Below are 271,882 nucleotides of genomic sequence, written 5' to 3'. Positions count from 1 at the left end.
CTGATCTTTAAGAAAAATTTTAAATATTGCAAATCTCTCACTGCAACACTGAATCATTTGGACTCTTTGCCATCTCCCTATGCTTTAGAATAGACATTGGTCCTGATCTGTCTCGAGGCAGTTTGTAAGTATGAAAAGTTCTTGATACCACACATTTATCCTAGAACTGTTCAAACTATATCTCTTTAATGTGGTTTGCCCAGGAAAAGTTCTGAATGACATTTATGTCCAGTTCTGGGCACCGCAGTTCAGGAAGGATGTGAAGAAATTGGAGAGGGTCCAGAGGAGAGCAATGAGAATGATCAAAGGTCTAGAGAATATGACCTATGAAGAAAAGCTGAAGGAATCGGGTGTGTTTAGTTTGGAAAAGAGAAGATTGAGGGGGGACATGATAGCAGTTTTCAGGTATCTAAAAGGGTGTCATAAGGGAGAGGGAGGGAACTTGTTCTTCCCTGCCTCTGAGGATAGAACAAGAGGCAACGGACTGAAATTGCAGCAGGGGAGGTTCAGGTTGGACATTAGGAAAAAGTTCCTAACTGTCAGGGTGATCAAACACTGGAATGAATCGCCAAGGGAGGTGGTAGAATCTCCATCACTGGAGATATTTAATAAGAGGTTAGATAGATGGCTTTCAGGGATGGTCTAGAAAGTGCTTGGTCCTGCCATGAGGGCAGGGGGCTGGACTCGTTAACCTCTCGAGGTCCCTTCTAGTCCTACTCTTCTATGATTCTATGTGTAGTTCTCTCTACGTAGTATTTGTGGTGATTGTTATTTTTATATATCTCCAAAGGCATGGTAGGCATTTCAGAGTCAGGCAAAAATATATGGTTGTTTCTTTGAATCAGTTACATTCTAAATGGATGAGTACTTTATACTTTTTTATTCGGTAGCATATAGTAACATTAAAATAATACACAATTGTATTAACTTTCAAAAGCATGAACTGCTTTTGAGGGAACATTAGCAGATGCATACAAACTTTTGCTAATTACCTGATCTCTCGTTTAAGGATACTACCTACACTGAATCCTGACTTGAGCTTTATCTGTTGAGCACAGCCCTGATGGGATTCTCTAAATGCAAAGTCTTCTTTTGGTCCTTGAGTTGTAGAAGTAGTAGTAATAAGCCAGAACCCTCCCAGGCAGCTGCCCATTGTAAATACTGCCCTAAAGTGTTCCAGTCATTTTCGTTTTCTGACCCTGTCAAGGAGAAGGAGTTTCCTTAAAGGACTGACTTTTCTGTCTACAGCTACTCAAGATTCCTGTGAAATTGAATATTCTTCACAATCACTTCACTCTCGGGCGACTCCAGTACAGTTAGAGGCCTATAGAATTGACATTGGGAACATGGGTGCCCTTGGCAGCAACAAAATGCCTGTTCCTGGGCATCTTGGCACAGATCATGGTTTTTTTTCTTTTCAGAGAGGAAGGGGGAGCCATTTGGAATCAATTCTATTTTTGCCAGTACCTTCGTATTTTTACTAGACTCACAGCACTCTATATCTACCTTTGTCCTCCATACACTGATATTGTAATATCTTAAGCTCCTGAACTGGTTCACGGCCTTGTTTAGTGCTCATCACTTATTTGGTTCAATAGCCAATGTTTTCTTCAGTGCCCAAGTATCTATGGCTCTTTTATTTCAGGCATGGCATTGCAGGAAGAAAGGCTGCTCAGGTGTTTTAAATGCTTGCCAAGGTTCTCTCCTCAATAGTTGGAAACGTGGCACTTCAAGTCAGAGGAACCTCATCTTATAAGCATAGGGCAGGTACCAATATGGCTAGTAGCTCCCTGAGGTATCCCTGACTCAAAGCCGCCTGTATTGAGATTTCCTGACTTTGCTTCAGAGCAGTGAATACAAAGGAGAAGAGATTACATCAGTTCCTTCTATCACTCTTAGTGACATGCAGTCAGTCATTCCTGGACTGCTGCAAGGAAGCCGCAAAGCCCCTAGTGTCAACTTGGAGCCAATCCTCTTGCAGTGAGGTCAGCTGGGCTGTGCTCCCAGGAAAGCAAGTTTACACATCCTGCGAGTCAGTGATTCAAGTGCAGGAAAAGCTTAGGTTACACCACTGGTGCCTCTAGCACTCAGACCTCTGATACAGCTGATGTTGGTACTTTCCAATCAAGAGTATTTTGGGATTCTGTAGCTGAGCCAGCTTGCTGTGACCAGTGCCCCCTCCTGCTGCAGACAGAACTGTGAGCCCTTACAGGCAGCTGGTTTCCTCAAACGCTGTTCCTGAGCATCCTTCAGGGTGAACAGGAGGTTGCCCAGTGAACAAATATGTTCCCATGTTTCTCAATAACAGAAGGAGATGCTGCAGGAAATTCACTGCCTTCTGGCACAGGAAGACATCAGTCCTGTCTTGTCAGGCAAGACGAAGTAGCCTTCTGCCAGAAATGAATGATCAGAGAAAATATCAAGACAGTTGCTCCGAACCACCATGCCACTTTATTTTTAATACAACGCTCATGTGTTCCTGTGTGTGACACCTGCATGCACATGGAGGCATTCCCCAAATGCTGGACGATTTGCTGTGCTAGTTGCATATGTTACTTATGGGGACACGATTGGTGTCAAATGTTTTCACAAAATGGCTGGAAGGATAGTTGTGGCCTCCTTGCACAGCTTGGCAGTATGTGTGTTCTGTTTCTATTGCTGATTGCAACACTTGGAAACGGCCAAGGGGGAGGCATATAAAAATGGGTGACCCCATGCCCTGACCATTTCCCCAACACCCACACCCTAAATGCGGCCTCAGCACTAGGGGAGGTCTTCCTCCCTGTAATGGCCTCAGCGCTAGGGGAGCTCTTACTCTCTGCTGCTGTCCCATGGCTGTCAGGGGAGACTTTTGTGGTCTTGGGGAGGCATTCTGGAGGCGGGACAGAGAGATGCAAATCTGTTGCAGGGCCACCGTAGAGGAGGAGTGTGAAAGGGGCACAGGACTGCAGGGCCAGGGCCCCATGAAACTGTAGTGTGCCTCTGGGACCAGCCATACAGCAGTAGGTGGAGTACAAGCATAATTGCCTCATTTCAATAAGTGGGAAACGATAAAAATGGCATTAGAAAATGCTGCATCATTATCCATAAGGAGTTCTTATTTGGGGAGCATGAGGATGGTTTTGTGAACGAGTTTAATAAATACGAATAGTTTGGTCCTCCCTAGTCCAGCATGCTGGAGACCCGACCAGTCCCACGCTCCATTCCTGCAGCTGGCTCCACTTTCAGCCTGGCTACCCTGCCTTTGCCCTGGCCGGGCTGCCTGCTCCTGACCCCAGGTTAGCTGGCTGCTGGCCTGCCAGAGCCCTGACCCAACCCCACTACTGGTGGTCCCACACCTTCTGGAAGACAACCCAGCATAGCTCCAGCTCCTCTGCCATATCCCTGGCTCACAATCATGCAGTGGCTGCTGCAGGCCTGGCTTTGGCTCTCCTACTGCAGCCTGCAGGGCTAGCACATGACAAGATGCTGGAACCATGGTGGCAAGAAGGCTGGGGCAGCCTAGCAGCTGAGCCAGGCCCCAGCACCCAGCCATGCCACATGCCTGAGCTGCCAGTTTTCTGTTGCCTGAGTCCCAGCCACCAGCGCTCGCTGGCCATCTGTGGTCCTGCCAGACCAGAGAGTCCCAGCTTCATGAGGTGCAACCTGTGGACCCAATGTTGGACTAGTATGTCACCATAGATAATGGATCAGCATGCAAGCTTTCCTGTTTCACAACAGCTGTTGACTGAAACAGGAGGGATGTTTGAGTGGAGCATGGAGCCCAATGACGTTGTCTGGGGCGGGGGGGGGGGGGGGGGGGGGCGCACGCATGCAGTGATACTTCTTGAAAAGTGGTTTGGTTATTAATGTTGCACAATTTAACAGCACCAATGACAATATGACACCCCCCCCCCTCCCTTTGTGGATGAAAATACTTGTCTGATACATGTCATGTGTTCATCACTGGTCCCCTTATGTGCCTCTCTATTGTGCCAATTAACATTTCTTTACAGCCAAACTCTAGTAGTCTACTTTCTTGAGCTCAGTATTTTCCCTTGTTTCTTTACACTCTCTTCCTGCTTTCAGACCAGATACCATTCCAATGTAACATACACACAAGAATTGCTGATGTAGAAGGAAGTTACTACATAGACATTCAAGCTGTACTCTTGGAGCGGTGCAGTTCTTAGCTTTGGTCATTTCTGGCCTACTGGAAAAGTTAAATGATTCAGTGTTGTCAACATTCTCATCAAGAACAGATCTTTAAATATCAAAGGAAGTGAGTTAACACTGCATCATTGAGGTATTCTCATAATTCCTAAGCTAACTGGCTAACCTTAGTATTTTACAATAAAATTTTGAAACTCAAAAATTGAAATCATGTTCCTTGCTTAAGATTTGGCTGTTCTTTATTGGGTGTGTGTCTAGTTCATATAGTAGGGTTATGTTTAGTCAGTCAACTACTAGTTTTGATATTAAAAAAAAAATGGAAAGTATTAAAGCGTAAACACTTAGGAAGAATCATGTGAAACATTAAACACAGAGTATATTGCTCAAAAAGTAGGTCATATTTTGGACCTACCCACTCAACAGCATCCTTTGGAAACAAAAACCAAACACTTCCATGGGGCCATGTAGTAAGGATTGTTGTTTGGTCAGTTTCTCTCAAACTGGTTCTCTTTGATGAGTCTCTCCCTGTCCAACAACAGGAAGTCCTGTGGCACCTTATAGACTAACAGATATTTTGGAGCATAAGCTTTCGTGGGCAAAGACCCACTTCATCTGAAGGGGGGGTCTTTGCCCAGGAAAGCTTATGCTCCAAAATATCTGTTACTCTATAAGGTGTCACAGGACTTCTTGTTGTTTTCGAACATACAGACTAACCCGGCTACCTCTGTGATACGTATCTCATTGTAGTGTGCCCAAATCAAAAGCTCTACAGCAATATCCTTTCTGATAAAATTCCTATTCAGCTTGCTGGTGGTAATATGTTGATGGCTGGGTTCTGCTCCTACCAGGGTCCATTGCCTGAGCTCCTGCTGCATGTCTAGCAGTAAGCCCTGGCTGGTCTGGTGCTTCCCCTCTAACTTGGCCAGCAGTTGTTCCAATAATAAACTTTCAAAATAGAGCCCTGCTGCTGCCTCAGAGATCTGACTTTTTGGACAAAAAGTTTGACTTTGTCATTAAAACCAGCTTCTACTTTGACCATGAGCTGTGCCTTGAAAAAGGAGGGTACTTCCATAGCTGTTTCATTTAGCCCTAAAAAGAGATTCCTGGCGCTAGGTCTTAGTTCATGGTTCCCTCTGCTGCTGCTGCCACCACTGTTATATGGGTATCTTGGTACCTCTCCTTTTAATCTCCAGCTCTCTCTGGTCTTCCTTCAAGGAAAACTGGTGCACTAAGCTCAGTGTCAGTGATTGCTGGGTCCTGGTTCTGTGTGGTGATTAACACAGAAGTATGATGTAGAGTCATGCAAACTGCTTCTGTTAGAGTCCTCATCTTTAGTAACTCGGGGTGGTGGGTGATCAAAATGAACTCACCTGTCAGTTTCCCACCACTGTCTAGAGGCTCAAAAGCTTTTAGTGGCTAAATTATACTCTTTTTTTCACAAGTCTTCCTCAGCTCTTCCACATCTAGCTTTATTGCTTTCTTTGAGACCATTGGCTATTTGATGGCTACAGCTTTATTTTCTCTTTCCTTGTCTTGATAAGTACCAGAGAGGTAGCCAAGTTAGTCTGTATCTTCAAAAACAAGAAGTCCTGTGGCATCTTATAGACTAACAGATATTTTGGAGCGTAAGCGCTTGTGGGCAAACACCTGCTTCGTCAGACGCATGAGTGGAGGGGTTTCAGAGGAGGATTTTAAAAAGGGGATACAAGTAAAAGGGACGGCCAGAGCCGACAAGGTCTATTCAGTCAGGGTGGATGTGGCCCATTATCGGCAGTTAATGTGGAGCTGTGGACATCAAGAGAAAAGAGAACCAGTCAGTTCAGTCAAGGGGAACGTGGCCCGTTGACAGTTTCTAATGTGGAGGTGTGAACATCAAGAGGGGAGAAAGTACTTTTGTAATGGGCCAACCACTCCCAGACTCTATTCAATCCTTGGTTGATAGAGTCAAATTAGCAAATGAATTGCAGCTCAAATTTCTCTCTCCGTTTTATTTTTGAAATTTTTTTGTTGTAGGACTGCTACTTTTAAATCTGTTACTGAATGCCCAGGGAGATGGAAGTGTTCTCCTACAGGTTTTTGCATGTTACTGTTCCTAATGCCTGATTTATGTCCATTTATCCTTTTAAGTAGAGACGGTCCAGTTTGGCCAATGTAAATTGCAGTGGGGCATTGCTGGCACATGATGGCATGTATTATATTAGTAGGTGTGCAGGTGAAAGAGCCCCTGGTGGTATAGTTGATGTTAGGTCTTGTGATGATATCACTGGTGTAGATATTTGAGCCGAGTTGGCAGCGAGGTTTGTTGTTCTTGTCTTGATAGTCTCCGTTGCCTGTCTGACCCAGCAGATGTGACTGGAAACCCTTGAGTTTGAAATCTACATGGAGCACAAGTTACTCTGGTGCGTCGTCTGTGCTGTAAAATGGCTCTCACGGCATTCTGGCTCTTGCCCGTGATGGTGGTGTGGAATGTGGAAAATACACTCTGGGCGAGTTGGCTGACAAGAGCCTGGCTGCCGTGCAGCTTGTCATGGGCCAGTTCTGCCCTCCTCAGCTTGACTGTGGATTGGTTGTACAACATTTTCTGATCAAGCGTTAAGGAGTTTGCTGCCTCCCTTTTCATGGACTCCTCAGTGCTGAGATTCCTCTTTAACAAGGTCTCTTCTTTGCAGTTGAAAGTAAAGGCTAACTGAGATTTTGCTCCTTTGAAGTGAATCTTCTCCCCCATTATGAAACAGCAGTTTGAAATGGCTGCTGGCAAATGCCTCGGTTTCCTCTCTGCTGGATGCCGTCCTGCCTTTCCACACACACTCACACTTAGTTTTCTGTTCTCTCTACTGCTGGAGTTAAGTATTAGCCTAAAGGCTTTTAAATAATCTGTCAGCCCGGACATTCCACACCAGGACCCCTGCATTTGTTGAAAAGAGCTGGTCTATTACATGTTGTCAAGGAAAGACAGAAGTCTTTTTTTCAAAGATCTGATTAAAGAGGGGAGTGCGGTCACTTTAAATGATAGGTTTAATGCTTGGGGTAGTCCCATGAACAGGCCTACCTCCAGCTGAGTAAATTTGTTTTGCAGCAGGTAGCCACATAATGTCTATTGACAGAAACAGGAGGAAAGAAGGTGAAAAGTCAATGCACCTTGCTATCAGGAACCATCTTAATGGAAACCCTCAGGCAGCGTTTCACAGATGTGACTTAAAGTAGTTTGTTTTCAAACAGTTTAATCCTCATACCTGTCAGGGAACTAAAGCAGTAGTAAGTGACAGGCATAGATCATGAGAGTGTTAAATACAGTCAACAACCATTTTTGCTCACTGGCTCCTTTCCTTTCTTTAGCTTGTGGAGGTGCCAAAGGGCACAAACTGTTCTTGAGGCCCCGTTGTGATAGGCCCCAGTGTTCCCACTGTTTTTTCACATCCATGGGCGGAATACATTTTGTTTTGTACACCCAGGCAGATGTGGATGTCACCACCAATAGAAACACATGCTGCTGCCTGTGGGTGCTCTGCTACTCAGCTGGGTGCCACCTGAATTTCTCTAGGGTGGCTGCCCAAGCACCCAGCTTACAGGGAACAACACTTGACACTGTACAAACACCCAGGCCCTGCTCCGCAAGAAATGGCCTTCTAAGGGCCCAAACCTGCAAATAATTTGCCCTTATGAGCATCCCATTGATGGGTTCCTTCCGACCAAAGCCTGTACGTTGGAAGGATTGCGTATGTGTGTCAGTAGTCACATGCATGCATTAATCTTGCAAGGCTAAGTCTAAGGTGCGGGAAGTCCTCATCAGAGATATGCTGTTCGCAGACGACGCTGCTGTAGAGTCACACACAGAAGACCAGCTTCAGAAACTGCTGGATCAGTTCTCCAAAGCATGCAAGGACTTCGGGCTTTCCATCAGCCTAGAGAAGACAAACGTACTTGGTCAGGGCGTTGCTGAACCTCCATCAATCAGCATTGACAACTATACATTAGAGGTCGTCCATGAGTTAGTTTACCTCGGGTCCACCATCACTGACACCCTGTCATTGGAGACTGAGCTAAATAGGAGGATCGGAAAAGCAGCCACAACTCAGCGAGAGAGTGTGGAATAACATCAAGTTGTACACCCACACCAAAATGCAAGTCTACAGAGCCTGCATCCTCAGCACGCTCCTTTACGGCAGCAAGTCTTGGACCCTGTACACCCGCCAGGAAAAGAGGCTGAACGTCTTCCACTTGCGCTGCCTCAGGCGCATCCTTGGAATACCATGGAAGGACAGAGTGTCCAACACCGCCGTCCTTGAGCAAGCTGGAATCCCAACCATGCACACCCTCCTCAGGCAGCGGCGGCTCCGCTGGCTCGGCCACATCCACAGGATGAATGATGGAAGGATACCAAAAGACATCCTGTATGGCGAGCTAGCCTCTGGCAAAAGACCTCCCGGACGCCTCCAACTGCACTACAAAGATGTTTGCAAGAGGGACCTCAGGGAGGTAGACATCGAGCCGGACAGCTGGGAGGAGCTGGCAGACGATCGCAGCAGATGGAGGCAGGAACTAAACAAGGACCTTCAGAAGGGTGAGATGAGGATCAGACAGCTAGCAGAGGAGAAGCAAGCCCACAGAAAGCTCAGTAAGGACCTGCCAGACACCCACTACACATGCAAGAGATGCAGCAAGGACTGTCACTTTTGTGTGGGCCTTCACAGTCAGTCAACGCTGCAAATGATGATCCCAAATGGAACTACAAAGGGCGCGATCCATAGTCTACGTAGACTAAAGGATGCCTACTACTAGTCACATGCATACTTGTTTCCAGGCTTGGGCTTTAGTTTAGGCCAGATTTAAAAAAAAACAAAACACTGGGTACTAAAACTTGTGGGAGCCTGGCAGTGAGTTTCCACATAGAAAATGCATGATTTTGAAGCACACACACTCTCCTTGTCAGTTCTGCAGTGGCTTACAGCAGCAATTACCCTTAAACTCATGTAGCACCGTTTAGAGCAGTAGTCATCCCTTTTTGAAAAAGCTGCTACTAACCAACCAGCCGACTGGTGATATTTGAAGAAAGAGACAACAGGAGTGTGGGGGGCTTGGTGTGCCAAGCGCTGAAATGAAAAATGAGGCAGTTACTCACCTTGCACGTTAACGATGGTTCTTTGAGATGCGTATCCCTATTGGGTGCTCCACCATAGATGCATGTGCACCCCTGCACCTCTTAATTTGGTAGCAATGTCCATTGAGCCTGCGCATGTGGTCTGCCTGGAGGCTAGCACTGCACAGTCAAAAGCCCCTCACTTCCTTCTCAACCGCAGAGCCCTATAGAGAACTCCAAGGTAGAGGGGAGGAGGGTGGGTTGTGGAGCACCCATAGAGACATGCATCTTGAAGAACCATCATTCCTGCACAAGGTGAGTAACTTCTTCTTCGAGTAGTGTCCCTATGGGTGCCCCACTGTAGGTGACGACCTAAGCAGTACTCAACACTGGAGGCTGGGACTTCAGAGTGGAGTCTTATTACATAGAATACTACGGAGTCGAAGATGGCATTAGGAGCCAAATCTTCAGTGATCCCATAATGTTCTGTGTTGTGTGGCCACCCTACAGATTGCCATGATAGGAACTGTAAGGAATGCGACCCACATAAAAAATTGACCTCATCAAGTGCACATGGATGGAAATAAGCTACGTCCTTGTTAACAATGATTAATACAATCAGAGACTCATTTGGATAGTCTTTGAGCCAATATCACCACTTAGAAATCATTCTGTGGGCAACATAAAACATTAGGGGATTTCTGACTGCTCTTAGTCCAGTGCAAGTACAATGCTAGTGTTCTTCTAATACGTAGCATGTGCAGAATCATCGCCTTGTTGTCACAAAATACTTTTGGGGAAAACTGGGAGCTGGATCTGTTGATGTACCTGAAAATGTAGATAGTGGTGGCAAAAACTTGAGATATGGCTTTATGTATTTTTTTTTTATTAAAAGGGCCATGAATGGCAGGTGTGTCATCAGGGCTGCCATTGCTTATACATTCCTAGTTGAGGAGATGGCAGTTACAAATTGAGCATCCTTTATACATGTGTCATCATAGACATGTGCAAGAGAAAAAGTTGCCATGAACTCAAAGGAAGGTCTAGTCAAAGCCTTGAGAACTAAGTTACTATCCTAGGCTGGAGAGGATGGTTTTACAGGTGAGAAGAGACGCTCTCCATGCCCTTAAGGAATCTACGCATCTACCAGGTGAGCAAACAAAGATAATTTGTCTACCTTGCCATGGAAGGACATTTTTCAGTGCAAGATGTGCTTTAATAGAGTCATGTGAAAGTTTTGATCCTTTGAGGTCTAAAATCAACGGGAGGTCCATGAGAGTAGAACAGTTATGACTTGGAATAGTTTCCATTTTTCAGGTATGTCACATAGTCCCTTTGGCTATGTAGTAACACATCTTTCAGCTCCTCAGAGCTTTCTGCCTCTAGGTCTTGAACTAAAAAGAAACCACACCTGCAGGCCTCGCATTCACAGGATGGGGGAAAGGAATAGCTCATTGTTCTGAGAGATCAGGTGAGGAATCAGCTGAGGAGGAACAGGAGGATTTATTGACATCTGTGTCAGTTACAAGAGTCAGGCTTATTTTGGTCAAAAGCGGCCAGAGTAACTCACTTTGTCTTGTTGAATTTTCAACAGGTTCTTCGATAGAAGAGAAAACTGGGAATAGGCATACAAAAGGTCTCCATCCCATGGGATGATGAGGGCAGCTCCATGGGAATGGTTCCACAGGACAAGCTTGCGGCATTAGTGAGGATATTTATTTTTCCAGTGAATAGTGAAGAGATCTGCAGTCATGTCTCCCTAAAGGGGAAAATACATGTGAAAAAAGAGCTCCAAATTCAATTGTTCCAGAAATTCTGACCGAGGCTGTTGGCTGCCAAGTTCTGTATCCCTGATAGACAGACAGCTGGGATAAGCAGCTTCTGAAGAATGCACCATTTCTGAAGGTTCTATGCTTCCTTGAAGATGGGGGAAAAGCAAGAACACCCTAAGCAATTTATGTAGAATGTAGAGGTCCATCATGACCTTCATGGGGGTTTTCCTGATGAAAATGCAGGAGAGTGTACAAGAATTCCTGCCAGCACACAGCTCCAAAATGATACAGAGGGTCATTTCTGTGGAAGCTATTTGCCCTGAACTATGTGGTTGTGTAGGTGAGCCCCCCAGTCTATTAGGAAGGCATCTGTCTCAGGGTAATGAATCTGTGCACTGTATCGAGTGTGCCACTGGTAAGCTCTGGTTGCTGTATGAGGGTTAGTGCTTCAGCTCAGTGAGGAGAACCTTGTAGAATAATCTGGGTAGAGCTGACTGTGCTGATGATGGTCCTGCCCAAAAGGTAGACTGTAGGAAATCTTGTCGTTCTAGAGCTGGAATAATGGCTACTATGAGGGCCATCTGTGCCTTCCCACATTGTTTAATGACCTGACATCTAGAATGGGATTCCAACCTCACTTCACTTTGAAAATCAGAAATAACGGGAGAGAACTCCCTTGTGTTCCTGCATTGCACCAGGAGTGGGTCAATATATAACAAATTATATATTTCCGTATGAAGTAGGTTCTCAGGAGATGGATCCCTGATTGGGAACAGAGGAGGAGACTTGGAATGGGGAAGGGATGCAAATTGAATGGTGTAACCCTTCGAAATGATGCATGGACTCCCCAGTCAGAGGTGTGATATAGGGCCAGGTGACCTCTGAAAGCTATATAATTATTCAGGCCCTGATCACTCCATGACAAGTGCTTAGAAGAGGTGGGTTGATAGGTATTGTACGGGGGTGCAGGCTCCTTCCACTTTTGAGCCCTGGTCCTCTTACACTATGTCTCGCAACTGTGCTCAGATGGTAAGTACTGACTGGCTGAGAAGTGTATCATCTTTTCTGCTCTGCAGTGTAGATTCCCCAGGAGTATAATGTGGTCCAGGGATCCGGAATTGGAGAGAAGGATCCTTCTTCTCTGAAGAATTTGAGCCCTACATCATGGAAGTCCTCTCCACTTCTCTGGCCAAACCAGAAAGCTGTAACCAAGAAGGCTGCCACAGTACCACCGTCATGAAGACGGGACAGGCTGGTGTATCAGCTACATACAGTGTCTAGCCCAATGTGATTATTATCCAATTCTCTTAAGAATAGCCTATAGAAGGGGATTTTTCTGGTAGATATTAAGAGATGCTTGCTGGAGGAGGAGCTTCCCCTTTGAATCGTTTTTCCTGTTCTGAAAATCTTGCTCCAGGCCTGGCTCCGCCAGGCACTAGGGACCATCTGATGGACTCTCTGAGAGACACGGGATGGTTGTGACATGTGTATGCCTATTGCCCAAGGATTGCAATAAGGCAATATGGGTAGAGGCAGCACTGACTGGGGTATTGGCTGTATTCCGTCTGGCTGGCCAATCCTGCACAGACCTCCTTTTTAGGAGCCCTTTATAGGGGAGTTACCCCTTTTGATATTAAGGTCTCTGGGACATCCTTCAGCAGAGGAGTCCCCTGGAGACTGAAATGCCCTCTCCATACAGAATTTTAACTTCTGCTCCCAGTTCTTGTGAGACTGCTTTTTTACTTGTTGCAGGGGAGGCACTTTTATGTGAGGCTGAACCAAGCAGCAGACACAATGAGAAAGTCTGGCTGTTGCAAGTATCAGAGGGGTAGCTGAGTTAGTCTGTATCTTCAAAAAGAAGTCCTGCTAGTCTATAAGGTGCCACAGGACTTCCGGATGTTAAAGGAACTGCTTGTAGGCAGGCGACTCTCAGAGCTGAAACAAGTCCTGTGGCACCACAGGACTTGTTTTTGCAGATACAGAGTAACATGGCTACCCTCCTGATACTTCTCAAAGCTGAGTAGCTTCTCTTTCGTTCCTTTCTTTACCTGAAAAAGAGAACAATTAGTCTTCTAAACACAGAGAAAGGTAGCAGGGGCAGGACCCCAGAAAAAGAAAAAGAGAAGTTACTCACCTGGGTAGTAACAATGTTTCTTTGCGATGTGGCCCCCCCAGGGGTGATCCATATCAGGTGTCAGGCCAGCTCCGGCGTCACAGATCAGAGATTTGCAAAGCAGTTGCTGTTCAGATTGCGCATGTGCAGGAGTGCGCTGGGTCCTTCAGGCACTTCTAGTCACGTGCGCAATCTGGTCTAAGCCAGTTCCTTGAAGGCACCTCAAGAGTACAAATCTGAAAGACATAACAAGACAAACTCCAAAGCGGGGAGGACGGGGAGGTAACAGAGCACCCATGGGGACACATCTCAAAGAACCATCATTACTACCCAGGTGAGTAACTTCTCTTTCTTCTTCAATTGTTCCCCATGGGTGCTCCCTACCAGGTGACTACATATCAGTGGCCTCCCCAAAAACATGGCACAAGGTACCAGAGTTAGAAGTCAGTAGCCACTGAAAGTTTGGCTGTTGAAAGACTCGTGTCTTCAGCCATCTGGCGATGTATGGCATAATGCTTGGTAAATGTGTCGTAAGACCACCATGTCATTGCTTGGCAAATGTCCTTCAAAGGAACGCTCTTGAAGAAGGCTGTGGATGCTGCCATCACCTTAGTAGAGTGAGCTTTAGGTGGGACAGGTAATGCTGTCCTCCACAAAAAATAACACATAGTTATGCATGAAGTAATAATGTTCGAGATTCTCTTTGAACATAGGACCTCACCCTTAGATCTCCGCCCAAGAGACAGTACTACCCTGTCTGTTTTTTGGAAGGGCTTTGTTCTTTCTAGGTAAAATGTTATGGCTCTCTCCTCATGTCCAGAGAATGCAGTCTTGTCTCCTTACTGGAAGTATGCGGTCTTGGGTAAAAAAGATGGAAGCATGATCGGCTCATTCAAGTGGAACTCGGACACAACCTTTGGAACAAAGGCAGGGTATAGTTGAAGCATTACAGACTCCTTGGTAAATATCATATGTGGTGGAGAGACTATCAGGGCAGCCAGCTCACTAACTCGATGAGCGGATGTGATAGCCAAAAGGAACACTGATTTAAAGGTAAGGAGATGTAATGGAATAGTCACTAATGGTTCAAACGGAGATCTGGATATTGTATCCAGAACTAGGTCTAGACTCCAAGGTGATGATATGGGTTTACAAAGAGGGTACAGGTTGGTAAGACCTTTCAGAAAATGCACCGTGATTGGGTGCACAAATACCTATGTCCCATCTGTTGTGTGTCTAAAGGCCGAGGTGGCCGCTTAGTGCAGCTTGAAAGATGGCAGAGCAAGTCCCTCTTGCTTAAGATAAAATAAGTAGTCCAGAATGGACTGTATGGGGGCTTCTTCTGGATGCACACCCCATTTGAAGCACCTGCCACAAAATGTTTCCACTTGTATGAATAAGTCTTTCTTGTGGAAGCTCACCAACTGTACATCAAAACATTCCTGATGATTCGGAACACAAGGCCTCTGAGGGGTTGAACCAATTATCAGCCAAGCCATGAGATGAAGCATGTGTGGCTGTGGGTACGTCAACAACCCTTGGTTCTATGTAAGCAGGCCTGGAATGACAGGGATCAGACAGGAGGGCATGCTGATGTGTTGCAGGATTGGGAACCAGTGTTTTCGAGCTCAGGCTGGGGCTATGAGGATAAGATCGGCTCCCTCCAATATATCGTAGATGAGGACTGTTGGGGAAAAGGTGTATAAAAGAGGGCTTTTCCATGGGATAAGAAAAGCATTGCAGGCAGACCCCTGTCCTATGCCTGCTCTGGAACAATAAAGATTACATTTCTTGTTGCTGTAGGTTGCAAACAAGTCTATGGACAGAGCGCCCCAAGACGGAAAAATAGGACAGAGAACATTGGACCATATCTCCCATTCATGGGCCAGCTGCCAATTGTCTGCTCAGCAGACTGGCTGTGACATTGTTTACACTAGGTAGGTACAAGACCATCAGTGTCATGCCATTCTGTATACACCAGTTCCATAATTACAGGGCCTCTGCACAGAAAGAGTGGGATCTTGCTCCCCTTGCCAATTTATATAATACATTGTAGTAACATTGTCGGTGAGCATTCCTACCCAGGCACCTCAAATGCTGGGCAGAAAGTGCTTGCAAGCATTGAACACTGGCCTTAGTTCCAGAAGGTTTATATGAAGGGCCATTTCCCATCGAGACCACCAGCTCTAGACTGACATGTTGTTCATGTGTGCACCCCAGCCCACGATGGCGGCATCAGTGGTTATGGACATAGCAGGTTGGGGTTGGTGAAAGGGAACCCCGGGTAACAGATTGCTGGGTCTCATCCACCACCTCATGGATTGCAATACTTGTACAGTTGGGGATACTCGTTTGTAAACTGTGTGCCTTGAGGGTGTATAGATGGTTGCTAACCAATGCTGTAGGTCCCTGAAGTGCAGCATGACATTCTTTCCTATATATGTAGTGGCAACCATGTGACCCATCAACAGTAAACAGGTCATTACCTGCACCACAGTGCTGTCAATGAGCACTTCAATTAGCGATTGGTTTGCTTGGAAGTGCTGAGCAGGTAAGTACACTTTTGCTGATATTAAGTTAAAACGAGCCCCTATGAACTCTGTTTTGTTGGGCATGGCTGTTGCTTTTTGCTAATTGACAATGAGGCCCCAAGATTGGAATGTCTCCATGGTGATGGATATCATCTGGAGGACGTCCAATGGGGATCACTCTTTGAGAAGACAGCAACGAAGGGTCCTGTGGCACCTTATAGACTAACAGAAAAGTTTTGAGCGTGAGCTTTCGTGAGCACAGATTCACTTCATCAGATGCTGGTCTTGGAAATCATCTGATGAAGTGAGTCTGTGCTCACGAAAGCTCATGCTCAAAACTTTTCTGTTAGTCTATAAGGCGCCACAGGACCCTTCGTTGCTGTTACAGATCCAGACTAACACGGCTACCCCTCCGATACTTTGAGAAGACAGTCATCCAAGTATGGGAATATTAAAACATCTAGACAATGTAGATACACTGACACCACTGCAAGGGTCTTTGAGAAAAGTCTGGGCGCTGTCAAGAGGCTGGAGGGCAGTACCCTATATTGAAAATGTTCTGTTCCCACCATGAATCGGAGGAAGTATCTGTGAGCCAGCTGAATCATTATATGAAAGTATGAGTCCTGTAAGTCGAGGGCTGGAAACCAATCTCCATCATCCAGGGCAGCACTTACGGAAGCAAAAGTGAACATCTTGAAGTGCTGTTTGGGTAGGTAGTGGTTTGATGCCCTCAGGCCTAAGATGGGTCTCCATCCCCGTGTCTTTTTCTCTGTAAGGATGTAACAGGAGTAGAACACCTTCTCTCTGAATTCATGAGGTACCCACTCCAACACTCCCATCATGAGGAGGTGGTCGACCTCTTGTTTTAACAAGGTCTTGTGAGAGGGGTCCCTGAAGAGGGATGGGATGGGAGAAGTAGTGGGCGGAATGGCGCAGAATGGAATGACATCCCGTGGAAACTATTTCCAGCACCCACTTGTCTGTGGTTGTCTTGGACCACTGATGGTAAAAAGGGTCTAGCCAATAATGAAAAAGAGGCTGAGCTGACAGTTTGCGCTGGACCGTGGAGATGGTAGTACAAACCTCGATGAAGGAGTCAAAGTTGCTGCCTTGGGTTTTGTGGTGGTGGATTGCGTCGTTCTTGGTTATGCCTTCTAGATGGCATATGAGATTGTCTTGATCGATCCTAGCCCCTCTGCGGGTATGTATTGTAATATCTTTGATATGAGTAATATCTTTTTCTCTTGTATGGCGGAGTACACTTGCCTCAGGTTCTAAGTGTTGTTTGAGAGTCTTTGCTGGAATGTAATACACTGTCTGTAGCTTCAACAAATAATTTACTTTTGTCAAAAAGCAGGTCTTCGACCTTGGTCCATAATTCCTTAGGGACCCCAGAAGTTTGAAGCCAGGATACTCGCCTCATAACCACAGCCATCACCATGGAATGTGCAGCAGTATCAGTGACATCCAAGGCTATCTGTACTCCTGTTCAAGATGCTGCATAACTCTCTTGAACAATTGCCTTGAGAATTGACTTCTTGAAGTCTGGTAAGCGATCCACGAGGGTTGTTATTTTCATATAATTATCAAAATTATGGTTAGACAAGTGCAATTGGAGGGTAGAAGAGGCATAGACTTTTCTCCCCAACAGATCTGGCCTTTTGGCATCCTTGACAGAGACTGTGGATTTATATTGGGGTACTTCAACCTCTGCTATGATGGCTCTGCCACCAGAAAGTTAGGCTGTGGATGTTTGAATAAAAATTCCACCCTCTGGGATGGTACAAAATACTTTTGGTCTGACCTCTTGTTAGTGGCTGGGATGGAAGCAGGGGTTTTCTAGATGTTATTTGCTGCTTTTGTTGTGGCATCATCCAATGGGATGGCGATCTTGGAGGGTGCTGGAGGTCTCAAATTCTTTAAAAGCCTATGTTGTTTCTCTGGAACTTTGGCTATTTGAATGTCCTGACACTGAGCCACTCTTCAAAACAGCTCTTGAAATTGTTGCAGATCATCAGGAGGGGAAGAATCACCCAGGATAACCGTCTCATCTGGGGACAAAGAAGTTACGTCTGTTTGGTAAGCTTCAGTGTGATCATCTAATTCCCCTGGTTGGTCCCCTGTGTAGGCTCCAATAGGGCAGCAATTACAGATTTGGCCCATGGAGATGGTTGTGACAGTGGTGGTGGTGGGGTTGGCCGGGGGGTAGCTGAACACATGTACACTTGTATGGATTTGGGCAAAATATCTCTAGATCTGCTGTGATAGTAATTTCGCTCATGGTGGCCCCTGTGGGTATGAGGGTAGCAGCATAAGCAAGGGTCTGGGGATGAGGAGTGAGAGACTCCTATACCCATGATGATGGTAAGAGTAAGGCAGATACGACAACCTTGAAGACACTGTAGGTGAAGGGCACCTGTAGTAACTACGCGTGTAGGTATGATGCGGTTGTTCCAAGGAGGATGGTGGTCTTAAAAATGGCAATGGAGACATTGGATGCTGAAACAATGGCAGCTCGGGGAGGAGAGCATGTAGACATGGGTTAAGGAGAGAATGTCAGAACTGGTGAATGACGTGTTAGGCTACAGTGATGAGTTTTGACCTGTGCCACTTTCAATTCCCCCTGGGAGTTGGTGCCAGTCATTGCCATGTGCAGTGACAGATAAGGCAGTGCAGGTCACCCTAGTGCCAAAACTGGTGCCAGGACCATCAGTACTGCTGGCTGAGCCACTGCAGGGGCCAGTGGTAGTTACAGTGCTGATTGGTCTTCAGGTGTCAGCACCAATGAGCTCCGTAAACCCATAGGTTCTGGGCGGGAGTCTCGCACCGGTACCGGCAGAGTTGTTTTCTTAGACATGGGCCAATTGTGCTCCTTAGTCAGCGAGGAAGCTCAGCTCTCAATATGACTCATCATGTCACAAGATGAAGCAGGCAAAGATCGGGTCGGAGATTAGTTTCTTTTTCTTATGGCCCCCCAGGGAAATCAGTGAGGCCACTCTGTGTTTCTGACCCACTCCCATGCCTTCAGGTGGTGGTTTGTCAGCCGTATCAGAGTGGAGAGCTTTTTCAAAAAGAATCATTCTCAGTCTCAGCTCTCTGTCCTTTCTAGCTCTCACTGTGAGCAATCTGGGCACTTGTGAGGCACATGGAATTCTCCTAAACATCATACACGTTGAGAGTGGTCGTCTAAGGCTGGCATTGCCTCCTGGCAAGAGTTACATTTTTTAAAAACCTGATGCAGGCATGTTAGTAAAACAATAGAGCTGTTAACAGCAGAGCTCTTAGAATTCCAAACAAGGTGGTAGAACAACTATTAAATGTACTAACTACTGAGGAACTGTTATAAAACTTAAACTTTTAACGTCTATATTTACTCATTATAGCTTTAAAAAAATGACTACTATTAAAAACTTGTTAGAAGCTATGAACAGTGAATAACAAAGATCAAGATTTGTTTTTCAGATGTGCTGCTGAGGAGGGCAGAAGTCCATCTGCAGCCAAGAGCGGTTGAGAGGAACTGGCTCAGACCAGATTGCACATGTGACTAGAAGTACACAAAGGGCCCAGCGCGCTCCTGTGCATGTGCAATCCGAACAGCAACTGCTTTGCAAATCTCTGACCTGCAGAGCCAGGGCTGGCCCAACACCAGGTGTGGAGCACCCATGGGGACAACTCGAAGATGAACTAAATTTCTCTATTTTGCTGCCCTTAAAAAAACAAACAACCAGGAAAAAACTAATGGAGTTTTAAAAAGAGAAATGTTAATTATCTTAGACTATTAGGGCTACGTCTACACTACACAGATCTTTCAAAAGAAACTGTTCTGGAAGATCTTTTCCAAAAGGACTTCTTTCGAAAGAGTGTGTCCACAAACAAAAAGCAGATCACGAGAGTCATCTGCTCTTTTGAAAGACAGTGTCCACACAGCTCCAACTCTTTTGAAAGAACAGGTCAGGGATTGAAAATGAAGACTGTTCTTTTGAAAGAAGTGCCCTGAGGAGCGTCTACACTCCTTTTCTCTCTAAAGAAGCTTTTGAAAGGGGGGTGCTCTTCCTGAAATGGGAAAGGAAGTGTGATTTCGAAAGGAGCGCCACATTCTTTCAATTTACTTGCAAAGGAATGCTTTTTGTGTGTAGATGCTCCAGGGGCTCTTTTGAAAGAGCCCCCTTCTTGTGAAAGAACTTGCTAGTGTAGACGCAGCCTTAAGGAGAACCAAGAAACCAAAAATAACCAGTCTTTATGCTAAGGATGTACGAAAGGACACCTGCTCTCAAGGTGGCAGAGCAGGAAGTGAGGGGCTTTCACCTATGCAGTGCTGGACAGCTCTAAGGCAGAGCAGACCATAAGGGAAGGAGAGCACATGTGCAGGCTCAATGGACCTGCTACCAAAAATCTCCAATTAGAGGTGCACGGGCACATGTGCACCTACAGAGGAGCACCTATAGGGACACTACTTGAAGAAGAATGTTTGGTTTTGGGTGGCACTACAATGAGCATTAATTATGAAAAAGGGGGATGTTTTGCTGTGCAAAGTATTTTAATTATTAACCAGTGAGTTAAATATAATGTGTTGAAACAGACAAGCATTAAAGAAGTTGAGATATGAGCACTAATCAAAATGTATGGAGTCACGTTCTGGGCCGACCTTGACTCATACCATTTTATATAATATATAAAACTGTTTGTTGACCAATTGTAGGAAAAAGGGTAATTCCAGAACATGCTGCCATGCCTTCTGAAGAGCCCTCATGCTTAACAAGTAGTGTGTTATTTTACTGAAGACATATTGTCCAATATGGCAGCAAGACTAGCACCTGCTGCTAAACCAGGTAAAAGAGGAGAGCCTTCTGAATAAGAGCAGCTAATTCAGTCCTACTCCAAAACAAGAGGGTTTTGATTGTTGATAGTGATGGGACTGATTTGAGGAACAGAGCCAGGAAGGGAATGAGTGCTTGGAAGGGATGATGGTAGCCCTTTTTTCCCACCAAGCAGATCTCATGTTTGCTTACTTTTGTAGGTCAACCTCATTACACACACTGGGACTCCTTGCATGCCCACCAAAAACCCATGGTCTCTGGGGGCCATTCTCCCAACCTGCACTAGTGCAGCCACTCCCTGAAGCCCTTCCACCTCATTTCTGAGACATTGTGCGCACACCCCTGCCTATACCATCTCCTCATGACAGAGGCTCTGTTGCAACCATTTGCACCTCCTCACCTATTTTTCTTTTTCATTCCTGTGTAGATAAATTATTCTGGGTGTCAAAATTTTTACAGTAGCTGGATGATGGATTGTCATCCTAGAAGTGTGCTTGACTATTCATGAGTGCTAGAAATCATTTTTTGTAGTTTTAATACACAGAGCTTGTTGAATTTGGTAGTGCTGCTAACCTGGTATTGGGAAGGCCTATGCATCTTCTATTTCCCCTTCTGATTTTCCAGCAAACACAACAGTGCTCTGCCTCCTGAGGGCTAGACTATTTTGTGGCTTTTTGGAAGTGATCAGTGTGATGCTTTTTGATTAAAATATGACCATTTATAGCATGAATATTGCTACAGTTAGAAAAATGCAACAAAACATGTACAAAATAGATCATGTAAGGTGTCAAAGGAAAAGTTATGATTTACTAAAGGTGCTTGGCCATGCACCATCACCGTTCCTGACATTATGAATCATTCACTATAGATCTGTATCCCAAATGTGTTTGTTCCAGAGGTTACACCAACCATTGAAAATCTCCGTTGACTTTGGGAACTTCTCCCACCCTGTATGTCTTTTTGTGGAATCCTTAGCTCCTAAATGGCTGCTGTCTGCCCCTGTTAAGTCAGAAAGTGATGGAAGTGCTAATACGACACATGCATGTGACCCTAGCTTACATCTTGTGATTCTGCTTTTCCATGAATTGTGCTGCGAGTGTTGCTTGTGACAGTAAAATTCCATCCACATAGCACACAATATAAAAAGACTCTCTAGTCATCGCCATGTTGCCTCTTTCTTGCTGTGATTCTATAGACTTAGAATGCTAAGAAGAATTCCAATCCATGGACTGAAAGTCGTCCAGTTTTCTGGAAGCTCCCAGCAACTTTACAAGCCAGCAGTCTCTAATATTATTGTTATAGACAGGTTTGGTATATTTATAAAAATGAGTAACAACTTAATATGATTTCAGAGTCTGTATTTGTTCCAAGAACTTTGCAGTAATTGTATACATACACTCTATTAACCATTTTAACTCTTCTTTTTTCTTACAAATAAACCTTTAGATTTTATTTACTATTGGACTGGCAGCAATGCAACTACTGAATAAGATCTGAATTATATATTTATGTGGCTTATGTAGTTGATCTCCTGGGCTCAGAAAAACCCTTTGTTTGACACTGGTTTTCAGTAAGCACTCATAAAGTCGAGTACTGGGGACAGGGGAGGGTTGAAAGTAAGGTTTAGGATTCCAAGAGAATCATTTTTTTACTTTTCAATCAGTGTGATGAGACAGATGTTTACTTTTGTAACTGGCTTGTATATCTGTGAAAACAGTAACACCTTCTTAATATGATTTCAGAATCCATATTTGTTCCAATATGAAGAAAAACAGATTTTATCACCACAGTGTATTAAAGATGCAAACTTTTATGGTTCACTGCTGTGCCTGTCAAAGTCATAAAACATTAATGGAACAGTAACAACACAAAGACATGATTGACGCTGAAAGAACTTCCATGAAATGGCTATTAAAATGAACAGAGAATATTATAAGATAAATGTAACTCACAACTAAAATGCTGAAGAAGAGGCAGACTGAACTGCTATGAGCATCAGCCAATAAACTTCTGATTCTATGGCTGCTCCAGGTGTCCTGCTGATCTGCGAGGGACTCTGTTTTGCTAGCAGAAGAGAAAGTTTCTTCTTGTCTGAATAATGACTATTGTGTATTTCCTACACTATAGTGTTAATTTGGTGCCACTTCTCCGTCTCTGCCCTGGCTCTAGGAAGCTCCCTGGCTGTGCTGCCTTCAAAGTTGGGATCCCAGCCAGCAGTTGTGGAGCTTCCAGCAGCCAGAAGAGGTAAGTGAGTTAGACCCCATCCTAAGAGTGGCACTTGCAGGAGAAGAGGAAGTCCCATTCCTCCCCAGAACGGTTGATACTATCAGCTGGAACTCAGTGCATGGTAGTAGCCACTGGCCCTTAAAACAGCCCAATGTCATGGTCCATGGCACAGTTTTTTGTTTTATTTTTTCCCATGGTCAGAAGTTTGTTGGGGCCCCAGTGATGTCGAAGTAAAAATCCTCAATGAAATTTTGCCTCAGTGCAGTGCTAGTATGATTACATCAGGTATGCTGCTTCAATTCAAGGCAGTAAAATGCCACAAAGATAAGTGACAAATGGGAGCAATTTCAGAAAAGAGCATCTAGGTGCCCAAAGAGGTTATCCTGAGGAAAATTAAGAGTAAAATTTGTCTACCTTAGCTCATTAATGATGAGCTGTGATAACAAATATCTGAAAGCTGTATATTCCAAGAAAGGAGAGGAATTTTTTATGTTGGCATGAGGGAGTTATAACTAAGAATAATAAGATGAAATTGTAGGATGAATCTCAGAACAGACCACCTAATGGGAACCAGAATCTTACTCCTCTGTATGAAGAATCAGAACAGAAAAGCTGCTTCTCCCTCACAATTAACTGTTACTCAGTGAAGTGGGGAAAGCAATAATAAAGTGGGAAAATGTCAGAGGTGCTTAATGACTTCTTTGTTTTGGTTTTCAGCAAGAAGGTTGGTGGTAATTGGACACCAAGCATACTGAATGCTGAAGTAAATGAGGTAGGTTCACAAGTTAAAATAGGAAAAGAACAAATTAAGAATTACTTTAAAAAGCGAGATGTCTGGAATCACCAGGACCTGATGAAATCCATCCTAGAATGCTCAAGCAGCTGATTGAGGAAGTAGCTGAGCCATTAGCTGTCATCTTCAAAAAGTCCTGGAAGACAGGAGAGATTCCAGAAGACTGGAAAAGGGCAAATGTAGTGCCCATTAAATAAAATGGAAATAAGAACTGTCCAGAAAACTACAGACTAGTCAGCTTAACTTCTATGCCAGGAAAGATAATGGAGCTAATAATTAAGGAATCCCCTTGCAAACATTTGGAAAATAATAAGGTGATAAGTAACCAGCAGCATGGATTTGTAAAGAATAAATCATGTCAAACCAACCTGCTAACTTTGTGTGACAGGATAACAAGCTTTGTAAGTAAGGGAGAAGTTGCAGCTATGATATACCTAGACTTTAGTAAAACATTTGATACAGTCTCACATGACATTCTTAGAAATAAAGTAGAGCAATACAACCTTTACAAGGCTACTATAAGGTGGGTGCATGATGGGTTGGATAATCATTCCCAGAGAATAGTTATCTATGATTCACAGTTATGCTGGAAGGGCATGACAAGTGGGATTCTTCATAGATCAGTTTTGGGACAAGTTCTGTTCAATATCTTCATCAGTGATTTAGGTGATGCGATAGAGAGTTTGCTTATAAAGTTTGTGGATAACACCAAGCTTGGAGGAGTTGCAAGTGCTTTGGACAATAGGATTATAATTCAAAATGATTTGGACAAACTGGAAAAATGGTCTGAGGTAAATAAGATGAAATTCGGTAAGAGAAATTGCAAAATACTGCACTTAAGACAGAACAATCCTTTCACACGCATAAAATGGAAAATGGGTGCCTAAGAGGGATTATTGCAGAAAGGGATCTAACAGTCTCAGGCTATGGCTAGACTACAGAGAGTTGTCAGAAGAAGTAATTCCTCCAGTCTACTCTGCACTGTTTAGGCTTCAGCTGGAGTACTGTGTCTGGTTCTGCAGGCTGTGTTTCACGAAAAATGTGGATAAATTGGAAAAGTTCCAGAGAAGAGCAACAAAAATGATGAAAGGTCTAGAAAACATGACCTTTGAGGGAAGACTGAAAGAACTGGGTTTATTTAATTTGGATAAGAGAAGACTGAGAAGGGACATAGCAGTTTTTAAGTACCTAAAGGTTGTTACAAAAAGGAGGGAGAAAAATTATTCTCCTTAACCTTTATTCATAGGACAAGAAGTTAAGCACTGAATTAAGTTGCCAAGGGAGGCTGTGGAATCTCCATCATTTAAGCACAGCAGTTTAAGCACTTGTCAGGAATGAGTTAGATGATGCTTGGTCCTACTGTGAGTGCAGGGGACTGGACCTGATGATCTTTTGAGCTCCCTTCCAGGTCTAGTATTCTAAGAAAATTTTCTTCAATAGGTGACTCCCCCACATACTCCAAAAGGCAGATAAAATATTCCAGGATGGAGACCAGGCCTTCTGTAAAAAGGCAGAAGGATGGAGATGAGCTGCTATATCTCTTCTCAGTTTTAATGGAACTTTGTTGCCAGGATTGCCATGCCCTTAGGGGTTCCCTTCATACAAGGATTTTCCCAACATGAAAGAGGTTAGGAAAGAGTTAATGCAGTCCAGTTAACATAACAGTTGCAGAATGGAGATCACAATAAGATTGTACTCCAAGCAAATTAAGCACCATTGGCTGCACTGTAAGGATTTTCCTACGACCACAGCACAGTAGAATCATTTCAAAATCTGCACCTTTCAAATAACTGGGTATTTCACATCATGTAACAGATTACAAAGCAAAGACAGGCCTTTCTTATCAACCAGGTTCCTTAATATGTGCAGTGTGTGTTAATATGAAAGAATATAGATTTTGGATAGTCTGGATTTACTACAGGTATTCATGAGTTTACTAGGTACCAAGGCAGAGGGTGTGGACATGGCATAGTTAGTTATCAGTACAGATCTGCCTCCTCATTCTGGAAGAGTTCATTACTTTACACGATTCCATCAACAATAAGAACATGGAAAATAAAGAAGTGCCAAGACCGTTACATACCACAGTAAAGACAATCTGAGCTTGTCTTGTAAGAAATATGTCATAAGTACAAAAAAAAAAATCCAAATGGCAATCTGAAGTCTCCTCCTAAAAACAAGATAAAAGGTATCAATTTACTATTTACAAGAAAATACTGCTTTAATTAAAAACTCTAAAAAACTCATTCTCTTAGAATCCATATAAAAATAGTTGTGTGTTCACATATATAATATGCTTATATTTATTCTTATGGCTTTACATGCTGCAATATTCTAGATTAAGTAAAGATATATAAATGAGCTATTAAGTCTTTTTCTCCCCTTCCTCAGTTTTTGCAGATTCTTCTCCTCCATCAGATAAGAAGCCACTTCCATATTTCTTCACTTTGTTTTCCACTTTGGTGAGTCTCTGCTTTACTTTGAGTTGCGTTGAGTTGTATTCTGCCATAAGCCTAGCAAACCTAGTCTGTAGATTATCCAGAGCACTTTCAAGTCTTTCCACTTTTTCTTCCAAATCTTTAGGGTCGGCTCCTGCTTTTGCCGCCTCCTCATCTATTAAATTGTCTTTCATCAGAATTTGCCGCCCTTTCTCTTCCAATGCCTTTTTGGCTTCAGGATATTCAGTGAGGGCTTCCATCAAATCATCTTTGGACAAACAGAACAGATCAGAATAACCAATGCTTCTGATGTTGGCTGTTCTCCTGTTACCAGATTTGCTACCCTTGATGTTTAAGATGCTGATTTCACCAAAGTAGCTGCCATCACTTAGGACAACAAACTGTGTTATGCCATCATCTGCCACCACAGCCAACTTCCCCTCTTTGATGATGTACATTTCCCTTCCAATATCCCCCTTTTTACAGATATAGTCTCCAGGACTAAAGACTGTAGGTCTCAACTTCAGCACTAGTTCAATAAGAAGTCCAGCTTCACAATCCTGGAAAATACGCACTTTCTTTAGTGTGTCGAGATGGACGTTGATAGCTATTTCAGCCTTAAGTTTGTCAGGTAGGTTTTTAAGAACTTCCTTCTCATCTACTGTTTTCTTGTTGGTCCAGAGGTAATCAAACCACTTAATGACCCTGGCCTCCAAATCCTTTGTCACTTTTCGGAAATGCATATATTGTTTTATGGAATCAACTTTGGCCTGGAATTCTGCTCTCGAAGCATTCATGTTGGAAATCATAGAGCCTACGTTACCAACAATGGTAGCAAAGATCAGTACACCCACCAAGAAGTCAATGACCACAAAGAGATACTCTTCATCTTTCACTGGAGGTGGGGTTTCTCCAATTGTTGTCAGTGTCAGTGTTGACCAATATAAACTGTAAATATACTTTCTGGCCAGACGTCCATATTCTGGATGGGACACATTCGGATAGACCCAAGTGTCAGTACCAAACCCAATAAGCTTTGAAATTGCAAAATATATACATGCATTCCAGTGGATGATGATAAGAATATACAGAACAAGATTTCCAATCCGAAACATATTTGGATAGTTTGTCCTGGTTTCTGTGCGGTCAAAAAACTCAAACAGCCTGGCAAACCTCAGCAAGCGGTTAAACCGTAGTTCAGGGTAGTTCAACCCAAGTTTTAAATATGCTAGATCTGTTGGTAAAAGAGAAAGCACATCCAATCTGAACTGCTGAGTAGCAATGTAATGTTGTCTTAATTTCTTTTCATCTTGGACTAGTAAGCCTTGTTCAAGGAAGCCTTAAAAGAATTAAAAACAGTTTTGTATTAGACCACTTTATGTATGTTTTATAAAAAGACATCATATACGCTTCATATGTAATAGTAGGAGTAGAAATGCAATAGCACGTAGAGGCCTCAACAAAGACTGGGCTCCATTGTGGTAAGCATTCAGTACACGCTAAGAGAAAGTCCATGCCCCTCAAAGATTCCACTATAAAGGTCCCCAAACTCAAAAAAAGAATTCTTTGGATCACTAAAAGATGGAGCCCTGCAAATCCACAGATATCCCGGCTTTATGTCCACATCTGCAGATGTGGATGCAGATATCCATGACTCATTTTTGCAGATATGGATGCAGATGCAGATACAAATTTTGTATGTAGAACCCTGCAAATTTGCAGATATCTGCTTTATATCTGTTGGTGCATGTGGATGTGGATGCAGATATCTTGGCTCATTCTGCATATGCGGTACTCTACTAATGAAGCCAGTATAGCTCCATGCCTGTGTTGGTTCTGTGTGTGCAGATCTCATACCAGGATCAGGCTAAAAATAGATAAGCCAGACTATTAATGGGAACATTAGTACCTCCCCCCACCACGTTAACAGCGGTTAAGGGCCAGATTCTGATATTATTCTTCATGTTTACTGGCACTTTATTCCATGATTAATCCCACTGAAGTAAATGGATTAAAGTGCTCTTCAGGGTAAGGATAGGAAAATCAGTCTCTGAAGATAAGTCTGGGCTGCAGTTAGACACCCATGGCTGGCCTGTGGCAGCTGATTCTGGCTTGTAGCGTTCACACACGGAAGCCATTTAATTCAGTGTAAATAATAGGGCTTGAGACAGAGCCCAAGTTCTGGGACCCTCACAGAATCATGGAGCCTATGCTCCAGCCTGACCCTGAGCATCTACTCTGCAATTAAACAGTCCCATGAGGTCAAACTCCGTGAACCTGAGTTAGCTTGCGTAGGTCTGCCACGGGTTTTCAGCTGCATTGTAGGCACCTTAAATGACCTGCCCCTGTAAGTTGGACAGCGAGTCTGTGGCAGAATTGAGAACGGCACTCTAGGAAGTTGCAGTCTAGTGCTAACCTTAACCACAAGACCAATAGTCCTCTCCCAAGTTACGCGAGTAACTCAGGATTAGTGACGTAGACAAATAGGTGGCACAATATGAAAAAAAATGTAAATATATTTGTAGTATTTAAATATACAATATGAAATAATAGCTGATCAAATCCAGCTCTTTGGATAACTACTCCCCTACTGATGGCAGCATAAGCTGCCCACTAGTTTTCAATACTAAATATAAAACATTACATCAATACTATGGTATGATTACACAAGGACACATCACAAAAAGCCAAACAAGTGTTACGTTCCAACTGAAACATTATTTCAGAATCCTTGCACATCCAGTTTGTTTTACGTTGTACAGCATGAACAATAAGCTATTACCCTTACCACTGAAGCAAGAAAAGCAGAATCTCGACAATACTATGAATGTGTAACATGGCTGTATCTTCATTGCTCTCGTAACCTTAATGTTTATATTTTACGATGTCTTATAGTTTAACTGCTCTACCTTAAAGTTGCCTGAATGTAGGTTTTCATTTAATTCTCAGTTTTGTTTGACAAAAACAGAGAGAAAGACACTGCCCACATTTTAATCAATACCAGTTAGTTTTTGACACTCATGATAATTTCAGTGAAGACGTATGGTAGGGGGTTAACCCTGGTATAGTCGGGCAGTTTTTTGCATTCCTGGGTTACAGAGCTGCAGCACTTCTCCCTTATGTTGTGATGGCTGTATCCTTGCAACAAGAAAGGATAGAAATGTGGGACCCAATCCTGCAAGCATATGCTTCACTTTATTCATGTGACTAATTCTTCTGACTTCAGTGGGACCACTCGCACATGTAATTGTCTTTAGGATCGGTGCTTTCATGTTTTTCAAATAAAAACTTACCCTGCACAGCACGTAGGAGAATGCATCCAAATGTTCAGTGAGAGCTTAACAGAGGGGTGGGGAATCTATGGCCTGCAGACCAGATTCAGCCCATGGCTTGCTTTGAGCTGGCCCCTGAGGCTGGAGCTTTCTCCCCATACCCCACAACCTGCAGCAAGCTGGCACTGGCACTCCAGCCATACATGTGGAGGGGCACCTACTTGCAGCCAATGGTAGCAGTGGGATGTGGTGCTGGCAGTGGGTGGTTCCCTGGGGTGCACAGATCCATGTGGAACCAAGCGTTCCCTCCCTCACCCGAGCTGCACTCCTGCCTACATCCTGCACACACCACTGCCAATAGGAGTGATAGGGGATGGTGCTAGCAGTGAGTGGTTCCCTGCAGCACACCATGAGTGCCACCCCTGTCTTGGAACTGCCCTCCTGCCCAAGGCCCCACCCCAGTGCACCTTCACAAGACCCCACACCCCCATCACCACCCTACTCTTGCATCTCCATCTAGACACCCCCCACCCTCAGCCCACTCCTGCACTCTACTGCCCACCCAGACCCTGCACCCCAAGTTCACTCCTACACCCTACCTCCTGCCCAGACCTCATGGCCACAACTCAGCAGCCCCCCACTCTCACTGAACCCTTCCTGTTTGGCCAGAGCATGGGGGTGGGGAGGGAGACACTCAAAATCTACTAACCTGGATTGTTCTAGGCTCTGGGGTGCAGTTTGAGGGTAGTGAGGTGAAAGGCATTTCTGCTTCTCAGCGGGGGGCCACATCTGTGAGGTTTTAGGGTTGGTTTGTCAGCAAGAGTTTTGTTTTGTTTTTGCTTCTCACTTGCATGTGGCCCCTGACTGTTTTTCTTCTGCTGTTTTTCCTTAGTGGGGAAATGGCTTTGTGTTTCAATAAGACATCTACAATCGCTCAAAAAATTGAGTGGAAAAAGTAGCCAGTCATGTAAATTACTAGGTTGATTTTTGGTGCATTGAAGTATATATGAGAGAGTCTTGATGATGGTCATTCAAGTGTCATCATTTGAAGATGGCTTTATATAACTTTTAAAATGAATTTTTCATTAAAATTAATTAATGCTCTAACTGGTCAGGGAAGACGGTTTATTTCCTGAAGCCCTGGTCTTGGATTCAGGAGATGTGAGGTCTATTCCTTGCTCTGCCACTGGCCTGTTAGGTGTCCTGAGGTAGATCACTTTGCTTCTCTGTGTTTGTTTCCTATCTGTCCAAGGATACTGAGTTAAATGACACTGTTCATCTTTGAGACATGATCTGAAGTATTAGATAAGAGCTACGTATTCTCACTCTCTCCACAACCAGTGCTAACTACACTACTACAATGATTCATTGAACATTTTCTGTCAAAGATAAATACCTATGTGTAGATTCATAGAGTCTATGGCCAGAAGGAACCCTTGTGATCTTTTAGTCTGACCTCCTGTATAATACAGGCCAAAGGCCTTCCTCTCAATAATTCCTACAGCAGATCTTTTAGAAAAATACACAATTCTCATTTAAGAATAGTCAGTGATGGAGACTCCACCACATTCCCATGGTGAATTTTTCCAGTGGTTAATTATGCCCAATGTTAAAAATGGGACTAATCCAATCTCTTGTTGATGGGTGTAAAGAGAAGTTTTCCCTAAACACAGGTTTTCCACTTCAGAAGCATCTAATTTTGGATGCTGTTGGAAATGGACCCTCATACAGATCCAGTAGGGTATAAAGAGAAGTTACTCACCTGTGTAGTAACGATGGTTCTTCGAGATGTGTCTCCGTGGGTGCTCCACAGTAGGTGTCAGGCTCGCCCCGGCGCCACAGATCGGAAATTTTCAGCAGTCTCCGTCGGGTCGCACATGCGCCGCTGCGCGCTGGTCCTTCGCGCGCCTTCGGTCACATGCGCGACCCAGTCTCCACCAGTTCCTTGACCAACCGCCCCGGATGCTTCTGAAAAACGCAAAAACAGAGCTCCAAAGTGGGGAGGAACAAGTGGGTAGTGGAGCACCCACGGGGACACATCTCGAAGAACCATCGTTACTACACAGGTGAGTAACTTCTCTTTCTTCTTCGATCGGTCCCCATGGGTACTCCACAGTAGGTGAATACCCAGCAGTGACCCCAATTAAGGCGGTGGGTGTCCGCTTATGTGCAGCTTGCCCTTAATAGGACTGCTGTCGATAGCCATGTCTCCTCATCGAACACCCGGTGCATGGCATAATGCTTGGCAAAGGTGTCATAAGATGACCAAGTCGCCGCTCTGCAGATGTCTTTTAATGCGATTCCTTTGAAGAAGGCCGTCGATGTTGCCATTGCTCTGGTGGAGCGAGCCCTGAGCGGAACTAGCAGGGGGGTCTTACTCAGCTCATAACACAGTTTTATGCAGGATACGATGTGATTTGAAATTCTTTCTGAGGATAGGCTTTCCCCTTTCGACCTGGGTGCGAGAGACACCAGGAGTCTGTCCGTTTTCCAGAAGGGCTTAGTTCTGTCTATGTAAAAGGCCAACGCCCTCCTTACATCTAGCAGGTGCAGCTGCACCTCTTTGCTGGAGTTGTGAAGCTTAGGATAAAATGAGGGTAATACTACTGGTTCGTTAATGTGGAACTCTGAGGAAACCTTTGGAACGAAGACCGGGTGTAATCGTAAGATCACCGCTTCTTTTGAGAATACTGTGCAGGGTGGCGTTGCCATTATTGCTGCGAGTTCACTCACCCTGTGGGCTGACGTAATAGCGAGAAGGAAGGTTGTTTTCAGGGTAAGTAACCGGAGGGGTACCGTGACCAATGGTTCAAAGGGTGGTCCCGACAGTGTGTGGAGGACCAAGTCCAAACTCCATGACGGTGATAGCAGTTTCCGAGGGGGGTACAGGTTTACCAGCCCCTTTAGGAACTGTGTGACCATAGGATGAGCGAATATGGTTGGCCCTTCCTCTTTGTGTTGAAACGCTGATATAGCTGCAAGATGGACCTTTAGTGAGGATAGGGAGAGTCCGTCTTGTTTTAGCTCCAGCAGGTATTCTAGAATTGCAGTTATAGGGACGCCCTGAGGAGCCAACTGCTTGGAAGAACACCAGGAGATGAATCGTTTCCACTTCTGCGCATAAGTCCTTCTGGAGGAAGTCCTTCAACTGGACTCCAAAATGTGTTTCACTCCCTCTGAACATGTGCTCTCTAAGGCGCTGAGCCATGGATTAGCCACGCCTGTAGGCAGAGTCTTTGAGGATGTGGGTGCACTATGGACCCCTGAGCCTGCGTGAGAAGGTCTGGCATTACCGGTAGCAGGAGTGGCGGGCGGCATGACATGCACAGAAGCAGAGAGAACCATTGCTGTCGGTCCCAGGTTGGGACTGTAAGTATTATGCGTGCTCTCTCTCTTTTGGCTTTCTCTAGAACCTTGTGAATGAGTGTCGTGGGAGGGAACGCATAGAGTAGAGGGCTCTTCCATGGCACCATGAAGGCGTCCCCCAAGGATCCTTGTCCTATGCCCGCTCTGGAGCGGTACTGAGGGCATTGCTTGTAAGTGGCAAACAGATCGATTTGGGGAACCCCCCCTTTGTGAAATACTTGTCGGAGCAGATTGGCACGGATCTGCCACTTGTGCGTGAGTGTAAAGCGCCTGCTTAGCTGGTCCGCCTTCACGTTGTGGACACCGGGTAGGTATGAGGCTTTCAGCGTTATATTGTTGACAATGCACCAGTTCCACAACCGGACTGCCTCCGCGCATAGTGCACGGGATCTGGCCCCTCCTTGTCGGTTGATATAAAACATGGTGGAGGTGTTGTCGGTATTTATCCCGACTACTTTGCTGTGCAGGTTTTTCCGAAAATGTTTGCACGCACTGAACACTGCTCTGAGTTCTAGTATGTTTATGTGCATTGTCTTTTCCGCGGGGGACCATAGCCCCTGAGTTACTTTGTTGCCGATGTGCACTCCCCATCCCATGTGGGATGCATCTGTCATAAGAAAAATCGCAATTTGTGGTTGGTGGAAGGGCACCCCTACTAGTAAGTTCTTGGGATCTGCCCACCATGCCAGTGACCTGCGCACCTCCGCTGTGGGTGATACTGCCCTGTGGATGGTATGGACTATCGGTTTGTAAATGCTCGCCAGCCAATGCTGCAGGCCCCGCATATGCAGCCTGGCATTCTGTACCACAAACGTGGTGGTTGCCATGTGCCCCAACAGTTGTAGACATGTTAGGATTGGCACTGTGCGGCTATACATCATTACTTGTACCAGGGATTTGATGGTGCAGAAACGGGCGTTGGGCAGGTATACTCTTGATGTAGTAGAGTCTATGCATGCCCCTATGAACTCTATATTCTGCGTACGTTCGGTCTTTGATTTCGAGAGGTTGATAATTAGGCCCAATGAGGCGACTGTGTTTGTAGTGATGTGTATCATGCATAGTACCTCTGCCTTCAAGGCCCCTTTCAGCAGGTAGTCGTCCAGGTATGGAAAAATGAACACACCCTGTCTGTGTAGGTAAGTTGATACTACCACCAGTGTTTTGGTGAACACTCTGGGCGCCGAAGAGAGACCGACCAGAAGAACCCTGTATTGGAAGTGCTCCCTGCCTACTGTGAAGTGGAGGAAACGTCTGTGTGCCGGGTGAATAGTTATATGAAAATACGCGTCCTGCAAGTCAAGGGCTGCAAACCAGTCTCCATCGTCCAATGCCGTAAGTATGGAGGCAATTGTAATCATCCTGAAACGCTGTTTGCGCAGATGTCAGTTGAGGGCCCGTAGGTCCAGGATTGGCCTCCAGCCTCCTGTCTTCTTCTCTGTTAGGAAGTATCATGAGTAGAACCCTTTCCCTTGGAATTGTTCCAGAACTCTCTCCACCGGCCCTATGAACATGAGATGGTCTACCTCCTGTTTTAACCTTGTCTCGTGGGAGGGGTCCTTGAAGAAGGACTGGGTGGGAGGTTTCGGTGGAGGTAGTGATTGGAAGGGGATCGTGTATCCCGTGGCTATAATTTCCAGCACCCATTTGTCTGTGGTGATGTTTTGCCATTGAGAGTAGAATGGTTTGAGCCGATGGTGGAACATGTGCTGGGATTGGCACTGAGGGATGGTCTTGATATTGCAGTCCTCGACATACCCGTCAAACTTGCTGTCTCAGGGCTTGCCCCGAGGGTGCGCAACCCTGCTGGGGGTGTCATCTGGGGGCCCTATACTGTTGCTGCTGGTGGTGGCGCCCTTGGTCATAGCTCCGTTGGTATTGTGTATGCTGAGGTTGATAAGCGTAGCGCTTTTGCTGGGGGTAAAACTTCTTCCTCTTGTAGGGAGGGGTATATATGCCCAGGGTCCTAAGTGTGGTTCTCGAGTCCTTGCTGGAGTGTAGGACCAAGTCAGTTGAATCTGCGAATAACTTGTTTATCAAATGGAAGGTCTACGATTTTTGTTTGCAGATCTCTGGGAATGCTGGACGTCTGGAGCCACGATTCTCTACGCATTACCACTGCTGTGGCTGTGGAGCATGCTGCCGTGTCTGCCACGTCCAGGGCAATCTGAACTCCTGTTCGTGAGGCCGCGTAGCCCTCTTGGACGATCGCTTTCAGCACCGGTTTCTTATCCTCTGGAAGGAAATCCATGAGGGAAGTAAGTCTGGAATAATTGTCGAAGTTGTGGTTTGACAGGTGTGCTGCGTAGTTTGCCATTCTGAGTAGTAAGGTAGAGGAGGAATAGACCTTCCTACTGAACGTGTTTAATTTCCTCGCGTCTCTTTCTGACCCTCCTGATTTATATTGGGGTGTCTTGGATCTCTGCTGTGATGATTCGACTACGAGCGAATTTGGTTGGGGGTGGCTCAACAGGAATTCCATGCCCTTGGCTGGAACAAAGTATTTCTTATCTGCCCTCTTATTTGTGGGAGGGGTGGAGGCTGGAGTCTGCCATATGTTGGTGGCTGATTCCATAATCGCTTCATCTAGTGGGATTGCGATCTTAGATGTAGCCGGGGGTCTTAAATTTTTCAGGAGTTTATGATGTTTCTCCTGCACCTCTGCTATTTGAATGTCCTGTGTTTGTGCTACTCTCTTGAATAGTTCTTGGAATTGCCTAAGGTCGTCCGGGGTGGGGGAAATATCCCCAGGGACAACCCCCTCATCTGGGGAGGACGAAGAGGTGTCGCTATGATACACCTCCTCTAATTCCTCAGATTCCTGGATTTGTTCATACGCTTGCCCTTTTGAGGATTCAGAAGGGAGGTCCAGGGCCTGTGGACCAACGTCCGCCTGGGAAGGCTGTGTCTTTCTCACGGAGTGAGACTGCGTGAAGGGGTGTTGGCAAGGTGTGGGTGGGGATCTACCCCCTGGATCTGGACCCCCTGTGCCGGTGTTCAGTATGGTAAGGACGGCCATAACAGCAGGGGCAAGGGCCCAGTGATGGGGATCTGGACCACAATCGGAAAGCGTACGCATGGGGTCTAGAAGAGCGTGACCTCCGTGATGATACTGACAGTGGCGGAGATGCTCTGTGATAGTATTCATAGGGATCCCTACTGGAGATTGGTGAAGGTTGTCTGAGCCAGGGGGATGGTGGTTGAAGGAACGGGGATGGAGGTCTGAAGCAGGCCATTGGAGTTGCTGCCTGGCGTATTTCGGGGGGGGAGCTAGACGATAGCGGCAACGTGGTGACCTCCGGGGATGGGCTGCGGTGCTGGGTTTTGGCCTTTGCTTTTCCCCATCCCTGAGACGCAGGTGCCGCCCCCTCCCATGCTGGGGACCTCAGCACCGTTGTCGGTGCCGCGCTCGGTGCCCCTGTGCACGGCACCGCATGGGTAACTTCCTCCAGCATCGTTGGGTCCCGTGCCGAGTACCCCTGCTCCGGTGCCATCGGTGCCGCAGGGCTTGATGCCGTGGGAGTCGGTGCCGCCGATTCCGGCGCCTGCGGCGCCCCCGGTGCCAACTGCTTAATGGTTGAAGGCCCCGGCGCAGCTGTGCGTGCTACAGTCATCCCGCTTTGAGCAGCCCGCAGGTCAGAGTCCTGTGCTCCGCTCATCCTGCTCACAGGTGTTACCGGCAAGGATCGAGCTGGGGAAAGCTTCCTTTCCTTTTGCACAGAGGAGGTTAGGGAAGCCACCTTCCTCTTGTGAGACCCTGAGGGCCCCTCTTTATGGGGCTTCTCCCATGGTCCAGGTTGGAGGGCCTTATCAAATAAAATCATCTTCAGCCTCATTTCCCTGTCCTTTCTGGCTCTGGCTGTGAGCTTGGAGCAGTGAGGACACTTTTGTGGAACGTGGGTCTCCCCGAGGCAACGAATGCACTCGCTATGTCCATCTGAGGCAGGCATGGCCTCGTGGCATGACGCACGTTTCTTAAACCCCGGCAAGGACATCTCAGCCCGGGCGTTTAAGTCTTTGAATGTTAATAGGGCATTTAACAGTTACTCAGTCCTGGAAAAGATAATGTTCACGGCTTTTAGGACAGCAGACCACTTAGGGTGGCCACCTCTGTTCTTCTCTCTCTCTTTTTTTTTTTTTTTCTAAAAACTATATCTACATTTAAACATAACAACTTTAACAGTGCTAACTAAAACTATCAACTAATAACTATCAACAAAATTAAAACACAGTTCTATCTTTCTCAGGCGTTGGAGCCGGAGCGGAATCTGTCTGCAGCCGTTGGCGGTTGAGAAGGAACTGGCGGGGACCGGATCGCGCATGTGACCGAAGGCGCGCGCATTGGCGCATGCGCGACCCAACGAAGACTGCTGAAGATTTCCGATCTGCGGCTCCGGGGCGAGCCCAACACCTACTGTGGAGCACCCACGGGGACCACTCGAAGAAGAATTCATGTTATGTCTGAAAACAATATAAAACCCAAAAGAACTCACCTGTCCTGAATCTGATGAATATGTCCAGTATGTAGATGATATCTGAGCTATAGTCCAAGATCACCCAGAGTATAATATGATCAGTTTGTAGCTCATCAAAACAGGCTCTAAACAAACCAAGATACAGAAGATTTCATTCATTTTGTATAAGTAGGTTCTAAAAGCATTTTACCCCATTGTAGCTGGCACTGCATAGACTGTGGGCATCATGTCTGCAGTGGAATATTTGCTGTGAATTTAAATTTAAGGATTTAACATAATGAGATATTTCTGAAAGGAAAGGTCTTACACAGCAGGGGCAAATGTCACATACACACACGTACACACTACACTGTATCATTCCTCTTAGCACAGAGCTTTAAGCCCTCACAGGGTCAGCTCTGCAAGCAAAGAACTGGACAGGAATTCATTCAGATCCCATCAAGCTAATTCCTGAAGCAACTGAAAGAAGGCTTATGCTTGTCCTGAGTGATCCAGGCATACCATCACCCATTCCTTCCAGAGTCTAAGGCTGCATCTACACTACAAGATAAATTAGAATTTAATTCAGTTAGCTCAATTTTTAGCACGTGACTGTCTTCACTGTAAAGACCATTAGCTCAATTTTGGGTGCACTAATCTCAAGATTACAAAATCGCAGTTACCTGATGGGCGTAGTGCCAAGCTTGAATTCAGAAGTTCAATTAAAGGCCAGTGTGGAAGCACCACATCTTAAAGTCGAATTTATTAGCCTCCAGAAGCGTCCTGCATGTAACCCACAATGCCCCTCTCGGTGCTCCACTCTGGCTGCTGCTCTCCACTAACAGGATGACTGTTCATTTCTAAATGGGAGCAGTGAGCTTCTAGCTGTGGGCTCATGTTAGTGAGTGAGCCTGAGAAATGTCTTTCTTTCTTTGCTATAAGCGCTGTGAGCATATCTGCTCATTCAAATAGCCCCTGCAGGGCGTTTGTGGCTCTGTCTGTACACTTATTTTTTTCTTGCATGTTGAATAGTAACAAAGAGGAAGCCGTGCTAGTCTATACACTATCAAAACAAAAAGCAGTCAAGTAGCACTTTAAAGACTAGCAAAAGAGTTTATTAGGGGAGCTTTCGTGGGACAGACCCACTTCTTCAGACCAGGTTCTGGTCTGGCTATGGTCTGAAGAAGTGGGTCTGTCCCACGAAAGCTCACCTAATAAACCATTTTGCTAGTCTTTAAAGTGCTACTTGACTGCTTTTTTGTTATTTTTTTCTGTGCTGCCTGGCGCCAGCCCCTGCCCTGCCATATCACATGTCAACAAGGCTGTGCTGGGGGTCACGCTTACATAACACACTGAGAAACTTCTTCTCAGCGGTTTACATTTGTTTGCGAACCCCCTTCCCTCCCCTACAGATCCCACACAGTCTGTCTTTCCCGTGCTCAGCCACATTACATGGGTTGTCCCCAGCCCAACCCAACAGAAGGATGTGCCCACTGTTCAGTGCTGGCAATGCTGCCAGATGTGCATTTACGGCTCCAAGGGCGGGAAAGACATTCTGGGCTTTTCTGCTGCTGTGGGGAAGTCGCCCCTGGTGGCTAAGATGCTGGGGACTTTGTTGCCACCATAGGGAAGGACCACTTCAACAGGTCCCCACTGAACCCCTAGCCTTCACCCAGACTGGGGCTTGCTGCCACCAGGGAAAAGTATCTGCCAGTGACTAAGATACAAGGGGCCTTCGCTGCTGCTGCTGTGGAAAAGTCTCCCCTGGTGGCTAAGAAATTCGGGGTTTTGCTGCTGCTTTCGGGAAGGACCACTTCAACTAGCCCTGACTGAATCTTCCCCCTTTCTCCATAAGGGGCCTTGCTGCTACCCGGGGGAAGTCTCCCCCAGTGGCTAAGGGGCTTGTTGCTGCCACCGGGAAAATTCTCCCCAGGCGGCTAAGAAACAGGAGGGCCTTTGCTGCCGTCAGACAAAAGCCCATAACGGGGCTTGCTGCCACTGGAGGGAAGTCTCATGAGCTGTTGGGGGCTGATTCCCCATGAAGGGCCATGTCAACTGGGCCCTAAGTGCTTGCTCCTTTTTTCCTACAAGTTCGTATCCTCTTTTTTCTCACTTTAAAAAACAGTGCAGGCCCCTGTATTATTTTCAGGGATCACATAAAATGATGGGAAGTGGGACACTCAGCAGATGGCCAGTTGAGAATACCGTCATTGTACCCCCATTGGCAATATCTATATAATGCGTTGAGAAACCAAAAATTCCTTTTTCCTACACTTTTCTATCCTCTTTTGTCTCACTTTAAAAAAACAGTCTGGGCCCCTGTATTATTTTCAGTGATCAAATGCAATGATGTAGGATACTCAGTGGATGATGTAACCAGATTTGCCCATTACTCTGGGGTATGCGCATTTATTTAGGGTTACGGGGGGGGGAGAGGTGAGTAATTCTATCAGTGCGCTGCTTGTGACACTCATGTTCCTAAGGAGCTTCACTTCTCCCGTCTGCTAATTCATTCCCCATGGAGCTACTCTGCCTCACCCAGGGTCCACAGAATTAAGTTCTTCCCACCCTGGACTCAGGTGAACACACACACTCACTCTCTCTCTCTCTCTCCCCGAGCTCATCTGAGAGGACTGATTCATCAGCACTTACAAGCTGACACCCTATATGTATGCCCCTGTACTCAGTGAGCCAAGTTGCACAGCAGGGCCAAGCTATGGCCCTTGTGTGGCCTTGGCCCCAGTGGCTGGGTTAAACAGCACTCTCAGCTGCCACCCTCATAGGCCACTCCAGTTCAGCACCCCACTTCCACCCCATCCCCCCCTTTCACAGCCCCATCATTTCACTAGTGACCCACTAGATGGGCAAACCCCACAGGAGTTCTGGGCAACACAGGGATCTTTTAGCTTAGGTACAAGAAGTGTTGTTGCAGAGTGAATGGGGAAACCAAAACAACACCCCTGAGGACAAATGAGCCAGAGAGGAAGAAAAAGAGCGAAGCAACCAGTTTAACAGTGAAAGTTATTTTATTCTCGGTAGTGAACATATATTTAACAGTTACAATAGTAGATTAAATGTTAGGGTTAGCAAATCACATAACTAACTCATAAAGGCTACGTCTACTCTTACAAAAAACTTCGAAATGGCCACGCTAATGGCCAAATCGAAGAATACTAATGAGGCATTGAAATGAATAGTCAGCATCTCAAAGCATGCCGCCAGCCACAGCACTTCAAAAGTGCTGCAGTTCCCTCACCCGCAGCTTGTCTACACAGTGGTCCTTTTTGAAAGGGGCCTGCCAACATGGAAATCCCCTGATAGGGATCAGCTGATAGGAATAAGGGGATTTTTGATGTCGGCAGGGTCCTTTCAAAAAGGACCCCCGCGTAGACAAGCCGCAGGTAAGGGAACCACGGCACTTTCGAAATGCTGCAGCCGGTGGCCTGCTAATGACACACTGAATATTCATTTCAGTGCCTCATTAGTATGCTTCAACTGGCCAGTAGCATGGCCATTTCTAATTTTTTTTGTAAGTGTAGACACAGCCAAAGTAAGATGAGGAGGCTATGCTGAGAGCGACAGCCCTAGAGATCTCACCATTCTGTGGAACTTGTACTGATCAGGGGTCCCAGATGGTGATGGCAGCCAGGGATCCAGAGGGCAGGAGACAAGCAGAGCTCCCAGCACTATCAGGCAGAAGATGATGAGGTCTCAATGGAACTGATGCAGAATTTACATCCAGGCATCAGAACACTTTCTTGAGCAAGGGTAGGTGTTTTTGTAGAGACAGGACATTGGTTCAAGAAGAACACTGGATTTGATTATGGGTAAACAGAGGCGAGACAATAGAGACAGATCATGCCTGGCTACGGGTGATGTTCCTTGAAGGAGCTCACAATGCAACAAGGCAGTTTCAGTATTTTGGGTATCAATGGGATCCATTACTAGAATTGGTCTGATAATGGCTAATTTGGGTGTGGGCAGACCTGGGTACATTAGCATCTGGAGCAGAGATTTCCCATCAGGCAGTGCTTCTCTGCTTTCCATATCCCATAAGTCAGTGGGGTTCCTGCTTTGGAAGAGCTGTTCTCCATTCATTACGCTAATGGAGATGTTGTTCTGTTCCATCTTCAATGCAGATGAGGCTGGGGTGTTTCCTCTATCCAACCACCCTTATTAGTAGGATTTAGGTGTGTCCACTCCTGACAGTTTCAGTGCTTTGTCTGATCCTAGCAGAGGTCTGGGGGAAGGGGATTTGTCTTCCATGAGTATCACTCCCTGGCTCCCCAAGAGCACAGGGCTGACAGGTGGTCATGCTCTGGCTCCCCAAAACCAGAGCTGGTAAGTAACAATGGCCAGTTGAGAACAAAGTCATTGCAGGGAAGCCTCATAATGCACCAGAAAGCCAAAGACCCTTTCCAATACCAACATAATGAAGGGGGAAACCAAAAATTCTTTTCTCCTGCACTCTTCTATCCTCTTTCTTCTCACTTTAAAAAACAGTCCAGGCCCCTGCCTTATTTTCAGGAATCATATGCAGGCAATGATGAGAAGTGGGACAAGTGGATGGCCAACTGAGAATACAGTCTCTGCACCCATGTTGGCAATGTAACGTGGGAGGAAATAAAAAATTCTTTTTTCCTAGACTTTTCTATCCTCTTTCTTCTAACTTTGAGGATCCCTGCATTATCTCCAGGGATCGGTGTATTTTCAGGGATTGGGAGGGGAAGGAGAAAAGTGCAATGTGGGAAGATGATATCACGACCAGCGAGCATACCCAGACTGCTACGGTGATGAGGGAACTTTGGGATCACTTCCCACAATGCACTACTGCAACAGTCAATGCTAGCTAATTTGTGTGTGGCAGCCATGACTTGACTTTGTGAGGAACACATGGGAAGTGAAGATGGTCAAATTCAAACGTCTAAATTCCAGATTGCTATAAATAAATTTGAATTGAGCTCATAGTGTAGATGCAGCCTATGCCCCCATAGAAATCTAACACGACTGATAAACAGAATTTGATTGTCTGTTTCACATACTCCAGTAATATCCCCCTGCCACTGGAGGAACAGCCATGTCCAGATCCCGCTGATGAATTTTAAATGACTCTTCTCTGCTAATTCCCCCATCTTGCTTGCAGTCTGCAGCCTGTCTATCCCTATTTTGACATTTACACTGCCAGCTGGTTAGAAAAAGGAGACTACCACACATTTCTCCATAAACGGAAAGAGCGCTGAGAGCAGGAGCAGGCATAGTATGGCTCATGGGCCAAATCTGGCCCACCAAACATTCAGAGCTCACCTGTCATGATCCTCTGGGCCACCACTGTCCTGTGACCTGCCCTCCGGGGACCCCTTGGCCTGCCTTCCATGCCCTCACAGACCACTCAAAATAGCCAGCAGCTGGAGCTAGTATAACTGTGTGTCTCTGCACCATGCACCCTTGGGGGGTGGGGGGGGGTGTGTGACTCCACATGCTGCTCCTGCTACCAACATAATCCTTTCAGTGGCAATTTGCTGGAAACCAACCAATGGGAGTTGCCTGGGCCATATTTGCAGGTACAGGCAGCTCGTGGAGGCCTCCCTGACACATCACCATGGTGCACACCATGCAGATGCACATGCTGGGCCCAGCTGCTTTGAGTGGCGTGTGGGGGCATGGCAAGCAGAAAGTCAGCTGGAAGTTCCCACTGAGCTTCTGGCCAGGAGATGCCTAGGATAAGCACCTCCTGGCCAGGGCCTTCACCTTTCCCATGCCACAATGCCCTGCCCCAGGTCACAATGCAAACCCTCTCTACACCCCGCCGCCCGCCCCCCCACCGCCCCGCTCCCCTGCCCTGCTCACACCTTCTTCCCATACACTTCACCCCCCTCCTCCACTTCTGCCCCAGGGCACAACCCAAACCCCTGTGCCCCCTCCCCTGGGCACAGATTCCCTCCTGCCTCATGTCACGATCCACACCTTCCGCTCCCCTGGCCCTGGCTATAACTCCCACCCAGATCCTGCACCCATTCTGGTCCCCCTTTCCCAGGTCAGAATCCTCTCCTGCACCCAAACCCCACCCTAGCTCTGTACCCCCTCTTGCACCTCAGTCCCCTGCCCCAGGTCGCACAACCTCTCCGTCACACAAACTGCCTCCTAGACCCCCATGCCCCATGACAAGCCTCTCCCCTCCAAGCTCCCATCTGCACCCAACCTCTGTGCCAGACCTCACATTTCCTCTGTTAATAGCGTAGAAAAGGGCAGCTTTTGAACATTTAGCAAAATCTTGGAGTCACCCCCACCCCATCAAAAATTGTTGCGAAGCCCAACCTAGCGCAATACATTAGCTTAGTGTCACTTTGTACTGTAGCCACTAGATGGCACTTGGATGACACTGAAGGCACAGAATTGGGCATGGTTGTTGCAAGCCAAAACTTTTTTAATCAGAAAGGAATAAAATAAATAAATAAATAATCAGGTCAGAAATCTTAACTCAGAAAAAAGATCTAGCTATAAACTGTAGAAAGGGTTTTTATGCAAAATCACCCTAGAAATGTTATAGGAAGATAGCAGGAGCCGGTGGTGACTGAACCGAAGGGTAGACATCTAAATGCCACCTTTAATGAGAAAATAAAACTGGAAATAAAGTCCAATGACTACCAGCCAACCTCTCAGTTGTAAAACTGCATCTTCTGCTGCAACCGCCTCTGAAAGCACCAAGAAAGTGGTCATCAAACTCCTATGCCAGGCAGCACCACACCTGGGGGGGGGGGGTGGCGGACTACCCCCCCACCCCCACCCCAAGCCCTGCTCACACCCCATCTCTTCCCACTCTCACTCTGCCCCCACTCCACCCCTTCCCCCAAGCTCTGACTCTGCTCTGCACCCAGCCCACCTCTTCCCACCCCCTGCACTGCCCCCTTTTACCCCATTGCACCCCTTCCCACAAGCCCCAGGAACGTGACCCAGGGGATTACTGGGAGACCTGGCGCCAGCAGCAGGGATTGGGCCCTCCCACACTCCCCGCAGCAGCAGGAAGTGAAGCTCTCTGGCCCCCAGCTTGGCTCCCAGCACATTGTTCGTGGAGAAGAATTTCCTTTCAGGAGTATAAAGCTCCTACTTATGTCCGTGATTGATTGGCAACATTCTCGTCACATAATCCTGCCACTGATGCAGTACTCACTTGTCCTGCACCTCAAGGGCTAAGAAGAGAACTTTATGTGGCGTGCTGGGGTATTAATGGCAGGTAGGGAGCTGGACTACTGAGCACAGCACAGGCAGTCCACGGTACATGACACGTGCAAAATGCTCTTAATTTTATCCCATAGATATTGGTTCCACATATGTGATAAGAATATGTATGTATGTATATTATACTTACACACTTTGGAAGAACAGAAATTAAAATAAAGGATTTGGAACACACGTCTGACCTAGTCCTAAACCATTAGAAGAAAACAGAAACAAAAGCAAAGCCTAACCTCAAGAAAGCTGGTTAGTAAATGAGCAACACAGTAGTAGTAGTAATGGCGACAAATAAGGTTGGACAGGATATTAAAGACTCAAGTGGGCTTTTCCAGTTTTCCAAATCAGGCACCTCTTCTTCAGCCTAAAATAACCATTAAATATAAACCCATACCTGCAAACTAGCATGCACCAGTTATAGAATACTGGGATTGCGATTATGGTCAGCCACCTATAATACAGGTTGCTTGAAGGATCAATCACAAAGATCTCCTTTTTCTTCCTGAAAAGTGAAACATGCAAATTATTTCCGTGAGGAGGCCATGTTTTTGCTCCCTGAGAATGAAAACCCTACTAAGAGACTGTAGTGGTTGCAGCCCAAGTAATGACAGGGGCATAGCACCAAGGGCCGTGCTGTCCTTGCCAACATCCCAGATATTACTCAACACAGCAGCTGAAGCTTTTCTCATTTGATGCAGACTTCTCCTGCTTGCCCAAAATCCCTGCAAATCAAAAGGAACATGAAAAATCCACATAAACGTCAAACCAGCATAGATGAAAGTGACTAAAAACGATCAACGTTTGCCTGGCAAGCCATCCCTTGTGTTTTAAATAAAACCTTCATCAGACCAGCCTGAACAAGTCAAGTGCATCTTACCATAACCTGTGCCAGAATAGTGGGGAAAGCCAGGCTCTCTGCTCCAAGAGCCCTTTGAGAGTTTTTGGCAAACTTAAGTTAAGTAGTTATCTTTTTTATTTTCATTATGACAGAATGCTCACTCTGCCGCTAATGATTCTGACAAATTTATGTGAATGAGAGTCTAACAGAACAAAAAAATAACTAACTCCCTTTGAAATCAATAGAGTATGCTGTTTTTGCCTCTGCCTGTTTCTTTCTCCCTCAGTCTTCCACCAGCACCTGTAGCCTACTCCATTATCATTTTGCTCATAAAGCATCCTGCTATAGTCAACCATCTAGCTACAATTAATTTGCTCCTCTGAAACACTCTTTTATTGTTCCTGATTTTTTTTAAAATGCATTCTAATTAACAACCCAGGACTTAATCTTACATTATTTAAAATCATTAGTAAAGCTTCCATTAACTGGAATCATGCAGGGTAGAGCCAAAATTCTGTCTCCCTTATTTCTGGTGAGTACTATCTTACTCTGATTTGAATACAACTACTCCTACAATAAGGTAATACTCGTTGTAACTAAGGCTGAAATGTACATGGGTGAGTGAGTATGTGCTTGCGAGAGTGTGGAATATATATGTCCGTGTGTGCACAAGTGTGAAAATGTTTGTGTGGGATGCTAGCATAGCTAAAACATGTGCTATCATTAAAAATCCTAGTTTTGCACACCCATAATATAGGCACGTTTCTTTTAAAACCAGAAAGAAACCTGTTTACCTTTCCCACTAGCCAGAGATTTTTTTTACCAATTTCTTCAAAAAGCCACAACAAAATTGTGACTCAGCTTGGTCTTTGAGACAAAGAGGTCAATGCCCACCTTGCACTCTTAAAAGAATAGCCCTTTCGTACATGTCAATCCCATTCTTTTCTCTGCTGGCTTGTTTCAAGGAACCTTAGACGTGTGAAAGGACACTCCTACTATGCACTGTAGCTATGTCTACATGGCAGGCACTATTTCAGGATGTGGCGGTATCCCAAAATAGCTGCCCACATCTCAGAATCACACTTGTCTCAAAACGTTTTTTGAGCCAGCGGTTATGCTATTCTGGCATGTCTTGAAATAGTGCTTATTTTGAGGTTAGGCTGTTGTTTAGACACAGCCTGTGGGAGTCTCTCAGAGCTTCCTCTAGGACAAAAGGTTCCTCTCCAACAAAGATTTCTTTTAGAGGAAGGATACGCCTAGAAGTGGCATTCTTAATTAGAAATACTATTGCAATACAGAACCTATAACACGTTCTACACACATTTGTGATGTATTCATTATAACACACCCAGCAGAACCAGGGTTCATTCTGTACATATAACACTCGTTCTCTCTCCATATTTTCTTCTTCACATGGCATTGAACTAAAGCCAACCCTAATAAATGAAAATGGAGTTGATAATTCTTTAATTAGGGGACAATTGTGTGTGTACGTACCAGTAAAGGCCACATGCACTGCTTGATGTAAGAAATCACAACCACACTGAAGGCAGTAGAGACTCTCCTGCTCGTATCAGGACAAACAGTGGCAAATATAACTGAACATGTTGAATTTGTCAGTATTTGTCTACATATCATGTTTTCATTCTGTGTCCCACCATGAATCCACAGATATTCTTAACCAGAGGGGTCAACAACCACTTTGGGCCCCAGGGCAAGATGCACTGGGGGGGGGGCAGCTCTGCACCCCCAGAAGAGCCAGAGCCAAGGGTTGAAGGGGTGAAGCCTAGGGCAGTCAGCACTTAACATTGCTTGGATCATGGCCCTGCCCACCATCTCCTCACAGCTACCCCTGTGGCGCTGCTGTGGCAGTTCAAAAGGGCCCAGAGCTCCTGTCACTGCTACTGCCGAAGTAGCAGCAGCTGGAGCTCTGGCCCCTTTGAAACACCTGCCCTTGTGCAACTGCCCCCATCCCACATCAGTGTGCCTGATTTTAACCATGAGCAAGCCCATACAGACTTGCAAAGGAGACAGATGTTGACTAATAGGGCTTGATAGGGAAGACAAATACTGGAACAACCAACTCAGCTGATCAGTGATCATCTGAATTCCCTTTACTGCTGAGTCTGAAGCTGGGGCACTGGAACAGAAAGGCCATGGCTCCCTGGGGTCATCAAGCAAGGAGTGAGTAGGGAACAGGGTCTTGGGGGAAGTGGTGGTGCACAGGCAAGGAATCATGGAAGGAGCAGCTCAACGGCAGGGCCTTGGGGAGAATGAGAATCAGAAGATCAGGGCTTCAGGGGAAGGCATGGTGTGAGGATAGCGCCTAAGGGGAAGGGGCAGAGAGACGGTGCGGACATGGTTCGGATGCCAGTGGCCCTCCCACTTTTAGGGAGTTTCCACCACTCCTAGGCTAAAGTTAGTCCAACAGTGCACTGCAAAGATGCCAAGGACAGGACTATGTGCTTCAGGAGATGCTGAACAGTTGCAGAGTTTAAAAGTTGAAATTTCATTTATAGCTTGGTCACAAGAACACTTCTGCAGCCTGGGGCAACACTAACTGTAATCAGAGCCTTGCTCTGAACATTTAAGTACTCCATGAAAGGCTCTATGGTGCAGGCGGTGTGTTATAACTATACATTCAACACTAATACTTACTCCTCTTTTTTTTTATCATCTTTTTTGTCGTCTTTTTTCTCCTCTTTCTTTTCTTCCTTTTTTTCTTCTTTTTTCTCCTCCTTAACCTCCTTCTTTTCTTTGTTCTTGCTGTGTAACATAGTGTAACATTTAGCAATGTTCCAAATTTACCAACCAAGGTTAGGGTAGGGTAGAGGGTAGAAGTTGAGGTGGGATAAAGAAGGCTATGGAGTTGGGTTTTACACCTACAGAAAAAGAGATGACAGGAAGGCATAGGAACAACCCATCCCAATGCGCAGTAAGAAAAGCAAATATGGTAGGCAACCAGCTTGGCTTAACAGGGAGACCCTTGGAGACCTCACACTCAAAAAGCATGCATATAAGAAGTGGAAACTTTGACAGATGCCTAAGGAGGAGCATAAATATATTGCTGGACTATGCCGGGGAGTAATCAAGAAAACTAAAGCACAATTGGAACTGCAGCTAGCAAGGAATGTGAAGGGTAACAAGAAGGCTTCTACAGGCATGTTAACAATTAGGAGGGTGATCAGAGACGGGTGTGGGGCTGTTACTGGATGAGGGAGGTAACCTAGTGACAGATGATTCAGGAAAAGCTGAAGTACTCAGTGCTTGTTTTGTCTCAGTCTTCACGGACAAAATCAGTTCTCAAACTATGGTTCTACGCAATGCAGTATTGGAAGGAGTTGGGCAGCCCTCAGTGGAGAAAGAACAGGTTAAAAGCTATTTAGAAAAGCTATAGGTACACAAATCCATGGGTCTGGATTTAATGCACCCAAGGGTACTGAGGGAATTGGCAGATTTCTTGCAGAGCCTCTGGCCATTATCTTTGAAAACTCGTGGAGATCAGGAGAGATTCCGGATGATTGGAAAAATGCAAATATAGTGCCCATTTTTAAAAATGAAAGGAGGGCAATCCAGGGAACTATAGACCAGTCAGCCTTACCTCAATCCCCAGAAAAATCACGTAGGGTGCTCCTCATGGAATCCATTTTGGAGCACTTGGAAGGAGGGAAAAGTGATCAAGAGCAGTCAACATGGATTCACCAAGGGCAAGTTGTGCCTTACCAATTTGATTAGCTTCTATGATGAGATAACTGTCTTTGTGGACATGGGGAAGTCATCATTCTTGTCCATCAGTTAAGAAAGTATGGATTGGATACATGGATTGTAAGATGGATAGAAAGCTGGGGGTAGTGCTCAATGGCTTACTGTCTGGTTGGCAGTCAGTTTCAAGTGGAGTGCCCGAAGGATCGGTTCTGGGGCGAGTACTGTTCAACATTTTTATTAATGACCTGGACGAGAGGATGGATTGAACCCTCAGCAAATTTGCAGGTGACATGAAGCTAGGGGATCAGGTAGATGCATTGGAGGGCAGGGATAAGGTCCAGAGTGACCTAGACAAAGTGGAGGATTGGGCCAAAAGAAATCTGATGAGGTTCAACCAGGACAAGTGTAGAGTCCTGCACTTGGGACGGAAGAATCTCAGGCAGTGTTACAGGCTGGGGACCAACAGGCTAAGTAGCAGTGCAGCAGAAAAGGACTTGAGGATTACAGTGCATGAGAGACTGGATATGAATCAACCATGTGCCCTTGTAGCCAAGAAAGCTAACGGCATATAGGGGTGCATTAGAAGAAGCATTTCTAGCAGGTCTAGAGAAGTTGTTATTACCCTCTACTTGGCACTGGTGAGGCCACATCTGGAGTATTGCATCCAGTTCTGGGCCCGCCCAGCATAGAAAGGATGAGGATGCAATGGAGACTGTTCAGCAGAGGGCAATGAAAATGATTAAGAGGTTGGAGCACATGATCTATGAGGAGAGGCTGAGGGATTTGGGCTTATTTAGTTAGCACAAGAGAAGACTGAGGGGCGATTTGATAACAGCCTTCAACTTCCTGAAATGGGGCTCTAAAGAAGATGGAGAAAGACTGTTCTCAGTGGTGACAGATGGCAGAACACGGTCTGAAGTTACAGAGGGAGAGGTGTAGGTTAGATATTAGGAAAAATGTATTTCACCAGGAGGAAAATGGAATGCATTACCAAGAGAGGTGGTAGAATCTCCATCCCTAGAAGTTTTTCTGTCCCGGCTTCACACAGTCATGGCTGGGATGATTTAGTTGGTGTTGGTTCTGCTTTAGGCAGGGGGCTGGACTAGATGACCTCCTGAGGTCCCCTGCAGTCCTAGAATTCTATGATTCTATCTAGGTCATCCACCAATTTGATATAAATGAGAACTGTATTACATGTTCTATGCTGTGGAATTAGCAGTGTCAAGGTATTAAATCATATAACCGGTTGGCTGATTTTGTGAGAAATTAACCCATGTTTTATCAAGCAGCATAACAGTACTTTCTTTACAATAAAATATTTACCATTTGCTGGACTCTTCAGCCAGTCAAAAATCTATTTCATGGCATTAGACTTTGAAACGATTTGACAATCTCAAGATTTGCTTAGTCCTTTGACATACTCTAACCTTAACAGGAGTACCTGCCTGTTTAAAGCTGTGCTGGTAATTAAGTAAAAATGGTCAGATTCTCTTCTCACACTTGTTTTGCATCCACATAACTTCCATCAAAATTACCCCTTACTTTTTACAGCAGTGCAGGAGGAAACCAATAGCCAATGTTTGGGCAAGAACCAACCAATATGTGCAATGGAATTTGTGCTGTCTATTCAGTTCTTCAAAATTTGAACATGAAGGTTGAAATTCTGACCCTCTAGTAGTTAATTGATATTTTGTCACTGACTTCAATGAGCCAGATTTTCACCTCACAATTACTAATTGTTCAACAGACAATAAACGTAAGTGTATGACATTCCACCACTGCTGTCTCTTCACATTGTTACTTCCTACATTCAGCACCATTAGAGGTAGACCCAAACTTCAAGGGTCTGGTCCAAGACACAAACTTTTCTGGAGTTCAGAGCTAGGATTCTGCTTCGGCTCTGTACAGAGAAAAGAGGCAATCCTGATTTGAACTTCCCCAGAGTTTGGGGTTGTTCAAACCCAGGTTGTGGTGTGTCTCCATTTCAAATATAGACAAATAAAACTTTTTAAGATTGGATGGAAATTTGGTAGAATTTTTCCACTGTTTGATAGATGGTTAAATATTGAGCAAAATTCTTTTTGTGTAAATGGCAAAACTCTATTAAAGTTACTGGAACTGTGTCATTTTATACTATCAAAGATTTATTTCCCCCAAATTTCCACTTACGCTGTTTGTATTTAAACTGATTTTTTCCCAATTCAGACAGTATCCCCACGCTTCAGTTAGGACAGTGTCTATATCCCTGATAGTTCAGTGTAAATAGTCTACTTGCAAGTCTAAAACAAGCTTTGGGTTGGGTGGTAGAGATGGTATTTTCCTCTAGTGGCAGATGTCTGTTCCACTCCATTCTGCACACTCTACATCTGATTCAGCTCTTAAGCCAGTGTAACTCAGAAGTAAATTAATTCGCATGAGTTGAATCACTCCAGTGTTCAAGTGAGTTGAATCATTCCAGTGTGAAGCTAGCTAGAGTATATGAAGGCAGACTCACCTAACAGAGAGGCATGTAGAAAAATCTTACTTTCAGGATCTTAGCCAATGAGAAAAATGCCACGAGCTCATCTCATGTGTTTACCACAGGAGTTCGTGTATGCCTCTCACATCAAAGAAAGGTTATGCTGCAGTTTGCAGGGCTACCTAAGAACATGTCAATTTTAATGAGGGCACACACTGTTTTGAGAGACAGGAGGATGCTGTGAAAATACATTCACTAACTTTAAGATAAGTGCAATTGACTTAGAAATATCCTTTATGTACTAGTAATATGTATGAGTCCCGATATGCTATGGCCCCACACCTATTGTGATGTAGCATGGGAGTGTTATTTGGCAGACTCCTGCACAACCAGGATGTTTGGCAACTGACTCACCAACTTGCTACAGAACTAAAAATCAGGAAGAGAAGATGTCAATGGATTGGATATACCCTTAGAAGAACCAACCACCACCATCACAAGGCAAGCCTTAAGTTGGAACCAAAAAACACCTGGCATAGCATCTTGAATGCAGACACTAAAAAGACAGGATACACCTGGTCAGAACAGGAAAAGATTGCCGAGGACAGTGGACACTGGCGAATGGTTGTCAATGGCCTATGCTCCAAGACATAGGAGCTGAAGAGGCTTACCAGTGCCTTACATTGCTGGGATAAGTCAAAATCCTAAAAACCTTTCCTTTGTGCTTTCTCCATGGGGCTATTTAAATGTTCACCAAACCAAGCTTAAGCATGCAATGAAATGTCATTGTAGTAGTAGTAGTAGTAGTAGTAGGCATCCTTCAGTCTGCGTAGACTATGGATCGCACCCTTCATAACTCCATTTAAGATAGTCATTTACAGCGTTGACTGTGACTGTGGAGGCCCACATGAGAGTGACAGTCCTTGCTACATCTGCTGCATAGGCAGTGGGTGTCTGGCAGGTCCTTGCTGTCCTTTCTATAGGCTCGCTTCTCCTCTGCCAGCTGGCTGATCTTCATCTCGCCCTTCTGAAGGCCCTTGTGTAGTTCCTGCTTCCAGCTGCTGAGGTCATCTGCCAGCTCTTCCCAACTATCTGTGTCGATGTCTACCTCCTTGAGGTCCCTCTTGCAGACGTCTTTGTAGCACAACTGGGGGTGTCCAGGAGGTCTTTTGCCAGAGGCTAGCTCACCATACAGGATGTCTTTTGGGATCCCTCCATCATTCATCCTGTGGACGTGGCCAAGCCAGCGGAGCCGCCACTCCCTGAGGAGGGTATGTATGGTTGGAATTTCAGCTTGCTCAAGGACGGCATTGTTGGGCACTCTGTCCTTCCATGATAGTCCAAGAATGCGCCTGAGGCAGTGCAAGTGAAAGACATTCAGCCTCTTTTCCTGGCGGGCATACAAAGTCCAAGACTCGCTGCCGCAGAGGAGGGTGCTGAGGATGCAGGCTCTGTAGACTTGCATTTTGGTGTGAGTGTACACCTTGTTGTTGTTCCACACTCTCTTGCTAAGTCTGAACAGAGTTGTGGCTGCTTTCCCAATCCTCCTGTTTAGCTCAGTCTCCAGCGACAGGGTGTCAGTGACGGTGGACCCAAGGTAAGTAAACTCGTGGACGACCTCTAAAGTATAGTTGTCAATGCTGAATGATGGAGGTTCAGCAACGTCCTGACCAAGTACCTTTGTCTTCTCTAGGCTGATGGTAAGCCCGAAGTCCTTGCATGCTTTGGAGAACTCATCCAGCAGTTTTTGAAGGTGGCCTTCTGTGTGTGTCACTACAGCAGCGTCGTCTGGGAACAGCATGTCTCTAATGAGCACTTCCCGCACCTTCGACTTAGCCTTCAGCCTTGCAAGATTAAACAGTTTCCTGTCAGATCTTGTGTGCAAAAAGATGCCCTTTGTTTTGGATCCAAAGGCCATGCTTCAGGAGGAGTGCGAAGAAGATCCTGAACAATGTTGGAGCAAGGATGCGTCCTTGTTTGACGCCACTCCTGATGCTGAAAACATCTGATGATGTGCCCTCATATTGGATGGTTCCTTTCATGTCTTTTTGGAAAGACTGGATCATCCTGAGTAGCCGTGGTGGACAGCCTATCTTGTGGAGCAATTTATACAGTCCATCCCTACTGACTGAGTCGAAAGCCTTGGTCAGGTCGATGAAGGCGACAGAGTGGCTTCCTCTGCTCCCTGCATTTCTCCTGCAGCTGCCTCAGGGAGAAGATCATGTCAATGGTAGATCTCTCGGTGCAGAATCCGCACTGGGATTCAGGAAACACCCTCTCAGTGAGCTTCCGGAGTCTGCCGAGGATGACACAAGTGAACAATTTACCAGTGATACTTAGGAGGGAGATTCCCTGGTAATTGTTGTAGTCACTCCTGCCTCCTTTGTTCTTATTCAAGGTTACAATGTTGGCATCCCACATATCATGTGGAACCTCACCCTCTCTCCAGCACAGGCACAGCAGCTCATGTAGGCGTTCCAGGATGTATCCAAGGCACACTTGATTACTTCTGGTGGTATACCATCCTGGCCTAGGGCCTTTCCTACGGCAGTGCTGTCAATAGCTTTCTTCAATTCAACCACAGTTGGTTCCTGGTCCAGCTCGTGCATGACTGACAGGAGCTCGACAGCGTTGAGGGCTGTATCAACCACAATGTTCTTGCATGAAGACAGTTCAGAGTAGTGCTCGACCCACTGCTCCATCTGTTTGGCTTTGTCAGAGATGACTTCACCAGATTTGGATTTCAGAGGTGCCATCTTGTTCTGGATGGGTCCCATTGCCTTCTTTATGCCCTCGTACATTCCCCTGAAATTACCAGAGTCAGCACAGGTCTGGATACTGCTGCATAGCTTAAGCCAGTAGTTGACAGCACAGCGCCTGGCTGTCTGCTGTACTATTTTTCTGGCTACTCTAAGTGCTTGCTGGGTACTCTGACTTGGTGATCCTTTATATTCCAGAAGTGCAGCGCCCTTCTTTTCGATGACTAAAATCATTTCATCGGAGTTAGCTTCAAACCAGTCATTTGTGTTTCCAGCTCTTCTTCCTAACACTGACAAGGCCATATTGTAGATTGTGTCCCTCAGATGCTGCCATCTGGATGTCGCATTAGCACCCCAAGGGCTGCTGCGCAGATTCTCCTCAAGGGTCTCTCTGAATATTTCGGCTTTTTCTGAGTTTGCCGTATTTCTGGCATCAATGCAGGGCCTTCCAGTTGGTTTAGAATGGTGCAGCTTCTCGGGTCTCAGCTTGAGCTTGGAGCAGACTAACGAATGATCTGTATCGCAATCTGCACTATGGTAGCTGCGTGTCAGGAGGACGTTTCTGAGGCTGTCGCGTCTGGTGATGACCAAGACAAACTGGTGCCAGTGTTTTGAGTGTGGGTGTCTCCATGACACTCTATGCTGTAGCTTGGTTCAGAAAAATGTCACTGAGGCCCATGAAAATCCATATGGTCAGGGAATACAACTGCAGGGTAAAACTAGTCTCTGTGTTGATTGATTAACTGAAAGAGCTCCTAAGTTCCTACTCACATTTAAGGCAAATCAAGATTTTGCACATCAGTCCCTTTAACAAGGCTAGCCTCTTCAGAACATCAGACGGTTCCATTTACAAGGTCATTTTCTTTACCATTAGCCTCCTGATCTTGTGGGAATGCATTTTAAATTCAGGTATTGCCATTCCCACAAAGCTCTGTGCTGCTCAGAAATGCTCTTGCATGTCACATTATCCATTCTGACAGCTAGCTATTATGATTTTGTGTATGACATGAACCCCACTCATAACCACTATTCTTATTAATGTGCTTGGTCCATGATATGCATGTTTGGGTCCCAAAGGTGGTTGTATGACTAAGGCATAAAGTTTATTTTTAAAAGAACTGGGCTGCTGCACATTTATGAGCCTGATTATGCAAGGAAAATTCATTTGACATGGTTAAGCAACCAAAATGTATCTGCGCCACTGAACCATGCAAGGGATGTTTTGACAAAAATCTGTAGTTAATCCACTCATCAGTAGATGGCTATTTTTATTGTACTTGTGGATGGACTTTCTCCTGACTCTCTCCATTTACTCCAGGTATTCGCTGTGGACTGGGCTCACTCATCTCTTCGTTCAGACACTGCTCTATCTACCTACTCTAAAACAGTGTAGCTCTTTCTACAAAAAGCACAATGCAAAAACGCTCAGAAGACTCGTCACTGAGGGCTACTCAAAGGAAAGGACAGAGCACTCCTTTTCTCATTCCACAGAGAAGCACAGCCCACTGCATGGCATCCGCAGATTTTAAAGCTTCATCTCCACTGTCCCAGATATGGGCAGTCTGCTGCCCTACCATCCTGGAGCTTTAACAACACATGCAGTTTATTTTCTGTGAAGTCTTATTAAGTAATCAGCATTCAGGTAATCACTGAAAGGAGATTCCTATCTACTCCCTTTGACTAAAGGAGGCAGAAGGTCTTTTGACCCAATTTTTCCTGAGTATAGAGGGAAGAGATGTTCCTTCAGGCTGGAAAAGACTTGCCTGCCTATACCATTGTATTAATATTATAATATTTAACAAAATACAGTGCTTACATAATATTTTTCATCTTTCGACTGTATTCCATATCAATTAAATATTCCTTACAACATCCCCATGAGATAAGTAAGTACAGTACTGTCTTCATTTGGGGGAAAACTGTAGCACCAGCAGTTAAGTGATAGGTGCAAGGCCGCAGCATGAGTCATTGTCAAAAATGAGATTAGAATTTAGCATTTGTGTTCCCTCTCTGTGTTGTGCCCTGACCACTGAGACATGTTTCATGCTTTAAGTTCACTGATTACTGTTCTACTGTAATAGCCCCAGATCCAAAGTATGGGGGGCATTGTTGTAGTGCACATGGCATTAATTTTTAAATCAAGCACACAGAAACAACAAAGTCAGTTAAAGAAAAGTAAGAATTTCTCCCAAGTGTAAGTATGGGGTTTTAAAATGGAGAGAAGTTTTCAGCAAATTTTTTCAGCTCCACAATTAACTGTTTAGGCAAATAGGAACAATTTCTTTTGCTTCTAATTTGGCCTAAAATGATCAAAAATATTCCCTTTTGGTCATAGTGATATTTTATTTCTGTTTTTACCTAGGGTAGAAATGAAAAACTAGCTAACCTCATGGCAGGAATAAAACTGCTGCTGACTGCAGTGGCATTCCCAGAGCGAGAGGGGGAAGGTCATTATCAGCTATAGTGTGGGGTGATCTCAGGCAAGGGGAGTGCTTCACATTTTCTAGAGCTCTTCTTTGAAGGAATTAAATAGCCTTAGAAATCTAAAATTTGCCATCATTTCTATAGATTTCAAGGTCAGAAGGAAATGCTGTGATCATTTCTATAAGACCTTCTGTATGACACAGGGCACAAAATTTCATGAAGCAATTCCTGCACTTACTAACAACTTTCAGTTTAGCTAAAGCGTATCTTGGAGAAAAACATCCAGTCCTGACTTAAACTGAGTGCATCCAGAACTTCTGCACATCTTGTACAGTCTCATCTCTTAGCCACAGAAAAGGCACAGATGACAAGCTGAAGGTATTTGAACATTTGATTTGGAATCTGTGTGTTACTAAAAAAGGAGAACAATGTATACGATTCTCTCATCCATAAGGTTAAATGTCAACATGCTCACTGTCTATGTCGCAAAATTAGCCCACCTGAATTTGAGGAGGGATGCGTGTATGGGCAGAAGTGGGGTTGATAGCTATTTACTCAGCTGTGGAAAAGAAGGGAAGCTACCCTTTAAGTCAGGGCACTAAGAATTCTCCCAGAAACTCAAGAATATTCCCATATTGCTAAAAACTAGGTGTTTCTCTACAGTAAAGCTATATATCAAGAAGGGGCATGGGGAAAGATAAGCAAAAGTCTATAGCTGCAATTGTCACTAAAATGTTTCAGACAGGGAAGAAGAGGATAAGGAGCTGGTACATCAGAGGTAGTAGGTAGGTGCTATGAAGCAAGCATTGATGTACTTACTCTTCATTGGTGTTGTTGCTGTTGTTGACATTAAATCTGGCCAGGGACCAGCGACTATAGCAATTTAAGTAGAACACAGTAAAAGGACAAGGTAAAAGCTTTTTACCAACATGGCAGAGTAAGCTGCAAGTTCTACACATACTCTGAAAAGATTAGAAGGGCAAACTTTGACTGCAGCTCTAAGCCCTTTTGCATAACTATTCAGGGCACAAATTGACCTTGATCATGTGCAGAACATACATGCTTGTGATGACGTCAGAAGCACTTTAGCCTGCTCTCAGGAGTATTAATGCCTGACAGCATGAATCTTGCTATTTATATCACTGTTCCCATTTGGCTGCTCTTATAAGTGTTTCTCAAGCTTTTTGAGTCTTCTTCAGAGAAGCAGAGCCAAGAATCCAGGAAAGAGAGCAGAAATACTTACTGTTGCTGAAAAATTAACTCTGCAAAGTGTCACAATAATTTGGAGTTGCTATCACAAGCAATGTGATAGCAACAGCAGCAGCATCTGAGGTAGATGGTCAGAATCTGGCTATCTAAAGAAATAACAGTCGTCACATGACCAATTTTGTCCACTCTAATGGCTTTTTGAATCTGAAACACTAATGGGCTCCTGACACAGAAATCAGAAAATCTCTTGGCTGCTGGGCTGAGTGACTAGAAGATAGTAGCATGACTAATCTGACAGAGTAGATTAGACAAGCAAAGAAATTCAAGCGTGGAAGCAGTGTTCTACTAAGCATCAGTTTCAGTAAAGATGAAACTGTACAGATCTGCTGCAAGTCTGTGTGATGCTAATTTATTATATGAAGTACCAGCTGCAAATTCCAACCAAATCCGTGGCCATCTCAGACTGTCCCACAAACTATATGACCCTGAGTTTCACAAGTAATGAACCTGCCAAAAAGTTAAATTCCATCACTGTGTTTTAACAAACCACACCATTTTCTTTAGCCAACTCTAGGGGGTTAATTTATGCCTTTGAGACCTCGTCTACATTTTAGTACAATCCATGCAAGTGTTTCTGGTGACGGTTCACATGACCATCACAAGGAGTAAAGTGTAGATGCACACAAGCAATGTGAATACTATGGTGACTGTATGCTGACATAATTTAGGATGACTTAATTTTGTAGTGTAGACATGCACTAAATCATGTATTACATTCACTTGCAAAGTAGAAAGCCTAGAAGCACACAAAGGGCTTGCCTGAAGGCATTAGTTCATTTATTTAAAAAAAAAAAAAGATTTCAGCCAAGACTTAAACCTGCTTGTGGCACTGATGAGTGAACAGCTTTTAATGATTCAACTTAGCCAAAATTTTTTTCTGATTTCTGGACCAGAAGTCTATGAGTGATATTTGAGTGCTTGTGATTAAGTGTTACGGAATGTTGCACAAATGCTTGTAGTGGAGTTTCCAAGCACCAAAGGCTATGGCCCAGATTCTAAGGGCTTGTCTGCACTACCTCCCTACTTTGAAAGGAGGATGGTAAGTAGGCTGTTGGGAGTTTATTAATGAAGTGCTGCAGTGCATATGCAGCACTTCATTAAGCAAATTTCCCCCCACGGCAACTCCGAAGTGTTAAACTTCAAACTGCCGGCTCGCGTCTAGCCACAGCTAACCTGTCGGTACTTCAAAGTGCCCAGGGTACTACAAAGGCCCTTTACCCTTCAAGATTTTGAGGAGTAAAGGGACTTCGAAGTTGCCCAGGCACTTTGAAGTACCGACAGGTGAGCCACAGCTACATGCAAGCTGCCACTTTGAAGTTTAACACTTCGGAGTTACTGCGGGGGGAAGTTTGCTTAATGAAGTCCTGCACATGCACCACAGCACTTCATTAATAAACTCCCAACACCCTACTTACCATCCTCCCTTCAAAGTAGGGAGGCAGTGTAGACACAGCCTCAATGTCTTAGCACTGAGAACAGCTTTCATATCCAGCATAGAGCAGCAGAGTGAAAGCAGGCAAGCTGGCCTTCTATCAACGTGCTCTTCTGAAAAGTATTTTCATCCCAAGTAGTAAAGAATAAAATCCAGGTGTAAGGGAATGTTGTGTCATGACCAATGTATGCTAAAAGACTCACTTCTGAAACCCTGGCCAGTATAAAGGAAAAAACATCTTAAGAGAAATGGTGTTCATTGTCATCATTGATGAGAAGCTCACACCACTGGCTTGTTCAGTGCTTGAATAGAATTTCACGGTGTGTTTACACTGTAACCTGCTTCTCACTGCAGAATGAGGAAAAGTATGGAAAACTTGGGGCACACCAGTAGCTGAGGGGGACAAAACATTTACTTCTCCATTCAGAACAGGCTTCGCTACTTTTACCCAATGAACCAATAGAGAAATAGCATTTCTAAGCTGTGGTTGCAGATTTGCTTGGCAGCACAGTGACCACCAACAAAAGCTGCAGAAATGCATTAACTGTAACAGAAGTATCAACATAAATTCATGCTGAACCCCTATGTAAGAAATGCTTAATATATATCAGCTGCTCAGAAAATGTATTATTTATCTAAGTCCTTCTGCAAGCTACCTGCAACTGAAGACTTTTGCCTCCATCTGTGAGGCCAAATACCACAGAGCTGCAATTTCAAACTGGACCCTGCCCTCCTCCACTATTTATCCAGGGAGATCTGTCAAAGCAATGGTTTACCACCAGCCTATTAGGTACAAAAGCCTTGGTATGATGATCCCTAGAGAAATTAAATGTACTAAGCAGCTCTAGCTCATTTCTGTCCCATGGCTACTAAGCTCTACTTTATTGACTCATTTAATTGGATATGCTGACATTGGGGGAATTAGGGAAACCTCAGATTGGACTATACTCAGTACTGCTTCATCCAGTTTTCTTGGAAGTTGAAGGACTTAAATTACTTTCAGTAAAGTTTCTGGAGAACATTAACTACCCTACTCACTTTCTATCCTCAAACGAAACCCAACATGCTTACATCCCATGCACAGAAAGAACATAATTACCCTAAAATCACTCTTCTCCCACCACAGTACAATCAGATCAACTTACCTTTTCACTTTGCCTGGCTGCTCATAGTTGCTCAAATTGGAGTGTGTATTACTTTCCCTTCTTGCCACCTCTTTGAGGTCTGGCCCTCGGATACGCTCAAGGAAAGAATCTGGCCTTTGGTCTTCACGATGCAAATGTCTTGTTGCCCATGATCTCATTGATAAGATGCAATGTGATAGTCTGCAAGAAAGAAACACGCAATGCTGCCTGAACAGACAAGAATTCCAGATGGTTCAAAGCTTTCCCCAGGCCAGAGCTACCCCCAATAGCAGCTAGAACTTCCACATCAAAGAGGCCTGGGCAGAGAGTATCCCAGATGGCATTTTCACAGCCTCTGGACCCCTCTGTCACACTACTAGAATCTGACATTCTGCTGTATAATACTCATCTCCTGCAGCAACTTCCACATCAAGGCCTCCCCATCCTCTCACATGGTAAAGGAACCAAGCAGGTACCTTATTCTTCAGGCCTCAGCGTCCCCCATCAGCACAAATGGGACAGGAGCCAGAGGGATGTCACTATCTGTATGATTAGCAGGCAGCTTGCCAAGGTGGGGAGGGGCGGACTGAAAATCTTCCAGATCTCTGAAAGCTTCTGACATTAGGAGTAATGGAAAGAGGTGAGGGATCCTGTGCTGAGCAGAGAGCGTAAATGTTGAATCCTCCCATAATGGCGTACCCAAAGGTGGCCATGAGAAGTAACGACAAAGGGAGACTGGATAGTGGGTTGTGAAGAGATTGCTGGCAAGTGATGGAGGCAGGAGATTCAGATTAAGGTGACACTTACCATTTAAGACTGTTTTAGGAGGGTTGAAAATGTGAATGGATTTCATAAGCCATTGTGCAACCTGATTTTATAAATCTCATCTGGGATGCTGGCAGACCTGGTACCAGCTCTTGCCAAAGGCTGCAGGCATTAGCTAAGAACTGAGAAACTCACAGCTGGAGACCAGGCAATTCACCTGTGTATTTGTTTTGCTCAAAATAGGTAATAGTCTTACAAGAACGTTTCATGTTTAGATTCTGAAATTCTTGTAAATTGCTGCCTGTGTTAATCTTACTTATAAATGCCTGTGTTCCATGCTAACAGAAAATACCAAGTTTTGCTCTGTAACTTTGAAAATGTTTGCTCTGAACTTGTGAACCTAGGTACAGGAATCCTCCTTTCCCTCTCCCGCTTCCCTCCCTCACTCTCTTCCCTGTCCATCCAGGAGGACCACCATAATTTTAATGGGCCACTACAAGACAAAAGCTTTGTTAATTGTCTCATCCACCCATGGGGAAGCACATACAGAAGGACTCCTCCTATCTTTCTGAATGATGGAAGAGGAAACTAAAAACAGTTGATATGAAGATTTTCCATCTTCTTCCTGCTTGATCTCTTTACAGAATCAGAGAAACCACACTGAAGTTAGAGATTCCCCAAAGGTAATTTCCTGGGTCCACCCTAAAAGAAACTTTGAATTGACAGATCTCTACAGCACTGTCACTCTGGGGATTTAGATGATAACTCAGTTATGTCTATAGGTTTGCCTGCTTTAAGTTGCAAATAACAGTTTTTCCCCTAGTTAATAACCCTTTACATAATTTATTACAGGACTGGCTATTTTGTCTTGGGTGTAAAATGTGGGCTAAGTTACTGGTCTCTTGAGACTGGAAGCAACCTGAATGTGGTGTGGTTATTTAATGCAAGTGATCACTTGTCACTAAGTCCAGTTTGCCTAAATGGCAACACAGACTGAAGACTGGAGAACTGAAGGGGACTATCTGCGACAACATGTTGTTAGTACTGTTACAGTGATCCAAGAGCTCATATTTGTCATTGGCTTAGTAAAATCTACTTATAAAACATACCACCAATTTAAAGTATCTGCCCTGTTTTTGATAGACTGCTGTGAGGTAGGCATATTCATGGGCATGACACAGCCAGTGGGATACCATCTACCTACCTTGCTATTTCCTGTTTGTGTCATGTCAAGTAATAGATTGCAAACACTTGTGGGCAGATAATGGATCTATCTGTATGTTACCTCATGCATCTATTCTACTGAATGCACTATGAATAACTAATTATGATAGCAGGACTAGCCCCTGATATGGGAACCACTAATTGCCTGCTGCATATATGCTAGCAGTCCTTCATCATAAAATCCTAATGGAGCACTTGGATAACATAAACACTCATGATACCCATTTAAGTATTATCATTGTGGTATGTTTTGTCTTAACATTCTTCCCACCCCAAGGTACAGGTTCTTAAAGTATAACAGCCATTCTTTACAAAGAGGGATATTTTGCTTCTCAAATAGGTCCAAATGACAACATACGAGACTGAGATCATCAGCAGAGTTAACAGTGTATCAATATAATATTCCACAGAGGAGACTATTTTCCACTAGTGGCAGCCTCGTCAGACAGATGCTGTGTACTTCCGTGCTTCCCATATCTGCCCTTGAAAACAGTATGGTGAAATTTTGAACAGAGCAGAACGTCTTTGATAAGCCCAGCAATACTCAATGAAACTCTTTAGACTTCTCCAGATAAGCTAGCATTTCTTTAGTCTAGCATTCATAAGATGGATGACACAGTGATGAAAACACCACTGCTTTAGCAATTTAAATGATACTGTACAGTACATATCCCATTTGATTGCAAATTCTCAAGGGCTGATGACAATAACTTATGACAGACCTTCCTCAGAATATCTTACCATTGAGATGCAATGAACAAAAAATGAATGAACACAGAAATCAGAGGAGAGTTTTTCACATCCCTATATATTGGTTCGTTTCTGCATCAGACCAGTATCATAAATATAATCTAAAGCCTACATGAATTAATATATAAAATGTAATTCGAAGGCTACAAAACAAAAACTTCACCAAAGGCAAAGAAAAGAAAATGATACAGCATCCATCTCACTGATAAAAACCTTCAAATATGAAATTAAGATCCTGTACTTTTGTGCCCATCTGGTAGACCACTGTTTGTGGTTTGCAACAACAATGGAAATGATTCATGTATTCGGTTTTAACTGCATGGGAAAGCAGAACACTTTAAAGGGGCATAGTCACCTCTTTTAAGCACCAGTACAAACCTTAGATCTGTCAAGTTCCTAATGTATATTTGATTCTACTGAAAATCAGTCACAAACAGAATTTGCAACCCACCATACTGCACCACTGTGTTACTGCATGAGAACCTGAAAATAAAACTAACTATAGTTTATTTTCCATTATCCAAGATGAGAGTTATGGAGAGTAACAACTGCATTTGTAAAATAAATTCAGTTTTAATACCCATTGTGTCCTTTAAATATGTGACATATTTAATGGCTATATCAGAAGACAAAAAAAGCTCTGAATTCCACTGAAATTCTTTAGATCAGCCACATAGGACCCTATTTAAGAATGCACTTAAATCATGATCAACTTCAGACATGTGTTTTATTCCCATTGAACTAAATGGGACTTAAGCACATTCCTGAACATAAATATGTGCTTAGGTGCTGTCCTGGATAGATGTGCTTTTCTGAATCTGGGTCAAAGTCAGCACCTCCAACCTTTGATGACTGAAGCTCTGAGTATATAACTCGCATAATTTAATCCTACTAATACCCAGCAATCCCTGTATTCTCAAAGTTTACTCTCTGCTTTCTTGTCAGAGCCATCCACCATGAAGACTGGGAGGCAACAGTTATTATACTCTTATAAGATTATATTCAGCTAAGTCTGAAAAGAAATATCTTATTCATCCCTTCACTTACTGTCTGACTTCATTAACTATTTCTCCTCCATATTAAATTTATTTTCAGTGATGATTTAAACCTTTTCCCTAATTTGAACTAGAATGTGCTTTTCTGCTGAGTCCAGTCACCGACTCCAGCACACTAAAAACTGAGCTGTTAGGTATAAAATTAAGGTATTTTGTTCCATTTTATGTTCTTTATCGGTTATTCTGTTTTCAGACGGATTGAACTAATTTTCTAGTAAATCTGACAACCACCCAGCCATCCAACATTCAACAACCTTTTGCATTCGAAATTAAGGTAATTAACCAGTTACCTAGCCATTGCTCCAGTGCCTGTGAATGAGCCCCTGCGGGATTCTGACAGGCCTCTTGTCTCCATGGAAATGACTCTCTGCAGTTCTGAAGAAGTGTCCTCACACAGGGAATGGGTCCTGCAAAATCAGTTTTTAAAAACAAAGGCTTTTATTTAGCCTGCAATGCATCTTCCACTCATTCACTCATAATAAAGGGGAGGCAAAGGCTCCCTGTCACAAAGGCTACTGAACCTAGATAGGCAGTGAACACATGACTAGCCTAGTTTACTAATTTTCTATCGTGGCCTTGCACCAGCTGAAGTCCATGGAAGTTCTGCTATTGATGGAAGCAGAACACAAATAGACTTACTGGTAACTACACAGTTCAAAGAGCATTCAGAAGTGACTAAAAGACAGAGGTACTGTCAATTACATGAGCCCAAAATTGATGAGTAACCCCTCCACACAGAAAATCACAAGATTCGTTTTAAGATCATGAGATTTTAAGAATACTGGGTGAAATCCTGCCCTTATTGAACACAATGGGCTTGTCTACACTTGCCTCCAACTTCAAAGGGGGCATGGTAATCAGGGTGTCCTCGCTATTTCGAAGTGCCTTTACTCCCCCAAAATTTTGAGGAGTAGAAGTACTTCAAAGTTGTGCAGACGCTTTGAATACATTTGCAACTTCTAAGTTGCTGCAGGGAGAATTAGTCTAATGAGGTGCTGTATATTCATCGCAGCACTTCATCAGTATTCTCTGCTCAGGCTGATTACCATGTGCCCTTTGAAGAATGGGCCTAGTGTAGACATAGCCATTGTGAAATATATACAATTAAAATTTTGTATAACCATGTAATATATCATGTAGCCTTCAGAGAATTAATTTATTGTGTGTTACCATGTTTTAAAAGAATGCCTTATGAAAATGAAGTGAAGATTTGAAAGTGGTACAAGTAAGAGATGGTGAAAGCAACAGAGTGAAGCAGCAATTAAAGGTTTAAAGTCAGTAACATCATTTCTCACAGAAAAGATGCCCCAGCCATTAGACAGTGACCATCCTATTCAGCCCATCAACAAATTATTTGGAAAAAGGGGTTAAACAGTGAAGTGGCAAAATTTGCTAAACTGTTCAAGATACTTAAGAACAAAGCAGACTGTGAAGAGCTTAAAAAAACTCACGAAACTAAGTGATTGGGTAACAAAATGGCAAATGAATGTTAATGTTGATAAATGTAAAGTAACGCATATTGGAAAAAATAATCCCAACTATACATACAAAATGATGGGGACTAATTTAGCTATAACCACTCAAGAGAGAGATTTTGGAGTCATTGTGGATAGTTCTCTGAAAACGTCCATTCAATGCACCGCAGCAGTCAAAAAAGCAAACAGAACGCCTGGAATCATTAAAAAAGGCATAGGGAATAAGACACAGACTATCTTATTGCCGCTGTATAAATCCAAGGAACGCCCACATCTTGAATATTGTATACAGATGTGGCTGTTCCATCTAAATAAAAAAAAGATATATTGGCATTGGAAAAGGTTCAGAAAAGGGCAACAAAAACGATTAGGGGTTTGGAATGGGTGTCATATAAAGAAAGATTAAGAAGACTGGGACTTTTCATCTTAGAAAAAAGGAGACGAATAGGTGATATAATAGAGGTATATAAACTCATGACTGGTGTAGAAAAAGGGAATAAGGAAAAGTTATTTACGTGTTCCCGTAACAAAAGAACTAGGGGCCACTAGGTCTGTGTCTACACTTGCATTCCTCTTTCAAAAGAGACATATAAATTAGAGAAATCGAAAATGCAAATGAGGTGCAGATTTACATATCTGGCGCCTCGTTTGCATATTCTTCTTTCGAAAGAAGAAAAGCAGGGTAGACGCAGCTCTTTCAAAAGAAAACCCCATCTTCAAAATAACCTTTCTTCCCATAAAAAAAAAAGGGGAAGAATGGTTCTGTCAAAGATGGGGATTACTTTCAAAAGAGCTGTGTCTACACTGCTTTTCTTCTTTGGAAAGATGCTCTTTTGAAAGAACAATATACAAATGAGGCACCAGATATGTAAATATGCACCTCATTTGCATTTTCGATTTCTTTCATTTGTTGTTAACAGACATCAAGGTTACGAACAGTGTTAGGAAAAGTGTTTACAAAAGAACTTAGGCCTGGTCCTACTCCTAAAATTTATGCTGCCTAGCTACCTGCTCCAGGATGTCAAAAATATAGTTAAACCAGTTTAAACCCTGGAATAGGCACTGCTAAATCGATAGAAGAATTCTTCTGTTAACCTTGCCACCACCCTGTTTTGTCACCACTAACCACATTTTATGAGGCGATGGATTTTAAAAATAGAATTTTTTGGTACAGAGAACTAGGTTGGTCACACACTTTCACTCTGAATCACACTTGTAAATTACAGAGACAAAACTCCCACTGTACCTTGAGTGGGACAGTTACTACCTCTCTTGTCAGTATGGACTATATTTGATGTTTAACTTAAACATGAGGGATGGAAGGAATTAGCCTGGGAAGTCCAGCCACTACTTTCACTGTAAATACCTCACAGAGCAGGAAGATCCTGGGAAGACAAAGGGAACCCAAGGCATCTCCCATAGTCTGAGCAGGGATTAAGGAATACAACACTTCTGTTTGTCAGGCTTGCAGCAGCAAGGACAGGACAGCAGAGGGACAGGTGGGAAGGTGCACTACTCTGGTGTTTTCTATCTCATTTTCCATCCTCTGTGTTCAGCCTGCTTACATGTTTCTGTCTCTGTCTCCCCGGTAAGCTTCTGGGATTCTAGTCCTCTTCCTACCTCCTCAAACTGGAGCATGAGAGACAAAAGGGAACCAGAGATGTGGTTGCCGTTTATCTCTATTAATGACTCATGATTCATAACAAATGACAATGTGGATTTGGGGCTGAGAGCCGTGTTTTGAAACTTGTGAAAAACAACAGATGAAATGAGGCAGTACTAGATGTGAGCTTCTCAAGTTCTCCGTTCACCCACTCTCCTTCACCCAATTCCAAACTTTCAAAAGGTTTTTTTTTTTTTTTTTAAACAGACACATTGCTTGCAAGCAATATTTCCCATGGTCATTTCAGTTTCACTGGTCACAGTTGTGCAGCAAATTGAATGGGCCTCCTGGAGTGCTTCAGTTTGTTATAAAAAAAATCCACAAGTTTGTCTCATTGCTTAGAATTAGATTCTTACTCACAGCCTGACTAAGCCTACATTTTCTCTTGATAAATATCTCTCACAAAGTATATATATCATTTTAGACTGCTGATTGATGTTACAAGCATATTTTATATTTTCTAGCAATCATCTTATAACTTTTCTCTCTATATATTTCACACTGGGTGCATCTACACTAAATTCCCCTTTCAGAGGAGGAATGCAAATGAGGGAGATTGAAAATACAAATGAAGCTCTGATTTACAAATCTTGCACTTCATTTGCATAATTTCGCGTGATTGCTTTTTCAAAAGAGGATTTTTCAAAACCAAACACAGATATGTAGATGGGGTTCCTTCAGAAAAAAAATTTTTTTTGAAAGAACCCTTCCTTCTAAAACAAAATAGGAAGAAGTGTTCTTTCAAAAACATTTTTTTTTTTCTGAAGGACCCCCATCTACATGGCTGATTTTGTTTTCGGAAAAGCCTCTTTTGGAAACGCAATTGCATGAGATTATGGAAATGAAGTGCAATATTTGTAAATCAGTGTTTTATTTGCATTTACGATCTCCCTCATTTGCATTCCTCCTCCAAAAGGGGAATGCAGTGTAGACATAGCCATACACACAAAAAAGTATCTAATTACCTTTCACGTGTTATCACTTTTAAAGGGGATTACATCTTTTCATTCATCTGGAATTAATGTTGATCACAGCAAACAGCATGTTTGAAATGAATGTCTTTCAGGATTATCCTCATCCTGACAGAGTGCAATTCATGCTATTGACATGTATATTTCAGCCCCATTAGCTGTAATAATTCAGTCTTTACCTCAACTGTTGTCACTGAATGCAGTGACTCAGTTATACACTTAAACCTTTAGGAAAATGCACTCGTAGCTGCATCAGTAATTCTGATCTGTGAACAGTCAGTCACTGGTATCATTTACTGAAGGACAGAGGAAAGAAGGAAAGAACGACCCTTGTTTCAGCCACGTTTTCTCTGTTTTCCAGTGTTATCACTGTTTACAGATGCAAACCAGTGCTAATAGCAGCAGTCTTGGTGTCTGCAGATCTCCCCAAGTGAATACATTGTACAGCAGCTTTAGGTCAAACAGGACATTCTAAAAGGAATAAAAGCACCTCCACTTTCACTGTGTAAATGTGCACAGCCTTATACAGTCTGTGTGCAGGAAGAAGGTGCCCACTCTAAACACAAGCAAATAGAAGGGACCCATGATGGGGAAACTGAGGTGTCTAAGCTCTCTTTGGGTTACTTGACACCCCATACCCATTATTCACACAACCAAGTCCAGTCAGGCTAACATGTTTCTCCAGCCCTTGATCACAAATAAAAAACAGCCCCCAGTTGTTGCTCCTAAGAGGAGACAAACTTGGCTGAGATGGTGTGCATCAGGAAGCACAAACTAAGCCATATTTTGGCTGCTGTACACAGAACATTTAGGATAATTCTTACTTTACCTCTCCTCTTTTCAGGCACAGGGATTGTCTAGATGTCAAGAGCTCCTTCCCTGCTCCACATTTCGATTGCAAAAAGTGGGACCTCGTAGAGACTTAAAAACACCTTGCCTATTCCAAGGCTTTACTTTAAAACTTCCCAAGTTCACAGATTTCCTGGACTCTGGAAGGTAGACTGCCACCAGTGAGTGAGAAAAGACCCCCCTACCCCAAAAAGACACACTCGGATGTCTTCCTGTGGGTTACCCCAAGATCTTAATCCCCCTTCAGGAGAGAGCTGGGATACAAGAGCCTGTAATTCAGTATCTGACTATTTGGTCTGAGGCACAGACTCTTCTTTGGACACAGAAATCAAATAATTTGCAAAATAATAATAATAATAATAATAATAATAATAATACTTTATTCACAAAACAAGAGAAAAGTAAATCACGAGTTGCATACAGAGAAGGTATTTCTTTTGGATTTATCTTAAAATTTATGGGGGTAAAATCTCAAGTCAAACAACACAAAAGAGAAAAAACAGAGCAGCCAACAACAAAACAAGGGAACAGGCCGACAGTCCATCCAAATTTAAAACAGGCAAAAACCTGAACACATCTACTGTACATTTCCCTTGTACTTGCACCTCCATGGCTGATTTTGCGATGGTCAGGATATTTCCGATTTCAGTTCAATTGCCTGGGAGACATTTCCCTCTGGGTCTTTTTCCCTGCTGTCAGCAAAGACAAAAGCCCAGGGAACTGCAACTGTTCTCAGTTTAAACAAAGCTACTTCACTCCCACTAGCTTGCCTGAGATTTAGGTTACCTCAGGAAGATTAACCCCTTTCCTGCACTCATTCATGACACTAGGTTTGGGAAATGAATGGTGTTTTATAACATAGTAACTCATTTGCATATACGTTATGTATGCTACGCATTCTCCAAGTCCACCCAAGCACACAGGGAGCCCTGAACATGAAGGTAGTTGGTGCAGTGGAATTCTGCGAGAAGAAGATATGAGGAGCTCACAAAGCAACACACTGCTTCCAACAGCCTACAGACCTTGAAAGGGCCCCTTTTGCCCCAGACTGCCAGGAGGATTGAGAGATAACCTGTTATTGGAGCCAATGAACTTGCAATTAAGCAGATTCAACAGCTGTTCCCTCTGGGGGAGCAGTAGCATGGCACAGGGAGAGACTCCCTTCTACTCCAATCCCTCCAACTCATTACAATACAGAGCCCAGAAAATTGAGCAGTGCTCTGTGAACCAGGTTTAGCTCTCCTTGAGCACTTATAATTCCTACTGAAGTGGTGTTGCCTGTGGAATGCAACACTTAGCCCCCAGAAGCAGAAATAATGGAAACTTGCCTACTGTGTGCATTTTGCTCATTAGAGCCACTAACTCTTGAAACTTAATTTCACTGGAACAAAGACTGTAGGTATGTGCTCCCATAATGCACTGCACTACAGAGGTGCCTCAGAATATGCAGCAATTTCTCTCCTCTCAATTGTGATGAAAGGAACTTATTACCTGCTAAAGCCATTTTCAATTCTTTCAGCGTCTTCATCAGAGGTCCTAACAGACAACCTCTGCATAACAGGGTAGGAGTGCTGGGTGTTGATTTTAGCCATTGTGCTTTACATATCAGCATCCAAATGACAGCTAAAATATAAAAAGTAACATATTGTTAAGGTTGCAATAGAGATAAAATGTTAAATATTTATATTTTAAAAGTGATTTATTTAAAAAGAAAACTCTATTAGTAGTTTGCAAGATGGTCAGTGATCTTTATAAATATAATATGACCACTACTTGGTACATTTAAACTGGGCAAAACATTAGTGAACATCAACAGAGAACAATTCTGCCCTGGCAGAGAAGAGGACCAAATGATTTACTAGATCCCTCCAGTCTCTAGCTTCTGAAAATACTCACTGAAACACACATTTTATATAATAAATTACATTCAAAATCTTGTTAAAGAAACATTCAGGTTGCAAAGTCAAATTAGGTAATGCCTGAATTAAGGTTACCTATGCAATCTGAATTTAGCCCTCTTGTTAAATATGACGCACTCTTTAATTACATGCTCCTATATTATTTTTTCCTGTAGGAATCTTGCCTCATTTTGTGCACAGGATGAACAGTGCTCACTGATGGGTAGCTAGTTGCTATTTGTTTTTATCCTCATCATTCAATTAATGGCTGCATGCATTTCTTACTGTTCAAAATTGGAACCCAGCATGGAATGAAAAATTATTCATTTCCTCCTCATGTACCTTTCAATGGCGCTCACTGTAGTGTTGCCCAGATCCCAATCCTCCCAGACAGTGATTCCCAAACTTTCCAGCATCACACCCTCTTTTTGATTTTTGAGATACCCTAATGCCCCCCACCTCTTCTTTACCATCATCCAATTCCCCTTTTAACAAAAAAAATCAATTCATAATTTAAAATAAACACAAAAGCTTGGTATAAAAAATTTTATTTAAAAATAAAAATAAGCACAAATATTTTTCTTGGCCCAAAAATTTAATAAAAATGTAATTTAATATCAGAAACAGCAGAAACAAAATGAATTTAATGTGAAGGATGATGCTGCATTTTCTTCACAAGTTGGGAAATCCTAGGTTTGAAAGATGAAAGTGCACAACGCAAATCATTTTTGACATCCAGTATATTTCTTTGTTTCATCTTCAATGTAACTAAACTTGAAAAGCTTTTTTCACAGACGTATATTGACAAAAATGGTAAAATAATATGTAGTGCTTCTTCCCTAACTTTTGAGTACTTTGGGAAATATTTTATCCAAAATTCCTTGAAGCTTGAGTTTTGAAATTATCTTTCACACTGAGTAGGCATCCTTCAGTCTGCATAGACTATGGATCGCGCCCTTTATAGTTTCAATTGAGGACTTCATTTACAGCATCTACTGTGACTATGAAGACCCACACGAGAGTGACAGTCCTTGCTGCATCTCTTGCAGATGTGGTGGGTGTCTGGCAAGTCCTTAGTGTGCTTTCTGTGCGCTCGCTTCTCTGCTAGCTGTCTGATCCTCATCTTGCCCTTCTGAAGGCCCTTGTGTAACCCTGCCTCCATCTGCTGCGGTCATCTGCTAGTTCTTCCCAGTTGTCCAGCTCGATGTCTACCTCTCTGAGGTCTCTCTTGCAGACATATTTGTACCACAACTGGGGGTGTCCAGGAGGTCTTTTGTCAGAGGCTAGCTCACCATACAGGATGTCTTTTGGAATCCTTCCATCATTCATCCTGTGGACATGGCCAAGCCAGCGGAGCCGATGCTGCCTGAGGAGGGTGTGTATGGTTGGGATTCCAGCTTGCTTGAGGACGGCGGTGTTGGTCACTTAGTCCTTCCATGATATTCCAAGGATGCGCCTGAGGCAGCGCAAGTGGAAGGCGTTCAGCCTCTTTTCCTGGAGGGCATACAGGGTCCAAGTCTCGCTGCCATAAAGGAGGGTGCTGAGGATGCAGGCTCTGTAGACTTGAATTTTGATGTGAGTGTACACCTTGTTGTTATTCCACACTCTCTTGCTGAGTCTGGACACAGTTGTGGCCGCTTTTCCGATCCTCCTATTTAGCTCAGTGTCCAACAACAGGGTGTCAGTGATGGTGGACCCGAGGTACACAAACTCGTGGACAACCTCTAACGTGTAGTTGTCAATGCTTATTGATGGGGATTCAGCAACATCCTGACCGAGTATGTTTGTCTTCTTTAGGCTGATGGTAAGCCCAAAGTCCTTGCACGCTTTGGAGAACTCATCCAGCACTTTTTGAAGCTGGTCTTCTGTGTGAGACACTACAGCAGCATTGTCTGCAAACAGCATGTCTCTGATGAGGACTTCCCGCACCTTAGACTTAGCTTTCAGCCTTGCAAGGTTAAACAGTTTCCCATCAGATCTTGTGTGCAGCAAGATGCCCTCTGTTGAAGATCCAAAGGCACACTTCAGAAGGAGTGCGAAGAAGATCCCGAACAATGTCGGAGCAAGCACGCATCCTTGTTTGATGCCGCTCCTGATTCTGAAAGCATCCGATAATGCGCTGTCATATTGGATGGCTCCTCTCATGTCTTCGTGGAACGACTGGATCATCTTGAGTAACCGTGGTGGACAGCCTATCTTGTGGAGCAGTTTGAACAGACCATCCCTGCTGACCAAGTCAAAGGCCTTGGTCAAGTCAATGAAGGCTATGCCATATGTTATTTCGATTGCTTGTTCTTGCAGTACTTCTGGCAATGAATCAACATCAACTTTGAATACTAATTTAGGAATGAGGTTGCCAGAAAAGTTGTCTGGAAAATAGGAGATAAATTTGTCAGCAAGTGAAACATAATTTTGTTCTTCACGTCCTCTTTACAAAGGTCTTGAAACCTTCATCTTCAGCAAGTGATAAAAATGTCAGAAAAGACAAAAAGTTAAGCGCCTGAGCTTGTGTTCGACATTTCCAAAGCTGGATTTTTTCTGTAAATGCTTTGATGGCATAATGGTGCACTATAATGTTTGCAGCGTTGTTTCACTGCAGCTTCAAACAGAGGTTGTTCAAAGATTCAAAAATGTCCACAAGATATGCCAGTGGAAGTTGAAACATTTCGTTCGTAAATGCTTGATATAACTTTTTTCTTCTGTTGCTTGAGGAAAATTTCCACTTCATCTTTCAGTTTGAATAATTTTGAAAGCATGTTACCTTTGGAAAGCTATCATACCTCTGAGTGAAACAAAAGTTTTATGGTCCACCCCGAAATCCATGCCAAGATCAGCAAAAACTCTCTTTATTTAAAGCACTGTTCTTCACAAACTTGCCAACTTTGATGGCCAAATTCAACAAGTCACACAGGTTATCTGGAACAGTTTTAGCAGCCAACACTTGTCTGTGTATGACGCAGTGAGTTGTGGGTTATGGCTGGCTTTTTTTCTTTCACCAATGTCACAAATACAGAGCAAGAGTCAAGCATCACTGGAACACCATCTGTGCAGATGCCAACCAGTTTTCCCCATGAAAGTCTATGTTCTTCAAAGAAGTCAGAAATCATTTTCATAACTTCAGAAGCCTTTGATGCGGTCGTCAATTTCATAAAAAAAAGCAGTTCTTCTTTCACAGTTCCATTGTTAATGAATCGAACATAGTCAAGCAACTGACACTATTGTGCTACATCAGTTATATTGTCATGCTGAATGGTGAAAAAAGGAGAAGCAATATTTCCTCCACAATTTGAAGTTTAAGATCTTTTGCCAGGTTGTCGATGAGACGTTTGTTGGAAAGTGAAATTTCCAATAGTTTCTTCTCGCTTTCGACATCAAGGGGGTTAGGAGTATGAAGGGCTCAGGACACAGCTTTGCAGTGTATGGATTGTGCAGGAGCGTTGTGGCAGAAGACTGGGGATGGGAGAGGCTCAGGACAGAGGGCTCAGGTGTATGACAGGCTCAGGATTGAGGTGTGTGTGGGGATGTAGGGGAGTTATGATGCTGTGGCCAGACGGGAGCTTGATCCCGATTGGGGTCTTGTTGGCCAGGCTTCATTTTTAAATAACATATGTCCAACACAAACATTTCAGCCTTGTCTTTGTTTATGGGAGGGGCAGGGAATCTGTTCTGGTTCGGGGTCACTGACTCACAGAAAAATAAGTCAAGGACCACACAAGTGAGATGCAAAACAAACAAACAAACAAATAAATAAATAAAAAAAACCTACCCTCTAAGCCCCACAAATGTGGCCCCAACTGAGACACCTCCCTCCCCAGCACCCCAGCCCCATGTGGGGAGGGAAGGTAGGACTGAGGTTCAAGGCCTCAGGCCAAATTAATTCTTCTGGGGTTCCAAGGTTAGTGGAATTTGTGGGCCCCTCTACATTTTGAGGTGGGGCCAAAAATGAGGGATCCAGTCCGTGGGACAGGGCTGCCAGTGAGCGCAATAGGGATGGCGTGCAGAATCTGGGTGCAAAATAGTGTACAGGAGCAAGCTGGGGTAGGTGTCTGGACAGGAGGTAGGGGGCAGGAGCAGGGTGTTGGTGGGACCCTGGGAAGGGGACAGGGTGCTGGTGGGGCCCTGAGCAGGGGAGGAGGGGGTAGGTAAGGCCATGGGCAGGGTACTCACAGGGCCCTGGGCAGGGGCCAGACTACTAGTGGGGGTCTGGGCATGGAGGCAGTGTACTCATGGGGCTCTGGGCAGGGCACTTGTGGGGGTTTGGGCAGGGAGGCCGGGTACTCATGGGGGTCTGTGCGAGTGTGGGGGACAGCTCAGCTGGTACCTTGGGGTCCCGCAGCTGTGCACCAAGTCTGAGGTCTCAGGAAGTGCACGTGCTGCTTCCCCTTCCCAAGCAGTTGGTGCATTTCCTGAAAAGCCAAGTCTGTTGCCTGCCAGTGACTTCCTTCCACCTGTTGCCTTCCTGCACAGGGAGTGGAGAGGAGTAGCAGTCCCAGGTCCACGCCAGCTCCAACAGCTCAGGTAGCAATGAGCAGGGTGCATGCTGCCTGAGTACTTGGAGCTGGCAAGGACCTGGGGTTCCTACTTCTTTCTCGCTGCCCCCCATGCCAGAAAGCAGCAGGCAGAAGGAAGGTGCCAGTGCGCAACAGACCTGGCTTTTCACGAAACCTGCAGGCTGTTTGGGGAGGGGAAGTAGCGCACACACTTCCTGAGACACTGGCTTTGGGGTGCAGCTGCGGGACTTTCCCCCTACTCCAGCGGAAGCCAGCACTATCTTCATTTTTGCAGGAGATAACACCAGCTCAAACTCTTTCTTTGGGTGGGGGGTATTGATGGGGGCTTGGGTTGCCTCACACCCCCGCCCCCGGAATTTCTTCATGCCCCCCTGGGGGGCACACCCTCCAGTTTAGAACCTATCTTCCAAGGTATTTAGGCACTTACTTCCATTGAAAATCAATGGGAGTTATGTACCTAAATACCTTTCTGAAGGAAGCACACTTTGCCAGTGGGTTTCACAGATATTTGTTAGGCATCAAAGGAATGGTGAGATTCAGGACACCTGGGTTCAGATCCAGGTTCTGGATGTGAATGTACCATAATGGATACACACTCTTCTGCCTTGTCCCTCCCCCATCTCTTTGTATGCTTTCTTATACCTCTCTCCCTCCCCAGCTCCTGCCTGTCTCCTACTTCTACTCCAGTCTCCTGTTCCCTCTTCCCCTTCACACATACAGACACACACTCCCATTGTACACTAGTACTGGTTTCTGCCCCCATTTCCAGTTTCACTCCCTCTGTTCATACTTGTTTCTGCTCCTAGCTTATCAGTGAGCTCCTGACCTTGTTACCAAACCTACCCTGTCCCATTCACCATCTCTCTGCATTATTGTCAGATTGCAGGTAGAGCACAGAGAACACAGGAGGGACAGTCTCCCAGGTCTCAGTACTCTTTTGGGTGACAAAATAATTGTCCTTAAACTAGTAACTTATCTGTATCTGAATCTTGTACATCCTAAAACACTTGGCAAATTTAGTTTTTGAAGGGAAAAAAATCTGCTTAAAACAAAAAAAAGAAATAATGTGGGGGCTCTTTGAATACTCAGAGATTTGAAATTTTAGAAGTTCCAATAACGGAGAAAAATTGATTCAGGCTAGGGCTACACTGGAGCTGTAGCTCGAAACAAATTACGCAATTTGCAGAACACAAATTTCCTAAGTTATTTCATCTTATTTCGAACCCGGTGCAGGCTGCACTGCACCAGAGTTCCAAATAAGTGCTTATTTTGAACTTCCCGCTAAGCCTCATATGATGAAGGTTACTGGGAATGAAATACTGCACTCGCTATAGCCCTGCTATTTTGAGCACAGGGTTTGGCTGTAGAGTTTCTATTTAAGATACAAATGCATCCTGAAAATATAAGGAATAGTGTACCCTTACCCTCAGAGAGTGCAGGTGAGTTAGTTTTATGCATGCACATAAACATCTCCCTTTTATCTGTTCACAAACCATTTGTCAACCTGACTTTTCAATTTATTAGTTATTGATAAACAGTAACCAAATGTTTTGTTCAAAGCATTTCAGACAATCATGACTTCCTAATGCTCATCTCAATAGTTCACTTCACTTTATATTATTCCTGATAAATGCTTGGTCACCCCATACTGTGTTGCTTTTGCTTCCGGAACATTAGTCACTGATGAACAGCAAATAACAAAGAACAACAAATAATGCATTCTCAGTATGACTTTTCAGAAGAGGTTATGCTAAAATTATTAAACCTTCATGATTCAAACATTTTCATAAATTAATTAGAGAGCCGAATACTCATCAAACCCCTCCCACAAATATGGCCCCATAAGTAACTCACTATTATGAAAATATTCATAACACACTTTTTTATTATTTGACCACTTCTACCATACACACACACACACACACACATATATATATGCAAGCATCATAAACAGACACATGAAGACACGATTCTGATTATATTTTGTTATATTATTTAATTGCGGTGTACGGGGTGTCCAGGGAGGGGTAGCACCTCTGATGTGGGGACCTGTCATGTCTCTTCGGGACAGTTCGTGCACCTTTGGTCCCCACCTGGCACCCAGCTCTCACCTGTGGCTCCAAGAAACCGTAGCATGCAGCGGCCACACCCCTATAACCCGCTTCGACAGGCGGGCTAAACCAGGTGAGGGTAGCCGGCAGGTCTGAAACCTGCGGTGAGATAGGGAATTGCCTATCCCAGCATGCACAGTCGTCCCCGGCGGTCTGGGTGGATGAGATCAACAGCAAGGTCCAATAACCAGGAAGGCGGTTCTGCAACGCTCTGTGGAGAGCGAAGGGTGTGACAAGGCACCAAAGATGGCAGGGCCATTCTCCACAGCCTAGGAAGTCCCAGCCGTGGCGACTTTTCGTACCACTGGAACCAGGCTTCTGAGGTCAAGAGAGTGGAACTGCCCCCATGCAATGGCTTTTCTACTTCAAACATTCTCCCGCACAGGTTCTTTGCACATTCTCATGACGTCATCATCAGACACGACAGACTACCTATATATATATATATATATATATATATATATATATATATATATATATATATATATATATATATTATTTAATTTCTTTCAATTGCAAGAGTTCTGGGAGCAGTCATTTCTCAAAATGTTAATTTGCAGTTAATTTCAGGGGTTGAGAAAATGTCATGCTCCTTAGGAACACTCTTATTGGTATCAATGACTGCCTCATAGTTCAGTTTATTAAAATCTTCAGATCTATTCTGTGACTTATGCTCCACCACACTGTAATGCTTTTCACCTGTGGCATTATGTCCCCCAGGTGAGCTACAAGGAAGAGGCCATGATGTCACAGACAAAAATCTCTCCATTTAAAAACAAAATATGCCTGATTGCTGGCAAACTTTTGTACAGAGGAAGAATAGGGGCAAGGAGGAAAAAAATGCTTCCTCTCACTAACAATATGCTCCTGCAGCCTCTCTCTAGCTCCTGTTATTCCTTTCCATCTCCTGCATTGTACTGGGCTCCAGGAAAGGCATCTTTTAATGAGTGCACGGCCAGCTGCCTGGATTCTGCTGTCAACGACCCCCTTGTTCTCATAGCTAAGCCACTTTCTTTAAGTAGCTTCTTACACAAGAGCAGAGCACACTGCAGAGGAGAGAAGTAAGCAGACACCCTTTCATCCAGTAGCACCTAGCATATTCCAGCACCCCAAGCCATTTTTATTTTTGCTCTACTTTGTTTTTTGTTTTATTTCTTTCAGTGGATGGGGAAACAGAATGGCTACAAGGGTTAGTAATGGACTGAAATGCACAGATCTCCAAGGATTACTTCACCAGAAAATTACAAGAAGACATGTTAGCTAGCATGGTTTTGACCGGGCCTTTGCTGCCGATATTTATCACCGCCTAGTTGGCATGATGACATATATGACTTGTCCATCTACCCTGGCTGCAAAGTCATGATCAACAAAATTTAATATTCAATATGTCAACAGCCTAAAAGGGCATACATCTGAAAGTGTTCATGGACTGTAAGAATGAAGCAACTGAATTGCTAACTATAATAACCAATATCTAATTTACAAAAGCCACTCACAAATTGGAAGGTAGCAAAATGTTATATTTTAAACAGGGTGTGATCCAGGACTGTAAACTGTATATCCGTTCCTGGCAAATTGGATGAAACAATTAAAAACAGAATAATAAACACCTGAAACTAGCATGGTTTCTGCAAGGAAACTTATTTCTTACTAATCTTTCAGGAATCTTAGAATTTGTCAATAAACGAGTAGATAAAGGAGAATCAGGTGACATAATTTATTTAGACTTCCAAAAGATCTTGTCCCACACAAGAAGCAAGTAAAGAAACTAAATAGTCAAAGGGTCAAAGGCAAAGGATTGTGATGAATCAAAATTAACTAAGAGACAGAAAGCAAGTAGGTCTTGACCGTCACTCGATAACGAGTTGGACATCTTCATATCATCCTCCTATATATGAGTCCATTGATGGCTGATCAGCCCAATTCTGGACCCACAGTTCTTATCACAGAAGAGGCAGCTGTTGGAAGAGGGTGGGGCACTTTTTGATGCTCTTTTCTTCTTCTTTGCCTCTCCTCATCACACTGTGGTGGGACCTCTCAAACTGAGCCAACCACGCATGGATTACCATTTTCCACTGGGGACAGTCTTTGGCCAGGTTCTTCCAAGTTTCAATGCGAATGGTGCACTTTTTCATGATTCAGCATTTCTGTATATCACTTCCTCTGGCCCCCCAACACTCCTGTGTACTTCCTCCAATTTCGAAAACAGAATCTGTTTTGGGAGGTGCTGGTCAGACACCAGAACAATGGGACCAGTCCAACAAAGTTGTCAATGAATGATAATGGCTTCAATGCTGGTCATGTTCAACTCTTCCAAGATGCTAATGTTCATGTGCCTATCCTCCCAAAAGAGATTTAGGATTCTCCTGAGGCAGGGTTGATGATACTGTTCTAGTGCCTTCAAATGACACTTGTATGTTGTCCAGGTTTCACATGCATATAGTGGTGTTGGAACAACCACTGCACGGTATGCAAGAAGCTTTGTCTTGGAATAGATGTCCCAGTTCTCGAAGACCCTTTGTCTCAGGCAAGCAAAAGCAGTGCTTGCACGCCTCAGATGATGCTTGATTTCTGCATCAATGTCGACTTTAGCAGAAAGATGACTTCCAAGGTATGGGAAGTGCTCCACATTTTCAGCAGTTCTCCAGAACCTATTGACAATAGCTGCAAAATCCAATATTCAGCATCTACGCTGCCCTAAATGATGTATGTGTTTTTGAAAAGAATTAGATGAATAGTAGATGAAAATTGACTGTTAAGCACTGTGATCCATCTCAGGGGGACATGGCACAGGAGTGTAAGTAACAAATAACAATAGTTTGGTAGAAAGCCAGGTCCCAGAAGCTCTATGGAGCTACAGATTTCGCAGCTTTTTCTGGAAGCATTCTGAATAGTATTGAAGTCCTGAGAATGCTCTCCCATGTTTACATAGTGACAATATACTACAACATGAATTGTGGGAATCCAACTTCATGATGCAAACATTTCAGCACATCAGCATGCTGTGGCATTATTCATTTATGACTCTGTCTGACATCATTTCCTAATGAAGAAATTCTCGAACTCATGAAGATATAATACTATTGCTAAACTGTTATCAATTCGCTAAAATTATCAGAAGGTATAAATGAATACTGGTTGTTGGATTAATCCTGCTTTCTAGTCTCTATGTTCCAGCTGGCCATAATGACCGTACACCTCTCGCAAAGATTTATGGCTGTGTACACATGAAAATTAATCTGAAATAAGGGAGAACGTGAATTTAAAGTGGATTTATTCTTCTTAATTAACTTCATGTGTGGATTCTCTTATTCTGGGATTAGACTACCTCATTTCAAGGATTAAATCACTGCTAAAGCAGAATAAACTAATTTGGAGTAATGTGCTCTTACTCTGGAATAGTGCATCCATGAATGGAATTAATCAGGACTAGCCAATCAGAAATAGCAATTCTAGAATAACTCTCAGCATAGATAAGCCATTATCTTGCTAGGGAGTTATACAACCAGCACATGTTTATAGAGACACAGAACAGCCTTTTATAAACAAGCCAGCATTTATTAGTCAAGTAGGGTCTTCATCTTAGAATAGAAAAGCAAAGCTTACAGTTATATCTGCATTATGGTAATCCAACCAGCTCCTCTTGACCAAACCTCCAGGGTTCAAATCTCTCTCCTTGCTTTGGGCAATAGCTTACTAAGACCAGTTTCCTCATACTTCTGGTCTTGTTTTAAGCTACAGTTAAGCTGTTTTCGTATGTTCTGCCTCCTTTGGCTGACAATCACAAAGTTAGTGTCTGGTCATTGTCTCTCCACGATAACGCTATATATATTGTAGCTCTTTTTGAGCCAAGCAGCTAGTCAAAGTTTGGTGGTGGTGTAGCTGGGAGTAGGAATTTGTGATAGTCAAGGATCTGGTGGGATTTTGTTTACCTATAAAGAATGCACAAAGCCTCATGTCTCTGAAGATAGAAACAACAGAATAGGAAGAAAGAGATTCTCTTGTTCACAGAATCAGAACACTCTTCTTTTCTTTTCAGCCTTCATCAGTTCCTGAAACACTTCTCCCCAGGTTTCTTTCAGAGTCAGACACATGCTTTCAGACACTCCTTCAGACTGACTCTCTCACCCCTCTGTCTCTTCTTGTGTGATTTCAGTTTCAGTGAGACCTCTCTTCTCATACCCCTCCCTAAAACAATACTCAATCAAATCTTCTGGGTCAAGGGTCAGCAAACAAAATAGCAAGAAGAGCCATTTTTTTTCAAATTTGGTAAAACTCAAGATAATTCAAGCACCACAATGCATGTGTATACGAGACAGTCTGTAATAAATAACATCAAACCATACTTTTTGCTACCCCTATTTTAAGAACAGCGCCCACGCAATGATTTGTAATGCAATACATGTTTACTACAGGACGTGCACAAACTTTTTACGTATTCTATTTCCCGACACTTTAGCTGTGTGTATGTAATACTGTCTTCTTGACTTTCCCTCCCAAGCCCACTTTAATTATGCCACTTTTACTTCACATTTAATTTCAGTTTTCCATCTTAAAATGCGTGTTGCCCTTCACAGCAGGAATGTCACAAGCTTCCTTTTCTTTTTTCCAAATCAAGACTTTATTACCAACAAGATCAAAATACTGGTACAGCATCATATCCCACAATGCACTGCAGATATTAAAAGGGGAGTTATCCAACATTTTGAGATCACATATCATTTGCCATTTAGATAAGTGTTGTTCATTACTGGGCTGTTTAGATGTTCACCATTTATCAAAAATAATCAGGAGGGGTTTTTTTCACTTTGCAATTTTAGTGTCCGGTACCACAAGGAAGTCCTTAAAGAGCCGCACATGTCTCCAGAGCCGCAAGTTGCAGAGCCCTGTTCTGGGTGGATTCACATGCACTTTCTTCCTTAGCTGAGGTACATGCTTCCAGATACATTAACTCAGGTGTCAGTTCACACCTACTAATCTCAATGGGGTCTTAGCTCAACACACCACTAAGTTCATCCCACCACAGAACAATATGTATCTGCTAAAGATCTCACCCAAGCCCTGGGGCTCTGCATGCTGGCAGCTCAAGAAGTGGCAGTATGTCTCTAGTAGAGAAAGCAGCCAAAGGCAGACTCAGACTCTGCTCCGCAACCAATATGGCAGAGGTTCCCAAACTGTGGGCTGCACACCTCCAAGGCAGTTCACAGAAACATCTGTGGGGACGTGACAGGCCCAGGCCAGCCCTCACATGGGTGGAAGAGGGAATGCTATGCACCCTGAACCACAGCTATGGCCCTGCGCCTGGGCCCATTTCCAGCCTCGGCACGGTGCCAAACATAGCTGGGGGCCTGGCTGCTGCACTCCACTGCATCCCAGCTGACACTCTGCTCCTGGTCCCATCACCATCCACAGTACCTGGCTACAGCTCCATTCCTGGCCCCACTTTTGGCCCCATCCTCAGCTGCGGCCCCAGACTCGGCCCCTTTAATCCTATCCATGCCCTCTCAGGCCACACCCTGCTCCCTGCACTGACTCAGAGCAGGGTACACACAGATGTAAGCAAAAGGCTCAGCTCTCAACAGTTTGGGGACCATTGCATCAGGGCGTGAGATACCCCTCCAAGGGAGCTGCAGAGAGGGTGAAAGCCATTTTGAAGCTGTCCAGAACCAGTCAGGAACAGATCACAACTGGCTGTGTGGGGAACTGGTGAGTGCCAGGCTTGCATGCAGGGATCCCCCTGAAACTGACCTCTGAGGGCCTGAAAGCAAGGCCCCTCAGCTTTAGCCTTTCCCTCTCCAAGGTGACTCCTAGTTGTAGAGTTTTGCTAGAAAACATCTCCCAGTCAAGCTGAGCTAGCCCTCCAACTACCTACAGATCAGTTACCATAAGGCCAGCTCTGCTCAGGCTGCTAGTCCAGAGATGCTGCCTGCTAGGAGTGTGACTGAGCAGGGGAAGACCAAAATTCATGTAGAAAAGTAATGTCTAGATTTGAATATCATTCTGTAATCTGCTCCTTGAGCCCTGTACACCATGGCAGTGAGGCGAAATCCTGGAACCGGGTCCAGCCTGATTTCTGCATGAAGAGGAAACCAGTAATCATATCAACCCCTCTGCTGCAGCTGAGGAGCCCAGTGACACCTCTGAACCTGAGGATCTTTCACAGCAGCTACAGCTACACTACAAAATAAAGTCAAATTTATTAAAGTTGACTTTGTAACACTAGATTTTTATAAAGTCGGAGTTGAGTGTTCACACCTGTTCACAAAGTCGACCTAGTGCATCCCCTCCACATCACCAAAGTTCAACTGTTGCAGTAGTGCATTGTGGGAACCAATCTCATAGTTCCCTCAGCCCGGCTGCATTCTGGGTTGTTTTTTTTTTGCAGGTGTGTTGTGGGGGAAAAAAGCCCCGCAAGCAGTTGTGGGTATGTGTCATCATCTTCCCAGACTGCACTGAGCTCATCTCCCCGGCTGTTGAAAACAAATGGCCATTTTTCAGAAGTCTCTTTTCCCGAGTTGTCCACATTACAGAAAGAGGCAGCCTTTTTTTTTTAATGGAAAATCATCTTGATGGAAAGAGACAACTTTTACAAAAGAGTGTTTTCAAGAGACTTCAAATTGACATTAAGTAAAAGTGAAGAGAGTGAGAGGCTGAAGGAGCCAGGTTTGAGCTAGAGAGAGAAAAAAATGTGTGAGCTGTCATCACACAGAAGTGAAGAACGGCCATTTTTCAGAAGTCTCGTCCCCCCCCAGTAAAACTACACCAAACAAGTGGGCTTCAAAAGCTGGAGCCCATGATACCCAAATGGAACAAAGTGGGTCTATGCAAGCAGTGAACGCCTTCATATTATTCTCAAGGAAAGAAGAAAAAGTATGAAATCCCAGAAGGCAGTGGTATCTAATAGTGAGAGTTATCAAAAGAAGAAGAGAAGAAAAAACAAAGGTTGTTGGTGTCTGGTGGATAGTGTCTCTTCCCCTGGTGCAAATATATCAAACACGATGCATGCAACTAGGGAAAGATTTCATAGTATTCTCAAGGAAAGAAGATACAATAAAAAAGTGACAGTGTAGTGGTAGTGTGTCCACAGGAGTCAGGTTTGAAGGGGAGAGAGAGAGAGAGAGGGAAATCTGTGAGTCATCACCACACAGAAGTGAAGAAGACTCTAGGGAGGCCATCACACTGACTTCTCCAGCATGAGGCAAAGAGACCATTACACGTATTAGCTCCAGACTCATTATGAATACCCAAGATTACATAGAAGAGAAGGAAAGACTCACAGAGGATATTGGTGTCTAGTGGCTGCTAGAAGGAGCCATGACCCTGTCAGAAGCAGTCGTGGCTCAAGAAGAGAAGGAAAAGTTACAGAAGCATTAAATGGGGGTGTCCAATAATACTGGGAAGATTGCCACCCTTGTGGTTGTCATCCTTCCATATTTGCCACAGCTCCCTTCCCCCCACTCTAACAATGTCCTCCTCCTCCTCCTCTTCCTCCAGAGACAGGCACCCCCAGGCTCTCCCCCACTCTAACAATGCCCTCCCCCAGCCCCAGAGACAGACTTTCATGTTGGGAGTGCACTCCATCAGTTGTACAGATGATTCTTTGCAGCACTCCATAAAGGGCATGGAGTAATTAACAACCAGGAGGATATATGGGTCCACCAAAGGGAGGGTAAGTCACCTGAGAGTGGGGGTACATACCACTTTCCTCAGGCTTTCCTGCTAAATCCTGTACAGGGAAAAAGCCCTCTCTAGCACTGAAAGCCCAAACAGGTCAGGCAGGCCGCTGTCTGGAAGCATGGTCGGCACTACCCGGCAGCCACACAAGGGTGGGGCGACTAGCCACATGCTGGGGAGGCGGAGGCTTGCCTGCCAGCCACACGGCACACTTGCTGTGGGGGAGAGTGGCCCCATAAAAATGTGACGCACAGAAAACAAGTTTCGTGGCCTCTCCTGCTAAATCCTGAGCAGGGAAAAAGCCCTCTCAAGCACTGAAACCCTATGCAAGACGAGGCATGCTGCTGTCTGCAGACATGCCCAGCAGCCATCTGTGTGCCAGGGGTAGGCTTGATTTTTCACCTGGCACTGCTGAGCATCCCAGTAGTTACTCTGCACAGATTCATCCATCCACACAGAAACGAGATCCTGGATCTCCTGATGGCTCCATGCTGAGCTCTTTTGCAACCCTGAGAAATTATGGCTAGATTCAATTGCCACACTGGCCAGAAAGAAAATGAATTCAAGTTGCTGGGATTCCTGTTTCCTGCTTCCTGCACACCTGGGGTTCATCTACACAAGCCCCCTCCTTTGAAGGGGGCATGTAAATAAGTCCTATCAGTGAATAGCAATGAGGTGCTGCGCTGCATATGCAGCACATCATTAGCATAATTCTCGCCACGGGAACTTCAAAGTTGCTACCTTCCAGGCACCAGAATGCCACGTAGCCACAGGCACTTCGAAGTACCTGCGCAACTTCTAAGTCCCTTACCACCAAGAGATGGTGCTTGGTCCTGCCAAGAGAGCAGGGGACTGGACTCCATGACCTCCCAAGGTCCCTTCCAGTTCAATGAGATGTGTATCTCCACATATTATATTATATTTACTCCCAAAACATTTTGACTATATTGTATGTATTTGTGTTATTTCTTGGGAATCTCCAACAATTCCAACAATTTAACAATTTAGTGGGAATTATCCCATGGTTAGAATTTTCCTCCCAAGCTGCCCTGATGACCCTGCCAGGCAGGAGTGAGAAGGGTAGAGATACTGCCAAATAAATTCCTATAGGAAGAAGATAAAGCAGATACACCCTGCCAAGTGTGTGGCAGGATCCAGAAGAACCAAGGCCTGTCCATCAAAACCTGTAAACAGATTGGCATTAAAAGAGGCTACTAAGCAAAGAAGGGGAACTACTAATATGTTAGTAGTGCTTGATAATTCATTCATACCAGCCAATATGCCTCCTGCTTACATACTATCCAGTCTTCTGTTCCAGGCAAGAAATTAACCCCTCTAAACTCAACTGGTAACAATACAAAAGCAAGCAGGGAAACCAAGTCACAATATAGATATTTCCCACAGTCTCCACAATGCCAGAAGGTGGCCAGCAAGGAACACCTCTAAAGTAATGAAGTAAGTCTGTTCAGCTGTCTTTTCAGTCCTTGATCTCTCTGTTCGGACTGCCAATTTGTGCCAATTGTGATAAAGACAGCTAGCCCGCTGAGTACTGAACATATGACCGACCAGTCACCAGAGGGCAGTATCTTAATAGGCAGCAGTTTTTAAACAAACAAAAGGAAGTATTTCTTCACACAACACATAGTCCACCAGTGGAACTCTTTGCCAGGGGATGTTGTGGCAGCCAAGACAATAACATAGTTCAAAACAGAACTAGATAAATTAATGGAGGGTAGGTCTATCAATGATTGTTAGCCAGGACAGGCAGAGATGCAAAACTGTGCACTGAAGTGTCCCTAACCTCTGTTTGCCAGAAGCCAGGAATGGGTGACAGGGGATGGATCACCTGAAGATTAACTGTTCTGTTTGCTCCCTCTCAAGCACCTGGTGCTGGTCACTGTTGGAAGATACTGGGCTAGATGGACCATTTGTCTTACCTAATAAGGTCATTCTTAGTTATCTTCTGGCGATTACCAAACTAAATACAGATTGCACCTCCCTCGTCCAGCCTGGGCTGGACCTGAAGGGTCCCAAACAAAAGAATTTGTTGAACCAGGGCGGTCGGCCACCAGGAGGTCAGTGCTTCCAGGGCTGTTGGCCCCAGATTCTTGCTCCCCATGGACTCCATCCCCAGCCAGAATGCCACTGGGCTGCCATGGGGCTCCAGTCCTGGGCCCACTCTCCCTGGGGCTGCCCAGGGCCTTCAAATCCCAGCCCTGAGCTTCCATGGGACAGGCAGGAGCTTCTGTTCCAGCCTGCCGCTGCTCTGACCATGGTCATCCCCGCCGTCACTGACTCTGAACAAGCTAATGGAAACTGGCCCTTGTATGCTGGTGTTGGTCCTGGAACATCCATGGTTGCCACATGACATAATCCCAGATTTAAGAGGTGCAACTTGTAGTCAACATGGGTAACTATGTAGTGTAATGTAGGAATAATTTTGATTATGTGACTATCCACAAGGCATTGGATTGAAATCAAACAGCTTCACAAAGACCACTGAACAGCTTTCAGGTGGAAACTACATCCTGCCACTACTTGGATGGGGCTTCACTGATTCATTATTATATCATTAGGATTTAGACTGGTGTGACTCCACTGAAATCAACAATCACACTAGCATACAACTGGACTGATGGATTGGGGAACCAAGATGATGAGCTACATATAAACTAGAGACAGCGAGTGGTAAAGCATCATGAGATAAAAATTCCACAAAGTCTCCCCTGCCCCACACACACCCACACACACACACCCTTGTCCCAATGGCAAAATCACATTGTGAATCTGTCCAGAACTGAAGACACGGGTCTGTCCCACAAAAGCTCATCACCTAATAAATTATTTTGTTAGTCTTTAAAGTGCTACATGACTGCTTTTTTGTTTAGATGACAGGTCATTGCACCTTTAATTAAATTTACACTCCTCAACACAAAGCATGAGATTTTCAAAAGAACCTAAATCAATAGATGTGTCTAAGCCCCTTAGCTATCTCTGAAAATTCCACCCTATATTATATAATAATTCTGGGCCCAATCAAAGTTGATGGCATTTGTCATCTCATGGAATCAATGATCACTGCTAACACCTATTATGAAAGCACATTAAAATAGAAAATATATGAAAATAATATACTGCATACAAAACTAATGTGGAAAAATTATAATATCTACCACCCTTATCAAAATGTAGGGAACATACATAATAAATAACAGAAAATAGAATTGTAATAATCTATAATCAGATATCCAGTAACATAAATCATATGGATAGATCCTGCAATCCCTTACTTCTTCTGAGAACAAATTATACATTAAAATACTCCAATGACAGTGTCAGGACTACTCAGATGAGTAATCAATGTAAGATTGTGTCACAAATTACTACAAAATGCACTTTGCCGCAGCAAAAGTATATAATAATGCTTAAATATTAGAAAATGAAAGACAACTTCCTGACATGCAGTCCTTACTCTTGAAAATAATTCTTACTCCTATGAATAGGCACTTTTAAATATATTGGACTACTCATATGAACTCAGTTGTATAAGATGAGCTCCTTGGTGATGACTATACTATTTGGAGTTAAAGAATATTATGGCTCAGTGGCAATTAGAATAGTTCCATTGAAGTCAGTAGAGCTAATCTCATTTATACCAGCTGATGATCTGTCCCCATTTTTTAAAAATAAACTTGGTGCTATAATTGGAGATGTTTCTCTTAAAGACTGAATTAGTAAAAAGAAATCAGCTTATTTGTTCAGTAACCCTATTATTTCAGTTATTTATATTTAGCATAAAGTACACAAAGTCTTGATAAACTACTCAACATCCTACTACTCCAAGAAGATATTTCTGTTCTTAAACAATTAAAGGTCATGTGTACGCATACAACATTCTTATGTGATGCTTAGCAAACTGTTTTTCACATTTCATTTTCTTCCTTGAGATTTGGTCAGTATTTTAGCACGCTAAAAGAACTGAAAATGTAAACATAATTTACTCTCAGCTATACAGAATGAACATCCCAGCAGGCAAGGGAAAAGGATAGAATATGGTCCTCATATAAAATAATTAGTGACGAACTGGATCGTGCTGTTACCCTGTGCTAGATTAAATACGTTCCTACCTTTTAACCGCACTCTCCTGTATACACCAGCAAAAGAGAAGAAGTAAAACCTTGAGGCTGAATCCTGCTTTCACTAATGCTCTTAGAGGTTTTGTCACTGATTTCAATAGCAAAGGTTTAGACCAGCGGTGAGGAAACCCCTCACCTGTGATCTGGATCTGGACTATGGCATGTCTGGATCCGTCCCCCGAAAGGCTTGGGGCTCCCCTCCATGGCATCTGGCCTGTAGTGGGTGGAGCGTATGGAGGCCTGAGCCTTCCAGGCTGGATAAGGCCAGCCACTGTCTGGATCCAGACCATGGGTTCTGAGGGGGGCCTGGGGGCAGGAAGCAGCTCTGAGGTCCACTGCCACTCGCTGCTGTTCCCCCAGTGGGCGGAGGGGGGCTGCGGTGGGGGAGGCTTCCAACCACTGCTCTGATTAGCCAGAATTCTGGCCAATCAGAGCAGCAAAGGATGGAGCCTGGGAGGAGTGGGGAGTGGCCACAGGTCCATGTGAGTCCAGGAGTGCTGCAAAGGTAAGTGAAGCCCTCTTGCCTAGACCCCACATGCCCAGACACTTCCTGCGCCCCATCCCATCCAGACCGCAATCCCATCCTCTTCCTGTCCCTCCCTACCACCCCAACTCCCCACCCAGACCCCTCCATTCCAGACCCCATGCTCCAAACCCTTTTGTGGCCTTCCTCTCACCAACACCCACAACCAGCCTGGTACTGAACCCCTCCCTCCCAGATCCTGCCCCTCTGTTACACCCCCTCCCACCCAGATCCCCCACGCCCCCAATTCCCATCCTGCTCCTTCACCCTCTCTCCCACCCAGACCCCATAGCCCTGGCCCTCATACAGTCAGGGACCACATCAGCGAGGTGGGTTTTGATTTTGCTGTTTTTTCCTTTCGCTTCTGTGGCCCCTGACTGATTTGTCAATGGACCAGTGACCCCCCACCCAAAAAAAATTCCCTACCCTTGGCTTAGAACCCTTGCCCAGGACTATTTCTTATAGCAGAGGTGAACAAACTGTTTTTGGCCCGAGGGTGTGGAAATTGTATGGAAGGACATGAATGACCACAACATTTGGATTGGGGTGCAGGAGCAGGCTCCTGGCCTGGACCGAGGGGTTTGAGGACAGGAGAGGGATCGGGGCTGGGGCCCAGCGTTGGGGATGGGGGGCGTGGCCTCTCACTGAGGATGCAGCCTCTGGGGTGGGGCTCAGGGTGACAGGTTTGGACTGCAGGAGGGTGCTCCAGTTTCAGACTGAGGGGTTTAGAGGATGGGAGGGGATTAGGGCTGGAGCAGTGGGCCGAGGAGCAGGGAGGTAAGGGTTCCAGCTGGTGGTGTTGACTCCGGGCTAGGACCAGGTATGCGGGATCTGGGGAGCAGGAGATGGCTTTGGGATGGGATAAAAGGGTTTCGAGGGCAAGAGGGGGATCAGGGTTGGTGCAGGAAGTTGGGGTGCTCAAGGGTGTAGGTTCTGGGCAGCACATCTCCCGCAGCTTCTACACAGACATACAGCCAAGCACCTCTGTGCACTGCCCCATCTGCAAGCGCTGCCCCATCTACCGACACCGCCCCTGCAGCTGTCACTGGCTGCAGTTTCCAGCCAGTGGGAGCTGTGAGGGTGGTGCTTGAGGTGGTGGCAGTGCATGGAGCCATCTGGCTGGCCCTAGGTATAGGAGACAGAGTGGGAGAGGTGCCACTGCTTCTGGGATCCACACGAAGCAACAGCACATGAAGAGCACGACAAGCCCATGACCCCATTCTCTAGTGGGAGCTCAAGGGGCAGATTAAAACAGCTGAGAGGTCAGAAGCAGCCTGCAAAAACCATCATTTACCCACCTCTGCCCTATAGGTTGATTGTTCACTCCCTTGCACTCTATGTAGGCATTTATAGCTGGGAAAACAACAAGAAGTTCTGTGGCACTTTACAGACTAACAAAATATCTGTTTGTCTATAAGGTGCCACAGGCCTTCTTGTTGTTCTCGAAAATACAGACTAACATGGCTACCTCTCTGATAGCTGGGCAAAATGAGTGCTTAATGGAGATAAACGACTGCCAGATTAGAATGGTAGCACTTTACACCCACTTTGCTGAGATGTAAATGACTACAAAAGGTACAGAGCAGTGGAGAACCAAGCCTGCAATATTTTCATTTTTTACAGAACAAATATTTGTATACCTACATGGACAGATCGTAGTCTTACTTAAATCAATGGGAAAACTCACAATGATTTTAATGGAAGCAGATTGTGACCTGTGTTAGATCTATGTAGACATCCAAAACCAGCATCTAAGTATTTTAAGTGCAGTGTGCAAATTTAGTCCCTGAAATATCTTGTCTTCTCCGTGCCTCTTACCCATCAAATTTGGGTATCTAAACTTGGGCATCTAAACTTGGGCAACTATTTTTAGATCCTTAAAATAGGCATTTAGCCAGTAGGTAAAATGATTAAATGTGCGTTTAGCCCTCTAATGCAATTGCCTAAGTTAGGCATTCTAGTTTGGAAATTGGGTCCTCAGTGTATTGCTGCAATGTTCAAATTTGCAGAATTCTGGGGTTTGACTTTAAGCACAGCACGTCAAGGAGTCATGCATGAAAAACGACTGTGCCTCAGGCTTAAATACTTTCGGTACGAGTTTGTTTACAGACACCAAATCTGGCTCTAAGAGTTCTGTGCTGTTATTTATCTGTAAATTACCCCTAAATGTCTTCTCAGAGCCCAATAAGCAGCGGAACAGTTGGTAAAAATGACCTCCCATCATCCAGCCAATTCTCTCATCCAGCACCAGTCAGATCCTGAGGGTGCTGGATGAGAGAGATTCAACCTGTAGAAGCAAAACATTTCCCAGTGTCAAACAATAAAACAATCTGTTAGCTGAAACCAACTCTAGCTCTTGCAAGTCTGATATCTTTAACAACAACAAAAGCAATATTTTTACTTTATTCTGGAAACTGACATTTATCTCTTCAAATTTAGTTATGTTAATCTGAATAATAATTGCACACCCTACAGTGTTGCTTCCACATACATTAATCATTAAGGTAAAAACTAGGGCTATATGAGAAATTTATATCATTTTGCTAAAAATACAATAAATTATATATTAATGATAGCACTGCTTATTTCATAGGCAAATAATTCAAGTACTTTTTAATCCTTCTTGCTTTTAGATGTGGACAGCAATTAAAGTGTTGTTTGTCATTAATGATCATAATAAATGCTACATTTCATGTAGGACTATGTAAAGCATTTGACAACAAATAGATTCGGATGAAATTTAACAACTTTAGTTTCATATATGCTTTTGCTAATTTAGAAGAAAAGGTTTTGTACAGCTCTAAAGACTTTGAGCCTCATTCACTACTTCTTCACTTTTTAATTTGTGTTTATTTAATGCCTAGTAAAACCAGGCCCTTATCCATGAAGGGGACTCCTAAGCACTAATGTATTACAAATCAGTAATAATAGTTTTAGACAAGTGTACATCTGTTGCAAAATGAGCATTAATATAGTACTTTATCAGGCCCATACAGTTCTGATATGTTCCAAATTCAGATTTAGTCAAAAACTCAAAAAGGTGACATTCAAACCACACACACACACACACATGCACACACAAAACATGCTGGACAAAGAAAAAATAATTTTTCACAGTATGTCATGTTAAATAGAAATCTGTCTCCTTATTCATCCATAGGCCTGATTTTCATTTACAGGAATACCACTTTATACCACTCTGGCAGTGCAAATTTACCACAGAAGAAAAATATATTTATATTGACATTAACACTTGTCTACAGGTCTAAAGCAACACAAGATGGCCCTTATGTAGATGGAAATCAGACCCTCTATATTTAAGCAGTGTTCCTCATTTTACTGAAAAGTACCCGATTATATAAATTATGGAGTGTTAACTAATATATAAATGTAATAAATAGCTTTAATTGAAAATGGGTTTTAATAACTGAAGCAGAAACTACAAATACCAATTCTGTCCTCAGCCTCAGTAGTGTTAATCCGGAGAAACACTGCTAATCAGATTTGCAGAATAAATTACATCAGAATTTGGCTCCTAATTTCACAAAAAAAGTCCATACTTTTAGCTATTTCAAGTAAAACTACTAATTACTCAAAGTGACAATAACATTACAGTTGGGAATAAAATGAATTACTGTACTGAGAAACAACTGAACGTAGAGTGTACCGCACACACCTTATCAGTACTGGAAAAAGGTAGGAGTAATATGGTTTGCATCTACCCAACTAATAATTAAAACTGTCTCCTTTTATAACTTTGATAAATACCGCACCCTGGAGAGAACACATTTTGAACTATGTACTTCTAGAAATTCTAGGACAACAAAACCTTGCTATGGCACCACAATTTCAATACATCCATCTTATGTCAAAAGGAGTTTTACCAAAGTGAGAATTTAGTATTCCAAAAGTTGTACTGAAAGGATCAGAACTGCTTGCAGGAAAACTGCACAATTCAAATTCAGCTCTTGAAGGTGGAGTATTTATCACTGTCGAAAGAAGTAAGTTTTACCAACTACACACACGCAAGCCTACTAATTCCTATCCCTTCTAAACGTTAGGATAAATAACAAAAAATAGCACAACAAGCAACGGTATAACAAGAGATTTTGTAAATATTTGACTTATCATCCAAGCAGCAGTTATGCTATGCACAGGTTTACCTACATTATTTACATAAGACAGACTCCAATCCACTACTGCTCTAGTAAGTCTTTTATACCTGGGCGTTTGACCTCCAGTTAATTATCCCTTCTTACAACATCACTTCATAATAGCTGGATTGGAACAACTGGCTATCCAAAAATACAACTGAAGGCCTGATTTCCCTGGCCTTATAGAGGCTGACTGAAGTAAACACGCCCACCCTCCCCAACCTGCAAGACCCAGGATTCGGGGTAAGTGACCTGATCTAAATGCCTATGTAATGCAATTCATGAGGGAAAGAGTCAAGTAAGTTTGGGTCCTCAGGGAAAGAATAGATAATGGTCTTAAACCTGCACTCTCTTTCAGTGGGTTTATACCAGTATTAACAATTATTATAACAGATACGGTTTCTCTCTACACAAGAGGGTTTTTCCAGCCAAACCAACCTTCCGCAAAAAAAACCACAGTGTCTACTTGCAAAACGTGCTTTGTCAACAGACTGTTGAGAACCCCCAGCACAACCACTGGAAGTGTTGTACCTCTCCGCGTTCAGGTATAATGCCTTTGTCGACAGTTTTCAATCAACAAAAAGGCTTTGTAGACAATCCCGGGGCCCTTAATGTCAACTGTCAGGGCTTCTGGTTCCCTGAGCAGCCCTGTCTGCTGAGCTTCTAGTTGACCTTTCTCTCAAGAGAGCAGCCGGACAGTCTGGATGCTCTCTGTCGACAGAATGGATTGCTCTTTCAATCCACTTTTGTGTGTGGATGTGATCTGTACATAAGAGGAGTAATGGATTACAATTATCTGTTCAGATGTGTCTACACACCAAAGTTATTTTGAAATAACAGCCACTTTGTCAAAATAACTTGGTGAGCATCTACACAATGCAAATGCTATTTTGAAACAATTTCAAAATAGTGGCTGGCTTATTTCAAAAGTAGTGAACCTCTTTGTACAAGGAATGGTGTCTATTTCAAAACAGGTACTTCAAAATAGGGGCTGTGTAGACAGGTGAAAGAACCTATTTCAAAATAAGCCATAATTCATCCAGTGGATCTATTTCAAAATAGGCACTCGTGTGTGGATGCTCTACTTCAAAATAGCTGAGTGGTAGTTTGAAATGAATGTTATGTGTTGCAGCATTATTTCAAAATAAGCTATTCTAGAACATCTCTTCCAGAGCAGCTTATGTGGAAATAATGCTGCTGTGTAGACATAGCCTTTAAAGAGGAGGGAAGGGAACTAGCAACATGTCCAAGTCATGGTTCTGGAAATTAATGTCCATGTAAATAAACAGATAATTTTGGTTTAATTATACTTTACACAAGGGTAAATGACCACACACAGTACAAGAGAATGGAGACCAGATCCCTATTTCCACCCACAGGGGTTCAAGTAATTAACCCCACAGAACTCTCAGTCTGTGCCAGATAGTTCCTATTCCATAGCACCAAAGTGCGCTCTGAGCAAGAAAGAACAGCCTAGCCCTTATGGGCCTGAGCCACCTGCAGCCTCATTACTTCAACAACACTGGAATTGGCTTGAGTGTGTAAAGTGTCTCGCTCACCCTTGCACTCTCTCACTCTTTCATACCTTCCAACTTTAGAACATTTTATCTGCAAAAGAACTGTAAAACTTGGCCATCAGAATGGCAAGATAGGAGGCTGAACCTTTTCCATCAAGCTCTGTAATTCTGGAATTCTCTCTCCTTAACTGAAGATAACCTTTATTTTCACTTTAATTTTGGCTTGCTGTTGTTGTGGCTTTGGTTGTTATAACACAGGTATGATAGGAGTTTATTACAGTAGACCGTCAAGTTACATGAGGGTTGTGTTCCTCGCCACCCCCGCATAACTCAAATTTCATGCAAGTCTGGGGAGATGCACTTGCAGGAGCTGGAAAACTGACCAGCCCACCAGGGATGGTCAGTTTCCTGGTTCCCAGAGTGGCGGGGAGTGGGAACCAGGTGGCAGCTTCCGTCCCACCATGCTTGCAGGACCCAAGAAACTGCTGCGTGGTTCCCAGATCCCCTGGGCTTGCTGGAGCCAGGAAACTGATCCCCCCACCAGGGCTGGTCAGTTTCCTGGCTCCCCACTTCTCTGGGAGCCAGGCACTGCTTCCGCCTGACTTCCCCCAGCTGCAGCGGCTACCTGCCTGCCTGGCTTCTTCAACTTAAGCACAACTTGAAGACGCGCATTTCGAGGGTTTGCTGTACAGTTTTGATCATCTTTGCTTTCACTGGAATAAAATAGTATGCTGTCTTGTTTTTCACATTTTTTTTTAATTTTGTGCTGTAGGCCATGTGGGCGATGGAGTTCAAGCAATTTAAAACGTTACAATATTCAGCATGTTATTAGAGCATTCAAAATGCTTAGCTGCCAGGAGTGGAAATAGAATGAAAGAGGTGAACTGGAAAACACACTGTGTTGTGTTGCTTAGAAAAGAACCATGAGAACAGTTGTATGTGTCCATGTGGCACTCCATTAAAGTCACTGGAAGTATGTTATTTCCAATCAATCCTACATTCTTAGTTTCTGATTTGGTATTTCATATGCTTGATTCTTCTGTACTAAATTAAATAATAAAAAGATAAAAATAATGTACCTTACCTTTTAAAAAGTGAGGGAATGTTAATGTTCAGGGAAAGACTGGTCTGATTGCACATGCTAGCAAAAGAATAATAAAGATGGGCTGGCTGCCTGCTTATTTTTTCAAGCAGCTTTGCCAATTTGCTTTAACCATGAAATGCACAATCTCTGCTATGCTGATGGGTCCTTGACTAATAAAACATTGATCTTGTGGTGTAGATGAACTCTTTATATATAGGATGAGACTATATTATCAATTTCAATGTGAATGTAAGCTATATTTTAATCCCCAACACTTTGTCCCTACATCTGAAAAGCATGCGTCTATCGTTACATATTTGAACCACATTGGGCCATATTCTCAATATCATTAAAGCATGAAAGGATAGGTTCCAAGTGAAATTTCCAAAAGTAGTTAGATGCCTGAATCTCAACCTCACTAAGCATCCATCTGCCCCTTTGGACACTTAAATATATTTGAAAACTTGGCCTTTTAACTGCAATCAACTTTAAGCTTGGAAATCAGCGTTTAAGCACATGCTTAAATATTTTTCTGAACTGCAGACTTGTGCAAAAACCTACAGTCATAACTGCAAACTCTCACAGACTTCAGCTTTATTTATATAAAGACTACTGAATCAAGCCCAGCAAGATGAAGAGAATAATACATAGGCTGCCTTCCTTAGGCCTCAGTTGTTTTTCTTTTGGACTATTAAAATACAGTTTAAAACTGTAATTTGAACAATTCCTCTGAAGAATTTTTAAATAAATGTTTTATTTAAACTCTTATGAGTATTAGCCAAGTTATATGGCATTTTCTGTAATCTCTGAGGTCATTTTCCCATTAAGATCCAAAGAATTTATATGTGCATCTCTTATTAACCTTGGTAGGAATTATGCCTTTAAACAAAATACACATATATAACCTCAATGGTGTTTATGCACTACTGTTTCTATACGTTTGTATGTAGGTACACATACAGTTTTAATGTAAAACAAAGTTACTGGATTGAACATCACAGGATTGTCCTTGAGTCATTACTTGGTTGGATTTTTGCTTTTAACTAAAGCTGCGTGAATAGCTCTTAGCAAGTAATTTGTTAGTTAGATTTCATGGGTTTTTTCGTTTCTGAATTGCCTCTGCACAAATTTCAGTTTTATTCAAGATTTATTCACCACCTAACATTTTACTAGATAATTTCTACGAATAATTATGGGGTAATAGACTTTTTTAGGAACAGTCAGTTATAAATATTTAACACAATATTGGAAATTAAAATTTCAAACTGTGTTTAGTTTGATTGGATACCCAGATCACATGGGATTTTTTCTGTTCCATAACTAGATTAGCATAACACTTAAAAGCAGACTTCTTTACTCGTTTAAAATTAACTTTCTGCAAATACTCTCCAACATTTAACTAAATATTCCTGTTTCTGCAAACATTTGTGACAACATATTTATTTGCTAGGATATTTGTGAAAAATGAACACAAAAGGGACATGAAGACAGCTAAAGCAAATTCATGTTTTATGTAACCCTGTGCCTATACAAGCCCCTTCCTTTCGGAAGGGGCATGTTAATTAGGAGGTTTGAAAGATGCTAATGAGGCGCTAACACCAGATAGGAAGAAGGGGCTTTTGAAAACTGGGGCATCCTTTTGGAAGGGCCCCGTTTCCACAGGCGGCACGCGATTCGAAAAGCCGCACTTTCGAATTGCTGCGGCTGCCATTATGCTAATGAGGTGCTGCATATTCATGGCAGTGCCTCATTAGCATCTTTCAAACCTGCTCATTAACATGCCCCTTCCAAAAGGAAGGGGCTCTTGTACACCCAGCCTAAGTGAATAGTTATAGGATTACTTAAATTATTCAAGCAAATTTGCTTTTAACGTACTATATATAGACTACTACACAAGTTCATCTTGATTAGAAAAGCGAATCATAAAACCTCATATGTATCACATTTTACACGTGGTAGCAAGGTGTTCAAAAGAGCAGGATTTTAAAAGACTAATGAAAAGCGATAACAACAACAGAAAATGCTGCAAGATAATGTGACGACCTGAAATGACAGAGCTAAAGTACAAACTGGATGACATAATCTGATGTCAACAGAGGCACCACTAAAGGAAGCTGGGATACAAGAGAGGATATTCCAGCCATGGCAAATGTTCAGGGTATTCAATTTTTCAAAGCTGACGAGCTCACAAATTGTGCACCACGTTTGCCATGATTACTATAGCTTACTGGTCACCATGACAATCCAAGTGCTACATGAAAGATTCATTTTCCTGATCAGCGCGTGAAGCGAGACAGGAGATACTGTATACAATGGGTAATTTTACCCTCAGTTGCCAATGAAGGTGACACAAAATATTAAGGAAAGGAAATAATGAAAGCATATTGAAGATAGAACTAGTCAATGTTATCTCTGAGTTATTTCAAAGGCTATTTAAATCACAATTTACTCTACCGTAGCTGTGAAAATTACAGAGCTCTAAGTTCACAATCCCTATCACTACTTATTTTGAATGCAATCTCTCTGAAATAAAAAGGAAAGAATAAAAACAATGGTTACCTATTAGCAAATATTGACATTTTTGCTATTTTTATTTCTTCAGCAATTACAAAATTAATATTCAAATAAACCGGCATCAAGTTTCCTTTGGCTTTTGCCTTTAAAAATTAGTGCCTTGCACATTAAATAAATACACTGATTATAGTCATCATTGTATAATGCAGTGTTTCTTAAACTTTTTGAGACCATGGAACACCAAATAATAATATTTTTTATGCAGAACACCTATGAAATTTTTCTTCAAAAACCTACCAGACTAAAACAATCCAAACAGCAATATATACAACAAAAATGAAATAATTTAATCAGGTACCACAGCAATGAAGAAGTAACATTGTATTTGGAGTGAATAACAGAAGCTGTATACCACCAGCATATGATAAAAAAGTGTCATGCTCATGGCACACCTGAGAGTTGTTCACAGAACATGTGTGTGCCAAGGAACATAGTTTAAGAAACACTGGCATAGTACATATTGTTAGATACATTATAACCTTTTCTGTGCTAGGGAAGTTTTGCAAAAATGTCTCATCATTGCTGACACACACATCAGTTTCACTGCAACACTGAGGAAGCCATGCTAGTCTATACACTATCAAAACAAAAAGCAGTCAAGTAGCACTTTAAAGACTAGAAAAATGGTTTATTAGGTGAGCTTTCGTGGGACAGACCCACTTCTTCAGACCATAGCCAGACCAGAACAGACTCAATATTTAAGGCACAGAGAACCAAAAACAGTAAGCAAGGAGGACAAATCAGAAAAAGATAATCAAGGTGAGCAAATCAGAGAGTGGAGGGGTGGGGGGGAAGGTCAAGAATTAGATTGAGCCAAGTATGCAGACAAGCCCCTATAGTGACTCAGAAAGTTCCCATCACGATTTAAACCATGTGTTAATGTGCCGAATTTGAATATAAAAGCCAGCTCAGATGTTTCTCTTTCCAAAACGGTGTGATAATTTCTCTTCAGTAACACACATACCTTTAGGTCATTGATAGAATGCCCCATTCCATTAAAATCTTGACTAACTGGTTTGTGGATCTGGAGTGTTTTGATGTCTGTTTTGTGCCCATTGACCCTTTGTCTAAGGGAGTTAGAAGTCTGTCCAATATACGAAGCATCTACTTGACTGCTTTTTGTTTTGATACTGCAACACTGGTAATTCTTGTAGAGAGGGGCCACTGGACACCTTCACTGTTTTAGGGATGATGTTGGTTAGAGCTATTCTATGTATGGTTTGAGAATGCCCAGCTTAAAACACTGGCAATTACCAGTCTACCACCTAGACTAAAGGTTCTAACTTTGCTAATGCTGGTGAAGCAAAGTTGCTGGAGTTAGATGGAGTTGGAGTTGTTGGTGGAGTTGCAAAAGTTGGGATTTGTTTTTCCAACACCTGATAGATAAGGTTTACGTGTAATTGTGCGTATGTCCTACATTATTTATGCCCTTTCCAGATGTCATGCACTGTCAGTTCAGATAATAAGGTGAAGAATTCAAATCCAGTTTTGCGTCCTTAAAAAGAAACTTGGAGGGATATGTTTGTTTTTATTGGGTTGAGGGCTATTTGCTTTACATTTACTATTATGTTAAATTTTAAGTTGTTCCTGCTCTCACTAAAGTGAATGACAACATTTTGAAAATCTCCTCCAGCGTGAGTGCATTTTGCAGAGTAAGGGTTTGAGTTTGGCGCGTTTTTTTAATTAGGCCTGTTTGCATTTTTTTTTAGGTGATTGTTGACAGGCTGAAAGCCAGCACTGCATGGTGATAAAACTGCACTCTCTGGGAAAAAAACAGTCCACCTCATTAAAGAACAAATCAAACAACCTGTATGGCACTCAATGCCTTTCCCCCCAGGGAAGGCAACAGGTCGGCAGTGTACCCCTTCGTTTCAACGGGACTATTTGCGAAGTAAGCGATTACTCCTGAGGCTTGTGTGTGTGATGAGTTGTGTGCACTCTGCAGTAGGCATCCTGCTCCCCCGCAGGGCTGCTCGGTGGCACTCAGTAGGGGGAAGCTGAAGGAGGGCCTGGAAATCACTAGGCTCAAATCTGAATCGTTTACACGCGCGCGATGATGCACAGACTGTGCCCTGTAGCCGAGGAGTCTCACGGAGGTAGGGGTGCGGGGCACTGAGAGCTCCCCGGCGGCTGCGGGGGCCGGGAGCCCCAGGGCCGGGTGCAGTGGCGTTACCGAGAAAGCGCGGGAGTGAGCCCGGCGGAGCTCCAAGGTTTTAACTTCTTTCCGAGGGTCAGACTGTCGGCGTGCGCGGGACACGTTTCCGGACACGCCGAGCAACGTGTGAACATCCCCCCCACCCACACCAACGCGCACACCCGTGTCAGCGCCTCACCGCGCAGGCAGCCACCGGCCGGGGTGAGCCCGCTCGCCGCAGCCCCAGCCCTGCCCCGGGAGCGCGCTCAGTAACGGCACCGGCCGGGGCAATTTGAGTAAACACACACACACACACACGCCTCAATCCCCACTCTCTAACACACACACAGCTGTCACACACACACAGCGGGAGAGCCCTGTTACGTGCTTCTCTCCCTACCCCCCCCCAATTCTCTATCCCCCCACAACTACCACACACAGCGCTGTGACACAGCTCTCTATACCCCACACAACTTTCTACCACAAACACACGCGGCTCTCTGTCACACCCTCCCCCCACAGCTCTGTCACACGGAGAGCTGTCACACCCAGCTCTCTGTCCCGCCGCACACACAACTCTCTATCACACACCGCTGTCTCACACAACTATCACACACCACGCTCTTTCTCGCACACGCACTACACTACACACGTCGAGAGCTCTCTCCCCCACACACACTTGGCACCCCCACAAACAGCTCACACACACACACCGTTTTCTGACAGCCACTCGGCGCTCTCGCTCTCTCTCTCTCACACACACATACGCGCACACACACACGTGTCTCTCTCGCCCCCTGCCCGCTGAGCGGAGCCGCTGGCCGCGCCCTACCTGCGCCTGTCCGGCGGGCACACGGCGGCTCCGGCCACGACCATCTCGGGGCGACGCTGACTCAGTTGCTCCGGCGCCCAGCGCGCTGCCCGGACCCGCCTCTCAGTGCGGCCCCCGGGGCAACCCGGCCGCGGTCCCGCTCAGCGGCTCGGCGGAAGACGCGCAGCCTCGCCACGGCCCATGCCCGGGGCTGCCCGCGCTGCCCTCCAGCGCCCAGGCTCCGGCTCAGCACCGGGGGCGGCGCAGGGTTCCCGGGGGGAGAAACCTGCAGCGATCCCGGAACCTCCCTCCCCTGCCCCGCCCCCCAGCCCGCCGTGCCCACCCCCGGCTCTTTAATCGGCCTTTGGCGCCGGAGCGCGCCGGCCGGGCCCAGCAAGGCGCCAGGGGGCCTGCTGCGCGCTGCTCTCCGCCCCGCGCTCGCCAAGGCCGGGAGGCGTGCGCCCCCCACCCCCTCACCCCGCGGCCCAGGCTTCGCCTGCAGAGCTGGGCACGGGAAGGGGGCTGGGGAAGTGGGATTGGGGCAGAAACACACACACAGGGCAGGGGCAGAAACGAGTGTAACTCCGCTGTGGGGCGCGCGCGCACACACACAGAGGGCTGGGTAGAGATTTGTGTAACTCCGCTCTGGCACACGGGCGCGCACACAGGGCTGGGGTAGAAACTAGTGTAACTCCGCTGTGGGGCGCGCCCGCGCGCGCCCTCCCGGTGGGCTGCTGCGGCAGAGACTGGTGCCCTGCGCCGCTCGGCGGGGACGCTCCCCTTTGCCAACTTTCTCAAACACCAGGACAGCCCAGGCCGTCTGCGGGGGAGAGCCCCTCCCTCGAGCTGAGGACGCCCTGCCCTCCCTCCCCCCACCCGCAGACCACCTTCACTTTGCAGGTTGTGAGAAACAAACCCGACTTCCCCCAGCCCTGTATCGGTTTCCGTACTTGAGTCCCAGGCTGGCTCTCATGCACCCCCAGAACTTTACCTTACCTGAGTCTATAAAGCTGTGACTTCCCTCTCAGACACATTCAGAGCTGTGAAAGATGGACCCAAACGATCACAACATTAGGTACTAAAACGTTTTCAGGTTGGGAAATGAGTTGACAAAAGCTGGGCGAGTCAACGCTGAAAGAGGCTTGGGCACAGCTGCCTGGGTCTCAGCTGCAGCCTCCTGGAGAATCTTAATTCAAATAGACTGACCATAAGGATGTGCCCCATACACTAGGGATATCACCTGGTTTTTTTACTGATTTAAATGAAAGAAGATGGTTACCTACAGTTCTAGGTACCCTGACATCTACTACATATTTTTGTCTGTTTAATCAAGAACTCCTGAAGGGTAAGAGCTAATACCACCAAATTCAGTGTATAGCTTCCTCTAATCGTAATATAAAGCAATGTCAAGGTTTTATTGTGCCAGAAAAATGGCATGTGCCTGGAATGGGATTGCTTCTCATAAAACCAAACAGAAAAGAGAGACGGAATCACCAAATTACATATTGTCTTCAAAAATACGATTGTTTAAACAAAGCACATACTTTTTGCTTTTATTTAAAAAAAATTAATTGTGCCAAGTAACTGGGTAAATCTGCTAGTTTTAAATAGCAAAGACTAACTGCCCAGCATCATAACAAAGCCCCAACACACATTAAGTTAACCATCTCATAGTTTAAGTAGCAAAAACAAAAATGCCACCCACCCCCTAAATGATACTTCACTTAAACCCTTTGTTGCAGTATGCCAAGCCAAGGTCAACAGACTTGGACCATTCTGGATTAATAGGAGGGCAGTTCTAGAAGCTTGGAGCATAAAATATACAAAGGTGATCATTTCCTTCCACACCACTACTCATGGTAGTATCTTGTTAGTGACTGGTATTGGTACCAGCATTATTATGGGAGTTCAGTGTTAGTCTACAGCAGGCTCTCAGGAGGTTGGCAGACAAAGGTGGTATTCAAAAATTAATGCTGCTGAGCGCAGAATAAGTGTAAAAATCATCCATGATTTAAGAACAAGACCTGATGTTACATGCATTCTGCTCATTCCAAGTGTGCAAAAAAGGATAGGCTAACACTACTGCAGTGATTCAGAGGCTAAGGGCCCTAATGGGAAAAGAGGTAAAGAACAAAACTAAGAGAGAGAGCTGAAGAAGTATCATGGCTGTTCTGTTTGCATCCTACCTGAAATAAAGAAGATTGCCCAGTTCAAAATCATGTCCAGTCCAATTTTCTCTCACTCTTCCTCATCCATGTGTGAATTTTTAACATCCTTGTGCAGAATAAATTTTTTCTGTGCACCAAGGCACATGTAAATATACACAACCAGTAGAAACCCAAAACCTAGCTGCAGGTGCTCTGCTAATTAACTGGACAGCATCTGGATCTCTCCTGAGTACCCACACAAGTGCACAGTTTACAAGAACATTGGTCCAGTCTGGTTGTTTGGATTAGAGGTGGGAAAAAGTAAGTTCTGCCTTTGTCATAAAATGATCATTACCTCTTGTTTGGATGGCCCACATTAAGAGGTTAATGAATCCCAAGTGCTTCTAGAGAGTTCTGAAGGAGATTACAATTTCTCTGTCAGACACTATTGATGGATTTGTAGGATTTTATAAAGATCTTTGGCCTTTAACATTCAACAATGAGACCCCAAAGCATCTTGGTTCCCACAGGATCTGCGACAAGTGAGCAGTCTAGAATGCTAATAGAAGTATCTTGCATAGTCTGATGAGCTTGGTCACAGATTTTTGATACAAGATTTCATATTGTTCCTATGTGGAAGGAGAAAAGCTTTTTTTTAACCTCAACCAAAACCTTCATAAAATTTCAGCCAGAAGATTTGTTTTGTGCGGTAAGATCCAGGTTAATCTGTACATTGTCCTCTGGCTCAGTGGTTCATAGGACTCCTTGATTTTGAAGGAATTGCATGTTACTTTTCTGATATAACCATATAAATTCAGAGTGAACTGTCTTGATAGTGAACGGATGAAATACTAAGTCTGTTTTGTTTGTCCTCTCCAGACCGAACAGAGAGAGAGAGAGAGAGTGGTGGTGGGCATGGGGGAAGAAATGTGAAAGCCTAGTTAAAAGGAAGTGATTTAAAAAAAAGAAGAAAATACTGTAAAGAATATATATTGAATTTTTTTGTTTTCTGCTAAACTCTGTTCTTCCATTACCTTGTCCTACCTACCTGCACCCATTTGCCTGTTTCATCTATCTGTTGCATTTTTCTTCTAGGAGATTGTAGGCTCTTAGAGGGAAGGGACCATTTTCTTTTATATTTATCTGTATAGCACCTAATATAACAAGGTTTGGTTTCAAGACTCAACAGTAATAATTAATAAGATGTTGAAAGGTGGCTGTTCATTTTAGATCCCTCCCTCTGTGGCCTCCCTACTCAAGACCCTTCAACAGGACAATACTTTCAGAGTTTTGAACGACCACCATTTTAAATGTACCTCAGTTTCGGTGACCTCAAAAGGAGACATCCAAAATTACTACCCCCTTCAAAAATCTGGGACAATAATAATGTCACTAAAAATAGATCCACATGCAAAGGTATATTTCTAACCCAGACTGTGGGTCTGATCTTGCAGCCCTTACCTGCACAAAGAATTAATTCTGAGTTAACGTCTGTAAGACTGGGTTTTCTGGCTCAAGTATGTTCACTGTGTAATGCTTCTTCTACTGTTGGACGAATGGAACTCTATTACATTTACATATATATGTCTAGGCTTTACTAATGTCACACACTGTATAATAATTAAGTTGCATGAATTCATGTTTTTTATTCCAAAATTCACTTTTTAAAAATAGCCGAAACACTGAAAGTCAATACTGTACGTTCATATCAGTTTACTATTTTGCAAGGTTTTATATCAATAGTATTCAATCCTATCGCCTTGTCACAGGGTGCGGCCCTCATTGCCAGACTAGCCACCTCTTACTGACTGTGCTGGGCATTGGTTCAAAGTTGATGCCCACATCCTTGGTGTGCACATTGGCACTCTGTCTCTGCTCCCATCTACGGCTCCTCTCTCAGCTCCCAGAAGCACTGCAGACTCTTTGTTATTCAGGCTTCTGGTTAGTTTATCATCTGTGTTACCCCTTCTCCTGTGTGTATCTCCAAGTCTATGTCTATATTGTAGGGTTTTGTCCTCAAAACCTGCGGAGCATCCCGATTGCAAAGTGCATTCTGTCAACAGTAAATCGACAGAAAAGAGCCCTTCTGCTGCCAGCCGTAGGCTGCTCGCCATGAGGAAGAACGCCATTGTCGAGAGAAATCTGTTGACAAAACATGGGCCTGGACGTCCCAGGGGGCCTTCTGTTGACAGAAAATATGCCCTGGTGGACACCATGGCCCTTCTTAAAGCTGCAGGGAGCCCAGGGAAACTGTAGCAGGAAGCTGAGAGCTGCAATGTAAATGCCCTCGCAGCTGCACCTTCACACAGCAAAGCCATTTCAGAGGCCTCCCTAGGCCCTCACAGAAGCAGCCTCAGGGATTCCAGGACCCGCCCCAGGGCTTGAAGAGGCAGACCCCTTCCTTGTCTGACCCAGTGATCCAGGACCTTCTGGACCTCTGGACTGAGGAGGAGACTCTCCAAGACCCATGGGCAGGTGCTGAAAAGTGGAGATCTATGAAAGGATGGCTGAGGCCCTGGCCAAACAGGGCCCCCCCGCCTCACTCTGGAGCAGGTCAGGGAGAAAGTGGAGGAGCTCAGGCCGGGGTACATTTGTGCCTAGGACACCACAAACTGATCAGGGGCAGAACCACCGTTCTGCCCCTATTACAGGAAGTACAACCAGATCCTGTGAGGGAGGACATGTCTGTGTAAAGCCATCACAAGCCCAGGGGCAGCTCTAGTGGCATGGCACCCAGGGACTGGCTGTCACCCCCAAACGCAGAACAAACACAACACAGAGATAGGCGAGCCCAAAGCAAGCTCAGGGGACGGCTGTGTTGAAAGGTCCCTTTAAGTGCCTGTCTCTGCAGGACTCCAGCACCCACTCCCAGAAGAAACTGGTGACTGCCAGCCCTGACTGACATGGTTCCAGGTGGGGGTTTTGTTGAGAGAATGGCTCGGCTGTCTCTTTCAGTGCACATTGCTGTCTGGACAGGCTCTGCCCACAGAAGTTTTGTCACAAAATATCTTCCAACATGAACTTCTGCCAACACAACCCTGCAATCTAGTCATAGCATAACAGTCCAGCCACTTCTCCTGTAGCAAGTGGGAGGGGCTTGGGACTGCCCCCTCCACTCTTACCCCCAAACTCTGGGCTCTAACTAGGGAGTTGTCATAAACAGAAGCTTCTTCTGTCAGTGCTGCTCTATTTCCCTGAGCCACTTCCCCAGGGCACCAGCACCTTTTTTGCCTTCACCTCAGGGCGCACAGCTGCTCAGTCCCAAACACCATCCACTGATCTGTCCAGGATGCTTACAGTCCTCTCAGCCTTGCAAAGACAACATAGTCCTTACTCCCTGGGTTCCAAGTGGCAATTCACCTACTTTGCCCTACAGCTCCCTTTCATCTGAGCCTGCTGGCCTGCACTGGTTGCTCCCTGCAACCACACTCTGATTGGATGTGCTTCATGAACCTCTCTGGGCCACTTGGACAACTCATATCCATTGTTCCTTTTGGCAGGGCATGGTACATCATTTCTATGCCTATGTTGTATCCGCACCTGACCACAGGCCTTGCTTTTCAGACGTGCTTAATAACCTCAGGTCCCAATGAAGTCATGAGAAAAACAGCAACGAAGGGTCCTGTGGCACCTTATAGACTAACAGAAAAGTTTTGAGCATGAGCTTTCGTGAGCACAGACTCACTTCACCAGATGCTGGACCAGCATCTGATGAAGTGAGTCTGTGCTCACGAAACCTCATTCTCAAAACTTTTTTGTTAGTCTATAAGGTGCCACAGGATCCTTCGTGGCTGTTACAGATCCAGACTAACACGGCTACCCCTCCGATACATGAGAAAAACAGACACACAACTTTGAAAACCAGGCAAATAATGCATAGAAATTGTCTTTATTTTCCTAATAAAAATAACTATGCAGAGGTGCTTTTAGATACACATTTTAAATTAGATGTAGGAAACTGTGACTTTAAAACAGTTATGATTATCTGAAAGCAGATATTATTCTTCTAATCTATGAAGAGTCCCACTCTAGAAGGGACCAGAAAGAGACTGGAAGTGTTTTATGGTTGTGATGTACCGCAGAAAGAGAACAATGATCAAATGAAGTCATGGCATTTAATTGGATGATTAAGGGATTTGGGTGGTCAGATATCAGGATGATGGATAAGGCTTACGAGTCTAGATCAATAGAGAGACAGAGTGCTTCCTTTTTATTTTCATAGTAGGTGGGTCTTTAAAGGCAAGAACAAGACGGTTCTTTAAAGAACTAGCAAGATCCACATTCAGGCTAAAAATGACTCACATTTTTCATAGTGAAGGTAATAACTATTGAAACAATATCCATAGGGAGGTGGTAGATTCAACGTCCCCTGAAGTCAAGATTGGATGTCTAAAAGATATGCTGTACCTCAGCCCAAAACTTCTGGGTTTGATACAAAAAATCACTGAGCGAAATTGTATGGCCTGTGTTACACAGGAGATGGAACAAGATTTTCACAATGGTGCCTTCTGGCTTCAGCGATCTATGAGGTGATATCTGCACCTGAGCTACATACATTTCAAAACAGAAGGATCAATGTGATTTTCATCTCAGGATAAAGTCATGACCAAACTGAAAAAGAGAACACTCAGGGTAAGGTGCTGAAATTGTATTCTTTCACCTCTGATTCTTTAGCTTTATCTCCCTCCTGCCATTCATTCTCCATAGAACATCCTATAAAACTTAATAGAGTATTATGATCTTTTCATAAAAGTTACAAACCCACTCATCAAATTCTCCATAGGCATAGAAGTCTCAGTTAAATTCTATCAGGGATATCATTCTTTTTTAAGTTGTACAGTTTTTTTTTAAATATATAAAGCTTAGATACAGCTTTTCAGAGCAATTGTTATGTAACCATATTTATTTTATCTTATTAAATTACATAACTTTTTTCTATAAAAACTCCCACCTTTATACTTCACAGTCCTCCTGTTGCACCAGACAGATTAACCATCGGTGCCAATATGAGTATATTTTGTATATTTATTTTAAAAGTTCCAATTTTTCTTCTCAGCTTTCTCTCCCACCTTTGCCTAAAAACAAGTACGTATCCCACATAAAACTATTAAAATAAAAAGACTTGGATGGTGGTTTCTCCTTTCCATCAGTGCTGCTGTTATGGAAGCTGAGATAAAGTAAGAGCTGTTTTGGACGGGATGCAGGGAGGAGGTGAGGTGAATGTAAGCACATAAACAGCTGAGGAAGCCATGTTTGTTATACATAAATGGATGTGGCGTTCTGAGAGCAAAATTCAACCAGAGTGCAGGGGAATGAGACACTTGTAAGTAACCACAGTAGCCTTTATTTGTGGGAAAACTATGTTTTTGCAGTACAACTGAAGGTGAAGGAATAAGCTTGTTTTAATGATCACAGTTAAATTAGTTAAAATACACTGGGGTAAAGTCAATGTTTCTGGTTCAGTGGATGACATTGGTCTTTGCAGGTTCTTAGCTCACCTGAAAAAATAAGGCTCTGGGGTCCAGATCCACAAAACTTTTTTTAGGAACCTAAAAGACCCCTGGACCAACAGTCCAGTTTGTCCAATGTACATGGCAGAGGGGCATTGGTAGCACCTGATGGCATAGATCACAGTAGTGGGTTAGCAGGTGCGCTAATGTGATCTATGCCATCATGGGCCAGCAATGCCCCTCCGCTGTGTACACTGAACAAACCGGACAGTCTCTATGCCAAAGGATGAATGGACATAAATCAGACATCAGGAATCAGAATACACATAAACCCTGGATTCTTATCACTTGCTCCAATCTGAAGAAGTGGGCCTTACCCATGAAAGTTCATTACCTAAAACATAAATTAGTTAGTCTTTAAGGTGCTACAGGACTGCTTTTTTTTGTGAAGCTACAGACTAGCACAGCTATTCTTCTGAGACTATTTGCATCAGGGCAGACTGTCAATATCAGGCAGATACCCCAAACTGGTGGTATTTCTATAATTATATTTCACCAAGTAACAAATATGATCTCCTAGCTCACTGTAACAGTTTTACCCTGGAGTCACATGAGCAAGAGAGCTTGTCACCTTCCAAGGCCTGAAAAATTAACTAGCTAAAAGATTATTATGTTGGAATTGCTCTATTTGCTGCTGCAGTGAGCTATAAAAAAAAAGACTCAGAAATACAGATATGCCCTAGAACTGAAACGTGGTCAACATGGTATTTTTTCCTAACTTCAAACACATGATTTACATGTGACTTCAGCAGCAACTTGGTGACCCAACTAGCTAGTCACAAAATTACTAACTGGAGCACCTAAGTTAAAAGACAAGCTTTAAGATTCCACTTGAGCCTTTGTCCTAATAATAATATTAATGCTTGGCTATTCTACCCCACTTTTTCTTCAATGACCTTACAGTACTGTGTAAACATTAACTCAGTTTCTCCAAACATTTGAGAGGAAAGGCAAAGGATAATCTAGTAATCACATCACCAACAACTAAAATGAGGCCAACTCCAGGATGCAGCTATATAATAGTGCGCAGAAAACACAAACTACACAATGGCTACGTCTACACGTGCAGCCAACATCGAAATAGTCTATTTCGATGAATAACGTCTACACGTCCTCCAGGGCCGGCAACGTCGATGTTCAACTTCGACGTTGCTCAGCCCAACATCGAAATAGGCGCAGCGAGGGAACGTCTACACGTCAAAGTAGCACACATCGAAATAGGGATGCCAGGCACAGCTGCAGACAGGGTCACAGGGCGGACTCAACAGCAAGCCGCTCCCTTAAAGGGCCCCTCCCAGACACAGTTGCACTAAACAACACAAGATCCACAGAGCCGACAACTGGTTGCAGACCCTGTGCCTGCAGCATAGATCCCCAGCTGCCGCAGAAGCAGCCAGAAGCCCTGGGCTAAGGGCTGCTGCCCACGGTGACCATAGAGCCCCGCAGGGGCTGGAGAGAGAGCATCTCTCAACCCCGCAGCTGATGGCCGCCATGGAGGACCCAGCAATTTCGACGTTGCGGGACGCAGATCGTCTACACGGTCCCTACTTCGACGTTGAACGTCGAAGTAGGGCGCTATTCCTATCTCCTCATGAGGTTAGCGACTTCGACGTCTCGCCGCCTAACGTCGAAGTTGGTGCCGCTACTTCGAAGTAGCGTGCACGTGTAGACGCAGCTAATAAGTTGGTAAAGAAAATTAGATGAAATATTGGATCCTCCTGAATCTGCACAGAGAGGTAAAGTATTTATATCCAAGCCTGGAAAATGGAAGCTAATCCCCATGTGTTATCGGACCAAGGACCAACTGTCTAGTACTTGGTTTTACAACTCGTCTGAAAGGCAACTCATCCAGCAGTAAGGCACTGCCTAATTCTATGTCAGGGCACTGGTTCTTCACCAAGTTAAAAGGAAGAGTGCCAGCTATTGAATCCCATTCCCACCTATTGGATGCTTCCAAATCATGGCCTGGCACAGCGAGAATGGATACAATCACAAGAAAAGGAGGTATGGCTGCAAATCAGAGTCATAAAAGTGATGTGTGCATAATCACAATGGAGAGGCCCAGATTTTACTACTGAGTCCTGATTCACAGAAATACATTTGTGTCAGATCTGTTGCTAAAAGACTAAGCAAAGAGCAAGTGTGAAAAATCAGGGTACTTTTTTTCAAGTGATGGGCATGTATAAGACAAAGTCCCTAATATTGGGATGTCTGCTCACCCTGACCGCCAACTTACTGATGGCAGGTGAAGCTGTTGGAACTTCACAGCACCAGTGATAATAAACTGCAATACATTGGCACTTGTATAATTCAGTTTCTAAAACAGTTTCTATTATAACCTCCTATTTATTGAGTTGCAGGTGTTTCACAGTCACCCTTTAGATTAAATTTTCAAAGCTGGGTCTCTGTCCCATGGTCATTTTGTATTTAATTGAGCCAAATGCGTACTGTAATTTTGAGGGAGAATGTGAAATAAAACATATTTGTTAACATCTGCCTATAAAATCCTAAGTTCTTTACGATGGCTACAGACAAGATGCTGGATGCTTGTAAATTGCTATTTGGCATTGGATCCTCTTTTAATACCACCTTGGTCTGATGTTTAGTGAAAACCAATCTAAGAGCACTACTTATTTCCCGAGTCCAGGTCCTTTCATTGTACAGTACTCTACAAAACATATGGTAACAATGAGAGGTAATTACCGATCAACTCCATTGTTTTGTGGAAGAGTAATGAAAATATACTTTCAAAAATTTGATTCAAGGAAAAGCAATTGCAATTATAGCCACAGTTTGTCTGAAAAGATGAATTATCTGAAACTAAAAGGAGTAACACCTTAAGCAGTACGCTTCCATGCCTTGCAGAAAGACAAAGAATGATTCCAGCATAAATATTTGCTTTCTCTGTAAATACTTCACCAAAGACTATATTTCAGTGACTGGTACAAGGATACCAAGAAATTACATTTGAGCATTCTTAAAACACATGCTGTGACTTGTTCATGTAACTATCTCTGAGGAGAAAAGAGATGAACTTCTAAAAGGTAAATTAATCTCAAATAAATTCTGAAACATTATACTGGGGATAAATTTAATCCATTGATTCAGTGTGGGAGTTGGTTGGAAGAAGATAATTCAGTGCCCATTTTACAGTGTTACAAAATAGCATTTCTTCCAAGAGCTCACTTTAATTTTACCGGGCACTGATCAGGCCACAGGTGAGAAATAGACATCAAATCTAAACTGAGAAAGTCTACTTCCACGCAAGATGGGTTTCAGAACCAATTTCTAATCTCAGACCTCTGTGTACAGTGAACTGATCCTTCTCTCACGGGCAGTGGCGTGAAATTCAAGCAATGCCATTGAAGTCAATAGTATTAAACAATGTAAAATCAATGTGATAGCAGAGTCAGGCTCTATGACGTTACGTATTTAATTACCACTGACATTCAATGGGAGCTTGGTACTTAATTTGTGCCCTTGAAAGTCCTCTCCTACATTTCTTGGATGATTAAAGAAATAATCTAGAACAGCATTTCTTAAACTTTTGAGACCATGAAACACCAAACAATAATAGCACCTAGGAAAGTCTTCTTCAAAAAAATAATCAGACCACAAATAAATAAATAAATAAATAAATAAATAACATCAACTGAAGTAATTTAATCAGGTGTCATAGCAATGAAGAAGTAACACTGTATCTGGCTTTAAGAACAGAAAATATATACATGCACCACACATGGTTGCTAGTTGCTACTCTGCCAGGGCATACCTACGAGTTGTTCATGGAACACCAGTGTTCTGCAGGACATAGTTTAAGAAACACTGATCTAGATTATGTCCCCAAGAAGTAATAGTTTACACTTTTATGAAGGCCTCCTTGCTTATTACGCTGAATTCCATGTCCTCACATGGTGTAAACTGATGTAGCCAATACCATCCCGCCCATGGGACAGTTCACAGGAGTTGCCTTGAGCCTCACGCTTTGGACGGTTCTGCAGGGCCACTCCAACCATTCTGTGGATGGGACAGTCCCCCACATTGATATTAGCATGTGGCCAGCGGGACTACCTGGGAGCCTGATGTGAGACAGCAGCAGGGGTCGGGCCCCCCTGCACTTACTGCGGCAACAGGAGCTGCGGAATAGGGAGAGACACAGCAGCCTTCTCCACTCCACCCTCTCCCAGATGGATCATTCCGCATTGCTGTACAGTGAGAAGTGAAGAGCCCTGGACCCAACCCGCTCTGCTCCCGCAAGTGACATGGGCTTAGGGGAGTAGAGAAGACTGGGGCTGGTCTCAGACCACCACAGTGAAGTAGAAACACCCATCTGGGAGATGGGGGGAGTGAAGCAGGTTGCTGGGTCATTCTGTGTCCCTGGCTACCACTACTGCAGTGAGTGTGGTGGGGCCAGAACCCTGCTCACCACCCCTCACCCTCAGTAGTTCCTCAGGTCACACCTCATAGGTGGGGGGACTTTACAGACAAAAGGCACAAGGGAGGTAGAATAAAAATATCTTGGAAAAAAAGGGGTGGAGTGGGGACAGAGCAGGGGCAGGAAGAGACAAGGCAGAGATAGGGCCTGGGCCATGGGGGTGGGACTTGCCCCAGGCCCCAGACCTGGGTCGGGAAAGAGTGTGGTCCCAGGATCTGCATTCCCCTAGGGATGGCCCTGGATGTCACTCCAAAGAAACCAGTAAGTGCTGATTTACACTTGCTGAGGATGTGCCCACAGACATCTGATATAAGGGACATTTAAATCTTGCCAATTGCTTGGGCAGATTTGCTGTGGCTACACAACAAAGCTGTGTTGCAGGACAGTGCATCATGATGATAGCTGTCATTTTCAATGCTTGCACTGTTGCTTTGACTTTTTTCTTCTGATTGGCCCAGTTTGGTTGCTGCTCATGAGTATGCACAGCTTTCTAAAATCATTGAACTTGTATCCAAAGCCAGGGGAGCTCATCTGGTTGCATTATCAAGTTAAAAAGTCTGGCCAGATTTCTCTAACAGACTGCCAAAAATTCAAAAAACAATAGTAAAATGTTTTTTAAATACATTAGAAGCAGGAAGCCTGCTAAAAAAGCAGTGGGGCCCTTGGATGATAAAGATATAAAAGGAGCGATCAAGGAAGACAGTGCCATTGCGGAGCGATTAAATGATTTCTTTGCTTCAGTCTTCACGGCTGAAGATGTTACAGAGGTTCCTAAATCTGAGCCAGCCTTTTTAGGCGACAAATCTGAGGAACTCACTCAGATTGAAGTGACATTAGAGGAGGTTTTGGAATTAATTGATAAGCTGAATAGTAACAAGTCCCCAGGACCAGATGGCATTCACCCAAGGGTTCTGAAAGAACTCAAATGTGAAATTGCGGAGTTATTAACAGTGGTTTGTAACCTATCCTTTAAATCCACTTTGGTACCAAATGACTGGAAGACGGCCAATATAACACCAATATTTAAAAAAGGCTCTAGAGGAGATCCTGGCAATTATAGACCGATAAGTTTAACATCAGTACCAGGCAAATTAGTAGAAACACTAGTAAAGAGTAAAATTGCAAGGCACATAGAAGAGCACGAATTGTTGGGCAAAAGTCAGCATGGTTTCTGCAGAGGGAAGTCGTGTCTGTCTAATCTATTAGAATTCTTTGAAGGGGTTAATAAACATGCGGACAAGGGGCACCCAGTGGACATAATATACCTAGATTTCCAGAAAGCCTTTGACACGGTCCCACACCAAAGGCTTTTATGTAAATTAGGTGGTCATGGGATAGGAGGAAAGGTCCTTTCATGGATCGGGAATTGGTTAAAAGACAGAAAACAAAGGGTGGGAATAAATGGTAAATTTTCACAATGGAGGGGGGTAACTAGTGGTGTTCCCCAGGGCTCAGTCCTGGGACCGATCCTGTTCAACTTGTTCATCAATGATCTGGAAAATGAGGTAAGCAGTGAGGTGGCAAAGTTTGCAGATGACACCAAGTTGTTCAGGACAGTCAAAACCAAAAGGGATTGTGAAGAACTACAAAAAGATCTCAGCAAACTGAGTGATTGGGCAGCAAAATGGCAAATGAAATTTAATGTGGGTAAGTGTAAGGTAATGCATGTTGGAAAAAATAACCCAAATTACACGTACTACATGATGGGGTCAAATTTAGCTACGACAGATCAGGAAAGGGATCTTGGAGTTATAGTGGATAGTTCTCTGAAGACATCCACGCAGTGTGCAGCGGCAGTTAGTAAGGCAAATAGGATGTTAGGAATTATTAAAAAAGGGATCGATAATAAGACAAAAGATATCATACTTCCCCTATATAAAACTATGGTACGCCCACATCTCGAGTACTGCGTGCAGATGTGGTCTCCTCACCTCAAAAAAGATATATTGGCATTAGAAAAGGTTCAGAAAAGGGCGACTAAGATGATTAGGGGCTTGGAAAGGGTCCCATATGGGGAGAGGCTAGAGAGACTGGGACTTTTCAGTTTGGAAAAGAGGCGATTGAGGGGCGATATGATAGAGGTATATAAAATCATGAATGGTGTGGAGAAAGTGAATATAGAAAAATTATTTACCTTTTCCCATAATACAAGAACTAGGGGACACCAAATGAAATTGATGGGTAGTGGGTTCAAAACTAATAAAAGGAAATTTTTCTTCACACAGCGCACAGTCAACCTGTGGAACTCCTTGCCCGAGGCGGCTGTGAAGGCCAGGACTCTATTAGGGTTTAAAAAAGAGCTTGATAAATTTTTGCAGGTCAGGTCCATAAATGGCTATTAGCCAGGGATAAAGTATGGTGCCCTAGCCTTCATAACAAGGGCAGGAGATGGATGGCAGGAGATAAATCACTTGTCTTCTGTTCTCCTTCTCTGGGGCGCCTGGCATTGGCCACCGTCGGCAGATGGGATGCTGGGCTTGATGGACCTTTGGTCTGACCCAGTATGGCCATTCTTATGTTCTTATGTTCTTATGTTCTTACACTCCTTTCAGTGAATCTGGACAGCAGCATCACAGTTTGGAAGCCAAGTGTCACTTAGTGGGTTCCACTGAATTTTGTACTGTGAATAAACACAGAAATACAAAGCAAAATAATTCCCTGGAATTTAAACAACTGAGTTTTGCACAGCTCCACTACAGCCTGATCCTATAAGTAGTAAGTTAAAGTCTGTTATGCCCGCTGGTATGTAGGGCAGTAACAAAGGTCCTCCACTTCTGTCTGTTTTTGACCATTTTCTCCAGTGTGTCCCAGCTGTAGTTCATTCTCCTCATGTCTGCCTCAACAGTACGCCACCATGTTGTATTGGGCCTCCCACATTTCTATAGTCCTTCAGGCAGCCAGTGAAATGCTATCTTTACAATGGCATCTGCCTCCCTTCTCATCACGTGCACTATCCATCTCCAGCATCTTCTCAGGATGATAGTGGTCATGTCCTCTGGGTGGCATCGCAGGAGCAGGTCGTGGTTGGAGATTGTCTTTGGCCAAAAGATGCAAAGTATCTTGTGAAGGTTAGTGGTGTGAAAGGACAAGAGCATGGCAGGGTCACACTCTGTCATCCGCCAGCACTCTGAGCCATATAGTAGTGTTGATATGACACAGCTCTGGTACGGCATAAGCTTCGTGTGGACACTGTTCTGCATAGATCTCCATACACTGTTCACACATCTGAGGACATTTCTGGCCTTACTTAGTCTGCTCTGGATGTCATTCTTGGTGCCTCCATCATGGGAAATCATGCTGCCTAAGTACGTAAAGTTGTCTGTGCTGGGTAAGTCTGAAGGCTCTCTCTTGATTGGTGCTGGTGATTCTATGTTGAGAGTCATAATCTCTGGGTTTTTTGAGCTAACTCTTAGTCCAACCTGGCATCCAAAGATGCATAAGCATTGTGCCTTTTCCTGCATGTGTTGATGGGTGTGGGAATGCAAAGTCAAGATCTTCCAATGTGGAAAAAGGTGTCCATCTGATACCCCTTGATGCATCTGCTGTTGTTCTCCACATCATGCAGTCAATCATCTTGTTGAAGAGTAGTGCAGACATGATGCATCCCTGTCTGACCCCAGTCTTGACTTTGAAAGACAGATCGCAGTGTCCCACACTGCATGTGAAGTTGGTGTAAAAACTCCTGATGAGCTGGACCACTTGTAGAGGGCTCTCAGAATGCACCACAGGCTTTCTCTGTGTATGCTGTCAAAAGCCTTCTCAAAGTCAACAAAGGTTACATACAACTGTCTGTGCCACTCCGTGCACTGCTCTATGATGTTTCTCAGGGTGAAAAACTGGTCTATACATCCTGTTCCACTGCAAAATCCAGCTTGTTCATTCCTCAGAGACTTGTCGACAGCATCTGAGATCTGCCGGATGATGACCTTGGCTAGGATCTTGCTGGGTACAGATAGAAGAGTTATCCCACGCTAATTGTTGTAGTTGCTGAGTACTCCTTTCTTGGGAATCTTGACTATGACTCCTTTGGTCCGGTCCTTGGATATCTGTTGTCTTTCCCAAATTGCTGTAAGCAGTGGTTGGAGAATGGTGGCTGCAAGTTCTAGATCTGCTTTAAACAACTCTGTGTTCAGGTTGTCAAGTCCTGGAGCTTTGCCTTTTTTCAGGGATTTGATGGCTGCACTGATTTCTTCTTTCTCTGGTGGATCAATGCTAATATCAAGGTCCTGCTCAGCTTCCTGGATATCTGCTTCTTCTTCAGGTGGTGGTCTATTCAGAACTTCTCTGAAATCTTCTGTCCAGCATGCTTCTTGCTCTCTCTCTGTTGTCAATAACTGCCCTTGTTTGTCCTTGATGGGGACACTTGTCCCGCCAAAATACTTGCCACAAACAAGCCTGGTGATTCTATACATGTTTCCTCACTCCCCTCAATTAGCTGTATCTTCAGCTTTTGTTGCAAGGTCCTCCATGAAAGCTCGCTTGTCTGCCCTCACTAGCTTCTTCACTTTTCAATTTGCCTCTCTGTAATTCTGCTTGTATCTTTCTTGAATTCTGGCTGATTTAGTGTCTACCAGTCTCTTCTTTATGTCCCGTCTCTCTTCAATGGCTTTCCATGTATCAGGCTTGATCCACTCCTTCCTCTTCTTCCTATCCTTGAAATCCAGACAAGCCTCACTGCTCTTTGTGTAGACTTCTGCAGTCTGTTCCCATACCATGTTGATTTTATCTGTGATACTGGTAAGTGTGTCATCCCTTGCATCTTGCAAAGCTTGGAATCTGTTCCTCAGTTGAATGGTGAAGGCAGTCTTCTTGGTGACATCTCATAGCTTTTCAGCACTGAAGCGTCTTTGTATGGGTGTCTTAATGCCTTTTATAAACAGAAACTGCACATTGTCCTGCTCCCTAAGGTTTTAGTCTTGTGAAAAGCCAAGTACTTTGAGCTCCCACGGTGGGTGAGGACGTTTAACACCTCAGACCTAGGAACCTACCAAATTTATGACCTTGAAAAATGCGTCATGGACTGTGAAACATGGTTGGTTTTGTGCTTTTGTCCTATATCAGGGTAGTCAATTATTTTTTGTCAATCTCCAGATTTCTCAGTTAAGGTATAATCAAGGTCCAGACTCCAGAGAAAATAATAAAACTCCCCCAATAATGATAATAAGTAAATAAATATTTCTGGGTCCTCCGTTCAAAAGCATCTGGAAATTGGGTTTTGGCAGCTATGGCCTGTCTATTGACTACCCCTGCCCTGCCCTATACTGATTTCATGGGGGAGACCAGCATTCCTGAAATTGGGGGCCCTAACTCGAAAGGGAACACAAGTTTATTTTATGGGGTTTGTGGTATTACCAGCCTTACTTTTGTGCTGCCTTCACAGATGGGTGGAGGCTGTTGGCCAGGAATTCAGTTCTGAAGGCAGTGTCCAACCAGCAGCAGTGCAGAATTAAGGGTAGCTATGCCCCAATTTCAGGAATGCTGGTCTCCCCCATGAAATCAGTATAGAGCAGGGCAGGGGTGGTCAATAGACAGGCCATAGCTGCCAAAACCCAATTTCCAGATGCTTTTGAATGGAGGACCCAGAAATATTTATTTACTTATTATCATTATTGGGGGAGTTTTATTATTTTCTCTGGAGTCTGGACCTTGATTATACCTTAACTGAGAAATCTGGAGATTGACAAAAAATAATTGACTACCCTGATATAGGGCAAAAGCACAAAACCAACCATGTTTCACAGTCCCTGACACATTTTTCATGGTCATAAATTTGGCAGGTTCCTAGGTCTGAGGTGTTAAACACCCTCACCCACTGTGGGAGCTCAAAGTACTTGGCTTTTCACAAGACTAAAACCTTAGGGAGCAGGACAATGTGCAGTTTCTGTTTATAACAGGCATATAGAAATTCTGTGTCATTTCAAAGAAAAATGTGAGTTAATACAGCATTGCAAAAAATAGCAAATGAACAGCGGCTTGTTCCTGTTCCCATTGAAGTCAATTGAAAATATTCTATTGATTCGAGTAGGAGCAGGACTGGGCTGACAATGTACAATTTAAAATCTTTTAGTGACTCCTGAAGTCATTCATATCAGTAGTAAAAAGTTACAATACAAGCCACTGTAGAAAATGTATATAATACAAGCCACTCAAAACATTTATTTTGAGCATCTAAAGTTGTATGGTTCTATTGCTGACACATACTGCCAAGCCAACACGATAACATGTATTTGCATAAGAACAATCTTGTACAGTCATAGATCAGGAACTTTCAGGTGAGCACTCAGATGTATTCATATTACTTCTATAGCACCACCACTTTATAGGACAGTGTACAACAAAGCAAGTAAGAAGCGTCTGCTTCAAAGAATTTACAATAAGAGGATGATACAGCAGTGTACAGCAGAGTGGAAAGCATGCACCAAGGAGTGCATGATTATTGCACAAAGAATAGCTCATGGATTATGGGAGGGAGGGGATAAGCTTTTGAAGAAGGGGTGGAAAAGAAGCTTGAAGAATATTGATTAGGAAGCCTGAGCATGAGGGTGGAAGGAAAGAAGGAAGTTTTTACTGGGGGAGGGAGAAAATTGGAGCTGTTAAGAAAGTGGCAGGGGAAGAGCGCAGAGGAGTGGGAATGGATGTGGGAGGGTGGGAAAGTGCAACATATTTAACAGAAAAGTGAGCAATTTAACAAAAATATAACAAAAATATTTTATGCTCATAATTATTCACTGGCCAATGCTTTGTCTGAGAACTGACACATACAGCTCTGCCTCCCCACCCCCCGACACAAGTGCCCTATACAAGTGGTTTATAACCAACCCCATTTTCCCTTCATTCAAACAATCATCAAAATTGGGGCTGGATTTAGGAGCAGGAGACTCAGACAACCCCCTGGGGTGCTGAGCTTGAGGGGCACTGGTCTCTCACATTTACAGCTCCTAGCATGCACATTTATCATCTTACATAACAGGGATAAATCATGCACCCAAGTCCTGACATGAGCTGCAAATGCAATAAAAATAAGGTATTTGAAAGTTTACCAAATGGAGGCGGGTGCCAAAGATGCTCCTGGTCTGGGATGCCATTTGATCTAGGTCTGGCCCTTTTTCTGTGACAACAGCAGAAATACTGTAGTCTTTACTGATGCTAGAATCAAAATGTGGATTCCTTTACTGCATCAACATGTTTGTTTTTTCAGAGACGGTTCCAGCCATGATGACTTTTTTTTCTTTTTGTATTACCAGTAGTAGTATTTTTGCTCTGTCCTATAATGCTAGAGGAAAATCTTGAGCCACTCTACAGCAGAAAAATCATTTTTTCTTTAATCAACAAAAAAAATGCAAAAATGCCCCGCAGATTTAAGACAGTTCCAACAATAAGACAGAATTTCATGTGAGTTTTTCAATGAAATGGAATTCTAGTTGACTGGTGCGAGAAAATCACATTTTTGCCTAAAGGCTGACAGATATAACAATATTTTACCTTCCTAGTTTTATGATACTCTGATGCTAGTGTTTAAGAATGAAACACCTCTCCTTTGTGTCTGCATCAGGCACACACTGCACCTAGTTGAGGAATGGCTGGCTTGAAGTGTGAGAGGGGAAGGGGGAAAATGGTTGCATAGGTTTTAAATTTTTCTTTTAATAACTTTTAAATGAGTATTTTTAAATGTGAGAAGTCCCCATGTTCAAACACCAACATGTCATAACCAAGCCATTTGGACTCTTTTCAAGGCAGTAAATAAGAAGCAGTCACAGACATTGGGATGAGCAGGGCCAGAAACTGCAGGGCAGGCACAGAAGCAATGACAGCAGCAAACAGCAGCCTTGAGCATCCCTCATCCTAAGGTTTAGTCAACAATAAAAAAGTAAGTGAATTTCAGGTACGCAGTTCTGGCTAGAGCAACCACACAGCTAGAATCGACTTATCCAAAATCGACTTACCTGGGAGCCTCCACTCGGCACAGCATGTTCTCCTCTCAGTTTGGCATATTCCCAAGCAAAGATTTGCTTGGGAGTTAATGCTGCTTATCCCAATCCACAGCTTTTGATCCTCTCCACAAAGAACAGGTAGGTAGTAGTCAGCCTATGCCTTCACATCTCTTGAGTGATTCACAGAGGCCACAAGGCCCAGTGAACCATACAGAGTTGGTGTGAGTCCATGCAGACACCCACAGAACTGCAGAGATCTCCCGGTGGGAGCTCACTTTGCTATTTAAAGGCAAGTTGATTCTTAACAGTTCCCTACAAAGAAGAATGAGACTTTAACTTGTAGGCTGCGTCTACACGTGCACGCTACTTCGAAGTAGCGGCAGTAACTTCGAAATAGCGCCCGTCACGTCTACACGTATTGGGCGCTATTTCGAAGTTGAAATCGACGTTAGGCGGCGAGACGTCGAAGTCGCTAACCCCATGAGCGGATGGGAATAGCGCCCTACTTCGACGTTCAACATCGAAGTAGGGACCGTGTAGACGATCCGCGTCCCGCAACATCGAAATAGCGGGGTCCTCCATGGCGGCCATCAGCTGGGGGGTTGAGAGATACTCTCTCTCCAGCCCTTGCGGGGCTCTATGGTCACCGTGGGCAGCAGCCCTTAGCCCAGGGCTTCTGGCTGCTGCTGCTGCAGCTGGGGGTCCGTGCTGCATATACAGGGTCTGCAACTAGTTGTTGGCTCTGTGTATCTTGCACTGTTTAATGAAAGTGTGTCTGGGAGGGGCCCTTTAAGGGAGCGACTTGCTGTTGAGTCCGCCCCGTGACCCTGTCTGCAGCTGTGCCTGGCTCCCTTATTTCGATGTGTGCTACTTTGGCGTGTAGACGTTCCCTCGCTGTGCCTATTTCGATGTTGGGCTGAGCAACGTCAAAGCTGAACATCGACGTTGCCAGCCCTGGAGGACGTGTAGACGTTATTCATCGAAATAGCCTATTTCGATGTCGCAACATCGAAATAAGCTATTTCGAAGTTGGGTGCACGTGTAGACGTAGCCGTAGAGTTTTCAGAAGGGAGTGGAGGAAATTGTAGCCTGTGGAGAGACCAGCAATGACAAATTTCAAACCCATGGGTCTACAATAGTGATTTCTAGCAACACTACATGATATGACTACTGCACCTCTCTCCTATCCACAGGGAAAGAGCCTCTGCTGTTACTACAGCACTCCAGAAGAGTGTTTATTTCAAAACTCGTCATTCATGCCGAACCTCCCTCTCTTTCTGCAAAGACTTCCATCCTGATTCTCTAGGAGGTTTTCAGCAACATGCCAGTCAGGTCTGAGGTTTGTGGGGAGGCACAGATTAGGATTGCTCCAAACGGCGTAAAACATCATTTAGTTTAAGCCACTTAAGAGGTAGTCCATTACCACACAAGCAGAAGAGGAAAGAAATAGCAAGGATAAAGCTTTTTCCCCAACACTCCAATCCATCATGTTTTTTGAAAACAAACACTGTCAGTACCAAGCCTCACTAATGAGTCTTGGAAAATCCAGTTGACAATCCATGGTCAAATGTTGCTAATCACAGATTAAAGTCATCTCCTTCATGAACTTGTAAATTCCTTTTCTTGGCTCTAACAGTATCAACAACAAGCTACTAGTTGGTTAGTGTCCTAACAGAAATATCTATAAATATGAATAGCAGATCCCTAACTGCTTCCTATAAATATGGCACTAAATCTGGGAGGAACTAAAATAACATGGTAGATTTGAAAGCCAAAGGTGGCTCACAAATCCAAGTAGTCACCTCCTGCACTTGTTAGCAAATGTCCCAATAACCCACCTCCGCATTAAAATAGAAAGCAGCGATGCACACCAGTCACAGAGCAGAGCGGGAAGGGAAGGATCCTGTCCACTTTCTGTTTTGCTTGTGTTTTGTTTTAGCCAGTCCCATTTCATTTCTATATATATGAGGCTCAGGGTGGAGATTATTTCTCACCAAAAAGAAATTGAATTGATTTAGATCAGAGCAAACAGGAAGTTTAATTTAAATTTAAAAAAAACTGAGAAGCAGAGCACTCAATACCTAAGTAAACAGCACAACTTTACCCTTGTGTCTAAAATTCCCTACTGGCTCCTTGACTACATAGCAAATACTTACGTTTATTTGATTCCTACAAACGGAGCATGACGTATGACAACGATCCATTCTGGCTTTATAATCTTTGACAGCAACAATCTGACTTCAATGTCACAAGTGTACAGTTTAAAAACCATCTGCTGCCTTTCAAAACAATTGCACCAGGTCTTTATTTCATACTTTTACCTCTCTTTCTGTTAATTGGATTTTTCGTCCAGCAAATGCCCTCCTTCTGCTCATTCTCTGTTCATGGCATTATCACATTCAAATGTGGGGACAGAAGTCACTAGCGTTGTGGTACAGAGCTCTGGATTAGCAGCTTGCAATGAGCTTGCTGCTAATCTTTTGATACCTTTGCTAAGCCAAAGAGAAATGGCCGGGCAGCTACCCCTGGGGACAGAGATTTCTCAAGGAAGTGCTCTGCAAACAGAGAGGAACCCCAATTAACAAAGGTGTGTTGGACGATAAATAAAACTAAGAACCACATGTAAATTTAGTGAGTTTGCAAATAGCTTGATAGAGAGGGTTGTAGTGACAGGAAAGAACACAAAGGGCTAGTCCTGCCAAAACATCTGTTTAGCTGATAAGGATTAACCCCAACTGCATCTACCTATGCTAGGAAGGAAAAAACCCAAAAACAAAAACAAAAACAGGGCCTTCTAGGCTTTCCGAACAAGTTGGCTGATCTTGACTTGGGCTTTAGTTTAGTTATGAAAATGGTTCTCGTGAAAGGCCCCTATGGTTTCAAGAGAGGATGCTTCTAATCTTCAGCAGCCAAAAGTTAAGTGCTTGAAATAGATATTGCAGGAGGAATAAAATCAAAGGAAGAGGTAGGGTTATAGATATTTGGAGTCTTTTTACTCACTAAAATCAGAGTCAGTGCTAACCCTTGGTAAGAATTTCATATAAAGCAAATTCCTTTTTAACTGGACTTCATTGTGAGCGGAGGAAGGTCAGCATCTCTCAGGTGCAGGCCCTAAGACTGAATTCTAAACTGGAACTACTTAAAACCCATGCACTACTTTTCATAAAGAATTCACACAGCGCTGGTGAGCTCACTGCCACTACCCTACAGGAGGGCTATCAGTCTTCACAAGTTTAACTACCAGAATTCAGTTAAAAAGAAAAACACATAGTGAAGTCCCTTTGCAGGGCAATAGTACATTCAGGGAACAGCAGCACCTCATGCTAGTCACCGAGCCTTTTCAATTGTGGCTATATTTTATTTGTGCCTACCATAGAAGAATGAACAGTAGAGGGTGTTAGCTTAAAAGAAAACTCCAGTGCAGTAGAAAACATATTCTAGTCACTGTAACTAATTATAAAGAGTAAATTATGAAGAGTAACTCCTTATAAAACTTCTTAAGCACCATTTTACTCACAAAGTAGATCAATAAAATGACACTGTGGAGTAGGAAGTCTATTTTGATCTCAGTCCATGAATAGGCACGTGCTTCAGTTTAAACAAAACATTCCTAACTGCTAACCCTCACCACAGCTACTGAATGAATAAGACTGGGTTCTTTCTCATGCTTCTTCCTCAATAAAGCTTCTTCAGTGCAAATTATGTCTTCATCTACTGGCAACTGTGCAGCATTTTTACCTTCACTGGGTTTGCATGGGCGAGTCTGACTGGAACTTGAACTGTGTATTTTGCAGGATTTTCTAAAAATATTCTGAACACCTTCTATTTCCACAGGGTCCAGTGTGCACTTAGGAACAGATTTTTAAAAGGGATCTAGGCAGAAAATGCAGCTTGTCACCTTAGTAGGATTTCGGAAGTACCAAGCATCCATTAAAAGCTAGGCACATAAATACTTTTAATCTTCCACTAGATACGTACCTGCATCTTTAGGTGCCTAAATACCCTTGGCATACTGCACACAGAACAGGAACACACCTCACCTGAGTCCTATGCAACCAATTCTGTTTATATTACACAAGAGGAGACAGCTCACTCTCTTAACTACACTGGCTATTCTACATTAAGGCTACATCTACACTAGCCCCAAACTTTGAAATGGCCACGCAAATGGCCATTTCGAAGTTTACTAATGAAGTGCTGAAATGCATATTCAGCACTTCATTAGCATGCGGGCGGCCGCGGCACTTCGAAATTGACACGCCTCGCCGCCGCGCGTCTCGTCCGGACGGGGCTCCTTTTCGAAAGCACCCCGCCTACTTTGAAGTCCCCTTATTCCCATCAGCTCATGGGAATAAGGGGACTTCGAAGTAGGTGGGGTCCTTTCGAAAAGGAGCCCCGTCGGGACGAGCCGCACGGCGGCGAGGCGCGTCAATTTCGAAGTGTCACGGCCGCCCGCATGCTAATGAAGCGCTGAATATGCATTTCAGCGCTTCATTAGTAAACTTCAAAATGGTCATTTGCATGGCCATTTCGAAGTTTGGGGCTAGTGTAGACATGGCCTAATAGAAGCAAAACCAGTACAGACTTCCTGGTACTTCTCCCACTAATGTAAGCAAATAGAATTTGGAATTCACACAGTAAGCGCATCTGCTGATTAAAAAGATACTATTTTACCCAGCGTATTTTTAAAATAAAATTGTATTTACGAGGCTGATCACCATACCGAACTGAAGTCAGTGGAAGCAGACAGTATATATAGAAGAGAAATAGTACTGTAAACACCAAGAAGGAATCCACTGTATTTATAATTCACCAGTTTACTGTAAAACTGAAAGAACTGGCTTTGCCATCACAAAGTTTCCAAGTAGTTGTTCTACAATAAATTCTGTCATTTGAAACCCATATTTAGGCTTGAATTGTTAACTATTAAATGCATTCCTTAGAAATGTGTAAATAAAGAACTTTCCCTACAGCAGCTCAGTAACTTTCTGGAGTGGAATTTTCAAAAGCATTTAAGTGACTTTGGGTCCAGATTCTCAAATGTGTTTAGGTGCCTAACTACCTTTCAATTCAATTCCTACCTTTCAATGTCTGCATCTAAATACCTCTGAGGATCTGGGCCTTGGAGCAAGAGGCCTAGTATCATTCAGTAAGACGTGCTTCTGGGGATACATTCACACTGCACAAACTAACAAAAAAACCCACACCCTATAGCAATGATTCTTAGAACTCAGGTTGAGTGAACTGGGCTCACACTATGAAGCTAAAAATGGAATCACAGAAGTTCCTGCTCCAGCTCTGAAATCTGGTGGAAGGGATGCCTGCCAGAGCCAGTGCTCCACCCCAAGCAGGAGATTCCCACTACTAGTTTTAGTCTTGCAGCCGCTGCTCCACAAGCCCAAGCTGGTTGATCCGGGCTCTTGGACACACTGCTGCGGCTTTTTGCACTATAGAGGCACCTCAAATCACTCAGGTGCTTGTAAAAGCCCTACCCCTACTTTTCAAAGCCTTTGAAAGGCAAAGCTGAGTCTTCCCTATTCTTGCATAGTCATGCAGGCTCTCTTCTCCTACCATTAACAGCCTCCTACTGAGATAACCCTGACTCATTCAATAGCAGGAGATGGCAGTCTCTGTTTTAATTCTGTATCTCTGAAAAGAAAAGCTGTAATATATATAGCACTATATTTTAAGGTACTATAACTAGTCATTGAAGTCTTCCTTTAACTAGAATTAGAAGCTGGAGCTGGGTGCTAGAAAAACACAGACATTCATTCCCTACACATCTTGTATGTGGATACAAACACACACTTCCCACTGTGGCTAATATTAACTGTTCTCATGCATTTTAGGTTACAAGTGGCATTTAGCTCACAGATACATTACTTTTTCAGATCAGTGGCAGGGATAAAATTATCAGAATACTAGGGATGCTAATTGTGACTCAGGATATGTTTCTTTCTACTACTTTTCATATGTGTCCCTAAATAATTATTTGTGGTCATTGTTGCAATGAAGAGATTGAGACTGGAATGTAAGATGACAGTCCCTGTCATAAAGAATTCACAATATAAACCGATGAAGGGATACACAAACAGCTGTAGACAAACATGCAGATAGCTATACACTATAATTGAAGATAATTCCTACCTTCTCCCTTTCTGAACACACTGCCTGCCTGCCCTGTATTAGCTGTTACCCAACTGTTCTCAGAAGTGACTATGCCAACTTCTGTAACTAAATTTGTCTGACCTCTTTTAATTCCTCTGAATTGTTAGATGCTATGGCAATGCAGCTTGCTTGAGCACACACACCACACAGGTTCACATATCGATTGAGAGAAGGGAAGCTGGGCGAAGGTATATATCTTGTGAGGAAAAAAATCCAGGAATTCTTTTCAGTCTCTCTGCTTGTTATGAATTTAAAAGCTTCATAAGTAAATGGCACAAGAATTATTTATAAACTGGTCAAAACCATTTTAAAATATCGATTGTTTTATTATTAATAAAAATACATTGTCATTGGGCAGATAAGGCTCTGTGTATTGTATACCCACAAACTCCTTACTGAGGGTACCTCCACACTTTACGAGAAGATTGATGTGGTGGTGGTCAATCTTCTGGGGTTTAATGTAGCATGCCTAGTGAGGCTGCTTTAAATCAAACCATTCGATCTCCACCATTGACCCTGGTACTCCTCACTGTCACGAGGCGTAAGAAAAGTTGACGGGTGAGTTTCTCTGGTAGATCTCCCACTGTGGGAACAGCAGAAGAAATCAATTTTGGATGCATTGACTCCATCTACTCAATTCACATAGCTGGAGTTGCACATCTTAAATCAATTTTTCCCACTAGTCTACACCTGGCCTGAGATAAAAACTACACTGATTCTATTCTCTGTAAAACACTAGGATTCCAATGCAGGAGAGACAGCTATCAAACAGTAAGGGATGTCAGGGCTTTTCACTCTCTCCTTGATTAAAAAATATTCATTTCTCCTTGCAGCCTAGGAAATATAACCAGTTGGCTGTTGCTGTCAGATGCATGATCTCTTCCCTATTTTGTTTTGCTGCTTGTATATGTCCTATTAGGCTGAGGATCAGTGCCAGGAAAGAAGAGAAAGGAGGAGGTAGCAGCAGCAGTACCCCAGCTACCGAAATGTAGTGATGGATTCCATGGAAACTGGTATGGAACCACAGATTTGCCATTAGGCCTTGTCCACAGGGACGATCAGAGGTGGAGGCCAGGAGGGCCATTTGGCCTTGGTCTCAAGCTCAAAGGGCCCTCCAATGTAGACACTTTAATTCCTTGGCATTTGGTAAGTTTGTAACTCAGTTTTATGTGCATCCCTCAAGAATGAGGGAATTTGCATAGAAAACGGCTAGAAAAGCATTTCTTTTAAATAAAAAAAAATGTTCAGATTATGTCTAAGGGGCCTCAAAAGCTGGAAGTAGCCTGGGTCTCTTTGGACCTCTGGTCCCATGGACTGACAAAAAAGACCAGGGACTCAGCTGCTCACATCAGCCAATATGCAACATTTAGATGTTTACGGAATAAAGCTTTTAAATATACAAACTAGTGTTGCAGTTGGATTCACAATCAAATTGTCTGTAAACACATACATGCAAAATAAAACAAAATATTCCCAAAGATTTATAAGAACCCAGACCAGGGGTCGACAACCTGCTGCTCTTTGACAGGTCACTTGCAGCTCCAAGAGCTGCAGCTTCTGACTCCATGTGTGGCTCCAGAGGCTGCCACCGCTTAAACAAAAAACTAAATTCCGTTGCCTGCCACTGAACGAACTGAATTTAGTTTTGTTGTTTAAGTGGCAGCAGTTGGAGCTGCTCAGCCGTCAGCTGCGGCAGAGCAGGGAGTCCGGAAGGGCAACCTGGCCAAGCAGGGAGCTGCCCCATGTGGGCAGAAGTCTAAGCTGGCACGAAAGCTGTGGTGAGGGGTGGCCAAGCCTGCCCCTGCTGGAGCCGCACAGCCACGTTGAGAAAGAGGCAGCAGTGGGTGTGGGGAGCAGTGGGGGGAGATAGTGGCCGTGGCAGAGCTGTGTGCTGAGGTGAGTTAAGCCGGGGAAGAGGGCTCACGGGGGGGTTAATCCTGGGAACATGGGAGGAGGTTGGAGCTAAGGGGGGTCAAGCCAGGTGGTGGGGAAGAAGGTTGGGGCTCAGAGGGGCTAAGCCTGGAGGAGGGGGAATAGGATTTGCAGGATTGGGGGTAAAACTTGGGGATGGGAGAGGATTTGGGGGTGAAAGCCTGGAAATGGGGTAACAACTTCCTAACTGATACAAATCACTGTTTGTGTACACTGTTCTTACAACAGGGGTGATAAAAAGCAGGGTTTGACGTTATTTATTAAGGACTGTCTCCTATTCATGTGCATTGTGGCTCTTGAAGGATTGATTTTAGAACTGAATTTGAAAATACGGCTCTTCTCACAATTTCGGTTGCAGACCCCTGATCTAGACCTTTTTTAAGGAGATTGTGAGGATCAATCTCTTTCCTTTGTCTGACAGTTAAAGATTTGACTAACAGAAAAGTTTAGAGCATGAGCTTTCGTGAGTTAACTCACTTCTTCAGACTTCCAGTGCTGCTGAATTCTTAATTAAAAACTAGTGCTTTCTCAGGGGTTAGCTCAGGACACAGAATGGAGACAAACATCATAAATCTCCTACTTACTTTGAAGCTGTGTTTTTAAGCAAATAAATAGGAAGATTTGTTTAAACATCATTGCAGCAGTCCAGGAGAAAAATTGGCTATTTCTCCATTGCTAAGGTCAGAGAACAAAAATGTTTTTATCCAGCGTAAGTGCACAGGCAAACATCTTATCACTTATCCCAGAGAGACAGTGACTAAGGGAATGGGGAGAAAATTTAAAAGGTGAGTTTACAGTACGAAGAAAGCTAGAAATGTAAACGGAGAAAGGAGACGAATAATAGAGATGTAAGATAGCAATTTGCTCTATAGCCAGCAGTTCCCAATATTTTCACTAGTGCAGACCACCACTTACCTCCCCAAACGGTTTATGGACCCCCATCAAAGCCATTTTTAGCTGTTATGTACACTTCATTAAATGAAAAAGGAAACCATAACATAGCTTTTCGGACTGCAATTAATAATATTTTGGAAGATATTTAATTTAAAATAATTGATTGTAACATTGCAATTTATTTAGAACTTATTTTCTATGATCATTTTAATTATTTTTTTCACAGATCCCCTGCAATACCCTCGTGGACCCCATGTTGGGAACCAATGATCTGCAGAAAAATATTCCAAATAAATATATTTTATATTTAATGCACCAAAAAGCATATTAAATGCTAATAAATAAGAATAATTCTTACTAGTAATGAAAAAAGAGTACAGTAAAACCCTGAGACATGGACACTCGAGTTGCATGTATCTCGGATTAACGAGTGATGGGGAGGGGGCACCTTCCAAGCTGCCCGCCACTCAGGGGAGCCGGGACACTGACCAGAACAGCAGTTTCCCTGCTCCTGTCAGGAGTAGCATCTCAGTTGCTGCCCCTGACAGGAGCAGGGAAATGACCAGCGCAATGCTGCACTGGTCAGTTTCCTAGTTCTGTCAGGGACAGTAGCCAACTTGGCTGCCACCTCTGACAGGAGTGATTTTCCACAGCGATTTGCTGTGCTGGTCAGTTTCCCGGTTCCCGCAAGCAGAGGGGAGCCAGGCTGCCGCCTGGTTCCTGGCTCCTCCCCACCTGTGCAAAATTGGAGTTACGCATGAATGCCCTGCAACACGTCCTATGTGTAACTCAGGGGTCTACTGTACCTGGCAACTTTTGGGAATCCACTCCAGATCGTACAGTTAGTTTATTTTTGCTCTGCTTGACTTCTTCCCCATAACCCCCACCACCTTCTTTGCCCTTCTCTCAGGGCCACAGCTTGCAAATCCGTGCAGCCAAGTAGCCATGTTTAGCTTCCCCCATCAGCCGCTGCTAGCAACATTGCTCTGTTCAGGGTACTGGCACCCCTACCTCCTGCTAGGAATCTGATTTTCCCTCCTCAGGCTCAAGGCAGCTACTAAACTTGCTCAGCCCTGAAGTTTTTATAAGGGCCCTGATGGGCTGGTTCTCTCAGCCCCTTTCCTTCTGGCTTCCTGCTGTATAGTGTCCTGAGGGTTCTATTATCCCCTGATGGGCCAGACACCCCATCACAATATCTATTCACAGAGTCCTTATTCATTCAAGTCAATAGATGTTTTCCATGAGTAAGAACAGCCCTAGCCCACTGATTACATGCCATCACGAAGCAATCAAGAACATTTTAGCGGAAAGTATGGCGGTATGTAGACATTTCAAAATCCTCTAGCAAGTTTGCTTTCCTACATTCATACAGTACCCAAAAACAGTGGCTATATTAGGCTTTATCAAGTAGATTTCTCCAGTTGAATAAATTTACCTTGCTAGCTAAGGAAATTAAGAACTATATTGTCCAACCCTTCTTCATATTAAGGAGCTCCTGCTCACTCTGCAATCCCACTGAAATCTAGAGAACTGAGGTGTTCAATATGTTCACCACTCACCACATGTGGCAAACAAGACACTGTGGTGTGGCAATTCTGGCTCTGGAGCTGCATGTGGCTCTTGGAGCCTTTAAATGTGGCTCCTACTAGAGCCACCTGCCTGCTCGACGTACATGCCCCAGAGAAGTGTGTGGTGGCAGTGGCACCAGTGGCAGCAGCTCCGCCAGCCCCACTGGCTCTGGTGGCCCCAGCAGCTGTGGCTCCTGCAAGCCCAGGCAGACCCAGCGGCTGCGACTCTGGACACTGCAGCTGGGGCCCTGGCAGGGCCCAGTGGCCCTGGTGGCTCCGGCACGCCACTGCCGCTCCAGCAGACCCCAGCAGCTCCAGTGGCAGTGGTTCCAGTGAGTCGCCGACATTCATCTAGAACATGGGGGGCGGGGGTGCCTGGCTCGGGGGAAGGCCATTTTTTTAAGCAGGGGCTGGTAGTGCCTGGCTCTGGGGGAGCCTAGCTCTGGGGGAGGGCATTTATTTAGAGCAGAGAGGGGGCTCTGGTGAATATGGAAGGGTGGCAACCACAAGTGTGGTGATGTTTGAATTCTTATTGGAAACCACTGCTATAGAACATTGAAACGTACGTATGAAATCTATGAGACTGTTCTTGTGAGCAAGAGTTCACCAACACAAGCAAGAGTCACACATTCTGACTATAACAGTAAAAAAAATTTTTGGAGAAAGACATTTGAAGACAGGGTAAGCTACCTACAAAGACACACTGAAAGTGAATCTCAAGAAAACTGATGTAAATGCATCACAAGCTGAGAAAAGCAAGCCAGCAACTGATCCCAAAGGTGCCACATCCTCCATCAGACAGTGGCTCGCTTTGAGGGGAAGCACCTTGCCCTCGAAGTTGAAAAGAAATGGAGAAGAAAGCAAAAAGGAAAAACATTCTTTCAGCAGTCAGCTAGCCTGCCAAAAATGTCTGTATTATTGTTGGCAGGTCTGTGGTTCCAGGATCGGACCCCTGAATGATCTTGGGACTCAGGTGTAAATCCAGGGTAGAGATCGTCCTTGAATCAAGGAATTGCTGATGATGAGACAGTTAGCACGATTTTTCAAAGCAGGCACTTGTTCACAGTGACAAATATTTGTCCCATACTACACAAGCAGCAACAGGCTAGAGAAAATACACAGCACAATTATGAACAATAAGTCCTCCTACTACAGACAAGCAATTATGAGTACCAAGTAAATTCTTTTACTATAAAGACATCCAAATTACGTAGGTCTTAGAAACTACGTGTGAGGATTATAAATCTTTTAAATAAACCAATTCTCTGTTCAATAGAAACAGAAAGGGAGCCGTGCTAGTCTATATACTATCAAAACAAAAAAGCAGTCAAGTAGCACTTTAAAGTCTAACAAAATAATTTATTTGGTGAGCTTTCGTGGGACAGACCCACTTCTTCAGACCATAGCCAGACCAGAACAGACTCAATATTTAAGGCACAGAGAACCAAAAACAGTAATCAAGGTGGACAAATTAAAAAAAAATAGACTGTCTTCAGAAATCTAGCAAAGATAAGGGAAACCTACTTACTGTAGAATGTATTCAAGCTACTACAATTTGTTAGTTTTATCACCTATTAATGGAATTCAAAATTATTTTAAAAATTTAGAATTACTGAGATATTGAACTCTTTTTTAAATCTGCCTTTAATAAGAATAATTAAAAAGTATTGAAGTCTTTGAAAAATAATAATGAACAGCAATTAATATTGGGTACCACACAAAGGGAGCAAATATGGTACTGAATTTAAACAAGGAAAGAAGAGTAATCCTGGTAATTACTATTAGAAATATTAACTCTAATACGTAACAGACACACATGATTCATCCTTCATGAGACAGCAAACAATTCAAGAATGAAAGGCTCAGGAACATATGGAAACATCTAGGACCGTATTTTCAAAAGTATATAGGCACCTAAAGCTGCTGCTAACACTTTTAAATACCCCACTAAGTCCACAAAAAATCAACAGGACTTTTGGCCGTTAAAAAGAAAAGTTACTCACCGTAGTAACGGTGGTTCTTCAAGATGTGTCCCCGTGGGTGCTCCACAATAGGTGTTGGGCTTGCCCGGCGCCGCACATCGGATCTTCCAAGCAGTTTCTGCCGGACCGCGCATGCGCCGGCGTGCGCCACTCCCTTGCACGCTCCTGGCCATGTGCGCGATCCGGTCCCCGCCAGTTCCTCGACCAACCGCCTCGGGTGCCCCTGCAAAACACTAACAGAGATCCGAAGCGGGGAGGATGGGCGGGTAGTGGAGCACCCACGGGGACATATCTCGAAGAACCACCGTTACTACGGTGAGTAACTTTTCTTTCTTCTTCGAGTGTCCCCGTGGGTGCTCCACAATAGGTGACTACCCAGCAGTAACCCAAGATAGGAGGTGGGTAATCGGATTATGTGCAGCTTGTCCCCGAAAGGACCGCTGCAGAGAGACGGGTATCCTCTTGGAATACCCTGTGAAGGGCGTAATGTTTGGCGAAGGTGTCGTAGGATGACCAGGTCGCCGCTCTGCAAATGTCTTTTAACGCAACGCCCTTGAAAAAGGCTGTTGATGCCGCCACCGCCCTAGTGGAATGAGCCCTGGGAGTGGCCGATAAAGGAGTCTTTTTGAGCTCGTAGCACATTTTTATGCAGGATACAATGTGCTTTGAGATTCTCTGCGAGGAGAGACCTTCTCCTTTCGATTTGGGAGCGAGGGAGACTAGGAGTCTATCCGTTTTCCGGAAGGACTTGGTCCTGTCTACGTAGAAGGCTAGCGCCCTCCTCACGTCCAGGAGGTGTAGGCGCGCCTCTTCGTTGGAGTTATGAGGCTTTGGATAAAACGAGGGTAGAACAATAGGTTCGTTAATGTGAAACTCGGAAGAAACTTTGGGAACAAAGGCTGGATGCAGCCGTATGGTTACCGCCTCCTTGGAAAAAACAGTGCAGGGTGGCATTGCCATGACTGCCGCGAGCTCGCTCACCCTACGAGCTGACGTAATTGCAAGAAGAAAGGTCGTCTTTATTGTAAGGAGGCGGAGGGGAACCGTGGCCAAGGGCTCGAACGGTGGTCCCATTAGCGTGGTAAGCACCAGGTCCAAGTTCCACGAAGGTGGAATCGGTTTCCGAGGGGGGTATAGGTTTACCAACCCTTTGAGGAACCTGGTAACCATAGGGTGGGCGAACACCGTGTGCCCTTCCTCCTCATGTCTGAACGCCGAGATGGCAGCAAGGTGGACCTTCAACGAGGACAGCGAGAGTCCTCCTCTCTTGAGGTCCAGTAAATACTCTAGTATTGTAGGTATAGGCACCAAAAGGGGGGCCAGCTGTTTGGTAGAACACCAAGCCGTGAAGCGAGTCCATTTTTGCTTGTAGGTCTTCCTGGTGGAAGTCCTCCTGCTACTTTCTAGGACTTGCTGTACTTCCACTGTGCATGTGCTCTCTAGGGAGCTGAGCCATGGATTAACCACGCTTGCAGTCGCAGGCTTTGGGTGTGCGGGTGCACTATGGACCCCTGGGCTTGCGTGAGCAGATCCGGCGCCACCGGAAGAGGCATCGGTGGACGGTCCGACATGCGCAGGAGTAGGGGGAACCATTGTTGTCGATCCCACGTTGGGACTATTAGGATCATCCGGGCCCTTTCCCTCCTGGCTTTCTGCAAGACTTTGTGGATCAGCACTGTGGGAGGAAACGCATAAAGCAGGGGGCCCCTCCACGGGATCGCGAATACGTCCCCCAGGGACCCCCATCCCAGTCCTGCCCTGGAGCAGAATCGTGGGCACTTCTTGTTGTGCTGAGTGGCAAACAGGTATATTTGGGGAAAACCCCATGCGTGGAAAATCGGCCGTAGCAGATCGGGACGGATCTGCCACTCGTGTGTGAGTGCAAAACGCCTGCTCAGCTGGTCTGCCTTCACATTGTGCGCACCCGGCAAGTATGAGGCTTTCAAGATTATATTGTTGGCGATGCACCAGTTCCATAAGCAGATTGCTTCCGCGCATAAGGCACGGGATCGAGCTCCTCCTTGCCTGTTTATATAAAACATGGTGGAGGTATTGTCTGTACTGATCCCGACGACTTTGCCTTGTATGTGGTCTCGAAAGTGTCTGCAGGCGTTGAACACTGCTCTGAGCTCCAGTATATTTATGTGTAGTGACTGTTCCGTGGGTGACCACAGTCCTTGAGTCACCTCTTCGCCCATGTGCGCTCCCCACCCTATGAGGGAGGCATCTGTAGTGAGAAAAACCGATATTTGCGGCTGGTGGAAGGGTACCCCTGTTAGCAGGTTCCTGGGGTTTACCCACCATTGTAGGGATTTGCGCACCCCGGCTGTGGGCAACACCACCCTGTGAACGGTGTGTACTGCCGGTTTGTATACACTCGCCAGCCAGTGCTGCATGCTGCGCATGTGTAACCTGGCGTTCTGTACTACGAACGTCGCCGCTGCCATGTGGCCCAGCAGCTGCAAGCACGTCAAGACCGGCACCGTAGGGCTGAAGGTGATGACCTGCACGAGGGAACCGATGGCCCGAAAGCGAGCCTCTGGTAGATATACTCTCGCTGTAACCGAGTTTATGCGAGCCCCTATGAACTCTATGTCCTGTGTGGGGTCTATTTTTGATTTTGCCAGATTGATAACCAGGCCGAGTGAAGAGAACATGTTTGCTGTGACGTGTATCATGCGCAGAACCTCCCCCTTCGAGGCCCCTTTGAGCAGGCAGTCATCCAGATACGGGAAAAGAAATACCCCCTGTCTGTGCAGGTAGGCTGACACCACTGCCAAGGTCTTGGTGAAGACTCTGGGGGCCGAGGAGAGGCCAAACGGTAGGACCTTGTATTGGAAGTGTTCGTTGCCCACCATGAACCGGAGGAATCGCCGGTGAGCCGGATGGATAGTTATCTGGAAGTACGCGTCTTGTAAATCGAGGGCTGCGAACCAGTCTCCATCGTCCAGTGCTGTAAGGATGGAGGCGATTGTGGTCATCCGAAAACGTTGCTTGCGCAGGTACCTGTTGAGGCCGCGAAGGTCTAAGATGGGCCTCCAGCCTCCTGTCTTTTTCTCCGTGAGGAAGTACCTGGAGTAGAACCCTTTCCCTTGCAGTTGCTCCGGCACTCTTTCCACTGCCCCTATGAGCATGAGATGGTCCACCTCCTGCCTGAGCCTCGCTACATGGGAGGCCTCCTGGAGGTGGGGCTTGGGTGGAGGTCGAGACGGTGGGAGCGACTGGAAGGGGATGGCGTACCCCGTGGCTATGATCTCCAGCACCCATTTGTCTGTGGTGATCCTTTGCCACTGGTCGTAGAATGGTCGGAGGCGATGGTGGAATAGTCGCTTCGGATGACCTTGTGCGATGGTAGTGATGGCGCAGCCCTGGATGTGTATGTCAAACTTGTGGCCTTTGGCCCCGCCCCTAGGACGCACGGCTCTGTTGTGAACGTCGCCTGGGAGTTCTGTACTGCTGGTGCTGTTGATGTCGCCCTTGCTCGTAACCCCTGTGGTACTGGGGGCGCTGTTGCTGGTACTGGTACCGTCTTTGTTGAGGGTAGTATCTTTTCTTTGTGTATGGAGGGGTGTAAATCCCCAGGGTCCTGAGTGTGGCTCTTGAATCTTTACTGGAATGAAGGACCGAGTCAGTTGATTCAGCAAACAGCTTCTGCGAGTTGAAGGGAAGGTCAACTATCTTCGCCTGCAGATCCCTCGGTATACCTGAAGTCTGGAGCCAGGACTCCCTTCGCATCACCACTGCCGTTGCTGTGGAACGTGCTGCTGTGTCCGCAACGTCCAGGGCGATCTGAACTCCCATCCTCGAGGCCGCGTAGCCTTCTTGCACTATGGCCTTGAGCACCGGCTTTTTGTCCTCTGGAAGCGAGTCCATGAGGGAGGTTAACCTGGAATAGTTGTCGAAATTATGGTTCGCTAAGTGCGCTGCGTAATTTGCCATTCGCAACGTTAAAGTGGAGGAGGAGTAGACCTTTCTGCCGAACAGCTCTAGCTTCTTGGCATCTTTGTCTGTTCCCCCTGTCCTGAATTGAGATGTCTTTGATCTTTGTTGCGACGACTCCACCACCAAGGAATTTGGCTGTGGGTGGCTGAACAGGAACTCCATGCCCTTCGCCGACACGAAGTATTTCTTATCCGCTCTCTTTTGGACAGGCGGAATAGTCGCAGGGGTCTGCCATATCGTAGTGGCGGACTCTAAGATCGCTTCATGAAGCGGTATTGCTACTCTGGAGGAGGCCGGAGGTCTCAAATTTTTGAGCAGCTTATGGTGTTTCTCTTGCACCTCTGCTGTCTGGATGCCTTGCGTGAAGGCCACCCTCTTAAACAGCTCTTGAAACTGTTTGAGATCGTCCGGAGGATGGACGTCCCCCGGGTCCGTAGCCTCGTCCGGGGAGGAGAGCGAGGAACCGCTGGGGTACGTCTCTGTGGACCCTTCCAGTTCCTGCTGGTGATGGTACACCCTCTCGCTAGAGGTTTGCGAGGGAAAATCTCGGGGTTCCATAACCAGTCCCCCCTGAGATGCTTGAGTCTCTGTCCCCGGTCGCAATTGCCCTCGGGGGTACGAGATCGTCTGTGGGGATCTTTCCCTAGTAGATTGCCAATGGTGTCTATGCCCCGCGTGGTAGGGGCGACCATGGCAGTATAGGCACTGTTCTTGGGAAGGTGACCTAGACCACTCCCTTGGTGCATACCCTCTGCGTCTGGGGGAGGGAGATCATCGAGACACCAGAGAGAGCGATTTTGCATAATAGTCCAGTGGTTCAAACCCCAGGAAGGGTGAAGGTGGTCCCAGCCAGGGTGAGGCTGGTTGCAAAAATGGAGAAGGGGGCTCCGGGTAGGCTAGCGGGGACCCCTGCCTTCTGGTTGGAGTCTGCAACATAAGCGGAGGGCTGTGAGAAAGCAACTCCACAGCCCTGTCCGGAGTGGGGCTGCAATGCCTCCTCTTGTGTGCAGCCTTCCCCCTCCCTGGAGGAGGTAACTCCGCCCCCTGACGCACAGGGGATCCCGGCCCCGTCCGCACCGTGCTAGGCACGCTCGAAGGCGGTGCCGCACGTGCGGTGTCCTTCGGTGCCTGCAGGCTGCGTGCCTGCGCGCTCTGCACCGCCGGTTCCCCGGGGGTCGGTGCCGCTGCCTGCGGTGCCGCCGGTACCGGCGCTTGTTCAGCCGCCGCCCTGCCTGCGGTGCGGGGCGGCTGGCTGATTATCGGAGGCTGAGCCGCTTCCACGTGGCTCTCCGTGCCGATGCCGATCAGCTGTTGCTGCGGCTGGGGGCTGCTCGCTCCTCCCGTCCCGCTCGCTGTTGCTGCCGGCAGGGATCGGGCTGGGGAGGCTTTCCTCCGTTTTTGCGCTGATGGGGTGAGGGAGGCAGCTTTCCTTTTATGGGCCCCGGAGGGTCCCTCCTGCTGCGGCCGCTCCGGCACGTCTGGCTGGAGGGCCTTATCAAAAAGCAGCATTTCAAGCCGCATCTCCCTGTCTCTCCTTGCTCTGGCTGTTAATTTAGCACAGAAGGAGCATTTCTGTGCAACATGGGACTCCCCAAGGCACCTTATGCATAGACTGTGCCCATCGGACGCTGGCATCGCCTCTCGGCAGGACTCACATTTTTTAAATCCTGAAGAGGACATTGTTGGTGAGTCTTTCAGTTGTTAAACGGGTACTTAGCACCTTCTCTGTGCTGTTTTCCCCTTCCGATGGCCTGCCGCAGCAGGAGGGCTGATGGCCCTATGCTCCTGGCCTCCGGCGCTTGTTACTGGGACTGGATTGAAGCTGTCCCGCTTGTAGTTTGTTTGTTGCTTTTGTTTTTTTTTGTTTTTTTTTGCAAAAATAACAACCGGCTAACTTGCAGTAGCCTAAGTACTTGAAAAACTTTAAAGAAAAACAGTTAAAGTCATTGAATACGCTACTTGGCCTTAGCCTAGTTCGGATTCCGTCTGCAGCCGACGGCGGTTAAGAGGAACTGGCGGGGACCGGATCGCGCACATGGCCAGGAGCGCGCAAGGGAGCGGCGCGCGCCAGCGCATGCGCAGTCCGGCAGAAACTGCTTGGAAGATCCAATCTGCGGCGCCGGGCAAGCCCGACACCTATTGTGGAGCACCCACGGGGACACTCGAAGAAGAATCTAAATTCTAGAGATTACTGAATGATGCATTCATTCATAGGGCACAGCTCTGCAATCCCTACTCATGTTGATGAGTACTTACTCATGCAAGTAATCCCATTAGTTTAAACAGGAGCATGTTTCTAAATGTTCATCTGTCTGAGTGAGGATTACAAAACTGGGGTCTTAATAAGCAGCACATATAGGCCAGGTGGTCAGCTGTTGTAAATTGCCAGTTTAGACCAGATGAGGGTCTGGCCAATGAGAAAAAAAATGATTCCAGGAAAACATTTTTATTGTTTATTAATTTATTTTAAAATAATTAAAATAAACAGTGGATGAAGGGAATAAACTAGGTGCAATAAATCTGGTGTTTAGGAAAATATTTGACACTGGCTCACAAATTTTTATTTGCAAAATTAATTCAGATTTTCTTTGCTATTATAAGTGCTATAATATACATTGAAAACTGTCAGAACACATGCAGACGAAGAGTAACCATACATAGCAATGTATCCAATTGTGGGAATACATCCAATGAAATCCTGTACGGATCAGTGTAAGGACTAGTTTTATATAACATCTTTATGACCTGTACGAAAACCAGTGGTTCTCCTGTGCTCTCCTCCATTCTGAGACAGAGAAGTGCATGCAAAAAATAACAATTAAAAAAAAAAGGTAACAAAGCCAACAGTGCCATAAAAACAGGACCCTGCAGCATGTTCTACCTCTTGATACCAGGAGGAATCTCCTTTGTAGGACTAAGGTGACCAAGACTCAGCAGACCTGGATAAGGCACGGCGGGGGTGGGCCAAGGCAATAGCCACTCTCCTCAGATTCATCCTTCCTTCACCCTGCAGGGAATTAGTAACAGGAGAGGCTGACGGGATCTCATGTTCATTCACACTCTGTACATTGGAATACTGTGGAGTTCAGACATTACTCCCAGCAGGGAGCCAATCACAACGTGGCTCCTGAGGAAGCTGTGTGGCTGCAAGGATGGTGAGGAACCTGGGCAGTATGGCAGTACCATGCTACTTCAGTACCAGAGAGATATAGGTGAACTGGACAGAACTGACATAAGAGCAACAAAAGATAAGTACAGATTTAATGATGCCCGAGGAGTCAACATAATAAATACTGTAAACCCTCGAGAAGCACGATTTTGGTTTGTGCTTAACCCTCATCAATGTGAGTTAAGTGCAAATTGAAACTGCTCCCCCCAGCCCCCCTGGCTGGGAGATCCCAGCGGGTGGGCACACACCTGCTTGCAGTGCAGTTTCTCCCAGCTGGGAGAAACCCTGCCACAAGCCTCTGTCTGTGCTTGCCAGGATCCCCAGCTGGGGAGCATGGCGCGCAGACAGCTGTTTGCGGTGCCGTTTCTCCCAGCTGGGAGAAACAGTAGCACAAGCAGCTGTGTGCCCCGCAGCTGGGAGAAGCCAGGGGCTGCATGGCTGCCCCCTCCACTTACCCCCAGTTGCCCGCTCCCCCAAACTCCCCCCCCCCATTTTCCACAAAATCCAATTTATGCAGAGGTTGCCCAGAACACAACCTCTGCATAAATCAAGGGATTACTGTACTGGGAGGATCTAAGTAAACACTCAGGATGTAGAAAATTTTGCTTACTACTGTTACTGGGGGATGTAACTAGTGTCAATGGATAAAAATAATGAAAACAAGCCTGATACTGAGATTATCTCATCCGTGGAATACTCTCCCAAAAGAAAACTATGTAAACCTCAACATCTGTGACACTGGAAATGAGACTGGACAAACTTCCAAAACCAATCTTGTATGGGCAGAGGACTGGACTAAATGACCCAACAGGTCAGTTCCATCTCAAATATTAATCATTTTATAACTTGAATTGAATAGTTTGTTCCCCACTTCTTTACCTTCAGTTTCCTCTTTGCCAATAGGCAGTGCATTCCCTTCTTTGTTTTTCATTTCCCTCCTGGAGATAAGTAAAAGCTCATCAGAGTCCGAAGTCTTCTCGCGGGGATGCTTTCTGCTTTCTACTTTCCCTTTTCTTTTCTTTTTTCCTCCATCTTCTCTTGAAATTTTTTTCTTTTCTGCTTCTTCTTCTAGAGCTGAGTTCTGGATGCATTTCTCAGCCTGTACATTTGGGCTAGAAATCAGAAGAGAAGATTCACGGATATACAAATTCCTTTGTCTATGGAAATACAGTCTATCATGCTATTGCAAAGCATTCTATTATTTTAACACTTTGTCACCCTTCCCTACATTTACTGCAGTAATGGTTGCACCCAGAGCTCTGGGGCCTTTAATCACCCCGGAGCACCACTGCAGGTGGCTCTAAGGGCTGGTGGGACGACGGCAGGACATATACTGGTGGTGCTTCTGAGAGTTGGCGTCCCAGCCTTGCCCCTTCCTCCACAGGCCCTGCCCCTTGCAGGAGCATGGAGCCGGCTCCCCAACACTTTGCTCAGGGGCCCAGTGTGGCTGTCGGCACCCCTGCCCCTCTGTAAATAAGTCTCATTTACTCTTCCATGCACAGTAATGTGTGTGTGTGTGTGTGTGTGTGTGTGTGTGTGTGTGTGTGTGTGTGTGTGTGTGTGTGTGTGTGTGTGTGTGTGTAAATGCAAAAGCTTAACTCAATATCTGAGACATCAGCATATATGCCTGATAGATGCATGCGAATCAATGAACTGTATAATGTGCTGTTGGTAGAATGAGCCTTGAAGCTAAGCATCACAGCGCAGATCTTTTTGGAATGCCTCACGTAACAAATTTCAGCTAGGAACACTTTCCATGGTTGACTAAACTCCCTGAAAACAGAAGCTATAATGGAAATCTTGACACAAACTTTATTCAAGCGGTACAAATGGCATAGCCAGCATTAGTAATGATTAATGTACAGCTAATGAAACACAATTGTGTAATGATTTTGAATGCAGAGTTTCTCATAAAAGATGAAAACATTCATTAGACACTGTTTGCTACACTAGCAAAAGAGATGAATATGCAGTAATGTTGTGGACAGTGTTGAATCTGGTGGAGTCAATCAGTGAATTAAGTTAGTCAATGTCCAGATGACACTAGGATGCATAGCTACATGATATAAAAGTAAACTACCAAATAATACTGGAGAAACAGTTACACTTCCATGAGAACATTATTCCATTTAAAAATACCTCAATAGAAAACAATAAAATGCTGTAGCTTAGTGTTATTTGCAAATGGGGAAAATTCTGCTCTAGTAATTGTGTTCCTCTGAGGCCACGTTCACACACCTTACAAAACACAATTCTATAGAGATGTACAGCCCTACCTCCCAAAGAGGCAGTGTTGCTCATTGGATAAAGAACTGGACTAGGACTCAGGAAAAACTGGATTCAGTTCTCCATTCTGCTATTCAGCTCCTGGGTGAATTATACTTTGTGTTCTATAAAGTCTCCACTCAGCCAGTACAATGCAGATGTAACTGCTGTAACTTTCAGTAATTGCCGTTTTAAGTCCTGTAACTTTCCGTAAGCTTTGTAGCAGCAGCTTTGTTCTGTATGGTTGTGTTCTGTTTCAAGATCTGTGTTTTGTGGCAGCTGCTGGATCTATACTGAGTGTTATTAGTAAGAAATTGTTTATGGGTACCGTAAGTCTTGTAAGAAATCCTGGCTATTTCTTTTGTAAAAGAAGTTCTTTTTCTCTTTCTTTCTAAAGTGAGCTTTCCTTTATGTGAGTGAGGAACAAGTCCTCACACCAGCCTGTCTGGACAACAGGCTGCCAGTGGCACTTTGATGGCCAACGAATAATAGGAGCGAAGCCCTGCAAGGGCAAGAGGCCCCATCAAGAGAAGATCAAAGTCCTATCTGCTGTTAGCTCATGGTCATGCAGCATCCTGGGGCAGGGGGACAGGACAATTGCTACTGGACTGAAACCTATAAAGGATGAGTGCAAAGCTATAGGCTCTCTCTTTTTCCTGCTTTCTTCTTCCATCACCACTCTGCACAGGCACTTTCTCATGCTCCTCTACTAACATCACGTATGCCATCATGTGCCAACAATGCCCAGATGCTTTGTATACTGGACAGACTTCTAACTCCCTTAGACAAAGGGTTAATGGGCACAAAACAGACATCAAAACACTCCAGATCCACAGACTTAAGAGTATGCATGTTACCGAAAAAAAAATTTTGCACCACTATTCAAAGGGAAGCAGCCGAGCTGTCTTTTATATTCAAATTCGGCACATTAACACGTGATTTGAACTGGGATGGGATTTTCTGAGTCATTATAGGGGCTCGTCTGCATACTTGGCTTAATCTAATTCTTGACCTTCCCCCACCACCCCGCCACTCTCTGATTTGCTCACCTTGATCATTTTTTTCTGATTTGTCCTCCTTGATTACTATTTTTGTTTCTCTGTGCCTTAAATATTGAGTCTGTTCTGGTCTGGCTATGGTCTGAAGAAGTGGGTCTGTCCCATGAAAGCTCATCACCTAATAAGTTATTTTGCTAGTCTTTAAAGTGCTATTTGACTGCTTTTTGTTTTGACACTCTGCAGGAGTGAGTCTCAGCTGAAGGTCAAGCAGGAAGGGATCCAAGGCCCTTGGCCCTTTCCCCTCTCCCCAGGATGGATGGCTCTGATTGCTCCTGAGTACTAGCCTGACATGAAAGCAAACAGGCAAGGGGGTCACATAATCAGCTCGCTGCTCCAGACAGCTCGCCACTCCAGAGCCATGACTGCAGCCAGGCACATTGGACTCACTATGCCTTGGCTTCTTCCCTTCCTGTGCAACTCTTCACCTGCGTAAGTTCATTTGTGTAAGGGTCTGAGTAGAGGAGGCTACAAGTGTGTGCAGGTGTGTGCCTGAAAGCTAGTCCCCACTTTTCATCTAATAATCACATTTAATAAAATACACATCAGTGTAACCCTGGGGTGGTTTTTCTAGTGTAAAGTAAGGTAACACTTTGCTGCTATATACCTCAGTTTCCCCTATCAGTAAAATGAGAATAATGCACTGATCTCCTTTGTCAATTACCTAGAGGTCTTCTGAAGAAAAGTATCGAATTAAGATATTATCAAGAAGTAGGAGGAAAAAAACACAACCACAAGAGACAGCTCTAGCCAGACTCCAACATGTTCATAAAAGATTAAACATGCAGCAGAATTAGAGATATGTACAGAAAGATACAGATTATTTAGGAGGAATGGATGGATGGGTAACATGAAGAAGAGGAAAGTCTAAAACAAGGAGAAAAGGATTAAATTAATGGAAAGACCAAATAGAATTCTATAGGATTCTTTGGTGAACTGCCTTTAGTATGTTCTGTAATAAGTCATGGTTCTGGTAACCTCAGAAAGCTTACAGCTCGGGAAAATTCCTCCCTCATTTTTAACATATTTAGATAGTGTATGTATCCAATAGAATTTGGGAGATTTAGGTTTTAATAGTGTGAAATAATTTTACTCTGAAATACAGGGTATTTTGCTTAACACAATGTGGTTATGCAATTATTTGTATTCCTGCTATAAATAAGCAACTTGAGAATTTTAACTATGTCAAATCCGCAATACTCCTCAATTTATCCATGGCAACCAACGAGCCTTAAAAGGGGGCACTGTGTCTTGGTAGTGAGAGCACTGGACCAAGACTCAGAAGACCTGGATTCTGTTCTTGGTTCTTTCACTGGCCAGGTGGGTGACTTTAGGCTAGTCACTTCCCTACACCGTGCCAGTTTCCCCATCTCAACATGGGATAATTATACTGATCTCCTCCGTAAAGTGGTTTGAGATCTACGCATGAAAACTGCTATGCAAGAGCTAAGCGCTATGGATTACTGTAACTATTACCAATTAGTATGCTATGATGACGACAAAGGGAAAATTACAGCCTATTCAAAAATAATCACTACATGTAATAGTAAATGAATGATTGGTTCTGGGTTGCCACCTTGGGAACTGCTGGGCTATATTTAATCATTTCTGTGAGGCATCATATCAACTGGGTGACCCTCCAGTCTAAGGTCTCTGCTTTGCATAGAATGAATATGCATGAATATTGCACAATCTCTAACCTTTTAAAACAGTAAGGTGTTTAAGTTTATTTAATATCCCAAAAATTTGATGTAAACAAGTATGAAGTGAAATGTCTTAGCCTGGAGCTAGCCATCTATTTTCTTGAGTAAAAGTATTTATTTAGGTATAACCTGGTGTCAAACCCTGAAAATAGTAGGCTTCTCAAATGTAAGAAAACCTCTCTACAGTGCCTATGTTAAATTGAATAAAACAGTATACAGAATTATAATTTCAAAGTCTCCTTGTTAAGTTTCTACGGAATGGAAAAACAAGAAACAACGTCATGAAACCATGACAAGGCAATTGAAAATAATACATTTAGCATATTCAATTGTATGTGTAATACTTAATAAAATCCGGGTAACAAAAAGAATGAGAAGTCCTGTGGCACCTTATAGACTAAAAGACTTATTGGAGCATAAGCCAGAAGCAACGTTTCAGTGTATGCTAAAAACTGGCTGTATTTACGGAATGTAATCTCATAAAAAGAGGACACAAAGGCCATGTCTACACCACAGTGACCTTCCAGAAGCCGTCTTCCAGAAGATCACATCTACACCTAAAATGCAGCCCAAATGAGCTACCTGACCCTTCAGAAGAGTGCGTGCAAACAGCCGTGCACCCTCTTTCAAAAGAACGAGCCAGGAAATGACCCAGATGGGATCACATGGCCACAAAGCACTTCTGGGAATTCTGGCCATGCAGAGCCCTAAGAGGCCCCACCAAAACACTCCTTCTCTGCACACGTGGCTGAGGCCTGCCAAGCTGTTCACATCAAAGCTTCGCCTGTGCCCGGTTCTGACCCTGGCTTGTGAGAGACATTGACCCACAGCAGCTGCAGACCCCCAGGATCGCCCAGCTACACCTGCTGGCTAAAATCCTGGCAGTTCTCCTCTGCCTCCTTCAGGGCTGGAGACCCCACTCGAGGGGCCCCAACCCACCACCACCCCAGCCAAGGCCTCCCAGCCCCATCCGGCAGGTCTGGACCCACACTGTCGGCACTGACTGATGGGACTGGGTGGTCCTGACTGAGTGGGACGATGCACACTGGCTACAGAATTTCACGATGAGGAGGGACACCTCCACAGAGCTCTGCACCTGGCTCACCCCTGTCCTCCAATGCCAGGAACCCACATGCGGCCAGCCCTCTCCGTGGAGAAGTGCGTGGCCATCACCTTTTAGTAATTCGCCACCCCAGACAGCTACCACTCCATCAGGCAGTAGTTCAGGGTGAGCAAGGCCACCACGGGAGTCACCGTCCTCCAGGTAAAGCATGACCCATGCCCCAGCGTGGCCCAGGGAGCAGGGAGGGTGCCACTGGGCAAGGAGGATTCTTGGGGACTAGGGGTGCAAGGGGGTGGGGAGCCCCAGCCCTAGGGGAACTGGGATGCCCCACCCCCACAAAGGCCCCCTGCAGGTGGCATGCCCAGAGGGCTTGAGGGCAGAGGATGGGGGAGGGGGCTGGGGAGGTGACCCTGGTGGGGACCAGCAGAGGGGGCCCTGGAGGGGGCTGGGGGACAAGGTGAGAGAGGGCCCTGGAAGGGGCAGAGGGAAGGGGCCCTGGAGCAAGACAAGGGACAGGGCAGGGGGAGGGGAAGCACCTCTGGTCATACCCATGGGCCTGCCCACTCTCCGTTCCCTGCAGGCCATCCCGACCCATCAACCAGGTGCTACTCCGGAGGCTGGCGTGCATCGGGGACCTGGATGCAGCTGTCGCAGGGTTTGCCACCCTCAGCTTTCACCACTGCTGCGGGGCAATTGATGGCACACATATGGCCATCTGCACACCAGCACACAGCGGCAGCTGATTCATCAACAGGCAAGGGTACCACTCCATCGTGCTCCAGGCACTAGTGGATCACCAGGGCTGCGTCTACACGTGCACGCTACTTCGAAGTAGCGGCAGTAACTTCGAAATAGCGCCCGTCACGTCTACACGTGTTGGGCGCTATTTCGAAGTTGAAATCGACGTTAGGCGGCGAGACGTCGAAGTCGCTAACCCCATGAGGGGATGGGAATAGCGCCCTACTTCGACGTTCAACATCGAAGTAGGGACGTGTAGACGATCCGCGTCCCGCAACATCGAAATAGCGGGGTCCTCCATGGCGGCCATCAGCTGGGGGGTTGAGAGATACTCTCTCTCCAGCCCTTGCGGGGCTCTGTGGTCACCGTGGGCAGCAGCCCTTAGCCCAGGGCTTCTGGCTGCTGCTGCTGCAGCTGGGGGTCCGTGCTGCATATACAGGGTCTGCAACTAGTTGTTGGCTCTGTGTATCTTGCACTGTTTAATGAAAGTGTGTCTGGGAGGGGCCCTTTAAGGGAGCCACTTGCTGTTGAGTCCGCCCCGTGACCCTGTCTGCAGCTGTGCCTGGCTCCCTTATTTCGATGTGTGGTACTTTGACGTGTAGACGTTCCCTCGCTGCGCCTATTTCGATGTCGGGCTGCGCAACGTCGAAGTTGAACATCGACGTTGCCAGCCCTGGAGGACGTGTAGACGTTATTCGTCGAAATAGACTATTTCGATGTCGCAACATCGAAATAAGCTATTTCGAAGTTGGGTGCACGTGTAGACGTAGCCCAGGGCTGCTTCATGGATATCTATGTGGGCTGGCCAGGGCAGGAGCGTGATGAGTGCATCTTCAGGAGCACCGCCCTGGCCCAGGAGATGGAGGCTCCCCCAGTGGGAGCATGCCATTGGGGACGTCACCCTGCTGCTCTGCATGGTGGGCGACCCAGCATACCCCTGCAGCCCTGGCTCATGCGGCCCTACATAGGCCACCCTACCCACTCCCAGGAGATCTTCAATGCCCGCCTGGTCTGAGCATGCTACCCAATTGAGTGCACATTCGGAAGCTTGAAGGTGAGGTTCAGGTGCCTCCTCACGCACCTCAGCGTCGGGATGGAGAACATCCCCTGTGTTGTGGTGGCCACTTTGCCCTCCCCAAGTTGGTCAAAGCCAGGGAAGGGACCATCCCCCAAGGCTGGATGGCTGAGGCCAGACACACCTATGAGCAGCCCGCCGCAGCCCCCAACTGCCAGCTCAACCATGACAAATTGCTCATCTGGGAAGCCCTCTGGGAGGCCTTCCAACACAGGGCAGAGCAACCCGCACCCAAGCACCCTGCACAGACCCCCACATCAATAGTCGGAGACATAGAGGTGCTCCCAAAAAACCTCAAACTTGTAATAATAAGCAACTGACTATTACAATGGTAAAGAGAAGAGTCTACTACCTCCATGGGTTCCAGGGGTAATTATTCACAGTGGGGGACCTGTATCTGGAGGGGGTGCATTTCATCTGGAATGGGGGATGAGTCCAGGGTTGCGAGGGCACTAATCCAGGGAGGGAATGGAGGGCTGTGAGCCCCAGCAGTCGCGAGGGGCAGCATGGGGTGCAGTGGCAGCCAGAGGCTGGGCCGTTGTTCACGCAGGGCCATGCACACTGCCCAGCATCCCCATCCCGGTCTCCCGCTGCCAGGCCAGCTCTGTCTCATCCAGGACCAGCCACCACTACCCCAGGGTGTTCTGGTGGTGGAAGGCAGATGTATAGGCCATGGCCTTCTTGTCCCAGCCATGGTGTCAGTGTCTCCAGGTGCAGGACTGCTGGGGTGCAGGCTGTGGGGCAGGCCTGGCCCCCACTCCAGGACTCAGTGCTCCTCTAGTCTGCATGGGGCCGGATGGCCCAGGAGGTGTGCCAAGGCTGTCCCAGCCCTCAAATGCCACAGCTGTAACAGAGGACGAGGGGAACAGGGGTCAGGCCTCCAAAGTGGCCCAGGAGGCCATGCCCCATGTCAACCATGGCCATGTGCTCCGCCCATGACCCAAGGGAAAAGCAGGCTCCCGTGGCTGGGGCAGGGTTTCCCTGTGCTGTGGCCTGTGCTGTGCTACAGTGGTGGCTGTGGGTTCATCAGGCCACCACCCAGAGACAAGGCTTATGGGGGAGGGGGAGGCAAGCAGGCATGAGGGACTCCTCAGCCAGGTGGCAGATGGGCTGGCTGCAGTCGTGGCCCACAGTTCCTCTGGTACATGCATGTCTAGGGGCACTGCCGGTGACCACGTGATAGGTGCCACCTGTGGGCACTCCCAGTGGCAACGGGTGCACCCCGGGATGGGCCGCTGGGGGTTGGGCCATCATCCAGGTGAGCTGGGGTGGCACTGCCCCCCAGGGGGTACGACGTGCTGCGCACCTACCGGAGCGTCCCTCAAACAGGTCAGGGGATGTCCAGCCCAAGGTGGCCTGGCTGGAAGAGGCAGAGGGGACTGATGACCAGGGACCCCTTGGAGGAACTGTCCCCAGATGGGACCCCTGGCTCTAAGGCGCTGGGCCTGCTGCAGGCCTGTTTCTCGCCATGCCCTGCCTCTCCTTCCATGGCTTCCATGTCCACGGGGCTGCTAGGTGGGGAGCTGTCCTCAGTTGTCAGGAGCTCCCGCAACTCCCTGTAATAGGGGCAGCTGGCTGGGGCCTGCCCTGACCGCCTGCCACTGTCCTGGGCCCGCACGTATCCCTGTCTGAGCTCCTTCACCTTACAGAAGACCTGTCTGGCAGTCCGGACAGGGTGGCTTCAGGCAGTGAGTCCAGCGGCCAGACAGGAAAATGTGGGGCTGTTGCAGCGGTGGCCAGTGATGCCCCGCAGGGCCTCCTCCTCCTGCCAAAGCCCCAGGAGATCCTGGAGCTCTGGCTTGGTCCAGGAGGGGTTGCCTAGCTGCCCCCAACCGGCTCCCTTGAGGGACTGCCCTGGGGTGGCTGGATGCTGGCCATGGTGCCTCTTGCTGCCTCAGGGATGCCTCTGGGGCACGTCTGGCAGGGCTGCAGGTGCTCACAGCCTCCATGCCTTCAGCTTGCTGCCATAGCATTTTGGGTCCTTGCAGCATTTCAAGTGGCCAGAAATGGGGACCAGAAGGCCCCGCTGGTACTGGCCAGGCAGTCTCCATGCTCGGGCTGGCCGCGCCCATGTTGGTGGCTGGCTAGCCACTGGCCATGGTTGGTGCAAACAGCTGGCTATGAGGGCATAGTGCAGAGTAGCCCATGGCCCCGACTGTCCGCACGCCCCCAGCCCCACGGCCTAAGGTCACAGTGGCTGTACATGCACCTAGGGTTGCATGGCCACCAAGCCCTTCCAGGGGGATCACAGCCATGTGCACCCATACAGGGCCCCCCGGCGTTATCAGCTCCAGTGCATGTCAAGGAGCTCCTGGGCTCATGTGGCCTTGGGGCCAGCTGCCAGTCGCTCTGCCTGTGCATTCCAAGGGAGGCCAGTGGAGCTGTCTGCCCAGCGCAGGGAAAGCAAGGCATGTACACAGCTGAGCCCTGTGCCCCAGAGGCATGGACCCCCAGCATCCCCATGGCCACCTGTATGCCCTGATCTGGCTGCTGGTCTCCCTCTTGACCACCATCGGGTATGTGTTCTGGATGCTGATGAATATTTTTGTACTCCAAGCCACCATCCCACCCCCTCCGGGTCCCCTGTGCCCAGCAGCCACAGTCACAACCCCACAGCTGGTGGGACCACCCCACAGCACAGTGGAACCAGGTGATCCTCAATGAGTGGGATGATGCATGCTGGCTGCGGGGTTCCTGCACGAGGAGGGACACCGTCATGGAACTCTGCAGGTGCCTCACCCCGAGTCCCCATCGCCAAGACACCTGTATGCAGCCCGTGGTGACCATGCTGAAGTAGATTGCCATCACCATCAAGAGACTTGCCATCAAACACAGCTACCAGGCCATGGGGCAGCAGTTCGGGGTGAGCAAGGCAACCTTAGGCACTGCTCTCCTCCTGGTAAGGCCTGCCCTGCTCACAGCCCTCACACAGGGATGGGAGAGGGCAGTGAGACCCGTGCTGCCCCAGCTGGAGTCAGGCCCGCTGCCAGAGGGGCTTTCCTGCAGGAGAGGGATGCTTCCCCAGAGGGCCCGTGGGTGGCGGGGCCGGGAGGGGACAGGGGCAGTTGTGTGCCCAGCCATGAGCGCGCCTGCACTCCATCCCCGGCATGTGCTGCTCTGAAGGCTGGTGCGCATCAGGGACCTGGACGAGGTGGTCATGGGATTCACAGACCTCTGCTTCCCCTACTGCTTTGGTGCACTCCAGATGATGCGCATCGCCATCCATGCCCCAGACCGGGGTCCTGACCGCAATATGAACCACACGGGCTATGACTCCATCATGCTGCAGGCACCGATGGACCGTCAGGGCTGCTTTATGGACGCTGTGTGGGCAGCCTGCGTCTGGCCCATGAGGTGTGCATGTTCTGGACCACCAGCCTGTGCTGCAGGATGGAGGCTGGGATCTTCATCCCACAGGGTGCTAGCTGCTGCGCATGGGTGGGCCCATGTGCTTGGGCAGTGCTGCTGCAAGGAACCCTGGGGTTGAGGCGTGGCCACATGGCCAGCCTGCTAAGGGAGGGGGCAGAGGTTTGCACCCCTCCACCCCATCCTGGCCCGGGCCCTCCTGCCCCATGGCAGGGTGTGCAACAAGCCAGGAGCTTCTCGAAAAATCCTTCACAGCAGTGGTGGGCGGCCCTGCTGGTACTGTGATGGGTCAAAGGTGCCATGCGTGGGGTGGTTGTGGAATGGGAGCTGTGAGCCTATGATTGTCTCCCTGCCTGGCCTCTCCATGTCACGGGGCTGCCCTGTGCTGTGCATGGGGGCACGGGCCAGGGATAAGGGTGTCTAACACAGGGATGGATGTGGGGCCATGTTGACGTCCGACTCCTGTCCTTGCTCATGCAACGGGGTCTCTGGGACTCACTGCCGCTTTCAGGGCGGCTGGAGCACAGGACCATAGAGCTCCACTGGTGCTGTGTAGAGCATCTCCGTGCTCCCTGTGGCCAGCGCCACGGCAGACTGTTCTTTTGGAAGAGGGGCTCGCAGAGCGTCTACACGCGCTCCCTTCTGGAGCATTCTTCCAGGGGAGGACGCTCTTCCTGAGACGGAAGCAGAGTGCGGACTCTGGAAGAGATGACTTATTCTTCCGGCTTTCTTCCAGAAGAACAGCTTTTATGTGCAGATACTCCTAGGATCTTCCACAAAAGCACCGCCTTCTTCCGGATGAATTTGCCAGTGTAGATACAGCCAAACAGAATGTATCTCAACAGACAGCCATCACTGTGCGCTGTAGTAACTGATCGCTGTTTTGAATATTTTTTTTTAGACTGGAGTACTTCATATATATACTTAAGGTGTTATAGACTAGGGGAGGCTACTACAGGTTAATTGAAACACCTGTCCCCAATTAAGGCCCTGTCAGGAAAACTAAATGACACAACTGGCTAATTAAGCTGTGCATCCCTATAGGATAGGGAAGGTTAATAAGGTTAATTGAAGCATCTATAACCAATTAAGGCTCTGGCAGGAACCTACTAAAATCCCCCTGCTTCAGGGAGAATAAGAAAAAGAAAGGACTAGAGTTTGGATGTATGTTTCAGAAAGACCAGCGAAGTAGAGGAAAGGAGACCCTAACCCAGCATCAAGCACTGAAGACAGCCCTATAGGTGAATGGGGAGTGGAGGGTGGGCGAAGAGGGTAAGAAACCTATAGGGGCCAGGAGGAGCTACATAAGTTCAACCTTCCCAAGACATTCCCCAGAGTCAAGCCCAAGTAAGACTCAGTAGTCTAAGTATATTTCATAACTTGAAACACTAGTTCATATCAGAAAACAGCCCCATGACTAACATTATCTCCAACCCAACTTCCAGCATGTCCTCACTTTGGAACATCTCATTATTAAGGACCAAACTAACATTTTTCAAGACTAGACAGTGCAGCTCCCTATCAAGGAACAAAAACGTGAAATAGACAGTTAACATCCTTTGCATCCAAACACTTGGTGGATGTCTCCAGGACCACAATCCTGACTTGAATAAATCCTGTTCTGGTTTAAAAAGCCACCTGTTATCATACTAGATACGGAAAATCTAAAGCAAAAAGGGAATATAAAATGTTTCTCTGCTCCCCAATAATTTGGAATGCATACAACCAAAAGTGTATATATTTCAGTTCAAGATTACTCACAGCAGGCAATCCACCATATGGGCCATTCTTATATAACGACAGGAACAGGCATACTTGGTTTGGCTGATTTTGATAAGCCCACTTCGTATACAGTGTTTCTAAAATAACATAATCAAATTCATCCAGTTTAGATCAGCGAATTCTAAACTACAGAAACAGCAGTTAAGAATAAAAAAAACAGACGCTTTGGGGCAATCATAAGTAGCATCCGCAATGACAACTTCCTATTGATAAGTACAATTTCTTTATAATATGCAATGAGAAAAAAGGTAAAATTATCATAATAATCTTCAACAAACATAGGTAACAAAGACACTAAAATAATTTTCCTTTATCAAGTTAAAATATCCCTATTCTTTACATTAGAAGTATGGAGCCTGTGAAAGCCAATAAACGGATTACAGAGAGTAGAACAACATTTGATTTAAGGATAAATTATTACACAGTAATTATAAGTTTGTCAATTATGTCGCCCCTTTGGTTGGTTCTGAAATTTTATTTGAGTTATGGTCAGTTGGCAGGATAAAGGGGACAATGTGTTTTTTTTAGCCAGGCCAGTTATTTCTGCCTCATAAAAAACAGAAATATAATGCCATAGCAAAGTTCATGTCCTTTCACAGATCTACTTACTTTTCTATTGTTATACTTCAAAACGGTATAGAATTTATCATCTGCTTCAACTCTTTTCGGTGTTGCTATGACAACAGCAGGTATATAATAATCATTTCCAGTTTGTGTACCAGTTCTGGCGAACACATAGTCTCCAACCTGAATATCAGAAAAGAATTAATTTAATTCAAGAGCTCCATGGCACACCAGTTATAATGATGGTTTGACTGTACCAAACATTATGCTAATCCATTCCAGTGCCTTAAATTGAAACTTCAGAGGAAAAAACAAAGGTGCTGAGCTCCCTCAACTCCCACTGAATCAGCATCTCAAAGGATCATGAATTAAAGCAGCATTCTATGGAAAAGTCCTGCAGAATTTCTGAGGGACCAAGCTGACAAGTTGCTAAAGAAATAATTCTAACACTTTATCCCTTAGAATTTAATGGAAATTATATTTTTGTTAAGGTTTTTAAAACACTGTGGAACTCTGCAGCAGGACTATAATTTTAACTGAATTATCTAAGATGATTTTTGAAAACTTACAGAAAGATTACAATTTTCCATTAAATCTTACAGAAGACTTCCAGAATCTGACTCTCCTCATAGAATACAGAGACATACTATTAATAGCAGCAGGAGTTCCTAACATTATGCAGGGAAAGAATAAAGTCCCCGTTCTTAGCGGTAACCAAGACAAGGTAGATTGCTTTTTGTACCCATCAACCTTGTCTTTCCTAAAATAACCCCTTCTGAAAGAAGAATTGTGGTAACAAATGATTAACTTAAATACAGAATGGAATATGATTTTTTTACTGAAGTTCTTTGAGGTCAGTTTTTCTTGGTGGTGGTGGTGGATTAAGCACATACTATGAAAAATATTTTGTTTTGATAGTGTATAGACTAGCACGGCTTCCTCTTTGTTACTATGAAAAATATGAATGGCTAGAGCCAGATGTATGTTATACAATTTGAAACTCTCTCATCCAGCAGCCTCGGGACCTGACCAGTGCCAGACAAGAGAATTTGCCAGACCACAGGAGGTCAATATTGTATAACAGAATTACCAATGCTTCCATTGCTTATTGGGCTCTTAGAAGACATTTAGCAGTACAGTACAGCTAAATAACACTGAGAGCCAAGACTAGTAGCACCAAATTCTTAACCTTAGTAAACAAACTTTATGGGACCACAAGAAACTTGTTAAGTGGTCGTCCAGCAAACTAAAGTCATGCCAGATTATGGATGTTGCCATACAGAGTTCTGGATTGGAGAGGTTCAACCTGTAGTGCAAAAGGCCCTGTTGGGCTCCTTTAGTTAATTACCTACATTGCTGGGAAACAGTAAGACCACTTGTGCTGAGTGAACTGCCAAAAGAGACTGGTTAAGACTAAAATCATATATATTTCTGCTGTATAAATATGTGTGATTGCTAAAGAGCAAATATTCTGAACTGTTATCACATGCTACGTAATAAGTGACATACTGGAAATATCATGGAACCAAAGGAAATCTCACTATGGATGGAGAATCTTCTTTAACGTTTATAAAATATCCAAAATACAGAAAAGAGCAAACTTAAACAGATCATCGTGCTCATGTATGAACTGCAGAACAAAGTTAATCATGCACATATCCTTCATTAAAAAAGTAATAGTTTTTCACCTGCAGTGATGGGCAAGGCATAGCACCCCCCACAGGTATAATGAACTTTATTGGAACAATCTGTGTCTCTCCGTGATTGAAGTAAACAAGGGCCTGGGAGGAACTGATACTTTTTATCACAGTTCCTAAGAGGAAAAACATGAAAATATAATATTAATATTACTTATAGTATGTTTACCCTTACGTAAGAATGCTAAAAATCCTGTCCTTTTACTTCCCATAGTAAAATCTATATTTACACTAGGCAGTGACCATGTACACTGTAATTCATAAGACATACCCAAAAAGAAAGTCACTGCCCCCAAAGAATTTATAATATAAAGCCTGAGTTCTACAAAACAATTATTCAAAAAAGAAGAAAATCAGGAAATATAGCTGGAGATCATATAAGAAACCCCCAAAACTATCAAAACCTGCTGGCAGCCACTTGAAACAAAAAGTGGAATCAGAGAGAATAACTCTACAATCCCCTAAATTTCAACTCCAGGGTAACTTACAATACCAGGCAGGACTCACCACATGGAAACTACATGACATTCCGACATCATCAATACATCCACAGTATCTCTTTCTGAAGCTGAATTATCTGCACTCCCCAAGAAACTGAACTTCTGCCTCACCACAGAATGTGAGACAATACAGATGTGGAAAACCTGAAGAATTCTTTCACAGACTTCACCTTTAAGAATTCTTTTGCATGAGGACACCCCCACCCACCTACAATTACCTCCCCACCAACACTCATGAGAAAAAAGAATCATCTGACTGGACACTTCATAATGGCCAAAACCACACACTTTATCATTACATATAAGGAAAAAAACCCTCACCATGTACCCTTTGTTCATATGACTCTACACTCTAATTCCTACAGGGTATCACAATACTGTTACAAGACATACTCAGTGGGGACCACATCCTCAAAGAAATCTTTCATAAGCCTCCAATCTCACCACACTCATCATCAGAAGAAAGCTCCCCACAGACTGGGGCAGAGGGATGAAAGGCAGAAATAGAGACGACAATGTACACTGTGTGACACCGAAGGGAACAACTTAGAAGATGCATTTTAAAAAAAAATAATAATAGCATTATTACTATTTTAAAACAAAGCAAGTACAGATGTTCCCTGATGAAAACTGTTCTGTAATACTTGTCAATCATATAAACAAGGCATGTGGATTAGTTTGATTTTTTCCTCCAACATTGTATCATGAGATACAATTTCACACTACAAATATTCTGATTTAGAACTCAGCAAAATAACAGAAACATTGAGTGAATATTCTTTAGATAGCAGATTGCTCAGCCTTTATTTAACCTTAAATGGAAATAAGCCAGCCTAGCAAGAAAAAGGAGTATCTTGATGGTGTCTTCCAATTTAAAATGTACTCCATTTTATTCCAAAACCCTTCTCCCCACCCTCTTCTTAAATAAATAAATCTATTGGTAGGGTGTCTGCAGTTTTCTGTATCTTATTGGAAGCATTGTGGAGAGAAAAGATGAAATATCTGATAATCTGTACAGCAGAATAAATTAAAACTAAACTAGCTGACAAAGATGAGAAAGATTGCTGAAAAGAGAGCAATATTTACTAAAGTCTTAAAAAAAACAAAAACAAAAACAAAACAACCCCCGTCCCCACAAACTATTTTACCTGGAAGATAAAATCCTGTGATGTCAGATCTTGCAATCACCTTTTGGCCTTTGAGAGTCTCAAACACTTTTCCCTTCTGTCTTTTTTTAGGCTGTGTCTTTACATTCTCTTCTGTAAGTTTCTGTAAATGGGAAGATAAAAGAATATTGCTCATAATAATAACCCAGTCAGCATACATTTATCTTTGTGAATGAATTAAGCATTCATATAATTTCATATTACGGAGTAGATGTATTAAATATTGTTGATAATCCACTATAAATGGGATGATTGCAAGTGCTGGGAATCCTCAGTGAACACTGTGATTGGTATTGCTCTGATAGGCTTGTAATATTGCTCATCTTTTATTTTCCACGTTGCGTCTGCCTCCTGATGAAGCATTTTGGAAAATCTCAATTTAAAAAAAAAAAAGTGTGTTTACTGCATTCCAAGAAAAAGGTAAGGGAAAAATGAAGGGTACTCCCCTCTTGCCAAGGTCCTTTGATAGCAACTTTTTACGTGGAGGTTTTAGAACCCAAAATAGTAGTAATTTAACAATTTAATTTTAGGTCTTTGGAACAAATTAATGGGAACACAACAATTTGTGTTTGATAAATGATTAATACAAGTACGTGTGCTTTTATTTAAAACTATAATTTATCAGCTATTAGGCATGTATAATAGTAGTAAGCCTCTTCCACTCTTACATCTTGGAGCATAGGCCATTGACAACCATTCGCCAGTGTCCCCTGTCCTGGGTGATCTTTTTCAGTTGACCAGGTTTATCCTGTCTTTTTAGTGTCTGCCTTCAGGTCTCTACGCCAGGTGTTTCTTGAGAGCTCTCTTTTCCTTTTTCCCTGCGGGTTCCAACTTAATTTAGATATAGTTACTTACAGTTTGGGATGGTTCTGAGTAATTACAAGCTGGATTTTTAGGGGCTATTTTGGTTTAGTCAATGGGGAGATTAGCTGTTAGCTTTTTCTTTTTTAAAGAAAAGTTTTGCTTTGAGTATTTATATTGAATTTTGATAGTTAATTTTAATAACATATATAATGTATGTTGATTTTAGCGGGTTAATGCAATCATTGTTTTTTTATTTTAATTTATTGTTTTAATATATTTTCAGTATTTTAGCTATGTTATATTTAAAATGTTATTTACGTAATTTTAATTTTTTTTATTTTAACTAATAAATTGCAAGGTGACATTTACACTGGAGTGTTTTGTAGATAAAACTGGGGAGTATCTACATAGAGAATGTGTTTTGTTGACAGAAACTGTTGACAAAAAAGCTGTGTACATGCTCTGGGGGGGCCCTTTTGTGGACAGAGTGGATCAAAAGATTGATCAGCTTTTATGTGTTGACGCAATCCGTCGACAGAAGTTTTGTTGGAACATCTCTTTCGACAGTAACTTCTGTAGACAGATGCTTCTAGTGTAGACTTAGCTGATACATGCCGCCATTTTGATCTTGTTTTATAAAGATCTAAGATTATTTTTAGCTATGTGGCATTTGGGTTTTAGCTAGCAATGACTGCACACACAAACACTTGACTGCAGTACTGTCAAGTTCTGGGGTACACCCAGAAATGTTATATTTCACGGTAACATACCCCTCCTTGTAGACTGTATGTTTTCAATATTCAGATCTGTACACACATACACAATGAATTAAGTGGATTCCTTACCAGCCATCACAAGGCTGTGCTCTGGGTTAATGAACCACTAGGTCTAACCAACCAACTCCCAGTTGTGACACATACGGGGGGGGGGCAGAGGGGGCATCATTTTAAACAGAATTAATAAATTGTACAGACAAATTCCCCTTAATTGTTACAATTGTTCTACTATCTACCTAACTTGTAACAGAGTTCATATTCTGTAATCTTCTACTTTTGAATGGTTAATTAATTTTGCCTTGAAAACTAAAGTAATAAAACGTGGTTGCTCAGCTCCCCAAATGATCTATAATAGACATAACTAAATGTCCTCAAAATTCCCAGAATTCTACGCAGATGTCTTTCACAGACATCAACACAGCAGCAGCACGAATACAGCACCAACAGAAGGTCACAGCACAGAGTGAGGATAAACCACACCATTAATTGAGTCTCAGGCTTACACAGAAAGCTGCTGTAACAAGGACATCCAAAAAGGATTACTACTTCTTTTAAGTAGTTGGCAAGGTACGTAATAGTCATGTTTTGAAAGAAAGGTTTTTATTTTAAATTTTAGCACAATGACAGCAAACTATTTGTCTATTTGCTTCAAAGAGTTTTTGATTGTACTTCATTAACAGTACTACCTACAATAGCAATTTTCATATTTTAAAACAGTTGACAGTTACAGTCATATAGTTCAACTGGCAGTTAAAGTTATTTACATCCATTTGGTGGACAGCAGTCATAGTCAGAAAGAGAAGCAGTAACCTTTCGAACAGTTTAAAGACTAGAGCCTTTATACTCGTTTGCATTGCATAAACGGAATTCTAATTACACCTGCATTTCTGCCTCTTGCTCTTAAAGCTTTCCAGTGGCAGATTAGCAATTACTAAGGATGGTGCTCTGATTAGGTCCTAAAGCAGGTTGACTCAGGATAAGTGATTGCACAATGTTAATCATATCATGGTTGGCAACATACACTAATACTTCAGAACAGCAGAAAAATTACACGGAATGAACAAATGAAACAGGAACATGTTTCTTTCTGTTACTGCTCAGCTATGGAATGGTATGAAAGGAGTTACGTCATCAATTTAATAGTTCCAGTTAAAAATAAAATACATAAATCTGAGTCTGTTTCTGAAGATGGAAAAGTACTTTAACACAAGACCCTTGAAAAGCTATGTTATGTCTTCGGAACAACATTCCCCAGCACTCATAAGAAACTGACTGTGAGCCTCCTAGAAGAGTAACATGGGCAACGACTATAAGAGGCAACGGAAGGCAGTGCTTTCCCTAGGTCTTAGTGATCAACCCCTTTCCTACTCCCAGGAGTGTTGAGAACCATTGAAGCAAACTGTAAATCCTGTGTACAATGGAAACCTCTTCAAGCCAGAGGGTGCTGCAGCACCTGTCGCACCTCTAGTTCCAGCACCTAGGCCTCTTCCTAACCCTATTCTGAGAATGTTCCTGAAGGCTTCCACAGCATGCTTCTGCAGACTGGTGAGTCCTCCCCCAGAGGGGATCTACTGGCTTAAGACTGAAAAGCCTTCCAGCTTGCCAGACCTATTAGCGTAACAGTGAACCTGTGAAAGAGCCATTAAGCGGCAATTAAGTTATTTAAAAGGCATGTTCCATCCCTCAGGTATATACTGTCCGTTTCTGAATTTACTGACAAAAAAAGCTGTGCATTACTACGCACACAGGACCTCAGTTTAAAATCTGCTTTGTTTATTGCTGAAGATTATAAAATTCCTCTCTTTAAAAAATCCGTACATGGATATTTATCTGAGAATTCAGCTTTAGCCTTAAATGCTTGGCTATTCAGACATACAGTTTTTAAAATAAATCCTTCAAAATATCATCCTTATCTAAAATACACATTTTAATTTTAATTACTATAGTATAAAACCTGCAACCAAAGTTTTCCTGTCCTTTCTATCCACCCCCATTCTCCTTTTGCCACCCTACCTCCAGCCCCCACCTCCCACCGAAGAGAGCCCTTAAAGGGACATGATCCCTTTTCTTTCATATAGCGAGCAGCAGTCTCCCAGCAGTGATGCACCGGAAGCCACAGGGGTGGGAGGAATAGAAAAGAAGAGAGGGAACATTGGGCTGGGGTGACATTTTAAGAGTCTCGGTGAAACACACAAACCCAGTGCTGGGGAACCAGGCTAAAGGGGCTTTTTCTCACCCCACCATGCATGTAGCTCCTGGCTCAATGCCATGCCGGGGGGGCTCCCTAGAGAAGCAGTATGGGTATTGGCAGGCACTGTCCCACTGCTGCACCACAGGTTACCTGAGTGCAGCCAGGCAGCGTGAGGGAGTGGGTAGAGGAGGCTGCCCCAGTGCCCAACAAATTGCAGTGCAAGGGCAGTTGGAGGATTTGCAGAGGTGGACTGTGTGCCAGGCCTTGCCCATGCACGGGGCAGAACTGAGGTCTGGTGCCGGCTGTAGGGGAGGTGGCCGTGGCGCACATGCTACCCAGCACACAGGGGACGTGGCCCACTGCAAGTGAGAATGACCGGGTCACCTGCCTCACCTGTGCTCCCTCCCACAGGGCCAGCTTTGTCCCCTTTTAATGCCTTGCAGCTGCAGGGAGCAGGACTTGGCTGTGTTCCCAGCTTATGAAATTGCACACCCACCCAAGAGGGCACCACCCCCGCTTTGTGCATCCCTGCTCTAAGACACAATTAGGTACTGCACTATGGAGTCTCAGTGCTTGGCACTGAAGTGCCCCCAGAAAAAGGTCTAGTTTAGTTCTGCACAGTCCTTTGGTAAATTTATTTTGATGACAACCTTGCAAATCATAAGTCTCTACTATACCAGGATCATTACCAAAAGCAAAAATGAAAAGTGAGAGAAAAATGAGGACAGAATTCATTTTACTGAATTAATTTTACATTATGGAAAAACTGGTCTCTGAAATAGCTTTGAGATTTATATTGCACAATTGATTCATTATGGGCCCATGTTATTTTATAATGCCAGAGCAACTTGAACGTAATACAAAAAGCACTTTCTGTCTTAAAGTTACAAAAAAAACCAACAATTAAATAGGAAACATATGGGAATTACCTTGTATTTTTTAATATCCTCAGAATAGTGAACATGGGCCGTTTGCTGCTCCTACTGCAGTCAAAGGCAAAACTTCCATTGACTTCAAAGGGAGGAGATATGTGTCTCACATATCTTTAAACAGAGCACTGCTGGTTAAAACTACAGGCTTGCATGGCCAAAAAATGTCATTGTGCACAAATTCATTATGTACCAAGAAGGGTGTGCCAATACCTGAAATACTTTACATGGAAAAGACACTTCAGCTATGAACATTCTGATAAGTCACAGGTGTGTGGATGCTAAGGTGACCATCCATCCCATATTAGGTGGGAAGGTCCCACATTTGGTCCCAAGTGGCAATCATCCTATGTCCACTCAGAGAGCTCTTGTGTCTCTAGAATTCTACATAAAGGATGTACGTTATGATTCACTGAAGATGTCTGTTCCACTGCAGCGAACCTAAAGCTAGTGTGTATGCTGTATTTGTATGTTCAATTACACTTCAGAAAGCTGTAACTTTGTATGCTCTCTTGAGATATTTCTTTGTCTGACTGACAGTTTAGTATTAAAGTTTCAGCATTAAAGTTAAAACCCTACAGCCAGATTTTAACATGGTGTAAATCAGCATAGCTCTAGAGAACTGAGTGGAGAACCTGGCTCGTAATACCGCAAGTTACCTTAGCAAGGCTCTGCACGTTTATTAGTACAAATAAGACTTGAGGTATAATAAGTGTTGACAACGTAGCATGGTGCATTTCAAGGCTATGCACTACAGCAGTCGTGCACACACAGGAAGTGAGAGGAAAAGAGGTCCTCAGGAGTGCAAAAAACCTAGAATCCTGTGGATCCCACAGGACTTACTGCCATAACAGCAGAGGTAGGATAAAAACAGAATGGACATTGGAGGGCAGGACAGAAGCAGGAGTAGAAAACTAGTCCTCCGACATCACAAACAACATGAACGCCCTGGCCAGCAGCTGCCTCTTCCCAGCTGCCCGGCTCTGAAGGCAGCACTCTCATGAGAGGCAGCACAGAAATAAGTGAACAGCAATAAATTCAGGGGATGGCAATGGAGGGGCAAGATGGCATGAAGGAAAAATCTGTGCATCACCGCACTAGAGCATTTTTAACGTCAAATATTATCCTTTGTCTCTGCTGCCAACAAACCGCACCGTTTTCATGAGTGTATAAAAATACTGCTAAAATGAATATGCTGCTGAACATAAAAAAAAAATAGAATACACAACAGCTTTGGATTCATACCAGCCTACAAATATAAAGTGGACCAAAATGTCTATCATGTTCAACATCCCTGGCACACAACCCTGACCCAGTCTCTAGGCTCTCTCTGTACTCCAGTGGCTTCTCCAAATCTTTCTGGCACGTCCCTCTTCCATCACCACCCATTGGTGCCAATGCCTTTGCTAGAGAACTCAGTTTAGTATCTCAGGCTCCCATCTGCCTCCTCTGAGGGCAGAAATGGATTTCTTTTCTCTGAGAGCACACAACAGCATCTGTCACCTCCTAATAGTCCACAATTCTAATTTGCATAAACAAAACAAGGCTTAATTAAATACAGAAAACAGAGTAAAGAATTCAAAGTAAAGACAGGAAAAGCAGAATCAAACAAGGCTGAAGTACAGCTCAGGGAATTCTGAAACTTGTGGATGACATACTGCTTAAACAGGTTAAGTGTTCATTTGGTTACATCCCTGCATCACAATCTCTCAAAGTATATAGGTTCTTGCATCCTGTAAATGAGAGACTGTTAGACCCATAGACAAGAAACTATCTCTTGACAGCAAGAGCTTCATCAATTGGCAAAGGAAGGTAGGTTACTGGGAAGGTTCTGGTGAGTCTAATTTGGCTTCACCTGAAGTCTTCAGATTTCCTTTATTCCCTTTAGTCTGTTTTTAAAACTGGGTATATGGTGAAAACTGAATTAGTCTCACTGGCTGACAACAGCCTAGCAATGCAGAAAGGTTTGGTATCCTTACCAATTTTTCCAAGATGTGTCAACACAGATTGACAATATGGGTGTGCTTAAAAATTAACATTTACCACACTGCAGTACTTTCAAATGTAAGGAACTTCCTAAAATGCATTTGGTAAAAATCCTAAGGGCAAAAGAGAGGCTGAATGGAAGTGCCCTGTACTGACACTGGCAATCAGCCACGACAAAAGAATGCAACTTTCTGAGCCTCAGTAAAATCATCACACGAAAATAGGCTTCCTGTAGTCCACAGCAGTAAATCAAGTGTTGTCAGACAAGACAGAGAGGACAGGCTACAGTGGGGTGGGGAACTGCAGCCTGTGGCTCAAGTCCAGCCTGTTGCTTCACTTCATCAGGCCTGCACCAAGTCTCCAAGCCATGAATTGAAAGCCTTGAGCCTCTGCAGCCCCCCACAGGTGCCCCTTTGCTAGAAAGTCCCTGCAGACCCTAGGTCAGAGGCCATCAAGGAAGCTCTGTGTGCTGCTCCTGGCCCCCCAGAGCCATATCCACGGCAACCATTGACAAGGTACCACAGCCAATGTGAGCTACAGGGGCAGTGCCTGTGGGCAGGGGCAGCACTCATGGCACTGGGCTGAGAAGCCTGGCCCATTTGCCTATGGACCAGACAGGGTGGCCGCTTCTGGAAGCAACATGAAGTCAGGGCAGGCAGACAGGGATCCTGCCTTAGCCCCGCTATGCTGCTTCCCAGGAGCCCCCTGAAGTTCCCTCTGCCTGGCCAGAGCCTGCACCCTGACCCTCCTGCCCCAGCTGGGAACCCCTCTGACATGCTAACTCCTTCCGAGGCCCTGCACCTTTACCCCAACCCTGAGCCTCCTGCACCAAAACTCCTTCCAGAGTCTGAACCCCCAAATGCCCACCCACACCCCAGCCCCCAGCCGATCCCTGACCCCACCCCAGAGCCTACAGCCACAGCCTTCACTCATTCTCACAGCCCAATGCTGAGCTCCCTACTACACTCCAAACCCCTTGGACCCAGCCCAGAGCCCCCTGCTATGTACCAAACTCCTCATCCCAGGCCACACCCCAGAGCCCACACCCCCAGCCAGGGCCTTCATCTCCACCTGCACCTCAACCCCCCCACCTTGGCCCATATCCCGAACCCTCATACATGGGCAGCAGGTGTAATAGGCCAGGGGATGCTCAGCTCCCCTGGAACCCTAGTTGCAGGTTTTGGTGGGAAGTTCTGGGTGACAGAAGTGGCAGTATACGCTACCCCCTCCTCAGCTGTCCCACAGCCTGCATGGCACACAGCAAACACTTCCTCCATAGAACTGAGGGGAGACTCACACTTCCATCTGGGTGGATGGGAGTTTGAGGGAGGGCAGGTGTGACATGGCTGCAGCTGGCCTGGCACTTCAGACAGGGGAGTTTGGGGCTGTGGCCAGCTGGGGGCTCCTCCAGGCATGTGAGGAGGCATTCAGGGCTTCAGCCAGCTCAAGGATCCTCCAGCCACGTGGGTCCTCCTCAATCCACTTTGAGTCTGTAGCTCTTGCAACACCTCCTGACTTGGACCTCACCAAGCCAGAGCAAGCACTGTGAATGGGGATCGCTCACTCAGACGAAAAACTATGTTTAAACCCCTAAGAGGGCACCACTGAAAAAAACAAACTACTACAACTAACTCTGCTTTAACACTAAGGTACTACTAATTATATATGAGAGAAAAAAATGAACTGGTTGTGAGGTTGAGACCACAGAGAGCTCAGGGAGCGGCACTGCCTCATGTAACCAGGGAAGAGGCTACAAACAGGTGGCATTACCACTGCCCCCTTAAAGGTACTTGTACACAAAATTTCTCCAGCGGCCATGTGCTGGGCATACACACACCTAAGTGGAATACATTGCTGCATCTACTGAAAGAACTGCTTTTCAGCAAAACAAAAAAGCAGTCAAGTAGCACTTTAAAGACTAACAAAAGAATTTATTAGGTGAGCTTTCATGGGACAGACCCACTTCTTCAGACCATAGCCAGACCAGAACAGACTCAATATTTAAGGCACAGAGAACCAAAAACAGTAATCAAGGAGGACATATCAGAAAAAAAAATATCAAGGTGAGCAAATCAGAGAGTAGAGGGGCAAAAGGTGGGGGGGTCAAGAATTAGATTAATCCAAGTATGCAAACGAGCCCCTACAGTGACTCAGAAAACTTTTCAGCAAACTTTGTCTTGGTACTCTAACCTTGAAGTTAAGAGTCAGATGTTGATTTCTCAGTGGTCCGAGGAAGACCTCAAGTCAAGCATCTGTTTCCTTGATTGGTTCAACAAAGCAGACATGTATGGAGCAGGGACATTACAAGGTCTATCTCTTCACTCTGGATACAATTTACCCCAGTGCATAGGGCACATTCAACGTCCTATGCATTACTTAAGTTCCATGAAGTCTCATGTTGAGAGTTTAAGTGGTGCAGAGGGCTTTATGGGGGCCATAAGTAGCATGAGAGAATTTCATCTTCAAGCTGCTATCCAAGAAGAATCATAGAATCACAGGGCTGGAAAGGACCTCATGAGGTCATCTAGTCCAGCCCCCTGCTTCAAGCAGGATCGACCCCAACTAAGTCATCCCAGTCAGGACCTTGTCAAGCCAGGACTTAAAAACCTCTAGGTATGGAGAATCCACCACACCTCTCTAGGCAATGCATTCCAGTGCTTCACCACCCTCTTGAAGATGGATGGATCTATCTTTTTTCTTTGGCTTTGGGAGTTTTCTTTTAATCAATATTCCATGAAAGTTATGTTTTATGTGTATAGTTTTAAGTAAAACAGGTAAAGATTGTGACAGAGGACTTCAAATACAATGAAAAATAAGTAAAATACTCTTAGATTGTCAAAAGCTAAAAACACAGAAGCATTCTATAAGATGTGGATGGAGAATCCAGATTACAACCACTCACTGAGGCCAAGATATTGCTCTTTGAAGACTTACTGGTATTCATGCTGGCACTAATGGTAATAGGCATATTTATGTTCCTACAGAGGGAGAATTCTATTTTGAAGGTGACATGTTGTACACAGGACTTTTTTCAGCCAGAATGCCCCAGAATGGCGTTTTGGCACTCTTCTTCAAAACCTGGCTGGGCGGCTCCATCCAAGCTGCATATGGCTCTCTAAGAGCCATTTGTAGCTCCAGACATAGCCACCTCTGGCTGACTCCTCCTCCACTCCCCCTCACTCTGAAATACCAGCACAGGGGAGCCACATGGAGGAGGCAGTGGCAAGGCACCAGAGGTAGGGGTGAAGTAGGGTGGGCGGGGGGACAGTGGTTTGGGGGTGTGTGGGATTTAAACTGGGGGTTGGGTTGAGGCCAGATGGGGTGGGTAAACCGCTGGGAGGGTAGGGGCCATGTGGGTGGGGGTGGCACAGGGGCCATTCAGGGGGGTAAGCCACTGGGGGTGGCTCAGGGGCTGCGTGGGGGGTTGGGGCCACAGGGGAGAAGTAAGCTGCCAGGGGAGTTGGGGACATGTGGGGGTTGGCTCAGGGGCCGTGAGATGGAATAAGTCACTGTGTGTGGGGGGAGGGGTAAGCCGCCAGGGGGCTGGGGCTTCCTGGGAGGGCGGCTCAGGGGCTGCATGGGGAGATAAGCTGTCAGGGGGGCTGGAGTCACACAGGAGGGCTGGGGCTGCATGAGGGTATAAGCTGCTGGCAGTGGCTCAAGGGCTGTGCAGGGGGTGTCTCGGGGGCCACGCAGGGGGTTAAGCTACTACACAGGGGTTGGAACCACACAAGTGTGGTTGGGGCCACATGGAGGGCAGCGTGGAGGCCGCGGGGGGAGGTAAGGAGCCAGAGGTGACAGCTCAAGGCCCACATGGGGGGCGCAGCATGGGCCCCACCAGGGGAGCAGCTTGGGCACTTTGGGCCCAGCTGGGGGGACAGTTTGTGCCCTGCATGGGATGGCTAAGCTGCCATGGGGCAATTAGGGCCCCCAAGGAGCAGCTTGGGCCCTGCACAGGGCAGTTTGGGGCTTGGGTTCCACCACTCTTTTTTCTAGAAAAATATATTGGTTGTATACATTGCTATTATATCTTTAATCATGTTCAAATGCACAGCACAAGGATCCTTTTGAAGTGGAAATCTGAGGTAGGCATGAACCTTTGTAGAGGACTGAGTCATTTAGAGATGTTTCAGTGCACTTTATGTTTCTTTCTGAATGGGTTGCTCTCAGCTCTGGCACACATTGAATCTGACATTGAGCTGTCAAGTTTCAAACAACATTTGACACATGGAGCATTCTCTACCAGGAAATCAAGACTGTCGTGCATCTCAGTCTCTCCTGTCACTTTCAACAGACATTGTGATTGCCAAGAGGAGCTGAAACATCACACCCCCTGGAGGCTAACGTCAATATGAGGTCTTTCTTTAAAAAGCAATATTTAAAGACCCGTGGACACACCCATCTGGCTCCCACTGAAATCAATGGGAACCAGATGCGCACATCGAAGGGCAGATTTTGCCTCGCTAGTTAACCCTCGTATCCTTGAACAGGAAGATAAAGCAAAAGCCCCATTTTCTTTGCAAGTGGAAGCTACTACAAACCCAACACACACAAACTTCTCCCTTGTCAATCTGAATTTTGAAGCCTCAAGTGGCAGTTATGTGTCCAACTCCTGTGGACTTTCAATAGGAGGTATGTGCTTAACAACCACTGTTTCTTTGAAAATCTCCTTCATAACTACATTCAGAACACTTTTGGATGTGAAAAGCTGAACTGTTTTATATTCTAAAACAGAGCGAGACTGGAGAATGGTTGTTTCAAAGATTCTAGATGAGATTCATGATATGCTGCTGGGTGAAACAGTACAACCCGACAATTAGGATCTGCATACTTGAAAATGATCTGCTCTCCAGCATAGAAAATATTGCTGCATTATTGTTATGAATGCATGCATATAAAGGGTTAAACCCAGACAGAGTAGATTTTCTGTTGGCAAGCAGCCAGGTGAGCCAATGGAGAAAGAGAAAAAGGGGGATTTTTGAATTGATGCAGTTACTCTCTGAGTGGGTCTCTCTTTTGTGTGACCAGAAGAGAGAGTCACAGAGGTGGTTTAAGCCCGAGCAGACTTGGAGTATTCAGTAAATATCCAGGCCTCAGAGCAATCCAGGCATACTGGTATGTAAGTAGAAAGAAAATGTTTAGTCAGACGTGATCAGGTTATTTTCTTATTTTGGGTTTGGTGCGAGACTTCTCAGGCTGGTTGATATACGTCCCCTACCCCACCTACACTGTAACTTTTAAACTGTATCCCAGGGAAGTAATTCTCTGTGCTTTATCTTTTTTTAGTTGCTCTGTAACACCTAGAAACCAAGTACGCTTTATCACTTATATCTTTTGTTATTGTTAATAAACCACCTTTTTTAAGGCTATGATTTGACTCCCATGTCCTAGAGAAGGGTCTATGTATATACAGGCCTAAGACTGAAAGGTCAACTATCAGATTGCAGCCTAATTTCTTCCTCTTTGTTTTCAAGTTCTCTCCTAAAGTAGGGTTAAGATCTTGGGGTTACCCCACAGGGAGAAATCCCAAGTGTGCCCTCCTGAGTTCTAAAGAGGGGTTTTCTCACTTGGATGGTGGCATTTCAGAGGGAGTCAGCAAACAGGTTTCCTCCAGACAGACAAATGAAAGAGACCAACACATCAAACCAGATGTAGACAAATTCAGTAGGTTACTCTAATGCATTGGAGGTTTCAGGGAGAGATTGTTTGGTTTGCCAATATCATCAATGGGGAAGGAACCAGTTTGGAGTATACACCAGATAGTCTAGGAACAAGGTGAAGGAATTTTATCTGTGGATACTCTTCAGAAAAATCTATTTCAAAGATTTCCTGGATTACAAAGAGAGACAAAGAAAAAACCCTAAGTTATCCTTTACCAGAAAAAAACATGCATTCTGAGCTCTGTGAAAGAGCCTGACCAGATTGCCTGGTCAGCCATGTTGGAAAAGAGATTTGGTAAGAAACACTTCTTTGAGTAACAGACTCTAGTTCATTAAATCAGGTTTTAGTCTTAAACATGTATTTTCACTTTTGTTTGCTTGTAATCCTTTCTAGATTTATTCCTTATATGGTTGTCCCTTGAGTTATGTGAGGGTTGTGTTCCCAGGCACCCTCAAATAACTCCAATTTTGTGTAAGTCAGGGGACAACTTCTTCTCTGGCGGAACGCAGGTTCTGCAGCCGGGGAAGCAGCTGGAGCACGTGGAGATCCTTTTGAAAGGTAAGTCCTGGAGTTGGTGGGAGCAGCTGGGGAGAATCACATACTGGTGGTGGGTTTGGCCATGGGAGGGGGGCAGAGGAGCTAAGCCTGGGGTGGGTTAGGGCTGCAAGGGGAGCGGGGGTGGACTTGAACCGAAGCTGCACGCAGGGGGTTTGAACTGGGGCCAGGGGGTTGAGCCAGAGCCACATGCTGGGGGATTGAACTGGGGTTGGGGGGGGGATTGAACCAGGGCTGGCAGGGTGGAGCTGGAGCCACGCATGGCGGGGGGTTGAACTGGGGCTGGAGGGTTGAGCTGGAGCCACGCATGGAGGTGGGAGGGTTGAACCGGGGCAGGGAGGTAAGTCGGAGCCATGTGGCAGTGGTGAGTCAGGCCATCAGTGGTTTGAACCAGGGTGGGAGGGGCTGAACCAGGGCCGGGATAGTAAGCCGGAGCCAGAGCCATGAGAGGGTGGTGAACCAGGCCATGGAGGATTTGAACTGGGGCAGGGGTGGGGGTATTGAGCCAGGACCAGGGGGATCGGGATTTTGAGTACAGCTTAACTCATGTTAATGCAAGTTAAGTGCAACTCAAAAATCGCACATTTCGAGGGTTTACTGTACTTGGTATCACTTAATAAACTTGTTTTTTACTTTTACTATAAATCAACTTAGTGCTTTGAATTAAAATGAATGATTACTTTTACCTTAGTTAAGGTAATAAACTGTAAGTACTGCGTCTTTAAGAAGTGGCAAATTTAATAACCTCTGGAAAAGAGGAGATTGAGGGGCGATATGATAGAGGTATATAAAATCATGAATGGTGTGGAGAAAGTGAATATTGCAAAGTTATTTACTTGTTCCCATAATATAAGAACTAGAGGACACCAAATGAAATTAATGGGTAGTAGGTGCAAAACTAATAAAAGAAAATTTTTCTTCACACAGCGCTCAGTCAACCTGTGGAACTCCTTGCTGGAGGAGGCTGTGAAGGCCAGCACTCTAACAGAGTTTAAAAAAGAGTTTGATAAATTTTTGGAGGTTAGGTCCATAAATGGCTATTAGCCAAGGGTAAAAGTATGGTGCTCCTTGCCTTTAGTCAAAGGCTGGAGACAGATGGCAGGAGACAAATCGCTTGATCATTGTCTTTGGTTCACCTCCTCTGGGGCACCTGGTACTGGCCACTGTCGGCAGACAGGATACTGGGCTGAATGGACCTTTGGTCTGACCCAGTATGGCCGTTCTTATGTTCTTATGTTCTGCAAATGTTCAGCAAGGGGATTTGGCAGTACAAGGCAGACGGTTTTGGGAAAATCTGGGAATGGGGAGGGGACTGGGGTCAGCCTGCAAAAAGTAATTGGGCAACGGAAGCCGCGGTGTGACCTATCTGTTGGTTGTTGATTGTTCAACTGTGAGACACAGCAGCATAGCATCTGAGGATCCAGAGGTGCAGGGGAAGTAGTAACACAGCCCTTTACTGATCTGGTCACAATAGGCAAACTCACTTTTTAATGAAATAGTATGTGATCCCTACAGCTTGATTTCTGTTTACTAGCATGATTAACAACACATGTTCTTCTGCAGTTTGTACAGAGTTATGGTAAGTGCCAACCTAGCAAGTACCTAAGTGACAAGTGAAATTATTCTAGGAGCACACACTGAAGAACATTTGAAAAAAAACGTTGGATTCCTCTGCTAGTACAACCTACCGTTTTACTGTGGTGGATGGGCGATACAGAGGTTCTCTCAATTTTTAATTTGGCGGCTTCCTGAAGATCAGAGGCTTGTTGGATATATGTTAACCCTGTCAGAATCTCATCTTCCAAAAGTATCACATCATCGTAAGAAATAGGCCATCCCAGATTTTCTAAGGCCTGTAGCAAAGCTTCCTTATGTTCCATATACGAGACTGGCTCCTCCTGCTCAAACCTTTAAAAAAAATCACAAGAGTTCACAATTATATGTTGTAATGATTTTCATATTCAAAACGCTTCCCAAACACTAAGTAATTAAGCAGCACACTGCCCCATGGAGAAAACAGGGGCTAACTTCACCGCCGTTAGGGCTGCTCTACATACAGCTTTTGTACCATTCTGACAGTTCTCAATTTGAGATCCAATCTAGTGAAGGTGCTACAATCTCCCAGTGTGGGCGCAGTCAGACCAGCATAAAGGTGCTCATACTCAGTACAGCTTTTTCCTTCACGAACTTATCCCTGAGATGCTACTCAGTGGCAAAGCAAAGAAGGGTTTAGGTCAATGCGAAAGACGGTGATATTCCTGCTGTCCCAACTCCTTGCCGCTCTACACTGAGCACTGACTGATACTGGTAAACTCCTGTTACTAATACTTAACCCTTATAAGCTGCATGGAGCATAGGTCATATACAAGTCTCCTCCACTTCACTCTGTCTTGGGACAAAACTTCTAGCTGGCTCCAGGAGTACCCCAGTTGTTGTCCTTCAGTCTCAGTAGTCCTTCTCCATGTTGTCCGAGGTCTTCCTCTTTTGCATTTTCCTTGCAGGTTCCATATGAGAGTTTGACGGACTATGCTGGATGATCATTTTTTGAGAATGTGGCCAAGCCATCACCACTTTCTTCTCTTGATTTCAATGTCAATTGGTTCTTGTTCTGCTCTGTTCCAAGCTCCTCATTTGTGATGAAGTCTTGCCATTTGATGTGAAGGATGTACCTCAGACATCAGTTTATGAATGTCTGTAGCTTGTAATTTTGAGACTCTTTAGTACACCTGGTCTCGCTTCCATACAAGAGCACACTCTTCACATTTGTGTTGAAGATCTACAGTTTAATCTTCACAGATGTTATTTGTGAACTCCATATCGGATGGAGAATTTTGCATGCAGCTGTTGCATTCCCTATCCTGGCATTGATATCCTTGTCTATTCCTCTGTCTATGCCCATAATACTCCCCAAGTAGGTGAACTGCTCCACATCTTCCAGGTCATCCCCGTACTGGTAAAGGTACATACATATTCCCTTTTACAACACTGAACAGAAAAGAGGAGAAGGAACCCTATCGTTTTGTTATGCAGGGAGTGACAGACCAAAACCTGAGGCTTACATGCTACCCTGGGTCACACATAATAAAAAAGATAAATAAATAAATACCAGTAAGTGTTGGAGAGAAATGGATTAAATGCATGTTTGGTGTATATGGTTGTCATTTGGTTAATCACCATCCTGAATTGGCCAAAGGACAACCTGGCCTCCTTCTTGGTGCCCCTTCTTCTCTAAGCTTTTGATGCCATTTTCCAGTTTGACACCAAAATGGAGGAAAAGGAGGGGACATGGAGTGCCACATGACAGCAAGTCTGCCCAGAAACTAATTGGAATGTACACAGGAGAGTGTCTGTCACTCTGACAGCATTCTGTGTCTATGGACGCTGTGCATGCAGGTCATCCCAGTGGGGCACAGAGACCTCCCACAGAGAACCAGCCCTGCTGAGAGCTTGAGGCAGGGGAGAGCATGAGGCAGGGGAGAGCACATCTAGAAGGGACTCTATAACACACCGCCACACACAAAGCCAGATAGGGAGGGTCCACATACCACATGAAGGATGGCATGTCAAGAACAGAAGAAACAAGACAGAAGATTGAGGAAAGTGCTTACCTGCTCCAGGGGTTCTGGGGATCTGGTGTTCCTGTGCTGTCACTTGTGTCATTCCAGTGTCTACAGGACATGGTATGGTCCTTCATTATTGCCTTGGTTCCCCATTGTAAGAGTCTGGGCTCTGGGGTTCATCCCCTATGGTAACTGTGCTGACATCTGAGCCATTATTGCTATGTTTCAGGGAGTCCTACTTTGTCTGCATATGTTATTCAATAAAGATGTTGTTTTATCTATGCTGTCTGTGTCCCGACTACACTAAACACCGATGAAAAATGAAGAGGGGGTAAAATACTGCATACAGCCCGTATTTTGACTAGTAAAATCACAGATCTAACTGTTTCGGGCTAACAAGGTGCTGACAGAGACTACCTAAAAGTAAAATAAGCTGGCCATGACAAGGGCAACCAAAAGAGCGTGTGTTTATGACTTGAGTCTCAAAGGCACTGAGCACCAGAGCTCCCATTCTATTAATATTGCAAAAATTAAATTATTGAGCCGGAAGAAGTTGAAAAAACTTACTTGTCTCTTTCCTCTTGAGATAGTGCTCTCCAAATAATTAAATTTAGGCGCCTATTAAATAAAAGAAAAGTTCTGAGGGAATGCAGTCACTGTGTGGGTGATTATCACATTATCAGCAAATAAACCAGAACACACACAGTTCTAAAGATATCTACCATGATCTGTATTAGGAAAGCACAGACTGATATCTTATCATTTAACTATGAATTTATCATCTGCAAAAAAGATAGGAAAGCAGCGCTTCCGTCTAGTAGGAACATAATTATTTCAGGGTCACAGAGATTAGTGGCAATCACTGCTGTTTCCTGTGGGAACTGCAATGGAGAGTTTAGCCTAGCACCCAGTAATCTAAACCAAGCAACAGCACTGATTAAATACCAGCCAAGGGCTGCCCCCCACCCCCCTCCCTAAAATTAACAGTATGAGCCTGAAGGCACTTGAGAAGCAGTGTTAATGATTTCCCCCACTTAAAAATCAAATGCAATCACACAATTTACATTTCTACTTCATTCCACTCTGCCATTAAGGAAAGCCACTGTCATGAAAACAGAACTGCCTACACAAAAGCACTCTAGTTCTGTCATTTTAAAATCACTACAGTTTTTTCTGTCTTTGTTGCAGATTATTTGTCTTTTTAACGGCATAGATTACAAGTTTCTTCTAGCAATTATGCCCTTAAACGTTACTATCCCAACAACTTAGTCATCACATAACTACATTTTATTTCACAACACAGAAGCAAATCTCTGGGGGTCCTCATTGCCATGATAGAGAAAAATAAACTCTTCTATTTTCTTGTTTACAAATGTCTGAGGTAGGGTCAGGTCATTCTAGAAAAGATTCAGACATTTTCAAACACTTGTCTTTTCCCCGTCTTGGTGAATTAACTGTTGTACTTTAAAAAAAACATAACAGTCTGTATAAAATTAGATTCTGAACATGGGTTTCTGAAAGATTCAGTTCATCTTCTCAGGAAAACAAGGGCTAACTCCTTCAGAATGTAAATCACTAGTATATTCATAATCTGCATTCATGGCATGCTTGGATGCCTGTTTCACACTTCTCAAACACAGCACATTCATAAGTAGATCATTTGCAAATGTCTGTGACTATTCAAGTTCACACATGCTTTGTAGATCCCAGCTTTTTGCTTCTTTGTTGAAGGATATTATCTGTGGGAACATGAAATTACTAGCATCATCACTTTCTGACTCTTAATTTTATGCTAACAGTCAATCTGCATATTATGAGGATATTATTATGATTTCTTCTATTCTTCAAACCAGCATGTACTAACATGTTGTCTAATTTATAAATGGCAAAATAAATTTGCAACTATTCACCAACCTAAACCCTAGCAAACCTCGCATATTCAATTATCAGAAATGTAATGCTGTATTCATAGCAAAAAAAAAAAAGACATGGCTAAATTGTTATTTCTGGTGGAAATGGGGAGTTACAATTTGTCACTTATATTCATTACAGGTAGAAACTTAGCATCCATACATTTATGAAAGGAACGATTTCACCTTTTATATGTACCCCACCTCAACGACACTTGCCGAAACTGTTAAAACCATCATTGCAGCCTTGCAACTGCAACACTGTAGTTTAATCATGCCAGTGCTTCAGTGTTACAAGCTTAGTTTCAAGGATTTACAATTTGAGAATTTGGGATTTAGAAAACTGTTTTTACTTAAAATTGGCACATACAGTAGAACCCCTGAATTATGAGTATGTTGAGAATAGAGGTTGTTTGTAACTCCGAAGCCGTGTCTACACGTGCACGCTACTTCGAAGTAGCGGCACTAACTTCGAAATAGCGTCCGTCACGGCTACACGTGTTGGGCGCTATTTCGATGTGAACATCGACGTTAGGTGGTGAGACGTCGAAGCCACTAACCCCATGAGGGGATGGGAATAGCGCCCTACTTCGAAGTTGAACGTCGAAGTAGGGCACGTGTAGACGATCCGTGTCCCACAACATCGAAATAGTGGGGTCCGCTATGGTGGCCATCAGCTGAGGGGTTGAGAGACGCTCTCTCTCCAGCCCCTGCGGGGCTCTATGGTCACCAGGTGCAGCAGCCCTTAACCCAGGGCTTCTGGCTGCTGCTGCTGCAGCTGGGGATCCATGCTGCATGCACAGGGTCTGCAACCAGTTGTCGGCTCTGTGGATCTTGTGTTGTTTAGTGCAACTGTATCTGGGAGGGGTCCTTTAAGGGAGCGGCTTGCTGTTGAGTCCGCCCTGTGACCCCGTCTGCAGCTGTGCCTGGCACCCTTATTTCGATGTGTGCTACTTTGGCATGTAGACGTTCCCTCGCAGCGCCTATTTCGATGTGGTGCTGCGCAATGTCGATGTTGAACATCGACGTTGCCAGCCCTGGAGGACATGTAGACGTTATTCATCGAAATAGCCTATTTCGATGTCGCTACATCGAAATAAGCTACTTCGATATAGGCTTCACGTGTAGACGTAGCTCGAAATCTTCATACCTCAACAAGAAATCCTGTGGCACCTTATAGATTAACAGACATTTTGGAACCAAAAAGCAGTCCAGTAGCACTTTAAAGACTAACAAAATAATTTATTAGGTGACGAACTTTCGTAGGACAGACCCAAGCTTTCGTGGGCGAAGACCCACTTGTTGTTTTGAAGATACAGACTAACTTGGCTACCCCTCCGATATTTCTGAACAATATTAACAGAGAGGTAGCCATGTTAGTCTGTATTCAAACAAAACAGCAGAAATGTAGCACATTAAAGACTAACAAAATGATTTATTTGGTGATGAGCTTTCGTGGGACAGACCCACTTTTCAGATCAATCCTGATCTGATGTACAATTCTGTACAGTATACTATGGTTGTTCTTTCAAAAGTTTACATCTGAACATTGACTTAATAGAGCCTTAAAATGTTACTATTCAGAAGAAAAAAAATGGGTTTTTTGTTTGTTTTTGTCTCTGCTGCTGCCTGATTGCATACTTTCAGTTCCCAATGAGGTGTGTGGTTGACTGCCCCATTCATAACTCTGGTATTTGTAACTGAGGCTCCGCTGTATCTGACTTTTCCATGGTGAATTCCAAAGTGCAAAATGTCACAGGAAATTTATCTCACAGACTAAGAGAAAGCATTATTTTTTGGTTTGGGGTTTTGTTTGGTTTGTTTCAGATTTTGCTTTTTCATTCACTAATGAAGGTAAAAACTAAAATGTTCATTTCAAAATTTTCATTAGTATTAATGCTCATAACACATAACGACTTTAAGCAGTTTTCCAAGAATATTTATAAAAATACTGGGCCCCGTCCTGGAAGCCCTTATTCATGTTAGCAACCCTGACTTGATTTATTCCATTTCCTTCCATCAGCAAGATCACTCATGTCATTAAGTGTCACAGGGACCAGACATAGTACCTTAAAAGTCAGTCCTTTACCCAAACTCTCCAGCAAAACACTCACAACATAAGGGATGTTAACAATTAACTGGTTAACCAATAAGCCACCATTTACAGTTAACCAGTAGTGCTGGAGCAGCCAGACTCCTGGAATGAGCAGGGAGTTGCTCCAGCCCTGCAGGATCACTGCAGGTGGGGGACGCTCCAGCACAGCAGGAGCAACCCTCGTCTGCAGCAGCCCAACCAGCTGGAGCACCCCACCCCCACCCCTGCCATGCATAGGGGCTGCTCCAATCTGGATGGAGCATCTCTGCTCCCAGTGTGCCAGGGGCCACTGTGGATGGGGGCTGTCTGGCCAGGCTGAAGCGGCCCTACCCATCCAGGCCAAGCTGCTGCACATGTGGTCTGCTCTGGCTGTGCTGGAGCACCCTCCACCTGCAGCAGTCCCCCGCCCAGTCAGGGCTGCTCCAGCCTGGTGGGGCTGGAGTGGCCTCCCCAGACCCGCACACCACAGCCATTTAATGACTGACCAGTAAAACCTAGAGTTTAACCAGTTAACTCACTAAACAGAATTTTACATTCCTAACTGCCTAACATGGAGGCGTTACGGCTGGTATAATATGTTGCTCTAGGATGTGGATTTTTCACGTCCCTGGATGATGGAGCTATACTGAAGTAGGTATGTACCGTAGATCAAGATAGTCTTTTGTTACAAGAGCTGTGTCTACACGTGCACGCTACTTCGAAGTAGCGGCACTAACTTCGAAATAGCGCCCGTCGCGGCTACACACATCGGGCGCTATTTCGAAGTTAACTTCGACGTTAGGCAGCGAGACGTCAAAGTCGCTAACCTCATGAGGGGATCGGAATAGCGCCCTACTTCGACGTTCAACGTCGAAGTAGGGACCATGTAGACGATCCGCGTCCCACAACGTCGAAATTGTGGGGTCCTCCATGGCAGCCATCAGCTGGGGGGTTGAGAGACGCTGCCTCTCCAGCCCGTGCGGGGCTCTATGGTCACCGTGTGCAGCAGCCATTAGCCCAGGGCTTCTGGCTGCTGCTGCTGCAGCGGGGGATTCATGCTGCATGCACAGGGTCTGCAACTCGTTGTCGGCTCTGTGTATCTTGTGCTGTTTAGTGCAAGTGTGTCTGGGAGGGGCCCTTTAAGGGAGCGGCTGGCTGTTGAGTCCGCCCTGTGAGCCTGTCTGCAGCTGTGCCTGGCACCCTGATTTCGATGTGTGCTACTGTGGCGCGTAGACGTTCCCTCGCTGCACCTATTTCGATGTGGTGCTGCGCAACGTCGATGTTGAACATCGACGTTGCCAGCCCTGGAGGATGTGTAGACGTTACTCATCGAAATAGCCTATTTCAATGTCGCCACATCGAAATAGGCTACTTCGATGTAGGCTTCACGTGTAGACGTAGCCAAGGAGACATATTTGTTGGTTCATGAAAAATGGAATCAGTCATGAGATCTGTGACGGAGAGCAAGAACTTGTCCACACTACAAACTTTTGTCAACTTAAAAAGAACTATAATAAAAATTGGTCTTGCATGTTCACACTTGCCCTCTCTGTTGTCAGAGTACATCCACAGTTGGGGTATTATGATTGACAGCATAAGCAGTGCACAGTGGGTACCTATCCCACATTGCAGCTCGACACTTTCTGCTCCTACATCTTGTGGGGAGGCAGAGTAGATCATGGCACATCTTAGGACAAGACTCAATGTCCCATGATGTATTGTTTTCCATCCCTGCTGTCCATGGGCTTCTGGCTTTCTTCTGTGGCATTTTTCAACAATCCTCTTCTCTACACTCTGTATCTTTGTGCGAAGAGACAGATCCTGCGCTCCTCTCCTATGCTCTCATTACTGTCATTGCAGTTAATTATGAAGTCTCTATGATTATGTCTACATGGCAGATGCTATTTCGGGATACAGTGGTATCCCAAAATAGCTGCCCACATCTAAGAAACACACTCATTGTCTCTAAACAGCATTCTACAAGCACTGAAGGGTGGGATCACACTGATGAGCAGTGGCAACAGAACTTCTGGATGCAGAAACCCACCTTCCTGATACTGTATGTGGAGCTTGCCTCAGCACTGAGGAGCAAGGACACCAGAATGAGAGCTTCCCTATCAGTAGAGAAATACATAGCAATCACAGTGCAGCATTTGTGACTCCAGAATACTATCAGTTTGTCACAAACAGTTTAGAGTCAAGAAGTCGACCATTGGGGCTGCATTAATGTAAGCATGCAGGGCCATTAATTGCATCCTGCAGCAAAGGACCATGACTTTGGGAAATATGCATGAAAAAGTGGACAGTTTTGTGGAAACAGTTTTCCTAACTGTGGAGGGGTACATATTCCAATTTTGGTACTAGGCCACTCTGTGATGGAATATATCAAGAGGAATGGGTACTGCTCCCTGGTATTGCGAATCACAATGGGCATTTCACAGACACCAGTGTGGGGCGGTTCAGGAGGGTACATGACATGTGTATCTCCAAGAACACAGGCATACAGAGAAAGCTGAAAGCACGTACTCTCTTGCCGGGCCAAAAGATTACAGTGGGGGATGTTGATCCACAGTGATCGTGGGAAACCCAATGTACCCTTACAACCATAGCTCATGAAAGCTTACACAGGAAACCTGATAAAGCAGTAAGGCACAGTATAACAACTAGGCTAAATAGGTACCAGATTACTGCGGAATGTGCCTTTGGCAGATTAAATGGTGTGCTGGCAACACCTTTATGGAAGGTTAAACCTCAATAGCTGTGTCTACACGTGCACGCTACTTCAAAGTAGCGGCACTAACTTCGAAATAGCGCCCATTGCGGCTACACGCGTCAGGCGCTATTTCGAAGTTAACTTCGACGTTAGGCAGCGAGATGTCGAAGTTGCTAACCTCATGAGGGGATCGGAATAGCGCCCTACTTCGACGTTCAACGTCGAAGTAGGGACCGTGTAGATGAACTGCGTCCCGCAACGTCGAAATTGCTGGGTCCTCCACGGCGGCCATCAGCTGGGGGGTTGAGAGATGCTCTCTCTCCAGCCCCTGCGGGGCTCTATGGTCACCGTGGGCAGCAGCCCTTAGCCCAGGGCTTCTGGCTGCTGCTGCGGCAGCTGGGGATCCATGCTGCAGGCACAGGGTCTGCAACCAGTTGTCGGCTCTGTGGATCTTATGTTGTTTAGTGCAACTGTGTCTGGGAGGGGCCCTTTAAGGGAGCGGCTTGCTGTTGAGTCTGCCCTGTGACCCTGTCTGCAGCTGTGCCTGGCACCCTTATTTCGATGTGTGCTACTTTGGCGTGTAGACGTACCCTCGCAGTGCCTATTTCGATGTGGTGCCGCGCAACGTCGAAGTTGAACGTCGACGTTGCTAGCCCTGGAGGACGTGTAGACGTTATTCATCGAAATAGCCTATTTCGATGTTGCTACATCAAAATAAGCTATTTCGATGTTGCCTTCACGTGTAGACGTAGCCAATGAGGGTAATATACCCAGGGTCACTGTCACATGTTGGCTACGTCTACACTAGCCCCAAACATCGAAATGGCCACGCAAATGGCCATTTTGAAGTTTACTAATGAAGTGCTGAAATGCATATTCAGCGTTTCATTAGCATGCGGGCGGCTGCGGCGCTTCGAAATTGACGCGCCTCACCGCCGCGCGGCTCGTCCCAACAGGGCTCCTTTTCGAAAGGACCCCTCCTACTTCGAAGTCCCCATATTCCCATCAGCTCATGGGAATAAGGGAACTTCGAAGTAGGCGGCGTCCTTTCAAAAAGGAGCCCCGTCGGGATGAGCCGCACAGCGGCGAGGCGTGTCAATTTTGAAGTGCCGCGGCCGCCCGCATGCTAATGAAGCGCTGAATATGCATTTCAGCGCTTCATTAGTAAACTCTGAAATGGCCATTTGTGTGGCCATTTCAAAGTTTGGAGCTAGTGTAGACACGGCTGTTGTGTATTGCATAATATTTGTGAAGCTCAGGGTGAAAGGTTTTCTCAGGGGAGGAGTGCTAAGGTAGACCACCAAGCTGCTGATTTTGAACAGCCAGATATCAGGGCAATCAGAAGGACCCAGGGGGCAACAATTCACATAAGGGAAGCTTTGAGGCAACACTTTAAAAATGAGGAGTAGTAATGTATAGCTCTGTGTTTAGTTACATTACATCTAGTTTTCACAGAAAACAGCTGTGAAATTTGGGTCCTTAAATTCCAGTACGCAAATGACTAAACTGCCCGTGTATGGCTTGTTAGTACCTGCTATATCAATTTGTAGGATACAAATAAAGATTAGCTATCGCTCAAAAACTTTACTTTTAATTCAGAAAAAAACGTACACACTTACAAAAGGAGGACCAGTGAAGAGCAGACTTTCAGGGTGGTGTGCAGATCCAGCTATCATTTTGGAAGTTGTTAAGGGGAAGGAGTGAATAGGAAACTGGAAGTTCCAGAAAGCAGAAAGGAATGTGCAGTTGGAGTTGGGGCAGGGAAAAGAGTTCTGAATGCGTTGCAGAGGAGAGTGGGCATGTATCTTCTCAGTCTGTAGCATTGTTAAGAATTTCATCACCTGCCTTTGCTCATTCATAACTTTAATCATTGGTACAGGACCACCCTTAATGAACCCCTGACCTTCTTTTCTGTCTTGCCTTTCACAGCTTCCCTACATACCCTGTTTTCCCTTTCCACTGCACTAGAGACGTGCAGTATCTCCTGGAACATGTCTTCTTTGCTCCATCTTGGTTGCTTTCTTATCTGGCAGAGAAGCTCAGCCAGTTGTGGGAGGTGTCCCTCAGGGACAAATACACAGAAGGACAAAAAACAAAGAACATAAGAACATAAGAATGGCCATACTGGGTCAGACCAAAGGTCCATCGAGCCCAGCATCCCATCTGCCGACGGTGGCCAATGCCAGGTGCCCCAGAGAAGGAGAACAGAAGACAATGATCAAGTGATTTATCTCCTGCCATCCATCTCCTGCCCTTGTTATGAAGGCTAGGGCACCATACTTTATCCCTGGCTAATAGCCATTTATGGACCTAACCTGCAAAAATTTATCAAGCTCTTTTTTAAACCCTAATAGAGTCCTGGCCTTTACAGCCTCCTCGGGCAAGGAGTTCCACAGGTTGACTGTGCGCTGTGTGAAGAAAAATTTCCTTTTATTAGTTTTGAACCTACTACCCATCAATTTCATTTGGTGTCCCCTAGTTCTTGTATTATGGGAAAAGGTAAATAATTTTTCTATATTCACTTTCTCCACACCATTCATGATTTTATATACCTCTATCATATCGCCCCTCAATCGCCTCTTTTCCAAACTGAAAAGTCCCAGTCTCTCTAGCCTCTCCCCATATGGGACCCTTTCCAAGCCCCTAATCATCTTAGTCGCCCTTTTCTGAACCTTTTCTAATGCCAATATATCTTTTTTGAGGTGAGGAGACCACATCTGCACGCAGTACTCAAGATGTGGGCGTACCATAGTTTTATATAGGGGAAGTATGATATCTTTTGTCTTATTATCGATCCCTTTTTTAATAATTCCTAACATCCTATTTGCCTTACTAACTGCCGCTGCACACTGCGTGGATATCTTCAGAGAACTATCCACTATAACTCCAAGATCCCTTTCCTGATCTGTCGTAGCTAAATTTGACCCCATCATGTAGTACGTGTAATTTGGGTTATTTTTTCCAACATGCATTACCTTACACTTACCCACATTAAATTTCATTTGCCATTTTGCTGCCCAATCACTCAGTTTGCTGAGATCTTTTTGTAGTTCTTCACAATCCCTTTTGCTTTTGACTGTCCTGAACAACTTGGTGTCATCTGCAAACTTTGCCACCTCACTGCTTACCTCATTTTCTAGATCATTGATGAACAAGTTGAACAGGATCGGTCCCAGGACTGACCCCTGGGGAACACCACTAGTTACCCTCCTCCATTGTGAAAATTTACCATTTATTCCCACCCTTTAGCACAGAAGCATGGTTGCTAAATTCATGCACAGCACTGGAACATTTCAGTAAAATATATCTCTGGTAGCCTTATGACAACTTTTTCACTGAATCTTAGCAAGTGCACATCTCAATGAATAACCAAACATGGGTGTCGGCCAAGGGAGTAGGAAGGTTTCTCTATGTAGAGAACACAGCACTCAGGCAGAGTTGTGGTGGAGTTCAGCAAGAAAAAAATTCTAAGTTCTCCCACACTTTTACAACATCTGGACTCATTGGCCGTGTCTACACTAGCCAAAAACTTCGAAATTGCCATGCAAATGGCCATTTTGAAGTTTACTAATGAAGCGCTGAAATACATATTCAGCACCTCATTAGCATGCGGGTGGCCACGGCACTTCGAAATTGACGCGGCTCGTCCAGACGGGGCTCCTTTTCGAAAGGACCCCAGCAACTTCAAAATCCCCTTACTCCTATCTGCTTATAGGAATAAAGGGACTTCGAAGTAGCTGGGGTCCTTAGAAAAGGAGCCCTGTCTGGACGAGCCGCACAGCGGCGAGCCATGTCAATTTCGAAGTCCCGTGGCCACCCGCATGCTAATGAGGTGCTGAATATGTATTTCAGCACTTCATTAGTAAACTTCGAAATGGCCATTTCAAAGTTTTTGGCTAGTGTAGACGTAGATTGTTGCAGATATCTCACTTCTGAGAGTAAGATGGGAAGCAACGGCACATGTACTATACTCGTCTGGATTCCACCTTGTTCCCTATGCTGCTCACATTTGTGATGCTTTGGTCCCTGCACAAGTGACTGCTGAATGGGGTGGGCAAAGTTCCTATAATGAGGGAAGGAACAAAGCAACTCTGCCAAGGGACCTTCAAGCAGAGGACCGCAGAATACCTTCAAAAAGTTTCCCAGGAACTTCTCTGGAGGATTCCCATAAGATCTCAGCATACATCAGCACCCTATTTCACCATATTGATTAGCTGCACAAGGAAACGTTCAGCACACAGAAACTTAGCCAGCTTTGTACATTCCTACACTCTAAACCCACCTCCACACTATGCAAAGCACAGAGTCTGTGCACACGAAAGCTCATGGTCAAAAATTTTCTGTTAGTCTATAAGGTGCCACAAGACCCTTCCTTGCTGAACTTATCAGGTGTCTCCTTTCCTGCTTCTTGCTCCCTGGATCGCAACGGGGGAAGACGGGCTAGAATCCCTGGAGTGTAGAACAGTTCCTGGCTGGCTGCCCAATGCCAACACCACTGAGAGGCTCCAGATCATTATCTAATTCCCCCTCCTCACTGATGAGTCTTCCAGGTAAGGTCCTCTTTCTCCCACCTCAAGGACCATCAAACTATCCATAGGACTCATGGCAGTGTAAGTAAGGCAGCTACAGAGGATCATATCCAGTTCCTTATAGAACCAGCAGGTCTTGGGTGCAGTTTGCCTCCCTCATCTTATAGAATCATAGACTCCTAGGGCTGGAAGGGACCTCAGGAGGTCATCGAGTCCAGCCCCCTGCCTAAAGTAGGATCAACCCCAAACTAACGCATCCCAGCCAAGACTTCGTCTAGGCAGGACTTAAAAACCTCTAGGGATAGAGATTCCGCTATGTCTCTAAGTAAAGCCTTCCAGTGCTTCACCACCCTCCTGGTGAAATTGTTTTTCCTAACATCCAACCAACACCTCTCCCTCTCTAACTTCAAACCATTACTCCTAGTTCTGCCATCACTCACTACAGAGAACAGCCTCTCTCCATCCTCTTTGGAGCGCCCCTTCAGGAAGTTGTAAGCTGTTATCAATTGCCCCTCAGTCTTCTCTTCTGCAAACTAAATACAGCCAAATCCCTCAGCCTCTCCTCATAGATCATGTGCTCCAGCCCCCTAATCATTTTGTTGTCTTCTGCTGGACCCGCTCCAATGCGTTCACATCCTTTCTATCCTGGGGGTCCCAGAACTGGATGCAGTACTCCAGATGTGGCTTCGTCAGTGTTGAGTAAAAGGGAATAATAACTTCTCTAGATCTGGTGGAACTTCATGCACCCCAATATGCCATTAGCCTTCTTGGCTACAAAGGCACACAGTTGAATCATATCCAGCCTCTCATCCACTGTAATCCCAAGGCCCTTTTCTGCTGCACTGCTACTTAACCAGTGGGTCCCAGCCTGTAACAGAGCTTGGGGTTCTTCTGTTCCAAGTGCAGGACTCTGCTCTTGTCCTTGTTGAACCTCATCAGATTATTTTTGGCCCAATCCTCCAATTTATCTTGGTCACTCTGGACTCTATCCCTACCCTCCATCGTATCTACCTATTCCCCTAGCTTAGTGCCATCAGCAAATTTGCTGAGGGTGCAATCCATCCTCTCATCTAGGTCCTTAATAAAGATGTTGAACAATACCAGACCTAGAACTGAGCCTTTGGGTACTCCATTTGAAACCGACTGCCTACCAGACATTGAGCCGTTGATTGCTACCCATTTGGTATGCCTGCCTCAATTCCTTTATCTTCGCTCCGCACTGCAGTGTGTCATGATCATGCACAAGCCTCGAGAGATCTGCCCATCGGTTTTAAAATTTCTATGACTGAAGGGCAGCTGGGACTGCATAGCTCCTTATCCCCAAATACCAGGTAGATGCAGTAGTTCTGCAGTGGTCCAAGTGGGAAAGCTTTTGATGTGAGAGGCTGCCGTGGTCACCTGATAAGATACAATGAGATCTTCCTATGCAGAGGAAACCGGAAATGGAATGTCAAAAATTACCAGGGCTTTAATGGGGGAGGGGTGGACGGCTGTTTCGCTGGCTGCAGAGCAACAGAATTCAAACCGCTGACCAGAGTAGTCGTAATGGGCATCATGAGATCCCACCTGGAGGCTAATTAAAGTGATAAAGTGAAGCACAGTGTCTACATTAGCACTTGTCAACAATTTTTTTCTCAAAAAGCCTTCTGGTCTCTCATTGGGGTGGTTTTATTTTGGCAATAGACAGGTAATTTTTTCCACCAAAAGTTGCATCGTAGTATGTATGCACGCACCATTTTGCCAACAAAAACTGCATTTTGTCAACAAAACTCTGTAGTGTAGACATGGCCTAAAATTTGGAAAGCCAACAGACCAATTAATCAACAAACGAATATTCATATCTCATTAGTTAGTCATTAAATCTGTACATTTTATTAGAATAAAATTTTACCAGGCATATAGATTATTAAAGTTTTTTGTCCACCAAGATCTGGTAAGATTACTAATGTCATAATTGTCAAAAACCACAAACTTAGAAGATGGAAAATAGTTAAGATTTATAATGTACTTTCAGTGTTTACTTCCTATCTAATTCTGCAAACAATAAACACAGCACAACTCTTCGGGGGCAGGGATAACGTAAAAATAAGGGCCAACATCTTACAACACAGGTGTGCAATGTTACACTCCAAAAACCATAGCTAGAAGCCTAAAAGAGTGGTTTGATTTTCAAAAGCGCCAAGCAGCCAACAACAAAACTCACAGCAACTATTTAGGCACCTAAATACAGTTGTAGGAGTGTAACATTAGGCACCTGTTTGTTGCCTTGTCTATATCTGTATTATGTTTCTGTTTCAGAAAGGGTTTTGTTTTACATTTACCTCATTTTGCGAATCCAGTTGAGATTAAAGTGAAAGGCTCTGTCCCCACCTCTTTCACTTGGGCTCTGCTGTTTGCCCCTTGCCCTGCTTCAGCCCTTTAGGGTTGGGCCTGTGACCATGAATGTCTTTCCCACGTGATGCCCTTGTGTGGTAGGACACATTTTACACAATGTTTGTAAATGCTCAAATGTACAGAATATTAAAATAAATCCCCAAGGTAATGAATTACTGAGCAAAGTACAGGTGAGGCAGTCAGGGATGTAAGAACTGAATTCTCTATATGAAAAATGATGTCAGCCCGAAGAAAAAGCAGACTTGCCTTTCATAGGATTTAATTGCTTGTTCCAGCTTCCCTTTATATGCATCAAGATTCACTGCCTGTGGATTAATCAGTGTGATCTGCTTCTTCTCATTGCTAACATGGGCCAGGGGTAACACCTACAACATCAAACAAAAAAAGCAAAGGCTTCATTTATTCTGCTATTCTTTATCTACCAGAATACTGCAATGCTCCAAACTTACACACACAAGGAAAACCTCAAAGGACTGTGTGACATTATGCCCCCATATTCTTATGGAAATATATATTTGAATATGAATGTGCATAACTCAAATATGCTTTATGCAAAAGAGGGAAAGTAATCCATCATTCAAGAGCTTGTGATCCCCTGACTGCGTACGTTTTATTTGCATGCATGTATCTTTCTTGCATGTGAAATTAGAAATATGAAGTGTAAACCTGCTTATTAATTCAGGTCGTCTAGTGAAAGCCAATAGCGGTACTTACGAAACTTCAAGGCCTGATTCTCAAGGCAATGATTTGTGAGTGGTCTTGTTTTGATATCATGAATAAGACTATGAACAGGAGGCAGTTAGACAACTCTCCAACACCACATTTTACAGATCTCTTTCCTCTATCCCTAATGAGGAATACCAAAAGAAACTACACCATCTGCTTAAGAAACTCCCTGTCTCTACTCAGAACCAAATTCATAGAGATTCGCCTTCTGAACCCCAGCCAGGATTATTCTATCTGCAACCCAAAATCCATAAACATGGAAACCCCAGACGCCCTGTCGTTTCAGATATTGGCACCCTTAATGCAGGGCTATCCTGCTATGTTGACTGCCTCCTCAAACTTTATGCTACCAGCACTCCAAGCTATCTCTAAGATACCACTGACTTTTTGATGAAATTACAGAACATCTGAAATCTTCCTGAAAATACCATCCTTGCCACCGTAGATGTAGGCGCTCTCTACACCAATATTTCACGTGAAGATGGATTACAAGCCATCAGAAACACTATCCCAGATGTCACCATGGCACATCTGGTGGCTGAGCAATGTAACTGTGTCCTCAGCCACAATTATTTTCGATTTGGGAGCAATTTATACCTCCAGACCAGCAGCACTGCTATGGGCACCTGCACGGCCGCACAGTATGCTAACATTTTTATGGCTGACGTAGAAAAACGTTTCCTCAGCTCCCATGCCCTACTGCCACTCCTTTACTTACGCTACATAGATGATATCTTTATCATGAGGACCAATGGTAAAGAGACCACTGACGAATTCCACAGGGATTTCAAAAATTTGCACCCCACGATCAGTCTCAGCTTTGACCATTCCACATGAGTAATCCATTTCCTGGACACCACAGTATAAATCACTGATGGTCAAATCAATACCACTCTGTTCAGTAAGGACCCACTTTATGCGGCTTCACATTGCCCAAAACTCGTTTTAACGTGAGTTTTGCGCAATATGAAGCTGCGGGCAGCTAGGCATGCTAAGAGCCCCTCCCTCCGGTTTCCCAGAGCAGCGCTAGGCACCACTCTGGGAAGGTAGGGGGAAGGCTTTTAACCTGCCTAGCTGCCTGCCGCTGCATGCAGCCAGGTGGGCTAAAACCCACTTCCCCCTGGTTCCCAGAGCAGTGCCACTTGACAGGCGTGCCGATTCACCCCCATTAAACCCCCCACCGGCTCAACCCCCGCAACTCCCCTACACCCATGGCCCCAGCTCACACCCCCTCACACTCTGGCTCAACTCCCCCAGTGGGGGGCTCCAGCTGCTTGCCTGGGGCTCCCCTCCATCTCCCACAGACACGGCCCCAACCCCCATCCCCCATCCCCACCTTCATGCCCCAGCCCCAACCCCCAAGTGCCTGGGCCCCAACCCCCACATGCCCCAGTTCCACCCCCCCGACACCTGGCCCCAACCCTTGCGGAACCGGATCCAATCCCCAGGCCCCAGCCCCCCTGTACGCCCAGGCCCCAACCCCATGGACCCTGACCCAACCCCCCGCAACCTTCGTGCAGTCCCAGCTCACCCCCACCCACATGTGGCTGGCTCAGTGCACATGGGGCTCCAAATTCCCCCGGCTCAAGCACCCCACCCCAGTGCACTCCCCGTTCAACCCCCCGCACCCGGCTCATCCCCGTCCCTGCAGCCCAAGCTCACCTCCCCACCACATGTGGGGCTCCATCTGTCAGCCACCACCAGCATGCACAGGGGCTCTAACCCCTGCCAGATCAACCCACCCCCACCCCAGTTCACCCCCATTCAATCCACCCCTCTGCCCAGCTCAACCCCTCCAGCACATGCTGGGCTCCCACTCTCTGTGTGCACTGGGCCGTCAGCCACAAGCACAGACAGGGGCTCACGCTGTCAGCCGCTGCAGGTGCATGAGGCTCTACCTCCCCTCAGCTAATCCTCCCACCCCGGTTCACCCTGTTCAAACCCCTCCCCAACCTCCCGCGGCCCCAGCTCACTCCCCCCAGCACCCAGGGCTCTGGCTTCAACCTGCACCTGGGGCTCCCAACACCCAGCGTGTGCACTTGCAGCGCTCCAGCTCTCACCTCCCTACACGCCCCCCAGCTCTGGCTCCAAGCCCCTGGCCAGGCTCAACCCCCCACCCCAACCCCCTGCATGCCCAGGTTCAACTGCACCCTCCCACCCCCCCTCCAGCCCTAATCCACCACAGGCTTAACCCCTCTGCCCCCTCCCAGGGTCCCAACCCATCCCCCAATGATTCTTTGACTTCTGCAAAATTCAAGGTAGACGAGGGTTGCATGGAACACAACCTTCTCATACCTCGGGGGATCACCATGCTGAAAACCCACTGACCGCTACTCATACTTACATACCTCAGCTTCCAGCCAGGACACATATGATCTATCGGTTACAGTCAAGCCCTACGATACAATCGCATCTGCTCTGATCCTACTGACAGAGACCAAAGATCTTTACCAATCATTCACAAAACTTACATACCCACCAGGAGAAGTAAAGAAACAAAGTGACAGGCCCAGGCAAATACCCACAAGCCAGCTACTTCTAGATTGGCCCACGAAGGAACATAACAGACCACCAGTTGTCATCACCTATATCACTCAACTCAAACCCCTCGCACAGTATTGACAATCTATAACCTATACTGGAACACGATTCCTCACTCTCGCAGGCCCTAGGCGAGAAGGCGTTCTTTCCCACAGATAGCCACCCAACCTCCGGAAAATGCTCACTAGCAACCACGCATCATACCACAGAAATACTAGTTCTGGAACCTTTCCTTGCACAAACCCCATTGCCAACACAGGCCACATATTTATACTAGAGACACCATCACTGGACCCAACCATGTCAGTTACATGATCAGGGACTCATATTCCTGATTTCCACTAATGTGTTATATGCCATCGTATGCCAGCAACACCCCTTTGCCATGTGCATTGGGCAAACTGGACAATCACTTCACCAAAGAAAGAATGGATACAAATCAGACATTAGGAATCTGAATACACATAAACCTGTAAGTGAGCATTTCAACTTGGCAGGACAACTAGTGAAGACTTAATGGTCTGTGTTTTAAGACAAATGGATTTTAAAACCAGATTACAAAGGGAGACATCTAAATTGGAATTTATTTTCAAGTTTGAGACCTATTCCCATGGACTCAACAAAGATTTCAGTAATCTTACGCATTACAAGGACAATTTCCCCACCTTTTACATTCACAGTGATCTCAGACATCCCACTGAATAGATACCTGTAGAGGGTTTTTTTCCTCCTCCCTCCCCCCAGCCCCTGTGAATGGGCCAAATGTCAGGAAAGCCTCTCCTAACAGAACTGTTGGTAAAGATATGCCAATTACAGTGCACAACTGGCCTATCTTTTGCCAACAGTTCTCTGCAGTTTAGACACTGCCTCTGTGTAAAACTTTTATACACAGTAAGATGGATTTCTTTGGGGGTTTGGTCCCTATTTGGGGCTGTGCTCCTGAGTGGAGTCAAGTCCCTGTAACTCAGCCCTCCCAGAGCTGAGCTGTTATCAGTGTCAGTGTCTGTTACGCTGTTGGGGGATGTCACCCCAACTTTGTGCCTTTGCTTGGGGAGACCAGAGCTTCTGGCCCATAGGACAGAGAGATGGGGCACGCCAGAGTGCAGGTGACAGGTATGATCAGTACAATGGGTAACAGTCTCAAGGGAATCTCTGTGATCCAATCAGTCCCATACTGCATAAAGAAAAAGCCAAGTATTTGATGTGAGAGATCAAGTGTTTGGAGATCCACAAGACTGATACCGATCAAAGATAATGACGCTGAAACATAACACTTGTTTTGAAATAAGGCCTAATTTGCTTGCATATCTTGCACACAAAATCTTAAGTGCTACTGTGACCCCTACAAGTGAATGTTGGAACCCTCCAAATAATTCTTATAAAACAAAGAAATTAAGCCAGCAAAACCTCCATTTAAATTCTAAATGGTAGGAGCAGCACTCACTCCAATCTTAATTTAATAGCTAATGGGTAGCACAGAAAGGATACAAACAAGATACCCAACATGATCATATTATATACTGTACTATATAATGTTTTAACACATCATTGTATTATACTTATGTATACAACACCAGCTTGTTGCCATCCATTTCTACATATAACAAATGTAACATGCAAATTGATATTTACTTATTTAAACATTTAAACATGTTAAATGTCGTATCTTACACACTAGAGGGTAGAATTCTCAAGATATTTAGGTTGCTAAAGATGCAGATAAGTACCTATTGTGATTTCACAAAATCAAAGTAGGTTAGGTGCCTAATTCCAGATGAAATCAGTGTCACTGGTTTCAACTGAAGCAAGGTACCTCACCTGTGTACACACTTTGGGAAATTGCACAAGGCATCTATTTACATTTTAAGGTGCCTAAATATTTGAGAATTTGGGGCTAGATATATGACAGGATCTACAGAAGCATATTTCATTTAAAAAAAAAGCACAGCTAGACACCTTAATGAGAGCTCTTAAAGAAAAGAGGGGAGTGAAACCTCCCTCAACTTCCCAAACCTCAATAACATTACCCAATCCAACTCCCCACATCCCTTCAAACAACTAACATATATTCCAGGGTAATTCTGGAAAAATTCTAGTGCACAGTATCACAAGGAAACATGAAACAGAGTACTGGACTAAGGTACTATCACGTTAAATAAATTTACCAATGCAGATTCTACAAAATTACTTTTGACTCAAATAGTATATTTAAATATATTTCCCAGTGCCTAACTGAGCTTAGATAATAGATGACAGAGAGCTGGCTGAAGTTCAATCCTGAAAAAACTGAAGGAATGTTGATGGGTTACGAAAACAATCAGAAGATGCAATACAAATAATGCCTTCATCTGAAAGTATGTCTCTGCCATGTGTTAATTGTGTCTACACCATGGGAGCTTGAGTGGCTTCACAGTTACTGCTAGTTACTTTCAGCAGAGTCAGGTGGCTTTTTCTCCTTCTGCAGTTGCTGTGAGGCTGCCACCTTTTGTTTCTGAGAACTTCTTCAGTTAGATTTATGCATTTTTGTCACCTCACTATGACAGTGTTCCCTGTACACAGAGCCTTTGCGTGGCCACCATCATTAGCTGGTCTTTTGTTAATCCACAGGTGGCCTGGCTTTGAGCAAGCTCCCAGATGCATGGAGGAGAGGGGCCCAATGAAAATCAGCTCACATGCCAAGGGTTGCTGACCCCTGTACTAGTGCATTAATAGCTGTATGGAATAAATGTAAAAAATAATGTTGTCCTCTAAGAAAGTAAAGGAGGATTCTACCTCCAACAAAATTACGATCTTGAGGCAAAAGAACACCAACAATGTTGCACATACTTATGATTCTGAATGGAGCCTTTCAAAACATGGGGGCAACCAAAATTCTTAATATAACCTCACAATTCTTATGAACCCTATGAAATTCCTGGTCCATTTTGGTCTACTTCACAACACTGAAATTTAAAATGTAAACACCTGAAACCATTAAATTAACTATTTTTAAAATCCTGTAGTTGTGAATTTGGTGACTAAGGCACTGATCTAGGAGATGTGCTTTCAAATCTTTCCTCTTCCTGCCTACAAGGACAAGTTTGAATCCACATCTCCCACATCTCGTTCCCCAAGTCCATGTTTTAAGTTTTTACAAGGTGCTTCTTTCATACAGAAGTCACAACAAATTTTCAAGATTTTCCTGGAAAGAGGCAGGGAGTACTTGGGGGTCACTGCATGGGGAGATCGGAAGAGAATACCTGATAGGACTCTCCAGGAAAGCAGAAAGGGAGTGGTGACAATTGCCCAATTAAAGCTATGTAAAGTATACTATTTCTGTTATGAGACATTTCATACAAAAATTCACTGTTTTATGAAGCTTCACACACATTTTGCTTTATTCAGTTTGGCAAAATGGCTATTTTCACATATACAATATGCAAAAGTGTACAATTATGTTAAGTTTTTGATGCAAAAAGACATCTTTCTTTCAAACAAGTATCCCTCCCCATATTTTTAATATCAGAAACAAACTTGGGGTTTTTGGCTATTTCCATCAAAACACTGAGCCTATATTTGCTTTAAAATTTTTTCACGGCAAAAATTTCCTTAAAAATGTACCCAAGTTGGAATTTAAAACTGAAAAAAAAAATAAAAAATGTAAATTATGTGTAGGTTCAAGTTTCGTTATTAATATTTCACTCAGGTCTACATTATATCACTTTCACAGTCTTTACCTCCTCATTCTTCAGTTTAAGTTCATTCTCTCCAGCTTTCCCACTGCCATTTTTTTTGAAAAACATTTATTATTTACAGTGAACTGCAGCAAATTATCAGCATGTATAGAGAAATACCAGTACAAGAATTCATCCAGGTATACCCTTCCACAATATGGATCACCCCCGGGGGAGGGCACAGTTTCATATTTCAAGACAGATAATTCTGTGGGAATTGTGAACCCTCAGACTTTCACAACAGGCACTTAGCAGTTATCAAGATGGAAGCCTGGATTATTCCATTCTGTGCTATTCTAAAAGCACTCAAGAACATGTATAGCCCTCAGAACTCAATAATCCAGAAAAGTGTCAACAGTTTATCAGCTGACTAACTCAGTCCAAAATTCAGAACTCCAATGATTTAACAAATATCACAAATGACCAATGAACAAGTTACAGGGTGGCTAGACTCCATCATGAAGCGGTATGTAAGCAAGAAAGGGAAAGGGCATTAAGCTCTATTATCTTGTCACCCTGCAGGAAACAGAAATAATTAATATAATTTTGTTGTCTCAGTATCTGTTGTGAATAAATATTTCCAAATGCACACAGTATATTTACTGTGAATAACAAATACACTGCAGTGGGACCTTGAGAACATAATTATCCAACATCTATCTAGATGAATAATAAAAAACCCTTCTGTTGGCAATGATACATTTTAAGTTTCCCCCCAAAAAGCATAAGAGTTTTACCTCATCAAATACTTTAGAAACAACATATTTGTCTAAAACTGGGATGTATTTGGTACTGTGAGGAACAGCTGTGGGAGCTAAGGCATCCATTATGGTGAGTCGTCTAGCAACCAAACCATGAGTCTTTAGCCAATGAGCTGAAGACATATCTAGAGAACTAAAAATAAGAGTTGTGAGATACAATATCAGATAAACGTATTTGGTAATAAAAGTTACTGACAATAAAGAATTATAAACCACCACCACTTGTGTATGACACATGCACGTACTCTGTGGGTGTTCTTTTTGCCATCTTTTGTGTTTTCAGACCTGTGGAAAAAACATTTATAAACTTACAAAGGCATCAGGAAATGGTTTTGCACAAACACACACACAACGTCAGTAATTAGCGTTCTCTCTATCAGAGCTTACTGGATGTGCTCCTGAGGCTGTACAATAATGCTTATTTAAACTACTACATTTATTTATGAGAATTAATCTCTCTTGCATTTCAGGTGTGGCATTTGATCAACATGAACATAGTTCTCCCCACTCAGGCTTCACAAGACCTCCGTAAGAAAGGGAAAAGGAGATCAGCTCTAATGCTGTGCCTAGACTAGGGGTGGGGAGCCTATGACCTGCAGGCCAGATCCAGCCTGCAGGTTGCCCGAGAGGCTTGGGACTTGCCCCCCTAGCCCCACAGTGGTGTGAGCTGCCACTGGTGTTCCAGCCATGCCAGGGGCACCACCTGCGGCTGGAGTGCCAGCGTTGGCTCCCCACTGCAGTAGGAAGGTGAATCCCAAGCCCCGCAGACCCAATGAAAGCAAGCCAGGTCCACATCCAGCCGTGGGCTCTGCTTGGCAGGGGGAAGAAATGACTTTGCATGCTTCCGGGAAGCACTTCTTGCAGGCGCTGCCCCCGCATTGCTCCTACTGGCTGGGAATCATTGCGGGGAGGGACTGATGTTTGCAGCAAGCACTTACCTGTAGTGCACAGAGCGGCACAAGGTCACCTGCACCTCAGGAGTTGCCTCAGGTAGGCAACCCCTTCCCTTGTCTCCTCTCCCCTGGGTTCCACACCCCCACCCCATTCTTGTACCCACCCTTCCACCCTGCTCCTGCAACCCCCACCTCCCCTCCCATACCTATGCCCCACGCTAGACCATGCACACCTAACCCCAGAACACACCCCGGCAGCCCCTCCCACCCACTGAACCCCTCATTTTTGGCCCCACAGCATTTATTAGTCCCAGGCCCCCAGAAGAGTTAATCCAGCCCTCTGGGGAAGCCCTGATCTGTGGTGCCTCCCTCCCCAGGGCTCAAATGTGAGGGGTGCTGCTAATCAGTTGGGGGCCACATCCACCGGGTTGTTTTTGGTTTTTTCCCCACTTCTTACTTGTGTGTGGCCCCAGAACTGATTTTTTCTGTGGGTCAGTGGTCCCCAGCTGAAAAAATGTTCTACGTTCTGAACCTTACAACAGCACAGCTGTGCTGCTGCACCCGGGTCAGCATAAGATATTGTATATGGCTGCTTTTTCTTCTGGCAACAACAGAAAAGCCACCTCCAAATGGGACAGTGGCTTCCTCAGGTCTGACTGATGAAGCACTGTCTAGAGCAGTACTTTTTGTCACTAACATTTTTGACATTTGGGGGCATCTTTTTTCACACACCCAGGCAACAAAAAGTTTAGTGACAAAAGTGCCAGTATAGATAAAGCCTAATTTTACCATTTCAAAATTATTTCAAACTTTGTTTAGATTTAGCCTTTAACTCAAAAAGAGATTCACCGAGTTTGTTTTGCCAATCAGGCCATAGTAACGTAACTTGGTGTCAATGGAAGGATGGCCATGTTAAGTTAAATCTGTAGAAAAATCTCATTAAGCTCATACAATGAGCAATTTTCACATGATTTTGATTACCATGAGCATACAGATAGGTATCTTCTTCAGAAAAAGCAACTTTGATTCAAATGCGCCTTCAACCGTTTTCAGTTATAAAGTATTTTGCACTGCCTTCATGCCAAAAAGACAGTGATAGACTGTGTACAAGGATTTTGAGGTCCTTCCAAAAACTCAGACCATTCTTTCCCTTGGAGAGGATGCTAAATTGAATGCTATGTACAAATGAAAGAATTGCCCAGTGGGTGTTCATCCTATTTTAACATCTCATATTTATCATCCTGCTGAAAATGCTTCCTTGACCAGACCAGGGAAACCCATTCAAAGTTCAGCTCTGTCTCAAATGCAGAACCATCAGATCTACACAAATTAGAACAATTAACTTAAATTCTCCCAATTGTGACAACTTGCCTTTAAAAATAGTAGCAGATTTTAAGCTATTTCTGAGCAAAAATCCCTTTCTTTCTGGAGATATCCTCTCATCTGCTCTTTCTTCACAGGACCTCACTTGATGACCCAGCATTCTCAGCAGACTGGTTTTTGTTTGCTCTAGAAATATTGAGACATAGAGAAAAAGACAACAAATCCACAAATCAAATGGCTTCCTGCAATTCCTGAAAACATAACACTGGGGTTTTCTCTCCATGTTCTTAAATGAACTGTCTTAGACAAGCCCTCACAGATAACAGTGCTTAAGCACTAACTGGTTCTCTGTACTTTCTCAAGGTTGTTTTTTTCAAATGTATACTGTAATACGAAAACACACACATGTGCTGTTCATGGTACACACAAACAATGATTCAATTATTTATATTAGAAAGAGAGGGGGTAAATGTCTACTATTAACTGAACTGCTTACATTGCATTTTTAAAATTTCAATGAAAACAGTTTAAATTAGGCATTCCTCTGCAGGGGGTATAAACCACCCATCACAATGCTGTAGCAGAAAGTGCAAATGAGGGACACTGAGCAGTCTATGGTAAACATCCAAGATGAACAAAAACAAAAATAAAGGAAGATAAATGAGAGTTTTAAAATAACTCATTGAATAATAATATCATTTTAAATAGTTACCGGCATACAGTGCTGTCTTCCTTCTGACTGGACTACCACCGCGAGTTTGCCATACATCTACGATGCGCTGGTGTGAAGTCAACAATGGCTCCTCTGAGGCACAGTGTGGCCTACTGGTAGAAGAGCTGTTCAGATCCTGAACGTGTGTGGTTACAGAGGATGCAGTAAAAGTATGTTTGTGATGCCTGTTTAAGAGCAATAAAGTAAAAAGTGAGTGCATAGCTTGCACGAGTACAAATGCATTTGTGAGGAACCACTTTTCAAATGTTAAGTTTAAAGGTATGCAACATTTAAATATGGATTTCAAATGCTTGGGAAGATTACAAAATGATTTACATTATTTTATTACAGTCTTGACTGCACAAATAGGTTAAAATGTATTCGTTTTACTCACAGAAGTTCAGGCAAATAACTCTGACACTCATGTAAATAATCTATCCTTTACCAAAGCCAGAATATTCAATTATGTCTGCTTTTAGTTCTCAAGGGGGGGAAAGGAGAAGAGTGAGCCACTCTATAAATAAGAAGTGATATAAATATATCTACTGTTAAAAACAAGCTGTGAAATAAACACATTGCATATTTTATCATTTTTAGCATCATGCACATTCAGCCTTTGTATATACAGATTGCCAATGACTTATTAACTGGATCTAAGTGTAGTGGTACTTTAGGGGGAAAACTTTACTGAGACCCTGGGCCATCTCGACGGATATCGTTAACTCAGTAACTAGTATGCTGTGGCAATCCCCCTCCCACAATGCCTCATGCACCAGGCCAAGAGCAACCCCCTTGCACCTCCCTGCTCTATCCCCAACCAATCCAAACAGGGATTACCTGAGGCAAGGGGTAGGAGGCGGTGGCAGTAGCATGGGTCACCTCCCCTCGAAACCCCTCACCCCTGCACTCCCCCTGTGGGCGGCGTGAGTGGCAGCCCGCTTCACCCCACCCTCTAGCCTGCTGAGGCCCACGTTTCCACAGGAGGCAGGGTGCTTTCTGCCGCCACAGAGAAGTGAGGCTCAGCAAGATGGGAGGGCACAGCACATGTTGCCCGCATGGTGAATGCAGAGGGGCGGGGGGGAGGTGACTCCTGCTGCTGCTGCCTCTGCTGCTGTTGTGCCTGTCTCAAGTAATCCTCTTCCCACCACCATCCAATCTAATAGCTTTCTTTGATAGAATAACGAGCCTTGTGGATAAGGGAGAAGCGGTGGATGTGGTATACCTAGACTTCAGTAAAGCATCTGACACAGTCTCACATAATATACTTATCAATAAACTACGCAAATACTACTTAGATGGGGCTACTATAAGGTGGGTGAACAACTGGCTGGATAACTGTACCCAGAGAGTAGTTATTAATGGTTTTCAATCCTGCTGGAAAAGTATAACTAGTGGGGTTCCGCAGGGGTCTGTTTTAGGACCAGTTCTGTTCAATATCTTCATTAACGATTTAGATATTGACATAGAAAGTGCACTTACTAAGTTTGCAGATGATACCAAGCTGGGAGGGGTTGCAACTGCTTTGGAGGATAGGCTCATAATTCAAAAGGATCTGGATAAACTGGAGAAATGGGCTGAGGTAAACAGGATGAAGTTTAACAAGGACAAATGCAAAGTGCTCCACTTAGGAAGGAACAATCAGTGTCACACATCCAGAATGGGAAACGACTGCCTAGGAATGAGTACAGCAGAAAGGGATCTAGGGGTTATAGTGGACCACAAGCTAAATATGAGTCAACAGTGTGATGCTGTTGCAAAAAAAGCAAACATGATTCTGGGATGCATTAACAGGTGTGTTGTGAACAAGACACGAGAAGTCATTCTCCCGCTCTACTCTGTGCTGGTTAGGCCTCAGCAGGAGTATTGTGTCCAGTTCTGGGCACCGCAGTTCAGGAAGGATGTGGAGAAATTGGAGAGGGTCCAGAGGAGAGCAACGAGAATGATCAAAGGTCTAGAGAACATGACCTATGAAAAAAGGCTGAAAGAACTGAGCTTGTTTAGTTTGGAAAAGAGAAGATTGAGGGGGGACATGATAGCAGTTTTCAGGTATCTAAAAGGGTGTCATAAGGCAGAGGGAGGGAACTTGTTCTTCCTTGCCTCTGAGGATAGAACAAGAGGCAATGGACTTAAATTGCAGGAGGGGAGGTTCAGGTTGGACATTAGGAAAAAGTTCCTAACTGTCAGGGTGATCAAACTCTGGAACGAATTGCCAAGGGAGGTGGTAGAATCTCCATCACTGGATATATTTAAGAAGAGGTTAGATAGATGGCTTTCAGGGATGGTCTAGAAAGTGCTTGGTCCTGCCATGAGGGCAGGGGGCTGGACTCGATGGCCTCTCGAGGTCCCTTCCAGTCCTACTCTTCTATGATTCTATGATTCTATGGCTGGGGTGGCCACTGTGGGGCCCCCAAAAGCACAGGGTCTGGGGTGGCCACCCCAGTTCATCCTACAGATGGGACAGTTCTTCTGAGACCACAAGAATCAATATGGAATGAATAAACGAACATGATATGTGGGATCACAAAGTGAAGGGTCAAACTGGTTTTTTGTTTGTTTGATTGTTTTTTCAAGTAGGCAATGCTCACTACATGACCTGGTTTATGTAACTGCTGCTACTGCGGATCACAAGCTATTTTGTTCCAATTCCTCACACTACATTTTTAAGATGTTTTTCTTCCAGATTTGTGTTTTTCAGAAAACTCGTAACAATTGTATTAAAGATTTTTTAACCTTTCTTTGTGAAAGGAAAACGGCTAAAGGACAATGTCAGAGGTATAAATGCAAAATGCACATGAAACAAGAAATTTAACAGATGGTTTGAGTCCTCTAGTATACTCATGAGGCATAAAGGCAGTTTGAGGACATACTTATTTTCACTATATTTTTCTCCATTATTCAAATCCATCAGCAGGCATTCGGTGTGTAAGGTCTGAAGTTTTTCAAGATCTCTTTCCCCCTGTTCAACTTCTTTTTTTAAAAGGTATATATCTTCACTCTGCCAAAAGAAAATTAAATGTGTTATTATAATTACATTTAACAGAAAAAAAATCCTATAAATTTGGGTGTAGATTCAAACAGAAAAACATGACAATTTGGATTACTTGGATTTTTTTCTTAAAAGAGTTTCTCTCATTTCTAAAATAAAGTTTGTTTTGGTCCCTCACCATACAGAGACTATTCATTAGCATAAAATTAAGAGAGAGGAAAGTGATGATAGCAGTAGTTTCATGTTCCCACAGGGAAACATCCCTTAGCAAAGGAGTAGCAAGCTAATGACTAAAAAGTAGCATGAAAGTGAATTTGGCAAGACAATGTAAGCTTTGTAATTTGCTTAAAAAGAAGACTGCTATTACCTAACAAACCAGTTATCTCTTTGAAAAATTTTACGTGCTGGAATAAAAAGATATAGACGGCCACGCTGCTCAAAACATTTAGGCTGGGTCTAGACTGCAGGAAACTGTCGGCAAAAAGACAGGCAGAGGCGAAATGTCAAGAAAAGCCCCTCTGTCAAGTCATCCCTTCTGCCTCCTGGCACGGGGTAGACTAGGGATGTCAGCAGAACGTGTCCACTTTTCCAAGAGTAGTCTCAGAAAAGTGGATGCATTGTTTGGACACAGCAGACTTCTTCCAAGAGACCTCCCATCTCTCAGAAAAAGACTGCAGTCTAGACATAGCCTTAGTTACGTACCTTTTTCTGCCCTTGTTTACATTTAGTGGTGGTATTATACTACAGCTAGGCTCCAGCAACTGAGCTGGGTTCCCTTTTGCTGTTACACATTAAAGATGCATTTTTTTTAAAACAACTACAAGAGCATGGCATCAAGTAGGCCCGATTCTGATCTCACGCCAGGCTTACACCTACTTCTGATAAAGGCCTAGTAGCATAAATAAGGCTTTTAACTTCAATGAATAGATTGTTTCAGTGTTAAACATGTCAGGAAAATTACATACAGCAGCCATAAGATCACAAAAAAAGTCCAAGGGAAAGTAGAAAATCTGTATTTCGTTGACCTGTTTCATGCCAATCCTGACAATTTTGCCCACATCTCAACATCAAGTTCATGTTTGATAGTATTTTTAAATGCACTGAATGCCCCAATATATTACAGACCTAATTCCATAATGTGTTGTGCCTGGTGTAGTAATCTCACCTGTGCAAAGTGAATGGAAATTGGGTGTAAAACATTACCAGTGCAGAATGGTAGCATTTAACATGGACTTTGCACAGGGACAAGTAACTACAACAGGTACAAAGCAGACAGACAATATCCTAAACAATTACTGGAGAACTGTGATGCTATAGGCACATGCTCATTATCTCCTGATGGCAATAGAAGGTTGTTCCGTTTTCTCAGAAACATTTTGCATCTGCTCTACTGACAACCATTTTAAAGAACGGTTGTATTACATTCTCTTAACCAGTCATTAGTATTCTTAGATGGTCCTTAATACTTATTATTATTTATATTTATAACTAACGTAAATGGTGGAAGGCACTCACACTAGAGCTTAAAGTGCCTTTGATTTAATTAAATGTACAGTATCATCAAAGAAATACAGTAATATCAGCAGTTTTCCACAACTTCAAAGACAAGAATATAAGTAAATAACCTACACCAGATCAACATGAAACCAAACTAATACCCACCGCACCCAAAAATTCCATCTTCATCATGTCCCTCCCACTCCTAAACTTATGGTAAAAAGATGGCCCTGAAAGCATGCCTGGAAGGAGAACAGATTTTCGACTGGAGATAGCATGGAGAGTGAATTCCAAAAATGTCTCCAATATTGTTCAACTAATGTACGATCACAGAATGGGGTGACACAAGCTGCAGCCCACCCACCTTTGCAGAACCTACTGGATTGTCATAATCCTGACTGGCTCAGCTATAAGGGCATCTAGTATATCGTATGGAGTATTTTGTATTGCATTATTTCTAATTTTGCTTGAAATTACTGTCTGTGATGTACAAAATTTCATACTATTCTCTTGTTCCTAATTACGTTAGTTCTTTTTCTACTTCTCCTTGCATTTGGGGAATTAATTAATTGGTTGTATGCTTTGATTAAAAACAAGAATATTTCTTAAAAAAATAAACAACCTATAAATATTTCTGAAAGTCCACAAATAAATTTACTACTGGGGATTTTTAGATTGTGCTTGTTAGTTACAGTTGGTAGGTCAGTGCAGTTTTTTGTAAATTTAGTGGTTACCGATCTGGTGCGTCCTCTCCCCAAATGTATGTCAAATTTTAGGCATGAAACTCTCTTTAGCTATATATGGTCTCATTAATTAATGGGACTTTTATGGTTAGGATAAAATCATAGATCAGTTTTATTTCAGGAGTAAGTATAACTCCCATTTGAGACAGCAGGAATCATACCTGCTTTTTCCAGGGAAGAATCTGACTACCATATGATTTTAAACTAACAGTACCCATATAAATATAAATTAAATGGTTATTTTTGATGTAGGTTTGGTAATAATTCTAGCACTGAGAAGTGCCAGGCCTGGTGCTTTAAGATCACTTTTGCCCATCCATGATTAAGTTATTAGCCTCCTTTCTTTTTAAGTTACATACCCATCAAGCCACATATATGTAAGCTCTCCCATAAAGATTCATGCTCCAAAATTCAGTCTGAAATACTCACTACAATAGGCTCTCGAGCTTCAGGATCTGTCACATAAATATTATAGTAATGAAATCGTCCCCCTGTTTCAGTTGACAGTTCATGCAAAAATTTATTGGCCTCTGTATCATCGCAGTTGAAAGATATGGTATGAATAGGGATTTTATGATGGAGTAGGATTTGTTCCAGAATCGTTTTTGGTGGCTGAAAAAATAAAACAGTGTTAAATATAGTGCAGTTAAACAACTATTTAGCAAACACTGCACAGAATGTCATTGGATATGGCATTACTTGTAGTACCAATCCCTTTTGTACCAGGCATAAAAATATTTGCACTTTTTCTAAACAGCCAAGACCTTCCTGGTGTACAACACTAAACACCACCTGAATTATTGATTTATCATGTCAGCTCAAGCAATGCACTTCAGGTATCATTGAACTCAGTTTATAATCTAAGTAGCAGAGAGACTTTGCTGAATACCAAATGTTGAAACTGAGCTGGATTTTCCTTGGTGTAGTAAATGAATTATTTAAAAAATGCCCTTATCAGCATAATGGCCAGTTTTTACTATGTATTACAACATAACATTTCAATTTGGTCTCATTTATAGCACTTGTAACTGAACAAGAGCTGCTTTCCTTTCAGTTTTTGTTTGTGGCACTGTATTTTCTCAAATCTCAAGACACTTTGAGCTAAAATAACACAGCTTCATATACTAAAAAGTACCGTCACAAATTTTGATTTCACTTCCACTTACATAAACCAAGACTCTAAAGTTATTCCAGAACAGGGTGGGCAAAATATTGTCCATGGGCCAGATCCAGCCCATCTAATAGTTTTATCTGGGCCACTTCGCACAGGCATGTGAGTTCAGCTCCATCCTTACAGCACCTCCTAGGACCTTCCTGGTAGTTGTGCAGTACAGAGGTCAAGGGAAGGGGGCAGGAGGGAAGAGAGGTGTGCTGATGCCAGGGTGTGCCCTTCTGCCTGTAACCCATCTCCACAGAGCAGGGATACAGCTTGACTCAGGATGACTTGAACCAGCTGCAACTTGAGGTTTACTCTGAAATGAGCATCTTTCTTTAAGAGGCAGTGGACTGTTGCTGAGACTTCTCCAGCCGCCAGCTCACACAGTCTCTGTCTCTTTTTTTCTCTTTCTGTCTCTCTCACTCCCCCTCATGGCGTGCGTGCACGCACACACGCACGCACACGCAGACGCGCGCACATGCTTGCGCGCACACACACACAAATGCCAGGGGTGGGGGAGCACTGACAGTTTCTGAAGTCTCCCAAGCAAGGTGTTGGGGGAGTAGGGCGACCGTACCTCCCAAATATGGGACAGTGAGGTATGGGGGGGGGGAGAGGCGGTTCCTCCCGGCTCCACCAAGCCCCGGGGGGGCTGAGAAGGAGGCGGCAGCCCCCGGCCCTCCTGTAGCCCCAGGGAAGCAGCAGCTCCCAGCCCTCCCTGGGAGCCTGGGGAAGCAGCAGCTTCCAGCACGCCCCGGGGAAGTGGCAGCCACTGGCACTCCCCAAGCCCCGGGGAAGCAGCAGGGACGCGGCAGGTGCCCATGCTCTCCCGCTACCCCAAGGCTTGGGGAAGTGACTCCCGCCAGCAGCTGAGCTTGCACAGCTGCTGGCAGAAAAGGTCAGCGGGGGAGGGCCCAAATATGAGACAACTGGTCCCTTTTAAAGAATAAGTAGGGAGGCCTTTTTGGCATCCCAGACATGGGACAGATGGTCACCCGAAGGTGGCGGGGGGGGGGTGCTGAGCCAGAGCCTCACTCCTGGAAGGGGAAGGGGAAGGGACAGGGACAGGGACAGGGACAGGGACAGGGTAGTCAGCCCTCAGCACCACCCACAGTGTGGCACTGGACACTCCCCACTTACCCTGCCCTAACCCCCGCAGCCCTCAGAGCCATGCGGAACACTGCTCCAGCAGTAATTTAAAGGGTCTGGGGCTCCAGATGCCATCACTGCCATAGGAACAGCAGCAGCATTCAGCAGCCCTGGGTCCTGTTTGAATTGCCATGCCCCAGGGCACATGCACCCTTTAACCTCCCCACTCCCCAACAGCAGGCCTGTGCGCACACGCGCACACACACACACACACCTACCTCACCCCTCACCCCATATCCCATCTCTGCAGGGCTCAAGAAAAGCGGGAGAGCTTTCGTGTCTTACAGAGACAGTGCATGGCATCTCTCAGAAACTTGCCAGGCAGCAGCTAGCACAGAAACTGTCTCTGTCACGCTCCATCTTGCCACACACACAGTCTCTGTGGCACATACTGTCTCACCCGGTCACACATACTCAATACCATTTGTCTGTCGCATAAACACACACACGATCTGTGTGTCACAGTCTCTGACTCACACACACGCAATCTGTCTCTCTTGCACACATGCACACTCTCCCTACCCTCAGCTCTGAGGTCCTGCCTCTTCTGGGGACCATAATGACTTAACCAAAAACATGGAGTGGCTCTGTGGAAATTATTGCCCACCCTTTTTCCAGAACTGTACTTCGTGAGATGAGAATCTGACTCAATGTGATCAATAAGAGAGGTTATACATTACACAAACAGCAGTTTATGGTAGCATAGAGACTAGACTTAAATCTATTATGGACTTTTTTCAATAGCTAATTTTCTGTCTACAGTATTTACGACTTCAGTTCCCTATGGGTGGAACAGCCACAGTGTAGTTTCAGCAAAGGCATGGGAGAGGATCCACATGTCTACTTTGCGAGTGGAATTTTGGGGTGGGAGAAGGTACTGGAGTTGGAGGGTCATCTTCTTACTAGTCATTTTCACCTTCTGGTCCTCATGCAGAGCGCAGGACTGGAAGGTTTCAGTAATAACTGCAACGGGAATCTTAAAATCCAAATATATTGTCAGATTTTCAATTTTTCTCCCTTTTTAATTTATGGGAATTTTTCTATTAATATGTTATAACAAATTTCACTATTTAACCTTACATGTAAGATATCCCTTCAGCTTTTTAGTCAACCGCCAGATCATTAAAAAAGCTTTCCGCTGAACTAAATTAGATGCCATACGTCAGATAAAACAAGCTTGTTCTAAAAGAGTTCAGGATAGAAACCCACAATCCCCACCAGCACTAGTTCAGAGATAGAATTCATTAACTTTTCAACAGATGCCCTCAAAAGATTCAATCTCCTGGATAATATTTCTTTCCTGGATAATATTTCATCCCTAAAGCTGTGCTTCGGCATCCTGCCACTACCAGCACATCATCACACAGCTCCATCCAACGCTGTCCTAAGGGGGTGGTGGTTGTGAGACACCCCCCTCCTCCCCAGGCTCCAGCCCTGCCCTAACTCCACCCCTTCCCCAAACCTCACCCACACTCTCATGCACTCTTCCCAAGTCACACCCCTGTCCTACCCTCATTCCATCTTTTCCTGCCCCACCCCACTCCACCCCTTTCTCCAAGCCCTGCTCCTGCTCTGCCTCCACCTGCCCCATCCCTGCTCTGCCCCAGCCTCACTCTACCTCTTTCCCTAAACCCCCTCCACCGAGCCATGCGATCCGAAGCATTACTAGGGTGAGGGGTCTGGTGCCAGCAACATGGGGTCGGCCCCCCACACTCACCACAGTATCGGGAATGAAGCAAACCAGCCCCAGAACTCTCCTCTCCCATTCTCAAAGCCTGGCTCAACGTCTTGCTAGTCAGGTGAGTGGATGGGCTGGGGTGCACCACTTCCCACCACCGTGGTGAAGCGGAGCAACCCAGCTGGGAGACAGCGGAGTGGAGCAGGATGCTGGATCACTCCTGTCACTGTGGCTTCCACTGCCGCCGGTGAGGGTGGGGAGTAGGACCAGCCCCTGCTGACAGTGGCAGGTCTCCGCAGTAATCCACCAGGCTGGCCTGGGCCCTGCAGGGCCCTCAAAGCATGAGGCCTGCGGCGGCTGCCCTGAACCGTCCTATGGATAGGACAGACCTGACTCCATGTCTGTTTTCTTGTTTCACTCATACCTGATCAGGTCTGCCATCAGTAAGAAGATAAATGGCTTGAGTGTCACTATCAGCAAGAGCAATTTGAAGTGCTCTGAGTGTATTTGTAGAACTTCCAACCTAAAAACCCAAAAGAGAAAGAGCGGTATACACGAAATACTGTTAAACGGCTAAAACAGGCCATCATTTTTTTCTAACAACTACAGGAACAAACTACAACAACAAAGCAGTGAGATGGGGTAAATTACATGTTGAGTGTCAGCTGGTCAGAAAGATGCACATGGTAAAGTAGCATAATTTCACAGAAATTCTCCTGTGATTTGTTACAATTTACTAAATGTATTAAGATAGTCTCTTTATATTAGTTCACAGCTTCAAAACTGCTATGTGGCTTCTTCACCTTGGCGTACCAGGAATTCCACAAATAAACCACTGGATTAGTAGATATACAGGGATATTACTGAAGAATTTTAGTACCATAAGCACATGCTTTTCCTGTTATAAACATCCAATATAAAAAACTCCATTGACACGAGACTCCAATACTCTCTCAGCTCCAGAAAAACCAAATGCAAACTCTATACAACCATTGTATACGACTGCATTCTAGAATGCCTTATGGTCAAACTTGGCAGATTACTAGTCAAATTCACTGAATATTTTTATACAAATAAGAGATGTAAGCGTAACTTAGCTCATACATGCTTCTTGATATGTTCCTCTCTATTTTACCTCCAGTTCTTTGATCCAAAGCCAAGCATCTTGCAAATTCTCTTCATTAACTTCAGCAAGTTTCTCTTGCCAAGCTACTGCTTGAGCATCGAATTTCACAAAGTTAAATCTACTTTTGTGTCTCAGTTGTTCCTGTAAGAGACAGTAAGTTGCATCTTCCTCAATATTAAAAAAATAAAAAAGACCAACTCATGTTAAGGTTGGAGATGAACATCCACAAGAGTAGTTTTCATTCATGCATAACTGACAGTATAAACTCAATAAATAATAAGCACTCTTTATATGTACATGTTAGATGGAGGTAGTGGCATTACCTATTCTTAAGTTTGTGTGACATTTCTATTATAAGACCCTTTGGTTGCTTATAATTCTGTCACGAGTGACTATGACTTGCAACTACCCACTGGGTTGGGAAAGAGTGAGAATGACTCTGTAATCTGGTAATGAGGACATTTACCTTGGATGAGAGAAATCCAAGTTCTAATCCCTTTCCTTCATCAGGCAGAGGAGAAAATTAAACATGGGTAAAGCTATGAGTCAGCCATGGACTCATGCTAGTTAGCATTTTCTTGAGCTTGGGCAGCTGTCTGTAGGAGAGAACAGGCCTGTCGGCCAAGGCCTGTGAGAGTGAGGGATCATGTTCCAGTACAGTTCCTAGACTGTCAGTGATACACTGGAAAGGTTTAAGCTGAGGGCTATAAGTAATGGCAAGTGGTGTTCTGTTATTTTCCTTCTTCAACCTGTCACAAAGTAGCTGGCTTCTGGCCCTGTCAATCTGTTTCTTTACTTCTCCCGGTGCATAATTAACTTGTATGAATGATTGATAAAGATCTTGTCGGTCTTTTGCCTCTGTTGGTGGGATTGGAGCAAATACAGCTGTGTTTTAGGGCCTGACTGTAGACAATGGATCACGTGATGTGTCTTGGATGGAAGCTGGAGGCATGTAAGTAAGGATAGTAGTTGGTGGACTCACGGTAAGGAGACTCTTGAAGAATTCCACAGGGATTTCAACAATTTGCACACCACCATCAATCTCAGCCTTGATCATTCCACGAAAGAGACCATTTCCTGGACACCACAGTACAAATCAACAATTGTCAGATTAATACCACTCCATACCAGAAACCCACTGACCACTGTTCTTACCTACATGCCTCTAGCTTCCATCCAAGAAAATGCTCAAGAGCAGTCACACCTCAGACCACAAAACACTAACCCAGGAACCTACCTCTGCACCAAGCCCCCTTGCCACATCGGCCACACCATCAGGGGCTCATACACCTTCACATCCACTATTGTGAAACATGCCATCATGTGCCAGCAATGCCTCTCTACCATGTACACTGAGCAAACTGAACAATGTCTGTGCCAAAGGATGAATGGACATAAACCCAACATCAGGAAATGGAATACACATAAACCTGTACGGGAACATTTAACCTCCCTGGACATTCAGCAAAGGATATGCAAGTAGCCATTCTTCTACAAAGGGATTTTACCATAAAATTACAGAGGGAGACATCTGAAGTGGAATTCATATGCAAGTTTGACACATTTAACCTTGAACCTAACAGAGATCTCAATTATTTAACACATTACAAGGGCAATTTCTCCACCTTTGATATTCACAGGAATGGCACCCCTCCTACTTCACTTAATTTACTTTTTCCACTGGTCCTGTTTGTGACAGGTGACCCCCACACACACTTTTTTCCTCTTTCCTTCCCGCCCACTGTATTAACCCTGGATTCTACTTGTCTGCTCCTATCTGAAAATCTGAAGTGGGTCTTACCGACGAAAGCTCATCACCTAATAAATAAATTTGTTAGCCTTTAAGGTGCTACAGGACTGCTTGATTTTTCTCTGCAACTGCTGCTCTTTGTTGCTGCAGGAACCTGAATTCAGAGCATTTTTAGTCAAATCTAATGTTGTTGCAAAACACTCCTCTTATGTAAATGGCTAAATTTAACTGAAAACAACGTGGAGAGGAAATAAAAGCTTCAACCAGTTGTAAGTGCTATTATTGCCATACACATCAAGTCACTGGAATCCCCATCTTATCTAACCTGAATGAGCTGAAATATTTTCTCCTTCACAAGGGCAAGTTTATCCTTCATTGACTGAGAGGTATCAATGAGAATATAGATGCAATCTTCAAGCACATTCCCAAAGAGTCCTCTGCTCCCCCGCTGGAGCCATTTAACCCTAAAAAAAGAATCTGGTCACCTGAAATACTGTCATGGTGTGAAGGACATTTCAATAATATTTTGGAAACATACAGGCAGCAAACAGCATATGGTAACATTACAAAACTAATAATCTGCCAGAATGAGCAGGCTCTGATTGAGTATCATGCAGAGATAGAAAAGGTACCCAAAAATTACTTGAGTAGTTCACTTTGGGATACTTGAGTACAATCAAGATGTCACACACGTGTGCATGCATGTGTGTGTGGGTACTTTTACTCAAGTAGTTTTTCAGGAGGACACCAGTGACTTGTACTTAAGCACATTCCTCCTCCCCATCCCAACCAGGTGTACTTTTACGCAGGTATCTTTTTGAGTACTTTTCCCACCTCTGTCAACATGAAACCTATTCCCTTAAAACAATTGTCATGTTAGGCATATGTTTAAATTCCTTACTGAACTGGCACCTTAACTATATACTTAATTTTAAATTAACTGGTTTTAAACACAAGCTAAAGTTAAATGTGTGCTTGAAAGCTTTTCTAAACAAAATTATTTTCCTGATTCAGAGGCTCTAAATGATTCCAATCTAGCTTCCTCTGGAGAGCTGTAAAATCTACATACATTGCAGTGTGGACTATTAACAAGCAGCGCAGTGAGATAAAGATTACTCCCATACCAATTAAAAGAGAATGATACCACATAAAACAAAAGAATCTCTTCACATTGCTATTGAATGACATTTTCTCACAAAGCATTTCATAAAACCATTTGATGTACCAAGGTTTCAAAACTAATGGGAAAGCCATTTAAAGTAGAAAATCTATGCAGATTTTCATGATTTGAAATATAAAAACCTTGACACTCAAATCTCTTCTGCTAGCAGCTTTCACCAGCATGTGAATTTCTATCAGAAGATGATGAAAACAGGATAAACCAAGAGGAAGCCGTGCTAGTCTATACACTATCAAAACAAAAAGCAGTCAAGTAGCACTTTAAAGACTAGCAAAATAGTTTATTAGGTGAGCTTTCATGGGACAGACCCACTGTGGGTCTGTCCCACGAAAGCTCACCTAATAAACTATTTTGCTAGTCTTTAAAGTGCTACTTGACTGCTTTTTGTTTTGGTAGGATAAACCAAGGAATAACAAAACCCTGGATGTTTCTAATTACTTTCAGACACTGATACACTCGGTGGGAAGAAACATGAAAAACTACAGAGAAATGCTAGAACACAGTTATTTCTGTTACAATGAGAACAATGCCTAACAGACAAACATTAAAAGGGTCATGTGTGACAACCCCTCCATGCTTTATGAAAACTGGCTTATGAATATAAATATGCCTAGCCTGACGATGCTTTGGACAAAGCACGTCATGTAACCTCTCAATTTTAATGTTACAATCTGCTGTATCTGTAACTCCTATTTTTGTTCATGTGCCATTCTTGTATGTGAAAACAGAAATATAAAATGTGAATCTGTTTATAATGTTAAATGTACTACTGAGAGCCACTACTGGTGCCCCAGAAGCCTAATAGCTTGGTGATCAACTCAACAAGTTGCAAAAAGCCTTGTTTGTGCTGTAAATCTAGAAGGTGGTGGGTCAAAAAAGACATGTGACCATACCACCTAGTAGTGAAAGCCATTTTGAACTTTGTACTTTTCCATGGAAGAATGGCCAAAAAAAAAAAGACTCCTGTCCTGTGGGAGCCTCCATTTAAGTAACCGGCAACTATCAGCTCTTGGTCCTCAGCTAGCTTTTAGAAACTTCCTGGCACACCCTAAAAGGATAGACGGGAATTTAAAGAAGGCTGGAGACCCAAGTCAGAGTAAAAAAGGATGGTCTCTGACTTTAAGTTCATACCTAAAGTAAGATTTTGCATCTAACAAGTTTATTAGTGAACTACAATGAGCTATGTGTTTCCTATTCAATTTAATTTAGTGACTTTAATCACTTCCAATTTAATTTTAGTGTCTGGTAGTTAAGAACTTGGGGAGATGGATTTGGGGAGAGTTGGGGATGGAAGAACTTTTGGGGATTTCCTGCAAGGTGTAATTAGGTCTAAGACAGTGGTGGGCAATCTGTGGCCCAGCAGGGTAACCTGCTGGCAGGCTGTGAAACTGTTTGTTTCCATTGACCATCCCCAGGCATGGCCCACCACACCTCCCACTGCCTGTGGTTTGCCATTCCTGGCCAATAGGAGCTGCAAGAAACAGGAAGTGCCATAGGGACATGCTGGCCACCACTTCCCATGGCTCCCATTGGCTGGGAATGGCAAACTACAGCTGCGGGGGGTGAGGCGGCGGTCATGACTGCAGACTATCAACATAAACCAGCTGTCTCACAGCCTGCCAGCAGATTACCCTGATGGGCTGCTTCGGAGTTGTAGCTAGGGGTGAGCCTGAATGGGCTGTGGCCTACCCAGTTTGCATCCAGGCCCACGTCCACATCCCTCCACAGTTCTGCTCCTGTCCAAGCTCTTGCCCGACTCCACCAGCCTGCTCCATCCTCCAGCCGGGGAGCAGGCTTGGGGCTCAGGGGCTTAACCCACTCCATCAGATGTTCCAGCCAGAGGGGAGGGTCCGACCCTGCTTCACCAGGTGCTCCAGCTGGGGAGCAGGATGAAGCACTAGCCAGACATTCCAGCCAGAAGTGGGATCAGGGCATGGGGGCTTACCCTGCTTTGCCTGGAGCTTTAGCTGGGGAGTTTCAGGAGCAGGGCTAGAACCTGCACTCTGATCCTGACCCTGGGCTGGAGTGCCAGGCAGGCAAACAGAACAGGACAAGCCCCTGAACACGGACCCTGTTCCCCAGGTACGTCCTTGGGGCCTGGAATCCCTGGCCAGCATGTCCGTCCCTCTCCTCAAAGCCAGCTGGGGGACGGCAGACCAAACGCTCCGGTCCCTCTCCTCCATCACCGCCCACCCAAAGTCAGGGCTCACTCAACTGTTCTGTTTTGGCTACGCCACTGGGCCATACGTGGTCCACAGGCTGCAGGTTGCCCACCACTGCTCTAAGTCATAGCTCGTACCTTTTAAGGCACCCATGATTACAAAGCAGGTGGTGAACACAAACCATTACTAATCTAAGTGATTCCTGTAATGTCCCAGAGGGCCATAGCTTAACCCCCCTCTACCTTTTTGCAGAGGGTACTACTACCTGGGAGCAATCTGTGCTCAGAAGAGCAAAGGGACTGCAATTGTTGGTGGCTCCTCTACAAGGAGATACACTTGCAATTCTCAAACGGAAGGTGTTATACATGTGCAAATTGTGAATTATCATCTATCTGACTCAATATGTATTACTCTGGCATCTGATTTGAATAAGAAACTTCCAGTTCAGAGACAGATGGAATAGACGCCTATCTCAATTCATAGTAGATCCTGAAAGTACCTTAGCACCTGTTACTAATAGGCAATTTTTCATCTTCTTACATCAACGTACTTCACTGGTGTTGGGGAGGGATAGCTCAGTAGTTTGAGCATTGGCCTGCTAAACCCAGGGTTGTGAGCTCAGTCCTTAAGGGAGCCATCTAAGGACCTGGGGCAAATAGATTTAAAAAAAAAAAAACTGTCAGGGATGATGACAAGTGCTGCTGTGAGTGCAGGACACTAGACTTGATGACCTCTCAAGGTCCCTTTCAACTCTATGAGATACAGATATATATGTATATATATATATACACACATACATATATGGAAATATACCTATGTATGTTCAATATCAGACACATACACTCCTAGTGGCCTAAAATAGGCTGTTTTCCCTCTCACTCAAACAGAAGAATGTAAAGTTACAAAACAACTCGATCGATGCATCAGTCTTTCCTAGTGAATGAATACTAAGTGCTCCTGTTTCATAATTTTTACTGGTGTTCACTGCAAAGATTTGAACAGATTTCATTTGAAATCCAACTAACCTTCTTTCCATTTGTCCAAGAGCATTCTTCATTCTCTCTTCATATTGCCTGTATTTCTCAGCAGAAACATACACATGAACCACAGACCCATCTTTCCAGTAAGTATGTACAAATTTATCACAGTATTTTGCATGGATTACTTTCTTATTTGTCTCCTACAGGGGCAAACAATTGTGAAATACACATTATATAAGGTGATTTCTGCAATGTGCTGAACAATATTTGGATAATGCACTTAAAAGGCAGGGATCTATACCTGCTGCAACTGCATCGCTGCAGAAGTAGCTACAGACTACAAGCCTGCTCAAGGCATTAGCTCCTGATAAGAAATCAGCAGGTACTGTTTCCCTGTCCTCCTTGGCCTGCTCTTAGCTAGAAAGAACAGGAGAAGCAGTACAGTGAGAAGTGCTCTGGGTAGAGCAAGCAAAACACACAATAACCCAGCCCTGAACACTCTTCTGTAAAACCCAGTAGTATTGGAGCATCTGGGACTTCTACCTGTCCTAGACCAACTGGAACAGAGAAGAAACTAACATTCCTTTACCCATTCTACTGAGTCACGAAGTTAAGGAAAAACAAATTATTGGTGAAACCATTCCCCCAACCCTTCCCGGCAGATTATAAGATGAATGGGGGAAGAGAATCTAATACGCCCTTCCAGGGCAAGCAGAGGGTCACCTCCACTCCATTTCACCTACAAACCTTTCCATCCTACTCTATTAACAAGGTTTTATTATAATCCTCCAAGAACAGGGCTACAAACAGACCACAAGCTGCATAAAAGACTCATATGTGGAGTTTCACTGCAAGTCTGAAAAGCACACAGAAGCCAAAAAGAACACAGCATTCAAGAGAATCTCAGCAGTGCTTACAGCATTGGTTTGTAAAGATTCATCCTCTGGCTTGGCTTTTATGTCAACCACCCCGTCGGCGTGTCGAAAAGTGCAGTTAGCAAGTGCTTCATATAAGGTCAACTTTTGAGCTTTCAAGCCATTCTTCTGCAACCACTCCTTAGAAGTTATATAATCCTCGGGTTTTGGCTCAATCACTGGAGGATCAGTTTTGCTTGCTGATTTGAAAATACACAAAACTTATTGTACTTAGCGTAGCTCACCAAAGAGTTTCTTTAAGCTATAATAAAAGAAGACTAATATATGGATATTTAGACCAAAATTTATAAACCTAAGGCCAACCTTGGGCTTCTAACTCCATATTTAGATACGTAAATAGAGTCTGATTCCAACAGTGTAGATCATCCAATAAATCCTACTGAAACCAATGAGAGCCGTTGGATGACCAGCACTTCACAAATTAGGCCAGGAATTTAATTGCCTAAGTATGGATTTAGGAGTTGAACTTTAGGCAATCCCTTTTGAAAATACTGATCAGAATTCCACATAGAGTCACTGAGTAATTATAGTTACAGCAATCTGACTGCAAGATCAGGGCCTTAGCATATGAAAGGAACTACTATTTGACTGGATCAGTGGCCTTTCACAAACTCTGCTAAATTGTTTTTAAAACAAGTCTGTGTGCATATTTTTAAAACAAAGGTATTTGTATTTTTCTCCTTTGCATAGGCTTTGTGTGTGTGCATAATATGTTAAAAAGAGTCAATGGAGCACAGACAGACTGTCTTCTTCTTTCTCATTTTACTGGAAGGCTACGTCTACACTAGAGAGTTTTGTTGCCAATACAACATACAGAAGCTGGGTTTCCACGGAGCTCTGCTCAGCACTGCTGCCAGCAGATCTATGCAAAGTGGGCTTCTCGGGATTGCAAATGGCTGCCTATTTCCATACTCCCGAAGCTCATTACCACAGACACACAAGAGTTCGAAGGTGGCAGAAGTGTGCGCCAGCACTGCAGAGGCTGTGTGGATGTGCCTCTGCCAGCTAAACCCGCCTCTGTCGCCAGTCCCTTATGCCTGAAACAGGATTAAAACTGCATGTGTAACCTTAAATCAGGCCCTTTGGTCATATTTATTATGAAAGTCTTGACCGACGTCATACCGGATGTTTGTGGCAAACCCCAGAATGGAACTCAGTTCTCTGGTACTACTCCAGAGAATATCCTCTCTCCCCCCGCTGCATCCCTCTGGTTTATTCACTGCCAAGCCTGTGTCCTGAATGAAGCAGAACAAATAGTTTGCGATGCAGAGGTGAAAGAAACTTAAATTTATTACAGGCCCTGTCCTACAACAACCTGACCCTCCTGGGGAGAGGGGAGGGCTCAGGGCATGGGGTGGGAGGTTAAAGCCTGGTGCCGGGGTGTGGGGTGGGAGGCAGGTTAACAGTTGTGGCAGGTTGAGCTGGGGCTTCAGTGGGTGGGTGGGGGGTTAAGCCTGAGGTGAGTTGGGGCCTTGGGCAGGGCTAAGGCTGAGGGGGGTTGGGGCTTTGCGGGTTGAGGGCTTAAGGCTGAGGGGGGTTGGGGCCACACAGGGGGCAGAGGGGATGAAAGCATGGCTACGGGGAGGGGCGGGGGGTTAAAGGCTGCAGCAGGTAGGGGCTACACGGGAGATGGGGGGTAAAGGCTGCGGCAAGCTGGGGCAGTGTGGGGTGGGAGGACAGGTTAAGGCTGAGGCTTGGGGCCTCCTCGGAGGTCAGGTGGGAGGGGTTAAAGCCTGGCAGTGGGTTGGGGCCCCAAGGTGTGATTGTGGGGTTAAAGCCTGGTAGCATTTTGGGGCCGTGGGGATTAGGGGGTTAAGGCTGAGGCAGGTTGGGGCCATGGGTGGCAAGGGATTAAGCAGGACTGGAGGAGGGGCAAAGTTCCGGCACCTTTTTTCCTAGAAAAAAAGCACTGGTTACAACTCAAGTGAACTCTGCAGTGAAAACAACGCCTTTGCAAATAACAAGCATGAATTTTTATGGGGCAGCTAAACTGCACAGCTATCCCCTGTCAGGTTTCAAGTCCCCACCTCTCAAGCCACAGATGAACCTCCTCAGAAACACAGCTGTAAAAATTAACACTGGTACAAAAAATGTTTTTTTGCTAATCTTGGTCTCAGAGACAATGGAATAGTTTTCGTTCCAACTTTCCAAAAGGCAAAGAGCAAGCATGGAACAATTCACCCAGAACAGTTAAAGATTAACAAAATTAAAAGAAAGTGTACATAGAAGCTTGTAAAGATAAGTGTATGCAACTGTAACTACAGATATCATGACTGGCTCTGCATATAACAAATTGTCTTATCATCACTGAGTTGGGAGTTCACCAGAACTGCCCACAAATGAACCAAATTAATTGTGATCACAATGGTATATTTCTCAAAAGAATTTATAAACAATACCTTTGCAAGATACAGGCCGATCAGACTCGGCTAAAATATTCTGAAGTTGTATCAGTGCATTGCTGGCCTCCTCCAACTCCTTCCAGATCAGGAAGACATCTTCTCTGACACCAGCTGCTGTGAGAGAAATAAATGCTCAGACCTTGATCCTTTCAGACAAACCAGGCTGTTACATTTACATGTGCTAAACCACCCTAAAAAAATTAATGGCATTGCCTGGGTACCACTTTATTACCTTGCAGTGGGAACTTTCCCCTTTAAAAGGTGTTGAAGGAATACCTATGAGCAGAGGACCATCAGCAACAAAGCTCCATTTGAGATGCATGGCCCGGGCTTAGGCATCTGGGCTCCAAAAGAGAGGTGAACAGCCTCCTGGATTTAGAAGGGCTGGTGGATTTAGGTTGTGGCCTTTCCCATAGTGACAGGCAAATCCTTCTTCTCAGCATGGGGAAACATCAAGAAAATTCTAATGGAATTCTCATAATGGTTTTAATGCAGAAGAGGAAATTCCAGCCCTTTGTTCTTTACTTCTTTTTTTTTTTTTAATTGAAATCAGCCTTTGTATGAGAAAGCCCTACCCTGAAATCTTAAAAAAGCGGACATTTTATGTTGCTTCAAATTCCTAAAACTATTGAGCAGATGTACTTGTAATTTTACCAAATATTAGAGCGGTTCCCAAAGAGCAAAATTTTAGAAATATACAATTACCCTCCCACTAGATCTACCCAAAATATTATTTATTGGGATACTAATGACACCTAAAAACAGTTTCAATTAGGCAGAAAGGTGTCAATAATATACATTATTCCATGCAAAACCCAAAATTAGAACTGACTAAAGACAATGTTAAAAACTCAGGAAATACTCTGCTCTTGGTTAAAAGTTTAAAATTGCTCCTTAACAGAATTAATGTATACAAAAGCTACGAGTTCAAAACTGAAAAATAGAGACCACATATAGTTCTGGTTCAAGAAGACTACACAATTCTGTGCATAAATTAGGGAGCGTGGCCTCTAAGAACCTAATACTGTAATATGGATCAGCTGCAAGAACAGCATTATAGAACATATGAGATATAAAAGTATTGAATCATAAGTGCTCCTCTTCTGTAAAAGCAAATCAGTTGCCTAATGCTAAATGACATATTACAACAACAAATAGTCCAGCTATATCTCAACATCTGCTGGTCCAGTCCAGTGCACCCAAAGCAATTACAGGACATGCTATGCTTGATAATATACTCAAGCCTTAACATATTCAAGCCTATCTCTAGTAAAATAAATCAGTTAATCTACACCAAACAAACCCACTCATTTCACCTGTTCAATAAATATCCAATAATTGTCACAGATGAACAACATGTACATATTTTGCAAATATAGCAACACAGTTTTAACGTAAGATGCAGTTAATTTTGCACAGAATCTTTTATAATGTGTTTTTCTACAGTGCCATCACCTGGTATCCTCTTGTATTTCAAGAGTTCTGTTTTAGTCAATACACTTTACCAAGGAAAAAATCTATCTCCCCAAAAGTCATAAAAACCTCAAGCAAATTGAAACATTCCACAGCATAAACCTAAAAATCAGACATCTCTCATTGATACTAGAAGATCAAGAAAAATATTCTGATCAAAACACGTGATTCAGTCTTATTTCATTTTTAAGACACATCAAGCATAAGAGCTGGCAAAACTGAAACAGAACATGAGAAAATAAATTTGTGATAAAATTGCTATCAACTACAACTACCAGGCCTTTACACATGCACCAACTACAGTAATGTGGAAGCAAAACCAACAAATACAAATTAATCACATGTATTAGACAAGTGGTTCTTAACCTGGTGTGTACACACCCATGGGGGTACATGATGCTCTTTCTGGGGGTGCAAGACGTGCCAGATCTTTTTAGAAGGTAAATCATCAAAAAACACAAATTAAGCACAAACACGTAAATACAGCTACTTTGTTTCATCAAACCCATGCGTGAATTCAGTGAAGCCACTAACTGTCAGCACATCAGTTACAGTTTACTTCTAGAGCAAAACTCTGCAACGTCTCTGGGTAGTACTTGTGTATTTTTGCATGCCTACTGTACTATTATTTGTGGCGAGTAATAACATAAAACTATTTTACATATATTTAATATGGATTTAAAAGTGTATAGGTCCCCACCTAACATTTTTGATTTTTGATAAGGGGCACAAGAACATATTTTGAGAACCAAAGGGGTGCAGTCTACAGTAAAGGTTATGAACCATAGTACCAGAGGTACTGAACTGTACTGACAAATGCAACTCAAATGGGAACTACTTCCATTGAGCAACGAGGGGTCCTGTGGCACCTTATAGACTAACAGAAATGTATGAGCATAAGCTTTCGTGGGCAAAGACCCACTTTGTCAGATGCAGGTCTTTGCCCACAAACACTTATGCTCATACATTTCTGTTAGTCTATAAGGTGCCACAGGACCCCTCGTTGCTTTTACAGATCCAGACTAACACGGCTACCCCTCTGATACGTCCATTGATTTTATCAGAAAAAAGATATTTCCTTCCTAAATCATCTCCTACTAAAACGGGGTCCAGATTTAATTATGTGAAGGTTTTAAATATTTCTGTTGAAAAGCTGAAAGATAGCCACTTTTAAACTGTTCTGCTGCTTTCTCAGGGCCTTTCTAATTTAAATCTTTTGAAACCTGACTGTATGTACAGTAAACTCTTTCATATCCAGCAGCCCCAAGACAGGGAGGTTGCCAGATATTCAAATATTCTGGATAGTAGGCCATGTCTACACTAGCCCAAAACTTCGAAATGGCCATTTGCATGGCCATTTCAAAGTTTTGGGCTAGTACAGATGTAGCCACAGAGAGGTATACCTAGCAATGCAGAACACTACAGAAAAAGAAATTAGCTATTAAGAAACAAAAATGTATGCAGGGTACTTTATTTAACAACAACAGTAGTATTCCACACTGTAAACTTGTACTGTATTTGCTGTATTTACTTCCACTACATTGTAATTATGGCAAACGTAACTAACATTTACTAATGGTTAAAATGCCAGTTATTTGAGAGTTCCAGGTGACAGAATGCCGGATATGAAAGAGTTTACTGTGTACATTCATATTTAAGCAGTTTGATGGGAAATGTTTAGGTTTCCTAAGTGACTTAGCAAGTATTATTGTCAATTACAGGTGATTAATAATGTAGGAAAAGGATCCTGAAGGGTTAATAACTGTACATATAATGTTTCTAGCATGGTACATGTATTGAATTCAGTATTACACAGTAAAATATTTATTGACGTATCAATTTTTTATGTGAAAGCATTGTGTAACCAAATAAAACAGCTGTTTGATAGTAGCTATACTTGTCGACAAATCCTTTAGATAATAAAGGCATTTGTCGTGAAATGTATATTATTACAGTCCAGAAACCCAGAATATATTTTACCCAGGCAACAACCAGAATTTACAAGACCAAAGCAAAGATGTCAAAGCAGGCTCTACCCGGGATTTGGTCCTCCACATCAACCCAGCCTCCCCAAAGACTGAAACAGCATCATCCCCGGCAATCCCATTTTCCTCCAACTGACAGGATTAGCTCTTCCTTTTTTCTACCCAACCTATCTCATTAGGCTAATCCTCACACCTCACACGCTCATCTCCCTCCACCTGAAAAAGCACAAGAAGAAAAAACTGCTCCTAGAGGCCCCCCCGGGAACCTCCACCCCCACCGTGCACACAAATATGAATATAATGTAAACATCTGTGTCCTTGACATGAAGTCTCCCAAGCAATCTTAGTCACACTGTCCTTTTCTTCATCCTCCTTTTCTCCTGCCCTCCTCTCCAATGCTGGCTCTCCTGTTGAGACCATCTTAATATTCATTTTTCCACAAAATATTAACAGCCCTCAACAGCAATGCTGCTGGTGCCTCCTTTTATTACACTTACCTGATTTTCAAGCACGTATGTACTGCATCGGCTTGGGGTGGTGGTAGGGAGGAATCAACCACTGACCCAGGCCAGCAGAACTGCTTGTCAGTTTAACTGTCTCCCTGGATCTAGCTGAAGAACTCAACAGTTCTGCTTCACAAAGGGAAAGAACCCAATAACACCCAGGGGGTTACACTGGAAACAGGCAATTATGCTGGATAAATATGCCAACAGATTTTACATTTACTCTCCACTAGGAGCAAGAATGAGAGTTGAGCTTAAACTTAAGTCTTCTTCTGTCTGATTCACCAGAGTGTTGCCCAAAATTTGTGCCTAAATAACTCCACTGATTTCAGCAGAATTATACCAGCACTAAGCAAATATAACACTAATAGTTAATAAAGCCGCTTATTTCCTTTACATGATAAGCTTTTATTTCATACCTAGCTAATATTTAATATCATAACAAAACAGCAGTCATGTAGCACTTTAAAGACTAATAAAATGATTTATTAGGTGATGAGCTTTAGTGGGACAGACCCACTTCTTCAGATCCATAGCATTTTCAGTCCAGACTCAGTTATATAGCTCAGAGGTTCAAAACAAATTGCAATAAAAACTGACAAATCAAAAATATAGAACTGAAGGGGGGAAGGGCTGTTAAGTGTCTTGCCTGAGATAATTGCGAACATCAAAGGAAGAGAAGCAGTCCTTGTAATGGATGTTGGAAAGGGTAAAATAGTTATGTAACTGTCTTCCAACTCCTCCAACAATAAGTAATGTTTCAAAAATTACTAACAGAGTTTTAGTATTAGGTTCAAGACATTTAAAAACCTTTTATTATTAACTACTTTTTATAGTACCTAACATGGACTTTTTAATACAAATAAAGATGTGATTTCCTGCCTGAAAGGGCTTACAATGTAAAGTAGTCGTTGCTAAAAGGATTTTTTTTAAAAAGACCAAAAAATAACAACTAAAAATAACAATGAATGGAGCATTTTAGCTTGGTTTGTTTCTGTACAGCAAAGTGGGTATAACTTCTATCATGTCTCCGTGCATATTACAACTAACATACTATCTCCAACTAGCACCCAATTTTCACCTCCCAACTGCTGAACATCCGGACACCTATTCAAAAAGCTACCTGTTCTAGTCTCACCTCCCAGCAGCTATCCCATCCTGCAGCCTGTTTCTAAAGCTACTCTAACCTCCAGATACCAAACTAGCTTACAACCACCAGTGAAACAAACCAAAAGCCCTGCCAAGACAACAGCATTTTTAAAAGCCACAGAAACAGCAAAGAATTTACAGAAAACACTGGACTGTTAATATTAATTCACAGACAAGCCTGGAATATAATTCAGTCGTGGTTATCTGACTCAGATCAGGCTTTACAAAGGGCGAAAAGACAAAGGCAAGAAAATTAGACATTTTCAGTTGCTCAGAGATAGGGAATTTAACTTCTTCCTGCATCCCTGCCTCAGCCACTGTGTGGCAGTATAACACAGCAGCCTTCCTTGAAGTATTTATGTTTAAAGGCAGCACTGCGAAAACTAACCAGGTAGACAGGACAGCACTGGAGATACATGTGCCTACACATGTGGAATGTTAAATAGCAGAGGGGTATTCTTTCTAGGTCAAATCCTAATCTGCTTTCCACTGGGGAGAGGGCCAGTGGGATGTTATATGTAAGTGAACTCTGCAGTCGATATGCTACTATGCAGCAGAGCTCTGTGGTTGTTCTTGCCATATCAGCATGGGGAATGGGGATTTGGATATGGCTCCCAACTTTCTAATCATACAAAATGAACACACTTGTCCCACTCCCTGCCCACCAATTCCATGAGGCCCCACCCTGCCACGCTCCTTTTCCAAGGCCCTGCCCCACTCCATCCCTTCGTTGTTTACTGTCCCCCACCCTCACTTACACAATGATTTCCACCAGGCTGGGGCAGAGGATTGGAGCATAGGAGGGCAAAGGGCTTGGGCTGGGACTAGAAATGAGGGGTTCTGGCTGAGGGGAGGGGTTCCAGGATGATGCAAAGAGGTTCAGAAAGTGGGAGGCGGCTCAGGGCTGGGGCAGTGGGATGGGGTGTGGGAGGGGGGTGAAGGATCCAAATGGGGGTGTAGACTGAGGGGGGGCCAGGGTGAGGGATTTGGGGCCATGGAGGGAGTGTCAGGCTGGGGCTGGGAATAAGGAGTTCGAAGTGTGGGAGGGTCTTCAGGCTGAGGCAGTGTGGAGTGTGGGAGAGGGTACAAGCTCTGGGTTGGGCTGCAAGCTCCAGAAAAGGGTCAAAAATGAGGGGTTCAGGGTCTTGAAGGGGGCTCCGGGCTGGGGTAAGGAAGATGGGTGCCGGGGCTAGACTGAGGGCTCTGGCTGGTGCTGGGGCTGAGTAGTTTGGGGTGCAGGAGTGGGCTCCAGCCTGGAGTCAAAGGGTTCAGAGTATAGAAATGGACTCAGGGCTGGAGGCTGATGGGTGGGGGATGGTGTGCAGACTCTGGCTAACAGAAGCTGCAGAGCTGGTGCTCAGGGTCAGGGCAGCACTTAGAGCCCTTGTGGCTGCTGCTATGCCTAGGAGCCAGAGGCACATGTCAGCTGCTTTCCTGGAGCCACACACAGTCTTACAGGGACCTTGCCAGCCTTGTGCCAACCTGACTTTTAACAGCCTAGTCAGTTGTGCTGACCAGAGATGCCAGTGTCTCTTTTCAACCGGGTAGCTGGGTTGAAAACCAGACACCTGGCAACCCCAGACATGGAGGGAGTGGCAGGTCAAGGTGAGGCCCACGGGGCTAGACTGGGCATATTCATTGTTTGAACACCCGCTGCCACAATGGAACAGGATCAAGAGCATGTTATGGCTCCTGGTCAAAGCAGCAGCCCTGAAGAAGCTGTGCTGGTGCTTTTGAGGCAGGAGGAGTCCCGCCCCCTCTGCCCTATGAAGATACCACCTGCAAAGATAATTTATCTGTTTTAAAAATCAGTCCAAAATACAGTTAGCACTTTTCTGCTTCAGCCTTTAAATATATAATCACTCAGAACTTCTCTTCATGGAATCTCAACTATGGACAACCAAGTGGAATTACAATATATTTTTTGTTTGCATGCTAGGTAGAAACATTAGCAAATGCACCCTGGAATACACTTATTCCACAAGACTGTGTATATGGAAATATGCTCTCCCGCAGATTTGTCACGAAAACCAAGTGCTGATATATGTTTTCCATCTACTGACACTTCCTTGCTATGACCTTTCCAAGTCCTAGCTCACCCACCTATTTACTATCACCCCACTTCAGATAACCATGAGTCTCTAGTCATGTCAGTCAAGTCCAGCACTGGGCAACCTAGGCTAATGAGTGGGCCACATGAGTGGCCCTCCTTCATCTAAGCAGGCCACAAGATTATCTCCAACACAGTCTCCCAAGATAGGGTATTTTTGCGAACTGCACTTACGCACTTGGAATTCGTGGGGTGTACATACTGATCTGTAGCAGTACTTCCATAGGATGCAGACGGAACGCATGGCTCTCCAAGTCAATGTTACATGCAATCAGCATTCACCTCACTTCATGTGCCCTTGCTCTTTACGTGAGTGTCAGTTTAGTAATACTGGCAGGAAAAAAGCTAAGCAGAAGGAAACCAAGCAGAATCTGGCAACGGTAAACAAAATATCTTGTGGGGCACACATAGTACCCTGATGGGCCCCATTAGGCCCTCAAATGGCAGGTTTCCCACCTCTCGTCTAGTCCAAAGCTCCCTCATTTTTGAAAGCCTACATGGTCATATTTCCCTGCCATGCCACTCAGCAAATCCTGATCACACTTCTGTTCCTGCCCCCCAGTCTGAGCAACACCCCTTCGTCCTACGTAAATCCTTCTCCTCCACAACTCCTACCATCTTTTCATTTCATGAGCCCTCATTTTCTTCAAGTTCCATCTCAAATTGCATCTTCCTTGCCTATGTATCTTAATTTCTCTCTGCTATTTATAACCATATTACAGGCTGTACCTCGCTCGTCCGGCACCCTAGGCACCTGAATGGTCCTGAATAAGGGGATTTGCCAGATGAGTGGAGGTCAGACCTCCCGGCAGCTCTGCATGGGGGCCACCAGACTGCTGGCTGGGCTCCCCTCATCAAGCTCCCTGCCTCCAGGCTGCCTGGAGGTGGGGGGCAGGGTTTCCACTCCTGTTGGTTCCCCGCAGCTGCAGGGCTGCTGGTGGGATCTGTGCCCCTGCCAGCTCCCCACCACGGGACTTCTGGGCTCACCCCATACTTATTTGTTTAGCACTGATAGATAAGATACCATACAAAACAAAGCCATGATATAGTCTTTGAAAGACAGGAGCAGAGTTTGAAAAGAATGAGCAAACCTTTCCATGCCGAGCCAAGTCTAATCCAATATAAATGACAGCAGCTCCAATGTCTTCACTGAAGTTGGGCTTATGAACACCAAGGCCCTGATTCTCTACTGCCTTATCATTTTTCCATCATCACCTTATCCAAAAACCCTCTTCTGATTCAGAAGTGTCTCCTGCCCACTTTCTGAATGACCACAGGAGGTGAGAATTAGGCCCCTCTCTGAAGTAAACTGAATGTTCTGAAGTAGTTCATTTTTCACTCATTCAAGCATATGAATTGTAAAGGAGTGAAAAAAAGAAGAAATCTTGTATTTGCCAAATAATGATACTCAGTGGGAATCTAGAAGACTCTCAGATGTTCTCATCTGTGAAATAGCCTCTTTCAATTCATAAAACGTAATGAGGAGTTTCAGTTTATGGTCTCCTTGCACTGCAAACGCAACAGTGTCATCAGAACCTCCATGTTCTTCTCTTCAATTTACATGAAATGCCACATTCAGAAGAGTAAATCTCTATCTCAGGCCATGTGCACACTACCACCTATGTCGGCAAAACTGATGTCACTCAGAGGTGTGAAAAAACAGCCCTAAGCAACCTTTTCTGGTATGGGTATGATCTGAAAAGTGGGTCTGTCCCACGAAAGCTCGTCACCTAATAAATTATTTTGGTAATCTTTAAAGAGCTACTGGACTGCTTTTTTGTTCTGATAGAATACAGACTAACAGGACTATCTCTCTGTCACTGTTCAGCCCTAAGCAATGTAAGTTTCATCAGCATAAGCGGTAGAGTGCATAGCACTATGTCAGTGGAAGAGCGGGAACTGCCAACACAGCTGCTGCCGTTCATCAAGATGAATTAGGTTGATGGGAGAGCTCTCGCCTACTGGAATAGAGTGGCTATACAAGCACTGTGCTGCTGAAAGCTCACTGGTGTAGACATAGTCTCAGCTAGCAATTATTTCCTTTTGTGGTTTATTCCACATATTGAAGAAACACTTTGTAAGCACAGCAGCAGCTAATCAGCATTTTTATTATTATTGCGGTCTGCATCATTCAAGGTGACACCCTGAAACAAGAGACATCTGACAAGGGAGAAAAGAGCAATCATGCTAATATATTTTTGGTCTGGTAGGATACAGACTCTAGACATAGCTGGAGCTTCCTGATTGGTTGTCAGCAATTTCATACCCATGGCTATAAAGCTTAGTTATTGCATAAGACTAGTTTGCTTCCTTTTCAACTTATAAACTCTAGTCCCATAACAGCACTAAGACATACCATACAATGCATTTCAAAGGGATGACTTCACTTTTGAGTGATTAAAACTACCCATCATTCATCTTCAGAAAAAGCAGCATTGCAGTAATTTCAGATATGCAGCATCCCTAGATCCATCCACTAAAATGCACCTACCACACCCCCAGCATACATGCAGCAACACCTTTCCCTCGTTCCAAACACAATGATCTTGTTTTTTTCTCTGTATCTCTCTCTCAGGGTGTGTCTACACTAGAAACTAACTTCGAAATTAGGCGCCACTTTGAAGTGGCCTGGAGAGAGTCTACACATGTTTTGCCTTACTTTGAAGTTTTGCCAACATAGGTGGTAGTGTGCACATGGCCTGAGATAGAGATGTGCTCTTCTGAATGTGGAATTTCATGTAAATTGAAGAGAAGAACATGGAGGTTCTGATGATACTGGTGCGTTTGCAGTGCAAGGAGACCATAAACTGAAACTCTTCAGCACGTTTTATGAATTGAAAGAGGCTATTTCACAGATGAGAACATCTGAGAGTCTTCTAGATTCCCACTGAGTATCATTATTCGGCAAATGCAAGATGTCTTGTTTTTTCACTCCTTTACAATTCATATGCTTAATGAGTGAAAAATGAACTACTTCAGAACATTCAGTTTACTTCAGACCAGGGCCTAAGGGAGCCCAACTTCGAAGTCCTTACTCCATTCCCAGGAATGGAATAGTGCTCTGCTTCGAAATTTAACTGCAAAGGAGGGCGTGTGTAGACAGTTGCTAAGTCTGTTGCTTCAAAGTTGTACTTCAAAGTAAGCAACTTCAAAGTGATTTTTGTAGTTTAAACACGGCCTCATACGCACAAAGCTCTGTCCCTGTCTCCCTTCTCGTTCTGAGTACATACGTGGCCCTTCCTTTCTCACCCAGAGACCTCAACAGTGAATAGGGAGCACTGCTCATGCTTATTTTTATTCATGCTTGGCTAAAGTTAATGAGTTATGCTGATTCTGAAGGTTTTAAGAATGAACAACCTTTTATTATCTTTACCTAAAGACACCTTTCCTTTCAATTTTCTTGAATTCTGAGTAGATAAACTTTCTTCATCCTCTTCACTCTTTGGTACAGGTCCAAGGATACTTATGTAGTCAGTTCTCTCAGCAAATGCATGGAATCTGTAATATAAAATAGGTTTTCACCTCTAAGTAAATTATGTGAATCATTCGTGGTTTATCCCATCATAACGTACCTCTGAGCACACGTATTGTTCTTCCATAGAACTCCTTGATTTCTGTTACTCTATATCCCTACAGTTAAAAGGGTACTGCAGTCACTCTAAACCTCTATAGTTAATTGGTTACTTCAGAAGAGGGGATACTTTTCTTTTACATAAAGACATTAGCATAAATGTTCTGAATTATTTCATTACTCATCTCAACGTATCTAGCACATTATAGCTCTTACCTAATGCAGCATGCTGACCAAGAATATTTGTCGAAATATCCAAACCGACCCTGGAGCCTTTTTAATCAGAGCACTCATCAAGTATAGAGTGCCTTTATTTAACAGTACAAGTGCCTTTATTTAACCACTGATACACATGCCAAGGAGACAGGCAGAGCTCAAGCATCCTCAGGAACAAAAAGTCCCATGGGAGAAGATAAATTATTCCCAAAACACTGAGCTATTTCCATGGTGCTTGAGTCATATCATCTGATTAATGTAGGCCACACAGAAAAGGAAAGAAATAGGCCTTCCCAAAACAGGGATGCACAAGAAACAAGGCCACTAACCATTGGGGTCCCACGGATCCCTGACTAGACATACGTAACAGGTAGGCCTACATTTACCTCGGCTCACTTCTATGTGCACGGCTGTCTGCACTGCCTCTGTGCACCGCTACCCAGCTGCAAGGTGTTATTGCTGGTCCACTGAGCAGTAACATTCACACTAGACTTCTGCAGAATTATGTAGGGCTTAGGAAGGATAATACAACATAAAAAGGTTCTGCCCTGCGCTGCAGTGCCATTGCTGCAGCTCTGCAGAACCTCTGCAATGTGACATTTCTGAGGAGGAACTGCCCTAATGCACATAATTCTGTATTTATTTGGATTATGGCTGTGCCTAGAGGCCAAATGAGGTTTGAGGACCTAACATGCTAGTCACAAAAATTTTTTAAAAGATTTTGATCTACAGACTTTAAAAAGGAAGATGAAGAGATAAGAGGCACCTTAAAATCATCAGGCAGTGGAATGGGTATGGATGAAAATTAAAAAGACAAGGAGGATGGACTACTTGAGGCTCAGAAATAAGGAAAGGTACCAGTTGGATTAAGTGAAGAATTCACAAGACTAAACACACCAGCAGGTGGTCCCTTAAATGAACTCAGTATGAAAGAGAGAGTGATTACTATACAATGGAAGCCCATGGCGGAAAACAGAGAATCAGAGAATACTAGAACTGGAAGACTTGAGAGGTCATCAAGTCCAGACCCCTACCCCCATAGCAGGACAAAGCACCACCTACATCATGGTTTCCCAAACTGGGGAGCATGCCAACCTGGGGGTGTGTGAAGAAATTTCAGGGGGACACAAGGAGACCCAGTCCCCTCCCCGCCCCCAAAGAAAAAGCCGGCCTTTGCTTCTGGCTCTCAGTCCCCGCCATTTTACGTGAGCGAGCTGTCGTAGCCACTATAGAAAGCAGGCAGCCAGCAAAGACCTGCATGGAGCTAGCTGCCTCTTGCAAAGGGGAGTGAGTGTAGGTTGGGGAGGGGAGCAGGAGGAAGAGAAAGATGGGGTTAGATGGGGGTTGGGGATGCCTGGCTTGCAGGAGGGGAGGGGCTTCCTAGGCAGGCGGGCTTGTGGGGCTTGGGCAGCTGGCACCAGTTTTGCGGGGCTTGGGCAACTCAGGCTGGTGGGCAAGTGGCTGTCCCTGGCAGTGTGGGGCTCAGGCAGCTTGAACGGGTGGCTCTGGCAGCACAGAGTTCAGGTGGGCAGGCAGTTGGTGTGGGCAGCTCTGGCGGCTGGCACGGGGCTCAGGCAACTGGGCCAGCGGGGGCTGCACCAGGCACCTGCAAGGGGCCAAGAGAAACTATCTGTGTTTCTTTTTAATTTCACATAAAATTTTTATATCAAGTTTTTGTGTTTATTTGAAATTATAAATTGAATTTTTTGTTAAAAGGGGGTTGGATGATGGTAAAGAAGAGGTGGGGGGGTGTGAGCGTTTCTCAAAAATCAAAAGGGGAGTGTGACAGCAAAAAGTTTGGGAACCACTAATCTAGATCATCCCTGACAGATGTTTCTCAAACCTGATCTTAAAAATGTCCAGTGATGGAGATTCCATGACCTCCCTAAGCAATTTATTCCAGTACTTAAGCACCCTGACAGGAATTTTTCCCAAAATCCAGCCTAAACCTCTCTGCTACAATATAAGCCCATTTTTTCTTGTCCCATCATTAGAGGTTAAGGAGAACAATCTTTCTTCATCCTCCCTGTAACCTTTTAGGCACTTGAAAGCTGCTCTCATGTCTCCTCTAAGTCTTCTCTTTTCCACACTAAGCCACCAATTCTAATCTTCCCTCAGAGGTCATGTTTTGACCTTTCATCGTTTTTGTTGCGCTTGTCTGGACCATCTCAAAAGCTTTCCTGAAATGTAGCACCCAGAACTGGACGCAGTACTCTACTTGAGGCCTAATCAGTGCAGAGTAGAGCAGAAGCATTATTTCTTGTGTCTTAGGCTATGTCTACGCTACAAGATAAATTTGAATTTATTAAAATCATTTCGTAACGCTGGGTTTTAGAAATTCAAATTTGAGTATCAGCACCTCCCCACAAATTTGACTTACTGCTGCCACACTCCATCGCCAAACATCAACTGTTGCAGCAGTGCATTGTGTGAACCTGTCCCACAGTTCCATCATGCCTGTAGCATTCTGGGTACTTTTTGATGGTGCAGCATGGAAAAAATTGCCCTGCAAGTGGTTGTGGGTTTGTGATGTCATCTTCCCACATTGCATTGCCCTCAGCAAATAGGAATAAGGGGATTTAGAAGTTGGCGGGGTCCTTTCAAAAAGGACCCCTGTCTGGACAAGCCGTGCAGGAGCGAAAAGCGGCAATTTCATAGTGCTGTGGCCAGCGGCATGCTAATGAGGCGCTGAATATGCATTTCAGTGCCTCATTAGTATTCTTCGATTTGCCATTAGCATGGCCATTTTGAAGTTTTCTCTAAGTGTAGACACATCCCACCACTGTTTCTGAATACAGTAGTATGTAATGATGCTTCCCATTGCAGAATGGAAGCAAGATGACCCAGGCCCAGAAATGGAAGCAGAATCTGACAATGGACTAATGATAAGCTGTAATATTATTATACATAACACAATATTCACAAGTATTATTTGGTACTGTACACCGACATTAACCAATTTTATATTCCCAGAGCAGTTCCATCATGCAACATGTGTGCGCTTCCATGTGCAAATAGTAGAAAATGTGGTGCAAAATTTCATACACCCAAAGGATGGAGTGGAACTGGAGGAAATTTGGTGGCATGAAGAGGGAGAGAGAGAGAAAGGAGATATGGGAATTTCACAAAGAGTTGGGGGCACTGGGAATATCAGCATGGAATCATATGCATATCAGAGTACATGGGAAGAAAAAATCAGAAAAACTAGAAAACTAGTCCAATTACAAAGCCTGTTAAAGTTAAATAAACTGCAGAATGAGGATGGGGGAGGATTTAAAGGTCTCAGGATACTCGAACAACTGGACAGCAGTTTAGGGAAGTAGAAGCAGTAATCAATGAAATCTGAAAATCATGACCCCCACCCTTATGTATGACAGGTGCTTACCTGTCTGTAGTATGGGACCTTCCAAATGTAGGAGCTACAGGTAGGACTAAAGGAAATTCAGGGTGGGGAAGTGCTTGTCTCAGTAACAAATGAGGTGCTCTTTAAGGATCTGTTATGCTGAAAAAAGTGCACATTTAATAAGACATGGATCCTTCCTATAGTACTAGCAATATCATTGGCCACATGATTAAGAGAGACAGTAAGGCTGCGTCTACACGTGCACGCTACTTCGAAGTAGCGGCAGTAACTTCGAAATAGCGCCCGTCACGTCTACACGTGTTGGGCGCTATTTCGAAGTTGAAATCGACGTTAGGCGGCGAGACGTCGAAGTCGCTAACCCCATGAGCGGATGGGAATAGCGCCCTACTTCGACGTTCAACATCGAAGTAGGGACGTGTAGACGATCCGCGTCCCGCAACATCGAAATAGCGGGGTCCTCCATGGCGGCCATCAGCTGGGGGGTTGAGAGATACTCTCTCTCCAGCCCTTGCGGGGCTCTGTGGTCACCGTGGGCAGCAGCCCTTAGCCCAGGGCTTCTGGCTGCTGCTGCTGCAGCTGGGGGTCCGTGCTGCATATACAGGGTCTGCAACTAGTTGTTGGCTCTGTGTATCTTGCACTGTTTAATGAAAGTGTGTCTGGGAGGGGCCCTTTAAGGGAGCGACTTGCTGTTGAGTCCGCCCCGTGACCCTGTCTGCAGCTGTGCCTGGCTCCCTTATTTCGATGTGTGCTACTTTGCCGTGTAGACGTTCCCTCGCTGTGCCTATTTCGATGTTGGGCTGAGCAACGTCGAAGTTGAACATCGACGTTGCCGGCCCTGGAGGACGTGTAGACGTTATTCATCGAAATAGCCTATTTCGATGTCGCAACATCGAAATAAGCTATTTCGAAGTTGGGTGCACGTGTAGACGTAGCCTAAGAGTGTATGATGTCCAATTTGTAGGTGTGTTGGAAGCTACCCCAGGAGGTTACATCTTACAGGAACATGTCACTCATCATCGCATATTGGAACATCTGAGTGAGGGAGTCTGGAAAGCCCTGAATACCTCATGTTGTTCCAAAGAGGCATGGTACCTGGTTGTATCATCGTGATACAACACAAAATGAACTGCCAGCATATGAGTTCACCTTGGATGAAGAAATCCAAAATTGCACACTACAGATGAGGCAATGAGGAAAAGGTCAGGCCAAAGTTGCGAGGTTAAAGGAGGCAAACATTGTACAACCTTGTGGGTTGGCCATTTCCACTATTACAACTGGCCAACGTTCTGCTCATTTTGTGCTTTAGCCTTGTGCTCTTCTTTTGTACTCAACCTTAGCTATGTCCATGTCTCCACTTCCCAAGGGCTCCTTTTTGAATTTCAGGTCATTCAAGAGCACATCTGGGAGCGACTGTGGCATCTTTTACTGTTTTTCCTATCTTTCTTTCTCAACGGGACGGTTCGCTGTTTCACCTTTAATATTGTCTCTTTGAGAAACTCACAACCAGTGTTTTCATGACAGGGTAACTGGGAGAAATAGGAACCTTTACTAATTTTAGGCACTACCTCACTCCTGTCTTATGGCCCCCTTACTTCTTACTACTGTTTAAATGAAAGCAAGACAGTTGGCATTCACAGCCGCCAGCTTTTCTCCAATAATTTGAGCATTGCTGAAAGCTCTTCTGAGCTCCTCTTTTCCCCTTAGATTTTCTTCCTAACGTGCCGTGCCTACCAGTTCCCAGAGTCTGCTAAGCTCTGCTTTTTAAAAAAAGAGTCTACTGTCCTTATTCTGTTGCTTTCACTCCCGTTTCCTTAGAATCATGAAATCTATCATTTCAGGATCACTTTCACTCAAATTGCCTTTAACGTTCAGAGTAGCAACCAATTCTTCCCTGTCAGTTAGAATCAAACATACAATGACTGTCCGCCTGGTTACCTCTTCCTGAAACAAGAAAATGTCCTCAGTACATCCCAAGAACTTACTGGACATTTTGTATTTTGCCATGTTAATTTTCCAACACTTACCTAGCATGACAGACATGTATCAGGTATGGCCTAGTGACTCTAGACGAGGGGTCGGCAACCTGCAGTTCCAGATCTGCATGTGCCTCTTTCAGGAGTTACTTGAGGCTCTGAGGGCTGCAGCCGCTGACTCCTCTTGTGGCTCCGGAGGTGGCCGCCACTTGAACAGAATTTATTTATTTAAAAAAATAAATTCCATTTAAGTGGTAGCAGCTCTGGAACCGCTGAGCAGTCAGGGGCAGCAGGGCAAGGAGCCTGGAAGTAAAAGCCGGCCAGGCAGGGAGCTGCCCCGCATGGGTGGAAGTCAGCCAGCAGGAGAGCTGGGGGGAGGGGCAGTGGTTAAGTCTGCCTCTGCTGGAACCGTGCAGAATGGCGGTGGCAGGGAACAGTGGGGGGAGGTCGCGGCCACAGCAGAACTATGCGCTGAGGTGAGTTGATCCTGGGGTTGGGGCTCACGAGGGTTAAGCCTCGGGGACATGGGGGGAGGCTGGGGTTCAGAGGGGCTAAGCTGGTGTTGAGGGGGGTTTGCAGGATGGGGGGTAAAGCCTGGGGATTGGGGGTGGATTTGGAGGCTGAGGGGAGTAAAGCCTGGAGATGGGGCAACTTGACTTTCTAACTGGTACAAACCACTGTGTGTGTGCCTGCGCTGTTACTAAAACAGGGGTGATAAAAAGCATGGTTTGACGTTATTTATTAAGGACTGTCTTGCATTCACCTGCACTGTGGCTTCTGAAGGACTGATTTTGTAATTGAATTTAAAAAACGGCTCTTCTCGCTATTTCGGTTGCAGACTGCTGCTCGAGACAGTGCTTGGTCCTGCCGTGAGGGCAGGAGATGAGTTTCTATGACCTCTTGAAGTCCCTTCCAGTTCTAGTGTTCTGTGTTCTATGGTTGCTAACTATGACCACTGCAGCCTCTGCACAAAGCTACAGATTGTAATTAAGTCAATAAGATGTTTGTTTTACAGTTACATCCTACTCCAACCCCACTCCACCCATTTCATTGTCTCATCCACCTGCAGTGTCTTTAACTGTGAGCTGAGACAGAGGCTGTCTTTTCCTATGCATCTGTGCAATACCTTATACAAAAGGGTTATGAATCCCTTATTGTTGTCCAGTGTTACTGCAATACGGTATCTAAAACGATCAACCAATCATCTGTTTCTCAATATGTTCGTGTCCGTCTTTTTTCCCCACATATTTTTTTCTGTATAGCCAAGAGTAGGAGAAGCTGACAGATAGCTTACTATATAAATGAGAAACAGACTTCAAGAGAGACAGAGAGTCCACGGCTGTGTCTACACGTGCCCCAAACTTCGAAATGGCCATGCAAATGGCCATTTCGAAGTTTACTAATGAAGCGCTGAAATGCATATTCAGCGCTTCATTAGCATGCGGGCGGCAGCCGCGCTTCGAAATTGACGCTCCTTGCCGCCGCGCGGCGCGTCCAGACGGGGCTCCTTTTCGAAAGGACGCCGCCTACTTCGAAGTCCCCTTATTCCCGTGAGCTCAGGGGACTTCGAAGTAGGCGGCGTCCTTTCGAAAAGGAGCCCCGTCTGGACGCGCCGCGCGGCGGCAAGGACCGTCAATTTCGAAGCGCGGCTGCCGCCCGCATGCTAATGAAGCGCTGAATATGCATTTCAGCGCTTCATTAGTAAACTTCGAAATGGCCATTTGCATGGCCATTTCGAAGTTTGGGGCACGTGTAGACACAGCCCATGTGTGAAGGGAGATTTGTCCTGAGCACAGAAACTCCTGAATTTTAAAATTACTTAACCCTTTTGTCTTGGTTCTTTGTCAATAAAATGGGAAAAATACTCACTCACCTTCCAGGTACTTTGTATGGATTCACATGTTCTTAGATGTATAGTCCCTCAAAAGTACTGAATCACTACATAATAGTAGTAACAGCAGCAGTATTCTCCATACCTTCCAGAGGTCAGCTGGCTCAGCTCCTTTAGGAAAAGAACAGTTTCTTCCTCCTTGGCATTAAAAGATACTGTGTGGATTGGGTATGGGCTTTTAGAAACCTCCTGCAAAAGCAGCTGCTTCATGTCCTTTGGAAGATCACCCACAGTAAAGTAATAAACAGCGGCAACCTACGGTAGACATATTATGCATATTATTAAAAGAACAATAGAAAGAAGTACCTTGTATGTGGCTGCTTTGGATTTATTCTAGCAAAGGACTGTAGTGACATAAGGAAAGAAAAATAAGAGTTGTTTCATTATGAAGGTCACAGAGCTAATACAGACTGGTCTCTCCTTGGGTAGGTCTACACAGCAGTCTTATTTTGAAATAAGCAACTCGGGAATAGCTATTCCAGAATAGTTTATTTTGAAATAATACTGCTACACACAAAATCCTTTTGAAATAGCACTCAGGCTACACAAAGGCTATGTCTACACTAGAAGGTTGTTGTCTACAGACCCAGGGAGTGTCCACATTTCCAAGGCATTCTGTTGACAGTAAATTGTCAGAATGTGGCATTTACACCTCATGGGGGAGCGGCAGAACACTGTCAACAGAACAGCCAGTCTGGACATTCCAGGTGGCCTTCTATCAACAGGCAGATCTTCCAAGACACCAGGCATCCCTGTCTGCTGTGCCTCTGGTTGGCCATTTTTGTCTAGAGAGCAGTCAGGCAGTCTGGCTGCTCTCTGTCAAAACAGCAGATCGCTCTTTTGATCTGCTTTGCAGTGTGGCCACAATCTGTCAAGAGAAATTTTGTTGGACAATATCTTCCGACAGAAACTGATGTGGACAGGTTACTCTAGCGTAGACATAGCCACACGGAGCCTATTTCAAAACAGAGCCTTTGGACGCACCATGGCTTATAGAATCATAGAATCATAGAACAACAGAGCTGGAAGAGACCTAAAAAAGCCACCAAGTCCAGCCCCCTGCTCTAAGCAGGACCAAACCCATCAGATCAGCCCAGCCAGGGCTTTGTCGAGCCGAGACTTAAACACCTCCAGGGATGGAGACTCCACTACTTCCCTGGGTAGACCATTCCAATGCTTCACCACCCTCCTACTGAAAAAGTTTTTCCTAATGTTCAACCTGGACCTTCCCAACCGCAACTTGAGATCATTGTTCCGTGTTCTGCCATCTATGACCCCTGTGAACAGCCTCTCTCCAGCCTCTTTGCAGCCTCCCTTCAGTAAGTTGAAGGCTGTTATCAAGTCCCCCCTCAGTCTTCTCTTCTGCAGACTAAACAGTCCCAATTCCCTCAACCTTTCTTCATAAGTCATATGCTCCAGCCCCCTAATTACTTTGGTCACCCTCTACTGGACCCTCTCCAGTGTATCCACATCCTTCCTATAATTAGGAGCCCAGAACTGGACACAGTACTCCAGATGCGGCCTCACCAAAGCCAAATAAAGAGGAATAATCACTTATCTGGATCTACTGGTAATGCTCCTCTTGATGCAACCTAATATGCCATTAGCTTTCTTGGCTACAATGGCACACTGTTGACTCATGTCCAGCTGCTCGTCTACTACAACTCCCAGGTCCTCTGCTGCAAAACTACTACTGAGCCAGTCGGGCCCCAGCCTGTAACAATGTTTGGGATTCTTCTGGCCCAAGTGCAGGACTCTGCACTTGTCCTTATTGAACCTCATCAGATTTCTTGCAGCCCAGTCTTCCAATTTGTCTAAGTCAGTCTGGACCCTGTCCCTACCCTCCAGCGTTATCTACCTCTCCCCCTAGCTTAGTGTCATCTGCAAACTTGCTGAGGGTGCAATCCAACCCCTCATCCAGGTCATTGACAAATATGTTGAACAGAACAGGACCCAGAACCAAACCTTGGGGTACTCCACTAGAAACCGACCGCCCATCCCAACATCGAGCCATTGATCACCACCTGCTGGGCCTGACCTTCTAGCCAGCCTTCTATCCATCTTACCATCCATTTATCCAATCCACATTCCTTTATCTTGCTGACAACAATACTGTGGGAGACTGTATCAAAAGCTTTGCTAAAGTCAAGATAAATCACATCCATTGATTTTCCCCTCTCAACAGAGCCAGTTATCTCATCATAGAAACTAATCTGATTGGTCAGGCATGACTTGCCCTTCACGAATCCATGCTGACTATTCCTGATCACTCTCCCCTCCTCCAAGTGCCCCCAAACGACTTCCTCGAGGAGCCTCTCCATGATTTTTCCAGGGACTGATGTAAGACTGACCGGCTGATAGTTCCCTGGATCATCCTTCTTCCCTTTTTTAAAGATGGGCACTACATTTGACTTTTTACAATCATCCAGGATCTCTCCCGATCTCCATGACTTTTCAAAGATAAGGGCTCGTCAACAACATATGCCAACGCCCTCAGAACCCTAGGATGAATTAGGTCTGGGCCCATTGATTTATGTACATTTAGCCTTTTTAGATAGCTCCTAACCTGTTCTTTTCCCACCAAAGGCTGTCCACCTTCATCCCACAGCGCATCACTTATCACATTAGTGTGGGAGCTGTCTTTGTCCATGAAGACAGAGGCAAAGAAGGCAGTAAGTACTTCAGCTTTCCCTACATCATCTGTCACTGGGTTACCTCCCTCATCCAGTAGGGGTGCCACGCCCTCTCTGATCACCTTCTTCTTGGTAACATGCCTGTAGAAACTTTTCTTGTTATCCTTCACATCCCTCGCGAGTCACAATTCCAGCTGCGCTTTCGCCTTCCTGATAACTGCCCTACATTCTCAAGCTATACGTTTATACCCCTCCCTAGACATCTGTCCAAGTTTCCACTTTTTGTAAGCTCCCTTTTTGTGCCTAAGTTTTCCAAGGATTTCCCCATTAAGCCAGTCTGGTCTCCTACCACATTTAGTTCTCTTGCTGTGCATCGGGATGGTTTCTTTCTGTGCCTTCAACAGGGCTTCCTTAAAATACTGCCAGTTTTCCTGAACTCCTTTTCCCTTCATGGTAGCATCCCAGGGGATTCTGCCCATCAGGTTCCTGAAGAGTCAAAGTCTGCTTTTCTGAAGTCCAAGGTGTGTAATTTGCTGCTCTCTTTCCTTCCTTTGGTCAGGATCCTGAAGTCTACCATCTCATGATCACTGCTTCCCAGGTTGTCCCCCACCTCTACCTTCCCTATTAGTTCCTCCCTGTTTGTAAGCAGCAGGTCAAGCCACGCACAACCTCTGGTCTGGTCCTTCAGCACTTGTACTAAGAAGTGATCCCCAACATTCTCCAGAAATTTCCTGGACTGCTTGTGCACTGCAGTATTGGTCTCCCAACAGATGTCAGGGTAACTGAAATCCCCCATGATAACGAGAGCCCGGGATCTGGAAACTTCTCTCAGTTGTCCAAAAAATACCTCATCTACCTCATCATCCTGATTTGGCAGCCTGTAGCAGACACCAACCACCACATCTCAAGTGCTGCCTACACCACTAAGCTTGACCCATAGATTCTCCACAGGCTTTTCTCCCTCGATGTACTGGAGTTCCAAGCAATCATGGTGCTCTCTTACATACAGCGCAACCCCTCCTCCTTTTCTCCCTTGCCTGTTCTTCCTCAACAGTTTATACCCTTTCATGGCAGCGCTCCAGTCATGAGAGTCATCCCACCAAGTCTCTGTTATTCCAATCAAGTCACAGTTATTGGACTGAGCCAGGGCTTCTAATTCCTCCTGCTTGTTACCCAGGCTTCTGGCACTGGTGTACAAACACCTTAGATAACCAGTCGATCTCCCCGCCCTCACTACTCGAACCAAGGGTCCACTTTTGTTGTACATTCCTCTTTGAATTTCTTCTCAGCCTCCAAGTTCCTTTCTACCCACTAGGTTTCAGTCACCTTCCCCCAGCAATCCTAGTTGAAAGCTCTCCTCACTAATTTTGCAAGCCTACTTGCGAAAATGCTCCTTCCTCTCTTGGTTAGGTGGACCCCATCTCTTGCCAATAATCCTTATTTCAAAAGAGGCTCTATTTCCTTTCTACACAGCCCCTATTTCAAAATAGCCATTTCAAAATAAGCACTATTCCTTGTAGAGGCTATGTCTGCACTAGGACCCCCCTTTCGAAAGGGGGATACTAATGAAACACATCGGGATACACTAATGAGGTCTGCAATGAATACACAGTGCCTCATTAACATAATGGCAGCTGAGGCACTTTGAAAGCACCTCTTTAGATCATGCACGGCTCATCTACGTGGGGTCCTTTTCGACAGGACCCCGCAGACGTCAATATCCCCTTATTCCTATAACCAAATAGGAATAAGGGGATTTCAACGTCTGCAGGGTCCTTTCGCAAAGGACCCTATGTAGATAAGCCATGTGTTATCAAAACCGGCACTTCCAAAGTGACACAGCCACCATTATGCTAATGAGGCTCTGCATATTCATTGCAGTGCCTCATTAGTATATCCTGATGTGTCTCATTAGCACCCCCCTTTTGAAAGGGGGGTGCTAGTGTAGACACGGTCAGCATGAGGTTTACCAATTTCAAAAGAAGCCAACCACTATTTTGAACTTTCAAAATAGCAGTTGTGTTGTGTAGATGTTAGCTTAGTTATTTTGAAATAATGGCTGTCATTTGGAAAACAACTGTGCTGTGCAGACCTACCCCTTCTCACTCACACTGGTGGAGTCAGTGGAGTTACACCAGCACAAAACTGGTTGAAGTATCAGAAGAATCAGTCCCAATGGGGGACTAAATGCAGAACCTTGTGCACTGTGTATGGATTGGTAAATGATCACTTTTCAAAAGAAGCCACTCTAACTCTTCACATACACAGTAAGGAGCTTTGGAGCACACACTAAGGAAAATAAGAGAAGATAAAACTGATTGAGCCTGGGAAGGTATTAAGGAACCATGTTGTGCCTTCATGCTGCTGAGAGGTACAGTCCCACAGTAAAAAACTTTCGGTCCTGCTTTAGACCCAGTGATTGTCCATTTTTGCCTCCTAAAGGGTATGTTTACATTTGAAGCTGAGGCTGTAATTCCAAGTTCAAGGAGGCATACTCATGCCAGCTAGCAAGCGAAAACAGAATGCCGCGTCAGCAGCAAAGTGATGCGAGAAGCTAGCTGCCCTGAACAGATACCTAGCATCTTGGACCATTATGTACTTGGGTAGCAAGACTGTCCCACCAATCTCACTGACTCAGCTACATTAGTTTTAGCACAGTAGCTCAAGCAGCACTAGCACAGGTATGTCTCTCTGAACTGAAAATTACAGCCACAACTCAAGGGCTACATCTACACTAGAGGGTTTTGTCAATAAAATAGGCGTTTTGTCAACAAAACCCATGAAGCGCTAAAAATGTGTTCTGGTGACATACAGTCAATGGAACTCAGCACTTCTGTCGACAGCCTTCTGCTTCTCCCGCATGAGGCAGAATGTCTTTGTTGACAGGACCTGTTGACAAAAAAGCCACGTGGACACTCCAGTGGGCCCTTGACCAACAGAGCTTCCAGGTCACCGGGCAGCCCTATCTGCTGTGCTTTTGGTTGGCTGCTTGGTCGAGAGAGCAGCTGTGCAGTCTGGCTGCTCTCTGTTGACAGAGCGGACTGACAGAGTGATCCGTTTTCATGTGTGGCCACAACCTCTTGACAGAAGTCTTGTCAGAAGATCTCTTTCGACAGCAACTTCTATCGACAGATCACTGTAGTGTAGCCAGAGCCATTGTGTTAATACAGCCTGAATGGGTCTCAGTTCCCTGACTCACTCATGCATTAGCAGACTGACACATGCGCATCTTCACCCATCCCCCAGGGCCCCAACCTGCACTCCACCCTCAGTCACCATGCCATTCAGCATCTTCTCCTGAGGCCCTGCCAGCCACTCATTCCTCTCTGCCCCCTCCACCCCATTGCTCACCCTTAAGGCAGGAAAAAGATCTATAACCTCCCACGTTTAAAAGTTACACGGCCCTTGTTGCCAAGGTATCCAGCTTTCAACATAAGTTTCTAGTCCAAAAAGCAGACTTGGCGGTTTCTGGTCAGTACCACACTGACCAGACACTAAAGCCTGGTTATGCCAGGAAGGCAGGAAACACAGCTGCTGCCCAGAAGGGCTGCAGCTCAGTGGGGGGGAAGAACCTTCACACAAGGACCCGGCTCTGGTGGGGAGACGTAAATATCAGCTCCATGTCTGCACCCCCACTGTTGTGCTGTGCTTACCCTAGACTCTGCCTCGCTCCAGAGACCAACCCTTTTCCACCACTTCACTATGTTCTTTCCCTTGACCCCTGCCTTGTTCAGAGCCCAACAACCCCCCTGCCTCCCCCATTGTGCTCTTGCTCTGGACCTCTACCTCACTCAGGGATCAACACCTTCTCCCCCACTGTACCCTGACCCCAGCCCCCATCTCACTACAGGGACCAATCCTTCCCACAGGAGCCCACAGACAAGTTGCTGGTAGGCCCATGAAAGATTAATCCAGCTCTGGTGAAGGTTTAGGCTCGGTGAAGAAACCACAGGAGCAGCCAAGTCTGGGAAACAGCTTAGCTGCTGTAAGGTTAATATAAAAAAAAATGTTGTTTGTTTTTCTTTTTTTTCTTTTTTAACAAAGCCAACTTCCAGGAGTGAGTCACTCCATGACTCTACAATGAGGTTGTGTCTTTGGCCTGGAGCCAAGTAGAGACTCCACCACCTTACACTGCAGAACATACTCTAAATGAATTTTCATTGATAAGGTAATGGTGGTTACTAAACTCAACATGTTCCATGCCGGCCAACAGCCAAAAGGACTCTCCTGGATGGTGCACCACCTCACTACTGTCTTGAAATATAATAATAAGGCATCTGTGTGTGAGACTCTCTACCAGTTGGCTAGACTTTTTTAACATTCTCTGAAGGCCTGATAGGCTGGAATTTCTTCAGCCAGACACTACTGCAAAGTGATAAAATTTTCCCCAAAAGCAGCAATTGTCTCATTGCCAAACAAGTCAGGCATAAGAAAACTTCAATCTTGGACAAATTAACTCCTCACCTATTTAAGTATCAATTTACATAAGTCAAGACTCACCCAGAGTGTCATCCACAAATGGTAGAGAAATATGAGGCCCACACCACCTTTAGAGCCCACTTAAAATAATTTCTCAAAAAGTCAGACTGAAGTAGAGTCTTGCATTGGCCTTCTGCACATCTCTTGTGAAAAATGTAAGTCAGTCCAAACACAGAAGGCTAAATTTACATCTTTGCTTTTAGGGAGTTGCACTAGTTTTCACCAGAAATGACTTTGCCCTAATGTGTCTTTGTTGCCACAGGTATGGAGCTTTTACCTACCAGCTCTGTATTCCTGGGGAATGAAAAGGCCAGGGAAGACACACTTCATCACCACCACCACCCCTGAAACTCCTCTAGCCTCATTTACACCACAGATGGGACAGAAAGGTGACCCACTTAACATACATAATGGAGAACAGCCATTCCAACACAGGACCTGAACTGAACTCTGGGACACAGAAAGCAGGAAAAGCATTGCCTGATAGGAAATCTCTGGTCCAGATGCTAATGAACCCCAACCTGCACATGCTCCAATCAGTAATTATCAGACCAATGTTAGTAATAAATCCTGTATCAGCATCCAGAACAATGAAACTGCTTAACTGCATTATGTGCTCCCTCAAAGTAATACCATCCATTGTCAGGAATGATCACTTCCTATTGTTTAGCCTAAACGAAACAACTTCAGAATACGTCCTTGAATCACCAGTTTACCCAAAAACAAATCTAACGTTCCCCCTTGAACTATTATTGTCTTCTTATAAAAAGCCCTACCCACGCTCAGGAAAAGTGTCCTGAGGCCTGAATCTAAATTCTGCATCAGTTCCTTTGGGACTTCATCTTCTACTGACTGATCGTGCTGGGAGGCCTGTCACCAAAACTCTGGGCCTCCTGCTAACATCGATTCAAGCTTCACAGAGTGGTGAGATCTCTCTCTCCCTCTCTCTAGGAACAGCCTCCTAACCCTGCCTTATGTGATCAGTTGTAGTTTGCTAGCCCTAATTTTTGTAATCAGATTTAAGTTTGATTTAATACTGTAAGGCTATGTCTACACGTGCCGCTTATTTGCAGGTGGTGACCACACAAGGGGAGCCAAACAAATAAAACAGGTAGGCTGTGTCTGGAAGAAGCTGCACGGCAATGAGCTATCTGGAAGATGCTAATAAGGTGTGGATGCAAATTTTCCATGCCTCATTAGCATATCAGCACGTGGTTCAGAGTCCAGAAGAAGCTCTTCTGGACTCCAAAGTACCTGTGCAGACAGCCAGCCTGCGGGGATCTTCTGAAAGGAAACCCTCCTTCCGGAAGCCCCTTCTTCCTCAAAATTTTGGGGACAAGGGGGCTTCCGGAAGGAGGGTTTCCTTTCAGAAGATTCCCACGGGCCATCCATCTGCACATGTACTTTGGAATCTGGAAGAACTTCCAGATTCCGAACCACATGCCGATATGCTAATGAAGCACAGAAAATTTGCATCCTTGCCTCATTAGCATCTTCCAGATAGCTCATTGCCGTGCAGCTTCTTCCAGACACAGCCTAACTGTTTTATTTGTTTGGCTCCCTTTGTGTGACTTGCATGGTTAAGCTGGTTGCTTCTCTCTCTTTCTCTGTCCCCACAAACCCCACAGAGATGTTGTTTTTGGCTTCTCCATTCATGCTGTAACAACACTCCTTGCATGTAGGCGAAAGATTCTGTGGGGTTTACCCATCAAGTGGATTACTAGCAGAAGAGAAAAAAGCATCCAAAAAGTTACTTGAGTAAGACTGCAGATGCTGGGGAGGGTTATGTCCTTAAGTACAAATTATCAGTGTCCCTCTAGGAAACTACTTGAGTAAAAGTACACATGAACACATATCACATCTAGATTGTACTCAACTATCCAGAAGTGGAAGCAGATTCACTTTTTACTCAAGTAACTTTTTGGGTACTTTTTCCACCTATGGTTACTAGCAGAATTGTGGTGTGAAAGTGGGGATAAGCATGTGTTCAACTTGGGGGCATATCAGGATGGCAGCTTAAAGTGCTGTTTAACCAAGACCACTGAGTCCAAGGGCACATGAGGGTCAAAGCTTGGCATTGCTAGGTAACCCAGCCCACTGAGCCCAGAGATATATAAGGTGGGACCTAGTCAGTACTAATTCCTCTCAGACATGGTAGCAGGTGTGAGTGAGTGTGTTCATCTGATTATAGGGTGGGAAGAGCCCAGCCCTAGGGAATCCAGATCCCACAGGACAGCTCCATTGGGAGGGAACTGGCAGAGAGAGAAGTAGAGCTCCGCAGGAGAACACAAGCAACACAAGCATCATATTGATAGAATTAAGATACCCCACATACCTTCAGAAGAGTCACCCTAACAAATGAGCACATTCTAAAGTAATGGGCAACTCTAGCTTTTTATATCTTTATATATCCTTTGGCTTTCTTTTAATAAGTAATACAATATATCAGCCTATTAAAAATAAACAGATTTAACTGAAAAAATACTTGGCATGCTTTGGGCACACCAACTGTAAGAGAGCTGCTCAGCCAATTGGTGGGGCTACAATCTGGATGTCACAGAAGAGTTTACAGAATTCCTTAGGTCAGCTAGGGCTAAGTTAAAAGAGTCTTCACACAGAGTTTTGTATTTTCTTCAAGTAAAAAATACAGAATAAACATGACCTCGCTTACCTGAGTAATATTTAATATTAAAGTTTTCATAAAATTTTAATTTTGAAAGTAAATCTGGTGAACACACTGGAAGGGAAAATATTTATCTTACCCATCATGACTTCAGAACATATTTTACCTTTCATGCTCCATGAGAAAACAAAACAAGTTTCTGCTTTCAGGACATGATATATTTATATTCACAGCCCATATTCACCAATACCCTGTGTATCTATTGGAAAGAAATACCTTCCAGACAGTCACATGTTTTCTCTTCAGCCATTCACAATTCATTAGGATAAAACTTGCAATCCAATTATCCCACTGGATATGCTAGGGTTTACTGGAGACTTCACAAGAGATGTATAAACTTACTGTTTCATCAGAGATGGCTTCCAACAGAGTCTCAGTGGAGTTGGTGTGGCTGACAGCTTGCATATGGTCCAATTTCCAGAGCCACTTAACAGCTGACTCTACAGAATATTCAGACACAGGAACAGATTTCTCTTGCCACTTCACAAGATCTTGTGCAGTGCTGAAAATAACGTCAATGATTAATCACCGATAATGAAAAGCCAATGGCAACACACAAAAACAAGCTCAAAAGATTTTGACTGTATTAGATCTTTAATAATAAGCCACCAGCTCTTGAGATTTTAATATTCCATTGATAAGACAGTAGTTGAAACACACACTTCTAAAACCAGACTAGCAATAAAATAAAGATAAGCAAAATAAGACCCTCATAAGCCACGACAAGTTTGAAAATTAGCTTTGTAAGGCAGTTAATTCCTCAGCAAAATTAAGGCAACTAAAGAGCATAAGAATGGCCATAATGGGTCAAATCAAAGGTCCATCTAATCCAGCATCCTGTCTTCTTAGAGTGGCCACTGTCAGGTGCCCCTAAAGGAAATGAACAGAACAGGTAATTAAGGGAATTAAGTGATCCATTTCCTGTCGCTCAGTCTCACCTTCTGGTCAATAGAGGCTAGTATCACCATCCCTGTCCATCCTGACTAATAGCTCTTCATGTACCTATGTACCATGAATTTATCTTGTTCTTTTTTGAACCCTGTTATAGTCCTGGCTTTCACAACATCCTCTGGTAGAGTTCTACAGGCTGACTGCACTGTGTGAAGAAATACTTCCTTTAGTTTATTTCAAACCTGCTGCTTATTCATTTCATTTGGTGACTTCAAGTTCTTGTGTTATGAGGAGTAAATATCACTTCCTTATCTACTTCTACAAATCAGTCATGCTTTTAGAGAGATATTTTTATTAGTATAGCTGCTTTAAGTACAGTTTCTAGAGCATATTTCCCCTTAAACATGAAAGAAACAATAGAAAAGACCAAGCTGAGAAGTAACTGACTATATAGGTTGGTGGGATGCAATGGAGAGGAGACAGAAAAACTCCAAAAGTAAGCGTTGCTATGCCAAAAAATGATCATGTTCTTTAAAACTGACTTGCTGTGTCACCTTTGTGACTGATGAGTAATTTTAGCCCCTGTCACCTGTATAAAGGGAGTAATATTTACCTATGTACCAAAACAGAAAGTTAGGGGGCGGAGTTCATCAGTGTTTCTAAAGGGCTTTAGTATCAGAGAGGTAGCCATGTTAGTCTGTGTCTTCAAAAACAACAGGAAGTCCTGTAGCACCTTATAGATACTTTGGATAACAGATATTTTGGACCATAAGCTTTTGTGGGCAAAGACCCGCTTCATCAGATGCAACGTCTTATGCTCCAAAATACCTGCTAGTCTATAAGGTGACACAGGAGTTGTTGTTTTTAAAGGGCTTTGAAGTTTTTGCCTTGAGCTCATTACAAATATGCAATGTGTGTGTGCATGTGTATGTACACCAACAAAAAAGAAAAACAGGTGGCTCTGTTGCTGTGACTTTCCAGAAAGCGTCATTCTGTAGAGTTTCTAACAAATCAGGTATCAGAGAGGTAGCCAAGTTAGCCTATATCTTCAAAAAAAACAAGTCCTGTGGCACCTTATAGACTAACAGATATTTTGGAGCATAAGCTTCTGACATCATGCATCTGATGAAGCGGGTCTTCGCCCACGAAAGCTTATGCTCCAAAATATCTGTTAGTCTATAAGTGCCACAGGACTTCTTGTTGTAACAAATCTGGGAGAAGAATAGTATACCTTCACAGAATTTTTTATAAAAGATAACATGTATTTTTGTGCTAAATCCCCCTCCACAGCCAGATAAATTCACATTATTGTCCCTCAATTTTTATATAACTGCAGATCTCCTTTAAAAAAAGAGTGTGTTTTTCAAAGACCATAAAAGCTCACTTCTGATGTTGAAACATTAGGTGCACTGGAAGATGGGGAATTCAGTACTTCAGGGCACCAGAATCAAGCCTGTGGCATAAATCATGGGAAAAATGACTTCCCAATATAATTATAACAGACTTTCTGAAGCCAATTTTCAAAACGGTATCCATTAAATTTTGAGCACAAACTTTACTGTACGCATGATTTGCATGCACACAAACTCCCATCCTTATGTGGATGTAAATCCTGAGTCATGTGCAAACAGCTATATGCTTGTATAAATAAAGATTTGCACATGCTCACAAATTTGAAAAACAGGTCCTCTTTGTCGCTAAGTATGAATTAATTTGCTAACTTTAGAAATGGAATCTAGTCTCTTGATTAAGGCATTGGATTGGGACTCAAGACAACTGGTTTCATTTCTCAGCTCTGCTATTGTGTGATACTGGGCAAATCACTTTACTTCTCTGTGGCATAGTTCGCCACCTATAACATGCTCTCCCAATCGGTCTTTTTCCTGTCCCAAAAGAAACAATCTCTTATGACCTAATGAGGGGCTGAACTTGGTGGTAGTCTTTAGGCACTACTATAATACAAACAATAATAAGGATCGTGGCTACTGCAGTAAGCATATCATCAGAATACAGCTCAATACTCTACAGTACTTCTTTTCATCTCATTAACAACAAGTAGAAAATAAATATAATTCCCCTTACCAAATGAGGTTAAACCTGGCAAGCTGGGCCACTTGTTGTGAGAGGACCATAGAAAGCGCATCTCGGCACAGGTCAAATTCACTTCTACACACAGTGCCAAAGTCCAGAACAATGGTGATGCATGATTCCTGAATCACTCCAAATATCTGCCGACTTTCACTGGTGACCCATTCCATTCTCTGCTTGTACAGCTCAATAGCTCCAACGAGACAGTCCATAAAATGAAGAATTAGTTCTTTTTTGGCTGTCAGCTTTATTTAAACACAAGAGAATGAAAATTAAGATTAAAACACACAACTCAAAGAAGTCCCGAGCCCAACAAAATTGCCATGACTGCTTTGTAGTGGCAGATATGCTAGCCAAGGTTGCAATAAAAACAATACATTTTTCTTACCCTATTTAAGCGCCAAATACTTGACAAATGCCTCTGAATTACTCACGTACAGTGAAAAGCCAGTGTACTTTATTCTAATTGCATTCCACAATACTTAAACAAGTGTAGGGCAGCATCAACTAGTTTTCATGAAAGAGACATCTCCACCAAGCATCAAAAGTGAGACCAATATTTTGAAGGCAAAAGTAGAAAAAATAGTGAAATGACTAAAGAACAAGAGTCCTGGAAATGATAAGATCAGGGAGAGATGATCAAATACGGCAGAGAAAGCATGATTCAGGAAATACACCAACTATGTAATATAGTGTGGAAAGAAGGGAAGGTACCTAAGGAATGGACAAGATCCCTGCAAGTGACAATACACAAGAAAGGAAGCACGTTGGAATGCAAGAACTACAGAACGATTGCCCTAAGAACTCATCTAGGCAAGGTGCTGATGATGACACTGACAGGGAGACTGAGATCACAGATAGAAGAACATCTAGCGGACGAGCAAGCAGGATTCAGGAAAGACAGAAGTACCATACATTCTGGGCACCACAGTTCAAAAAAGATGTGGAGAAACTAGAGAGGGTCCAGAAAAGATCGACAAGAATGATTAAAGGTCTAGAGAATGTGACCTATGAAAAAAGGTTGAAAGAACTGGGCTTGTTTAGTTTGGAAAAGAGATTGAGGGGAGACATGATAGCCGTTTTCAGGTGTCTTACAGGGTGTCATAAGGAGGAAGGAGAAAACTCGTTCTTCTTGGCCTCTGAGTATACAACAAGAGGTAACGGTCTTAAACTGCAGCAAGGGAGGTTTAGGTTGGACATTAGGAAAAAGCTCCTAACTGTCAGGGCGGTCAAACAGTGGAATAAATTACCAAGGGAGGTTGTGGAATCTCCATCACTGGAGATATTTAAGAACAGGTTAGATAGATGTCTATCAGGGATGGTTTAGATAGTACTTGGTCCTGCCATTGGGGCAGGGCGCTGGACTCGATGGCCTCTCGAGGTCCCTTCCAGTCCTAGTGTTCTATGATTCTATGATTCATACAGCAGATACTGGCACTAAGATTGACAGCTGAGAAAGCTCGAAGAAAGAACATGAACATCTACAATTGCTTCATTGATTTTCAGAAGACATATGACAGATGAGAAAGTGACGGGCAGTGTTGGAGTGGTTTGGAGTGGATAGCCTACTTATACAGTTGTTGCAAGATATCAATGACAATGTGGAGGCAGCAGCGAGAACGTGCAGACAGTTGGGAAGCTGGCTTACAACGAGTAGAGTTACGAGACAAAGAGATCTGATATTGCCGAGTACCTTCTTTACGCAGATTAAGACAGCAATGGACAAGATCAAGGAAGAGGTAGAAGGGATAGCAGTGCACAGGATGAGAATTAACAACTTGAGGTTTGCAGATGATGTAGTTATCATCGAGGAAGATGAAGAGAAGCTAGCAAGAATGGTGTACGTGATAAATAAGGGAAGAGGTATGGACTGACTATGAACATTGATAAAATGAAAACAATGATATTTGGAGATAAGGAAATAGGAAGGAAGATCAGCGTAGACGGGATCGAACTAGAGAATGTTCAGAAGTTCACGTATCTGGGGAGCAACATGACAGATGATGACTGTAAGAAGAAAATGACAAGAATAGCGAAAGCAAGAGCAAGTTTGAAGGTGATGGGTAAGATCTGGAAAAACAAAGCAATTAGCTGAGGAACAAAGCTGAGCATCTTGAAAACATCCATTCAGCAGCATGTTGTATGGATGTGAGACATGGGTGATAACAAAAGATACAAAGAGAAGGATATTGGCGTTCGAGAGGAGTTGTTATAGAAAGATCCTGAGAGTAGGATGGATGCAGACGGTCATCAACGAGGAATCATATAGGAAGATACAGTCGAAAGAGAACTTACTGCAGAAGGTTATACAATGCAAGTTACAGCTATTTGGGCGTAGCTTCAGAATGAACAACAAACGAAAAGTTAAGACCCTGGGATTCGGCAAAACAGACTGTTCGAATAGGAGAGGCAGACCCCACAGAGACTAGGTAGATGATACAGTAGATTGGTGTGGAGCTAGTTTACAGAAACTAAGCCGCTCCGCACTGGACAAGGAAAGCTGGAACAAAATAGTGAGAGAAGCATCGGACACCAACAGGCACTCAGGTCCATGGTTGCTGATGATGATGATTGTGATTAAATCAGAGCAAGGTAGGTGACTTTAAAGAAAGGAAAGTTTTAGAGGTGGGAAATGCCTACAGAGCACAATATGGATATACAGGGGGCACTTGAAAACTGGTTATTAATTTAGGGCAAGACAGTAATTTGCTCTGAAAATGCAGTGCAGGGAAATAAAGAAATGTACAGATCTTTCCTGGAACAGGGTAATCTCAATTTTGTCCTTCACCAGTAATGGAAGGAAAATTAAATATGTCTCCTAGTTAAGCCAGTATTTCTGCTCAGGATGCCCCACATTCATTATCCATTGGACCTAAATATTTGTATTTCAGTATTTGGTATATTTCAGGCATAGATGCAAATTCAAAGTAAAAACTGATTTTCCACTAGCCTCAGCCCTATCAGTAAATTAAGCAAAGCCAAGACCAATGGCTGGAAAGAATAATAATTGTACACATGGAAAATAAACTCTAAGACCTTCTCTCTAGATCTTATGACATTCACCCCAAATGTCTTTTTGCTCTTAATCATCTTTTTTAATCTACTGCCATTTTTAATCTGCCATTTTTGGTCCTGTTACTGTTTTTATTTTCTTTTGAGTATAGATTTAGTCTGAGTGCCCATTACGGTGTTTTTAAATAGCTTCCAGGCAGCTTACAGGTGTTTCACTTTTGTGACTCTTCCTTTTAATTTCCATCTAACTAAATTCTTCATTCTTGTGTCATTTCCCTTTCTGAGCTTAAAAGCTACTGTAGTGACTGTCTTTGGTATTTTCTCCATTATAGAGATGTCACATTTAAATACACTATAGTTATTATTACTGAGCAGCTTAGCTAAATTCATTTATTAGACCAGATCCTGCGCAGAACTGGGGACTAAATCAAGAACTATTTCTCCCCTTGTGAGTTCTAGGGCTAGCTGCTCCAAGAAGCAGTTTTTAATGATGTTTAAAAATTTTACCTCTGCGTCCCCTCCTGAGGTGACACTTACCTGATCAATACAGAGAGAGATGAAATCCCCCATTATTCCTGGGCTTTCTGTAGCCTCTCTAAACTCCCTGAGCATTCCAGAGTCAACATCTCCATTCCACGCGTGCATGTATGTGTGTCAGTAGCATATTCCTATCATTATTCAAGCATGAAATTTCTATCCATGGAGATTCTGTGCTATGGCTTGATTCATTTAGAAGTTTTACTGTATTTGATTACATGCTAATTTATTCAGGGTCATTTGCTTGCTACTCCCCCATCTCACAGTGGTTCTCCAAGAGTCAGCATAGAAGTTTGGCGACAAAAAGTTTTTAAAATAGAATTCCATCACAAGTAGAAACTGAGCTCTCCCTCAGGCTATGTCCACACTACATAATAAACAAAAAAATCAGTCATGTAGCACTTCAAAGACTAACAAAATAATTTAATGGTGATGAGTTTTCATGGGGCAGACCTACTTCTTCAGATCTGGGGTGGGTCTGCCCCATGAAAGTTCATCACCTAATAAATTATTTTGTTAGTCTTTAACGTGCTACTTGAGTGCTTTTTTGTTTTATTAGGCTACAGACTAATGTGGTTACCTCTCTGTTACTGCATCATAAACTCAGCTTCAAAGCAGTCAGCTCGATTTTACAGTGTCACTGTCTTCACTGTGAATACCATTAGGTAGATTTTAGGGAGCTCTAAAGTGTATATTATTACACCCACAAAACGAGTCAATGTAGCATCAAATTTGAATTTAAAAAGTCAAATTAATGCTAGTGTGGAAATGCCATTTCTTTAAATCAACTTTATTGGCCTCCAGAGGCGTTCCATACGTATCCCACAATGCCCCACGGTTGTCTGCTATGGCTGCTTCCATCTCTGCTGCTCTCCAGGTGAACAGGAAGTAGGTAACAGGAAGCCCATGAATTTGAATTTGGCACCCGGAAACCCAGGAAATTGAAGTGGGCACCTGGGCCCATTTTGAATTCGTTTCTATATTATCAACATGATGATCACATCTACTTATGAAGAAATAGCCCCGCCACAGGGAGGTGGCTTCTTCCCTGCACAGCATATAGCAGGAGAAGTGGAGATTTTTTTTCAGAGCTGGCACAAGCCCCCACCCTACCTTCCCTCATGTGACTGGACTTTTACATTGGATATGGAAGCCATTTTACATGTCCATGTATCTCTTGGCCCCATACAGTGCGCCAGGGCGGCCATGTGAGGTGTCTAATGAAAGCTGAGGCTACCCTGGATCTGTGTATGTTACTTATATGACTTTATTATGTCTGTAGGTAGAGTTATGGGTTTCAGCTCTCTAGTTTTATTCGCAATGTTTTAGAGATAAGATTCACAACAGGTATGAACTCAGCCCCAGCCTGGATAACGTGCTAAATGATAGGATGGAAACCAAATGCTGAGACATACATTCCACGTGTTACGTAGATGGAGTAGGGTGTGCTGACAAGCTCAACAGCCAATGGCAGAGTTCCACAACAGCCTAGCTGAATCAGGTGACCTGAACTCTCCAGGCCTGATGGGAAGAAGAAAGGGTTTTTTCCCTCCACAGAAGAAAAATATAAAAGGGCCCAGCAGGGTTCATCTTGAGGGAAGTCTTTTGTCTGGAGAAAATCTATGTCTTTTGTTCTTGTTTTTGTTCATGGTCCTGTTCCAAGGATCCATCTTCCAGCCTGCTGATTCCAGCTTGCCAGATCTCCAATTCTCCAGTAACTAAAACTATAACCCAGAATCGTACCCCTTATGGGGTGGACTTTCAGAGACTTTCAAGAATCAGCATAGAACATCGCTGGCCTGCATCAATCACAGTCATTGATGTACGTAAAGTATCACTTCAACAATTTCTCTCTCTATCCCTTTTCTTTCTTGCTTTGTAAATAAACCTTTTGATGTTAGATCTGAAGGATTTGGGCATTTGCATGTTAGTTTGTGTAAGATCCAAGTGTATATTGACCAGGGACTGGAGCGGGACCCTTCGGGGCCCGGAAGAATGTGTGGTGTTGGTAAAATAGGTTTTAAAAAAAACACCCACCTTATTTGGGGGTTGTTGATCTGGGCTCGTATAGCAGCTGGGAAGTCTGTGGGTTTGCCTGTGCGGCTTCTGGCTGGCCACTGGGGCTGGCAGAGGTACTTGTGTGGCTGACTGGATTTGCTTTATTGAGAAGGAAAATCCCAGCCAGGGCTGTAAGTGGCCTGGATTTAACCAAAGATAGCCTGGATTGATTTCCTTAGCTGTATCCAGAAACCCCATCATATTACACCTCCACCAGAGAAAGACACTGAAGGGACTCTGTCAACCGGCCCTTCAACTAATTTCCCCCAGGACATCCCTCCCTGAATGGGGGAGCAGGGGCAACTGTAATCTGTTCTTGTAATATTTTCAGAGAGGATGTTTCCAGTAGACATCATACCTTTCTGGCCAGGCAGGGATGGTATCAAGGCTGGGGAAGGGGCTGGGGGCCCAGTTGAGATGGCACAAGTACAGTCACCGAGGTGATCCCAGGGCAGTATGACAGTCCCCTGCCTGGCATGCTGTTTGGCTTATTACGTAGAAGTCCTACCATTCTGCCCAGGCAGTGGTGGCTTCCAGGGGGGCGTAGTGCAGTGGCTGGGGACCAACCGAGATGGCACAGTCACCTGGGTGATCCCAGGGCACAAATCTGCCAAGTAGCTGCTGAAGAGCTCCATGCCCCATGTTGGACACGTCTGTGCAGTGAAATGGGAAGCCAAAAATCCTTTCTAACTCAGGGCACCATAAATTGCCTTCTTCCTGTTCATGAGTACGGTGAACTGCAGGCTCTTCCCCTGCCTGAGGGAGTCGGCTTTAGTGGGTATGGTTTGCACTTTCCTCAACTTCACTCTCCTTCTCTTTCCTCAACTTTGCTATTATCCTACTTTACTTCAGGAAGGTTGGCCCAGAAATAGCACACACTCACGGCATCTATCATCACTGGCTTGCACTCAAGAAAGCAGCCTGAGTCAGGGGCAGGCTTTGGAAAAATGGTGCGAAAATTCCTTTGGCTGTTTGTTTTCAACTGGGACGGGGGAAGGGCGAATATCAAAAGCATTAATCTGTTCCTGTAATATTTTCAGGGAAGATATTTCTGGTTTCCAGGGGCAGGAGAAGTGGCAAGCCAGTTGAGATGACAGAGTCACTTGGGTGATCCTATGGCACAGAGTCATTCCAGCATGTGGGTATGACAGTCCCCTGCCTGGTGCACTAGTTGGCTGGTTAAGCAGAAGTCATACATAAAGGTGTTCTTTCTATGGGGGAAAAACAGCTGAGCAACCAGTTTACGTGGTTCAGTCACCTTCTCAAGCCAGCCCATTTGGTTTTCTTTTGCCTGGGATTCCCTACTTTTCCTTCTGAAAAAATGGCTGCTTGCTTTCCACAGGAGGGGAACGAGGGAAATACAATGTGAGAATATGACATCGCATGCCAACAACCACTTGCAGGGCATTTTTTCCCCAATACAGCACCAGCAAAAACCCAGAATGCTAAGGGACAGAGAACTGCTGGATAGGTACCCACAATGCACTGCTGCAGTCTATGTTTGGTGATTCAGTGTGGCAGCACTAACTCGATTTTGTGGGGAGGTAAGGATAATCAAAATCAAATTTATAAAGACCCACCGTTATAACATCTTATTTAATAAAAATCAAATTTATATTGTAGTATAGAAGTAGTCAGAGTGTCATGCAAACATTCTTTGTCTGGTTCCTACCTTACACTATCTGATGTGTTCTAATAGTCCTGTAAACAATTGCTCAGGAACACACAGCAGCCAGATAGGCTAACACAGGATTGGAGGTTAGAAAATGAACTGTTTGCAGAAAAGATGGTCGAATAAGAATATCTGAAATTGTGCGTTTCCCTAAGTTTGTACCTGATGAGTGTTCTGGGTGCCTGGGAATAGGGGAGGGATTCTGGATAACAGAATATGATGTGCTATTCATTTTTAAAGTCTTTATTCTTACTAAATTAGCTTTGTTCTTATGCTCCAATGCACGAATCTCTTCAATTAGTCTCCATCTTTTCAAATAATGGGACAGACAGCAGCTACTAATAACTGGCTCCTCAGAACACAAGTCTGGACAAAGCTCTATCAAGCTGTATCCACAGACTATCCTAAGCCCTTTGGCTGTGTCTACACATGCCCCTTCCTTTCAAAAGGGGCATGTTAATGAGCGGGTTCGAAAGATGCTAATGAGGTGCTGCAATGAACATGCAGTGCCTCATTAGCATCTTGCGAACCCGCTCGTTAACATGCCCCTTTAGAAAGCGGGGGGCAGGTGTAGACAGGGTTTGTATCCTCTTGGCACTAAACGATTGGTTATGAGAGCACAGTATGCTTCTTCATTTGAGTACTCCATTTGTTTTACTGGTAACTACCCATTTTATTCCTATTCCCTTTTAAGCCTTCTCCCTCTCACTATGGGGTAAGTTGTTACTTAGAAATTTCAAGCTTCCCTTAAAAGCGTTACTCCAAGTTTCATATGGGCTAGTGTATCACTAGCCATCAGAAATGAAACCCAGCTTCTGTATCATTAATCATTTGGCACAATAGAACTAAAATCATGAGAAGATAAAATTCCAATTTTAGAAATACATCAGTTTCCTGAACAGTTTTCCTTTAGCAGAGGAGATGCTTCAGTCACATCACACTGTAACAGTGACATTAAATGTGGGGCTGGGAGAGTTATTACTCTATTGAACTACAAATTCAGTCACACTTACATTATATACTCTACCATCTCGTGCTCTGAAGTATTGAGGAAACAGGCCATCTGCATACCGAGAAGCCACAAATTTCCCCAAGGTGGATACATAATCTACATGCAAGATTAACAATGGTTGTGAGTTAGAGATTATTTTCATTATAAATTGTTTTTCTAAACAGACGACATGCGACAGAAGAGAGGATAAATGGCACTGTCTTTAAATTCTTTGCTATTGATGAGCTAAATAACATTTTTACAGCTTCCTACAAACCAAATTCACTGATAAATCTATTGGCAGGGACAGCTAGGTTTTTTGGAGAAAAGAAGGGTTGCTTTTCCACTCAGGGTTAGATGTTGCACTGCAGGACAGATCTTAAAAAGAGTTACTACACAAACTTAGGTTCAAGCAGCTGGGAGGGAGTATTTGTACCATCCACGTGATGTTAGTGAGCATTAAAAAGATTCTAATTTTATTGAACTGTAGAAATTATCCTCTTCTTCTAGAATTCTATCTAATGAGGATTTTTTTTTTTAAAGTGTCATCTTGTTTACTAATAACAAGCTATTTGGGACTTTAGATTTCTGCAGTTCAACTGCTGTGTTCTCCATTTACCTCTTAAAAGCAAATGCAAGTCTTTGTTTTTCTTTACTCTTCTGACAAACAATGACTGGATGATGCCCCCCCATGACACATATGGAAAGGGACAAAAGCAGATGCAGAGGAAGGCATTTCTACACTACAACTGAAAGTATGCAATTTGTAGTACTGGTAATGTAACTGCAGCACTAGCTTTAATCTAACGAGTGCTCTAAAATAACAAAGATGCTGCAGCAGGAACTTCCGCATGCGCTAGCAATGCCAGTATGTACAGCCTGTGAGAAGGCGGTGCCACTGCATTTATGCTGCTGTTTTTACCATGCTAGCTAGATTAAAACTAGCACAGGTATGTCTAACCAGGCTGCACATCACATCTTCAGCTGCTGTACAAACATACCCTGAAGAAGGGAAAATATGTTTCCTGCTGGCATGATAATTTCTCGGAAGTAGCTCTACAGAGCCGGGACTCCATCGACAGGAAAACAAGAGTGTGGGACTATTTAAGAGCCAGGGAGGAGCTATTCTATATAGCAGGGGTTTCAAACCCCACTCCTCAAGGGCCAGGGCCTCAGGCATTACCTGGTGGCCTGGCATTGGGCAGCAGCAGGGTTGGTGGTGGAGCAGAGAGGCTGCTTTGCTGCTCTACTTCCCCATGGCTCCTGTCACCATGGTGATGGGGGAGCAATCCCTGCTGCCGGCCCCAGCCTGCCCCAGGCTCCATGGGCTAACCTGAGTATGGGGGACCACAGGACAGCTGGGGCATCTGCCACAGGGCCTCCCAAAGTGCAGGACCCGGGTGGCCGCCCCAAACCATCCTAAGGATGGGACAGCTCTGCACACACTTACCCAAGGCCACAGAGATGCACAGACAGCAGCATGGAGCTAGCCACCAGAAGCCCCTCTACACTGTTGCACTCTGGTAGCAATAATGAAGGCCCCTGTGGAATGGGGAGGGATTTAAATCACTTCGCAACTGCAGGCAGGGCTGGGGGGCTGCAGGGAGAAGCACGTACAGGTTGGCAGGTGGGACCTGAAGACGTGAGCAGGCAGGATGTGTGGAAACGACCACCTCACCCCCACTAGCGGGGGGTACCCGTTGGCCCACCAGGGGATTTGAGGATTGGCATTGGCCCTAAGGTAAAGTGAGTTTGAGACCCCTGCTTTACAGCATGCTCCTCTGCTCACCCAGTGAGCTTCCATGGTAAAACCATACTGTTAGGAAGCACCCACTTCTCTCAGCATCATCTACCTCCTTAATCCAGAGAAGAGTAAGCGTGCAACCTCTAGCGTTCTCCTAATGCACAGAACGCTCCTAACAGGGGAGAACACAGCATTGCTGGACATGCTGTTCTAGACTCTTAATTCCCCCTGCGTCCAAGTCAGCTGAGTTTTTAAAATAAACAGCATAAAACTATAATTAATACACCTACTGCTTCTTAAACCATAAATTCTTGATACCAGGGAGTGCCTTATTGTGCACTGCATAGCATTATTATGTAAAATGATTCATAATCATTATTTCTCACTCACTCTCTCCTCCAGTCACTGCATAACTGTGCATTACAATTTTTCTTTGATAAAGAGGTGCTTGACTTTGCACAAAAACCATCCTAACTTTAAATTAGATATCGTATTACCTGCCAAAATATTGTCAAAATTGTCAATGGAAGCATAAAAATAATTTATGGCCTGGAACTCAGCAGGATCTTTGTGTTTTCCCATCCACAAAGCTGTCCTTTTCAGTTCACAAAGGACAGGATCCTTGTAGCAGTTGCATTTTTAGGCTCCAGGAAAACAGGTTTTGCATGTACTCATTCTGAAACATTCACTACCTAAACTTATTTCACAAATATAAGTAGACTGGCATCTAGATTAAAATGAGGAACATGATGGTTTAGATTAAAGAGAATACCCTCTCTCTCTGCTTGAGAGATGAGAAGTCACATACGATTCCCTTCTTCGCTTTAGCTCAGAAACGTATGTGATTTTCCCTTCTTTTTTTCCCTACAATAGCACAAAAAAAACAGTTGTAAAGGCTCAAAAGCACATAAGCTACATCTATACTAGGGAGTTTTGTAGCCAAATTGGGGGTTTGTTGACAAAACTCGCAGAACCTTTACACACAAAATGTGTTTTGTTGACAGAAACTGTTGACAAAGAAGCTGCGTAGATGCTTCAGGGGGCCCCTTTGGTGAGCAGGGCAGGTCAAAATATTGATCTGCTTTATGTGCAGATGTGATCGGTCAACAGAAGTTTTGTCAGAACATCTCTTCCAACAGTAACTTCTGTAGACAGATACTTGTGTAGATGTAGCATTGCTGTCTTGCAAAAAGGGAGCATGGAATTCTGAACTATTTCAAGTCAAGTTTTAGCTTTTACCACTGGCTTCTCTCATACCTTCCCTGTGCTGAAATCCAATTTGTGATAAAATCTGAGAGAGGGACAGTTTATTTCTCTTCAGACCATGAAGCTGAAGCCATTTAGCAGATGAGATGAGAGGCTGTACATCCAAGTCCCACAAAGTGCTTTTCAAGCATGTTTCCTTTTCTTTTGACTTCCTTTTGTGGGTAATGCCAGAATCTGACTTTTCTTGATCTTGTCCATGTTTCGTATCAAAGGTAACTGCTGTAAAAGAAGGAAAGAAAAAAATGACAGTTTAGAGTTAACCAAAAAGTTGTTTATTCCCTCCTGCCATTAGATGTCATACCAATCCTCTTCCAAGCATTTTTTTTGGCTTATCCTTCTACCTTTTTTCTCATTCTACAAAAATGTGCTTAACGATGGAAAGTCACTTTCAATTTCATTTGTTCCCCAGCTACCATATCCCTCTCCCTCCCCAACCCACATTCACTTCAGTAAATTGGATTTAAAAAAAAAAAAAAAATAATCAACAAGAATTGCTTTTTTGAAACCCACGTGTTGGGAAAGCTGCATCCATTCTGCCAGAAAGCAACCCTTTACACCTGTAAGAGACTTCACCCTAAACACTGGGACAGTGTACTAATAATAGGCAATCATTACACAGCCATCAGATTTTTGTATTGTAAATCACCCACAAATGCATGCAAAATATGTCTACTTCTTAAAATACTCACGGTGACTCCAGGCAACTCTTTTACACAGATTTCCAGTCATTCTGGACTTCTTCATTTGGGTCCCTCTTTGTTTCCTTTTAAGAGCCTAAAGAGTTAAAGCCATACAAAGGCCTGATCACAAAAATTGAGACCTTTCTGTTCTAAGCAAGTATAAAATTAAAAGCGCTTTGTACCACAAAGAATGTAGCCCATCAGACCTTTTAATCCTGCACTCAAACTCCCGCCCAGGAGCAGGATCAGGCACTTGCCTCGCTCTGATGCTCCAGCTGGGGAGGTGGCAAGTGGCTTGCCTTGCTCCAATCTCTACATGCAACAGCTCCACATGGCTCCCAAAAGCAGCAGCAGCCAAGGGACTTCGCACGCTGCCTCTGACCCAAGCACCATCTCTGCAACTAACATGGGCTAGAAACTACAGCCAGTAAGAGCTGGTCCCTGTGAATGGGCTAGTCCAAAGAGCTGAGTGGACCCACCTCTGTGTGGCAGCCAGAGAGGGGACAGGCTGCTGCTTCCAGCAGCCACTTGAAGTAAGTGTCATCCAGGTTTTGCACTCCAACACCTTGCCTCAGCCCTGATCCACTCCTGGCCCCTAAACTCTTCCATCCCAGCCCAGAGCACCTTCTACACCCCAAATCCTGCACCCCAGCCCTACCCCAGAGTGGTCACCCCCAGGCAGAGCCCTCAAACCCCAGCCCATGCAGCCAAATCTCCTGCCCTAACCAGCCCTCCATACAGTTTCCACTCAGGCCAAAAAGTCTGCCCACCCCTCATATAGAAGGCCACTTTTAGAAACACATGCATACCTTTAATCATGCAGGTAGCCCCATTAGGTAACATTATGCACACCTGTGACTGCAGTTGCTCAACCTAAACGTGGAAAAGAGGCAACAAGCAAATGTACAACAGTGGTGGGCAACCTGCAGCCCCTTCACCTGTCACCCACAGGCCCCCTGGCTACTTCCCTCCCCCATGCATCTCTCCTGCACGGGGGCACCAGAGCCCCACAAGTCCTACTCACTCCCCCCCCCCCCCCCCCCCCCCGCACTTTCAAAATATGTGACATTTAATTTGTGCTCCCGCCCCACACACCCCTCCTCAGCTAGAACAGCTGAGACTCAGGTGCTCTGGAAGGGAGAGGAGCAGGTAAGTGTGGGGCCCTAGTGCATGAGAGGCATAGGAGGGAGGGCATGCACCCGGCTGTAGGTGGAATCCCAGTGGGCTGCAGGCTGTTGCATACCACTGAGGTGAAGGAGGGTCATTCAGGTGGTTCACTCATGTTTTGTGGTTGCCCATGACATTTCAGTTTAATACAAATTGCTCATTGTTAGCAGGTTTTAGCTGCCAGCATAACATCCAAGGAGAATGCCTTTTATCGGGCAACTAAAAGAGATGTGTTTGCAGGGGGAGCAGCTACCTGTGTTTCTAACCCTAAACAGTCACATTAAAGTGTTCATTAACAAAGCAGCTTCATGTTAACAACTCCGCTGGGCAGCATTTTGAACAGTCCTCTGCATCTGAGCAGCACATCCCAGAAGCTCTCTCATTTTCGCACCTGCCCAGAAGTTTGACTATTGATCTTCCTTCATTTTATAATGTAAATACCACTCCAGCTCAGCCCAGAGGAGCAGCATCTGCATGTGAAATGCATTTTATGCGGGGAAAAAAATGTTTCCTATAGGAAGAAACTTTGACAGGGATACAAAATGGCTTTAACAGAAATATCAAATTAAACTCCAGGGAAAGGCAACCGCTAACTCTGAACCCGCATTCTGAAAAAAGCAGATTTTTATAAATTCAGTAAGAAGTCACCTGTATCCTTTCCCTCTGCCCAATAGAGAAAGGTCTCCTGCACCTTCACTTACTGAGCATCTAGAGGTTTTTAATCTGTGCTGGAAAACTAGGTAAGGCAAGGGACAGAGTATTTTATCAAAACAAAACAGCAGCCCAGTAGCACTTTAAAGACTAACAAAATAATTTATTAGGTGGTAAGCTTTTGTGGGACAGACCCACTGCTTCAGACTATGATCTGGAGAAGTGGATCTGTCCCATGAAAGCTCACCACCTAATAAATTATTATATTTGTCTTTCAAGTGCTACTGAACTGCCTTTTTGTTTTGATATAATATAGACTAACACAGCTATCTCTCTGCTACTAGGTTATTTTATAAACACAAGAACACCTTGTGAAAGCCTGGGAGATTTCAGGATTGGAATAAAACTGATGAGACCCCAGCAAAAGTCTGGGTGCTAAAAAGAATGGCTGTTTCATGTGGGGGGAGGAGAGGAGAACACAGAAAAGGCTGTTAAATATCTGACCCCTATCGCTGCCTGCGAGTCAGGGAGTTGGAGCAGTTTTAGAAGTGAGAAGCCATCCAGTGTGGGAATGCCACAGAAGTCAGAACGCACGACCCGGGGGCAGGAAAACATGTGCCCTGGGCGTGAGTCCGAGAACTGTTTATGGCTCGGCAGCTTGAGCACGCACCACGGCACCCGCTGCAAACCAGCCGTGCCCGCAGGGCAGTAGGGGCTGCCCCATCCTAGCCTTACCTCTCGCCTGGGGCTTCAGGGGTAGGAAATAATGACAACGGGGATGTAACGTGCCCCTGGGCGCTGCAGCCCTGTGCTGGGGGGCAGCAGAAAGGAGGCTCCGACCCCTCCGGGCGGGTGGTCGGGCGCGGCAGCTCCGCTCCCCACGTGGAAACGAGACATTCCATCCCGGCCACAGCGGCGCCCCCTGGCGGTCCCCGCGCGCTGCCCTCCCCTCACCTGCATTCTAGGCGCGCCGCCGCTTCCCTCCCATTATGACGGGGACGGCGAGTTCTAAGGCGCAGCAGCCCGATTGTTGACGCTGGAGGCAGCTGGGTTGCTAAGGCGGGGCTGAGGTCTGCAGGCGCAAGCTCCGGGCTAAGGCCACGCCCCAGCCGCTTGCCCGGGCAGTGCTCTTTAACCCGCGCGTGGCGGTCTGCCGCGGGAGTCCCTGCTGCTGTAGGGAAGGAGGTTGAGGCAGGTGTAAAATGGATCCCCCCCAACTCTAGGGGTTGTCCCTGCCCCACTGCCACACCGATGTGTACAGTTTTATTCGCGGCATAGTCCTCGGATACGGTATAGAGCAAAAAACAAAGCAAAAAAATAAAAAGTCTTCCTGCCCCCCAATACTGTTAACTGGAGCTTGACCCCTCCCCAGTGAATTAAAAGCCCCCGTTCCCCTCCCAGAGATAAGGAGCAGATGCCTGGCCCTGCCTTCCAGTTGAAGCTGCCGGGGAAGGGAGATGGCATTTGTCAGTTTCAAGGCTGCTCTGGGGACTAGGGCTCCAGTAACCGCACCTCTAACCTGGCCATGATGTGTGGAGAGAAGGGAGGGCTGCGGAGGGAATGCTGGGAGCTGGGGCCCCACTTCAAACCGCCCCCCCCCCCGGCTTTCTGCATCTGGTAGCCCCACCTCTGCAGGGTAACCACCTGGCACTGAGGCAGGATCTGAAATAAAAAGCCAGAAAAAAAAGCAATCTTCCACAAGTGCTGGAAGTGGGGCGGGGGTGCTACAGCAGTTTCCGTTATAAACAGGGGTTACAGTTTGGTTCAATCAGCCCCGCCCCATCCACCCACCCCACACACAAATTGTTTCAGTGCCCCTGTGTAAGGCAGTGTGAACGTGGCTTCCTGTCACCTATCGCTGGTGCAGTGGGAGGGGGTGTACTCCTGGGGACACTTGTATGTGCTGGTGGGTGTTACTAGCTCAAGCTGACCTCTGACAAACACTGGTGATTTACAGGGTGCACAGTGTTCTATCTATTTCTTTCCTCGGGTGTCACCAGCAGGACAAATGGTTCATTCTTGGGTTAGATATTTTGAAAAGTACCTGTGAATTTAAACAACAGAGTTGGGGAGAATCTTCTTTTATTTGAGTTCCATATACGACCAAACTTGCTTCCAACGGGCCCTTCCAGATTCCTGGGAGAAGTCCTCACCACTGATGTATTAGTATATTATTGCTGTTGTAACCATTTTGGTCTAGGATATTAGACAAGGTGGCTGAGGTAATACCTTTTATTAGTTTAACTCCTCTGGGTGAGAGAGACATGCTCGACAGAAGAAGAAGAGCTCTATATGGCTAGAAAATTTGTCTCTGTCATCAACAGAAGTATGACCAATAAAAGTTATCACATCCCTCACCTTGTCTCTCAAGTATTAGTAACACATTTATTTATTTTCTTACTAACACATCAGAAGACAATAAAAGCTGGTGATACACCACACAGCCCTGGAACAAAATGGCCACAAGCACATACATGTTAGTAATCTCTACAGCTACAAAAACCAACAAAGCACAGCACCTCATCCATGGTTTCTTAGTAAACAGCAATAGCAAAGGCAAGATCCTTAAAAAGTGTACAGTTCAAATATGTACACTATTGGTTTCTGAGTTGGAAACTATGTTTACATTTCTCTTCAGAGATTTCGGCTTGAGAGTTCACAGACCAGAGTGAACATGCTTAGTCATTCTTGGTGACACTACTGTCCCCCAGGGCAGAAAAGTTGCTCAGCCATGAAGAAGTTTTGCATTATCTCATCTAAAGAAATAAGCACTGAATGTCCTGTGGATTATTTTAGACACTGAGATTACCATATTAGGCTTTTTCAGTGAGAAAATTTGGTTCAGTTTCAACCATTCTTTATCATCTCGAAAATGTGTGTGATTGAGCTAGAGGCACAAAAAACAAAGTCGGCTCACTATTCTCTTTTGCAGCCTTCATGAAAGTTTCTCTTCAAAGACCTAAATGAAAGTTCCAAGTATTTTCTCTGTACTATACCAAAAAGTGGTTGCAACAGCAATCAGACCAACATAGCTATGCATACAGGCCACATCTACACTACAGGAATCCTTCAGAAGATCATCCTCCAGAAGCCATCTTCCGAAAGATCACATCTACACCTCAAATGCAGTCTGAAAGAGCCACCCATCCCTTTGGAAGAGGGCATCCACACAGCCGTGCAGCCTCTTTGGAAAGAATGGGCCAAGAAATGCCCCAGATGGGGATGCATGGCTGGAAAGCACTTCTGAGAGCACCAGCCACACGGGGCCTTCAAAAGCCCCACAAAAACACCCCCTTCCTGCACATGCTGCTGAGGCCTGCCAAGCTGTTTACAGTGAAGCTGAGCCTGTCCCCGGTTCTGACCCTCACTTGTGAGAAACATGGACCCACAGCAGCTGCAGACCCCCAAGATCACCCATCTATGCCTACTGGCTACCATCCTGGAAGTTGTCCTCTGCAATATTTGGGCCTGGAGACACACAAACAGGTACACATCTCATAGAGCTGGAAGGGACCTTGGGAGGTCATGAAATCCAGTCCCCTGCCCTCCTGGCATGACCAAGCACCATCCCTTGGGTTTTTGTTTTTTTTTCAAATCTATTTGCCCCAGGCCCCTAAATGGTCTCCTCAAGGCTTGAGCTCACAACCCTGGGTTTAGCATGTCAATGCTCAAACTATCAAGGTATCCGTGTGCCTTAAGCCCCAACTCCCCACTCACCCTGCCAAGGCCTCCCAGGCACATCCAGCAGGTCTAGACCCACCCCACCAGCACCGATTGGTGGAAGTGGATGGTCCTTACCAGGTGGTATGATGAGCGCTGGATGCAGAATTTCTGCATGAGGAGGGACACCTTCAAGGAGTTCTGCACCTGGCTCGCCCCCGTCCTCTGATGGCAGGACACCCACATGCAGCCAGCCCTCTCCGTGGAGAAGTGCATGGCCATTGCCTTCTGGAAGTTTGCCACCTCGGACACCAACTGCTCCATCAGGCAGCAGTTTGGGGAGGGCAAGGTAACCATCAGAGCCACTGTCCTCCAGGGAAGGCACACGCCATGCCCCAGCCCAGCACAAGGAATGGGGAGGGGGATGCAGGGCAAGGAGGATCCTCAGGACTCAGGGATACAAGGGTTTGGGCTGAGGGGAGGGGAGACCCAGCCCCAGGGGACCCGTGATGCCCAAGCCATACACAGGCCCTTTGCCATAGGGGCCACCCCACAGGGGAGGTGCCCAGAGGGCCTGGGAGAGGGGGTACTGGAGGGGGCAGTGGAAGGGAGCCTGGGGAGGCGCCCCGGGGAGAGACCCCTGGGGAAGGGGGCCAAGGGAGGGGGCAGGGGCACCCTCAGTCACACCCACAATCCTGCCTGCTCTCAGTTCCCTGAAGGTCATCCAAGCCATCAACTGTGTGCTCCTCCAGAGGCTGTCTCATGTTGGGGATCTGGATGCAGCTGTCACAGGGTTCATCACCCTTGGCTTCCCCCACTGCTTCGGGGCAATAGACAGCACCCACATCGCCGTCCGTGCCCCAGCAAACAGCAGCGGCCAATACGTGAGACACAAGGGCTACCATTTGATCACGCACCAGGCCCTAATGGATCACTGGGGCCACTTCACGGACATCTATGTGGGCTGGCCAGGATGAGTGCTTGATGTGCGAATCTTCAGGAACTCCACCCTGGCCCAGAGGACAAAGGCCAGGACCTACATCCCCCAGAGGGAGCACGCCGTTGGGGAAGTCACCATGCCCCTCTGCATAGTGGGTGATCAGTATACCCCTGGCAGCCCTGGTTCATGCAGCCCTACATAGGCCACCTCACTACCTCCCAGGAGGTCTTCAGCACCTGCCTGGCATGGGCACACTACCCTGTACAGTGCGCCTTTGGGTGCTTGAAGGCAAGCTTCAGGTGCCTCCTCATATGCCTCAACGTGCAAGCGGAGAATGTCCTCTGAGTTGTGGCGGCTTGCTGCACCCTCCACAATCTGGCTGAGGCCAGGGAGGGGGGCCATCCCCCAGGGCTGGATTGCTGAGGCTGGACCAGGCTATGAGCAGCCCACCGTGGCCCCTGACTGACGGTTCAAACACAATAGGCCGCAAATCTGGGAATTCCTCCATGAGGCTTTCCAATATAGGGCAGAGTGACCCGCATCTGGGCACCCCACACAGGTCTCCCCCCAACCCAAGAATCAGGGTCATGGAGGTGCTCTCAAAAACTCAAACTTGTATTAATAAACATCCAAATATAACAAAGTTGAAGAGCAGAGTCTTTCTCCATGGGTGCTGGGCATACCCATGTACAGGGGGTGGGCTGCAACCATGGTGGAGCCTTCAAACTGGGACTGGGGGGACAGGGACAGGTGTGTACTGGGGGGCTGCAACCATAGGGGACCTTCAAACTGGGTTGGGAGGGATGGGGCCGGGGTGGGGAAGCACTATTCCAGGGAGTGGGTGGAGGTCCACAAGCCCTGGTAGCTTCCAGATCCACTTCTGCCCCATGCCCAGGGCACCTGTTGGGGCATGGAGGGGGCTTGGAGCATGGGGAGGTGGGAGTGGTGGCCTCAGCCTCCATGGGAGTCTGCAGCCTTGGCCTCAGCGGGGGGCAGCCGTGGCCAGTTCTGCTGTGGCCAGGAACCATGCCACAAGGCCCCAGAAGACAGCCAGCATTATATCACCTGGGAGATGGCCAGTGAGGGCCCCTATGGCAGTGGAGAGGGTGGGGAAACAGGCTGCAAGGGGAGCTGGTGCTGTGGTAGGCAGGGGCAGTGCAAGGAATGGGGGGCCAATGCGGGGGCAGCCCAAGGCTAGGCTGGCTGCTAGAGCAGGGACATGCACGCTGTGCATAGCAGGCCCAGCATCTCTATCCAGGGCCAGCTGCCACTCCGCCAGGGTGTTCAGGTGATGGGAGACAGCTGTGTAGGCCGTGGTCTCCTCACTGGGGTGTGGGTGGTGGTGCAGGTCCAGTCCCTGCTCTGGGCTCCAGGGCCCTGTTAGGCTGGCTGGGGCCAGCCAGCCCAGGCGGTATGCCAGGGCTCCCTCCCCCTGTCCTCAGATGCCACAGCTGTAACAGAGGTTGGGGAGCAGAAAGAGAGAATCAGTCGCCCATAGCGGCACAGGAGGCTGTGCCCCATGGCCACCATGCCCAGACGTCCTGCCCATGACCTGAGAGATGCACGGCTCCCCAGGGTGGTGCAGGGTTTCCATGTGCTGTGGCCCAGGCTGCAGATGGGCTGGGCCAGGTCATGCTCTGGGGCTAGTGGTGGCTGTTGTGGGTTCCATCTGGCCCCCCACCTGGAGCCATGGCTAGTTGGGGAGGAGGGGCAAACAGGCATGTGGGACCCCATGGCCAGGTGGCAGGTGGGCTGGGTGTAGCTGTGCCCCCCAGGTTCCCCAGCGCACGCTTGTGTCTAACAATGCTGCCCAGCAGAGTGGGGGATAAGTGCCACATGCGGGCACTACTGCTAGCCACGGGTGCACCCCAGGGTGGGCCATTTGCAATGGGCCATCATCCACATGGGTGGGGGTCGCCTGGCCCCCCTCCAGGAAAGTAACGTGCAGAGCACCTACTGGAGGGTCCCTCAAACAGGTTGGGGGATGTCTGTCTTAAGGTGGCCTGGCTGAAGGTGGAGGGGACCTCCATCACAAGGGACTCCTTGGACAAGTCATCCCCGGATGGGACCTGTGGCTCCGGGGCACTGGCCTGGCCAGAGTGTCCAGCCTCAGGACTTCTGGGTGGGGAGCTCTCCTCACCTGCACGGAGCAGCTCCCTGTAAAAGGGGCAGCTGTCAGCTGTCTGGGGCCTGGCGCTGTCCTGGGCCTGCATGTACTCCTGCCAGAGTTCTTTGACTTTGCCGTGGACCTGTTCGGTGGTCTGAGCAGGGTGGTCTCGGGCAGAGAGCCCATTGGCAAGCCCACCATTGCAGCAGTGGTCTGTGGTGTTCACAAGACCTCCTCCTCCTGACAGAGCCTCAGCAGGTGAGGCCCTGCACTTGGTGCCCTGTCTGGCCTCCCAGCTGCTCTCCACCAGCTCCTTGGGAGGGGTCCTTCTTGCCCTGAGGTGGCTGGCTGCTGGCCAGAAGGCCTGTAGCTACCTCTGGGGGGTCTGTGGGGCATGTCCGACAAAGCTGCATGTGTTCACAGCCTCCACCCTCTCAGGGTCCTGCCCCAGGGTTTCTGGATCATTGCAGCAATTAAAGTGGCAGGGGGCAGGGATCAGCGGGCCCCACAGGTACCTGCCAGATCATCTCCATGCTCGGCTCATCCAGCGCTGGGGTGGTGGCTGGCTGGCTGCGGCCACGTTTGGTTCAAGCAGCTGGCTGTGAGGGCGTGGTGCAGAGTAGGCCATGGCCCTGACTGTCCGCACACTGTTAGTCCCATGCCCCAGAGGCCTGGGGTCACAGTGGTTGTACACACACCCTGGGGTCACATGGCTGCCGAGCCCTTCCAGGGGACTCATACCGTGCGCACCCATACCGGGCCCCCTGGTGTTATCTACCCCTGCACATGCCAAGGAGCCCCGGGACTCATGTGGCCTTGCAGCCACCTGCACATTGCACTCCCTGTGCATTCCAAGGGAGGCCAATGGAGCTGGCTGCCCTGTGCAGGGAAAGCCAGGCATTGCACAGCCCCAGCAGCATGGACCCCCTGCCTCCTCATGCCCGCCTGTGCTCCTTGATCTGCCTGCTGGCCTCCTTCCTGCCCACCAGTGTGTATGCGTTCCAGGTGCCGATGAATGTTCTGGTCCCCCCGAGCCAGCACCCTGGCCCCCTGCCTGACAGCCGTGTTTGTGGCCCCACGGCCGGCCCTGCCTGGTGGGACCGGGTGGT

General features: G+C 44.8%; 2 protein-coding genes across 4 annotated transcripts; both read right to left on the bottom strand.

The window, feature by feature from the left end:
* Positions 1-21,874: 21,874 nt before the first annotated feature.
* On the bottom strand, positions 21,875-102,341 carry CNGA3 (cyclic nucleotide gated channel subunit alpha 3). Of its 3 annotated transcripts, XM_074991934.1 has the most exons (9): positions 102,154-102,341; positions 70,497-70,628; positions 64,338-64,454; positions 60,275-60,454; positions 57,248-57,301; positions 47,741-47,848; positions 44,639-44,746; positions 37,054-37,160; positions 21,875-27,261 (listed from the first exon to the last, which is right to left on the bottom strand). In XM_074991934.1, exons 2-9 carry the CDS (start codon positions 70,595-70,597, stop codon positions 25,850-25,852), a joined length of 2,187 nt encoding a protein of 728 aa, XP_074848035.1. In that variant the 5' UTR covers positions 70,598-70,628; positions 102,154-102,341; the 3' UTR covers positions 21,875-25,849. The 3 variants fall into 3 exon arrangements, with proteins under 3 accessions (XP_074848035.1, XP_074848043.1, XP_074848052.1); XM_074991942.1 differs by lacking the exon at positions 57,248-57,301; XM_074991951.1 differs by lacking the exons at positions 47,741-47,848; positions 57,248-57,301.
* A 38,819-nt stretch (positions 102,342-141,160) lies between these two features.
* VWA3B (von Willebrand factor A domain containing 3B) lies at positions 141,161-265,099 on the bottom strand. Its single transcript, XM_074983284.1, has 30 exons — positions 265,021-265,099; positions 263,101-263,121; positions 262,258-262,342; positions 261,560-261,787; positions 258,581-258,675; positions 250,283-250,533; positions 247,652-247,811; positions 237,600-237,769; positions 229,873-229,997; positions 219,277-219,393; positions 216,860-217,056; positions 215,988-216,142; positions 211,946-212,084; positions 209,880-210,011; positions 209,169-209,267; positions 205,191-205,373; positions 202,403-202,530; positions 199,536-199,720; positions 198,872-199,009; positions 196,853-196,892; positions 196,584-196,740; positions 189,113-189,231; positions 175,814-175,864; positions 173,375-173,594; positions 158,767-158,887; positions 157,110-157,234; positions 155,467-155,604; positions 154,837-154,934; positions 142,690-142,922; positions 141,161-141,648 (listed from the first exon to the last, which is right to left on the bottom strand). The coding sequence occupies exons 1-30, from the start codon at positions 265,024-265,026 to the stop codon at positions 141,644-141,646; spliced, it is 3,921 nt and encodes a 1,306-aa protein (XP_074839385.1). The 5' UTR covers positions 265,027-265,099; the 3' UTR covers positions 141,161-141,643.
* Positions 265,100-271,882: the final 6,783 nt, after the last annotated feature.

Source organism: Carettochelys insculpta, chromosome 1, assembly GCF_033958435.1.
Source record: "Carettochelys insculpta isolate YL-2023 chromosome 1, ASM3395843v1, whole genome shotgun sequence".
Lineage (NCBI taxonomy): Eukaryota > Metazoa > Chordata > Testudines > Carettochelyidae > Carettochelys > Carettochelys insculpta.
Note: the sequence above shows the minus strand (reverse complement) of the source record. Positions and strands in the feature narration are given on the sequence as shown.

Bases quoted from the DNA above. Each gene is read 5' to 3' on its own strand.
- VWA3B (XM_074983284.1), bottom strand. The intron at 237,770-247,651 runs GTAAGTTTATAC...TGTCTACCGTAG, and splicing joins AAGCCATCTCTGATGAAACA to GTTGCCGCTGTTTATTACTT. The intron at 142,923-154,836 runs GTGAGTAATCTT...TCTGATTTCTAG, and splicing joins CATATGGTGGATTGCCTGCT to CCCAAATGTACAGGCTGAGA.
- CNGA3 (XM_074991934.1), bottom strand. From the start codon at position 70,597: ATGGCTAAAATCAACACCCAGCACTCCTACCCTGTTATGCAGAGGTTG. The intron at 37,161-44,638 runs GTATGGGTTTAT...TGGTTTGTTTAG, and splicing joins TGGTGCATGCTAGTTTGCAG to AGCCTGTTTTGATGAGCTAC. The intron at 27,262-37,053 runs GTGAGTTCTTTT...AATTCTTTTAAG, and splicing joins ATTCATCAGATTCAGGACAG to GCTTCCTTGAACAAGGCTTA.